The sequence below is a fragment of the Plecotus auritus genome (assembly GCF_963455305.1).
Source record: "Plecotus auritus genome assembly, chromosome: 5".
NCBI classification, from domain to species: domain Eukaryota; kingdom Metazoa; phylum Chordata; class Mammalia; order Chiroptera; family Vespertilionidae; genus Plecotus; species Plecotus auritus.
The window spans coordinates 60,562,014-60,818,748 of NC_137776.1; the positions used below are offsets into that span (position 1 = coordinate 60,562,014).

The 256,735-nt window shown below is 41.2% G+C and overlaps 1 protein-coding gene across 3 annotated transcripts; it reads left to right on the forward strand.

The window, feature by feature from the left end:
* The first annotated feature begins 71,586 nt into the window (after positions 1 to 71,586).
* On the forward strand, positions 71,587 to 203,446 carry ACVR1 (activin A receptor type 1). Of its 3 annotated transcripts, none has more exons than XM_080671270.1 (11): positions 71,587 to 72,126; positions 125,375 to 125,549; positions 145,533 to 145,606; positions 165,451 to 165,714; positions 167,881 to 168,092; positions 172,333 to 172,432; positions 176,098 to 176,244; positions 185,199 to 185,474; positions 189,193 to 189,390; positions 201,323 to 201,453; positions 202,222 to 203,446. In XM_080671270.1, exons 3-11 carry the CDS (start codon positions 145,540 to 145,542, stop codon positions 202,354 to 202,356), a joined length of 1,530 nt encoding a protein of 509 aa, XP_080527396.1. In that variant the 5' UTR covers positions 71,587 to 72,126; positions 125,375 to 125,549; positions 145,533 to 145,539; the 3' UTR covers positions 202,357 to 203,446. The 3 variants fall into 3 exon arrangements, with proteins under 3 accessions (XP_080527396.1, XP_080527395.1, XP_080527397.1); XM_080671269.1 differs by having other exon boundaries at positions 71,592 to 72,126; positions 125,375 to 125,664; XM_080671271.1 differs by lacking the exon at positions 125,375 to 125,549 and having other exon boundaries at positions 71,842 to 72,126.
* The last annotated feature ends 53,289 nt before the right edge of the window (positions 203,447 to 256,735 follow it).

Genomic DNA, 256,735 nt, shown 5'->3' on the forward strand with positions numbered 1-256,735 from the left:
TAGTATGCAAATTGTCCCCTCGACCGGGAGTTGGTCCAGGAGTTCAACTAGGGGGCGGGGCCGGCCAGGGAAAGGGAGGGAGGCCCTGGCCAGTGGCAGCAACGGTGGCAGGTGGCCAGAGGAAGGGAGGGAGTGCCCAGCCAGCAGCTGGCAGCCACTAGGGACCATACCAGTGCACAAATTTCATGCACTGGGCCTCTAGTAAATATATATTATTACCCACTCTATATAAATGCATACTGTTCCTGATGCCATTTTTTATTAGAATATAAAACAATGCATTTGCCAAGTCAGTGGCCATATATCATGTACCTGAAATCATGTTAGTCTGCTCTAGCGAAGATATTAGTCATATCTAGTACATAGCTGCAATTACGGGGACAGTTTGTTTAAGTTTGCACTAAACTATCATTTTCCAAGATCTATTTGGCCAGATTGGCAAATTAAATGGAGCTATGATAGAGTTCCTCATCCCTACATCCTTTGTATCCTTAAAGGTTGCACTAATTCTTGCCATCTACCTTGGGGTTCTGATAGGGGTCTTGGTCCTTGGATGAAATTGAGGGATGAAGGAGTATCTTCAGAGACTTCTACTTGGACTTCCCCATTACTAGAGCCCTTCCTCCAAAGGCCAAGAACTCAAAGTTGGAGTTGTATCAACTACTACATAGGTCAATCCCAATTACATATTTGGAGATTATGAAAATGACTGCTGGGTGGATCAACAGATCCAGTAGGTTTACTGTAAACAAGACCTTGATCAAGACTCCATAAGCCATCATTTCAACAGGGAGACCATGGTGATTTTTTAGGTTATTGATTATCAGCACCAGATAAGAACTTATTTTCCCAGTTTCTAAAATGTTTGGGATACCTAATTATAAGTGATTCTTCAGTCTATGGGTCCTGTACCTGAAAACTAATTCAGGTCCAGTAGCTGAGCAATGGATCATAACATAATTTCCCTCAGTCTAGTAACCATCCATTTTGTGTTTCTTCTGACAATACAAGCTGAGTCATACCCTTGTTGGATGCCCATCTTTTTGGCCCTTAGGGATACTGTGTTCCATTAGTCATCTCCATTACTTTCTGCAGGTTAGATGATCCCACCCCGCTTGGCATCAGATGACTCTGCTACTTATTAGTAAAGTCGCATGCACCTTACTTCTGGCAGTTAAGTGTCACTGCCTACTCTACATTATTTTGGAGTCCTAACATCCCCATATTATCATCGGGCCTAATTCTGTAATGGCCTCTCCTACTGTTAACCCTGTCTTATAAAGGAGATCCATTACTAAACTTTTTAATGATGCTGGTCCACTCTCACCAGTGCATTATTTATGGTTTTGGTAATGATGTATCCACTAGTCCTTCTCACTGTATATAATCACCTAGAGTCTCTCCCAGACTTACTTATACAGGCATACCTCATTTCATTGTACTTCACTTTATTGAGCTTTATAGATGGTGTGTGTTTTACCAATTGAAGGCAAGACCCTCCACCAGCAAAAAGATTACAACTCACTTTATTGCAAAACTCTCTTTATTGCAGTGGTCTGGAACCGAACCTGTGATATCTCTGAGGTATGCTTGTGTATCCACTTCAGCATGCTCATTTCTCTAAACCTTATATTCCCTTTCTCCACTGTCTACCACCATAACTCTGGCATCTTAAATTAATTTAGCATGAGCCATCCTTTTTTCCATACTTCTAGGATCCATACTAGTGGTTAATTCGCACCATCTCTTTGGATCCTTGACAGGATTTTATATTTTGAGAGTGCCCACAAATCAATCAACTCTCCTTTGTCCAATCCTATATAATAAAAGGCTAATTTGCAAATAGACCAAATGACAGAACAACTGAACAACCAGTTGCTATGACATGAGCTGACCACCAGGGGGCACACGTGGAACATGGTGGGCATTGGCAGCAGGTGGTAGAGCTTGGAACATGGTGGGCTTCGGCCATGGCGGGATGGTGGAGCATGTGAGCGGGGGCGCCAGACCAAGGCGGGGCACCAATCACTGTCATTGGGGTGAGCCTCTGGTGGTTACTGAAAATTCTTTGGTCCCACGCTCCATGGACCCACCCAGAGCTTGCACCCACTGATGGCACCGGCCCCAATCACTCTGCACCATCAGCACATGGGAGCGGTGGCAGTGGGAGCAGGACTGCCAGCAGACAGGGGACCGGGGGTCATGGCATAGGGGCCAGTTGGGGGCACGGAGGATGGGCCGAGACCTGCCCCTGTGCCCACCACAGCCTCGTGGCCCACAGTTTCTTTCAAGGTGCACGAATTGGTGCACTAGGCCGCTAGTATATTATACCAGCCTGATTGATGGAGAAATCTCAGATTGCAGTCCTGTAATGCTCTCCCAGCTCCTGCCAATACATTCTAGTTAGGTGATGTGACTTCTTTGAATAGAGTCTCTTTCCTTTTTCATCAGGCCAGCACGTCTCCAGCAGTGTCCTGTTGGAACTTGACCCTTGTTGTAGTACTAAAGACCAGGAAGGGAAATGGGAGCAGACTCATGCTACCCTGCAAGGAAAGGCTCTGCATTGTCTTCAGAAAAGGGAAGAGTGCTAGCTTTTAGTGCAGAGGGGTGATGACTTCTGCAGGCCAGGAGTCAGAGAAATCCGGAGTTCAAAATTCTAATGATCTACCCAGATGTTCCCAGCTCAAGTGTCAGTGTTCTATTTTTCATAACCCTGATCCTGATCTTGGCATAGCAGGATTGCTTTGATTTGGCATTTAACCTTTTCCTATTATTGTTATCACTTAAAAAAAAATCCTGTATGTCTATTTACATGAGAGTGAGTGCACAGTATTTAAAGAAACGTGTGAAATGAAACATCAAACTTTTAACAGTGGTTAAACATGGGAGGAAGTAAAATGGGAAGATGTAGAGAGGAACGTAAACTATTTACTATGCAGTCTTCCATGTTGTCTGCATTTGTTTTTACAAACATTGGTACATTACTTTAAAGTATTAGAAAAATTAAAATGATCATTGCCTGAAGGGAAGAGGTCTGAAAGAAGGCAGAAGACTTCAGCATTGTTCTTGATTTCCCCCCATGAGGTTTGACCTCACTTGACCCCATCCCAAAGGGAGGGAAGAAATGGACTAAGGCCATTGTGCAATGGGCCAGTTTCCTGCTCCCGGAGAAGATAGAAATGAGGGGGAAAGGCCTTATTACCTGCGCTCAGCCACATTCTTTTATTTCTTCTTCAGAAGGGACTTAAGCGTTTTGAGATTGCAACTCAGATCCGGGAGCAATGGAAACTGCATCAGAAGCAGATCAACCTGTGTGCCTGTCACAGAAGGGTGCTTCACTGGGGGCGGTCTCTGAGTGATGCCAGGGGAGAAGCTGAATCTGTGCATTAACAACTCTTCTCTGCTTATTGGCAAATTAGCAGGATAGAAAAGCCAAATAGTTTATATAAATAGAATAAAGTTCCTATCTCTACAGCATTTCATTAGGCAGATTTTCAATACATTTGACAAATGTATTTATTAGGATGGTGTATTAGCTTCCTGAAGCTGCTGTAACAAATTACCAGAAACTTGGTGTCTTCAAACAACAGAAATGTATTCTCTCACAGTTCTGCAGGCCAAAATCCAAAATCGGTTTCACTAGGCAGAAATCAAGGCATCAGCAGGTCCATACCCCGCTCCTAACCCCTCCTCCCCCCACCCCAGAGGCTTTAGGGGAGAATCCTTTTCTTGATTCTTTCCATTTCTGTGGCTATCAGTATTCCTTGGCTTGGGGCCCCATCATGGCCATTCTGCCTCTGTCTTCACATTGCCTTCTCCTCTGTGTGTGAGTGGAATTTCCCTCAGCCTCTCTCTTATATGGACACTTGTGGTGGCATTTAGGGCCCATCAGCTACTCCATCTCAAGATCCTTTCTCCTTACAAGTTAACATTTACAAGTTTCAGGGATTCAGGCCTGATATTTTAGAGGGTCTGCTACAAATGGACTGACTTAAAACATGTGATACACACGCACACACATTAAAAAAAAAAGAAAGAAAAAAACTCTGGGTTTTCAAAGAGCAATCTGCTTCTAGAACCAAAAATTGAGAAACAATGGCAGTTTTATGTATCTGGCAATCAGAAGAGAGACCCCATATAGATGAAGATACCATGGATAGAAAAAATAGTTGGTGGTTTCAAATTTGAGCTCTAGACACCCACCCCCACCCCTCACCTACTGAATTAGAATCTCTCCATCTGAATTTTACCCTCATTAAAGACATAAGAATAGATACTGGTGTATAGGCTCCAGTTCACAGACAAGCTGCTTCTCACATGAGCACCTCACATAGCTGACTTCTGGGTAATAAACAGGGATCTGTTTAACCACATAGGATCCAACACATAGGAAGTCAAACTGGAGCCATATACTAGCTAACATTTATTAAGCACTTATGATATTCCCAGTATGAGCAAATTACCTCACACGTATCATCATATTTCATTCCCAAAGCTGACTTTTGAGGTGGATTGGTTCATTCAGGCTCTTTGGTTGTATCCTACACAAACAAAAGAGCTTTATTGGAAGGCCACTGGACTGGCTCCTGAGTGAGCGGAGCTGCACAAACAGGGTTAAGCACGACAGAAAGGACGGCTCCGTGGCTCGGTGCTTGGTTCTTTTCTCCGTCTAGGGCACCGGTAGGTGACTCTGCCTAAACTGCCTTCCCGCCTGCTCCATGGGTTTTCACCCTCAATTTGAATTCCAAGCAGAGTTCACTTGACTCTTCCTAGAGGAGCAGGTCCGGCTATGAAAAAAGGAGTGAGGAAGAGGAATGGAGCAGACCAGAGTGATAATTGCTTCATAAATACTGTTACCCTCATTTTTACTGATGGGAAAATATTGAACCTCAGGGAATTTCCAACTTAGTAGCAAGTTGTGAAGGCATCATTTGAACCCAATTCTGCCCAATCCAGAGCCAAGATTCTTAACCACTGTCTCATCCCAGTATCTGCTATGGCCCAGGAACTAAAAAAAAAAAAAAAAAAAAAAAAAAGATTTCAAAGCAGTTTCAGCATGAAATTACCAGAAAGTGTTGTGGTATTTTAGCCAATTCTGAGACCCAGAAAAGTAATTGTATAGTGAGAAGTCTCTGTTTATTCCTTTGGTAGGTGTTTTGTGAGCAGGTATTGATTGCTAAGCATTGGGGATGCAGTGTTGCACAAGATAGACACGTTTCATAGTGTAAGCCTGGTTGCAAGAAGCAAAACTCAACTCGTTTAAACCAAGCAGTAATTATTGACTTAAGGGGCTGGGCCCTCTAAGAGGGAAACAGACTTCAACAAAGCTAGATGCAAGGCCATCAACATTTGTCCCTTTCTCTCTTCATATTCTGGATCTACTTTCCTCTGTGTTAGCTTTACCTGCAGGTAGGCTACCTCCTGTGAGGGCAAAGATGGCCACAGCATCACCAACAACCCAGCAACTGCAAGGAAAGATCCCCTTCTCCCAGCTTTGGTGGCAGTTCTGAAAAAGTATCCTTTAAAAAAAATTGATTTAAGAGAAGAGGGGAGAGGGAGACAGAGAGATAGAATCAATGATGAGAGGCATGTGCCCTGACTGGGAATGGAACTGTGGCCTCCTGGCTCATAGGTCAATGCTCAACCACTGAGCCACACTGGCCAGGCTGAAAAAAGCTTTTGACTGGCCCTTCGTGAGCCATTTGCAGAACAAGCTAGACCAATCACTGAGTCCAGGGAAACAGTGCGCCCATCTCGACCTGCTCTCCTGACTCCTATGCCCACTGCCTATGTTGGAATACGTGGAACCACATGATTGACAGACCCACCAGGATCACACTGAATGAACTAAAAGCACTTTCTAAAAATAAAAGAGAAGTGCTGTTCCAGAAAAAGGGGGAAAGGATAGTAGTCAGAAAAGGGGTTCTCTGCTCCCATGACCTAAAGATTCTAGCTTCTCCAAACTTTTTCTGTTGGCGCCAGTCATAATTGTAGGTCCTGGAATTGCAAGTTGATCTTCCCTGCAGAGGAGAAAGTAAACAGGCATGTGTACCCCTTTCTATAGTTCAGCTCGCTGGAAAGGCTGAAGAGCTGATCCATACAAGCACATTCCAAGTGCAGTCTACCAACCAGCTGCAACATTGTCCCCTGAGAGATCACTCAAAATGCACATCCTTGGGCCCTACCTCACCTCGGGAATCAGAATATTTCAGCATGATTCTTACACATGCAAAAGTTTGGTCTATACTGGTTTGTACAATGAAGGAATTCCAGAAAGGACACTGAGGAAAAACAAGAGTATGAGGTGGCAGAAGTAAGTCAAAGCTAGGATAAAATGTAGATAATGAAAGAATGAAATCAAGGGGAGAAAGGGAGGGAAAGATAACCAAACACATAAGCTGTAGCAGAAGCAGCATTTGTATGCACAAGCCATGTTCTCAGGAGTCAGACACAGCTTTCAAGCCTACGAGGCAACTTGACCTTCATATATTGGAGGGCTTTTTGAGTAGGACAGATGACTCCGGCAGCATAACGCTAGAAAGAACACATATTTAGGAAGCAGAAAGGCTTGGGTTTGAAATCTCATTTTGCTAGTTATCAGCTTTATGCTTTTAGGCAGATGATTTATCCACCCTAACATCAGTCTTCGGGTCTGTAAATTGGGGATAATGACACCTTCCTCACTGTATTTTCCGGAGGCTTGAGAGCTACAATGTATGCAAAATATTTAGCAAAATAGTTGTTGTGTTAGTTGCCTCCCACTTCTCTTAGCTCTTTCTGCAGAATGAAGACTAAGAAGTAGAAAGAAGTTAGGAAGGGAAAGGTTTGGGTTTAATAGGAAGAAGAGCTTTCTAACAATTTGAGTCACTTTACAGCCCAATGAGCTGCAACCTCCCTCAAAATTCATGTTGAAACCCTAAACCCCAATGTGACTGTATTTGCAGATGGGGTCTTTATCAAAGGAATTAAGATTAAATCAAGTTGTAAGTGTGAAGCCTTCATCCAATAGGATTAGTGTCTGTATAAGAACACCAGAGAGCTTGCTCCCACTCTGCCATGGGAGGACACAGTGAAGAGGTCCGCAAGTCAGCAAGAGAGCCCTTACCAGGAACTGTTTCCTGCCAGAACCTTGATCTTGCTCTTTCCAGCTTCCAGACTGTGAGAAAACACATTTCTGTTCTTTAAGTCACCTAGCCTAGTGTTTTGTTATCACAGCCTGAGCAGACCAAGATATTCCCCTCTCTGGAATCAGTAAAACACCCTGAACAGCCACCCCTCGAAAATACTGAGGGACTTTCTGCAGGAGGACAGTGGATTGAGAGCAAACTATCCCTATAAGTCTATCCCATTGGAATCACCTAGAGAGGGAATGATAGAAACGTCAATGATGAGAGAATCATTGATCAGCTGCCTCCTGCATGGCTCCCACAAAAGACTGAGCCCAAAACCCAGGCATGTGCCCTGACTGGGAATCAAACTCTGACCTTCTGGTTCATAGGTCAACACTCACCCACTGAGTCACACTGGCCGGGCCATCTGGGGAACTTTTAAAAAAATACTGATACCAAAGCTCTCCCTCCCAGACCAATTAAATCAGGATCTCTGGGTGTGCTCATTCTAAAATAATACCCCAAGTATTTTAATGTGCAGCCAAGGAAAGGTTGAGAATCACTCCCTTAAGAGATCTGAGACCCTTTTTGAGTGCAAAGTTATTATTGATTTATTGAAACTTATATCTGTAGACATAAGAAAGGAGTATGTGTCATGAACCCCATTTTGCAAATATGGAAGAGGAAAAAGATAGAATCATGAATTTAAGCTCCCCAAGTCACTAAACAAATGAATAGTGAAGCTATAGTATCAAATCTTTCCATCTGTGACATTTGGAACTCTAATAAGGTGCAAACTACCTTTAGCTGTGTAGTAGTGTTGGTTTTGCTGGGCCAGTATCCTACCCCTTATATTGGAAGCAGTTTGTCTTTGGGGGGACTGCTTTGCCCCGGCCCGCGGGGCAGCAACGAGGGCACACAGGAACCACCTAAGAGAATAAAACAAACAAGGAACGCAAAGAACGGAGGCAAGACAAGGTTCTGATCAAGCCTCGTTTTTTTATTCGAGTGTTGCGGTATATAAGCACTCAGGAGGGGAGGGGTAGGATAAGGAGTTGCCATGGGATGATTGGTTGGGGACTGGGTATCTGTCCTAGCTGATTGGTTATTCTGATGTGGGGGGTTCTTCTGGCCCTTGGGCGCGTGGGCTTTCTTTGTCCTTGCTCTTTGTCCTTGCTCAATCAGGAAGTAGGGCTGACCAGGAAGTAAGACCAAATTCTTCTTTTATGGCTCCCGGCACTGCTTTTTCCTCACTCTATGTGGTTTTAATAAGACTGTCAGTCATAGGGCCTCCCCCTCTGTCCCAACTAAGCCAATCAGATACTTCTTGAGGGAGAATATGACAGAGGGACTCTATGTGGATGGTGCTGGATTATTCCCATGGCATTGAAGCATCCATCTTATATAAAAACTGCTGTTTGAAATTTTAATCATACTATTTTGGCTTCTGTAAACACTCTTGCTTAAATAACAAGGAAAATAAGACTACTCCCATTCCAGAGAGGCCATAAACCTTCCCCAGACAAAGTTATCAATGCTGGCACCAGGCCAGGCCTTTGGTTGAGGTCTCAAAGCCCCAGCACATAAGGCTCTTTAAGAACTTGCAAAGGGGACTGGAAAACGCTTATTTGGGAGACAAAGAGCTGGAAAAAGTATAAATAGGGAAGTTTCCTCCATGTTTTTTTGCCCAGAATTTGAAAGGCATTTTTCTCTGGGCCCACGTGTAATAATAACAAAGTGTGACTCCATTTCTCTAAGCGTTGCTTGGTTTTTCTTCGGTCTTCTGCAACAGCATGACCTAAAGAAAGAGGATGTATTTTTTACTAAGATCCTGTAGCTTCCTGCTTCCTTCTCTTCCCAAGATCTGGCTCTCAGCATTTCCTTGAACTCTGTGAGTTATAGAGGATGCTCCCCATAAATTTCTCTTTCCATCCAGGTGAGTCCGAGCTTCTTTCAGTTACTTGAGGAACCAGTTCAATAATTGGCACCTGGAAGTGAACACTGCAAGCCACAGACCCTCAGCTGTGGAAGAGAAGTAGGTAGGTGCACGGCAGTGAAAATTCCAAGCCAGTTGAAAAAGTTGATTGAAGCCAGTTCTTTTTCTTGAAATTCCCCAGTGTTCACATGCACCAAAAAATTTCCCTTTTTGCTCAATCTTGTCCAGATCAAATAAGCTTCTTGTGTAAAATGCAAGGGCTTATACTAGTAAAGTTTTCTCTCTTTGTGCTTATTGGGGGGATGGTGGGTTGGGGCTGCCACTGGGTATGCATTGGAGCACTTAAAAAAAAAACCCATTAGAGTAGCCTCAGAGCATATCAAGACCTGGCCCAAACCAAGCCTTTTGCTTTTACAGCCCTCAAATCAATAAAGGAGAATCAGAAACTTAGGTGCAGAGAAAAGTACCCAACCAAACTGCCCATCTTTCTAAGATTATGGTACTAGAAGGAGTTTATAGAAAGCAAAAGGCAGAACCAGCAGGTGGGCATAACAATAATGATGATGACCACCATTTGTTAAGCCCTTACTATGTGCCAGACACTGGGCTATTATGTCACTTAATCCTGGAAGAGTGATACCATTATATTTTGTTTTATTTTGTTTCTAAGGTTGAGCTGCAGATGCACAGAACTGAATTGGTTCAATCAGTCATTCTTTTCTGTTATTGGCATGATATAATCATCTGTCTAGACATGACCCCTATTTTTTCTTATCTTCTTTATCCCTCATTCCTGAGTGTATCTAATGTCTGCTCTTCCAATCTATTTTCCATAGACTTACAGATCCACAAAAATATTCAGTGTAGTGTCTGCTTTTAAAATACATATAAATGGATCATACTGCATGTCCCACTCTGCAATTTGCTTTTTTTATTCAGCATTATGTTTCTGAGATCCATCCATGTTGATATATATAGCGAGAGCTAGTTCATCTGTTTAAACTGTTCCATTGTATACTATCATATTGATATACTATAGCTTACTATGTGTTTTCAACTCTGGTGGATATCTAGACTGTTGCTAATTGTTTTCTACCAAAGTGCTTCAATGCATTGGTTACTAAGAGTCTCTAAGATTTACCTAGAAGTGGAATTGCTGGGCCTTAGGCTTCATTCATTTTCAGTTTTGGTAAATCCTGCCAAATTACAAAGCACCTTTACTAATTTACACTCCCACCAAAAGTATATGAGAGTTCTTGGAACAGATGCAATTATTATCTCTATTTTGCAGATGAGGAAATACTCAAAAAGCACAAAAACACTGTATCTCTACCTGAACCATGTCTATGTAACACCATATCTACATTATACAATGCCACTATACAATACACACTAATTAACAGTTAGAAATACATTCAGCTTCAAGTGACAGAATCCCTTTAAGTGACTTAAACAGTATGGGCATTTATCATCTCATTTAGTAAAGGAGGGCATTGCAAAGCAGTTAAGTGGCTCAGCTGTGTTGTCAGCAACATGGACATTTTCCATTTTTAATTTCACCATTCTTAGCTGTTGAGTTTTCATCCTTATTTCATTTCATCTCAACCCTAGGATGACTGACGTTGCTCTGACACCATGTCTCAGTTCAGAGCAGGAAAAAAAGGTGGAGGGTGGGGGGCGTGGAGGGGATGTAGTGGTGCCATGAAGCTCTTTATTTGTTCTTGTCCTTTTTTATAGGAAAGAAAAAAGCCTTCTTTGAATCCCCACTCAACCCAACCTTTGCCCTTTCATGTCTCATTGGTCAGAGCTCACTCTTGGCCCAATCTTCAAGCAGAGTGAAATGAGCTTATTCTGTGAGGTTTAGATCAACCACAACTCATCTACTGGGGCTACAGGGAGGGTTTGCCTTCCCTCATCTCAAGCCATCTCTGTGTCTAAAACCTGCTCAGTCAGCAAGAAAAAAAAAAAAAAATAAAGGTAATGTCAGTTGGGTAGCAACTTGTTTTTTTTCTTTTATCTCTCTGATCTTTTCTTCTCAGATTTTTTTTTTTTTTTTTGCTGGCTTCTCCTCCCCCTTCAGTTGTTACATAATCCTTTCATCTTGGGCTACTTATCTTCCCAGGATACTTAAGGGAAGACCAATAGATGGCCAACAGGACAAATTTGAGTTAATGTCCCCTACTGTATACTCTCTCCTTAGGCTGATAGCATCCATTTTCATAGCTTCTGCTATCATTTACATATTGATAACTCCTAAAATTGTGTCTCCAGCTTCCTTCCTCTTTCTTGAGCTTCAGACCCATATGTACCACAGCCTACTTAGAAATTCCTAAGACATAGCAAACTCAGCATGTCCAAGCTGAGCTTTTCACTTCCCCCAAACTTGCTCTTTCTTTTCTGTTGCCTCCTGCCTCAGTGGACACCAACCCCTTCCACCGAGTTGCCCGTGTCAGAGACCTGTGAGACTTCCCACACAACAGCTCTCAAAAGTGTCTGCTTTTCTTCATCTCCATTGCAAACACCTTGATTTAAAACTGTTCCCAAAGTGTTTGTGGTGTGGGCCAGCCATGTGGGATTTAAATGCAGCTCTCAGACCCTACTTCTCAATGAGAATCTGCATTTTGATAGATCCCCAGGCAATTCATGAAAATTTGAGAACATCTCATCTTGGCTTTTGATAGGTCTTAATAACTCATCTCCTTGCATCAGTCCCTTGAATCCTAAAACTCTTTCTCTACACAGGAAAACTCCTAAGTCACTTCCTTCATTAAATGCCTATAACGAACTCTCCACTGCTTTGGAGATAGACGACAAAAGCCTAGAGAATACTAACAGCCCTAAGGAAGTTCCCTTTCTGAAACCGGACGTCAAATGGGCCCTGACTGCCTGTCACTACTTGAGCCAGTTAAGCAGAGACTGGGTTGAACATGTATGAGCGTTTATTCCAATAATGCAGGCAGAATGGGAGAGCAGAGGGTCATCCACGAAAGTATGCTTTTCACCCACCCATAAGCCAGCTGCTTATATGGGATAGATTGAAGGACAAAGATTACGTGGGGAAGTAGGCAAAAGAAAGAAGAAAGGGGTTGCAAAGAGCAGCAACAAGGTTGTTAGTCATTCCATGATTAATAGGCAGCTTTTGGATAAGAATAGACTGCATTCCAAGCCAGGTCAGAATACGTTTTCTTTAATTAGAACAAAACAATCATGGTTAACAAAGCATATTAATATTTCTTATAATTATAGATAGTCCCCAACATTCTTTTTCTGCCCCTGACACTTCTGCATAGTGCCCAACTCCATTCTAGCTTCCCCTCTGGGTTCCAGCCACATTAGTTTTCTTCCAGTTCCTGTGCCAGGCCATATTTTTCCCAGGTCAGTGACTTTTTGCTTCCTGCCCCCCTATACCAAGCATGATCTTATCTGCCCTGGCACATGGCTAACTCCCACTCCTTCACTTTCTCAAAGAAGTCCCTTCTGTTATAGCCACGGTCATACTATGCTCTCTTTGCACACTGAGCGCCTTCATGGTTGTACTTAAATAATGGAGTGTGTGTTTCATTGTTCAGTGCCAGTCTCCCCCCATTGAAGTGAAGCTCTGAGACCACAACAGCTAGTACATTGTCCCATCCTTCCAGGGCCCAGCCCAGTGCCTAGCACATAGCTTGATACATGTTATACACTCAAAGAGTAGCTATCAACATGATGAGTATGAATGAATGATCGTCTCCAGGGAGTTGTCCTGGCTCAGCGTAGCCCTCCTTTCTTAGTTCAAATGGAATAAAAAATATAAAAAATAGCCTGGCCAGCATGGCTCAGTGGTTGAGCATTGACCTATGAACCAGGAGGCCCTGGTTTGATTCCTGGTCAGGGCACATACCCAACTTTCGGGCTCAATCCCAAGTGTGGGGCAGGCAGGAGGCAACCGATCAACGATTCTCTCTCATCACTGATATTTCTATCTTTCCCTCTCCCTTCCTCTCTGAAATCAATGAAAATATTAAGAAAAAAATATGAAAAACTACTGAGGAGGGCCAAGAAAGTATAACTTGACCACCAGCAAAAACTAATCAGAGATGAAAATGTCCAATCCTGACAGATGTACCCCATGCACGTGCTGAAAGGAAAATAGAAGCCGCCCGCCAGAGGGTGGTGGTAAACATTGTGTTCCCTGGGCCAGTGCCCACCTCCTAAACTAAATGCACTCCCAAACTGACCTTTAGAAGGACTTTTATATAGTGGGAGGTCCCTTTCAACCTCCAGTGAATAAGGGTGTGAAGTGCTGTTTGCTTTATTCCCTTTGTTCTCTGGCTGAGAAAAGTCTGGAGGCGGTTGAGTGAGGCTTAGTAATACAATTGCCTTCCCTTTGAAATGCTAAAGAGGGTTTTTGCTCCTGGTTTAGCATAATCTGAGAGTTGTAGAGGTCTGGAAGGGATCCACTCTCCTTTCTTTTGCATCTCATTTCCTGCTGGCTAGGGCCAACTTTACAATTAATAGAAAAACCAAAGTTGTAAAAATGTTGACAACTTTGCCCTCCAAGCATTTGTGCATGGTGAGCTGGAGAGCCAGTGCAGGAGTTAAATGCTGAGTTTACAGGGAGGGCCCCCAGGTGAAGTGCAGGCTGTGTGAAGCCCCCAGGTCTGGGGTTGGCCAGAGATCCTAGTGTGTGGTGTTCTCTACTTCTGGAGAGGGCTGGAGTCAGAGGTTGACTTGATCAAGTTGACTGCTATTCAGTCTTGACTCCCATCCAGGATTTGGAGGAGCATGACATTTATAAAATTTGGAGGGAATTCTTTAAGAAAGAAAGCACATCCCAGCCAGCGTGGCTCAGAGGTTGGGTGCTGACCTATGAACCAGGAGGTCACAGTTCAATTCCTGGTCAGGGCACATGCCTGGGTTGTGAGCTCGATCCCCAGTAGCGGGGTGGCGGGGGGGGGGGGGGGTGCAGGAGGCAGCCAATCAATGATTCCCTCATCATTGATGTTTCTCTCTCTCTCTCTGCCTTCATTTCTGAAATCAATAAAAATATATTTAAAAAGAACTTTAAAAAAAAAGGGAGAGCACAAAACTATGAGTAAAGTGAGATTCGGAGCTTTTTGTCAAACCTGAGGTTTCTCTTTGGCTTCATGATCCATCGACCTCTGGGCCAGCAGAATGTACTGGGAAAGCTGAGGCTTTGGAGGCCTTGGACAATCATTCAGTCTGCAGAGTCTAATTGGGTAATCTGGAAATGGGACCTCTATCCCTCCTCCACAGAAGCTGTAAGGTAAAGAAAGATGCATGAAACAAGAGAAGGTACTACTAGAGTGGGCCCATCATAATTCGAAAATTTCACATCTGTGGATTCAAGGAGCTGATGCGGGAGTTCAGGGGTTCTGGGGACCCAAGTATCCGTGACTCACTGTGGGTTCTTGGCTTCTCGCTGAAAGAATTCAAAGTGAGCCGGCACAGAGTTTAAAGTGAAACAGTGAGACAGAGAATGGGCTACTCCACAGACAGGGCAGCCCCTCCCGAGTGGGATTTACTTCTTTAATTGAGGCTCATTTAATTGAGGGGTAGGGCATTCAATGAGAGGGAGCAGTATTTAGAATTTTTCTGGGAAAGACTTCTCCTAAGAGCCCCAGTCCCATTGGTGATTTCGTTTCCATACATGGGCTTTCCATCTCCTATCATGGCATGAGGGGTGTGTCATTTAGTATGCCAATGTCTTACAATGAGCATATAATGAGGCTTGGGGTTACCAGAAGGTGAAATTAGTAACCTTGTTGGATTGAGCTGGTCTCTGGGTATTCTAAGCCATAAATCTGTTTTGGGTTGGTCTTACTATATCCTTCACATTCCCATAGCCCTTATCAGTTACGCAGGGGTCCTCAAACTATGGCCCTCGGGCCACATGCGGCCCGCCGAGGACATTTATCTGGCCCTCTGGGTGCCGCTGCCTGTCCTGCTTAAATTTGGTCATAGTTTTTTTTTTAAACTATAGTCCGACCCTCCAACGGTCTGAGGGACAGTGAACTGGCCCCCTGTTTAAAAAGTTTGAGGACCCCTGAACAGGCATTTCGCCACATACGCTATTTCACAACCACAGATGGAAAATATACCGTCAGTTTGTTGCTGATGTGTATTTGGGCCTATAATGGTTGTGTTTGTCCTGAACATGTACAGGCATTTTTTCTTTCATTATTCCCTAAACAATGCAGTATGACAATTTTTTACCTAGCATTTACATTGTATTAGGTATTATGTGCAATCTAGATTTGATTTAACGTATATGGGAGGATGTGCATAAGTTATATGCAAATACTATGTCATTTTGTGTAAGGGACTTGAGCATCCTCAGACTTTAGTATCTAGGGGTTGGGGGAGGTGGGATGGGGTCCTGGCACCAAGCCCAGGTGTGTACCAAGAGATAACATATTTGATAGGAGGTGCTCAATACAAATCTCATATTGGAGACCTCCTGTTGTGTATTGTTTTAATATGATTTCAAATCCACTTTGAAACAGGAATTTTTAGGGGTGAAATTGGCAAATTTAGGGAATTTTTAAAATTAAGGGGGGTCCATGGAAAAAACACAGGGCTACAGAGTTGCAAAAGGTTACATTTCCATAATACAGGGAAGTTGGGAGAGGCTGCAGTTACATTTCCATAAGATAAGTAAGTTTTGTGAAGATGTCATCATATGATGTCATTGATAAGCACTAAGCAGCTCAGTTGCCTAGGGGCCCTGCAGCAGGCTTATTGGTGAGAACAGGTGGAGAAAAGCAGCTAAGGCAAGGCTATTGTAACACAGTGAAATGCTTACTTTTTCTGATGGCCATCAGACTACTAGCTCCTGCTACAGAATGCTAATTAACCAGAGGAATTCTGCTTGAGGCTCAAACACCCCTTTGTTAGGATAGGTGGGGAAATATGCACCAAGTACAGGAGTCTCCAGAACTGGACTCAGATTGTGGTGGTCCACGGATGGGCCAGAAACAAAGGGTTTAGGAATTCCGAGCTTTTCCTTGGCTCCCTTTTGGGGCAGGCTGTTTACAGTCCCCACCTCTTGCCTCACTCATCCTCCCTTCCTTTGACATTCAAGATGCCTGAATTTGAGTTCTCTCAAGATGGATTTGAGAATGAGTTCTCCCATCTTCTTGAGCTGGACCTTCTCCTTAAATAAGTCTTTCCTTGCTCCAAACTCTGAATTATTGAATATTGCCCTGCCCTTTGAAGCATCAAGCACACAAAACTTGTACCTATAACATAAACACTGAGAGTTTGTGAGGACTATTCAAGAGTTTGGGTCTTGGCAAGGCACACTTGGCTGACCTACTTCTGTGAGGAACCTTGGGACATTAGCCCCTGTCTGCAGCACTCCTCACAGACAGTGTCAGTATGCTGAGCATGGCCCTTCAAGGACTCATCTGCCGGTCAATTCTGGCAGCTGCATTTCCTCGCGTCATATTTTAGCAACAAGGGATTCTAGTTTTTGCATGGCAGCTGATATTCAGCTCCTCGTTGGTTAAGCCAGTTCTCCAAGAAACCAAACTTGTATAGAAGGTACACCTATAAATTTGGACTTTATTCCTTTACCACCACCGCCTGGAAAAATGGCATAATGAACCTATTATGGCCATGGAGTGTTTTTTTTTTTATTTGGTTTATTAAGAGATATTATCCTGTATGCTACTGTCTTATTAAATTTTTATAATTCCCCAAACCAGTGGTCGGCAAACTCATTAGTCAACAGAGCCAAATATCAACAGTACAACGACTGAAATTTCTTTTGAGAGCCAAATTTTTTAAACTTAAACTTCTTCTAACGCCACTTCTTCAAAATAGACTCGCCCAGGCTGTGGTATTTTGTGGAAGAGCCACATTCAAGGGGCCAAAGAGCCGCATGTGGCTCACGAGCCGCAGTTTGCCGACCACGGCCCCAAACAAACCTGTGCTACATAAATTGCTGACAAAGACAAAATCAATTTCTGAGTATAACTTTGCCAACTCTCCCTAAAACAACAAAACACCTGCTCTCTACAAAGTTATAGCTACGTTCCAGGCTACCTTTCCCTCCTCTTCAGTATTGTCCTTCAGCTTTTTTAAAGTTTGTACAGGTATTTCTGAAATCTACCTGAATGTATATTATTACTTGGAAACTTAATGGAAGTCTCCTAAACTGGTAGCTCGAGTTAACACATTTTTTTGGACACCACAACAATTTCTAATAAATTTAATTTGCTTTACTTTTTAAAGAGCCCATATAAGGTTGTTGGGATTTCTTCTTCTTTTTTTTTTGGTTTAAATGATGTGTTGTTTAATTGTTTTGCCACTGTGCAAAAGGTAATCCAAAGGTCAGTCTGGTGGTGTGTGTGTGTGCATGTTTCTGTGTATGTGTGTGTGTGTATGTGTGTGTACAGGCTGAAAATCATATTACTTACCATTCCTAATGTTTGCCATACCTCACCAGTTTCAGTGTTTATAATCCTGAAAGTATCTGAGTTTATAAAAAATCAAAATCAGCTAGTAATCCATAAAGGAATGGAAAAGGAAGAAGGAAAAGATGATGATGTGAAATTATAGGTAACAAGTAGGTCAACAGTATTGGGGGTAGTTGGGAAGCCTCTGGGCTTGTACTTCCTTGTTTAACTTCCAGCTTTGCCATAACTATAACTATTTTTTTAACCTATAACTATTTATTTTAAAATATATTTTATTGCTTTTTTACAGAGAGGAAGGGAGAGGTATAGAGAGTAGGAAACATCGATGAGAGAGAAACATCGATCAGCTGCCTCCTGCACACCTCCTACTGGGGATGGTGCCCGCAACCAAGGTACATGCCCTTGACCGGAATCGAACCTGGGACCTTTCAGTCCGCAGGCCGATGCTCTATCCACTGAGCCAAAATGGTTAGGGCTAACCTATAACTATTTTTATATGAACTTTCTAAATCTCATCTATAAAACTAGAGTATTTATAGGACTTTCCTAAGAGATTCACTGATGAGGATTAAATAAGAAAATTCTCTCAATGTGCTAAAAACAGTAACTGGAACTTGGTAAACCCTCAAAAAACATTACCTATTATTAAGAGCACCTCCTGTGTAGTCTGTAGTGAGCTTTATATGTGTTGCCTCGTGTTCATTTAACACTGGAAGGTTAAATGATCTGCCCTAGATGGGGAAATGCAGGAGTTTAGACAAGAATCTTGTTTCAATGAATGTCCATTTACTGCTCTTTACCAAATCAAAGGCCCACGGATTTGTAAGATGAATGCCTATCTCCAAGTATTAAAATGTGGGGAAAAAAGTATTTCTCAGAAGTGAAATATAGTAATGCTCATTCCAATATACTATAACTTGGATCTTTCCCTCAAATTTTCCTTTATTAAAACTGTCATAATATTAAAAATTTTTTTGAACTTTTTTAAACGTCAATTGAAGATATGTTTATTGTTTTTAGACAGAGAGGAAAGGAGACAGAGAGAAACATCAATCAGTTGCCTTTCATTTGTGCCCAAACTAGGGATCAAACCCGCACCCTAGGTATGTGCTCTGACCAGAATCAAACCCACAACCTTTCTGGTATACAGGATGACACTCTGTTCTATCCAGCCATTTGGCCTGGGTAATATTAAAAATTTTGAGTTCATTTGAGGAAAAATAATTTAATCTGGCAATCCAATCTAGCAGATAGAAAGGAGCTCTGATGAGCTGAACAAAATGAAAGACTTTTTGTGCAAGGTTACTTTCCTTTAGGGGACGGCAAGGGTCTCTCAGGCAGGTCACCTAACTACTGCTGATCAGGTGACTCTTGATCAACTGGTTTAATGCGTTTCTGGGCAAGTCAGAACTGTACCTAAATTGTTAGGTCTCAGTTTGGTGCCATGGGACTCAGCAGGAGCAACTCCATTTGGGGCCTGTTGTCTTTTTTTCTTTTTCTTTTTTTTAATAGCACGTTGTCCAATAATGGATGTGCCCATTGCCAGAATTATTTATTATCTAGATTATATATAAAGATGTCATTGTGGGGTTCCATAGCACTTTTTTTGTTTTTGTTTTTTTTTTACTTTCCATTTTCATCACTTCATGGTGTGATCCAGATACTTGGCAGATCAAGCTGGAAAACCACCCTTTTCTCTTCAAAAGAAAACTACTAGGCAAGTGCATCATGATATTCAAAATTGCTTCCTAATTTAAGTTTTGAGCTAACTACTCTGTAGGGCACTTTAACTGAGGCTGGGGAGACCTGGATGTGGAATCCCCTGTGGGAAACAGTGTGGTATAGGAAATAAACTTGTTTGGTATGCAGGAACCAAGTGCAGTCGAAACTTCTTCAGCACAAGTAGCTTTGAGAGTTTGGACAAATGAAATGGTCTATAAAATGACTCAAATAATCCCACCCTGCCTACTTCTGAACGGCAGAGTGAGGATCCAGGATATAACTCGTGTGAAATAGAATGTGTGTGGATGTGCTGACAAACGTAACCTTATTAATGTAACTGTTAATTGCTAGAGCCTGTTATTTTTAGAGGGAATGAGATGGTGGAAGTTGGGCAAGTCATGAATAGAAAAGATATGTGCAGATATGATTGTGTGTCTCTTCTAAAAAGTCTAAAAGGATATATGCCAAAATGTTTACTGTGGTGGGCTTTTATATATACTTCTGTACTTGTAGATTGCTTGAATTACTTTTTGCAACAAACATGTATTTTTTAATAATATTTTTATTTCAATAAATTTCTCCAAAAACAACAAAGAACCCCTTTTTTCAAAAGGTGTGGTTTGGTCAAATTTAATCCATTTTAAGACATCTTATTCCAGGCCCTTTCCCCCCCCTCCCCCACTAATATGTTATCAGATCATGTGAAAACCAGCCCCTACTAAACTACTTCCCTTTAAATTCTACAATCTAATATTAGGTTGTTGTTGGTTTGGGTTAGATACTCCCACACAAGAATGGGATACCTTTTTTGAAAGAGCAATGACTGATTCTCACACTGCTGGTTATCAAGAGTTACAATCAAAAGGGAACCAATTTGAGCAGAGAATCAGCAGTTTCCTCAAATCAGAAATAACATCTCAGAAATGGGAAGTTTCCCATTAAAGTTTAAAGACAAAAATGTACATTTTAGGAAAACTAAACTATGGAGTTTCACCTTGGTGGCCAGTCTTTGGTGTTTTTGCTAGTAGGACTTCCTCCTCTCATCTCAGAAATTGGTCCCGTTTCCCGCTCTGTCTTCAGACAGGTCTTGGAACAGCCTCTTGTCTGGAGACCTCCTCAAGGAGACCTCTATTCTTCTGTCTCCATGCATCGTTTGCATATAATCTCCAAATACATTTTTCTAGCCCCAACCATCCTTTTCATTTCTGTAAGGCTTTTCAATTATGAGCTCAATTTGGGTTCATTGCTGGTATCTCAACCCAAACATGCTCAATGCCAAATTAATCTTTTTTTTTTTCCTTGTACATCATAATTCTCCCTAATCAGGGCTGGCCAAGACTGTCCCTTTATCTTCAACTTGTCCCTTCTCTGTGTCTCTCTTCCCCCATAATTATTTGCCTATATTTTTATTACAACCTTTGCTTCTTCTCATGTCTACTTCCACCTCTCTGGTTCAGGCTCTTGCTTTAAAGAAAAGTATCATGAGTAAAGAGAGACAAGCAATAGGAAGTCAAAGAAACCCTCAAAGCCCTCACAATGGGACTAGCATGTGACTCAGAACTTGAAAGATGTTCTCCTTAAGTGGAAAAAGTTATTTCAAAATAATGGTACAGCATCATCAGGTACAAAAATGCCTAGTATCATTAAAGAAGGGCAAGGAAGCAGGTGGGGCTTTCAGGTTGGGTGTGTCTAGATATTGCCAGTGATTATGCTGGACAGGTATGTTTATTCCTGGAAGACCTTGACTTTCATTCTGTAAGCAGTAGAAAAATATAGACTTGTGTCATGAGAAAACCTGTTTAAAAACACCTGTGTGACAGTTAAAGGAACAAAGCATGCAAGCATTAACTATGACTATAGGAATTAATAAACAACGTATTTGCTCTTAGAACCAATGGTTTCAGTGACTAGTTGCTTGTGGGAGCAGGAAGGGTGGGAGATGAAGGTACTAGAAATGACTCTGAGTTTGGTAGCCCAGGAGTTTAAAAGAAAATTAATCAGTGCTTAATTTGTGTTTATGAATGACAGTAGAGTTCAGTGTTAGGCATGTGGAGTGGGATAGACAGGTGGAGGTGTCCAAAATACACTATTACCACTGTGACGATGATCTCCTAGGAAATATATTTCTGGCTTCCAGTTGGCTATGTGGCTTTTATGTATATACTAGAGGCCCGGTGCACAAAATTTGTGCATGGGGGGGGGGGGGGCTCAGCCCAGCTTGCACCCTCTCCAATCCGGGACCCCTCGGGGGATATCCAACTGCCAGTTTTTTAAACCAGCAGTTGGACATCCCTCTCACAATCTGGGACCGCTGGCTCCTAACTGCTCACCTGCCTGCCAGCCTGATCACCCCTAAACACCTCTGCCTGCTGGCCTGATCACCCCTAACTGCCCTCCCCTGCTGGCCTGGCTGCACCCAACTGCCCCCCTCTGCCAGCCTGGTTGCCCCTAACTGCCCCCCCTCACCGGCCTTGTCGCCCCTTACTGTCCCCCCTGCTGGCCTGGTCATCCCACGCAGCCTGCTGTTCAATCATTCGGTCGTCCCTCACTAAGCCCCCTGCCAGCCTTGTCGCCCCATGCAGCCTGCCAGCCTGCTGTTCGGTCGTTACTGTTACTGTGATGGCGTCCTGGACAATTTGCATATTCATCTATTGTTAGTATAGACTAGAGGCCCTGTGTACAAATTCGTGCATGGGTGGGTTTCCTCAGCCTTGCCGGTAAGGGCCATCTTGCCCAGTCCCGGTCCCTTCTCCTGGCCGGCCAATTGGGGCCTGCCAGCCGGGGGGAGGGACCGCGGGAGGTTGGCCAGCTGTGGGAGGTTGGCTGTAGGAGTGTACTGACCACCAGGGGGCAGCTCTTGCGTTGATTGTCTGCCCTTTGGTGGCCAGTGCATGTCATAGCAATTGGTTAACCATTTGTTCAGTTGACTGATCGTAACGGTCTCTTAGGCTTTTATATATATACTAGAGGTCTGGTACACAAAATTCATGCATGGGGGGGGGGGGAGGGTCCCCTCAGCCCAGTCTGCACCCTCTCCAATCCAGAACCCCTCAGGGGATGTCCAACTGCTGGTTTAGGCCCGATCCTAGGGCCTAAATTGCCCCTTACTGCTCCCCCTGCCAGCCTGGTCACCCCTCACTGCACCTCCCCCCCCCACTGCCGGTCATTTGGTCGCCCCTCTCTAACCCCCCTGCTGACCTGGTCATCCCACACAGCCTTCTGCTCGGTCGTTTGGTCACCCCTCACTGACCCCCCTGCTGGCCTGGTTGCCCCACGCAGCCTGCTGTTCAGTCATTTGGTCACCCCTCTCTAACCCCCCTGCTGGCCTGGTCACCCCATGCAGCCTGCTGTTCAGTTGTTTGGTCGCCCCTCATGACCCCCCTGCCGGCCTGGTCGCCCCACACAGCCTGCTGCTCGGTCGTTTGATTGCCCCTCACTGACCCCCCTGTGGGCCTGGTCGCCCCACACAGCCTGTTTGGTCATCCGTTTGGTTGCGATGGTCGCTTAGGCTTTTATATATTATAGATATAGATTTTATCAACAGAAAGACAACCTGTCTAGTCTTGATCCCATCATGATCCCTTACCACAAACTACCTTCACTTTCCCACAGCTTCATTTTGGTTAATGCCATTTTCATTTCCCAAACACCTCTTCTATTACCTGTGGGTTGTTTTAAATTCCTCTCTTTCCTTTGATGCTTGGGTTTAGTTAGGCACCAAGTCTTATTGATTTTTCCTTTACAGTGTCTCTCACTTCCACATATCTTCTGCCTCTTCTAGCTCTATTGCCTAATGCTGGTTCTTATTATTTATAGCTTAATAACCACCTTCCAGCAGGATCCTTGCTTCCAGTCATTCCCTAACAACTTACCACCAGGTTACTTTTCCTAAAACCCTATATCTCATCACTTCCTTTCTCATAAACTTTTATTGACTTTCTGTCATCAACCAGAGAAAGTTCAAATTCCTTAATATTAAAAATTTAGAATATATCTACTCCAGCATTGTCTCCAATGATCTAGTTAGCATCTAAAAACCTATTTTCTTTCTCCCAGCCTTGCTTCATTGCCTGCAATTTTATTAGAGTATATAGAGGATGAAAGATACGTTTTATAGAATTGCCTTGAAATCTATTATATCATCCATAATAGAAGAGAGGGGCTGGGTATAGTGGCAAAATCTCAAAGGGGACTTCACTGAATATACCTGGCTAACCCTGCCATGATAGTGGGCTCCAATCAGAGATCTAACATTTAGGGAAGGGAAGAAAAAGAAAAGAAGAAGTGAGGGGAGAAGGGAAAGAAGAGGAGATAAGAAAAAGATGCATAGGAATTAGCCAGGAATGACACATACACCAGAGATCTAAATAATAGCCTCTATAAACCTAAAAGTGATTATCCTCTTATCTTTGAGCTTCTCAAGGGCAGACACCAGGTCTTGGTTCTCTGTTTCCTAGCATCTAGCACAAACCACAAATGCTGGCACATAGATACTGCAAAGAACACAATTCTTAAATTGACTTGTCTTCTTCAATGAAAGATCTCAGTTCTTTCACTATCTCCTCAGGTTGTATGTTGCAATCATAAATATTTCTTTTGTTTTCCATGTGTCTTTTCCAAGATGTCCAGGAAAAAAACACAGCATTCAAACAAGACTTTTAAAAATATGACTTATAATGGAAAAACTGATTTTCACCAAATAGTCTTTTCTTTTTAGTACATTTCCAGAATCATACTTGACTTTCTGTCTTATTTCCACCTTGTGAGAAACTTTAACCGTTAACTCTCTCCAGCAACAATCATTCATTGTTAGTCACTGGCCTTGCTGTGCCAGTATAAACTGTCCCTCTTAATAAACGTATTACTCTGTGCTAGTTACTAATGAAGTTCATTCTTCTTGCCTCCACCTCTTCTCCATCTTGCCAGGCCATGTGGAATTCTAATCCTGTCCTGGATGCTAGCCTTCCTGACGATGGGTGTCATCTGCTAACAGCATGTATCATCTGTCAGCTTTAGAAGCTTATTTTCTGTTCTACCCATGTAAATCATTGATGAAATATTAAAGAATTGGTCCCAGAATGGAGTCCTGTGGGACATGAGTTCTAATACCCTGAGTTTGACATGAGTGCCAGGGATAACAAAGATGACCCACCACAGAGCCACACTGCCCTGCTGGTTGAATGCAGTCCTAGGGAAGATAACCACAAGTCTTTTCCACAGCTGTGGAAAAGGTTAGGAGAAACCTAACACACTGACTGCCCACTTTTCTGCTAGATACTTTGTGTGTGTTCATTTACTCAATCTGCCCATAGCTCTCTAAGGCAGTGCAGTACAGAGGTTAACACCATGGATCCTGAGGTTTGATGGATGTACTACCTAAGGTTGCCATCCTTTCTAGCTGTCTGACCTTGACAAAATGTTGTAGTTCTCAAAAGGAACCCTCGTGCACTGCTGGTGGGAATGCAGACTGATGCAGCCACTGTGGAGAACAGAATGGAGTTTCCTCAAAAAAGTAAAAATGGAACTCCCACTTGACCCAGTAATCCCACTTCTAGGAATATATCCTAAGAAACTAGAAACACCAATCAGAAAGGATATATGCACCACTATGTTCATAGCAGCACAATTTACAATAGCTAAGATTTGGAAACAGCCTAGGTGCTCGTCACCAGATGACTGGATCAGAAAACGATGGTTCATCTACACAATAGAATACTATGCTGCTATAAAAAAGAAGGGATTCTTACCATTTGCAGCAGCCTGGATGGAAATGGAGAGCATTATGCTAAGTGAAATAAGCCAGTCAATGAAAGAAAAATACCACATGATCTCACTCATTTATGGATAATAAAGAACATTATAAACTGATGAACAAAAAGATAGATACAGAGGCAGTAAAGCATCAAACAGACTGTCAAATTACAGCGGGAAGGTTGGGGAGGGGTGGAGGAGATAAGAGACCAACCGAAGGACTTGTATGCATGCATATAAGCATAACCAATGGATACAAGACACTGGGGGGTGAGGGCATGTATGGGAATGGGGTAGGGGGGGGGCAATGGGAACATATGTACACATGTAATACCTTAATCAATAAAAAAATGAAAAAAATATTGTAGTTCTCGGTGCTTTAGTTTTATCATCTTAAAAATAAAGAGAATCGAATTCACCTCAGAGGATTGCTTTAAGGATTCCATTGCATATAAAGCATGTAAACAGTGACTGGCACATAATGGGTCATGTACAAATTTTACTGTTGTTGTTATTCCATACTCAAGTTGAGGAAACTGGTATGCAGTAGAGCCAAAATTTGAGACCCAGGGGTTTCTGATTCCAATTCTTAAGCTCTTTCTACTTTGCTGTGCTAACTTTTACTTATTTATTTTTAAACATATTTTTATTAATTTCAGAGTGGAAGAGAGAAATAGGTACATCAATGATGAGAGAGAATCATTGATTGGCTGCCTCCTGCATGCCCCCTACCGGGGATTGAGCCTTCAATGTGGGCATGTGTCTTAACTGGGAATCAAACAGTGATCTCCTGGTTTATAAATCAATGTTCAACCATTGATTCACACCAGCCAAGCTAATGTGCTAACTTTTAAATTTATATCACACATCTATAATAATAAAAGGGTAATATGCTAATTAGATTGGACATCCTTCCAGACATCATTCCTGATGAAGCCGGGGCTGGAGGGAAGCCACCTGGGTCCCGGTTGCCTGCTGGTGCCAGAAGAGGGAAGCCCGGGTCCTGGGTGCCAGAGGGAAGCCGGTGCCGGCAGCTGGGGGAAGGAAAACCTACTCCTGTGGGAATTTTCGTGCATCGGGCCTCTAGTATTTCCATAAAAGACTTCAGATGAAAATGGCTATAGCCGTCAGAAATGCATTAGATTATACTGAAACCTTATTATTTAAACTAATATTTTTTAGTGGAGAGGTGTTTATATTTGATTAAAATCTTTTAAAAAATATTATTTTGCCGAAACCGGTTTGGCTCAGTGGGTAGAGCGTCGGCCTGCGGACTGAAGGGTCCCGGGTTCGATTCCGGTCAAGGGCATGTACCTTGGTTGCAGGCACATCCCCAGTGGGAGGTGTGCAGGAGGCAGCTGATCGATGTTTCTCTCTCATCAATGTTTCTAGCTCTCTATCCCTCTCCCTTCCTCTCTGTAAAATATCAATAAAATACATTTTAAAAAAATATTATTTTATAAGAGAAAAATAATCAACCTGAATTTAAAATAAAAATTCTAGAATCTTAGGTTTGAAAAACTATATGGATCATCTAGTTTAATCTACAAGTTAATAAGAGACTCTTTTGGAGTTTTTTCTTTTTGCTACTTTTTTTCTTAATTACTTAGTGGTAAGTACTCAAAGTAGAAAACTTGGAAAACCCTGAGAAGCCCAGAGGAGGAAAATCACCCATAGTTCAACAAGAATGGTAATCACTATTAATGTTTCATGAATGTCCTCTGTAGTGTTATTTTTCCATACATACATTTCCTTTATACTATATATATGCTGTTTTAGTAGCCTGTTTTTTTAAACTTAGTAATAGATTTTAAGCATTTCCCATGTCATTTTTTTTTATTTTTAACATCTGTAAAAAGATAAATCATATGAGAGTACCACAAATAATCTGACTACCCTCTTGTTGGACACTTAGCTTGCTTCTATTTTCTTTCCTACTATTATAAATAAAACTGTCACAAAGAGCCTTGTATTATGTTGTTGCATAATTCTCTCATTATGCACAAATCCTTTTTATCCTTAACAGATGGTAAGCCAGCCTCTGTTTGATCACTTCCAGTAACAGGGAGCTCACTTCTTTGCCAGACAGCTCATTCCATTTATGGACAACTCTAATTGTTAGAAAGTTCTTTATTTTTAACCAAAATCTGTTCCTCTTAACTTACACTCGTTGATTCTAGTTTTGCGATCTGGAGTTACCCAAAGCAATCTTTCCTTTTTCTATTTGGCAGCCCATCAAATACTTGAAGAATGCCATAATAAAACTCCCTAAGTATTCTCTTCCTGAAGATAAATACCCATGCTTATGAGGTTTATGATAAAAAAGGATGAGGAATTGGTAGCAGTTGGGGGTTCCTCATGAAAGATATAAATTTGGTAACATCATATATCCCTTTTTGCTTTGGCCTCCTGGAAGCTCAGAGCCTAGTTGGTTGCCCCATCTTTGTAACAGTATAATCTTATGGGCTGCAAATATGTGCACAATCCTTAGATCTGATCATTCTATTTTGCCTATATTTTTCCTGGCTATTATTTTCTCCTAAAATTTTTTTAATGAAGTATATCCCTGTAAGCTCTGTGCCTCTATATTCTATAGCACATGGTTTATTGTAAGTTTTTCTATTTCCTTTAGCCATTTTTTGTATGACATTTGTTGATCATTTTTCTTTCCTCTCACCATTTCATTATACATGCATGTCTTTTACTCACCAAAGCTATGAAAACAATGGAATAATTTTAATTCCATGTCTCCCCCCCCCCCCTTTTTTTTTCTAGTGGAGAAGCTTAACAGAATGGGAGGAGAGAAAAATAATCTCCATAATCCTGAATCATTAATAGTTTCTATCAAATTGTCAATATCCCCTCTGTCATCCAGCACCACCACTTTCTGCTCTCGAAAGAGTAAGAGCACATATCTCACCAGCCCTCAGATCAATGGTGAGCATGCATGTGGCACCACAGGCCTGACAAACCTTTCCAGACCCACATGAGGAGGGGTATCCTCCCCACAACACCTCTGACAGGATGGGAGTATTATCCCCATGTTAAACGAAGGGAGCAGAGGCTCCGAGAGGTGAGACTTGAGCTCCGGTCCTCTAACTCTGAATCGGAAAGCCCTTCCTCACTCCTAAAGCGCAAGGGGTCTCGAAGAACTCTAGACTGACCCCAGCCACAATGATTTGGTCCCGATGGACAGGAGGCAGGTGACTCTGCATGTGCCTCCTTGGATTCGGGAATCCAGCCCTGATTATCCTCTTCCCACAGAGAGAAGCGCGGTGGCTGCCAGTTGCATATGGCTTGACGAAGATAGGAGAGGACATAAAGACGGCCCCCCTCCTCTCTCTGCTCCCCGATGGGAATCAAGCAGATTGTTTCCTATTTGGAGGAAGTGGATGTGAGAAACCTAAGGCAGCAGGCAAACCTCAAATGGGTGAGAAGAAAAACCACTCCCCCCACTCCCTGGCAAGGTTCTGCCTAGAGGAGCCAGGTAGGAAGGCAGCAGGGCTGTCTGTGGGCCAGAGACTAGAATGGTTCTGCCCCAGGAGCTTCCTGCCTGAAGGTGCCCTCCCGAGGAGAGGCTGAGATTGCCCTGGGCCTCCCTGGAAGACCTGGCTGCCTGCAGGTTGGCCTGGTGCAACCACTCAGGGTTGAAACCCTCTTAAAAATAGCTCTGTGCCTTTCTGGGTTTAGCAACTCGCACTTGAAAAGCTCTTTATTCTTTATAATGAATAGAGAGCAGGGGCTTTTCACTGAAAAGGAAGAGCTCTAACACAAAACAGAGACAGACGGAGGGTAGTTATTCTTTTGAAGCACGGACAGAGAGGGCCTCAGCACTCAGCTTTCACAGGTATCAGCCCTCTCCTTGGATTATTCCTGGAACAGAGGCGTGGAGAGGCTTTGAGCAGCTCTTGCTGTCAGAAGCATGAGTGTGGCGGGCAGTGTTTCTTTTCAGGTGACAGCACTAGCTAGAGACCAGCAGAGCAGCCTGACGTTAAAATTTCAATCTAATTAATGGACTAAAGAAGCAAAAGACCTGAAAAAAAAAAAAAGGAAATAAAAAAATAAAAAGCTTACTCTCTGCTCTCCAGTCCCTAAGGCTTGCACCCATCCCCTGGAACGTCCGAGGAGGGCTGGAAGCAAAAGAATGGGAGTGGGGGATCAGGGAGCTAGTGCCTACCTACCTTGGCGGGAAGGTGTGTGAGGAACCTCATTTGTCAGAGAAGACAGATTCCTCAATTTATGTCTTTTCCAGAAAGAAAAAGGAGTTCAGATAGAGAAATGAGGTGAAGCTCTTAGTCTACAATGTCAAGTCTAGTTTCAAAATAATGCATTTTCTTTAAATCAAATGAAATGCAACTCTCAGGATCCCGGTGAGCTGTCAAGAAATTCAATTTGAGCTATTCTTTGGGTCCCTTCTTTCTTCTACTACTGATATGAACAGTGGGGGGCATCTGTGTTGCGTGGGAAAGTGGGGTAAAACATCTGAATTAGGCAAGGTAACTAAAGCTAGTTATTGGACAGAAAACTCCAAATCACAGTGTCTTAAAAGAAGTTTATTTCTTACTCACACTGAGTGTAACGTGACCATCCTGGTCAGGAAGCCATCCAGGGCAGCTCTGCTCAAGCGTTAACTCAGGAATCCGGGTTCCATCCAGCATGGGCTCTTCCAGCCATGCTCTGGGCATCGCAATCCTTTGTTCATGCCCCTCAGACCAGAGAGAGATTGGAGGTGGCAATGGAAAGATCATGAGGCATCCTGAAGAGTCGGGCATGGAAGTGGTGTACATTACTGCAGCCCACATTTCCTCAGCCAGACTCAGTCACTTAGCTCCACTTAGATGCAGAGAAATAGATTGACTTTGTGTGCCCAGGGAGGGGAGGTAAAGTAGCTATTGATGAAACTTAGCAATTTCTACCAAATAGCTAATCTTCAGGTCACATGGTCTTTTCCTGTTACCTCTGCTCACTCCACTGGTCCACAGAAGCCTGGTGCTCTCTGATGCAGTGGGATTCAGTGAGGCTGGAGGCTGTACCTTCTGTGGTCTTTCTGCTTCCCCTAGTGTGGGGCATCATGGACCCATCAAATTCTAACCCTTCTCTGTTTAGAAAAAAATCCGTTTCTACTTCTCTCTCTCTGATCTTCCTCTAGAATTCCTAGCACCAGCTTTTCAACATGCTCAGCCTTTCACGTAAGATAAGAAGGAAAGATACCTTGAAACAACTTCAGCTTCAGTCAATTGATGACTCAACCACCTTCTTGGAATGAATGGAAGAGAAAAATACTGACAGCACAATGCAAATCAATATTTCAATTAATCATCATGCCACCAAAGTGCATGAGCCCCCAGGCATTCATGAGACATTTGACTCAAGATCTTCACAAACATTCAAATTCAAGAAAGTCATCTTTTTTTTTAGACATATTTTTTTTACTTCAATTACAAGAAAAGGAAATAGCCCCATTTTTCAACATTATTTTCATAAAGACAAAGAAGTCATAATCACCATGATGGTATAAAGAGTAAGAACACAGAACATGCCCTGGCTGGGTAGCTCATTTGGTTGGAGGGTCATCCCATTACTCCAAGGTCGGGGGTTTGGTCCCTGGTCAGGGCACATACAAGAATCAACCGATGAATGCATGAATAGGTGGAACAACGAATCAATGTTTCTCTCTCTCTCTCTCTCTCTCTCCCTTCCTCTTTCTCTCTCTCTCTCTCTCTCTAAAGGCAATTTAAAAAAATTGAGATGGGGATGTGGGGCAGTTGACTAGGCTGTCACTAGCTAAGAAAGGTGATACCACTTACAATTCTGAAAGTGGGCCAGAGCTTAATTCCTCAGCAAAATAAGTTATTACTGACTGTGGGTCTCTGAATCTCTTACATATAGTTGAAAATTCAGAGTGACAATTGTCATTGTTTGTTTTAATTTTTCCAAGAAATAAGACTTGGTAGTAGTTGACCTGGCTGTTTCAATGAGTTCAAGTCTTTGGACCTTGGGAAATTCAAGTGTCATTAAATAACCACAGAAATCTGAGAGGAATTGCGGCTCATGTGAGTGAATTCAAAAGACAAGATATGGAAAAGTAGCCTGATTTTCAGAAGGGGGGAAAAGTGAGAATCATGGAAACTACAAATGTGTAACTTGGAGGCTGGTACATTGTAGTACTCATCTAGATTTTACGAATAGACAGATTATATATAACTTTTAAAAAGAACATAACAATTGCTATGGATTGAATGCTTGTGTTCCCACCAAAATTCATAGATGTTGAAACCATAATTCTCAATGTGATAGTATTTGGAGAGTGGGCCTTTGGGTGGTGATTAGGTCATGAGAGTGCAGCCACGATGATGGGATTAGTGTCCTTATAAGAAGAGATACCAAAGGCAGCATGCACTCACTGTTTCTCTCTCTCTGTCACCCCAGGTGAGGACATAAGGAGAAGATGGCAAACCAGAAAAAGAGCTCACCAGATCCTGACCATGTTGACACCTTGATCTCAGACTTCCCAGCCTCCAGTACTGTGAGAAATAAATTTCTGTTGCTTATGCCACCAGTTTATGATAATTTGTTATAGCAATCTGCATTAAGACAATAATCACTTCAAATTATAATCAGTTTGCTCAAAATAAGTCATACCCAACTCACTTATTGTCCCTTTTTAGTTTTACTATTTATCAGATTAGGGGAATATTCTAGACCTGCTTTAATCTTGATTGCATGGAAGGCTTCAATAGCAATATATTTTTATGGATTTGAAGTCATTGAACAATCAGAGTGTTGTTTAAGATTGAATTGTGGGAAGAGTTAATTAATAATACATTGCTCTTATGTGTCTAGATTATAAAATATTGAATAAATAAACTAAAGAATCAACCCAACAGAGAAAAAAATATATCTTAGTTTTGAGTAAAACTGATGGGAGAACATGGTTGATTATGTGCCCACAATCTGTCCTCTATTCTAATATTCCAACCCTTACACAGTGAAACTTCCCCATCCAGTCATGGGCACAACTGCACTACTGTGGGCCTCCCTCTAGGGGGCACCTCAGTGCTTGGTAGAGGAGGACAGTTCATGCTCCTGAACAAAGGCAACTTCAAACAACTCCGTGAGAACTTGGTCAGGCATGTTAAGTGCCTTCTCCAAAATTCACCCATCACCAAGCTTGGTTGGAGATAGAGGAAGTGAACCAGAAGTGGTAGAAGTTATGATTCCGACATTGCTGGAAGAGCAGATGTTCTTACTTTACCGGCCAAGTTAGGAATGCATGAAGAGGGATAGAGTGGCTGCTTTGGCAAGCAATGAGGGAACCTAGAGTCAGTCTTCTCTTCTTGCTGCAGCTTCAGCCAACATTTTGCTATTTGATTCCTATGAAGATACAGAAGGAATGTATATCTTTTTATTGAAGATGATATCAAAATAGGAAGAATAGTTGATAGGACAAATGATGGAACCACAATTAAAAATCACATCAACTGAATACAATATGGGTTGGAATCGTCCGGATATAATAAATAAATATCAAGGCCTTTATTTAGATTAAAAAGTTTTAAAAAGGAAACTCCATATACAATGCAATTGCTCATTTACAGGGTAGAGACAGACAGCTTTGACATCATTTTATATAAAAATGTTCTAGGGGCTTTAGTTCATCTGAACTTAATATGACAACAATTATGTGTCTGATAAAAATGTTAATGCAGTCTCCAGCTGCATTTGTTCAATACATGATTGCTGAGAGTGTATTCTGTGGCAGGTACTGTGTGTGTTGAGTCCGGGGACTTGATGGTGGCACAGTGTCTGGAGTAATCTCTCCAGTAAAGTGCACATACTTCAAGAGCCACATTAATGAACTAAAATGGAGCAACGGGGGGTGGGGGGGGGGAAAGAAGGGAAGGAAGGGAGAGAAAGGGGGTTAAGGACTTAGTTCTATTTCTTCAGGACTTAGTTCTATTTCTTCAGGTTTCCATGAGGCCACTTCTACTAACCCATGAGAACAATATATGAGTATTTTATTGGTAAGAATTATTTTACCTGGAAATGACAAAAATACTGACATAACAAGCTTAGACAATTTAGTATCTTTTGTAATTAAAAAACACAAACGTAGAGCAAACATGCTGCCATTAGAGCTGGGATCTATTTTTCTGCTCCTTGAACTCTTTCAGCCTCTCAGTGGAGGTTTTTGTTCAGACTGACTCCTCTTATGGTCAGAAGATGGTTACCATCTGTCCTGGGACAAAATGCTTCTACATTAGAAAGTCTCTCTTCCAACTACTGAACAAAAGTACTCACCTTTAGTCTGATTAGGCTAATTTGTATCACATGCTCATCCCTGGTCCAACAGCAGGCTCTAGAATAATGCCATGCACTGATTGGCTTAAGCCTAAATGCTGGAACCAATCACTTGTAAGGGGATCAGAGTCACTATGATTGGCTTGAGTTGAGAATAGGGTCAGCTTGCCCGAACCGGTTTGGCTCAGTGGATAGAGCATCGGCCTATGGACTGAAAGGTCCCAGGTTCGATTCCGGCCAAGGGCATGTACCTTGGTTATGGGCACATCCTCAGTAGGAGGTGTGCAGGAGGCAGCTGATCGATGTTTCTCTCTCATCAATGTTTCTAACTCTCTACCCCTCTCCCTTCCTCTCTGTAAAAAAATCAATAAAATATATTTAAAAAAAGAGAGCAGCTTTCTGCGAAGTTGAGCAACATGGAAGAGGAGGACTTGTGTAAATAATACCCAGGTTCTCTTTGAAAGAAGGGAAATTGTGGGAATGGATGCTAAACAGGGAACCAGAGGAGAAAGATCTCATTGAGACGCTAGACAGTGTTCCTTTCTCTATTTCAGGAAAACTTGTCTTCTCCTGGCGGTGGTGCCTGGCTTTCTGTGGTAATAGCTGTAACTCTTACCCTCAAAGCCTTGCACAGTGGTGTAGAGTCAATGGTCCTGCTTCTCTACATCTGACTGTGTCAGATAAATTCAACGAGGTGGGCTTAGTGGAAAGGCTGATTGTGCTGAAGGTACAGGTTCTACTCTCCAATCTATGTTAACTGAAAATGAGGATGACCTTTTGCTCTTCATCTGTTGGGTTCCTATGTCTACTTTTAATTAATTCATAACCAATGGAAGGCATAATTATCATTCCTAAAAATCTCAACAAGTATGCCCTCAGGAGCAAGCCAGCAGGATTCTGAGAACTCTGTCACACAAAGGAAAGGAAGAGTTCAATATTGAGACATTCAGCTGCCATCAGATGCCTAGATATAGCAGACATTCTGAAAGTTCAAAGGGTGCAAATTTTCCCAGGCATAGCTGTGAAGGCTGCTCTGCTAGTAATAAGAACCCTGTCATCGAATATATTCACGCACAGACTGGATGACAATCTTTCATGTATGCTTTAAAATGAAATTCTGCACATTTGGGAAGTTGAACACAGTTATTTCTATAGTATAATCCAACATTAAGTTCTATGGAGTCCTGTTTTGTAGATATTTTAGACTTGTGGTTTTCAGCGTGTGGTCCCTGGGGCAGCATCAGTGTCACCTGGGAAGTTGTTAGAAATGCAAATTATCAGGTGCCACCCTAGACCTTTCCTTATGAATTGAATTGTGTCCCTCTCAAAAAGTTGTGTTAAAGTCTTAAATGCCAGTACATGAAAATGTGAAATAGGGTCACTGCAGATGTAATTAGCTAAGTTAAGATGAGGTCACACTGGAGTGGGGTGGGCCATCATTGCAATATGACTAGTGTCCTTATAAGAAGAAGAGTCAGATACACAGACACAGATACACAAGTGGAAAATGCTATATGGTGATGGAGGCAGAAATTGGAGTTAAGCAGCTTCAAGTCAAGAATCACCAAATAGCCCTGGCCAGTGTGCTCAGTGGTTAGAGCATCTGCCTGCACACCAAAGGTTCACTGGCTCAATTACAGTCAAAGACACATACCTGTGTTGCAGGTTTGATCCCCAGCCCTGGTTGGTATACATGCAGGAAGCAACCAATTAATATGTCTCTCTCTCTCTCACATCGATGTTTCTCTCTCTCTCTCTCTCTCTCTCTCTCTCTCTCTCTCTCTCCTTCCACTTCCCTTCCCAGTCTCTCTGAAAGCCTATGGGAAAAAATATCCCTGCGTGAGGATTTTTAAAAAAAGAATCACCAAAGATGGACAGCAAACCACAGAAGATAGAAGAGTCAAGGAAGAGTTTTCCCACCTAAGGAAGGTTTCAGAGAGAGCATGGCCTTGCCAACACCTTGATTTCAGACTGTTAGCCTCCAGAACTGAGAGAAAGAATCATCTTCTCTTGTTTTAAATCACCCAGTTTGTGGTAATTTGTTATGGCAGCCCTAAGAACCTAACACACCTACTGAGTCAGAAACTCTCATGTTGATGACCAGCAATCTGTGTTGAATAAACCCGCCAGGTGATTCTGATGCAGGCTAAAATTTAAGAACCTGATTTCCATCCTAGGGTTAAAACAATGCCTCTCACTCTGATATGCATGTGAATGAACTGGGATTTTGGTAGAACATAGTAGTTTCCGATGCAGCGGATCTGTGGTACAGCCTGGGATCCTGCATTTCCAAGGAGCTCCCATGTGATGCCAAACTGCTGGTCCAAGGACCAGACTTTGAGTAGCAAGTATCTGGACCAGAACTGTCCAGTAGAACTTTCTATAGGAATGGAAATGTTCTATATCTATGCTGCCCTGCACGAAAGGCACTGGGCACATGCAACTGTTAGACACTTGAAATGTTGCTATTCTGAGAACTGAATTTTTAAATTTTATTTAATTTTAATTAATTTAAATTTATATAGCCTGGGTATTGGTGCAGGGCATCATCTCCTTGCTCCTACACTTAAATGCCACGTTTTACAAAGCTTTCAGGGCTCTCAACTTTTGTTTATCTGAATTATTTGTAATTTAGCATTCAGGACTGGTCGTGGTGTGCCCTAAGCAAGAAGGTTTGGTTCAGTGGATGGAGCGTCAGCCTGCGGACTGAGGGGTCCTGGGTTCGGTTCTGGTCAAGGGCATGTGCCTTGGTTGTGGGCACATCCCCAGTGGGGGGTGTGCAGGAAGCTGATCGATGTTACTCTCTCATCGATGTTTCTAACTTTCTAGCCCTCTCTCTTCCTCTCTGTAAAAAATCAATAAAATATGGAAAAAATAAAAAAGAATATGTGTGCTCAATAGTATATTAGGAGCCACTGGAGAATATCAAAATAGTTTGCAGGATCTTTGCCCTTAAGGAACTTCCCGTTTATAACCTATTCTCAATTGTTTTTCTACCAGTTTCTGCCATGCCTGAAAGTGTTAGTGCAATGTTAAAGGGTGGGGGCAGGGGGAATTAAGTAATAATTAGAAGAGATGATGCTTGGCAGGGGCTTTTTTTTTTTTTTTTATCTCAATACTACCAGATTCTGTTCATGGAATTTGAGAACATGAGTGATTTGCATATGTTGCATAAATTTGCATGCTGTATTCAAGAGCCCTGACTCCAAGTCTATGAAGTACAATTTAATTAATTAGTGGAACCTACTAGTGTTGTATTCAGAACAGAACTCAGGGCATAACACACATGAAATAGCGAGCTATTGGCAACAATTCAGGAGATGCAGACCAGGTCAGGAGACACAAGAAAAGGAGCAGGAGAGGTTCACAGCAGAAAGGGAAGGAGGTGTTAGGAGCTTTTCTATCATCCCTGACCCCTGCCATCTATGCCTTTCAAGCCTTTGAGTTTCGGGTGGTTTATTTCCTACAAACAGCACTAGGTCAAAAGAAGTTCCACAAGTGAATGGAAATATGCCTTTTGTGCCAGCGAGTGTCTGTTTCCTAGTCTTTGGCATCCTCACCCCTCTTGCCTTGCTTCTTTGCCTACCAGTGAATTCTGCACAGGTGTTAACAGGTAGTTTTAAAGAGAAAAAAAAAGGAGCAAAGAAGATGCTAGTAGGCCCTGGGATAGGAAGTTAAAATACACAGGATCCTTGTCAAGAAGGCGCTCAGCACTGCCGCGGGGGAGAGGGCCAGATGAGCAGTAACTACCGTACTGTTTGTAAAGAGAAATGGTCTCCTAGGAAGAGGAGGGCCCAGAGGAGACAGAGATACACTCGGCTCATGTGGAGGGGTGGGAGGAAAGTTTTCACACAGGAGGAGCTTAAAGAAAGAGAAGGACTGTGGGTGGGAGAGTGGATTCCAGGAAGAGAGAACAGCATGTGCAGAAACAGCATGGTGTGTTGAGCAAACTGTATCGTTAAATGTGAAGGGGAGGAGGGAGGTCAGGCAGAGGTACACAATCCAGACCAGCCTATAAATGCTTTATTAACTTGTTTTCAAGAGCGAGGGGAATGTCATTAAAGTGGGGCACTTTAGTTCACCTCACCTAGGAATGAAAACATGCCAGAAATCTAAGCAGAAAGGCTAAAACTCTTTCCCTTAGTAACCAAGTCATCCCCTCCAAGCATCTCCTCACCAATGTCTGCTGTAAATCTGCCCTTAACATTTCCTACACATGCCCCTTTCTAGGAGTGCCGAGTTCTTTTATGACCCCCCGTGGACTAGAAACAAGCACCTATCCAATACAAGCTCTGTTTTGCTGCCCTTAGCTCAATGTGCCCTACCTGCTGGGTGGACTGCAGAGGCCAGTTAGAGCTGAAGGGTTATTCAGAAATGACCATGCTAACCACCTGGAAGAGTTTCCTCCGGTATCACACCTCTTCATTGTGTTGGTATTTACTCCCTCTTTCTTCTGGAACCTCAGGATCAAATGTGTGTAGCCCCAAAAGAGGCTGCAGATTCATCTGGTCTCACCCTCCTGGCCAAATCTGAGAGCCTCAGATCTCCCCCTGGCTGCTGAGCTTAAGGGCAGAGACTTAGTGTCTCTCCTTGCAGGGTCCCCAGAACTTGACTATATGGGAGGACTGGCTTCCATTTCTCTTTGGTTTACTAAATGTTTCAGAAAAACACAAAAGTTCAGAGTGTAAAATAACTAATACTCATGTATCTGCTCCTACCTTTAGGAAAAAAAATTTAATGATCAATTGAAGCCTCTGTTACATCTCTCCATAATCACATTCCTTTCCTTCCTTTCAAGAAGTGATCACTGTCCTAAGTGTGGTGTTTATTATACCAAATACTTGTCTTTATGCAGTTATTACAGTATATTTTGTTTTAAATATTTTATAAAAATGTTATCCAATGGTATCCTGGTAAATGTTAACAACTGGCTCTCCAAGGAGGAAAAAAAACAAAACAGAACAAAACAAAACCCTGATTTAAATATATGCAAATATTCCCACCATGGCCACTTTCAAGCTACCATGTGATGTCAGTGAACAAGGACTTGATGAGCTCCAGCAACTGACTGATTTGTTATACTCTTCTATACATCCTGCAGTAACTTGATTTTCCTCTCAACATTATTATATTTGAGATGTATTCATATTGATACATATATTTCTAAGATTTTTCACTTCTATGTAGGATTAATTGTGTTAAAATTTATTTTCCTTTTGATGGACATTATGTTGCTCCCATTTTTTTTTTGACTCTTAAAAATAATACATACTTAGGAATCTTAAAAATCATTTTTGAATGCACTTCATGATGCACTGGCACAAAAGACTCCAAATCTCAGAGTGAAACTGCTTGGGTCTTAGCTATGCAATGATACACCATGACTAGATTTTGCCAGATTTTTCTCCTAAGTAGCTGCAACGATTTACCCTCCCACTAGCACTGTAGGAGAGCCTCTTTACTCTCACTTTCTCCTATTCTTAGTTTTGACATATGTTATGGACTGAATTTTGTCCCCCTAAAACTCATATGTGAAGCTCCATTCCCCAATGTGACTGTAGTTAGAGATAAGAGTCTTTAAGAAGGAAATTAAGGTTAAATGAGGTCATAAGGGTGGGGTCTTAATCTGGTAGAAGGGGTGACCTTATGACAAGAGGAAGAGACACCAGAGCTCGCTTGTGCTTTTCCCACTAGTGAACAGGAGGACATGGTGAGAGGTGACCATCAACAAGGCAGCGAGTTCTCACCAGAAATCAGATTTGCTGGTACCTTGGCCATGGACTTCTAGCTGACAAAACCGTGGGAAAATAAATGCTTGTGGCTTAAACCCCCCAGTCTGTGGTTTCTTTATTATGGCAGCCCAGGAAGACTAATAAACAGACTTTAATTTTTGCCTTTAAACAGATGCAGTTTTCCTTGATCTTATTTTTAGAAACTCTTTGTTTCCTCTTAATCAAACCACAACTATTATCTAGTTTGAAGAAACTCCCAAACTGGCCTTTCTCTTAATAATTCACCTATTCACTTCTTTCCAACTTATTCCCTCTGCTGATCTGGGTCTGATTTTCTCAGATTCCTCAAACATAACCATGTTCATTCTCATCTCCGGACCTTGACCAGAATACCCTGTCTTTTTCCCTAAGCACATCCAAATTCTACCTATTTTTAAATACACAATGCAAATTCCACCAAGAGTTATGACTCCTGGTTCAAATGGAAGAAAATCCAAGCCTAACCTCTGTAGTCACAAAATGGAAGTCTGGTTTCAGGAAGAACAGAAGAGCTTGCCTCAGGGATGCCAGAGGCCCAAACAGTGCTGTTAGGTCCCTCTTTGCATGTCCAGTCTCCACCTCACCCTGCCTTGAACTTAATCTCTCCTTCTACAGACATCCTTCTTCTAGACCAGTGGTTCTCAACCTTTCTAATGCCACGACCCTTTAATACAGTTTCTCATGTTGTGGTGACCCCCAACCATAAAATTATTTTCGTTGCTACTTCATAACTGTAATTTTGCTACTGTTATGAATCGTAATGTAAATATCTGTGTTTTCTGATGGTCGTAGGCTCTACAGCAGCGGTTCTCAACCTGTGGGTCTCGACCCACAGGTTGAGAACCCCTAGCAGGGTCGCCTAAGACCATTGGAAAACACAGATATTTACATTACAATTCATAACAGTAGCAAAATTACAGTTATGAAGTAGCAACGAAAATAATTTTATGGTTGGGGGTCACCACAACATGAGAAACTGTATTAAAGGGTCGCGGCATTAGAAAGGTTGAGAACCACTGTTCTAGACTAAAGGGGCTGACAAAGGGCCCCAGAGAGCTCCAAGCTTACATCATCCCTCTAATACATAACCCACAAGAGCTTCCCTCCTCCCCTATTTGTAATCTCCGGAGGGGAGGGAGAACGACTCATTGGCATAATTGGGTCAAACACCATTCCTTTGTTCAATCGTTCTGGCTAGAAGGATATGATGCGGTGATAGCCAAGCCTGGGGCATATACTCGCATGTGTAGACAGAAAGTTGCTTCACAGGAGGTTTTTGCATTGTTATAATCACATGATGTTGTGACTGGCAAACCTGCTAAAACCACATGGAAGGCAGAAGATCACATCCCCTAAAGAAGGGATCTTTGATAAGGGCAAGCAATGTTATCCACTGCATGCCTGGCCCAGGAGGCCATCCTTCTTTCTCCAGTCCTCACCTTTCCTCTTCACTTCTGAACTGATACTGCATCTGAGTTATCTACCAAGTATCGTGTGTTTCATGCTAACTTATATTCTTATTAAAGTTAGGGATCATGTCTTCACTTTCTGTGTACCCTTTGTAACCCCTAACAGAGAACCAAGAACATATGAGGCATCTGCTAAATACTTACTGATTCTTAGAACTCATGGCCTGCTATTTCTAATGTGAGCAGATCTTTTACTATACATCCATTCCTATGGACTTCAGCAGTAGTTTTAACTCAGATAAGAATTTGAAGTTATAATGTGATTCTGGAGCTAATAACACTGCCCAAAATGTGTATGATGCATTGCAATGTAGGAAACACATTCTATGGTTCTTACACCTGGGCAGAAGGCAGGTGCTATCCCCATTTTATGGATGAAGACACGGAGGCCCAGTGTGGTTAATGTCTTGCCTAAAGGAGACCATCTAGTAAGTGATAGAAACAGGTTAGCCACATTTTGACTGGGCTTTGGCAGCAAAGCTTTTTGTCAGCACCTAGGGAGGGCTGAGTTGTGGGAGGTGTGATGAGGAACTCTGCTGGAAACAGCACTCTGGAGGCCTGCCCTCAAGAAGCTCCGATGGCCTTTCCACCCTGAGAAGGGTCCATGAATGGGTCAGCCTATGGGAACTACCTACATTTGGGTACTCGCCACCTGAAACTTGTGTTTGAAGCCTGGAACCAGAGCATCTCTGTGGCCCCGGACATTACTGAGGAGCGATTCAGCCCACATTTAAATGCCAGATGATAGAAGCAAGTGGCAAAGCAGTGTGGGCATTTTTGCCAAGTTGGAATGGGAGCAAGTGTGACTAAGCCAATGGGACTAGAGGTGGCAAGCAATTCGTGTCTGGTTGGAAGCAAGCACTGTGTTGGCGATAACACTTTCAGAGCAAGCAAGGGTGACCATGGGCCCGTGTTCCAAGGAGCCCTGTGAAGGAATGAAATGCACACACTCCGTCAGTTAACAGAAACTCACCACCGGGCCCATCCTTTAACCTCAGCAAGAATAGGAATGTCGGCAGTGTCATCGCCAGGCTTCTCTGCCTGCTGCTAGCCCAGCAGAAGCTTGTAAAGCTTGTAAAGACAGAACTGCAGGGCCCAGACTTCTTGTTTCAGTTGCTTTTGCCAGGGAGTTGCTCCAGAGGAGGTTTGCATTGTGCTATAATCACATGGTTTGCAAAATGATAGTTAAAGAGTCTGTTAGCATTTCCACCTCAAACCTCATATTTTCAGCTGCACACAGTGACTCAAATATAAGAATTCTCTTTAGGCTGAAATTTGGCACACAGGGTCTTAGGCCCAGCTGGGGAGCAATTTCAACCTTTTTTTGGGACCGGATTTCAATAACATCCATTTGGCTGTTTTTGAATAACAGCAGAAGCACAACAGAAGAGAAGTTAGCATTTTTATAGCAATGTGTTACCATTATGTGACTCAGAAACGGGTCCTGGGGTGGGGGTGGGGGAAACTCACACTAGCAGGACTCAAGAAACCCTGGCAGGTGATTAGCCTTTGAATGGACTAAACATGTATACTATTTTCTTCAATCTATATTAAAACCCCCAACCACCCATCTGCTGTTCAGAATAGAGAAAAGATTTTGTTTAATAACATATTGTGTTTTTGAAAAAGCAAAGTTGACTCAGGAACAATGACACATACCAATGGATATGTGCAAATGGGGCAGTGGCAAATTGTAGGAGGCAACCGAGCTCCCAAATGTAAAGGGTAAAAATGGCAAGGGTGCAGGAGACAGGGAGAGAAAGGCGGCACCACGATTGTAAAGATTTGAGGAATATTGCTGGTGATCTAAGCTCAGGGACCCAAGATCTGGTTCTTCCTTCTGGAAGGAATAAGACATCAGAACTGAGTTTCTCCCCTCCCTCCTCTGCTCACTAAAATGACAACTCATCCAATTATAAATGATAGAGTCCAACCCCCCCCCCCAAAAAAAAAACCAAACCAAACCAAACCAAACAAAACAACACCACCAAACAAATAAAACAAAATAAATGACACCAAACTTATTTAATATATATATATATATATATATATATATATATATATATATATATATATATATATAATCTTTATTGTTCAGATTATTACAGTTGTTCCTCTTTTTTCCCCCCATAGCTCCCCTCCACCCGGTTCCCACCCCACCCCATGCCCTTACCCCCCTCCCCCCACTGTCCTCATCCATAGGTGTATGACTTTTATCCAGTCTCTTCCCACACCCCCCACACCCCTTTCCTCCTGAGGATTGTCAGTCCATTCCCTTTCTATGCCCCTGATTCTATTATATTCACCAGATTATTTTGTTCATCAGATTTTTTATTCACTTGATTTTTAGATTCACTTTCTGATAGATATGTATTTGTTATTCATAGTTTTTATCTTTACCTTTTTCTTCTTCCTCCTCTTCTTAAAGAATACCTTTCAGCATTTCATGTAATACTGGTTTGGCGGTAATGAACTCCTTTAGCTTTTTCTTATCTGTGAAGCTCTTTATCTGCCCTTCAATTCTGAATGATAGCTTTGCTGGGTAGAATAATCTTGGTTGTAGGTTCTTGCTATTCATCACTTTGAATATTTCTTGCCACTCCCATCTGACCTGCATAGTTTCTGTTGAGAAATCAGCTGAAAGTCATATGGGTGCTCCCTTGTAGTTAACTGTTTTTCTCTTGCTGCTTTTAATATTCTCTCTTTGTCTTTTACTCTTGGCATTTTAATTATGATGTGTCTTGGTGTGGTCCTCTTTGGATTCCTTTTGTTTGGGGTTCTCTGCGCTTCCTGGACTTGTAAGTCTATTTTTTTCACCAGGTGGGGGAAGTTTTCGGTCATTATTTCTTCCAATAGGTTTTCAGTATCTTGCTTTCTCTCTTCTTCTGGCATCCCCATAATTCGGATGTTGGTACGTCTGAAGTTGTCCCAGAAGCTCCTTACACTATCTTCATATTTTTGAATTCTTTTTTCTTTTTGCTTTTCCAGTTGGGTGTTTTTTGCTTCTTTGTATTTCAAATCTTTGACTTGATTCTTGCGATCCTCTAGTCTGCTGTTGGATCTCTGTATATTATTTTTTTATTTCAGTCAGTGTATGCTTAATTTCTAGTTGGTCCTTTTTCATATCCTCGACGGTCTCACTAAATTATTGGTCTTTTCTAGAAAATTCTTGAAAAACCTTATAACCGTGGTTTTGAACTCTATATCCAGTTGTTTGCTTTCCTCCATTTCTTTCATTTGTGACCTGTTTCATTGTCTCCGAATTTTGGCTGCTTCCTTGAGTTGATAGAGTGGCTTTGTGTGCTAGGTGTCCTATAGGGCCCAGTGGCTCAGCCTCCCCAGTTACCTGAGGTGGACACTCTTGGTGCACCCCTTTGTGGGCTGTGTGCACAGTCTTGTTGTAGTTAAGCCTTGATTGTTGTTGGTATCACTGGGAGGAATTGACCTCCAGGCCAATTGGCTGTGAGGATCAGCTGTGTCTATGATGGGAGAACTTCTGTGCTGGAGACACCCTTATGAGGCAAGACTTGCTTCAGTGGGGCTTTGGTGCTCACTGAGTCTGCCCCCTGAGTGTGTCCCTTATGGATCTGAGGAGTTGTAATCTGGATGGTCCCACTCTGACCCCTGGGTACACTGGTTCTTGGATCTCCAAGGAGGTGCTAATTTAGCCTCTGCCTGAGGCCACCCAGCAGAAGCTACAGAGAGATCTGCAGATTCCTCTTCTTTGTTTGGGTTTTGGAGGTGTCCAGCTGAGGCCCAGCTGTGAAGCAATGCAAGCTGCTGTGGGGCCTTGGGCCTTCTTTTGGATGTTCTGGGTCTCTCTGACTCAGCTGCAGTTTGATAATGTAAGTTTAGATTTCAAAGGACCAAGCCACTCATATGTAAAAGCCTCTGTGCACAGCTTGGATGAGGCAGAGTCTCAGGGCGGAGCAAACAGCAATGGTTTCCCGTCAGCCCTGCCCTAAGAGGCCCCTGGGTCTCAGTGTCCTTTGGTAATTGCTGCAAGCACCTCTGAGAGAAAGCCGCCTTCGAGTTCTGCCAGTTGCCAGACAATTCAGTTTCTCTCTGTATGAGTCTGGGTCCCCAGAGTCTCGCCCGGAACTGGAGTTCAGAGCAGTCAGGAGCTTGTGTCTCCCTGCAGATTGAAAAAGCCAGCCGTGTACTCAGTTGCCAGCCCTCTCCATGCGCGCGCCTCCGTACCTCTGCACTTTACTTCCGCAGCTCCTCTGAGTCTCAGTGTGCTTTTCTCTCCCCTTCTAGTTGTAGAATTTCCACTTAGCCAGCCTTCCTGTGGTTCTGGATGATGTCCATTTTGTCTTTTAGTTGTAGTTTTGAAGTGGTTGTGTGAGGCAGCAAGTTCAGGTGCTTACCTATGCCGCCATCTTGGTTTCTCTAAAATATATTTTTATTGATTTCAGAGAGGAAGGGAGTGGGAGAGAGAGATAGAAACATTAATGATGAGAGAGAATCATTGATCGGCTGCTTCCTGCACACCCCACATAGGGGATCAAGCCCACAACCTGGGAATTAAACCATGACCTTCTGTTTCATAGGTCAACACTCAACCACTGAGCCATGCAGGCTGGGCCAAACTTATTTTTTAATGAAATATTTCAGAAAATTAAAGGAAGGCATAGAGAATAATATAACACATACCCATGTACCCACCACTCAGTATATGAAATAAAACACTGCAAATACAATTGAAATCTCCTGAGTATGTGTATTTATCACCTTTTTTTAATGCTTTCCTTGTCTCTTAATATGAATGTTTATTGTTGTCTCTTTATATAGGACTAAAGGCCCAGCACACGAAATTCGTGCACTCAGGCGGGGGGAGGGGTGTCCTTCAGCCCGGCCTGTGCTCTCTTGCAATCCGGGAGCCCCGCAATTGATCGCCCCGCAGAGGGAGGCCCCACCCACCACTGTCATTCAGGTAGCCTGGGCCTCCCTCTTTAGGGCGATTGTGGAGCCCTCTGACCGGAGGCCTGGGTCTCCCTCTGCGGGGAGATCATGGGGCAATGGTGGGGCCCCCCGACCAATCGCATCGCACCTTCCTTGGCAGCAGCATTAAGTGCTGGGTCGCCACGGCGCCCATGACCCAGGAGGGACTGAGAGGTCAGCAGTTTAGCCCGCTCACCAGTCCCAGCCCACCCAAGCCTGCTGCATGTGCAGCCTGGCGTTTGTCATCTGTTCAGTCGTTTTGGACGTTATGGACCCTGGCTCTTTATATATTAGGATATGTCTCCACTTTGTATTTTATAAAAGTAACTAGAGGCCCGATGCATGAAGATTCTTGCAAGAATGGGCCTTCCTTCCCCTGGCTGCTGGCACCACCTTCGCTCTGCCTTTCTGCCTTCCCACGCCGCCCAGAGGCTCAGAGCAGCTGGGGCGGTGCGGAATGCCCCTGGCTACTCGGCGCCCGTGTATGCAAATTAACCCGACAGCTTTGTTGGGTTAATTTGCATATTCACTCCTGATTGGCTGGTGGGCATCGTGAAGGTACGGTCAATTTGCATCTTTCTCTTTTATTAGTGTAGATTATCTATGATTACATCTCTTCTCCCTTCTACATTATTAAAGTTTATCTAAATTCTTTTTAAACTTATGCTACCCTCTCTCCCTCAGGTTTCTAGGTTCTACCACTGAACAGTAGTCACCTATATCAAAGTTGGGAACTTGAAATTCAAAGGTACCTTTCTTGGTTAAAGTGAAATGAAGACAATTTTCCTCAACCACTGCCAAAATGATGCCCTCACACACCTTAGGAACTTTCTGGCTGTTCTATTGTAGGGACTGAGCCCAGAATCTCTAAATTCCAGCCTTTGTATGCTTTCTGCCCAACCTTCCTCTTATGCAGTTTAGGAAAGCTGCCTACTGACATGGCCATCAGCCTCTTTCCTTCTGTGCTGATCAACGCCTTTGCAAATAGAAGCCCTGACTTACAGGCACATTGACTGAGGTTCTCTCCTGATCTCCTAACCATGACCCCAGGGAGGACATCTAACCAGACATCTAACCAGATAAAGAGGTCAGTTCTAAGCCTTGGAGAGCCATTTGACCCAAGAAACCCCAATGCAGCAGGCTAGAAATCCTGGTAGTTCCCTCTCTAGAAGCCATACCCAACCAATTCCTAGCTCTTAAACCCCTGCTTTTACCCAGGCTTTTACCATGTGCTTTAGGGAGGTCAGGCCCCTCTCCACCCCAGCAAGAAGGAGCACTGCACACTGGGCCAGAATCTGGACTCATGATTCCTTCATCTAGCAGGCATGTGACTTCAAGTAAATTGCTAAAACTCTGGGTCTCAGCTTGAGCCTTCTTGTCAGAGATTGTTATAGCTGACACACTGGGTTTGGCAGAGTTTAAAAGAACAAAGAACCGGGGAATTTGTTAATGTTGTTGAGTCACTGAATTTACTAAGCTTAGTACATAAGCTCCCTGAAGGCAGGGATTATTTTTCTGTTTTATTCACTCAAACATCTCCAGCACCTAAGGCAGTGTCTGGCATATTGTAGGTACTCAGTAAATATTGATTGAATTGAGTTGACTTGAATCCCAGACTCACCAAATTTCAGACAAGACTTTTTGTTATATGAGGTAATAAAAATTTTTACTTATAGCCCAAAGCATCTTGGTGTACAGATACCATTTGTATAGACAATGCCACCCTTTTCTTAAGCCCTCATACCTAAACAACCATAGCTATGATAGGAACTAAGTTAGTACAGTATGACTCTAGGGCCACAGTTAATTCATTCAGGGATGAGTACCTGACTCAAATTGGGCCAATCACAGTCTTTCTCCAGGAATTTGGAATTAGACTAACAGATTCAAGCTCAGTCTTGCTGCTTTTTGAAATGGGAGGAATATGAACGTGCGACCTGTTGGCAGTTGTATTTCCTGGCTGTACTCAGGAGCACCACACACAGGTTAGCAGTCAGCAAGAGGACAGGCCGGAGCAGATGAATGAAGAAACAAAGACCAGAAAGAGACAGAGACTGTTCACAATATTTAAGTGTGGTTCTAGTTGTTTCTGAGACCCACCTACATTTCAGTCTTTGGGATCTGGGAAACAGGGATTGTTAAAATAATCAAGTCCCCTTTTTCCTTAAGGATTTTGAGTTGGGTCCTTGCTACTTGCAGAGAGAAGATCCTGAGTTTTAAAGATTTTAGCTATGAATTCTGAGCAAACTACTCCTTACTTCCTAGAACTCATATGTATCTCTGTAGATGAAAACTTTTTTATAAAGTGGAAACACAGAAGGACAAATATGACCCCAAACATAACCGTAAACTATTGGAAACTTACACTATGAACAAGCTATATGAGGCCAGGCTGTTTCCAGTCTACCTTTAAGCCATCTTCTACAGCCTTTCCAATCCACCCCTTTCTTTGTTCATACAAAGGTGAGGACTAACCTGAGATTCTTCCAGAGTTACAGTGCCGTGCTCTGCCACCATCCCTGGTTATTCCACATGGCAGACTCCATAACTGAAGACCCTTTCTGTATTTAACTCTTGCGGTTCTTTTTTGGGGGTATTAGCTTCAAATCATTGCATGCTCATGCTTTTATTTTTGTTTTACTGAGGCTTTCATGTATAATTCCAAGAACTAACTATCTCTATCAACCTGACATTGTCACTATGTTCCATGTTGATAATTTTTCACTAGACCACAAGGACCATCTGGTCTAAGGCCATGACTCTGCTTACCATTTCTGCAGCTGCCTGCACATCTGCATGTTCTGGTTCACCCTTTTTCTTACGGTCTGCTTCCCATTGCATGCTGGCAAAGGCCTGGGGACTGCATCTGTTTGAATGTGGTTTGTGGGTCTCTGAGGATAGAGCAGTGTGTGGCTTGGAACACTGAAAACATTACTCTCAGAAAACCGGATTCAGGAGTCAGGATAAATTAAAATGATGAGTGAAATTTGAGTCCGGGAATAGGTACTAAACTCCATATTCAACTCCTAGCTAAGAATGACTATTTTAAATGTTCCCACCTTTCAATGATTTGATCTGAAACCTACTCACACAATGGTTATTTCCTTGTAAGTACTTGCTAGTTAAGTTAGCTGTTTAAGTATTGAGTTTTTATTTAGGCCTTTTAGAATTGCTCACACTATATTCTTACTCTTTGACATGTATTCCCCTATTCTCTCTCTCTCTCTCTCTCTCTCTCTCTCTCTCTCTCTCTCTCTCTGTCTCTCTGTCTCTCTGTCTCTCTCTACACACACACACACACTCACTTGAAAAATCAGGCCTTAATGCTGGATCTATACTTGGCCAACATCTTCAAGGTCACTGATGTTATTTGCCTCTGCTGTGTGGGAGCCAAAGAGAATGAGTCATCAGGGTGAATAATACCTCTGTAATACTACCAGATTGTGTTTGTCTCCACTTCAAAGCTTTTAGTTTTAACAGAATAGTATTTCTTCATCCCGCCCACCCAAACGGCAGTCTGATGAAAGGCAATGGTTAGATGAACAGTAACATCTTTTCCATAAAATGGACTATGCCCACCCCACCATGCTCTCCTCCTCCCCTACTTTCAGGTGAAATTATTTTCTTTCTTTCTTTTTTCTTTCTTTTTTCCTTCCTGTCCTCCTTCCTTCCTTCCTTCCTTCCTTCCTTCCTTCCTTCCTTCCTTCCTTCCTTCCTTCCTTCCTTTCTTCCTTCCTTTTTTCTTTCTTTCTTGCTTTTCATTCTTTCCTTCCCTCCTCCCTTCCTCCCTCTTTTCCTCCCTCCCTTCCTCCTTTTTTTCTTCTTTCCTTTCATTTTTTCTTTCTTGCTTTTTGCCTCACCTAGGATTATAATTATGCTTTTCTTGATCAATCTTCAGTCACTACTGTCCCTTTAATTCTTCATTTTCTTTTCTATCCAAAAGTGAGTTTGTGACTTTGAATCTGTAAACAAAGGGGGGAAAATAGGAAAAAAAAAAGATGGCAAGGAAGGAAGGAAGGAAGGAAGGAAGGAAGGAAGGAAGGAAGGAAGGAAGGAAGAGAAGGGAAGGGAAAGAATCTATTACCATTTCCACAGCATCCTTACGATTCTTCTTGCAAGGACTCTTTATTTTAAAAGTCATGTGCCACCCTAGCCAGTTTGGCTCAGTGGACAGAGCCTTGGCCTGCAGACTGAAAGTTCCCGGGTTTGATTCCAGTCAAGGGCACAAGCCCGGGTTGCGGGCTCGACCCCCAGTAATGGGCGTGCAGGAGGCAGCCAGTCAATGATTCTCTCTCATCATTGATGTTTCTATCTCCCTCTCCCTCTCCCTTCCTCTCTGAAATCAATAAAAACACACACACACACACAAAAAAAAAACCCAGTCATGTGCCTTTGGAAGAACTGCAGTGCAGAGTGGCCCTGATGAAAAGAATAATGGTAGGCCTGGCCAATGTGGCTCAGTGGTTGAGCATTGACCTGTGAACCAGGAGGTTGCAGTTCAATTCCCTATCAGGGCACATGCCCAGGTTTTGGTCTTGATCCTAAGTAGGGGACATGCAGGAGGCAGCTGATCAATGATTCCCTCTCTCCCTCTTTGTTTCTCTCTCTGAAATCAATAAAAACATATTTTTAAGAAGGAATAATGGCAGATCTACCATTATTAAGCACCCAACCAAGGTACCAGGTGCTTTATACACATATTTCACTAAATTCTCACAACTAAAATAAGCCTTAGTATCTTTTTTATACATGAGAAAAGTGAGGTTCAGAGATACTGAATAATTTTCCCAAGGTCACAGCTAATAAGCAGGAAGGGGAATAATATCTAACTCTATATGATACCAACACCCATGCCTTTTGCTCAACTACTTGGAGGATAGAGAAGATATTAATCAGTCTATAATTCTTAGTGTTCCCATGCCCTTCATTTCTAGATGCCAGTTTATGGAACAACTTGAAAGAGTATAATTTTCTTTGATCATTCCCATGTCACTTCAACCCAAAGCATGCCCTCATTGTTTCTGATGGTATTTAGGAGTTCCTTTGTACATTAGTGAATAACATATCCTAGACATTTTGCCAATCTTCAATCATGTCCTACATGTGTAATCAAAGTTTCTGTAGATGTAATGGTATGATTGATATAAAAAACTTGGAACTTTCGATAATGAAAAAGAGTGCTATTAATAACTATGCTGGGTAACCCAAGGTTGCCCCAGGCACTCTGGGATATAAGGCCACCCTCATAGGACAAACTATAACCAAGCTAATGCCTCCTATGGACAAAGAGAGTATGGATAGTCCAGCCTTAACCAGACACTATGAAACACAAGGAAAGGAAGGTTCTAGGGAGGGAAGCTAGAATTACCAGACCCAAACCTCTGTCTCACAAGTAAGTGCTGCATTTCTGGGCCTGGCTGTGTGTGATGGGAGAGGGAGAAAAGCTGGAAATAACTCAAAATTAGAATGATCATTGTCCCTACTCCCTAAAGAAGTGGTTCTCAAGCTTCAGTTTGCTTAAGAATCATCATCATTTAAAAAAATTTATTTATTTTTATAATAGTTGTGTGTGTTTTCTATTGATTTTAGAGCAAGGAAGGAGGAGGGAGGGAGGGAGGGAAAGAGAGAGAGAGAGAGAGAGAGAGAGAGAGACGAGAAAAACATCGATTGGTTGCCTTCTGTACTTGTCCCAACCTGGGATCAAACCTGCAACCTGGGTGTGTGCCCTGACCAGGAATTGAGCTCACCATCTTTCAGTGTATGAGACAATGCTCCAAACAACTGATCCACTCCAGCCAGGGCAATCATTTTTATTTAAAACTAGTGCCCCGCCCTAACCGGTTTGGCTCAGTGGATAGAGCGTCGGCCTGCGGACTGAAGGGTCCCAGGTTCGATTCCGGTCAAGGGCATGTACCTTGGTTGCAGGCACATCCCCAGTAGGGGGCGTGCAGGAGGCAGCTGATCGATGTCTCTCTCTCATCGATGTTTCTAACTTTCTATCCCTATCTCTTCCTCTCTGTAAAAAACCAATAAAATATATTAAAAAAAAAACAAAAAAACTAGTGCCCCGATGCACAGATTCATGCACATTGAAAGGAAATTAATTAGAAGGTGGCTGGAGGGGTGGGACTGGGCAAGATGGGCTGGACAGGCCCTGGAGCCAAAGTCCTGTGGTCCCTCCCCAACCGGTCACACCTGGAGTGTCGCTGTGGCTCGAAGGGTGTCTGCGGAGTGAGTGGGGTTCCTCTGGCTCATGGGATCCCTCAGCCTGGGGATCGGGCTGAAACCAGCTCTCCAACATCCCCGAGGGGTCCTGGATTGCGAGAGGGTGGTTCTCCGGTGACACACCCCAGAATCGGGCTACCTCCTCTCTGGTTCTGGGTGCATCACCCAAGAACTGCAGCTGCCAAGTCACCTCAGCTTGGCAGCTCCTGCATTGAGCGTCTGCCCCCTGGTGATCATTGTGCATCATAGCTACCGGTCGGACGGTCAGACGGTCACTTAGCCTTTTATATATAGACTAGAGGCCCGGTGCACGAAATTCGTGCATGGGGGTGTGTGTCCCTCAGCCCAGCCTGCACCATCTCCAATCTGGGATCCCTCGAGGGATGTCCAACTGCCCGTTTAGGCCTGATCCTACTTGGACATCCCTCTCACAATCCAAGACTGCTGGCTCCCAACTGCTCGCCTGTCTGCCTTCATGATTGCCCCTAAGCACGTCTGCCTGCCAGCCTGATCACCCCCTAACCCAGGGGTGGGCAAACTTTTTGACTCGAGGGCCACAATGGGTTCTTAAACTGGACTGGAGGGCCAGAACAAAAGCATGGATGGAGTGTTTGTGTGAACTAATATAAATTCAAAGTAAAGGAGCGGAGGGGAGAGCAAGAGAACCGGATAGAACAGCCGGATCCGGCCCGCAAGCCGTAGTTTGCCCACGGCTGCACCACTCCCCTGCCAGCCTGATCGATGCCTAACTGCTCCCCTGCCAGCCTGTTTGCCCCTAACTGCCCTCCCCTGCATGCTTAGGTCCCCCCCGCCCCCGCAACTGCCCTTCTCTTCAGGCCCGGTCACCCCCAACTTCCCTCCTCTGATGGCCTGGTCACCCCTAACTGCCCTCCCCTGCAGGCTTGATCACCCCCAACTGCCCTCCCTTGCAGGCCTGGTCCCTCCCAAATGCCCTTCCCTGCTGGCCTGATCACCCACAACTGCCCTCCCTTGCAGGCCTGGTCCCTCCCAACTGCGCTCCCCTGATGGCCATCTTGTGGCCAGTCGTCTTGTGTCCACATGGGGGCAGTCATCTTTGACTAAATGGGGGCAGCCATCTAGTGTGTTGGAGTGATGGTCAATTTGCATATTATTCTTTTATTAGATAGGATTAGATAGGATAGAGGCCTGGTGCACAGGTGGGGGCTGGCTGGTTTGCCCTGAAGGGTGTCCCAGGTCAGGGTGGGGATTCCCTTGGGGTGTGGGGCGGCCTGGGTGAGGGGCCTGTGGTGGTTTGCAGGCTGGCCATGCCTCCCGGCAACCCAAGTCAAGGCCCTGGTATCTGGGATTTATTTATCTTCTATAATTGAAACTTTGTAGCCTTGAGTGGAGCCAAGCCTCCTGCTTGCTCCGTGGTCACAGCCATTTTTGTTGGGATTTATTTATCTTCTATAATTGAAACTTTGTAGCCTTAAGCGGAGGTCAAGGCAGGTCAGGGCTGCGGAAGCTTGGCTTCCTCCATCACCGGGGGCAACTCAAGCCTCCTGCTCTTTCCAGCTCTGTGGCTGCCACCATTTTTGTTGGGATTTATTTATCTTCTATAATTGAAACTTTGTAGCCTTGAGCGGAGGCCAAGGCAGGCCAGGGCAGGCAGAAAGCTTGGCTTCCTCCATTGCTGGAGAAACCCAAGCCTCCTGCTCTCTCTGTGGCCACAACCATCTTGGTTGGGTTAATTTGCATACTTGCTCCTGATTGGCTGGTGGGCGTGGCTTGTGGGCATAGTGGAGGTACGGTCAATTTGCATATTACTCTTTTATTAGATAGGATGAGGATCCCTGACCTCCATATCTTAGAGATGTTGAAAATATAGTCTGAGGTAGGCTGAGGGAACTGCATTTTAAAGCCCACCCTCCCTGCCCCCTGGTGATCTAGGTAAATTATGAACTACTCTAGGAAGGAAAACAGTGTTTTATGATATGAAGACTTTGCATACTTACTCTACAAAGACAAGTGCAATTTCAGAGGAATTCCCTGCAGGACTTAATACCACAACCGCTTACAACATGAACATTTACTCCCAGATACCATCTGTATGACCTGAATCACCATTTAAATGAAAAAATTTAAACCATGTTAACCTTATAATGACTTTCAATATAGATTCAAGGAGTCTTAGACACAAACACATACACACACACTTTCAGTATTTTTACGCTGAATTCAAAGAAAAGAGAAAACTACATTTTCTATGCTTTCTGATAATTGCAGTAATAATAGTTGCCATACATTGAGCAATGTTCTTGTGCCAGGCATACATATACATTACCTTGCATCTCCAAACTCACAAAGTAAGTCATGTTAGCTCTGTTTTATAGATGACTAGAGGCCCGGTGTATGAAATTCGTGCACTGGGAGGGAGGAGGGTCCCTAAGCCCGCCTGCACCCTCTCCAATCCGGGACCCCTCAGGGGATGTCCGACTGCCTCTCTCAATCCGGGGCCACTGGCTCCTAACCACTTGCCTGCCTGCCTGCCTGATCGCTCCTAACCACCTCTGCCTGCCTGCCTGATCACCCCTAATTCCTCTGTCTGCCTACCTGATCGCCCCTAACCACCTCTGCCTGCCTGCCTGATTGCCCCTAACTGCTCCCTTGCTGGCCTGATCACCCCTAACTGCCTCTGCCTCACCCTGCACCTGGGACCTGGGCTTCCCTCCCCCTGGCTGGCCGCAGGCACCCAGAACCTGGGCCGGCTTTGCCCAAGCCGGCTGCAGCTGCAGGGGACCATGGGCAGGGGGCTTCGCCCGGGTTGCAGCCACAGGCACCCGGGACGGTAGGTTGGGCAGCTTGTCTCTCTCCCGTGCCACAGGTGCAGGCACAGGCGCAGCCACTGGCACCTGGGACCACGGGGCATGCAGCTTGTCCCTCTCCCAGGCTGCAGCCTGGCTGGTCCCCATTCCTCTCTCATGAGCTCATTTGTGCTTGGCTGGTCCCCATTCCTTTCTCCCCAGTGTTGAGTGTCTGAGCAGTTCTGGTGTGAGAGCGCGAGGGCGTGAGGGTGTGATGACCATTTGCATATTAGCTCTTTATTATATAGGATGGGCCACAGGCTCATAGAATTAGTGACTTGCCCAAAGTCTTACAGTTGGTAACTGCAGACCTGTTATTTGAAACCAGGTACGTCCAGTGCCTCGCCCTTGAAAAATTTAGTGAATGCACGGGCACCCTGTGAGTATTAAAAATACTTTTTGGAAGGTCACATCATGCATGTAAGCTAGTAAGACCTTTCTAGAAGAATAACTCATGGACGGAGAGAAGGCCTGAATGCTGACTTTGAGAAATGCTGAGGTATAAAGCTGATTGATTATTGGTTAACATTTAGGAAACTTGGGGGGTACAGCTAACCATTTCCCAGGCTGGCCTTTGAATTGATCTCTTTTGTTGGCCGTGCTGCTGCTGTACTCTTTATTCATATTTTCAAGGAAACACAAGTAAAGCGACTGTTCCGTAAGTGTGGCCCCTCCCTGCAGTCTGCCTGTGCCTCCTGAGCCCCACCCGGTTCCATACACAGCGCGTCCTGCGGAGGGCCTGGTGGCAGCTGCACGTTGGTGTGTGACACATTGGGTAGTCATATTTCTCTTCCCCGTGGCCCTCCAAAGCCCTTTCCAACATAACTTTTCCCCATCTGTTCTCGTTTGCACTGCATAATAGGAGACAGGTTTTGGAACTTGGGATTCAAAAAAACATTAAGAGAAAATAAAAATGAGATGGAATTTGAGTAGAAAGAAACTCACTGGCTTCCCCTTGCCCCCTCCTCAGTTACTGGGATCATTACCAGAGTATTAAATCGATCAAGTTTTTACTCTAGTCTAGTTGATTCTCTGTGTGTGTAGAAATATGAGACATTTAAAAATCTCTTTAAACTGCCTGCATAGCAATAAGAGCGACAGCCTGGCCCAGTCATTAGCAGACACAGCGTTGCCCAGTACCTGACTTAAAGTTTTTCCACATTTGCTTAGAATCTCTAATAAGTTTCGTTAATTGCCTCACGCCTCCAGTTCGTTCTCTATGAAATGGAATGTGTGATGTGAATTTTAGAATCCTTAGAGACTGGGTTTGCCAAAGTGCCATAAGCCCACCTCTGTGTGTGTATGAATGATTTTGGAATCTTTAAATTTTGAAAGCAAAAAATTTCTTCTGATATATTAGGGGGAAAGTACAAATGACACAATATACCCATGATTTCACAGACATTTTTGCATGGGCTGAGGCTAAACTAGGCATTTGCCTTTAAAAAGTGAACAAGTTTAAAGAAGAATATTCAGCAACAATAAGAGTGAATATGGCAATTCTGCTGGTAAGAGTGCCAGGTGCAGAGAGGTGATCTGTAAGTGCCTTTGGTGCTGAAGCAGCCCCTTTGGAGCTGAAGATGCTCTGGTTTAGTAATCTTCCATAACTCCCACTGTCCCTTTTCCCCCACTTCCCCAAATACCCAGTTATTTGTGAGAAAGGTGGTGGTAATATTAATAAGAAGAGTGGTGGTAACCACCAGCACATACTGCACATACCCAGGCCCTGTACCACCTCCACTGCACACCCTATGTGTGCCCGCATCTAATATCCTCAGCTCCCTCAGGAGGCAGGTAGTAGTATCTTCTCCATTTAAAGAAAAGGAGACAGAGGTTATAGAGTCAGAAAGTGCTGGAACCCATGCACAGAACCAGGACTGCCTCACTTCAGACCTAGCAATTTGTTTTTTTAAACTTTGAGCTTCTTTGCTATTCAGAGTAGTGAAACATCTTATTCCTGTCTCTGTCTTTCAGTTGTTTCCATCACCCACTCCCCCCACCACTCCAAGAATTTTTGTCTAATTATATCAGCCAGTATAGTTGTATGTCTCTTTTTTTTTTTAACTCAAATGGTAGCATATGACCCAATTTCTTAAACTTTGCTCTCCCCAATCCAGTTTCTACTATATTGAGGAGCTCATATCAATATATTAAGAACTTCCTTTTTTTTAAAAAAAAAAAAAAGCTTCATAGTGTTCCATTGTAAGGATGTATCATACTTTAGGGACTCAGTATCCTATTAATACATTTAGATTGTTTTCAACCTTTGACTTTTACATATAGTGCTAGACTGAAAACCGTGTATGTACATCATTGCACAGTTGGGTGAGGATATGTGCAGGAAATATTCCTAGAATGGAATTGCAAGGTCAAAGGGTATGTGCACTTGTAATTCTGCACTCTAATATCAAGTTGCCTTCCACAGTTCCAATTCGACCATAATGTATGGGAATAACTTGCAGTATTCTTGATGACTTCAAGTTCTTTTTCTACTTCTGCATCTGAAAGTTTCACCTTCTCTAAAATGTCTCACAGTGTTTTATTAAAAAGAAAAACATAAGACTTACAGTTTGTTTCTGCCCCGTGGTCCCATACACACACACATATAGAATTTTTTCCTGTTGTACATGTTCACCTCCTTTGCTTAGAGCTCCCCCTAGCTTCCAACGGAAGGTTGGAGGGTAAACAGTTTAATGGCTGGGGTACTTTCAGCAAGTGGGGCCTGCTTCCCGCTCCACCAGCAGATGATCCATCTCCAGGCCATTTACCACTGAGCCTTTCCACGAGCTTTCCAAAAACATCACCTTCCATTGTCAGGCGTGCCCACCACAAAGCCTCCTGCCTCCAACCTTCCTAATAGTGTGCACCAGTTACATCTTTGCTGCCACACCACTCTATTTATGCTTCACATTCTTTGGGAGGTTAATGGCTTTGTGGAAATCTAAAACAGCCCCTCCTCAGGAAGTGGTAAAAGTCTCTTGGAATAACAGAAACAAGTCTTGAAAGAGGTCTTGAATGCATCAGCATTTTCCATTAAAAACCCTAAGAAGTAATGACATGCATAAAAACTCAAGATGATCTAATGACCAGGGACCGAAATCTGATATATTCCCATGTATACAAGTCCTTTAAGGATGCACAGCCAAAACATGTCGAAAGGAGGGACAGAGCACCCTCCCTCCAACTCCCTTCTTCACAAATTCACGGCCCTTCTCCTCCTTCAAGTCTTTTCTAGATATTAATTATTTAGCAAAGAGAAGAACCAGAAGCAGGGTCCTTCTTTGTAGTAAGAAGGCTTCGTCTTCTCAGGAACTCAAGTTCAGTTCTGAAACTTTCAAACATGGTTTTAAAGGCTTTTGTGAGTCAACTGTTAGTGAGTCACACAAAAGGGGCCTTTATTAATAAGCATATTTTGTTCATTAAAGAGAAATGAAAGCCTCAGAATAATTCCCCAAATGTTTAAAGAGAAAACAAAAAACAATGTGGTAAACATATCAGGACTTGATGAGCTGTCTAGGTAATTGGTTGTTTCTGTGCACCTGGCTCCAAAGACAATATTTAATGTGTAATCTGTTCGTTTTGCTTGGGGAAGTAAGGGCAACTCTACCCCCCGGATCACATCTGCATTAAAATTAGGGGCGGCAGAGGCTTGTTTTAGTGAGTGGAAATTTATGCACATGAGTTGTCTTTTACATCGAGACAGCAATTATACCCTAGAAATGCAGTCTGCTGGAGAAAATGACATATTCCAATGCGAGGGAACAAAAGCCTAATGCTAAGGGGACATTAACAAGGTTGGGAACCCCCTCCCAACAATTAACAGGATCATTTACAAAATCTGCAATCTATAAAATTATTTTAAAAACATGTTTTTCAAAACAAGTGGCTTTTTCTCTTTCTTTAAAAAAAATCAGCAGCAACCATGCAGATATTCCACTGTAACAAATAATATTTTAAAATCTCTTCAGATATATTAAGGACTGAAATAAACAAACTCCCAAGAGTTTGTGACCTCTGGTTTAACAACCTTATAAAGACTGAGGGGAGAATGTGGCCAAGAATTTGTCATTTTTATGTGAGAAAGTTGTGTTGTTTGAAAGCAGCTATTTCTCATCAGAATTCTAGAAGACAGGAAGTTTGCATACAGCACATGTGAATAAAAAGTCCCCATTAGCTAAAACTGGTTTTAGAAATGCTTTGTTGGCTGACTTTTTAAAAAGGACAAAGCTCACCCTGGCTGGTGTGGCTCAGTTGGTTGAGCATCATCCCGTGCACCGAAAGGTCACCAGTTGGATTCCTGGTCAGGGCACATGCCCAGATTTTGGGTTAGGACCCCGGTTGGGGTGGGTACTGGAGGCAGCCGATCTCACATCAGTGTTTCTCTCCCTCTCTCTCTCTCTCTCTCTTTCCCTCAAATCAATAAAAACATATTTTAAAAAATCTATTTAAAAAATAATAAAAAGGACAAAGCTGGAGCTATTGAAATGGATTTAACTTTTGCTTCCTTCTCTGCATCTTCTCTGGAGCCTGTAAGAAATGGATGAGAATGGATGTGTTTTTCACCCTCTTTTCCCCTGTGTCCTCTCCACCTTTGTGCTTCCTGGGAACATCTATACTGAGTGGCCAGATTATTATGATCTCTGAACACAATAATCTGGCCACTCAGTGCATATCCTATGTAATAAAAGGCTAATATGCTAATTGTCCCCTCGACCAGGAGTTTGACCAGCAGGCAGGCTGGCCAACCACCCATGTCCCCTCCCCCTGGCCAGGCTGGCTGGACCCCACCCATGCGCGAATTTATGCACCGGGCCTCTAATATATATAATTACATACACTAAGTGGCCAGATTATTATGTGTTCAGAGATCATAATAACCTGGCCACTCAGTGTAGATTACCAATGGCCACACTTTATTTCATGTACTAATTTTATCACCAATAGAAAGATATAAGCTCTGCTTAACTAAAATAGGTTACAGCAAGTGAATTTGTTTTTGAGGTCTTCTAAGTTTTTAGTAGTTGATCCTAATTTTTGCTGTAGGTGCATTTTTATTAGTTTTGCTTCAAATTCTGAGTGAAAGCACTAGAACTTTTTATTGATCTGCTATGAGATTTTTATGCTTTGTTTTATTCTTGGAAAACTTGAGATTTTCAATTGATTTTGGTATATTTTCAGAAAGTAACATTTATAGAGTAACTTCAATGGGCCAGGCATTGAGGAAAAACAAGCTACAAATTTTAAATCCTGACTATGAAAATATGAGGAATTTTAAATGTAAACAAACACCGAAGAAGTAGGATATAAGTGGTTTTTTTAAAAAAAACAAAAAAAAAACCACAAAACATTTTCTGAACCACCAGATTGCTAAAATCATAAATACTGTAAAATGACGGCATGACAACATGATATATGGGAAGGGGTGTGCTAGAATGGGATTAAAAGACCTGAATTCTACATTGTACTGATTAACTACCTCTTTTGGGGGAATTCACTCAAATTCTTTAAGCCTCTATGTCTATATATATATATATATATATATATATATATATATATACACATGTGTGTGTGTGTGTATGTGTGTATACACACATACACACACACACACACACACACACACACACACACACACATATATATATAATTGATTTTTAGAGAGAGAGGAAGGGAGAGAGAGAGAAACATTGATCTGAAAGCGTAACCTCATAAGGTAGGGATGTTACACCTTCACATCAATGTTTCTTTTTCTCTCTCCTCCTTCCTACTCTACCAGGGATTGAAACCTGAACATATTCCCTGACTGGAATGTCATCATCATCATCAACAACAACAACAACAATAACAAAAATAAGTAGGTTGGGGAGACAGGGAGGATGAACTGATCCCAAAACTAAAGGAGACTTACTAAAAGGCCATACAACCAAATGATATACGTAATCATTGTCTACATCCTCATTTGATAAAAGTCTTTTCTGAGAAAATCTAGGCAATTAGAATCTGAACTGCGGATTGGACATACCAAGTAATCATTAATTTTGTTAGGAATCCACTACTTTTGTTAGGTGTGATAACAGCTTTATGATTGGGTAAGCAAATGTCCATTGTTTTAGAGATGCTTGTTGAAATATGAAGGAATTGAATGACATAATGGCTGAAGTTTATTTTTAAATAGTACCCCCAGCCTTCAAAACAGAAAACCCCACCATTCTATTTCAATGGCTGAATAGTGATAACTGTTAAAATATAAAGCAATTTAAAAAATTTTCACAATCAAATATACCTAATTCAGGCTGTGTTTGATTATTCAACGTTACTGATGCCTGAAACATAACTGAAAATCAAGTGGAAGCAGACAATTCACAGTGGAAGAATTTCTGATGAATACTTGATTTGTCAACAAACCTACACTTGTAAAATATTTTAATTTTTGTCTATAGATAGATCTCTAGCAGCAAGAGTAAGCTTTTCCAAACTGAAAGCCCACCTCAGCTCTATGAGGGGTTGTGTGTAACCACCTTTGCTGTGTCTTCACTGAGATCAATAGATTGCCTTTTCCTCTCACTCTTTTCACCAAATAGGTTATGTGGACATGTTTTTTTTTTTTTTTTAAATCCAGAAATAATCACTGTCATCAACACTTTTCTTCCTTGCTGTTTTTGTATTTCTTTTCCTTCCCAAGGTCCTTTCCATTAGAAAGAGATTGAAGTGTTTCACATTTGGAAACTCCAGTTTCTTAGATGTGATCAGTATAACATCTTTAGCCGTTAAAAAGTGAGACGTTTACTTCCTTCGTTCCAAATTGGATCTCTGTGTTGGAAACTGAAGGATTTGGTAACCTTTCGTGCTCTGCGGTGGAGCACTAGGAGGAACTGAGTCATAGTTAAAGATTAGACTGTTCACTGGCTTAAAAACTCATGTCTGTCCAAGAGAGACATGGAGTGAGGCTTGGTGCATTTTATATATACCCTCGTACCATTTGGCCTGGGGTTGACATTACCCTTCATAGGGATGGATGAATTTGGGGGAATACAACTTAAGTGGCTACTTAGGAAAACCAAAGGCAGGTTTTATATTATTGATAATAAATACAGTACAATTTTTTTGAGCTTTAGAATGAAACTGGCAAACAAGCATTTTATGAAAATATAAGGAATTTCACAGACTGCCCCTCCTTCATCCATAGGAATTTCTTTGGTACCACAGACTTGAAGAGTCCCTTGGAGAAAGGGAGTCAGTTCCATTGCAAAAAATGAGGGAAATAATAAGTGAAAACCAAGTTAATCTTTAAAAGTGTGTATAGATTGGAATTCCTACCTTCAGTGCTCAGCAGGAAAGAAAAAAACACAAACCTCTTTATACTCTTATCAATAGAAATCACACTAACATTCTAATGGAAAAAGAGGTAAAGGTCATTAACTGAAAAGAAAATTAGAAAAATACAAGCAGTTGATATATGTTTGAGTAAGGGAGAGACTCATTAGCAATCAAATAAATGCAAATTAAAACAGAATTTTTTAAGTTTCCTCATTGGCAAGGATAAGAGGTATAGTGACAAAGTGGTGAGCTGGACAAACCACTGGAAACAGTTTAAATTACTTGGTAATTGAAAATAGGATATAGTTTCCTACTTTTAGAAATCTATCCTAAGGAAATAATGAGATGGTGCTAAAAGTTGTGGTATATCCTATAGATTTAAATCAGTTAAAAAAATCATACTCCCAGAGAATATGTAATGCTTTGAAAATGTTCACAATATAACTAAGAAGAGTATAAGAAAACTGTTATTGATGTATATGATTATGCATAGAAAAGACCAATAGGACATTATCTAAAATAGATATGCCTACTTACTTATTAGAAATAATAAAATTGTGATTTTACCATCCTTGAAATACTTTTCTCTATTACCACTGTATATTTATTTTTATAGTAAACATTGGTTTATTTTAATTTTACTTCTGATTTATATGTTTATTTTTATTATAAAAGTAACAATTGCTGCAAAACTTTCAGAAAAGTACAACATAAGAATAAAAAGTGTAATTATGATGAGAGACTGCTAATGTCTATCGTGTTTTATTTGGGGGGGTAATGTTTTAAAATTGATTACAGAAATAGTTGGACAACTCTGTGAATATACTAAATGCCATTGAATTTACACTCTTTTATTTTTTAAATTAAAAATTTGTATTAGGCAATACATGCACATGTTTCATATTAAAAAACTACAAAACTATATTCAGTAAAAAGTTCCTCTCTTTCCCCACTGAATTTCCACTTTAAATGAGTGAATTGTGTGGTATGGATTATATCTCAATGAAGCTGCTATAAAAAAGGAGAGTATAATGATCACCACATTGCCACATCCCCAGATGACCACTGTCAGCCTTCCAAACTCATTTCTGTGCATCATACATACTGGTTTAAAGAATACACATTGGATCATACCATGCATACTGTTTAAAACATGTATTTAATTACAACATGTATAACTTTATGATCAGAAAGTATAATCAGACTGAAGATCCAGCATCATAGCCACTTGTGAGACCTTGAGGAGACCTTTTTGGGACAAACTTTTTCACAGTAGGGCTGGGACAACATGAGATTTTGGTACCTTTCAAATTTCCAGTTTTATGAGTCTTTGCTTCCCTGAGTGGGGACACAATAACAGTAGTAAAAACTTGGGTGTAATAACTTTGTTGTAATAGCAAAGACTATCAATAGGGACTGGTAATCTTTAAGATATACTATTATGCTGATTTAAAAAAAGAAAGCAAAGGAGAGTGTACAGTATGCTACTAATCTTTGCTAAGGCAAAAGAGAATAGACATAGACATTCATATGTCTACAAATTTCTTGCATTAGGGAGAGGGAACTGGGTGCTGAGCAACAGGTGCTTCTGGAACTTACTTTTCACTCTACAATATATCCTTTAGCACTTGCGTATTTTGTAATGCTGAATCCTACCGAGATTATTATATTTGAAGTATAAAATAATTATTAGGGAAACATTTTGTTAACAAAGGAATGTGGAGGTCTTGGGTGTAATGATAAATGATCTTAAGCAAAGCTGTCACTCACTCCCTTGCTTAAGACCTTTTAATCCCTCTTCTTGGCCAGTCCTGTGACACCTTCGTGACTGGGCCGGGCCACCTCAGTCCTCTTGTATGGCCATTTCTCTACATGTCCCTTTCACTCCAGTCACGCTGGCCTCCTGTCCAATGAAATCTTAAGCTCCTCGTCCAATGCAGTATCAGCAATTTCAGATAACAAGTTTAAGAATTCCAACTCAACTAGCGGAATTTCAAACTGAAAGACCTCTGAAATGCAACCCACTCCTCGCTTCATACCTGCGGAGGAGCTAGGCTCTATAACCTGAAGTTATCTGCCTAAGGTCACACAGTAAGTCTTCCGCTATATGTAATTAATCTTAGCAGCTGCTCCCTGGAGTTTCATTAAACAAAAGTAGGTTAATAAGCTCGGCCCGTGTGGATCAGTGGATTCAGCGTTGTCCCATGCACCAAGATATCGCTGGTTCGATTCCTGGTCAGGTTGTGGCTCCATCCCCAGTAGGGGGCGTGTAAGAGGCAGCCAATCCATGTTGATGTTTCTCTCTCATGGATGTTTCTATCTCTGTCCCTCTTCCTTCCTCTCTCTCTAAAGAATCAATAAAAACATATTTTAAAAAAATAGCAAAAGTAATTTATTTTAAAAAGTAGGTTAATCAAAAGGCAGCCTTTGGATTTTAGATATTGGTAGAGTGGGGCTACACAAAAATTTGGAAAATTAATTTGATTTCTTCTCCATGAAAATGACTTCATGATGCCAGTGCTCAGAGGGACCAATCCGGCAAAAGAATGTTCCCTAAAAATGAAAAGCCATTGTAATGCTGGATTTACCGAGATTATATTTGAAGTATATTTGTTTAATTTGAGGAAGAAATTAAGTTGATCATCCTGTGGGCATTCATCCATGGACTAGCTTTTAAAAATCCACAAATTAACCGTAGTTAGTCTATTAGAAATTCAAACACCTTCAGAGTGTGAGCAAGACCATGAACAGGCTTGGTGGCCATCTAGCCCTCAAAGTTACAAGGAAATGCTCACAAAGATGCTGGCAGAGGATAAGAGCTGGCCGAGTCCTCTGGGAAATGTTCTTCGGAAAGAAACGGACCTACCAGCAGGCCACAAACACGCCAAATAAGAATTTCATTCTCTACACCTTACCTCCTACTTCACAAATATAAATCCATAAACGTTCTTCACTAGTTAGGTTTTGTTCCATGATTGTCAGACCCCTTTAAAATAAGTGCATTTCTATTTTTATAATGTTTATTATTTCTATTTATAAAAGTAATGTTATAGGAAAGTTGGAACACACAGACATGTGTAAAGAAAATAAATGTCAACCATATCCATGATCCAAAGATAATTACTGCACATCCTGGACTATTTTCTTATAGTCTTTCATCTTTGTGTATGTATATGTGAGGGGAGGGATTCATGTGTTTATGCAGGTTATGGAATTGGAATATTACATTCAAATGTTATTGTTTTCAACTTGTGCTTTATTGTTGGCATTTCCAAAATTGTTAATTATCCTTTTATGCAAATCTTTGTGTAATTGATGACTATTTTCACAGCACAAATTCCTAAAATGGGATTAAAGTGTACAATAGTATAGACATTTTAAGGTATTTGATACATATCACCTAATTATTTTCAAGAAATTGTTTTCCAGTTTACATTCTCTATAGCAACGGAATGTCCTTTATAAAATCAATCATACCAATAGAGAATATGTTCAGTTGCTGACAAATTGTGTGAAATATTTTATCTCAGTTTTGTTTGCATTACCTTTTCTTCAATTTGTAAACTTTTTCCTAATGTTCATATGTAATACCTTTGTCTTTGGCTATTCATACATCTATTTAAGTGTGCATTTTGTTGATTTGTACAAGTTTTTTTAAAAATAAAGATTTTAACTTTTTGAGTCTATGTTGTAAGTAGCTTCACTACTTGGCTCCCTCCCCTTTTTTTTTTTAGAAAAATGTTTTTATTAATTTTAGGGAGAGAGGAAGGGGAGAGAAATATTGATGTGAGAGAGCAACATCAATCAGTTGCCTCCCATAGGCGCCTGGACCAGGGATAGAAACCGCAAACTAGGTATGTGCCCTGACCCGGAATCAAACCTGCAACCTTTCTGTGTATGGGACAGCGTTCCGACCAACTGAGCCACCCTGCCCAGCCCCCTTCTTTTGATTGTTTCTTAAAAACATTGTTAGGAAAAAAATTTTACATAATAAAGCCGACTAATCTTTTTATTTTTTTCTATACCTTTTATTTAGAAAGTCTTTTTCTCATCCAAAGAGAAGTATCTACCTATATTTGCTTTGCATTAATTTATAATTAAAAACATGTTTTTTTTTTACTTTTTTTCCTCCTGGAAATATTTTCAGGAAAGGTGTGAGAGGATTTTTTCCCAAGTGCTTTAACGTCGTTTTAATGAATAATCTTTCCTTTCTGCAATGGTTTTGTAATGTCTCTTTTAACACATGGTTGGCCCATAGCCACGCATTGGTTTGCATGTAACCTTCTGTGCCAGGAGTGACTGGATTAACTTTCCCAAGTGGTTAGTAACTGTAGGCAGTTGGAGGACTCCTTGTATAGCGTAGCTCCCACAGTTCCTTGAATGTGGTAGATGGCCAATAAAGTCTTGTATAAAGTAAACAATTAATGAGTCATTCATACACCTGGGAAAGTTTAACTGGAAGATAAATAAGTGTCTGTCCTGACTGGTTAAATGTTTACCTTTTGGGGAAAAGGGTGCCAGGCCTGATAGGATTTTCAGTGACCCTTTCAGGTTATGATTTTCTCTTCCACCCCCTACTATTCTGATCCAGTCACTTTGATCTTTGGAACATAGTACTGGTGTTTTTTTTATGGGCCTTGGGATTAGGACAAATTCCAGATGTCAAGGCCTTTTAATTCATCTTCTCTAAGAAAAGTTATGATGCAGCTGGGTCAATATTTCTCATGCTTGAATAATAAACAGACATCTTTAAAAGGCAAAAAAAAATTCCCACAGACCCTCAGCAATGCCTACAATATTTTTATGATAATACGAGGCCCAATGCATGAAATTTGTGCAAGAGTAGGCCTTCCTTCCCCCAGCTGCCGGCACCAGCTTCCCTCTGGCACCCGGAACCCGGACGTCCCTTGCAGCCCCGTCTTTGCCTGGAAGGATGTCTGGTCTAATTAGCATATTACAATTTTATTATTATAGATCATTTGAATAAATTGCATTTCTTATAGGTACATAACAAAAAAGAGTACTAGGATCATAGCTGCATGATAGTCATATGATCCAGAATATGTCATTAATTTCTCTAATATGATATTAATTTCTTTGAAAAATATTATAACTGAAGCAAAAGCACAAATTTCATGGATTTCTTAAAGAACATGGAGATCTCCTAAGGGTCTGGGTCTTAGTTTCAGTCTAACAAAATCTCTCTATATAAAAGGCTAATATGCTAAGTGTCTGACCATCCAACCAGTTGCTATGATGTGCACTGACGCTCAATGCAGGAGGTGCTGTGATGCGCACAGAGAAATGGCACTGCAGACATGGTACCCACAAAGCAATACTCGGCTTCCCCCAAGTGGGACACAGGTCCTGCCACCACCCCAGAACGACAGCCCACCAAATCGCAGCCAATGCTGCCATGGCGCAAAATGCGGCCCACAGCTCAGCCCAGCCTGGAAATGGTGGCTGTGGGCACCGGGTAATGACGTCATGTTTTTGTTGACATTATGAAGCCAAAATTGTCGACAGAATATGTCTGAAAACCAACTATTGCCACAATGTACCTCTGAAGCCGAAAGAAGCCGTCATTGTTGTCAACAGAATGTATCTGAAGACCAACTATTGGCACAACCTACCTCTGAAGCTGAAAGAAAGCGACGTCGTCAACAGAATATGTCTGAAGAACAGTCAACGACAAGTACTACCAATACTGGTGGGAACTGCCTTCATAGGGAAAATGAGGTAAATGAGGATGCAATTATCGAACACAGTTGTGGTGGAATGACTGTTACATGTCAATTTTGCCTATCCCTAAATTTCTCTGATGAAAAACCATCTGATGGGAAATTTACTCGATGTTGTAGCAAAGGCAAAATTTGTCCAAATGATATAAATTTTCCAGAATATCCGGCATATTTTAAAAAATTAATGATAAACGAAGATTCTGACAGTAAAAATTTCATGGAAAATATTTGTTGTTATATCATGTTGCTATTGTTTATTTAGTAATCAATTTATATGTTACTAGAGGCCCGGTGCACAGATTCGTGCACCAGTGGGGTCCCTCAGCCTGGCCTGCGCCCTCTCACAATCCGGAACCCCTCAGGGGATGTAATAGTTCATGAAGCAGCAGGCAGCCGGGGAGGAGCCCGAGCCCAGGCCACGCACCGCACCACTCCTGCTCATCCCGTCCCCACTGTACCTGCTGCCACCACTCGGTAGTGCTGCCATGGAGGCAGGAGAAGCTCCTGCCACTGCAGCTGCACTTGCCAGCCATGAATCCGGCGTCTGGTGCCTGTTAGTCAGCTGAGCGGCACATTGGCCACCAAGGGGCAGCTCCTGCATTGAGCATCTGCCCCCTGGTGATCAGTGCGCATCATAGCAACCAGTTGACTGGTCATTTCGTCACTTAGGCTTTTCTATATATGTAGATTTTCACGTACATTTTTACTAATTTTCTTTCATCTCTAACACTTCTATTATAGAGAAAGGGCGAATAGTGATATTAAAATACTTCCTCTAATTAATTTCCTTTCAATGTGCACAAATTCGTGCACCAGGCCACTAGTAGAATCAGTTTACCATAAACTACATCCATCCCTCAAACTCTGCCCATCTTTTAAGTAGTTTGAATGCCTACCTAGTCTTCAGTGCTCAACTTAAAAGTGAACAATCACTAAACTAGATGTAAACTAATCTCCAAATGCTTGTGACCATCACACCACTATACAAAAATTGAATATAAACAATAACCATAAAACCCGTGCTTCAAATAACTTTATTTAATGAGACAGATGATTTTATTTTGCTGAACAAGTGTCTGCTCACATCATAAATACTAGGAGCGCCCTTTTTAGTTCTCCGTGCCCATACTGAGGAACAGATTTAATCAGAATTTGTTCACTTCTTCAACCATTAGTCTTTATTTTTCTTCAAGAAACCTTTAGAAATTGAACAGCAGTACATTCATCAATCAGGATTCTCATCAACAACAGCTCTCAAACACCCCACCAAATTGCTGATGGAAGTTTATATGTACAACTAAGCTAAGTTTTGCTTTATGGGTTTTAATAAACCATGTTTTCTTCTACCATTGTAAAAGAAAAACTCTCTAGAATAAAAAATAAAATAGCTTCAGGATGAAAGAAAATCATTCAATGTAGTTGCATGCTTAATACTTTAAATGAAATCACTTTTAAAAATTACAATTTATATTCTGTATCACATCTGAGTGCAGAGAAGCCATGGTTATTGTCTGCAAGTCTAAGAGCTTAGCCATGACAAGGAAACTCTCTGCAAAATTCTATAAAATAAATTTCCTAAATTTTATAGGAAAATACTGTACAGGACTTTTAGGTTGCTCAAGACCCCATTTCCCAATAGTTTTGGAAAGCTGTTGACTTTTAGAAATGAACATGTTGATCTGGGCGTAAAGGAGGAGGATATGCAGAAAACAGAAGCGATGCCAACTCACAATGCAGCAGGCAATTAATTAACAAGAGTCCTGCTCCTTGAAACATATGACGGAGATCTGAGAATCTTAGAGTAACAGAAGATGCATTTCTTCCAAGTTTCTTTAGTGGTGTGTTTTCCACCTGAGTTAAATCAATGGATTATATGTTAGGGTAAGGCAGTGGTTCTCAGTAGGGGACAATTTTGCCCCCAGGAGGCATTTGACAATGTCTAGAGACATTTTTGGTTGTCAGAACTATGGAAAGTAGGCATCCCACTTGCATCTAATGAACAGAGGTCAAGGATGCTGCAAAATATCTTACCATGCACCAGGCAGCAACCCCCAACAATTATTCAGCCAAAGATGTCACTAGTAGCAAGGTTGAGAAACCCTGAATTAAGGTGTCCAAAGCCAAAGGACGATGTCGTTGTGTGGAGGGCTGTATCCTCCAGCGCTACACACACACACACACACACACACACACACACACACACACACACACAATCCATCCATCCATCCATCAATCCATTTATGTTACAAGCCCAGAAGAACTACCCAGAATCCTCCCAGATAGATTTTTGGAATACAAGTTAGTCACAAAAGGGTGAGTTAAAGGATTTTCTGCATTGAGCCAGCCACAAATATGAAGGAACCAGTGCTGAAGGAACAGATAAAAGGAAGTTTAAGCAGGATTCACTAGTTCATTTATTCAGCAAACCTTTATTGAGCGCCCACATGTGCCACTCTGCTAGGCAAGATGATACAGGGTGAACACAGTCAAACCTGGTCCTTGCCCTCATGGGGCTTACCGCCTAGAGGGGACTATAGAGAAGGTTACCAATAAGAGGCCAGTAAAATGAAGACTGTAATGCACAGGACTGAGGAACATTTACACAGCAGCTGGAAAAACCTTCCCAAATGTGTAATCTCATTGGAACCACACAACAAGCCTCAGGAGACAGGTTCTATTCCCCTCTTAGAGATGTAAAAAATGGGCCCAAGGTCATACAGTTTCTAACTGGCCAAGTAACATTGCAGTCCCTGTTATATTTTTCTAAAGAACAAGGATACATCTAGGCACTCTTGCTTGATCTGAGCTGGAATTTCCTCTCCTGATCCCCACCAATCACATAGGAACAAAGCCCTGCCCTTATGAAAAAAAAAAAAAAAAAAAAAGTGCCAGGCCTTCTCCATCTTCTTGCTTCTGTAATACCTGGGATCCTTTTCTAGCTGTTCCATGTATGTATGCCTTGTGTTCCTAATTAGATTGTAAACTCCTGACCTGCAGGGCCCAGATCTTCCATTTCCTTTGCAACCCTTTGCAGCACTGCAGTCACCCAATAAATGCCTGCTGCATAAATGAATCTAGAAATAAAAATACTTTATGGTATTCCCATTTGTGGCTTTCATGCTCTTATTTTGCTTTGTGATAGGACTGCACATTGTAAGCTTCTAGAGGGTAGAGAAAATGGCTTGGTGCTTTCCTTACATTCAAAGGCATCATGCAAAATTTGATCCTTGCATGCCTTTCTGATGCTCTGGATAATATTAGCACACTGGAGTGTTTTTGTGTATCTAAGGACCGAGGTTGTCAGCCTCTCTTCGGCGGGGTATGTTCCTTCCCTTCCACTGTAAGCTCCCATGGCGCCTAGGACAGGGCTAGATGACTGCAGACCCCCCATACCACCCCTCCTCTCAACCCCGCATATTTTTATTACTAATGAGGCGGACTGGGAAAATGGCAAGCTCCGAGGAAATGAGCAAAGTGGAAGGGCATCTGAAGGCAGATCAGAAGGGCCTGGATGAGAATGCCTAGGCTTCTCTCAGAAAATCTAATAACCTAAGGCTGACAGGCAGGACTCCAGCCGAGCGCCATCCGCAGAGCGCCGCCCGCAGTCCCCGGGCCCGGGAGGCAGCCCGCCCGCCCGCCCGCCCGCCCCGGGAGCTGTCCAGACGGCCCCGCCCGCGCCTACCTGGGCACTCACCCGCGCCGCGCGCCTCTCCTCCTCCCACCCCGGCCGCGGGAGCCCGGCTCGGGCCTGCCCCGCAGCTTCCCCGCCTCCGAGGAGCCCAGTGGGCGGTGCGCTCGCAGCCCCCTCCGGGCCGGCGAGACAGCGCGGGGTGCGCCGGGGTCAGGCTCGGCGGGGCTCGACGGGCTGCCCCTGGCCGGGCGCCTGCTGGGGGCGCGGGGACGGCCCCGCCCCGCCGCCTTCCCTCTCCCTCCCGGCTCCCTGGATCTGCGCCGGGAGGAAATGATGTGTTGCTGCCTGGTTAATCACAGCTCCAGACACTCATTGGCCGAGCGCTCCGCAGCCACTTCCTTCTCCTCCTCCTCCCGCTCCTCCCGCTCCGGCTCCTGCTCTGTGCAGCCGCTGCCGCCGCCGCAGCCTCCCGCTCCGCACGGGGGAACTTCGCTGCTTTCGGCGATCGCCTCCCCTACCGACTGCCGGGCCAGCCCCCACCGCCGGCCAGCCCCGCCCGCGGCCGTCCTCTCAGCCCGTGCCGCGGCGCTTCGGGAAGTTTATTCCGCCCGCCCTCCTCCCCTTCCTCCTCCTCCTCCTTCTCCTCTTTACCCCGCCTCCCCGCCCTCCCTCAGCTCTTTCCCCGCGGTGGCTGCCGCTGCCGCCGCTGCCGGGCTGCTCCTCGGCCAGCCTCGCCGGTCCGCGGGCTGGAAAGCCCCTGGTTCCACGCACCGCGCCGCTGCAGACGCCGCTCGGGGCCGCCGCCGGCCCTCGGCCCCGCAGAGTTCCGGGCTCCCTCGCCGGCTGCACCGCCCCGCCCCGCGCCCGCCGGGGCAGCGCGCCCCGCGTCGCGCCGACCTGCAGCGCCCGGCTGGCTCGCACTCCGCCTCCCCCGGCTCAGCCCCGAGCCGCGGCGGGACCAGAGGTGAGGGCAGGTCGCCGGCCGCGCCTGGAGCCGGGTGGATCGAGGGAGGAGGGAGCCTAGCGGGAGAAGGGGCACGGATTGGGGGTGGGAGGGTGGGCGTCTGCGGTGCCTCCCCCTCGCTTTCATTCTTTTCTCCCCTAAGCTCGATCCACTCTCGGTGGGGGAAGCAGCCTCGGAGCAAAACTGCCTTGCTCTGGGCCTGAACTGCTGTTGGGATGTGGGAGAGGGCAGAGGCATGGAGTGGGGGGTCTCTGGTTTGCAGTGTGTGTGTGTCTATGTGTCTGGGTGTATGTATATGTATGTGCTGAACTCCTTCAGGGTGAGCGCCTGTGACTTGTAAGTTGATCTGTCTCTCCGCGCCACGGGGCTCACCTTCCTAGCTGATCTTGGTAGGGAGTAAAGGGATGGGCGAAACACCCCCACCCTCAAAATATCCGTCTCTTACAAGAAGAATTTTCTGTTGGAGAGACAGCCAATAAACTCTGCTCAACTCCCTCCCTCCCTCCGTTCTTCCTAGCTGCAGTTTCAAAAAGCTTCAAAGCCAGGAATGTGGGATTCATCTTCCGATCCCCAGAAGGCAAATGTGGTTACAGATGTTGCACGGTACTTTGCCAAGTTTAAAACCCTTCCTTCAACACTGTAACCAAAACAGTGAGGCTAGAACCCTGGGCCCGCTGGGGAGAGATGTGGGCCTCTGGGGCCGCCGGATTCACTAACTTCCGTCTGCTTCTAGACTGGCTCAGCTCTGTCCAGTTTGTGCCAGATAAGTCTCCCACCCCCATTGTTTTCCCTGGAGGTTTGAACGCCCCTTGCATGGGAGAGAAGCTGTAGAGGAAGCAACTTAGGGAAGAAGACATTCCACTTAGTAGAAGAAGAAAAAAGCCTTGGTTAAAAAGTTGTGCTTAATTTGGCTTTTGGAAAGAGGTAGCCAAGTCATACAATGGGTTTTTTTACTTTTATTGGGTTTTCTTTTTTCTTTCTTTCTTTTTTTTTTTTTTTTTGAGTTGTGTTAATTGGGAGTTGCATGAGAAGAAAGGACTGATCTCGTACATGTTTTGTATATTTTTTGAAAAAAGTCTTCAAATTGAGACATGACCCAGTGGTTTTAAAGAACCCTGCTCGAGAGATGCAGACAGCCCAAAAAATAGACACCACCTCCCTTTCCCCCAAAAAATTCTTCCTGGAAAGGTGGTGATAAGAAATTTCAGAGATGGGCTGATCCAAGTGGCAGGCCTTAAATGGAAACACTATAGTATGCCCTGGCACTTGTCTCTGGAGGTGGGTGGCTGGCTAGGGGCCCAGGGTTGGGCAGCCAGCAGACACTAGACTTGTGCTGACCTCAGACACTGGGTTTGCCATCCAGCTTTACAGTATGCTTAAATGTGAAATATGGGCCTCACCCCTTTCACTGATGGGGGGGGACACAGGGGTCAGGAAGATATCTTAGGCCTAGACAGGGTTTGGATCATTGGGTTTCTAACACCAAATCACTTTCTGTGTGTGATTCAGTTGTATTTGTTTTCTGTATTGGAATTAAAAAAACAACAGAAGTCCTTTGAAGCTGAAATGTATAGGCCTTAAATTGGTGGAATTGTGCATTGAATAATAACATTTGTACTGTTACTCATGAAAATACTCCAAGGTGGTGAATGATGTTGCAATAAATTGTAGGGATGCCAAAAATCAAGGGCTGGGATGGGTATAGATTAGGTTCATGCTCTTCTTTTCCAGTAGTACACAGGTGAGTTTTACTTGAAATGGTGAGAGTGGTTTTTAATAAAATTTGATTTAGGTAGTAGTTGTACAACTTTTGTACCTTGGAAGAGAGAGATCATTTGGATCCAGTAAGTTTCATGTTATCTCTAAGAATAGTAAGGATGTGGAGTAAAGATGGAGGAGTATGCCACACTGAGGAATGTAATTACAGGCATAACTCGGAGGTATTGCAAGTTCTTTCCCAGACCATCACAAAGCCAATATCACAATAAGGTGGAGGAGGAGGGTCTTGCCTTCGCTTGGTAAAAAACCCAGCAGATGTGAAACGCAATAAAACGAAGCACAATAAACGAGGTATGCCTGTAAATTTCAGATGTGAGGAACTTAATTCTATTAATAGTGATTTTCCCCCCAAAGTAATGATTTTCCAAAATTTTTGCACCTGTCCATGGAACAGATAACAGCGATTGAATCAGTACAGAGAGACTAGGTCTCTATCTCACCCTAGGTTGCACTGACCTGATGATCATGATAGGCTTCTAGGTAAGGCTAGATTGTGTAAGGCTTGATAGGCTTCTAGGTAAGCCTTTTGGGAGAGGGAGGAACTGGGCAGAAATGGATTTGAAAAACGATCCTGCTATTCAAGGTCATGAGGTGAAGATGGAATCAATGCACTTATAGGTATTTTAGGCAAAGAGGAGCTGGAACCTGGGAACTGTCCTCTGTGCTTGTTCTGTTGGATCCCTACATCTTGATTGATTTTTATGGGAAGGCATCAGCACACAAGTTGTTAGAATTTAGGAAGAAGTAAACTATTGACAGTGGCAAAGCCCCTTGATATGTTTTGAGTGAACTTGATGACAGAGATGATGATTGGGGAAGGGGGACTGGGTATGTACCAGGCACAGAGCTTAGCTCTCTGCGTGTACTTTTTAATTTCATTTTACAATAACCATATGTTTTATTATTATTTTACTCCTTTCCAATAACAAATTGAGGCTTGGCAAAATTGAGTTGCCCAGTGTTGTAGAACTAGTGAATGGGGACTAGGGGTTTGAATTGGGAGTTGGTGGGATTCTGGAACCCATGATCTTGCCACTTTCTCCAGCATTTGCTAAATTTCATTCATGCATGCATTGTCTTCACGAGTTTACCATAGCTATGCTAAGTCTCACTCACTCTGTTGTAAGTTTTTTGTTTGTTTTTTTAGCAATAAGCACCTTTTCAAAGACATCATCTTTTAAGAGGAAACAATATATCATAGCCATATTTGGAAAGCCAACTCACTTATTAGGAACAGGAGATAATGATAAAGATGCATTTACTCCTTTTGAACCCCCAAATTCAGGATAATTATCTGGTGTGTGAGAGTGGTGTGTATGTGTGTGTGTGTGTTGTTGGAACATGGCGATAATGTGGAGGAGGTAGGTAGATGACACAGTATTGGTGATGTTCTGGTTTGGGGTTCAGTAATAGGTTTTTGGGTGCTCATTTGATTTTAGACTTTATCACCTACATACATGATACATAATTTTTATAGAAGATAATTAAGCATAACCATTAACATAATGATTACTTGGGGAATACTTCACTGCACTATTCTGACTTAGCGTGGTGCCTGTGTGAAGTAGGTACATAAGAACAAATGGCTGATTGACAAGACCCTAGGTGATAATTTAAAGCAAAGATGATTGTTGTTATACCCAAGTAAGACTGAGGCATATCCCCTCTATTTTCTCCTACTCCCACTCTCACTTCCAATACAGGTTTTCCCTGCTCTCTGAATTGGAGTGTTCCTATGAAAGCTTTCCTAAGCTGAAATGACATAAAGCAAAAAAGCAATTACCATTCATTTAGCTGGAAAAATTTTTGAGCATCACCAGACCCCCAAAATAACCTACTAAATCATACCAAATAACATATAAAACCAAAAATAACATTATCATATACTAAAAACAGGAATGCACAGACTAAATGGAGATAAAGCATAGATGCTTACAGACACAGTTCAGAGCCCCGGCAGTTCGATGCTGGGATACTGAGTGTGGTTCCTGGGAAAGGAGTGTGGGGGTACCACTCATCGCCGCTCGGGGTGCTGCTGCCTCGATAAGGGCTCCCTGAAAAGAAAATGCTAGTTTCCTTCTGGGCTTTTTTTCATAAAAGCAAAAATCCTCTTCTGATTTCTTCCTGTTAGTAAAAACAGGTACTAATGTAGGTCTTTTGTAAAAGCAAAGTGGCGTCACATGAACTTTGAAAAGCCGGGGATTCCTGGATTGAGACTAAAATAATAGCATGGGCTGCAGCGGGGCTTCTGACTGTGGTTATGGGAGAGCTGGCACTTCTCAGCATCACCTTGTCTTACACATCGAGTGCTCCGGATGGGACAAAGAATGCTGTCATGACGCGTTCAAATGCTTTGGCTTTTACCCAGTGGTAAGTGTGACTCTTCAGACCTGGGAGCCGGTATTTAAGTTAAAGCAGTGCCTGGGTAAACTGTTAACAGCATTCAACTGGTGAGGCTGGGAAATAAAGCCATTGGCGATTTTAATTGGAGTTCACATAGTCTCTTGTTTTATTTTCCCAAAGCAAGTATTGGGCACGGTGGCTTTATTCCTGGAAATGAGGATTTGAACTGGGTTTCCTGGTACAGAATGCCTTCTTTGATCTCTTGGAGTGAAAACTTTGTGTTTCTTTCTGTGGCCAGTTCCAGCACTCAGAAGAACCGAGTGGAAGGTTTACCTCTTCTTTTTAGCAGTTGGCCGTGGACTGCTCTCACTTGCCATGCTCGTTTAAGAATCAGAAGTTCCAAACCAGGATCTGGCTGTTGGAAAGGGCATTCCAATTAAAGACGCCTTTTGAAAAGCTTCATCAAGTTGTTGTGCTTGGCACACCGTGGCCTTTGGTTCAGATGGGATGTAGTTTTGCTTGAACTTACGCTCTCAAAATTAATAAGAGACCCAGCAGCTTCCTTTTCAAAGTTAAAACAAATACTTCCCTGCCCCCAATGTTCAAACCGACTGCACCACTGAATAGTATTCCTGTGTTCTTATATGCGTTTCTGGAAATCCGAGCTTGTTTATACGTTGTAAGCCTCTTCTGGGATCCATGAGAACTTTGTTTCCCAGAGCCACCACCACTCAGTTGTTTGATTTTGGGGTTTTAGTCTCTGACCAACATTCCACTTTGCCCATTTTGGTTGCTTCATTGTTTGCTCTGGGTATTTGGTTTTTATTTCTGTGACTGGGAAAGGGACTTTACATTTCAGTCTTTCCAAATTGTAAGAAGGTTGCTTTTTTTGGAGGATGGGGCAAGGTCAGCGGTCCCATTTAGCACAGGCCCTGACGTGTCTCCAATAGTTTAGTTCTCTCATCATAAGGCCCAGTGTGGCATTGCTGTTCCTCTGCATTGCCCTTCCCACTACTTTTGGGGAGAGCCCAATTCTTCAGGGCTCGGAGTAATCTCATTGCAAGCAAGGATGCTGCCCGGATTTTGCCTTTTGACATTTTTTTTCTAGCATTTTATCATCTTCACGGCTTATTCTGGGACATGATTGATCTCTTTGAGGGCAAGGACTTCAAGTTATTTATTCCTCCATTTATTTGTTCCACACAATTCATTCCCCTTCACCAATTTAAAACCTTTTAAATTCTCTCACTGGGCTCCTTGAGGGCAAGGACTGTGTCTTATTCATCTTTTGTCTATCTCTTGCACCTAACACAATGTCTGGCTTAGACCACACAGTCAATAAATCGTTTTTTTAATTGTGGGGAGAATGAATGGATGGTTGCACGTTAGGGGAGCAAAGGAACCCAGTCCTCTAGGGAATGGGTCTCAGAGAAGATGATACCAGACACAGTGGTCCTTAGGAATGAGTTTAGGAAGCAGGGACAAAAGACATTCTAGGTAGAAAGAACTTTTTTTTTTATACGGCCCTTTTAAAATAAAATATTGTAACTTGTACTTGGTGAATTCAACAAAGATCTATATGTATGTGTTTCCTTTTCTGATTGTATTTGGATTTAAGGATGATACCTCCTGTATTAGGAAGAATACCTCTACTAATGTTTTATATCCCGACGCGCAAGCAACCGATGTGTATGGCTGGGACTGACACACTTGGTGCATTGATTCGCTTTCACTGACTTTCTCCTGTTGTGCATGTTTTCAAGCAGTTGACAGTGAAAACAGTGAAGTAGACAGAGCGCATGTGAGGGGTGCAGTGTGGGCAACCTCTCTGGAAATGGTTGAGATCCAAAGTAAACTCCTCTTTCGATAGGTTTTAAGGGCTCATTTAAGTGGGCATGCAACCACGTTCTTGAATACTGGATGGCTGGGAGACCTGCTCCTCTGTGAAAGCAGGGTGGGCCTTTGCTAGCCACCCTGCAGCGTAGCGTGCATGCCAGTGGAAATAAGATTGCTCTAGTTTTTGCTCTTTTTCTAGCCAGTTATGGAAAATTTATTGATCCAAGTTCTAAAAAGTAACCTTGACTTTGATGAGAAATGCACTGAAGGTATAAAGGAAGGTAGGAGTGATCTTGGACAAAACTGGATGTTAGATATGGGATGGTACTTGGCGATTAGAGAGAGGGTACTGAGAAAAATGTGCATAAAAAGAACTTGAGAAAAAGCATTTTTTGGTGTACAGGGGCCGGATTGAGTATATGTATGTGCATATATATATATATGTATACATACATATGATTATTATGATATTTTTTATTGATTTCAGAAGAGAAGGGAGAGGGAGAAAGAGAGATAGAAACATCAATGATGAGAGAAAAATCATTATCATTGATCGGCTGCCTCCTGCACACCCCGCACTGGGGATCAAGCCTGCAAACTGGGCATGTGCCCTGACCGGGAATCAAACCCTGACCTCCTGGTTCATGGAGATCAACCACTGAGCTACACCAGCTGGGCATGAGGAGATATTTTAAACCAAGTTCTGCATCCACCGCTATTGGAGCTATGAATGAATGCTGTTGCACTCTGGGTGAAAATACAATGTACTTGTCACTCTCCTTAAGTGGCATGTGAATGCCTCTTAGGAGATGCCACCCGAAAGCTGGAGCGTTTGCACTTGTAACTTGATGTTAGGAACTTGCACAAAATAGAAATATATGTAGGAAGAAAAAGTGGGTGGTTTTCTAGAGTGACCCTTATCTTCCTTTTTGGGAATAAGGCAAATGGTAAGGACTAGTGTGCCAAACAGATTTTTTTTTTTTTAATGTACTTTTGAACTTGAAGAACTGAACCGTTGTGCACAACAGGTGGCAAGAACAAATATTCTCTGACTTTATGAGTATGGCCTAGTAAAAAATGGAAAATCTCAGTCTCAGAGATTATATAAACATGAATGTTCAATCTCAGTGTTTTGAAAACATTTTTGACTCTCAGCAATTCATTTTTCATCATGACTGAGTACACACATACATACATATTAAAAATAAAGCATAATTGCAAGTTTAATAATATTGCAGTACTTCCCAATTTCTATTCTATTTTTTATTAAAAAATTTTTGGTCTCTGTCTACTGAATTGATTTGACAACTAGCTAATGGGTTCTAACCAGCAGTTTGAACGCCCCCCCCCCCCCCCGAAAAAAACAAAACAAAACAAAACAAAACTATTCTAGGTATTGTGGAAATCAGCCTTAATTTTTTTTTAATTGAACATTTGCTAATCTGGGTGAGAATTTTGTTTTTCTTTTTGTGTGCCTCAGTCGTTCTACAGAAGGTCCACACCCCAGTGCTCCCCACCCCCCTCACTCCATTGTTCTTTTCTCTGAGTAGGGGTCTCTGCTTGTTTCTCTAAATCAGATTAAAATGACTAATATGTGCTTTGGACCAGCTCCAAGAGTTCATTCTCATCTCGATCCCAGTCAGCATCAGAGGGGGGGCTAATTAATTTAAGCTGGTGTTTATTTAGATTATATTTTAATGGGATGGTGGCTTTCAGTAATGAGGGGCAGCAGGAGTGCCTGTACAGGTTAGGTACACCGGAAGGATAGGAGGGAGGTGGCGAGGATGACCCCATACACCTGTCGTTCAGAAAGGCAAACAGCTGTTTGCATTGAAAGATGTAACTAAGAGCTTAATCGGTGGCATCAGTCATCATTGTCATGGTCCTTATTAAGGCTTCCCTGCCTTGCCGCTGCCCCTTCATTTTTTCCCCTCTTTGTCCTTCCTGTCTTAAGCATTTATCAAGTTGAGTAAAACTGAGTCGAACTTTAGATACACTTGAGTAAGAGACTGAAGAATCACACATCTATGTATGGCAGGATGCTGAGTACCTTGGTCACAAGATACAGAGATAAAGATCGACCAACACCTTTGAAGAAGTGGCTGTCTGGCTGGCCTCGGAAAGATACCATTTTGATGTTATCGTTTTGAGAGTTATCTCTATGTGTGTAGGTTGCGGAGTAGGCAACATTCCAAAACAAGGGAATGGGGCAAGTGAGTATGAGTAGTTGGCTTTTGTATAGGATCCAAGTTGTACAAAACATCGTTGCACATATTTTTAATCAGTAGAATCAGACACAGTGCCTTGAGGTGCAGCTTCTTGGAAAGGCATCAAGACTTGAGACAACTGGAAGGAACAGCAGATTGATGTCTCTGATTTACACTAGTTCCAGGGGCAAAGTGTACGGAGTAGGGTGGCCAATACTTTTTAAGTCATTAGGTTGCACACCCTTCCCACCTTCTTCACCCCACCCCCCCGATCCCCAAGCATATATGGTAACTCCTGGAAGTTGTTTGTGATGTGACAAGACTGTATAGAGCATCTTAAAGGGAGCACTGTAAAAGAAAGCTTAAAAATGGAGATTTAGAGCCAAATTATGGTTAATTTTGAATGCTAGGCTAATGTTTTTAGACTTGATTCTAAAACTAGCAACAATAAGATAATACATAATACATCTGAAGGAGGCTCTGGTCAGGCCCCTTGCGTTCTCCTTTTAATGCTCACACCCCCTCCTTGAGGTACCTACTCTTTTTATGCCTATTTTACAGAAGGAGAAACTGAGACTCAGAAGGGTGATGGAAAATGTTGAAGGTCACGTGTCTGAACTTATAACCCAGGCCGTACATTCCCAAGTCGTCATGCTCTATAGCTGGTGGTGCCAGGGCTGACTGTACCTCATAGCTGGGTCCTGTTTGATATTTTTGAAACAGTTCCCAACATTTAAATATGGGGAAGTTTCCCACTAAAAATCCAAATTTCCACATGCTCCTGCAAAATTGAAAGCTCTGGCAGTACCAGGCCCGTATTCCTGCAGAAACCTGCCGAAGCTCCTTGTAATTATGTCTGTCTGAGGAGACATGTATGCTGTGTTCACCACAGCCCCAGCTCATTCCTGTTTTCTCCCAGACACTGAGGCCCCAGCATCATGAACAATCCTCCCACCCTCCCTCTTTCCCTCCCTCCCTTGTCAGCCTGCCTTACTCCTGCGTGCTAACTGCATTGTCCTTACTAGTATAGGCATGGGAGTTTGAGACCCTTGTTCTATACTATACTATAGAATCTATAGCCTTCTGTTGGTCACAGATGAATTAGTCTAGTGGTTAGTGTGGATGCCCAGGAGCTAAAGGTACAGGAGAGTGGGTAGAATTAGGGTTTTGGCCTTGGGCTGCAGAAGCCATAGGGTGAATAAACCTTTTTTTTTTTTTTGGAAAGGGAGGGAAGGATGGATGGGGAGCAAACGTCTCTGACTTTGGAACCTGGATGATTGGGAGAATGGTATTGATCTTAAAAAACAAACAAAGAAACAAAACAAAACACCGAAAACAGAAGGTTGTTAGGAGGAGGTGGTTTGGGATAGGGCATGGTGTTGAGTTGGAGCTTCTGGTGGAACAAGTACAAAGAAAAGGGCTTGCTGAGTCTAGCGAGGCGTGGAAAATGTGGCACTGGAGCCCTGGTGGATAAGGATGGGAGCTGTGGCTTTGTATTAGCAGTTAGTTTTGTGAGAGAGGATGCAAAAAAAAAAAAAAAAAAAGGCCACACTGGGGCATCGGATCTAGGGGAGAGGTCCCTTTTGGACATAGGAAGAAGTGGGCTAAAGTTTGAATGATAAAATGAACCAGCTACAAACAGTTCAAAGTCTCTTATTGACTTTTTTTGGGTCAAGTGCCCTATCTTGCAAATAATCAAATGTTTATCTGAAAAAAGGAGTGCAATAACAGTCTGCGACATTTGAACATGGGAACTGATAAACATCTGCTACAGAATCAAAGACAGGTCTACTGTTTGATGGGTGACATCTGTAACTTATGTTTATGCCTATTTCGCAGAGCCTTGCCTATTTAGGTGAAAGGGATTCTAACAATGATGTTTTTTGTGTCACAGGTGCTAGACAAAGTGGTTGCTGTAGCCCGGAGATGGGGAATGACTGCCTGGCATTTATTCTTGCCTTTAGCCAGTTTAGAATGGAATGTCCTTTTAAACTTCAGATGACTTTTTTTCTTTATCTTGGCGTGTTTATTTGGGATTCTCTCCAAATCATTGTTACTTAATCAGTGAGGTCCACCCCAGTTACTCCCCTTCTCCCACTTGGTTCTGTTTTGATCCTTAAAGGGCTTATTGTTTTAGGCCATTCTCAGCACAGGTGGAGTGAATCCTTCTCAGATGTGGGTATTGAGCATGTACATCTTCCAGGAGGGCATTTCATTTGTTCTCAGGGACTTTTTTTTTGTCTTGAATGTTGGTCTTTTGGGGCACACAACTTTTTTTTTTTTTTTCTGTTAATGCTCACCCAAGGATATTTTCCCCATTGATTTTTAGAGAGAGTGTGGGGAGGGAGGGAGAGGGAGAGAGATAGAGAGAGAGAGAGAGGGAGGGAGACATACATTGATTGGTTGCCTCCCACATGCACCCCAGCTGAGGCCGGAGATGGAACCTACAACCCAGGTACGTGCCCTAGACTGGGAATTGAACCCACAACCCTTCTGTGCGTGGGCCAATAACCACTTAGGCATACTGGCCAGGGCCATACAACTTTTTTTAAAAAATAAGAATTCAAATTGGTGGTTTTATTTCTAATTCACAGATAGCTTCATTTCATTACATGTGCATGTTAACATGGGTTTCTATGATTTTTTTCCCTTCAAATCATATATTTTTATTCATTGTGATATTTTATGTTGTAGGAAAGATATTTATGTTATGTTACATGTGCTCAATAAGAGATTTGAAAGATAGGAAAAGTATATAGTGAAAGGTAGCTTTTGTCCTCCAGTCTTTTACTTTGCCTTCCTGGAGAAAAACCATCACTAAAATTAATATAGTTTTCCTGTGATGCTCTCTACATTTGCAAACATATACTAATGTATTTTTCCTATACATATTGTACACATTTCAGTTCTGTACCTGGCTGTTTTCACTTAACAATGTATCTGGGAAAGTTTTTCCTATCAGTATAAACAGTTCCTTTATTCTTTTAAAAGGGACTCTATTGTGTGGATGTATCACAATTTATTTAACTAGTCTTTTACTTGCTATTTTAGGTAATATTATGTTACAGTGTTGCAGTGACTGTTCCTACATGCACTACTCCACCTTCTTACTGATTTATATATTGATGTATATGTAGACCTATCTGTCTTTCTCTTGTATATCTCGGGGTAAATATCAGGAATTGAAATTGCTGAAGTAAAGGCCCTTTACATCTTTCATTACAGTACAGGTTGTGCCGTGACGAGGGGTTTGGAGTTGTATTAGTGAGGCAGTGTGGTGTGATGGAAATGAGAAAGCAACCCTTACGACTCAACCACTAGTTTGATCTCTGGTGTAAATCAGTTTTGTGGCCCAAGAAAGTCACTTTCTTAAACTCTTTCTTTGTTATCTTTTTCTTATCTGTCAAGAAGGGCATAGGCTCAGCTATTTCTGAAGTTTGAGAATTTGTTGATTCACTTTCAATCTGCCTTCTTTTTGGTCCTTCCAGTAAATGGAGCTTGATGATTTTTTTTCCCTTGTGAAAGTTTTGAGTCTGTGAAGAGCCCTGGGCTTCAGAAGCCTTGCTAACCACAGCTTTACTTTGATTGTTTTAAAGCACTCTGTCTGGTTTGTGCTTTGAGTTAAAAGCAGACCTTATATGGCTGATTATCTTTTTTTCTTTTTCTTTTTTTTAATACAGTGAGTGGTAAGTGGGCCAAGAAACTGATATTGTCAGCATTTTATTATTGATCAAGAATAGAGGCAATGGATTTTTAGACTTAGAGAAAAATTTTATTTTTATAATAGCCCCCCCCAAAAAGCAATAGGCAAATGATAGACAGTCTTTAAGAAACAGCAACATTTTATTTATGACTTTAGAGCAGACCAGAGCAGTCAGCTTTTGATCTTTCAGAGTATTTTGTAATATGAAGAGGGCAAATAGGGATTATTGGAAAATTTGAGGTATTTACCTGGTATAGTTTAATAAGATGGTTGGCGTTTCTGGTGGTTACCAAATTAGATGTACTTAAATATTCAAACCCAAGTAAATGAAATTTAATGTAAAATTCATGTTTATTCCCTGTACTGCATTTTTTCTTTAGAATTGGTCCCTCAAAATTAAGCAGCATCCTGTATTTTTTCATTTGAAAGACTTGGAAATTTGGGGCTGCTAATGTAAATGTAATTTTCCTGAAAATATTTTGAGTTCTTGGTTACTCATGTAGAAAAAAATCACTTACTAAAGTTCTTTAAGTATACAAATTTATTCATCTAGCTGTAGAGTAGTAAATAAAAATGCAAACAATTTTGCTACAATAACCTATGTATATGTAACTTATGTTATATATTTATAACATGTAACATTATGTAATCACAAAAAATATTATTTTACATGAATTTTCAGGGAAAGATCTTACCTTAAAATTACCTTCCCAAAGAGGATTTTGTTGGCATTTTTATCTAGTTTGATTCTTTTTTTTATATATTTACCTTGCATATACTCCCATATATGCTGGCAAGACCAGGGACTATGTTTTTTTTTTTTTTTTTGGTTTTTTTTTTTTTGTTTTTTTTTTTTTTTTTTTTTTTTTGTGTGTGTGTGTGTGTGTGTGTGTGTGTGTGTCTGTCTTGTGCCTTGTATATACTACCTTAGGCATGCAGACATTTTTGGAATGAATGAATGACGATGGGAAGTATACAAGACAACGTTCCGTAGGAAAAGCAGGACACTAAAACAGTACAACTTCATATACATAAATTATGTATAGTTTCATAGTACAATTCCATAAACATAAACAGACATAAAACATAGTACAAGTCCAGATTTGTAGTTATATGTATATGGATATGGAGGGGGGAAAAGACCGATAGGGAAGAATATCAACATATTAACAGCTGTCACCTCTGGGCTTGTGAGGCGTACATAATTTTGAAGAGAAATGTTTAAATACAAAGGAGTGAAGTAAATATTGGAAGATTATGTCGCCTCGGTAATGTATTTTGCCCTTTCAGTATTAAAGGTGGTCACCTTACCTAAAATGATTTATTACAATATCATGGCCTTTTCTCCTCCTGCGTAAAATGTACTGTATCTCTGTAGTGTGACAGGTTTTATATCTGCTTTAGAATTAAATTATGATCTGCGAGTTGCACTTTTAAGAAACTGGTTTTAATTTCACATCAGTTGGAGTTAAAGGGTAGTGAAAGTATATTAGATCTAGTACAAGTGTCTAATTATAATTATTGACACATTTTCAAATGCTCTTTTGAGTGTGATGCATTGTCTATGATTTTGACAGTGGTGACTACATTAAACCTGCTGGAGTACTCTTTTCACAAAGGTTTGTTTAAACTTAAAATTGTCAGAAGGATTCTCTACAAAGTAGACGAACACAGGTTTAGGGGTCAAATGGTGTTTGATTTCCCACTGTGCCTGGTGATTTTAGGCTGTTAAATGTTAATTAGAACATTATCTGGGTTTCGTTTTCATTGCAAGAAACCCGGGAGTTTTATTTTTTGTGTGTAAATAACAGATGATGCTATTCCCTTGTGATCTGAACTCTGCGATGTGAACATAGATTCTACTTATGACTCTGGTTGAAGTTCCCAACCACAGAACTCCAACCAGCAGATTTGATTCTGCATAACAGCCTTATTTTTGAAACATCTTCCCTATGCCAAGTCCATGCATTACCTCCTTTGCGTGGCCACGGCCTCCTTCAATGTAGATTTGCTGAGTAGTTACAGTGTGCCAGGCACAGGGCACAGGAAGGCTGTCAGACAGCTGCCTAGGGAGGGGCAGAGAAATAAGCAATCAAGCTGCAACAGAGCAGAGCAGCAAAACAGAGCTCTAAACATAAAACAGAGCTGCCACCTTCTCCAGGGAATGATGCTCTTGACCACCTGGAAGGGTGAGTAGGAAGTTATCCGCTGGGAAAAACACCTTTGAGGCACAGTGGCTTACAGGAAAGACAGCATCCTTTATTTTATTTATTTTTTAAAGGAAAACAACAGTGTACCATTACTAGTAATCCTCACCCAAGGATATTTTGGAGTTAAAGGGTAGTGAAAATATATGATATCTAGCACAAGTGTCTAATTATAATCATTGACACATTTTCAAATACACAAAATGTACATACCTTGATTTTTAGACAGAGTGGAAGGGAGGAGGAGAGACACAGAGAGAGAAACATCAATGTGAGAGAGATACATCCATTGGTTGCCTCCTGCATGGGGATTGAGCCTGCAACCGAGGTATGTGGCCTTGACCCGGGATTGAACCCAGGACCCTTCGGTCCTCAGGCTGACATTCTATCCACTGAGCCATACCAGCTGGGGCAAGACAGCGTCCTTTAGAATTGAACATGACCAGAGCCCTGCTACTCAAAAGTGTGGTCCTGGATCCCCAGTGATGGCATCGTTTGGGAGCAAGCATCACTAGAAATGGCAGGTCTAAGGTCTACCCCAATCCTGAATCAGAGCCAGTAGTGCCACACTCTCCCCAGGTGATTTAAATGCTTCTACAAGTTTGAGAAACATTGTACTGAAGCACAAGAAGGGAGAAAAGATGGGAGAGCTGGGAAAGTGGACAGGCCGCCTGCTAAGAAGTCTGGACTATTTTAAAGCATGGGATTTGATAATGAAGAAGTAACATGATCAGATTTATATTTTCCCGAAATTGTCTCAAAGTATGGGAAGGCAACACTTACAAGAAATTTCTCAAAACCTAACTGATTAAGTGCTTCACAAAAAATCCGGCCTCAAATACTTTGAGGAATGCAGGACAGTCTACCCTTCTCTCAGTGTAAAAGACCATAGTGTATTGGACGTTCTGAGAAGCTGGCATTGAGGAAAACCATTAACTTACTCCTCTATCCTGGGATATCCCTGGGGTCTCTCAAGTTTATTCCGTAGTGGAACCATTTGTAGCCACACAGCTGTTAATGCCCTGGGGAGCGTGGATAGCATTTTGCTGAACACATTTTGGGAAATGCTAGCACTCATTTCTGAACTTCCGACACTGCCTTCTCTGAGTAGGGTGACCAGCTGCCCAGTTTGCCTGGGACGGAGGGGTATCCCAGGATGACAGACTTTCAGTGCTAATGTCCTGGGCAGACCAGGGTGACTGGGGTGTCCTTTCTGTTCACCATACATAGAACTGTTTATTTACTTTCTTTAGAAGGGGTCAGCCTTTTCTCTTAAATGCCCGTTTCAGGTTTATTCTAATGTCTGCACATTGGAAGCACGTGGGCAGTTTACAGAGCTGAGGCCCTTCCCCACCCCACGAGGTTGTGATTTAGTTGGTCTGGGATGTCCCCTAGGTGGTGGCATGTTTAAAGGTCCCCAGGTTATTCTAACGCGCATAAAGTTTTGTTCAATGCAGCCTGGATGTGCCCCTTGCGAATTTGTTTTAATATACATCAGAAGAAAGCATTAATCATTGAAAGGAAAATAAAACATTTTAGAACCACATAACATCGCTTTGGGGGATCATCAGTAGTACATGCTCCACACTTTGAGAAACACTCATGGAGAGGCCAGGGAGCAACATTTTGGCCAAGAAATAGTGAGAAATGTGGCTGGTGAGGCTGGTGAAGGTTTCAGAGTTGTGGTGACTGATCTGAGCTGGGGTGGCAGGAAGAGAATTGCAGGGATGGATGGTGATCACATGACAGAAGGAGGAGGAGTGGGGAATGCAGGGAAGTGAGGGGCTCAATTTGACAAGTCCTGTTTGAGAGGCTGTGGAATATCCAGGTAGAGCTGTGTAATGGGTAATCAGAAGAAGAGTTACAGCTCAGAAGAAAGGGCTGGAGACTGAAGAGTCACTCCAAGTTGTGGCAGTGAAGTTCAAGGTGGGGATTAGATTGCCTGGGAGAAGGGGATCTGCCCCTGGGTCCACAGGATGAGTGCAGGGAGAAGCACCCTAAGAGAAGTGTGGGAACAGCCCTAGGAGTAGGAGGGATGCTAAAGAGAGTGTGTCTTCCTTCACTCACCCAGAGAAAGGGAAAGCTGTCCCATGGTCATCCGTGAACCAAATAGATAAGCTCTAGAGGGCAGTTTGTTTGGGTAACTTAGGGTGTCATTAGTCATGTTTGCATAAGTTTAGCAGGAGGGAGGAAACAAGGTTATAGTGGATTGAGGAAGGAGGTGGCTAGAGCAAGTGACCTTTTCTTAGAAAGTTTTAACTGAGGAAAAAGCCTGGGATAGTGTGTGACCTTAGAGAATAAGGTTTGGAGAGTAGTCATCTTTTGGTTACTTGTGGAAATCATTTCAACAAGGAATAAACATTACCGTCCATATTCATATATTCACAGAAAAATTGCCAGAGTCCTATGGGGTTCCATAAAATTGTTTTACTTTCAAATCATAGCCATTCACCTTTTGTCCCCTTCTTCCCTTATTATTCCCTGGACACAACAGTGTCACGTTCTGAATTTATATGTTTATAAATGTCATTAAAGTTTTTTTTTTTATGGTGATAAGTCAGCATGTGATTAAGTATTCAACCTTTGTTCTTATGCAGCTCACCTTTGTGGTGGGCTTTGCAGTTTTCCAGAGTAACTCCAAATCCTTATGTGAGCTCTTAAATAACCTTTTACAGAAGACAGGGCTGAAAATAGTATTATTCTATTTTACAGAAAAAATAAAAAAAAGAGGAAAAACCTTGACGTTTAAATATATGCAAAAGGCCTTGCCTATGATGAATGACTTAGTGATGGATCCAGCATGGAATCCTGGTTTCCTGGCACGATAGTTCTTCCCTTATATTTGGGGAGGGGTGTGGGTGGAGAGCATGTCCTTCCGCATCCCTCCCACCCCCCTTTTAGTTTAGTTTGTCCATTACTTGCGGGCTGAGACCAAGTGTTCTTGGTGGAGTTATTTATTGACTCCTTCACTCACTGCTGTGTGGAGGCCTTGGGAGGTGGTGGTGGGCAGGAGGGCCCATAGGCCCAGGCTTCCCACTCACAGGGGGCTTCCCCTGGGTCTTGCCATTACTTGTGAATGTTAAGGCCTAGAAATACACCAGCAGGGCTGAAAGAAGGCGGATCATGCAACTGTGAACTTGTGTCTCATTACTGGACCATGTAATTATCTTGAGACTAGCCTAATCATATTGCCTGTTACATTCTACAAATATTTGAAACACACACACCGTTTTTGTCGCTCTGTTTTTTGGCATTTCTTTATATTTTAATATCAGACGGCATCTACCAGGAAAGAGTCTCAGACCTCTCTGGACTTCAGGCGCTGAGTCCGCCCTCTCACAGCGCTCACAGTCCAGTAAAGCTGATCTTCTTTCATAGCCCCTGCACGGCACACAATGGGCACGCAGTAAATACTTCTTATTTTGAATCAAGGGAGATGTTATTTGGGATTACACATTCTCCATTTTATCATAGTGGACCACTGTCGATTAAAAAACAACATCTTTCCCGTGAATCATTGAAGATATGGTGTTAGGATCTGGGGAAGGGGAATGATGAAAGAGAATAAAGAAGTGGAATCAGCAAGTTTTAGGACAGGAGACCGAGAGATTTTGAGTGAGCGTGAAAAGTTGAAAGCAGGAAGGAGTCCCTCGGGGGAAACTGGAAAGATATGGAGACACTTTTAACAGAGAGCACAGAGAGGGGAGATGAGGATGACACAGAAGTCATTCAAATCTGGTGATGTATTAGAGGGGAAAACAGAAGGCTTCTTTAACCTTAATTATAGCCACAGGACAAAAGCACATTACAGCACTCTTTTCTTCCTCTTCTTAGGGCTGGTGGTATGTCATCGCTTTTCGCTTTTGTAGAGGCATATCTAAGAATCTGTGCTTCAGCCTACATTAAAATTTATTGTTTTTTAGGGTGCGGTGAGTTGAGGAAGAGGAATGAAAATTTGACTACCTTTTTGTATTTACATTAAAATGTCAAGCCACTTTCTCATTATGAAGCAAGGAACTTTTTAGTCATTGAGATTTAGGCAGATGAGTTAATGTTTGGTCATCACAAAATGTACCATTAGGAGCTTGTTTCTCTTGAGAGGAGAGAAAGGCAAAATATGAGTCAGACAGAGCATAAAGTCATTTCCCTGCACTTAATTCAGCCACCTTCCTGCCGAAGGCCCATCCACTCACAAGGGTAAGTGGGATGGTAATGATCGCTGGCTTTCATAGTGGGGACTTTACAGCTTATAAAGCCTTTCCCCAAGACCACCCAGAGTTTTGCTCTGACTCTTGTATATAAAGTTGGCACTTCTGATGAGCGGGCACAGGTTAAAGCTGTTTTTCTAGGGAAGGGGCTTTAATCAGTTTACAGCCATCTGCGAGCTGAATGGGTCAGAGTTTTCTTTTGTGAGGGGGCTCCAAAAGTATGAAATCTGTGACAAGGCAGTAGCCTCCATAACATTGGGAAGGTGTAAAGCTTGTTGTGTGGATAAACACTTTGCTGTGCATTTTGTATTTGCCAGTTCTGTGGCGAAGTGCCACCCTTCTCTTCCTTTCTCTTTGCTCTTGGTCTTTCAGCTATTTCTACATTGTGTTCCATTTTCCTGGCGATGAAGGTAAGCGTCAAAATGTGGTGTAGATTTCTAACTAACTAGAAATGTCTAAGGGACATGGATGTGAAATGTGAGGAATAAAAAATGCTTCCATCTTCTTTTTCTTTCTTCAAACTCTTCTGTGGTCTATTTGACTCATGTTTTTACCTATTTTTAAAATTTTTAAATTTTTATTACCAATGACATTTTGGGCCCTGTGCTGATATGTGATGATGAAACAGGGACCAAAGGTGCTATTGCTAGCATCAAGGAGAATTCACAGTTTGGTGAGGGAGACATGTAACTCAGCGGTTACAGTATAGTTCACCACATGCTATCACCAAGGCCTGTGGGAGGTGCAGCCATGAGGTCAGAGGAGGAACACCTAACCTGGTGTGGTGGGGAGGATGTAGGGGAGGTTCTGACCTAAGGAGGTATTAAGTGCACACTTTAAGATTCACTGCAAATTATCCTGGCAATGTAGAGGCAGGGTATTCTAATGTAGGGAACATTTGGTGTAAAGGTCAAAGGCATGTAGTTTGTTTATTTATTTTTTACTAGAGGCTCGATGCATGAAGATTCATGCAAGAATGGGCCTTCCTTCCCCTGGCTGCCGGCACCACCGCCTTCTCTCCGGCCCAGAGCCACCTTTTCGCTTTGGCCCAGAGCTGCCTTTCCACCTTCCCATGCTGCCCAGAGGCCCAGAGTGGCTGAGGCAGTGCAGAATGCAAATTAACCCACCATCTTTGCTGGGTTAATTTGCATACTCACTTCTGATTGGCTGCTGGGCGTCGTGAAGGTACAGTCAATTTGCATCTTACTCTTTTATTAGTATACATTTTTTTGTTAATCCTCGCCAGAGGATATTTTTCCATTGATTTTTTTAGGGAGAGTGGAAGAGAGAGGGAAAGACAGAGAGAAACTTTGATGTGAGAGAAACACATCGATTGGTTGCCTCCTGCACGAGCCCTGACCAGGGCCCGGGGCCGGGAGGAGCCTGCAACCAAGGTACGTGCCCTTGACTGGAATCGAACCCGGGACCCTTTGGTCTGCAGGCCGATGCTCTATCCACTGAGCCAAACTGGCTATGGCCAAAGGCATGTAGTTTAGTTTAACTACAGTTTAGGATACATATGGGATCGATGTGAAAGGTGGATGGAGGCTACATGATGAAGATGCTACCAGACTATGCTAGCCAGTAGGGAAGTTTAGGGAGGAGAAAGATCTGGTTAGATTTGGATTTTGAAACAAACACTGGCAGCAGTTTTTGAGCATGATCTTTAAAATTTCCTCTGTCCATCTATACTGTGGACTGAATGGTGTGCGTTCTCCTCACATTCATGTGTTGAAGTGCTAATCCCCAATGGGATGGTATTTGAAGATGAGGTCTCTGGAAGATAACTAGATTTAGATGAGGTGTTGAGCATGGGATCCTTATAATAGGAGTAGGGTCCTTATAGAAGACTCTTATAATAGAAGAGTTACCAGAGAGCTTGCCCTCTCTCTGCCATGGGAAGACACAGCCAGAAGGTGAACCAGGAAGAGAGCCCTTCTCAGGAACTGAACTGGCCGGCACCTTGATCTTGGACGTCCCACTTCCCAGCCTCCAGAACTGTGAGAAAATAAATCTGTTATTTAAGCCACTCAACCTATGCTATTTTGTTAGGGCATTCTGAGTAGACTAAATACAATCTATTTTATTATCTGGGTAATTGTGAAACTAGGAACAGGAAGGATATTACAGTAATTCAAATAAGTAACAATCATTTGGCTGCTGTGGTCTGTTTGGAAAAATATTTGAGCATGGAACTATTCATTGTAGTTTAAACACTAGTTTTGAGTTATTATTGTTAAAATGTCACTGCTATGATAAGTCTGTGGGAGAACTTTTTCAAACATCTCGACATACTGTTTATTAAAGTAATCTATGAATGCCCAGTCTTTTTATTGTCTTTTATTCTGCATCTTGGTACGGCCGGATTATCATTACCTAATATACACTGGGGTTAAATCTGTTAGACAGCCCTCCCCTGCTTTGTCTAGTTTTGGTACTATGACATTTTAACTGTTTCAAAGGAATTGATGTTTATGTGGTTTTAAGGGATTCCCTGTAAACTGTATTTACTGGGAATTAATACCATTTAGAGGGTCATGGAACTATGGCAGACAGTAATATTTGCCGTAAAATCGGTACCTATCTTCTATGTGTTTGCATAATTATTTGAGAATACTTTTAAGTACCTGTGTTTGTACACGTGGAGATGTGTCTTCAACATGTTCTCCGGCACTTGCTCTGTGCCAGTATTTTCAGGTTGAGTCTCGTCTCCTTTCCCAAGGCCTTGCTCCTTATTTTTTCTCTGCCCTTCTCCCTCAACCTTCTCCAATTTATTCTCTTTGTTGTTTTTCCCCTTGAGCTTAGAAACAGGCTTATATCTTCTGTAGCATTAAAGAGATGTTTTGAATGTTGTAGCTTTCATAAGCTGCTTCCTAAGGAAGCATTCCAAGAAATGAGTCCATGTTCATTGCTACCGCCACCTCTTCAGCCTGTGGTCATTGTTCTTTCTCTGCCCATATCCTTCTAAGTTGCTCCGTTCATTAAATGTTTCTGAGAGATGGGTTGGAATTTGATGCACGCGTTTTAGGGGTGTCCTTGACTTCCTCGGGGGTCTTCTTAGTGGTAGAGTCATAGGGCTGGGAGGAGTTAATTTAGTCCCACCATCCAGGGCCTGCGATTGCCCTGCATTATATGTACCCTCTGAGTGTACCCCTAGGCTTCATTGAAATTCTGCAAAGTTAGGAGATGCAGTATCTACTAAGACCTCACTCAGCCTTTGGACAACTCTGACTGTTATAAGGTGGTTATTATTTGAAATTTTTATTTTGTCTGTAATAAATGCAGCTTCTATTTATCCTTTTAAAAAAAATATGTTTTCATTGATTTTAGGGAGAGAGGAAGGAGATGAGAGAGAGAGAGAGAGAGAGAGAGAGAGAGAGAGAGAGAGAGAAAGAAACATTGATGTGAGAGAAACATAGATCAGTTGCCTCCTGCATGCCCCCCACTGGGAATTGATCCCACAACCCGGGCATGTTCCCTGACTGGGAATCGAACCTGTGACCTCTTAATGCATGGAATGAGCTCAACCAACTGAGCCACACTGGCCAGGGCTATTTATCCTTTTTGGTTATAGATCTTTTTTAACTGTACAGACTAGAGTATAATGCTATATTTACCTGATTGGAGCTGTAATAATATTCACCCCAATTTTCTGTTATTCGAGCAAAAATCTCTCCAGAGCTTCCAAGTGGTCCTCACCATCCTGCCCACAGTCCCTTGTGCTTCTGTTTCATTGAAAGTCTTTCAAAATTGGTATCTAGACCTATTGTCATGTTCCTGACTGGATTTTTCTCTCTAATTTTTTGACATACAGGCTTGTCAAAGTGCTGCATTTCAGATAGCTACATTGTGATACTTGCTGAGTTGACTACCAACAAAAATCTCCAAGTCTTTATTACAGATGTTGCTGCTAGGTTTCGCTTCCTTTGCATTCTTCTTGTCTACTTGTGCCCTTGTCTTTTATTCCCTTTATACATGTAGGACCTTAAATTGAACTTGATCGGTTTTCAGTTTGTTAGATCTCACCTACACCAATAGCCAGTTGCACACACTGGGTTCCATTTCCATAACTTTAGGAAGACACGAGTTCTTTACATACAGCACCCTCTGAGAGCAGTATCTTTTTTGTCCATCTGGATCTTTCATAAGAGACTTTTCTCAAATGCCTCAGTAAAATCTAGAAGTGTATGTTTCCTTGAACTTCTAGTTTCCAAAGCTTATTGAAAAAGGAAATTAGGTTAATCTTATATGACCTACTCTTAGTATTTGGGTCTCCAGGAATTATTACTTTTTAAATGTTTAAAATCTGTTCTCAAAATTTGTCTGGGACTTTGCCTTGTCTCTCTCATCTGTTTTCATTATTTCCTCATTTTTATTTTTCAAAGCATCTATTGATCGCTTAGTCCTTTCAGACTTGGTTCTCTGCCAACTTCGACTTCCTTGTTCCTTTCCCTGGGGATCATTCCCTCCCCCCGAGCCGCCCCCGCCCCCCCCCCCCCCAATTTTGGGATTATCTGAGATAGCTTGTTCCTCTCTTTTCAGTCTTCCTACTCTAAGATTCGTGATACCTGAATCCCCCATTATGGTAGCCACTAGACACAATTTCATAGAGATGTAATTGCCTCTAAGGAATCTACTGACTTCAGATTGAAAGCCAGAGCAGGAATCGCTGACACATGGAGTAGAAGGTTAAGGTTGACTATTCTGGGAATCAAGAGAGGAACACGGAGAAGTAAATGGTCACGATTTAAATTTCTTGTTGCTGTTGCCAGATTATACATGATTATTTGTGGCCCTGTCTACTGTTAACAGGGAGTAACTTTACAAATAAGTATTAATAAATTTGTGTGTAGAGTATTTTAAAAAGAAAAATCCTATGTTTAGCGTGCCAAGAGATAATAAGCTTTGGAAGCAAAACAAGTCCTTAAATTTTGACTTGTGATTCTGCAAAGTGATGTTATTTGAATAGTTCTAGGTTATTTGACTACTGTACATTAACGTTTGTTGTCATTTTCCAGTGTCGGAGTAATTTTTATGTGCTTCAGTTTTTGTAAGTACTTCTCCACTTAATGTTTCTTATTTACTAAGCAACCTTTAAAAGATATTCGTAATAGTAAAGAATGAAGAATGTTGGAAGTATTTTAAAATAATTTTTGATTTCCAAAATTTCTAGGAATTCAATTTCTTGTTCCCAAATCTCAGTGTTTGATGTGTGTAGGGAATTTGGAAACAATGGTCCATAGTGCTTGTCCCAAGTGCTGTTTGTTCCTGATTTGTTATGTGATAGGTACAGACATTGAGATGAAGTGTTTAGAAACTGTTATGGCACTTTGACGTTGCCATGACTGAACATGTGATCAGTGGACCCAACTCACAGGACAGACAGTGTTTTACAAAAGCTCTGGTTGGTTTTGGAAGGTACATTTAGTTGGATAAGCGCTGGCCTAGGTGAGAGATGCTGATGGCTTAGACCAGGCTTGGAGGTATGAGAAGAGGTTGGTTGGAATCAGGATGTACTTTGAAGATAGAGCCAGTGGGATTTGCTACTAGATTAAATGTCAGATTATTTTAGATTATCTTTCCCTCTTAAGCATTTTGTTTGGACAGTTATGAGATCTGCACTCAAGAGTGCTGTATCTACCTCAAGTGTTTCTCTGAGCTTGCTGGAAATTTCCTTGAATGCTGCTGCTAATATAATCTTCCAACCTAATCATATAATTGCCTTGACCTTCAACCCATCAACTGCTCACCATTGTATAGAGAAGACCACGTAGGTTGACTTTTAAGACATATGGCGTCTTCCTTCTCACTTTTCTTCAGGGTCATCTTCTCCCGTGTCCTCTTGTACTAACTACACTGTTCTAGTCAATCTACAACTGCACAGTACACCACCCTAAACTTAGTGGCATGAAACGGCAACCATTTTATTATGCTCACAGTGTAGTGAGTCAGGGATTTGGAAAGTGCACAGTAATGACAGCTGGTCTGTGCCCTGCAATACCTGGGGCCTCAGCTGGGAGTGCTTGAAGGTTGGGGGCTAGAACCATCTGAAGGCTGATTCACTCACATGGCTGGCAGGTGATGCTGGCAGTCGGCTGGGAGCTCATTTGGGGCTGTCAGCCGAAACACCAACATGTGGTCCCTGCGTAGGCTATTTTGAGCTTCCTCAGAGCATGGCTGCTGAGTTCCAAGGGTAAGTGTCTCAGGAGACCGGAAACGGAAGTGGCTCATTTCTTAAGGCTTGGTCCTAGAAACTGTTACAGTGTCACTTCTACCATAATCTTTTGGTCAAGCTGTTACAGAGCCCAGACTCAAGAAGAGAGGATATACGTCCACCTCTAGGGGGGAAGAGAGACTAATTTTGGGGTCATGTTTTAAGTCTGCCACAGCCTCCTGTTCGCCAGACTTCCTCTGTACTCAGCTGTGTTTGAGTTCCTCTTTCTGTGATGCCCTCCCAGTTCAAATGCCATTTCTCTCTCCACACAGCCTTTCTCCTATCTCCTCCTCTGGCTCAAACCAGCTTCTCCTTCCTCCGTGTTTCCATAGCACTCATCACTATTTATATTCTTCTTAGCTATTTTCCTTTCTTTTTAAATGAATAGATTATAAACTCTTTGAAAGTAAGGACCATATCTTGTTTTCCTTTGCCTAGCTCATAGCAGATAGGTTCCTTGAATTGAACATTCAGTATCTAACTGAATGAGTCTCAAATTTGGGACCCAGCTGGGCTGGAACTTGGCAGTGGTTAAGTAGAAATTTTTAATGAGAAAATTAAAAACTTTCCTTTTAATACAGATGGTTTCCAAACTATTTTTATATTGGCTCTCTGTTGTAAATTTTCTATATTTTTCTCCCCTGTAGTCATAAAATTAGGGGAGATTAGCCCTTTTAATATTATCAACATCTTCTTCCTGTTCTGTTTAATCCCTACCCATGATTTACTGGGTCAATTTAGTGAGTCACCATCACCATTAGAAGTAAAAGGAAATGAAATAAAAGTTGGGAATGAAAATTCACATGTTATGCCTTAGCCATTGTGGCTGAGTTGGTTGAGTGTTGTTGTTCTGTGCACTAAAGGGCCTGGGGTTCAATTCCCAGTTAGGGCACATACCCTGGTACAGGAGGCAACTGATTGATGTTTCTCACATTGGTTTCGCCCTCTCCCTCTCCCTCTCCCTAAAAAAAAAAAAAAAAAAAAAAAAAAAAAAAATCAATAAAAACATATCCTCGGGTGAGGATTAAAAAACCCCCACCCTGTTGTAAGAGTAAGAATTGCTTTATGAAAGTTTTCAATTTTATACACTTATGCATGTAATAAGTTGAAATGTAAGATTTTTTTTATTTTATTATAGTTGGAGGTTAAAAATTTTGAAAGGCATTCTCCTATGGAACCCCCTTCTAAAGTCTTAGTATTCTAGTTCATTTCTTATGTTTCTGTATTTTTAGTTTATTCCTTTGGTGGCCTTTCTCAGGGCTTAACTGCAAATCCTCCTGGGGACTATATATACAAATCCTTTATACTCAGTCTTTTCTTCGCCCATCTAACCTCTTTTTATCACAAACCTCAGTGCCCCAGTGTGACATATGTTGTTTTCCTTTTTCTCCTTTGTAGACTTTAAGCCTAATTTCCTGTTCTCAAGAGGAGAAGAGATGGAATCAGCTTATTCCCTATTTCTCTTTTGTGCTTTTATTGGGGTAGAGCACATATACAACAAAATACAGAGATCCTAAGCATACAGCTGAATGCATTTTTACATCTGTATTCATCTATGTAAGGATCACACAGATGACAATCTAAAACATTTTCATCACCCCAGAAGGAAAGAGCTTATTCTTAAACCCTTTCTGGAGGGAGGTGGGTGGGTAAGTTAGAAGATTCTCTCCACCTTCCTTGTATGGGCATATGTAGGTAATAATGTTGAGTTTTAAGACGCACAAAGGTTTAAAGCAACTGAGTTAGGAATTGTTAAAACAGAGGATGTTGAACATGAACTTTGGAAGAATAAAACAGGAACAGCTAGGGTAAGCCAAGGGGAAAACCAACAAAGAGTCCTTTCTGAAAGAATTTAGGGGAAGAAAGGTTTATCTGAATTTCAGAGGAGAAAACATAAAACGTGGTTTGCTGTTCCCACCGTAACACACTATGAAAAACTTAGTATCTAGAAACAACACAAATTAATTCTCTTATAGTTCTGGAGACTCTTGAGAAGAGAGACCACTTCCTTTGGCTTGTGGCTCCCTCCTCCATCTTCAAAGCCCAGGCCTTCTTTCTGTTTCCATTAGTCACATTGCCTTCTCCCCTTCGTTAAACCTCTCCCGGCCTTCTTTTTAAAAGGACACTTTAGTTTATGGCCCACCCGGATCATCCAGGATAATCCCCCTGTCTCAAGACCCTTAATTTAATCACATCTGCAAAATGCCTTTGCCACCTAAGGTAACATTCACAGATTCTGGGGATTAGACTCTGGACACTTGGTTTCTGTTCTTCACGAATCTTTCCTCACAGAAGGAAGGTCTGCTGAATATTTGCTTCTAATTCCCTTTTCTTTTTAATATTAGATTAATTTTTCTTAAATGCCACATTGTACATTTTATTCCCTTGCTCGAATGTCTTTGGTGACTCCCCTACTAGCTAATAAAATTAATATGACCTAGATACACATTCAAGTCGCTATTTTACCCCAAGTTACACTTCAAGCTTTTCTTTCTCTCATCTCTAATGTAGCAGCTTGCATTTCCCCATTGTTCTCCCACCACCAGCTTGTATCTCTCCCTGTGTGGTGTCTTCCTCCTGCCTGGGCCCACCTTGATAGACCTTCCCCCGAGCAGCGTTTTTCTCATCATCTCTACTAGTTTCCTTGGGCTTGGATAACAAATGAACACAAACTTGGTGGCTGAGCACACCAGAGAAGTTTTCTTTCACCGTTGAGAGAACAGAAGTCTCAGTCAAGGTGTAGGGCTCCACGCTTCTCTGAGGGCTCCAGGGACAGTCCTTCCGAACTTCCCAGCCTCTCCCAGCTTTGGGTGGCTCCTGGCATTTCTTGGTTTGTGGCTGCATAACCAACCCTTCCCTGCTTTCATTGTCACATGGCCTTCTGGTTTCCTTTGTGTGTCCCTTTATAAGGACACTTGTCATTGGTTTTTGGGCCCACACGGATAATCCAGGACAATCTCATCTTGAGATCCATATTTAATTACATCTGCAAAGACCCTTTTTCCAAATAAAACCCCATTCACAGGCCCTAGCAGTTAGGTGTGGATATATCTTTTTTTGGGGGGTTGGTGGGGGGCACCATTCAACAAACTACACTACCTCAGCCAGCAGCTGTAGAGTATTTCTTTGACCTTTTGACATTACTGGCATCACTACATGATTTGACACCCCTCATCTCTGTCCTATTCTTCTGCCCTTTAATTGATGACTCCTGCCTCGTCTTCAATCTAGAGGCGTCCTCAAACTACAGCCCGCGGGCCACATGCGGCCCGCCGAGGACATTTATCCAGCCTGCCAGGTGCCGCTGCCTGTCCGGCTTAGCAGCCGACTCGTCCCAGGCCCGCAGTGCGCATAGGAATTTGTTCATAGTTTTTTTTTTTAAACTATAGTCCGGCCCTCCAACGGTCTGAGGGACAGTGAACTGGCCCCCTGTTTAAAAAGTTTGAGGACCCCTGGTAGACGATAAGCCCTTGAGGGCCAGAGGTTTCTTTTGCTCTGCAGCCCCGAACTCCTGGCTAGCCATATGGTGCTTACGAAGCTGAAAAATAAAGCAAAAGATGGGATGTAAACGTCCTGGCAGGGTGATTGTGAGGGTGCTATTTTGAAAGACCGGAAGTGGTCTTTCTCCCTGCAAGTCTTTTGTTTATTAATTTTTGGCAGTTTTCTTTTGGGAGCTGTTTCTTTCTCAGGAAGGTAAGTGAGTGGTTGGCAGGGAGCAGAGCTGATGGGCATTGCAGAGCTGAAACAGCAGCGCAAAGCCTCTGCAGGCAAGGGCAGAAGGCAGGGACCATGGGCTTGGAGGGCTGCCAGGTAAAGCCGAGAGGCTGAGGCCGATTGGCAGATCCGTCACTGTTAGTTGGAAATTTGTCGTGCCTGGTCTCCTGGGAGTCTTTATCTTCACTGGAATCCTTTCCAGTGGGTTTTACAAACCTAGAAGACAGTCCTTGTAGGCGCCTGAACTGGATCCCCCTCAGCACAATGGAGGGCTGGGCCAAGGGCAGCCCCCAACCTCGCTGTCCCTGTGGAGATGCCTCAGAGCTTCACCTGCCCTGCCGGCTGGTGCTGCTTGGCCCGCCCTCAGCACAGGTGCTCTTTACAGCTCAGCAGTCAGCACAGGTCTCAGGCTGCTTCCCCAACCATTTTCTCTCCTTCATTTGGCTGAATTTCTAGGTTATCAGATAATATCTTTTTTTTTTTTTAATTTCAGTCTTTGAATGGATGCTGGCAAGTCTAACCCTATCATAGTTTAAGTTGTGCTCTGATGTGTTTTGTACAAAGCATTTTGAAGGTGACTGAGTTCAGCCTTTGTGGTCTTTTCAAGCTGATGATACCTTCATTTGGAGTTTTTTTGTTGTTGTTGTTTTCTTTTTTTTTTTTTTTTTTACATCCACGAGTCCTAATATCACTCATAAGCCTGTGAAATGTAAGCATCACTTACAGGGGCAGCATTCTATAGCAAGGTTGCTCCACAAGGCGCGTGTTAATCCTCTCCCATAATATTGTGACTGGAAAGGAATGCAGAGACTATCATAATGGGTGATGGTGTCAGGCAAGTGTGGGTGTCAATTTCATCCTGCCACTTTCCAGCTTTGTGACATTAGGGAAGTTACTTCACCTCTCTGAGCTTCCAAAGTGTAGATAATAATTCCTATTGTATTATTATCCATGTGGGGGGGATTAAGTGTGGTAATATGTATGCAAATCTCTAGCGTAGCAGTATCTGGTACCTGGGAAGTGTTCAAAAAATTGTGGCTGCTATTGCTATTTATTTTGCAGAGAAAACCAGGGCACTAGCAATACTTAGGAATGTTTCCAAGTCACCCACAGTAAGTATCTAACTTGCAGGATTTAGTAAGCAGAATATTAGTGTGTCATTACAATCTGGCTGTACGGTATTTATTGGAGTAGTTTGTAAAAAGATAGGAAAATGACATGAATAAAAACACACTTATTGACTATATTACTGAGCCTGAGCATTCATCATTTTTCAGCTCCTTAAAGCTACACTTCCCATTAGTTCAAGGTTTCTACCTCCAAACTCAAAGGAAGGATATAATTTAGACTATGGTTTAATTAGTGTTAAATTTGTATTTATAGGAATAATTTCATGACTATTAAAATATGAGAGGTTTATTCAGTATCACTTGGCTTTTATAATAGAGATGTGATTAGATATATTATTCTTTGTACTAGGAAACCTTGAATTCATACACTGCCTTGCTAGTTTTCAGATAAAGGAAAAAAACATCACAGTAGAAGAACCTTAGAACAGTCCCCTGCCCAGAGTCAATATTTTGGATTAAAATGACTTCTAAGCTGCTCTGTATATGAGATCATTTCTGGGGTTTTCATGTTGAAAATGAAAGTCAGGGCACAAAGTGCTAGAAATTGAGGAGAAAGGGTCATCATGTGACCTGGAATATTGGTGGTGTGAGTGGCTGTTGAAGACTTTCTAGAGTTAATTGGTTTATGAGTTGAATTCCTTACATAAGGGCATATGTTCTTACAATGGAGGGAATCTTCTCGAATTTGGGGCCTTATAGCAGGGGACATGGTTACATGAATGAAAGAAGTAACTTCCAGGTGGAGTGTTCTGGCCGCAGGTAGACTTGCATTGCATGTGCTGTTTTACCTCCAGTGGCCGGAACAGTGCCTGGCTAGTTGTGGGTGCTCAGTACTTAATTGTTAAGTACATGAACGATGATAGGAAGGAAAGGCAGTGAACTAGGTTCAGAATACCCTCTGTGCTCTATGCAGTTGGTTGGAAGGGAGGCCCTTCCAACTGTCATGCTGGGGCAGTTATATGTTGGGACACCAAGTGTATGCCAGCGCAGTGTCAGGCCCTGGAGATGAATGGTACACCAGACCTTAATCCAGGGCCCTCTTCAGTATTTGGATCGTGGTAGTTTCTATTTTTCAACAGTGGCTGGAACAAGGGCTATTTTAGAATGACTTTTCCCAAAGTAGTGGGGTGATCTCTGGGTTCAGAGGATAGGGTGGATCTTCAGACATTAAGCCTAAGCCAGTCCTGGGAATTTTGGTGTACTTTAGTGTCTCTCAGAAGCATCCAGGTAAATGTGGTCATTTATTTATTTACATGACTTCCTTGTCTAAGCAGTATCAGTGGTCTTCTTGTCCTTCTTTCTGTTTTCCCCAGGTGAGGAGACAGGGCAAGCTCCCTCCACCCCCATCCTATGTCCTAAATTCCTCGTATAAAAGAGTTAATATAAAGGTTTGATAGTCCTCATCATTGTCATGCTTGAAAGGGGTTGGGAATGAGTTGATCTCATGCCCTCCCTTGTTTTTTCCCTCCCTCTCTTCTATCACAATCTCGAGCCTTTGTGCGCTACAGTTTTTCCTAAGGACCAAACTATGATCTTGTTCTGTGGTTTGCATCTTTAAAGTCTCCCTTTGATCTTTGAAGATTGGAAGCCAAGTATGGACAAGAGGAGAGTGAGAAGCATGGCTTGCCAGAGCATGGAGTGAGCTCGTAGGCACATTCCGTCATTTTTGCCATACGTGGTTGTGCTGACTTTCTTGGGGGAAACGGCCTGCAGTTCTATTCCCAATGGGGGAGCAGGAATTGTGGTTGCTGTCAGGCCAGCAGCCAGGAGGATATTTATAGTTGTAGTGAGTGGCTGCAAGCCCACCCTGGTTCTGGATATGCCGCCCGCCTTCAGGTCCCCAGTGTTCTTCAACCAAACCCTGCCCTTGTTGGCCAGACAGTAGTTAATGATAAAGCCGGGAGGGCTGCAGGATGTGGCCCGCGTGATAGCCTTGGCGGCTGTCAGCCTGCAGGTGCTTGTGCTTTGTCTGAGCTGAACCTCCAGCGGAAGAGCAGGTGTCCCCCCCCACCTCTGTTCAGGGCTGCAATGGTTTCCTGGCCTTTCTCTGAGTTGGCTCCATGGACATGGTGCTGACGGACCACTCACTGACCAGAGTCCACTTTCTCTGTGCCACAAGGTCCAGGTTGGGTTGAGATTTATGACACGGAAAGAAAACGTGGATCATGAATTTAGCTCATTTCTCCTTGAATTCAGGTCAGATATTTAGACTTGCCTTGCAGAAGGGGCCAAAATCAGGTGATGGTTTGCATATTTTAGCTCCCATTAGCATGTAAGGATTAGAGGAGGAAAGTGAAAGAGTAAGTTCTAACAGGAAAGAACCCAGAATGCAACATTTTGTTGTTGTTTATGCGACATTTTGTTGTTGTTTATGTGATAAAGTATAACATGTGCATTTGTATTAACCGGTGGATGTTTTTTAGGGTGGAGTGATGGTTCATCTGTTAGTTTGCATGTGCAAGTGACAGAAAATGCAGCCCAGACTAGTCTTAATAAGACAAAGAGACTAATGGCTGCCATTCTGGGGAGGTCTGGGCAGGGTAGGTTTCTGATCTGGGTTGACCCAGGACTCAAGCAGTGTCTGTGTGATCCTGTTCGTCCCCCCTTATATTTATTTATTTATTTATTTATTTATTTATTTATTTATTTATTTATTTATTTATTTATTTATTTGCAGTGTGCTGATTGGTCTAGCTAGCCCCAGTGTTCAGGCAGACTAGGAGGGGGCATATCCCCAGTCCAAAGTCAGGGGTAGTAGGAAGTGGGTGGTGGTGGGAGTGGTGAGTACCGAAGGTGGGGAGGCAAGCAGTTCCTACAAAACGATTCTATGAAGTACATATGGGAGGCTTTGTCCTCCTGATAGTCTCTTGCTCTTGGACCTCCTACATTGTTGCATAATGGTTATCACCTGGGCTTTCAGGAAGGGATACATTCTGGGTGTGTTTTCTAGGTAAGCCTGGTGTCCCCTAGAAGCTGAGGGCCAGTGATTTTGCTGATGCCCCAGGGATGCTCACTGCAGGATATCAAATTGCAAGAGGTCTTAATGGCTGTCCTGCGAGGTAGCTCCATGGTGTGACATTAGCTGTTAGCTTCCACCATATGTCATTCCATCAAAGATTGTGGCTGGACAGCTATTCTGGACATATGTTTTGTATGTCGTGGAAAACACGTGTTCTGTTTTTCTCTGGCCATTCAGATTCATTTTGGGTGACTGTCCTGTCGGCTTGGGGCTGGGGAGAGGGGAGGGAAGGCTGCATTTTGGCAGCGCTTCAAGCCTGGAGCAGCATCCTGCAGCCAGCACCATAAGCTGTCTAATTTGTCCACAGAGGCCTATGCATTATAGAAATGAAAATTCCTTCCCTGACAGCCTTCATTGCTTAGCACGCAGCAATTTGGCTGTCAGAAACAGCTGGCCCTGCAGGGTGGGACAATGGAAAGGCGAGACCAGAGAGAGGCCAGTGCTTACTCAAATCTCCCACTGTGCGAGGATCAGGTTTCTGAGACTGTCATTAACCACAGACTGCCAGGGGCTCCGAGGCGAACTTCCAGGGAGCAGGAGCCTGTGGCTCAGACAGTTAGTGATTTTCCCTTTTCATTTATTTATTTATTTACTTATTTTTTTTGCTGAATGGAACAAAAAGATAAATTAAAAATAAACTATTAACCTTCATTGACTCTCCAATTTTGGCTTTCCCTAAATGTTCTGATTGTGCCTTCTTCTACTTGGTCAGGAGCATTTGTGGGAAAGTCAGTCCTTTCTGACTTAAGTATAGCTGCTATTGGTGCATTATAGAAAACTGAAAAAAGGAGTGGGCATGAAGAGCCTCAGGCGTTGCCCGACATCAGCACGTTGGAGGTCTGCAGCCTTTAGGTTCTACTGATACAGAAGAAATGTTGGAAGGACCCACACTAAGGGCCCATGGAGGCATGTTCAGGCATGAAGTAGAAAGCCCATATATATTGTCCCCAGATGCTTGTGCTGGGGACAGGAAAGGGACAGGGTTGCTGGGTAGCTTGAGCCACACAGCTCTGCCTTGTGAATCTGCAGTGTGGCTGGCTCAGTGCATTTTCCTGTATTGATTCCATGACTCACGGAGCATGATCTCAGCAAAAAGCACACTTAAACTACAGAGGAGACAGCTGTCTGTTACAGGAGGACATATTTTCTGGGTTCGGTGGCGCCAATTTTTTCCTATTAGTTTGTAAACTAGAGATGCATTCACTCACTAGTATTGTCTCAGAAAGGGTCTTTTTTATTTTCCTTTTTGGAAAAACAAAAGCATTCTTTTAACAGTCATCTAAATATTCTTGACTTATTTCACAACTGAACTTCCCATCTAGGAAGCAATAATATTTTTTCCTTTTCTTTTTTTTAAAGCTACATGTCAAAATGGACTCCCCCTGGCCCCCTTGCTCCCCTGCCCCCACACACAGCAAAGGTCTAGATTCACTGGCAGGGGTCCTCAAACTTTTTAAACAGGGGGCCAGTTCACTGTCCCTCAGACGGTTGGAAGGCCGGACTATAGTTTTAAAAAAAAACTATGAACAAATTCCTATGTGCACTGCGGGCCCGGGACGAGTCGGCTGCTAAGCAGGACAGGCAGCGGCACCCGGCGGGCCGGATAAATGTCCTCGGCGGGCCGCATGTGGCCCGCGGGCCGTAGTTTGAGGACCCCTGGCTCTAGACTCTAGAGGAAGTCTAAAGAAATGTGGTGGGAAGCATTTTGCCTTTTTGAAGTGAACAGCGTTTCAGAGATATTGGTGGCGCAAGTTAAGTTTGGCTGTTGGGATTTAGTTGTTGTTCAGTGTGGCTGGAGCTGTATTTCCCCTGTTCCCTCTAAATCTGTTTCCCTTTTATATGATAGCGGCTGAAGTTCCCAGATGTTGTTTGGATTAACGAGTGTGTGTGTGGGGAGGGGGAAAAAAAGCTTTCTTAATGATAATAACAGAGTCAGACTGGCTGGTTCTGTACTGACAGGAAAAGGGAGAGATAAAAACTCCATTAATGGTGTGTGCACTGCCTAAGTAGCCAATAAAACAATGCTGTCCTCACTGGAAACCGGTTCCAGACTGGCAGCGCCCCGTGCCAACTGCAGGAGACAACAGCTGCAAAGAGGGGCAGAAGTATTCAGTCAAGAGTCTGTGTTAAGTGATTGGCTTGGGGGCGGTTCTTTTGTTCTCCTCCTCTTCCTCTTTCTTCCTCCTCCTCCTCTTCCTACTTTTGCCCATTTTTCTTGATGAGCCCTTCTTAATGATCGAGGTTCCAGAAATTGAACCACATCTGATTAAAGCTTAATGGTTACTTGCAGAATGAAGTTGGCTGGTAGTATCTTTCTGGGTTAGTTTGATTTTGTGACAGCAGAAATTGTTAATTTATATAAAATGTATCCAAGAGTTACTGTCAAAGTTTGATAGTTCTAGTTAAGAACCAGGAGAATAGTCACTTATCAAAGATGTAACACTGTAGTTCCCCCCAAATATCTTTGAGTTTCTATGCTTAAAATTAGTAGCAAAAAAAAAAAAAATTATTATTATTATTTTTTTTTTTGTCATATCTCCTTTTGGACAGTGGCAATGGCTTGGTTAAGACATGTTCATTCTATGTGCTCTTCTGAGTAAAGCCTTCTCCTCAGACCCTGGGCCAGCACAGCCACGTGCCAGGAGCCCTCTGACTTTGGGAACTTACTCTATCTCCTGGCCAGGTGAGCCTCAGGTGAGCTTCAGGTCGCCAGAAGAGGGAAGGAAAGAAGCGCTAGTTGAGAGGAATAGAGAGGCAGCTCTGAAGATTCAGGAGAGGTGACCTGTCGACCTAAGTCCTGTACTTGTTTCCTGTGAGTTAAAATCCATTACTCTAACCTTTTACTTTTTGGTGTATGAGTGGGAGAGAGTAGATACATATTTGAGTGTTTACTTTTCTGCCACGTCCTGTGCCACAGACTTGCCATATATGAGAAAGCTGGTATCTGCAGCCTTCCTTTCTCAGGTAAAAGGGACAGAAATCTAGAGGAATTAAGTTTCTCAGGGCTGTAGAGTCTGTTCTTCCCATGCTTGGGTGCAGCTGGAATGAAACAAGTAATATGAACCAGCAGTATATTATTTATTGCCCATAATTGCAGTGGACATCCAAAGAGGAGGTGTGGGCTGTGCTTTATCTAGATTCATCAGAATGCTGGTGGTCGGGGTAGGGACACACACTGCTTTTATTTTATTTATGTATTTAAATATGTTTTTATTGATTTGTAGAGAGAGAGGAAAGCAGAGGGATAGAGAGATAGAAACAGTGATGAGAGAACAGCATCATCATGGAGAGGCTGCCTCCTGCACGCATCCCATTGGGGACTGAGCCTGCAATGGGGGCACATGCCCTGAGCAGGAATTGAACCAGTGACCTTTTGGTTCATGGGTTGATGCTCAACCACTGAGCCATGCTGGCCTGACCACACATTGCTTTTAAATCCTGGAAGGTCTCTGTGGAGGGAGAGAGACAGTCCTTTATTTTTTAGCACACTCGCTTGAGTGCGTCCCTTCATCATGCACACTACTGGGGATGGGGACTCAGAGCTGAAGAGGACAAAGTCTTGCTGTCAGAGAGTTGTGCCATTTCCTGGTGGGCAAAGCTGGGGGCAGGGGAAAGAAGGATGGGTGCCCAAGCGCCCTGCAGGAAGTCAATCTTGAGAATAGTCCCTGGTGCTGGCCTGGCTGGGAGGGAGGCTTGTCCAGGTTACATCCAGAAATGGAGGGCTTGGAGTGCAAGTGAAGACGCTGGATACAAGAGTAGGGCAGAGCAACAAGTCATGATTTTAGTGTAACTCGTGTTTTCATTTAGCAACTACCTGTGGATTGTGAGCGAAGGATCCTAGCTGCAGACCTCTCTCTTGCAGGCCACTTCAGCCACACCAAGTGGCCAGTGGCCACAGGATCTCAAGTGCAGTTTCTTCTCTCTTGTGACTAAAGATGGCTAAAAGTGAGATCCAGGCAAAAACGATGTCTCTTTAGATAGAGCCTTTATGTTAGTCATTTTTTTTTTTTAAAAAAGTATAAGGTGTAGTTTTCCTTTAGACGGCCAACTAGAGAGACTGTTCTGTGGAAATGTGATTCCTCGGGGATTCATATTAGATATTGAATGGCCTTTGACATGTCCTGCTTGCACTATTGTGCCAGCTTGTCTTTTTCTAAATGTCAGGGCATCACTGTGTTAATTTCATGTGTTTAAAGGACTTGAGTGAGTGCTAACTGTGACACTTGGGTTTTCATGTTAGGATTATATAGTATAAATTATCCCATAGTATTCTTTTTTTAAAAAATACATTTTTATTGATTTCAGAGAGGAAAGGAGAAGGAGAGAGAGATAGAAACATCAATGATGAGAGAGAATCATTGATTGGCTGCCTCCTGCACACCCCCCACTGGAGATCGAGCCCACAACACGGGCATGTGCCTTTGACTGGAATCGAACATGGGACCCCTCAGTCTGCAGGCTGATGCTCCATTCACTGAGCCAAACCAGCCAGGGCTCCATAGTATTCTTAATAGATATTCACATATGCATACATATTAATAAAGAATAGATAAATTATATTAAATTAAAGGTGTTATTGGCTGATTGGTTGGTGGTGACTTGTGTCAGTTTTCTCTTCATTATAGATAACCCTTGGGGGGATGGAGTCTATATACTTGTCATCAATGTGAAATTTTCCCTTTAGTCCATCAATAAACTTTACTGTTTGAAGGATCCTGGCTTTTACCATTGGTTTTCAGTCCTGCTATGGGGCAGAGCTGGATTGCAGTCCATTGTGACTATTACAAGTGATTTATTATTCATTATGGAAGTAAAGAAGTTTGACACACTTCAAATCCAATTCTGCAATACAGCCTTCTTTGCCTTTTATTATGTCTTCCAGAGTGAGAAAAGAATTGAATTCAAAGGCACGACAAAGTGATTGTATTTTTTAGTTGTTACAGTGTTAAGAGCTATTAAGAAAAGGAAGGAAATGAGTATCACAAAAGTCAAGATTATGTTTCTGATATTAAGAGCAACATCAATAATAGTTATGGCTTACCCTTTAAAGGTGGTTATATATCATGTTCTATTGTAAGTGCTTTACATATATTTACTCATTCAATTCTTATAATTAGTCTGGGAGACAGGCACACCTTTTAAAATCTTAATTTTGCAGATGAAATTAATGGGGGCACATTAAGTTATGCACCTAAGGCTCTAAGGGTAGCAAATGGCAGGGCCTGAATCCTAACTCAAGCAGTCTGGCCTCAGTTTTTCTTCTTTTTAAAAATATGCTTATTGACGAGAAGCGGGGGGGGGGGGGGGGGGGAAAGGTGAGATAGAAACATGGATCGGTTGCCCTCATTCACGTACCTCGACTGGAAATTGAACGGGCAACTTTTGGGTGCACCGGACAACGCTCAGCGAAGTGAGCCACTCCGGCCAGGGCCCAATTCTGGATTTAACCACAGCATAGAGCAGTAAGATGATAGTGATTGAGGACACCTTGGCATGGGGTAGGGCATGGAGTGCTGGCAATTTTTAAAAAAAATAAAATTAGAGCCTTCACTGAAGGTTTTAGCTGCATTTTGAGTATAGTATGTGGATTGAATATATATTCATAAATATGTGTTACATATGTGTGTGTATGTACTGTATCCATGAATTCATACTGTATTTGAGAAATGGCAGTAAACATGTGTGTAAGATAGTTTCTTTACCACTCTTGCTGTTGGATGTACAATAAACCTTACATTTGGGAACCTCTCGTCTCCTGCTAGAGAGAGAACATATTCACAAAGGAAGCTGTGGAAGCTTTTCCCAACCCTGGCATGCCCCTACTTCCTTGGAATATTCATATTTACTTGCCTTTCCCCCCAAAAAAGTACCTTACATATTGGATCTTGCCTTAACTGAAGGCATTAGGTATTGACTGTGACTCTGAAGGAGTAGTTGAAGCGCGTGCACGTGCGCGCGCGCGTGTGTGTGTGTGTGTGTATGTGTGTGTGTGTGCACGCGTGCTCTAAAAGTTTATATAAAATGACATTTAAAATAAAATAACTTCTAGACATGTATCTGACCCTCTCTCAATATGTCCAAAGTGGAAAAACCCGGGAAGGACACATCACAGTTGTGTTAAACCAGTCTAAATTTGGTTAAAAGTTCTAGGAGTCTAGGAGACACAGTTGAATTTATGCCAGAATGTGTTGTCTTAAAATAAACCTGACTGCACAGCAATGCTGGTAGAACCAACAAAAATGCTGCACATGAAACAACTAAAATGTTAAAAAAAAAAGGTTATTATCGAAGAGTTCCCTTCTCCAATACTTAATGCGTTCAAAATTAGAACTAACAGAAGCTAGCTTTTTCCTTCCTGCCAATTTTAGAAAATAAGCCATTCTTAAACTTCCAGAACAGTATCATTTCCCTCTGGGATTTATGAAATTAAAAAGCAGAATCAGGGAGACAAGTGCTTATGAAATGGTTGAGAGTTTAGTGACCTGAAACTCAGTGGAATTTTTCTCAGAGTTGTTGACAGCGTGAAGGGTAAACACAGGCACTTGCGAATGTTTTTATTTCCTTTTTATACTCATGTCGCACTTTCAGCGTCCTGTCTTCTGATTGAAAGAATCCCATCTCAGTGATATTCAGCTTACTTCCCAGCTCCACTGGAGAGCAGTCTCCAGGCACTTTAACATGCAGTTGAGGAAGACTAGTTAGTTAACCCATCTGTCTCTGGAAGAACTTTGAGTGACAGAATTCAGCTGGCTGTCGTGTTCCACCTGGGGGAGGACAGGGCTGGTAACTTGCTAGTCTTCTTAGCGCATGTTGAATTGCTTTTCAAGGCAAGCAATGTGTGACATAAAGTTTATATCTTTATATCCTATATAATAAAAGACTAATATGCAAATTGTCCCCTCGTCCGGGAGTTCAACCAGGGGGTGGGGCCGACTGGCCAACCGCTTGTGGCCCCTCCCCCAGGCTGGCCCTGCCTGATCAGCCCCGATCAGGGTGGGCTAGCCGGACCCCACCCGTGCGTGAATTTGTGCACCAGGCCTGTAGTTTATGTGTGTGTGTGTGTGTGTATACACATGTACATGTACACACATTATATGTATTTTTTAAAGGTTTTTTTCCCCCTCTTTAATTGTTGCTTGGACAAATAGAGCACATTTTAAGTGAGAATAGTGTTATTAAAACCACGATGGAGATTTAATTTCACATTAAATTCTGGGTCAGTTGAGAATTTGTGTTTAGATGGTAAATATAGATTGTTTGTATTAATTGTCAGGACAGTGGCTTCTTAAGAGTTGCAATATCACAAAATGATCGAAAGCTGATGTTTCAACTTGTGCTGCTGTAAATTAATCACAGGTGTGGAATCTTGAGGCTTGTGATGAAAAGTCTGCTAAGGATCAACTTCAGGCATGTTTTATTGTATAGAATTAATCTATAAAAATGAATCTTGGTGCAAAAATATGTGCTTTAATTAATAGCAACTCAGATCAAGAGGCTATAATTTCATTAGTGGACTGAGTCCTTAATGATACTTGAGATTAAAAATATAGAAAATGTCTCTACTTTGTGGTTACTCGCATAAATTACTGAAATAAGGAATCCAGAGATTTAAGTATGATAGATAAGGTAGTCTGGATACTAGCACATGTTCCTGGGAGCGGACTTATCCCCACTTTCCCATTCCTCATCACTCCCACCCCAAAGGATCCTGGGACTTAAAGGAGGATTCTAGAGGGGTTTACCCTGATGCTAGGTAGGCTGGCTTTCGTCGGGATCTTCACTTGCTACATCCCTCCTGCTTTTGCACCTTCCCTTTTATTTTCTCCTGACACCTAACATTTCCCATCTTAGAGCCTACTCCATTTTATTTTTTTCCTTTTTTTTCTTTTCTTTTTTGTTTTGTTTTGTTTGTTTTCCAGTTTGTTTTATTTTTTCCCCAAATGATGATCTGTAGAGCCTGCTCCATTTTAATTTTCTGCCATGTTACCCTCTGTCTGAGCTGGGTGGTGATTTGCAGATTCTCAGTCTCCTCATCTGCTAGGTGGGTGGTGTTTGCCTGTTTTATAGTTGGGGACTGGATTTCAGACAGTAATGTGCTCAAGATTCCAGAGCCTGGGAAGTGACAGACATAGGTCCAGTTTCCAAACTGTGTGATTCCAAGCCTCCGGTTCTTCCCACAAAAATGAATCTGGATACAGTATGTCCATGTCATTAACAGGCACAGCAGAGCATACACTCAAGGGCTAAAGTTGTACGGAAAAAGGTAGAAGAGCTTTCTAACTATTTTTTTTAAAATAATAGTTTTATTGAGTTAGTTCATATACCAAAACTCCCCTTGTATGGTGTGCCGTTCAGTGGCTTTTAGTAAATCCAGAGTTGTACCACTGTCATCACTATCCATCAGAAAATTTTCATCACCCCCAAAAGAAACTATCAGCATGTAAGACTGATTTTAAAGCTAAAATCACTGAAGTTGAAGTCAAAGGTTCGGCTCCCAAGCATCCTGTGATCTGAATGGGACAGGAGCTGAGTTCCTAGACCAGCACCACAGTGGATACCGGTGTTGATTGACCATAAAGGAATCCTCCAGAGCAATAAATTCTCAACCATTTTCTTGAAAACATGCCCAGTTTTGATAAACTAAAAAATCTCACATTCTTCTGCATTCTTCTCACATTTCTATTGTGAAAACAATAGGATTTTGAAGTTTTTTTCTAAACATGTTTATGTTTTTGATTTTTCTAAAATATATCTGCCACCTCCATTATTTTGATTGGAGAATCAGCTGCATCTTAAAACTTCTAGGTCATTTTATTGCAGGTTTGCTTGGACATATTAAATGAATCAGTACAGTCATGATTTGAAATGACTCATGCATTGAGCAATTTCATGTGTAAGCTTAGTGATCCCAGCCAGTGAGTGCTAATAACAGGCAAGTTTATTCCTCGGATCTTCCTACTTAATATTTAACTTGGTCCATTGCGTCCTTTCTGTTACCTTCTTTATGCTTATTAAATTAAATTGAGTTACATTATATAACAATTTATACGTTTCTTTTTTTTACTGTGCAGTATAAAAAGGTTGGGGTTGGGAGAAGGGCAGGTGGGGTAGGGAAGACCATTAAGAAGATAGCATCGTCATGAGAAGAACTCATCTTTTCCCCACTGTGGTCCCCAGCACCTTGACTGATGACATCTGGAAGGAAGCCAGTGAGTTAGAGCCCAGCCACGGGAATTGTATCAGGGCCTGGTGCCAAGTGACAATCTAGGGGATAATTTTCTGGGGAAAAAATTAACGTTTTTCTTATAAGATGAGGCATCTTCTTTCTTACATTTTATTGACAACATTGAAATTTCCAGTAATATTACAGTGTTAGCATGGCATTGAGTGTTGTTTTCAAGTTACTTTTCTGTATATATAATTTAGAAAAAGATTGTGCCTATAGTATTAGAGTGGGAATACTTCTTAGTTTTCATATGTAAGTCATTAGGAAGCTAGGGTTTAGAGTACACATTTCGTTTACACATTGTTTTTTTGTAAGAAACACTTTACTTCTCTCTTAGTCTTTATAATTTAGGATTTGAGAGAGTTTTTTTTTTTGCTTTGAATTAAAAGCCATGACAACACTGAGAGTGGATTCTGGTAAGCCTCCCTCCTTTTCCCCCATTAGCATAATTTTTATTGTTCATTTCCCGTGGAGGGTTTCTCTTATGCTTTGAATTCATTATCATGGTTCACCCATCCATCCATCAACATTTATTAAGGACCTTATGCTCGCAAGACTATACCTGATGTTTCAGAGATGAAAAAATACTGCTTTGAGGAATCCACAGATTCACTAGGCAGTGAAATAAATAAAAAAATGAAATGTACTTTTTAGATTCTGTGATCATTCAGTTTTGGAATTGCAGATGAGGGTACATGTAACTCAGATAGGGTGTGAGCCTGGGGATTTCAGGGAAGGCTTCCATCACAGGTGATTCTTGAGTTCATCCTGAAACATAGCAGTTTGTCAGATGGAAGAAAGCATTTCAGGCAAGCAAGTGCAGAGGCAGGAGGTGAACAAGATTGTGTTGTCCTCAGGGAGCTGTAAGGTGTAATTAGGGTCAGGGTACCTGTGGGGTGATGGCTGGATGAGGTTGGAGAGGTCTTGGGCTGGGTCATGGAAATCAGGGAATTTGCACATGCCCAGGAGAGCCATTGACAGCTGAGCTGAGGACAGGCAGCTCAAGGGACATTGACTGCACTGTGGCAGGTACATGGAGGAGATCATGGGAGAGGCAGTTGGAGTGCTGCTGGTGGGAAACCGTAGGGCTGGGACAAAGGCAGGCGTGGGCTTTGGAAGGTAAATGTCTCTGTCGTAGGATTGGTCATCGGTGGTTCCATTGCCTGAGATAGAACATAAAGGAACATGAGCAGGTTTGAGGTGGTGGGTGAGGTGGACATGCTCACTTTAGTTTTGTTCACCCAGTTTCCCTGCTTTGGGAACTGGATGTATTCTCATGCCCCTTGAGAGGCTGTTCTTGATAGAACCCATGCTTATTCTACTCCTTTTTGTGTGTTTTCTTACTCAATTATCTTTCAGTTGGCAAATAAGTTATTGATACGCAAATCAGATTGAAAGCAAACTTCTGTGAGTTACTAACTAAATTGCTAAATAAAATGAGAAATGTTACTCTTACTTTTTTTCTTAATGAATGGGTTTTATGCCTTAGTTGAGGAGTAGGTGGAAAAACCATCTTTAATTAAAGAGGTAGCCTTTCCTGTTAGCGTAATTTTTAAGGAATCCTGCTAGAAATTGTAAAAGAAATGTCTAAACAGAAGATCTTTGAGCTGGAGGGAAGCTTAGCAACTTGGGCCACCATTCTCAGTTTATAGTTTGGAAAAATGAATGCCAGAGAGGATAAGCGACTTTCCAGTCACAGAGCTGTAGTAACAGGGTGTGTCTAACTCATTAGTTCAGTGTTCTCTCCATCATACCTTGACAAATCCCTGTGAGAATACCATCGAGATTATAGGGCAGAGTATGAAGAACTCAAGACTGCTCCCTCAGTGTAGACCCAGAATCTCCTGAATTCTTGACTTTAATCTTATTTTAAATCAACATCACTGTTCATCAGTCAGCAAATACTTGTTGACTATCTAGTATGAAAGAGATGTTATTATAAAACTAAAAAGATAAATAAGAGACTGTTTTTCTCTTCAACAAACTTGCAGGTTAACTTTTCAGATCTCTCATTACAGGACTGGCAATTACGTTATATAAAATGGATAGCTTGTCTGACATGATTATGGAGATGTAGTCTGAACACAGACACACAATAACAACAATAAGAAAACAAAGCCATACAATATATTGTTTACTTTTATTTATTTGTTTTTACTTTACTTGGTTGTTGTTTTTTTTGTTTGTTACCTTGTTTTCTCTGCATGGGAGGCAAGCAATTTCATTCCTAGTCTGGAGATGTCTTTATGCCTGTGGACAGATAATACATTGAACCAAACAATTAGAAAAAGAATGCTGATGCCTTTTATTCAGTTTCTTCTCATTGAACCTTAATTAGGGAAAGTGATATGGTGAAAATTTTATTTAGATTGCTAAGTGACATAAATTTGCAAGAGGGCTTTGGAGGAATGGTTTTTAAGAGCTTTAGTTTTCTGTTCATTTGTTTTGGTACCCCCTCTTTCGTAGCATCCCTCTTCAATAGTTCTGGAAATTTCTGTAGATACTGTTTTGAAAAACTTAACTTTAATTTGGAGTAGTTGTTTAGTTGACAGATATATTAAGAAAACGTATTGCCATTCTAAAGTAAAGACTGCCTTTATGAAGTAGTACTTTTTCTATAATGCTTGATATATTTATGTTTCTTATGTTAACCTGTTCCACCCAAATAAGAGCATTTGGTACTTTTTGCACTGCTTTGAATTTAAGTCCAGGGTAGAAACTTAGCCATTTACTGATAAAGAAGTTTTCTTGACTAAATTTATGAGTTTGAATTTGTTAATGCTTTTTTTTTTTTTTTTAAATTATAAGCTTTGTTCATGCCACAGATATCTGAATAAGTCTGGTGTGACACTAGAGCTGGCTTTGGGCATACAGCAGGAGTTTGGATACAGGGTCCCTCCTGTGAAGAAGCTCCCCATTGAAGCTTTGCTAATATCTATGGGTCTAGTGGTCTAGTGAGGGTATATAGATGCAGGAACCCCAGCGTAAAGGTTAGGAGTAACAATGCAGACACCCCTTTAAAAAACCAGAACATCTAGTTCTGGCCCAGTGGGTGGCATCCCTGTGAACGCTTACAAAGTGCTTTGAGATCATTAGATGATGAAAGCCTTCACAGCATTCTGTGTGAGGGTAATCATCAAGCATTACAGGCTACTAAGAGACAGCAGATAAAACATGGTGTCTCCTGGGAGTGCTGGAGTGCTGCGGAGTGGGAGTGGGACCCACACACATACAAGCTGCACCCCGTACACTGAGAAAGACCATCCAATTACCAGTGAAATCTGGTTCTGTTTTGGGAGGAGTGGGTTGGGAGGATGGAAGAAATGGCTTGTTCCTCCTTTGTTACCTCTGCCTATTCTCCATCCCTCTCTACACAAGGTGTGCTAATTCCTCATTCAGAATCTTTTTGAAATTTAGATACAGCTGGGGTAGAGCCACTTGGGTTTGGGCTAATGGGGTGTCTTGAAACTCAGAACTCATGCAGGAGTTGACATGACTCCATGGAGCAGCCACAGACTCATGAGCTGGGTGAGGACTCACAGGATTTGAAAAATTAACACCTATGGTGTGAGGGAAGACCCTATCTAATAAAAGAGAAATATGCAAATTAACCGTCACTCCGCAACAAAAATGATGGCCCCCATAGCCACAAGATGGCGGCGCCCAGTTCCCTCATCCCCGCTGCTGGAGTGTCCAGGCCTGTCCGCCGGACCAGCCTCCCGCTCCACTGCTGCTGCAGCGTCTGGGCCTGTCAGCCCGGCGGTGGTTCGCGGGGACCAAGCAGTGAGGCTGGATCCGCCCCCAGACATGGCAGACAGAGCCCGGACAGCAGGGCTTGGGGGCTCCCTTAGCGCAGTGGCAGCGGGGAAGCTCCAGGACCAGCAGACAGAGCCCAGACAGCAGGGCTTGGGGGCTTCGTTCACAGGGTGATGTCAGGGAAGCCCCAGGCCTGGCAGACAGAGCCCGGACAGCAGGGCTTGGGAGCTTCCTTAGCAAGGTGGCGGCGGGAACACCCCCAGGCCCCACAGACAGAGCCCAGACAACAAGGCATGGGGGCTTCCTTAGTGTGTCGGTGTTGGCAAAGCCCCCAGGCCTGGCAGACAGAGCACACTGCAGGGCATTTGGGCTTCCTTCGCATGGCACGTGGCGGCGGCAGGCAGAGAGCGGACAGCAGGGCATGGGGCCTTCATCTCCATGGCTGCAGCAAAACCTCCAGGCCCCGCAGAGAGCAGAGAACCACGGGAGTGGGCCTAAGCCATCAGTAGGACATCCCCTGAGAGCTCCTGGATTGTAGAGGGTGCAGGTTGGGTTGAGGATCCCTGTGCACGAATTTCGTGCACCGGGCCTCTAGTAGAAAAATAAGGGGGGAAATGTGACAGATCCATTGAATTTCTTTGTTGAGCTAACTGCTCCACAAGGTCTACCATGCAATTGGTGATGTTAGCTGACCGGAAAGACTCCTTCCTTTCCAAACTGGTTAACAGAAGATACCATTGGGCATTGTGTAGGGAAAGAAATAAGAAAAGAAAAGGAGAAGGCAGGAAGGGAGAAGGGAGAGAATGCGTGAATTACGTGGGATACCTAGGAGTGAGGTGTGTTTTTCTTTGTCTCCCTGTCTGTCTGTTGTTGAATCTTTTCCCTGAAGTCACACCTCCTATCTAGTGGGAGTTGACAAAAGGGATTTCTATTTTAGTCTCGAGCCTTCCCATCTGGCGTCTGGATTTCTTCTAAGTTGCCACCAGTGGGGCAGTGAATATGGGGTATTATTTTTTCATGTTCTTCCCTTGCACAGACCTTTATATTTATTTAAAAACTGCTATTTTTATGAGACAAAATGGTCAAATTTTGACCTTTCTATATGATTCAACCTAATAATTCAACTCTTGTGATTCTCAGTCTTCATTATTGCTCCTTAACTATTGCATTAATAATAATAGTTCCCACTTATTAGCACTCACTGTATGTGATGTATGTCACATGTGGCAACTCTACAAGAAAGTCATGGTGCCCATCTGGCCTGTGAGAGACTTGGCTCCCACAGTTGGCCTAAGATTACATATCTAGTGATTGGCAGTGCTGGGATCAATCCACGAGTTTTTGGTTTAAGCCTAGAACCCTCTTAGTGCTATAGTATCCCATGGCCTTTGTTCCCTTAAGTTTTCTCCTGGATCCTTGTGCTTCATCTTTTGAGCACAGATAAATTAGTCTTTGCCTGGATAGATGAATGGATTCAGATGAGGATGTTTGAGATTATACATATTAGAGGCCCGGTGCATGGATTCGTGCACCGGTGGGGTCCCTCGGCCTGGCCTGTGCCCTCTCGCAATCCGGGACCCCTTGGGGGATGTCAGACTGCCAGTTTCAGTGTGATCCCCACAGGCCAGGCCGAGGGACCCCACTGGTGCATGAATCCATGCACCAGGCCTTTAGTATGCATATAAGATCTTTGGTTAATCTCTTCCCGTCCCCCTTTCCCCCTTCCCTCTGAGATTCATCAGTCTGTTACATATTTCCATGCCTGTGCATTGAGTGCCTGCCCCCTGGTGGTCAGTACGTGTCATAGCTACCGGTCAAAAGGTCGCTTAGGCTTATATATATATATATAGATAAGCAAGTTATCTTCAGAAATACAGTGTGGTGTTTAAAATACTCACTTCTGTCATGATTCACAGTGAATGCTTCTTATTTCAGCCAAATTATAATTTAAATTTTGGAGAAGAAAGGGGCTCTGATACTTGGGTCTTAAATCTGTTTCTGGGGCCAAAGTATTAGGAAATCTCATTGTCATTGTATGTTCACTTTAACTGGTCTTCTCTCTAGGCTTTGAGAGAGACCTTAATCTTTTCCATAAAAGACCCTGGAGATTTTGTTCTTCTTCATGCCTGCCTTCTCTCTATACCTCTTTTCCCTCCATTCTTTAAAAGTTAGTGAGTTTGACCCCTACTCAATATTTAAATATATACCTGAGAAAATAGTGTTTCCAACACAGAACTCCTTCCAAGGATTTCTTTGAGCATTCTAAATCCTGAAAAAAACCAGTTAATCAATCAGGTAAATAGGGAGAAGTATTGTGATTCTTGCGTGAGAATTAAATAATCAACACAGAGTCATTTGTAGAGCTGAGGAATTCACTGAGGTCAAGTTGAAAGCTAACCTATGGAGTTGAAGGATAAGATTTACATTTCCCAGATCCAGGACAGGATGGGAGCCCAGAGGAGAGAATCGGTCATGATTTACTGGTAGATGTTGATGTTGCTATGTTGTAGATTACGTGGCCCTGTCTGCTGCTCCTGCTGAGTCATCTATGCAAATAAAATAATATGTTTATATGTACAGCATAGAGTACACAAATCCTATGAGTAATATTCCAAGAAATACGTTTCCGAAACAAAATAAGTCTTTAAAATGGCCATTTCAACATGTGACTCTGGGTAGTGCTGTTAACTTTGCTTGTACATCCAAATGCAGGTTATTGCAGGGGTCAACACACTTTTTCTCTAAAGGGCCAGAGAGTAGATATTTTAGGCTTTGCAAGCCATATGGACTTTGTCACAACTATCTGCTCTGCTGTTTCAGTGTGAAAGCAGCTATAGACTATACGTAAAATGCACAAGTGGGCTGTGTTCCCATAAAAGTTTTGTTTACCAAACAGGCTGCGGGCTGGATGGGGCCCACTGTTGGACTACTACCCAGGACTGTTCACTGGCATTTTCCGGCATTCGAATATTTGTTATAGACTGCAATTCTTTGTAAATTCTACTAAGTTTTTATTTATTTATTTAACAACTAGTGGCCCAGTGCATGAAATTTGTGCACGGGGGATGGGGGGGTCGGGGGACGTGTCCCTCAGCCCGGCCTGCACCCTCTTCAATCTGGGACCCCTTGGGATCCCTCTCGCAATCCGGGACTGCTGGCTCCTAACCGCTCACCTGCCTTCCTGCCTGATCGCCCCTAACCACTCTGCCTGCTGGCCTGATCAACCCCAACTACCCCCCCTTTTTGGCCTGATCACCCCTAACTGCCCACCCCTGCCAGACTGATTGCCCCCAACTGCCCCCCTCCCCGTAGGCCTGATTGCCCCCATCTGCCCCCCCCCCCCACCGGCCTGCTGCCCCCCAAATGCTCCCCCGCTGGCCTGCTCTCCCCCAAATGCCCCCCTCTGCCGGCCTGCTCACCTCCCGTACCCCCCTCCCCCCCCCCCCGCTGGCCTGCTCGCCCCCAACTGCCCCTCTCCCCGCCGGCCTGCTCGCCCCCAACTCCCCCCACCCCCCCGCTGGCCTGATGGCCCCTAACCGCCTCTGCCTAAGCCCCGCCATCATGGCTTTGTCTGGAAGGCCGTCTGGAAGGTCTCCTGGTCTAATTAGCATATTACTCTTTTATTAGTATAGATTATGTTTAGATATCCATAATAATGAGTAAAAAATATTGGGAAGTATTTTAAGAATAACTTATAATTTGAGGTATTCCATAGAAATTCCTGGGAATTCTCATTTCTCTTTCCCAAGTCCCAAAGGTTAATGCCTATTGTATTTATATTTATGATTTGGAAGCACCCAGAGAACAGGATCTGCGGTATCTCCCTGTTCCTCCGTACTTTTTGGTTCAATCAGCAGTTATCTTTTCCCAACGTTAAGTGGCGCTCCCTGTTCTTTGTGCTGTGTGGTGTCCCCTGAGTTTATCAGTTGTCTGGGGCATATGACCTACTTTCTTTCCCACTGGGAGATTGGGTAGCTTGGAAACCAGCTGATTTCTCCAGAATTACTAATAGATCAAACCTGTTTCCCCCCCCCCCAAATCCAAGTAGCTGGAGTAGATTATTCTTTAAGGATATGCAACATTTTATACTCTTTGTTGTGACAATATTATATTAGAGCCAGAACAAGAGGACATTTGTAGTATCGTGCAGGTGATTTGAGTTATTGTTTGGGATGTATGTTTTTCTGCCGCGGTTTTAGCACTTTTCTTTATTTTCTAAGAGGTAGAAAACAGGAACGGGAACTAAGAATGTCTGCTATGGTTCTGGCTGGTTTGGCTCAGTGGATAGAGCATCGACCTGTGAACTGAAGGGTCCCAGGTACAATTCTGGTCAAGGGCACATGCCTGGGTTGCAGGCTTGATCCCTAGTAGGGGCTGTGCAGGAGTCAGCTGATCAATGATTCTCTTTCATCATTGATGTTTCTATCTCTCTCTCCCTCTCTCTTCCTCTCTGAAATCAATAAAAAATATATTTAAAAAAAAGAATGTCTTCTATGAGCATTCAGTTCAATTCTTGCAAACAGTCAAGGTGGAAGTTAACTTACTGGTAATTAAGAACACAGATTTGAGAGTCAGCAAAACTTGGATTTGCTAATTACTTAAAAAGTATGATCTTGGACAGTTTTACTTAACCCTTCTAACATTGTTTTATCTTTTTTAAAAAATATGTTTTTATTGATTTTTAGAGAGAGAGGGAGGGAGAGGGTTAGAGAGATAGAAACAGCAATGAGAGAGAAACATCATCCATCGGCTGCCTCCTGCGCACCCGCTAATGGGGATCAAGCCCGCAACTAGGGCATGTGCCCTGGCCGGGAATCGAACCAGCGACCTCTTGGTTCATGGGTCGATGCTCAACCACTGAACCACACCGGCTGGGCTTATCTTTCAAATAGGAATATACTACCTTCCTCTCAAGTTTTGTGTTGTTAGGATTAAATCGGATAAAACGAATGAGGTTAAGCACAGTTCTAGAACCCTAGGCTCACTAAATGATAGCTGGCATTATTAGTAGCACTCAAAGATAGGAGGTATTTATTGTGTTCCATGGGAAAGGAAACTGAAACACAGAGGTGAAATGATTTGTGGACGCTCACATTTAGGAGGTTGGAAAACTGGGTGTGTCTGTTTCCTCAGTTCATGCGCTTGCTAGCATGTGCTGCAGCCTGTAGTAGTTTCACTTAGTAGTAATCCTGCAGCAGGATACACCAGGATGGATTTGGGTTGTGGGGTTTGAGTTGATAGAAGGGAAAGTACGGTGTCAGGTGTACATTATGATTTAATACTTGTATATATTGTAAAATGATCACCACCATACGTCTAGTTAACATCCGTCACCATATGAGGGGTGATGTCTTGAAAGGCCAAGGATTTGCAGTATTTGGAAGCCATGATTTCTAGAAGCCAAGGATACAGTTGTGGCTAAAAAGTTGAAAGAACTTGCCCTGAATTTTTTTCTCCTGTTGCTTAGCTGCTATGTTGACTGCCAAAAACTTGTTTGATTTTAAGTGCCTTTTATGCTTGCCTGTTAGTCAGCTCCCATCACTTGACAATGACTCAGGTATGTTCTTTTAAACTGTATTACACAAAAAGGTAGTGCTGTGGTAAGCCTGCAATTGGAGTTGGATTTCTCCTTTTCCCCTTCCTCACACTCAGCCTCCACCACTTCCCAGGAATGTGCCTCTGACCTTTATGGGTCACATTTTCACAGGGCACGAGGCATGATTAGCTGCCAATAATTAAACCTCCATAGCCAAACACATGAGTTGGCTAAGATTTTGGAAAAAAACTCAGCTCAGTGAAAGTTTTGTGACACGTTGCTGGAGTTTGCTATATAGAGACTTATTTTATAGCACTGATTTTAATTGGTGCATTGGTGTCTTTAAAAAATTATTTAAAAAATCACACTTGGAGGTTTGAACATAATTGCTCTACACTATCTTTCAGGCTCTGCCAAGCTTGCTTACTGGCATCAAGGGTATTTGTGGGGAGATTGGTTCTCACGAGGACGTTTGAAGAGTTAAGTGTCCAGAATTTCCTCTCAACTTGAGCTCCCACTTTACCAACCTGAGTTCTTCCTTGCAGGACACCACGGTTTTGACTTCAATTCATGGGGTGAGAGCTGATGAATTTTAAAACAGATATAAAACTATGTTTAATTTGGAGACATGGTTTTTATTCAGTAGCTCTTGAACATCAACTGTATGCTAGATGCTAGGTTCTATGGAAAAAGGATATAGCAGAAGAAGAAGAATATGTGACCCTCATCTAGTATAACTTAGATAAATTGAGATAAACTCAGGTCAAGGCAGAGTATTAAATGCCAGGTTGAGTCATATAGGCTATAATACCAGAGGAATTAGAGTGGAAAGATCTGGAAAGTAGAAGAATCATTAGAGAAGGCTGAACAGAGGCAGGAGAACCTGGACATAGTTTTGAAGAATGAGAAGGTGGTAGGGTTAGGGAAGTAGACGCACCATTTTAATTTTTTAAAAAGTCCATCTCTGGGTTTTAAAAACAGAATCAGAAAAATATGCACCAGCATTTTCTTATTTTCTTGCTTATCTCAACCTGCTCCTAAACAGTACGTACCTATAAATTAGACATGGAGGGCCCTGGGCAGGGCAACTTAGCACTGGCCCTCTCCTAAAATTCAGTTGGTCTTTGGCAGCGGGAAAAGCAACTTCAGTGTGGATCTGCCAAATTTCCCTGGCCCAGCATCTTGGAAAATACCAGGATTTCAACAGTTTGTTCTGAAACTCAGGGTTTGTGAATGCTGCTTAGCTGATGAATTTGTTTTTAAGGATGTCCATTCTGGAAATGAATTTTTACTCTTTAACTTCACTAAATGATTGTTGAAAATGTCATATTTCTGGTTGACCTTTCTATGGAGATGGGGGGGGGGTTGTGTGTCTTATTTTTAGTGCACCTTACAATTTTAAAATCAAATTGATCGTGAACTTAAATTTAAACCGAAGCGAGGACAGGTTTGACATTATTTGTAAAAGCATTTCCTTGAATTTCAAGGTTGATGTGATTTTCCTTTCAAATAATTATTGAGGAATGCTGTGTTTTGGGCTTGTTTTCTGCTTAGATGTATTTACGTGAAATTTTTCTTGGCAACATGTTCCTTGAGGTTAAAAAAAACCAACAACACTGTTTTCCGAAAGAAGTAAGTTTTTTCAGTGTTTTGTGTCACTCAACTATTCGAATGGGAAAGTTTGGTTCTAATAAAAATTTCCTCTTCCTTTGGCAAATGTTGATGTTTTGAAAGTCTTCCTAAAGGAAAAGGGAGCTTGGGAAGCTTTTTGTTTTTTGTTAGTTATCTGGAGCCCCCTTCCCTTCCGCTGTGTGCTCCTTTTCCATCATTGTTTTATGAGCCTTTGAACTAGATCTATCAGCAACTGAGAATGGTGCTTGAAAATGGACCAAAACCAGATTGTTTGTGGGTGGACAACAAGAAACTAGTTGCTCTGGTACATGGGGTGCCTCTCAAGTGGCCGGGCATCCAGAAAAGACTTACACTCCATTCTCTGCACCGCTTGAACTTTATATTTTCAAACCAACTACATATAACAATTAATATATGCAAAGCCCTGGGTTTTATTTGTTTGTTTTGTAATGATATGTGGGATTTAAAAGAACTTGATCTTGAAATTTACCAACTGCAGGTCTTGCTTGGTTTTGCGTCATGTGGAAAATTGTTTGAGAGCAGTATGGATCTATGACCTCACATACTGCATGCCAGTGTTTTCCAACCCTTCCCATACTTGCTTTAACTGTAAATCAGCTTAGTTTTGTGGTTCCAATTGAAAGGCTCCTCAAGTATGCACTTCCTTTAGCCAGTACATTCCCAACTGCAGAGTTTTCTTTTGTTTAGACTGTTTTTCTTTCTTCTTCCCCTCTGCAGCCCCGAGTCACTTGTGAGCATCGCATTGGAGCTCCTGGGGATTTCTCATTATTCCAGGAGATTCCAGGCGCACACCTCCCTCCCCACGTCCTTGGTGAACTAATGAGCGAAGCTCTGAACAAGAGCACAGCGCTTGAAGGACGGCAGGAAGATATGACCTGGAACCAGCTCTAAGGTAGCTGCGTCAGCTTTCCCAGGAGCTCTCAGAGCAGCATTGCTGGAACCAGCAGTAGAGCCATTTCAACAAATCACCTCTTTTAATGCTCTTTGGCAGAGATCAAATCTACACGGTAATTTCTTAGCCACAATGATCATTTCGCCGGTTTATATGAATCTAATATAATAAAGTTTAGAATCAGCCTTAGTTCTTGCATTGCCTTGAAGGTAGGCTTTTTTTTCCAATGGAGCTTCAGTCATTCTTCAACTTTGGCCAAGTTGTTCAACGACTACCAACATTTCCCTACATGTAAATGCTTCTGCCATTCTGTTCACCTTACAGGGCCACTCTTTTCCCCTCCCCTGCCCTTTTAAATAAACTTTATGTTTTACAGTAGTTTTAGGTTCATAGCAAAATTGAGCAAAATGTATAGAGAGTCCTCATATACCCTGTCCCCATATATGCACAACCTCTCCCACTATTAATGCCCACATCAGAATGATGTATTAATTACAACAGATGAACCTACAATGACACATCATCACCCAAAGGCCATAGTTTATATTAGGGTTTGCTCTGGGTGGTATACATTCTATGGGTTTGGGCAAGTGTTTAATGACATGTATCCACCATTATTGTATCATACAGAATAGTTTCACTGCTTGGAAGTCCTCTGTGCTCCACCTATTTCTCATTCCGCACCCCAGACCTTGGCAACCACTGGTCTTAATATTATCTCTATACTTTTCCCTTTTCCCAAACTACATGTTAATATCATGCTCCCTGTGGAGTCTTTTGAAATCTATGGGCAGAAGTCTTGCCATCAGGATGAAATGCTGTTCAGGTTGTGTTAAGCTATGGAGGTAATACAAATACATGCTTACTAGAGTCTAAAATGTTTCTGAGGGGAGGCCTTCAGTGCTAAATGTTGGTGTGTGTGTCTCTCTGAGTTAAATGTTGGGATTGCTCAGATATGATTTGAAACTTGTGTAGACAGAAGCAAGGAACTCAGGTTTTCTCTATGCAGCCTCCTTAGTTTGTCATTTTCGGGGAAGGACTGTCGTAGCTGTCAAGTGCTTTCTTTTTAAGGGAAGTCTAATTCAGTATTTTAAAAAACCTTGTTCTTTATATAAAAGTTTATTTTTTATTATTTAATTTCAAATGTCACAAAACAGTATAAAGTACAGGCATTTATATTAATAAAAGGGTACTATGCTAATTAGACTGGGAGACCTTTCAGGGGACCTCCCAGACATCCTTCTAGACAAAGCCATGGTGGCGGGGCCAAGGCAGAGGTGGTAAGGGGCGATCAGGCCAGGAGGGGAAGGCAGTTGGGGGCGAGCAGGCCGGCAGGAAGAGCAGTTGGGGGTCAGCAGGTCGGCAGGAGGGGCAGTTGGGGGCAATCAGGCCGGCAGGGGGGGAAGTTGGGGATGAGCAGGTCAGCAAGGGGGGTAGTTGGGGTGATCAGGTTGGCAGGTGGTAGCAGTTGGGGGCGATCAGGCTGGCAGGGGGGGGCAGTTGGGCGCGAGCAGGCTGGCCAGTAGAGTGGTTAGGGGTGATCAGGTAGGCAGGCAGGTGAGCGGTTAGGAGCCAGCGGTCCCAGGTTGCGAGAGGGATGTCCCACTGCCTAAACCAGTAGTCGGACATCCCCTGAGGGGTCCCAGATTGGAGAGGGTGCAGGCCGGGCTGAGGGACACCACCCCCCCCCCCATGTATGAATTTCGTGCACTGGGCCACTAGTATATATATAAGTGCTTGTACTTACATAAATATAATTTTCTCCATTCCTTCTCTCTTTTACCTGTAGCTAATAATTTTGAAAGCACATTTTTCACATACAGATCTTTTCCTCTACAAACAAACTAGGTATATTAATTATGTTCAAAAATCGATGGTGACTGTACATTTTGTTTTATGACTTGGTTTTTCCTTCTATTTCATATGTTGTGGGTATTTTCCCTTTTAAGGAGAATTTTTCCTTTTCAGCAGAGTCTCAGTCTAAGTAATGACTGCTTAGTGCTTTTTATATGGCTGTAACATAATAATAACCAGTCCTCAAGTGAGACGTTAGCCTCTAATTGAAAGGGGGAGGAGGGTGGGGGGAGACCTCACGTTAAGGAAAAAACAAAAGTCGTGACTGTTGACATTGGCCTTTTAGTCATTAAGGATGTGAGCTTTTATTTTCTAAGGCAGATGTTACACAGCTTTGGGGCTGTTGCTGAGGTGTCACTTATGTCAAATTTTCATCTCGGCAGTCTGGAAGGAAGTTTTCTGGCATTGGGCTGCATTAATATATTAGCATAGTTGTTAGTTTTGGCTACCATCTTTGGAGCGTTTTGAGATATTTTCATGCCCATTTAAGGTGGCATGAGGTTGAATTAGTTTTACGAGAAAGTAATGAATAATAGGGATGGAATTAAGAAACTGACTTATATTTTGCATGTATGCTTATTTGAGGGAGGAGGAGGAGATGGTGGTGGTAGTTAATTGCAATTAACCCTTTGATTCTTAATCATGAAATGGGGTTAAAATTGTCCAGCTTAGTAGTTTCATGGGGTAATTGATGATTGGACTCACCAGAGAAGTTTTCAGATATCTGGGGCTGGGAATGAATATTTGTGTTTTTTGTTATTTTATAAAATACTTATTTTTAGGAAAGTAATATAATCAATATTTATAAGATTAGAAAGGGACAGGAGTGAAATGTAAGTCTCCCAAGTGCCCAGTTACCCTTCCTAGAGACAACTACTGTTACCAGTTTCTTGTGTATTCTTCCAGAGATTTCAGATCATACATCATATATCAGTATGTAACCTATAGATTACTGCAATTTTTCTAAACGCAAATAGTAATGATATACACTGTTTTGTACCCTTTTTTTCATTGAAATACTATTTCTTGGAAGTTATTCTTAGTTAATACTGCATTCTTTTTATATGGATGTCTAGTATTCCACTGTGTGGATGCACTGTGATTTATTTATGTTAATCCTCACCTACGGATATTTTTCCATTGAGTTTTACAGAGTGTGGAAGAGAGCGGAAGAGACAGAGAGAGAGAGAGAGAAAAACATCAATGTGAGAGAGAGACATCGATTGGTTGCCTCCGACATGCACCCTGACCCGGGCCAGTGATTGAGCTTGCAACCGAGTTACATGCCCTTGACCAGAATCGAACCCAGGACCCTTCAGTCTGAGGGCTGACGCTTTATCCACTGAGGCAAACTGGCTATAGCTGCACTGTGATTTACTTAACCAGTACTATATTGATGGCCCTATAGGTCATTTTCAGTTTTATTTTCATTAACAAGTCTGTAGGGAATAACCTTGTACATATATCATTTCAAACACATTCATGGGCATATCTTTAGGATCCGTTTCTAGTGGTGGAATTGATAGGTCAAAGGGTACGGACATTTTAATTTTGGTAGAAATTTATTGCCAAGTTGCTGTAGCCATAGAGCTTGCAAAGTTTCAGATTTCACCAGCAGTGGATGAGAACACTGCTTCCTCACACCCGTGCTGGTCACAGTACGGTTGTCAAACTGGTAGGTTGTTTTTTCTTTGCCAAATGGAGAGGTGAAAAATGACAGTTTAAGGTAGCTTTGATTTGCATTTTTCTTATTTTGGTCGACGTAGAATATCTTTTCATAAGTTGAATGCGATTTTTATTTCCTGTTCTGTTCCCTTTATGTTTGTGTCCTTTGTCTATTTTCCTATTGGGTTCTTAATGTTTTTATTATCCGTTCATGGGATCTCCTATGTATTAACAAAATGAGTGCCACGCCTTTTATTCTCCTTGTGATATATGACATTTATATTTGGTATTTTGTATAAAAATTATTTTGCTCTGCAGATTATTTAAAATTTTGTATCCTTAGGTTTACCAATTTATTCATTTAACAAGTATTTATTGAATACCTCTCATGGCACTTGTTCTAGGCAGCAGGCTATACAGTAGTAAAGAAAACAGATCCCAATTCTTGCTCCATAGAGCTAAGTGGAAGAGATAGTCAATAAAAGATGTTCAACAAGATTTATAGAGATAAATATATAATCAAACATTTTGTGGCTTCAGGATTTTGAATCACAGTTAAAAGTTAAACTTTTCCATTCCTACAGTTAAAAACCTATCTCATGGTTCCTTATAGAGTCATGTGTTTTTGGTGTGTGTTTATTTTTTAGTTTTAATTCTTTGATCCATCTGGAATGTTAGGTATGAATGCAACTTAATTTTTCTCCAGGTGCTCTAATAATTAAGGGAAGGCTGAGCTGCTGTAACCAAGGGACTAAAATATGCTATGGTTCAAAGAACATGAATGTTGAGTTTTTCCTCATTTAGCAGTCCCAGTGGGAGCAGAGCAGGTCAGCAGAACATCCCATATTCCCAGGTCCCTTTAATTGCCACTGTAGTTATCTGCATGGTCATAGCTGGCTTGCTACCATATCTGGGTTCCCTCGGTGCAAAGGACAGAGGAGAAAGTCCGGGTCAAGTGATCAGAAGTTGCGCACATCACTTCTATTGCTGTTGGTGAGAACTTAAGTCATGTGGGCACTTCTGGCTGCCAGGGAGGGTGGGGCATGCAGGCTCTCTGCTGGTCAGCGTGGGTCCAAGAAAAAAACAGAGGGAATTTTAGTAGAAAATTAGCAGTCAGTCATTGGCTAGTCAAACTGATTTCACTGAATAATCCCAACTTTTCTCATTTGGTTTCTTTTTGAATTATAAATTCCCAAACACATTTTGGTCTATTTCTGGGATATTCATTTACTTTCATTGATCTCTATGCCTATGCGTACACCAGGATCACAGTTTGTGTTTTTTTTGTTTTTTTAAATTCTTGGAGCTTAATAAGATTTTTTTTCTTTTTGATAGGGGTAGTTCCATTCTATAGAATTTTAATATTTATTTGTGTATGTATGTTTAAAAAATCATATTCACTTTAAGTAAATATATCTAGTCATCACTCCCTCCTCCTTAAAACCTATTAATATTATTATTGGGATTGGGTAAAATGTGTAGATGTACTTTGTGAGAAAGGGTTCACATCTTTATGATGTTAATTTTTCTTATTTGATGATAATGGTGTACAGTGTTTGGGAAAAATTATCTGGACTCTCCAGTCTTTCTATATCTTTGACCCAGGAAACTTATATAATTGAAGTAGGAAAGAGGGAGGACCATTGTATCATATGATGTTGTGTTAAGTTTATTTTGACTTCTGATTATGACTGATGCCTATTTCTTAAAATTTAATAAACTTGGAACTTGAAAAAAACAACTTTTCTGTTTGAAAGTAAAAAAAAATTGGTATTTCAGGAATTTATTACATAAACTTCTTTGTAACACAGATCTGTCAAATGTTTGCTTTTGTTCATGATATGGAATGCTATTATTTCCTCATTGGGTGTGTGTGTGTGTGTATGTGTGTTAATTTGTACCTTTTTAAGACAACAGCTTTGTTCTCCTTTTTCTATTTTTCTTGCAAAATAAAACACACATACCGATATCCACACAAAGCATATGTAGCATAGTGAAATTATAGTAGGGTGAATATTTCTGTGACCACCAGGCAGGTCAAAAGACAGAATGCTAGCAGCCTCCCTAGTCCATTGTCATATTCCATGCCACTCATAGCCCCTCTCCCCTTGACTAGTAGCCACTTTCCTGATTTGCATAATAACTGCCTCCTGGCCTTTCTTTATGGTTTTATTACCCGCGTGCACATATCTAGCTACTGTAGTTTAGTCTTGCCCATCTTTTTATGTCTTTAAGTCTCTTAAACCTCAGGTTCCTCTTCTACTCCCTTTCTTTACAGTTTGTTGAAGAACCTGATCATTTGATCTCTGTGTTCCCACTGGCTGGATTCAGTGATTGCAACCTCATAGTCCAATACATTTTATTTTATTGATTTCAGAGAGGAAGGGAGAGGTAGAGATAGAGAGAGAAACAACAATGATGAGAGAATCATTGACCAGCTGCCTCCTGCATACTCCACACTGGGGATCAAGTTCATAACCCAGCATGTGCCCTGACTGAGAATCAAACCGTGACCTCCTGGTTCATAGGTCAACCACTGAGCCACACCGGCTGGGCCAATACCTTTTCTTTTAGTAGGAGATAGTATTTTTACATTACAATTTGGGCACCAGGAGTGTTTGCTGCTGGGTAGATCATTGTTTCTAGGCCTTTTTAATGAGAGAGGATTAAAACACTTCCAATTCCAATTCAGTTTATAAGGCTCTCACTTACCCTTTTTTGTATTACATCCGTATCTCCTTAATTCCACACAGAGTTCTGCTTCTCTGGAACAGCAGGGGATGATAGACTTCGAGTATGTCTTAGTTACTCATTTGCTTTCTTCCATGGGATACACACAGTATTCTCAACACTGCCACAGGGCTTCCACCACAGTGCTACTTATGATACCTGAAAAGCGATAAAAACAATTTCGCTCTGGTAGGCTATCCCATTCTCCCCCCATTTATTATTTTTTTGGGGGGGGGTGTATATGGTTGTTGAAAATTGGGCAAATTAAAATGCTGATCAGCTTTTAGATGATATTTGGAGGAGGAATACTTTTAATTTTGTTAGGTGACATGTTGATTTTATATTGATGTTTAGAAAAAAATCCTTATTTGTTAGAGATGTGACATTTGGGATTCTTGTTAAAATACCCCAGGAGAAAATGGGCAGAATAGAGGAAATAAGAATACTCATTTTTGAAACTGGGTGGTAGGATGTTGTTTATTTTTGAAACTGGGAGGTCAAAAATAAAGTTTATTATACTTTTCTCTCTGTTTATATTTTTATTCAAAATATCTGGAATAAAAAATTAAAAAATCAATTTTATAAACAGTAGGGAAAGATGTCAATAAGGAAGGAGTAGACAGGGAGGAAGGAAAATTATCCTGAGTGGGTGATTCCATTCTTAACCTGCTTGTTTGGTCTTACTTCGGCGACCCTGAAGCTAAAAATCTGTGATAACATCTTGAGTGAGAACAAGGTTTAAGGGGTGATTGGCCGAAGAGGAAACTGCCATCCAAGGACACTGAGAAGATCCAAACCCTAAAAGTAGACACCAGAGAGAGAGCGGGGCCTCTGAATCCCAGCCAGGGAAGAACCCCAGGGGACGAGGGGGTTATCAGCACTGCCATCCTGCAGAGCGGACAAGTGAGACCACCCTCGGCATTCCCAGCATCACCTGAATGACTGAGGGGCTGTCATATTGGGGCATTCCTAGGCCTCATCCAGGTCAATCGTATCAAAATCTCTGGGCATGAGGCTTGGGAATCAGTTCTGAGGAAGCTCCATGTACATGTGAAGGATAAGGTAAAGTCTACAGTGAATCAGAACCTTAGCAGGAGGTGTTTCAGTGATGGAGAGGAGGAGTAGAGGGAGAACATGAAGGGAACTGTGTAGATTGCTTTTTCTAGAAAGTTTTCTGTGAAAGGATGGAGAGAGATATGGGAGGACTTGGGGCTGAGGAGTTGGTGGTTGTTGAAATAGTTGTTGCTCATAAGACACATTTGCCTATAAATGTGGAGGATGTGAATGGTCTTCATGTAGGAAGACTGAGTAGTCAGGCTAAGCATGAACTTAAGTCCCCTTCCTCCCAACCCCTACCAGAGAGATTATTTGGGGGGGGAGATCTTGATTTTTGATGGTCAGGGAAAGCTTGGAAACTGTCATCATGAATTAGATGTTCTTTTTATTTGTTATTATTTTAAATTCCATTTTAAAAGAAGAGAGGCACCGAGTCTTTTCAATACCTCTGCTTCTCCTGTACTGACAGGGCCTCTGGTGGTCCCTGCAGAGAAGGCAGGTGGGGTCTAGTGTGCTGGCCTAGCCACGCTTCTTCATCAGTGCTCCCCTGCTCCTCCTCACATTCTCTGTCTTCTCTTTGCGTTTCCTCTTCTTTATGTTAAACTGTTACTCTCACAACTCTAAAAGCGTTGCCTGGTACAGGGTGGTATGTTTCAGTTATTAGCTTTGGGACTATTGGAGGGATTCTCATGTTTTCATGATTTCATAATCCCCGAGTTCAAAGGTGGTGGAGAGAGGACTGATGTGAGAATACTGTTCCTTCTGTTGTCCTCTGCCTTGGGGTCTTGGTTTAGTTTTAGATTTTGAATTAATCCTCACCTGAGGATTTTTTTTTTTTTTTTTTTTTTTTAGGGAGGAGAGAGGAAAAGAGAGAGAGAGAGAGAGAGAAAAGAGAGAGAGGCAGACATCAATGTGAGAATGTGAGAGAGACACATCGATTGGTGGCCGCCTGCATGCGCCCCGACTGGGGTTGAACCTACAACTGAAGTATGTGCCCTTGATGGGGAATTGAACCCATGACCCTTCAGTCCATGGGCCTGTGCTCTTAACTACTGAGCCAAACCAGCCAAGGCTGCTTGTGTTTTTAATAACAGATCGAATTAATCAGTTCTACCCTCTAAGATGTCTGCCTCTTGGGAGCATCATCCATTTCCTAAATTTTGTTTCTTTCTCCTCCCCACTTAGTAGAGCACATTTCTTTTCACTTTTACCTCGTCATTGTTATTTAGTGTTTGGGTTGGGATGGGTGGTTTTAGGTCACATCAGTTTCCTGGTCTCTTTCTACCCCAGGTGGAACCGCTCCCTGCCTCATCTCCCCATCTCTTCCTTGTTTTCTATTGTGGTCACTTGGATGCTAGCTTGTTCAACTCTGCACTGGCCCTGTGTACATGGCTCATTTTCTTTCTCACGACTGTATTTATACTTTCGATGGATATATTTAAATGAACAGCTGTGCGTTTGTTGAGTCATACCACAATTATCTGATTCTGCTTTAGTGCTCGACTGGCAAAAACATATTTTGAGCTAAGTTGTGAGAGAATTCCATTAATCACATTCTAGACGGGAGGGGAGAAAGACCATGGTGAGAAGTCGGTTTAAGAGTTTCTCTTACCATTTGCTACTGGACCTGGAGAGCATTATGCTAAGTGAAATGAGCCAGTCAGAGAAAGATAAGTATCACATGATCTCACACATATGTGGAATCTAATGAACAAAATAAACTGATGAACAAAATAGATCCAGAGATAGAAACATGAACAGACTGTGGAATCTCAGAAGGAAGATGGGGCGGGGAGGGGGAAGAGGGGAGGAGTGGGTCCATGGGGGGAAAACAACAACAACAAAAACAACAAAGCAGACATCTGTAATACTTTTGACAATAAAGATAATTTTAAAAAAAGTCTTTTTAAAGATTAATGTTAATTTGTTATTCCATGATGTTAGAGTAGATTGATTTGGATGCTATTTAAGATGTCACCTGGAGCCCTAGCTGGTTTGGCTCAGTGGATAGAGTGTTGCTCTGTGGACTGAAGGGTCCCGGGTTCGATTCCAGTCAAGGGCACATGCCTGGGTTTTAGGCTCGATCCCCAGTGTGGGGTGTGCAGTAGGCAGCCAATCAATGATTCTCTCTCCTCATTGATGTTTTATTTCTCTCTCTCTCTCTCTCTCTCTCTCTCTCTCTCTCTCTCTCTCTCTCTCTCTCCCCCTCTCTCCCTTCCTCTCTGAAATCAATAAAAATATATTTTAAAATTAAAAAAAAATGGTGTCACCTGGAGAAGCTTTATAAAGGTGTAAATAACCATAAAGATAATTTGGTAGGCATAAATCCCTAGCATCGTTGCTAGTGCTGCTCCATTTAGATAGATAAAGGGTCTTTAAAAGAGTTCCTTTCTATAAAGTCTAGTGTTCTTGACTCAGCATTCTTTGAATTCATCGGCTAAGTATTTTGTTTGAAGTCTCCTGAATACATAACAAGTGATACAGAAGATGTTATAGCTTTCTTTTTCTTCAAATGTATTAATTGCTAGTGGTAGCCTCTGATTGAGTCTTTGGCTCCCATCAGCAAGTCTATTTTTCTCTTGACACTTCCTCGGGGTTCTTTCTGAAGGTTATTAATAGGCATGGAAGTATGGCTTTCCAAATAACGTCAATAACTGTTAGAAGACAGGGGGTGGGGGAGATAATGTGTCAATTTCTGACTTGTAGGAGATATATTTTCAAGCTACAAAAGCTGTCTCAGAGGTCACCGGGGATGGCTCTGGGCGGATCAGCTGGTGTCTGCAACTGGAGATCCAAGGAGTCCTTTCCAAATGGGATATTGTCCACCAGGGAGTTGTCTGCTCTACCCGGAGTCTGCCAGCGACTTTTTGTTTGGCTGCTTCTCTTGGATGACACCCTTGAAAACTGAAATCCAAGTTACAAATGATATCTTTTAATTTATCTCAAATACCTGGTTGCTACTAGATTAAAATGAGGAGATGGAGCAATTTTCCTCCCCCACCCCCTGCCAGGTAATTTTCCTTGCCAGGCTGTACAAAATTCCGTAAACCTCACCTTCCTCTTTCTACCAAAACCAAAGTGTAGCTTAGACTAAGAAGTTAAGACACATATGTTTTAATTTACATTGAGTGCCTAATATGTGCCAGGCCTGGGTATGGAGCTATGAGCAAGGCTGAGCTTTTACTTCCATGCTGCTTATATTTTGGTGCATGGAGGAAGGTGGTGGGGAAACACCATCAAAATCAACCAACAAACAACAAATTTCACACAGCGGTAAGTGCAATCAAGAGTGCAGGGGCGAGGCTGGGGAGGTGGAATGTGGATGGGAAGGAAGGCCCTGGCTAGGCAGGTGCAGAAAGGGTGCTTTTCTCTCCTCCACAGAAATATGCTCTAATGTCTCCCATTAAAGAAAAAAGAAAAAAGAAAAAAAAAAGAGCAAGAGTGGGTTTTGGGGGAAGAGATAGAGAGAAAAGGAGAGAAAAGAAATATACCTCCCTGGTGCTGATGTCTCTTTCACATTTGCCCCCCTTCAAATTACGATAGGTTAATCATAGTAGCCTTAGAATTGGGACAGTTGTGTCAGATGGTCGGTGCCTGAAACACCATGTATGGTAATGGGAGGACTAGAAAAGTCAGCACTATTTGATGAAAGGGGAAAGTTGACGCATACTTAGAAAGGAGCTAGTGGGCTGAGACCGATTCTGAGGACTTTGGGAGGAAGTGGGATTTTAAATGGACTCAACAGTTACATGTCTAAGAGTTTTGTGTGTGTGTGTGTGTGTGGCCGGGGGGGGGGGGGGGCGGGGGGGGGGTGGGGGGTGGGGGAGGGGCGCTGGAGGATAACAGGCTCCTTCCTACCAGTAGGTTAAAAAACATGGTTCCAGCCACAGTTTGAAAACTGGAGGGCAAGGAGTGAGCCCTGAGCTGCCAAGGAGAATATCACCAAACAGCTGGGAGATGATGGGGTCCTATCAGTTGAAACAAAGCAGGAGAGCCATGGCTATTTGATACAGAGGGAATGAAGTGGAAAACGATGGACAGTTTCCATGTAGTCAAGCGTGTCGAAATAAAACACGCCTTGAGATACCAGGAAGGCATGGAGTGGGTGACCAAAACATTGGAATCTCAGAAGCTTAGTGTAGTTAATATCTATGTATCTGGTAGTGTAGTAAAGTCAGTTTCATTCTGTAGACAATTAAAGTAAATTTACTGGGGATTCATTGTTTTTTACATGGTAGCCTAACTTAAATCGTTCACTTGCTCTCATTCTGTTAAGCCTGATCTTCCCCCAGCCCTTAACAGATAAAATCAGTCTTTCCCTCTCCTTTCCAAACCATGTCTTGTCACAGCTGGGATGTTTGCAGTGTAACTCTTTCAGTCAAAACCTCCCCCTCCCCACCCCCGAAATAATCTGTAATTAGTTCTTCTAACTACAGGATGAACCGATCCAGGGGCTGGATTTCAGTTCTATAGGACTTGTCCAAGAAGCTATTTGTATTCATCTATCACCAAAGATCAAATTACATGCTAATATTCTGAAAGTAACACCCACCAGAACCCTCCAGCAGCAGTGAAGTCTATATAAAACCGAGCCCTGGCAACTTGCACATCACCAGTTCAGACAGAGTGTGGTGTTAAAAATATTTCACAGGTCATTTGTGAACTGGAGAAAAGACCCTGACTTAACTTATATGGTATGATGGCTTTGGTTTAGCCTTTCTTTGCAGCTATAACTGACAGCCCATGTCATTTTCAACCCTGTTAAGGCCCAGGTAGTGTGGAGCAAGCTGCCCTTGGTCTCTCTCTCTCTCCCTTTTGAGCATAGAAGAAGCATAACTGTTCTCACATAATGGCTGATTTTTGTCCCACTTGGAGGTGGTTATTGTAAGTATACCTTCCCTCAAAGTTTCATGTCTAGAATTTGTCTTACTGGGTCTAACTTTGTTCTAAAATGTGCCTGACATACACTAATTTTTGTTTTTATTTTGAGATGTGAGTTATAAGAGAACTGAAATGTGTGGGTGGAAGATGTGATATAGAAATGCTGTATTGTCAAGGTGGTTTATTTTTTTCTCCACACCAAGATCTTTTTTTTTTTTTTTTTTTTTTTCAGGGGCAGGGGGAAAACTCTGAGTTTACAGAGTATATGAAATTAATTTTGAATTTAGAGAGATGGAAAAAGGTCATGGTTGAAAAGTGACCCAAATAACCATGATTAAAGATTGTTTTCTAAGACGAAAATCAAGGTGGTTAAAGTGAATGTGCTGAGGTGTGGATAAAATGTTAAGGATGGCACAAGCAGACGAAAGCAGCTGAACTAGTTTCATGAAGGTGTGAGAGTGGTGGTTGGTTATGAGCTGAACTCTGATTACTTCTACCCACTTACTGAAAATTCTACCCCCTGAAAATTTTATAGATGTTCTTATCTGTAAAACAAGGTGAATATGAATATTTATTTTAGAGCGTTTCGGGGAGAGATAGAATGATATAATACACATGATCCCTGGCTGGTTAGTAAGTGCTGCTACCTTTAGGGTGATAAGGATGTATTTTTGACAGATAACTAGGAGAAAGCAGAAGTACTCTCATTCTTTTTCTGCTTTGCCTCTGTCATTGACATTGAAAGAGAATGAGTTCCCCCCACCCCTTATTAAAGGTACAGCATAGCCTGCATAAAGAGATATAAAGAAAAAACTGTCCTGGAAGAGCAGTGATAAGTCCCACCAGTGGTGAGGGACTCAGCTGGATAGTGCCATTCAAAGCATGGATGGGTGAATGTACAACCTGTCCTTTAAGTCTTTCTAACTCGGAGAATGTTAGATGTTGAATTAAGAGTATCAAGAAAGTCCTTATCGTATGAGTAGGTACTTAATAAGTAAATTATATCTTGAACCAATGGACAAACCAAATGAGTTTAGGTTACCAGCCCTGACAAATGAATGTTTAGTAGAATTTTAGGAAGGGGAGAAAAATCATAGGGTTCATCTTACAACGTTCCCTTCATCTGCAATATTATGGATAACAAATTGTATGCTGTTCATATGTATAGGTTTTAGAAATAGCCTTTATTTTTTGCCATAGATAAATTATTAATTAGATTGCTTAATATGAGTACTAAAAGTTGACAATAAACGTGCATTGTACTCTGGATTACTTTGTGATCAATATCAAAATGCTTTGTGATTTTTTTGTGTTGGGGGGTAATGTATTGGAGTGTATCTGTGGTTTTATCCAGCTGTAAAATTGTGATGAGCAAAAGAAGTGCCAAACTTGGTCTCAAGCCCACACATGTTAGAAATTGAGCTAAACGCTAGCTCCTTAACTGGATATCAGACTGATCTATAAATGGAGTTTGAAAAATACCGTGGGATTTGGAAAGCAGTTCTGTTCTGCCCTGGTGATATGCCTGTTTTTATAGAATTATCATGGGAATACACTATCTCCTTAGATTGTAGTCCTGAGACATTGTAAGAGATGGTACTGACTTAAAGAGGTTACCTTAGTTGAGTCAGGAGGTCCTTATGTCTAAAGTATTAAGATTAGTTACTAGGGATATAGAGCCTTATTATCCAAGAGCAGAATGGAGATTGTATATACATCAGACAAAAATTCATGCTCTGAACCTTTCAGATAATATTCTGTAATCCCCTATGTAGCCTATGATTTTTTCAGTTAGGGATTTTGGCCTTAGAACATTACATAAGGATTTGGTTGACCCTAAATGAGATGAGCAGTTGAGTACTTTCTTATGACAGGTTTATGTCTCATTTAAAAATATTTAGTTGTGTACATAAAATATTATTCCTATATTTTAAAAGAAATCTAATGTCTTCTTCCTTGACCATAGATTTTGTTGATTTCCTTGATGTTAGAGAGGCTAATGAGATTTTAAACCTGTGGAACAGTAGCATTTTTCTCAGGTAGTGGGTAAATGCTCAGCCTAAAATGTACCATGTGGTACCTGTATGGTAGAAGAACTGATCAAATAAAGAATAAGGTGATGGTTCTCAAAGTGTGGTCCAAGTGGAGCTCCCATGACTTCCTCAGGGGTTCCATGAGATCCTCCTTCTTCCAGTGATATATGTTCAAGGCTGAATTTGCTGTATGTACTTCAACCAATAACAACTTGTAATAGCAGATTGAATGTAGAATCATATATGAGAGTCCAGTTGTTTTCTATTAAGCCAAACATTATTGAGATTTGCAAAAATGCCAAACAGTGCCACTTTTTTCAGTATATTTATTTATTGTTTTTTTTTTTGGGGGGGGTATAGTTGTTTTTTTATTTATAAAAAATAAGCTAGTATGCTTCTTATTTTAAAAGAAATACAATATTTAAAAAATTCCCTTTTACTTTCTAATGGAGTAAATGTTGATAGACATAGCCCACAGAGATAAGCTCCTTAGGGGCCTCAGTATTTTTCAAAAGTATAAAAAAATTCTGAGACCAAAATATTTGTAAACCACTGGAGTAGGGCATCCCTGAACTGTGGAATTATTACCACCACTCTCTTTTTCCACTACCAGTACTACTTTTTTGCCAACCCACATTTTTTACTTTAACATTTTTTATTTATTTTTTTTACTTTAAAGACAGTATTATATTTTTAGTATATTTTAAAATTAGAAATAGATCCTTGGGGCTTAAAGTTGGGATGGTAACATATTGGTATTTCTTAATAATTAAAATATGATGAGGACATTTATTCTAGAATATTCTGCTTTCTACATTCTTTCCCCCTTTTCCATCCATATTTAATAGCTGAATGAACTGAGCAGCACAGACACTCCAGACACAGCAAAATGGCAACCAGGAAGTGATGCTGATGTTTCTTCCCCAGAGATTTTTGGCAGATTTTGAGCTTTCTGTCTATAAACAGTAGATTAGCTTGGGGACTGAATTTCTAACTCTTTTTTTTTTCTGTTCTATACTTATGAGCCTAAATTAATATTTTAGTTTTGCTTGTACAATTATGATCTGTTAGGGGATATTTTGAGGCATGGGCTTTTCTTGGCTTTGTCACAGGAAAAAGTGCCAATGGTGATTGTCTTTTAGATTTTTTTTAATAGTGAAAGGATTCTTGATTTTGAAATTTGAAGCTTGTTAACTTCTAACTTTTACTATTAACTGAAAAAAATTTACAGATTAATGTTAGAGAGATGGTAAATGTCTTCATCCCACCATTTCTTTGCAGGTGTGTATGTGCCTATGCGTAGGAAAGGGCTGGAAGAGATTGCTATGTCTTTAGAATTTAAACTTAAATTGAGCTCATTAATTTAGAGGAAATTCAGATTCAACAAGTATTAAATGTGCACCTCCTTGGCTCTGGTAGCAATGAACAAAATAGACTATAGATTTTGCTACCATCAAGTTTACAGCCTAGTGAGGCAAGCAGATATCCAAAAGCACACAGGTAAGAATAAGTAATTATTAATTATGATAAATGCAGTGAGTGAAAGTTAACAGTGGTATATGAGAGTGTAATGAGGGCATCTGAGGGGGTAGGCAAGCTTCTGGAAGGAAGCGACATTTAAGGTGAGATTTGAGGGATGAGTAGGAATTTGCCAGGTTGGATCCTGAAAGAAGGGCCCAAAGCACAGGAATGTCTTGTACACAAAGGTCCTGAGATAGGCAGGAAGCTGGCTGCTTGCAGTGCCTGGGAAAATAGGGTGGTGAGGGGCCAGTTGTGAGAACTAAGGGTAAGGGGCCTTGAGGGCAATGACTATAGAGAGGTGAGGAGAAGGCTTGCTAGGGCTTAACCAGATTTTGCTGAGGTTTGACCCTGGCCTACCTCCAGTCTTCTTGGGTTTTGTCCTCTGTCTTTATAACTCTTCTCTCTAGGCTCTCTGTGTCCTAGACTGGTGTGTGTGTGTGTGTGTGTGTGTGTGTGTGTGTGTGTGTACTTCTGAATATGTCTTAAGTCCTGAGGACATACCTTGCTTGCCCTGGCCATATGGCCTCTATGGAAGCTGTGTCTGTTTCCTTAAATGCTACCTGTCTCCACCACAGGGTGCTACCCACCCAATTCTCTGTCTTCCTCCCCCCCTCTTTCTCTCTTCCTCTCTCTCTCTCTCTCTCTCTCTCTCTCTCTCTCTCTCTCTCTCTCTCTCTCTCACACACACACACACACACACACACACACACACACACACACACACAGGCTTATCCTTTTTCTAGTCAGATTCTTATTTAGATATAACCTCCCCAGGGAAGTTCCTCCACCCTTCAGGAAGTCTCAAGTTGTTTTGTTAGCACTCATGTTTAACCATGTTTTTTTACATTTAATTCAGTTTTTAATTACACAATCTTTTGGATGATTATTTGATTACCAACATAGACAGTAAGCTTAGTGATAGTAAGGACCATGCTTATATCTTTCTAGAGGCCCAGTGCATCCGTGCACCGGTGGGGTCCCTCAACCTGGCCTGCGCCCTCTTGCAATCTGGAACCCCTGGGGGATGTCGTTCTGCCGGTTTCCACACCGGCAGAACGACATCCCCCATCCTGGCCCCGCTGCCCCTGGCCTGCTGCCTCTGCTGCTGCCATCCTGGCCCCGCTGCCCCTGGCCTGCTGCCTCTGCTGCCACCACCTCCGCTCAGTAGCATGCTGCCACATTGGCTGGAGGCTGGAGAGGCTTGTGCTGCCTCAGCTGTGCTCGCCAGCTGTGAGCCCAATGTCTGGTGCCCCTCAGTCAGCTGAGCAGCGCTCCCACTGTGGGAGTGCACTGACCACCAGGGGGCAGCTCCTGCATTGAACGACTGCCCCCTGGTGGTCAGTGCACATCGTAGTGACAAGTGAAACAGTCGTTTGGTCATTCGGTCGCTTAGGCTTTTATATATATAGATTACTCTAAGTTTTTAAACTCTAGTAAATAGTAGTCTCTCGTTAGTTGTGGAAAGAAGGAAGGACTGGAATTCAAAGATAAGACTGAGATAATCCAGTAGTTTTCAAAAGGTTTTGATAACATGTCCCATTGGTTAAAAAGTTTTTTGAGCATGCACTCTCAATATGTATGTTGGTTATAAGTTTTATGTAAAATAAAAACTATAATAAAACATACATAAAAGAAAAATTTTAGAAATATTAAAGATGAAATATTTAAGGGACTGCTAATGGTGATGACATCTTATTAATGAAAATCTCAAGTTACTCAGGATAATGTTTATTGTTTATGATATTTATTGGATGTAAATCAATTTTTAAGTATTTTTTATTTTGAAATTGGTCATTCTTCTTTTTCTTACAATTAAAAAATATATTTTTATTGATTTCAGAGAGAGGAAGGGAGAGGGACAGAGGATAGAAACATCAATGATCAGAGAGAATCATTGATCAGCTGCCTCCTGCATGCTCCCCACTGGGGATCAAGCCCGCAACCTGGGCATGTGGCCTGACCCGGAATCTAACCACGACCTCCTGGTTCATGGGTCAATGCTCAACTATTGAGCCACACTGGCCAGGAGGGGAGACAACTTTATGTCTGATTCAGCTGAATGTTAACTGCTTTTTTCTAGTAACGTGATTAATGAAAAATTACTTGGAAGAGAGAAATCAGCTTCATATTTTCTTACTCTTCTCTACAGATTAATATCATATTTAATCTGTAGTTTCTTTAATGTTTTTAGAACCCTTCCCATCGGGGGAGGGCTCATTTCATTATAACTAGCCAATTCAACCTGTAATTCCACTTAAATGAAACCTTGAAAAGATAGTATGGGGGTGTAGTCGCCACACTTTCACATTATATTTCCCACTCTTTCTGAAAGATACCTCTTACTAGACTGTCATCAGGAATTGTGACAGAGACCAAATAAAGGCCCAAGTTATTTATGGCTCTATTAGATGAACACATTTAGTATAAGATAATATTTTTAAAATTTATTGATTGATTGTAGAGAGAGAGAGAGAAAGAGAGAGAGACAGACAGACAGACATTGATTTGTTGTTCCACTTATTTATATATTCATTGGTTGATTCTTATATGTGCCCTGACTGGGCATCAAACCTGCAACCTTGGTGTATTGGGACAACATTCTAACCAACTGATGTACCCAGCCAGGGCTGTAAGGTAAAAATTTTTGAATGTTAATTCCACAAGTCAATGAGTTGTCTTGCATGACCATTGGATACATGTACCCTTTTGGAGACAAGTGATCCAGTGCTGGAGACTGACATAAACAATGAATTCATTCCGAGTGGTGTTAGACCACTGGGGGGTTGAAATCACTGCTGATAGAGAGGTGTTCCACCTAGTGTTTGCCTTTTGAGCTAGATTATTAATGCAGGAGGAGGCAGTTGAGTAGGAAGAGGAGGCTCAGGGCATTTGAGGCAGACGGAACCAATACTATGTTCATGTTCATGATGTGGTGTTGGAGGAATCTGGTTGTGAGGGCCCTGAGGGCCAAGATGAGGTAGTTTGTATGTCACAAATAAGGGCTCACTATAGACAAGATCTATGTGAGCATGGAAATAATAACAGTAAAAGGGGATCACTCAAATTTCATGTTCTTTTAGTATAAAAGGAAGGTACAGAAACACATCTCCTTTACTCCCCTTCCTCATTTGTTAATAGAGAAGGGATAAGTTGAAATACAATTATGAACAAATTGGAATGAAGGCTGGTGAGAGAGGATGGGGTGTGGGGAATGAACAATCAGACTACCAACCTCAGAATTTGATCTTAAGAAGATGAATCAGGTATCCACTCTAAACTGCTTACCTAGCAACAGGCTTTTGCTCTTTGCTTTGAAGATGTAAGAGTGAGATAGCACACTAACCTATTTATTAAAGAACTTTGCCCATTTTCTTCTTCTTTTTTTTACCATCCAGAAAATCACAACTAGACAAAGGTTTAACTTTTAAAAATTATTTCTTGTAATAAAGAACTCATATAACCAAACTGTCATCATATTCCTGAAACTTTTCAAGTTTATTCAAATGGAAACGTGCTCTTTTGTAGTCTTTTACCTCATAACATTGATCTTTTGCCAATGTAGTGTCAGGGCAGTATCAACTTGAAATTTTTATCAGGTATCTTATTTTCTCTCAGTTGCAGTTTTACATATTACACATTTACATGATTTCTTCCTGTCTTAGTTGTGTCTGTCCTCTGTTACATTTGAGGTTGATAAAGGAAAACATTGTTTTGCCAGAGATGAGGGATATGTAGTAGGTTTGCTTTTTTCCCCTTGGGGCTGTATGAAGAGCAAGGGGAAGTAAGGCTCAAACACAGTAATTTGAATGATTTCAGTCACTTAATCTTTATCATACTGTAAGAACAGTCTATTCATGCTTCTCAGAGGTTTTAATTTAATGCCAATTCTGCATTCAATAGGGTAAGATAAAATTCAAATCTAAGATCCTTTGGGAATGCCTAGCCTTATATAGCTGAGAATTTTTCCTGTCCCTGTTGAGTTCTTTGTAAGAGGGTAGACTCAGAGAAAATCACCTTAGAGTGGCCACCAGCAGGAGGTACATCTGATTAACTTCTTAAGATGATTTGTTTAGATCTATGTAAAGGGTATGTGTTTAAATATACTAAGAAATAAGGCAACATATGTGAGGGGGATTTGTAAGAAAGGCCTTGAATGGCAGTTTGAAAGTGGTATGCTTAATTTAACTTGTCATCCTGCAGTTAAATTTTTTGTCTTACTTATATCTCTCTTTTTCCTCCACAGTTGTACAATGGTAGATGGAGTGATGATTCTTCCTGTGCTAATGATGATTGCTTTCCCCTCCCCGAGTATGGAAGGTAAGAGGCTCACAGCTGTTTGGGTAGCTCAAGTGTACAGTCGTGTGCCACATGGTGACGTTTCGGTCAAGGACAGATAAACATATGCAATGGTGGTTCTATAAGATTATAATGGAGATGAAAAATTCCTATCACCTGGTGACATCATAGCCACTGAAAGGTCATAGTACAACACATGACTCACACATTTGTAGAGATGCTGGTGTAAACAATCCTGCACTATCAGTTGTAAAAGAGTTAGCACATACAATTACGTACGGTACATGGTACTTGATAATGATAATAAATGACACTCTGTTACTGGTTTATGAATTTACTATACTTTTTATCATTCTTGTAGAGTGCACTCTTTCTACTTATTAAAAAAAAGTTTGCTGTAAAACCATATACCTTGTGTTTACCACATCTTTTCATTGCATCATTTTCTCTTTCACGTGACTTAATCTCGTATTGTTTTATACAGTAACATGCTGTACAGGATTGTAGCCTGGGAGCAATAGGCTATACCATGTAGCCGAGTTATGTAGTAGGCTATACCATCTACGTGTGTGTGTGTGCATGCACTCTATGATATTTGCGCAATGATGAAATCACTTAAGGATGCGTTTCTCAGAACAAATCCCCATCTGTAAGTGGTGCATGAATATTCTGTGTATGGTTTGGCTTACTGTAAACAAGTTTGTTCTTAATCCTATCAGATTTAGCACTCCTCTCCTCCCTCCCTTTATCATGACTTTTTAAAGCTGTTTTTAAGGTTCAGAGCAAAATTGAAAGGAATGAACAGAGATTTCTCATACCCCTACACCTCCACATGATAGTCTCTCCCATTATTTTTTTTAAAAAATATATTTTATTGATTTCTTACAGAGAGGAAGGGAGAGGGATAGAGAGTTAGAAACATGGATCAGCTGCCTCCTGCACATTCCCTACTGGGGATGTGCCCACAACCAAGGTACATGCCCTTGACCGGAATCGAACCTGGGACCTTTCAGTCCGCAGGCCGAAGCTCTATCCACTGAGCCAAACCGGTCAGGGCATCTCTCCCATTATTAATATCCTCCATTAAAGTGGTACATTTGTTATAATTGATGAACCTATATTGACACATTATAATCACCCAAAGTCCATAGTCCACAGTAGGGTTTACTCTTGGTGGTGTACAGTCCATGGGTTTGGACAGATGTATAATGACATGTATCCACCATTATAGTATCATAAAGACTATTTCACTGCTCTAAAAATTTTCTGTGCTCCACCTGTTCATCCTTTCCCCCTGCTACCGTTAAGCACTAGCAACCACTGATCTTTTTACTGCCTCCAGAGTTTTGCCTTTTCTAGAATGACATATTGTTGGAATCATGCAGTGTATAGTCTTTTCAGATTGACTTCTTTAACTTACTGATAGGCATTTAATGTTCCTCCATATATTTTCATGGCTTCACCTTTTTTTTTTAAGCACTGAATAATATTCCATTGTCCGGATGTACCAGTTTATTCATTGACCTATTAAAGAAACATCTCGGTTGCTTCCAGGTTTTGGCAGTTATGAATAAAGTTGCTATGAATATTGGTATGCAAATTTTTGTGTGGAATTAGTTTTCAGCTCCTTTAGGTAAACACCAAGGATTATGGTTGCTACATTGTATGGTAGAGTAGGTTTAGTTTTGTAAGAAATTACAACCTGTCTTCCAAAGTAGCAGTACCATTATGCCTCCCTACCAGCAATGAATGAGAGTTCTTGCTGCTCCACATCCGGCCACTATTTGGCATTGTCGGCGTTCTGGATTTTGGCCATTCTAATAGGTGTTGGTTTAATTTTCATTTCCCTGATGACATATGGTGTGGAGCATCTTTTCATGTGCTTATTTGTCATCTGTGTATCTTTTTTGATGATGTGTCTGTTGAGGTCTTTGGCTCATTTTTAAAGTCAGGTTGGTTGTTTTTTTATTTTTGAGTTTTTATATATTTTGGAAAACATTCCTTTATGAGATGTGCTTTTTGCATATATTTTCTCTCAGTCTTTTGCTTCTCTTCTCATTCTCTTGACATTGTCTTTCACAGAGCAAAGTTTTTAATTTTAATGAAATGTCTACCGTAATTATTTTTTTTCATGGATCGTGCCTCTAAAAAGCTATTGCCATGCTCAAGGTCATCTAGATTTTATCTTGTTACCCAATAATATTACATTATGTGAGATTACATAATGTGGCTTACATTAAATTTCTATTGGACATTGTGTTGTAAATAATTTGGGTGTCTATAGTGTAGGTTCTGGTGCTAAGCAATGCTGTTAAAAACATTCCACTAATATTGCAGTGATTTTAATTAGTGCCAAGAGGGTATGAAATAAAGATCCTCCATGGCAAGTTTAAAGGCATTAGAGGTTTTTATCCAGAGGAGAGGTTGGGTCCTAGGTTGAAGGGATTAATAAGAAGAAATGGGCTGGGAAGATTTGATGGGTTAACAGTAGTTCTCAGCTCAGTGATATGACCTTCCCAGGGACATTTGACAATGTTTGGAGACATAACAGCCAAGTTTCTAGAAATTTTCCTTCTCTTTTTAATTGCTAAACACTGATCACTACAACAAAAACTAAAGAATGTCGTGGAATGAAGTTCCTCCAAATTCTATGCCTTTAGTTCTGTGTGATATCAAGAAGTTCCTTTGGGTTTCATTTGATTTCATGGATGTGGCATGGTCAAAAGAAAAAGAATGTGGAAGAGAAATTAAGGTGGAAATGTAGTATGAATAGAGAAGAAGTGGAGAAGGAATGAGGAAAAGAGAAGGGGAAAGGGCATTTATGGATCAATATTATCAACCACACCATTGGTTGCTTTTAGCTCTTAAGTTGCCCAAAGAATCCAGCAAATGTCTTTTTTTTTTTTTTTTTAAATATATTTTATTGATTTTTTACAGAGAGGAAGAGAGGAAGGGAGAGGGATAGAGAGCCAGAAACATCAATGAGAGAGAAACATCGATCAGCTGCCTCCTGCACACACCCCCTACTGGGGATGTGCCGGCAACCAAGGTACATGCCCTTGACCGGAATCGAACCTGGGACCCTTCAGTCCACAGGCCGACGCTCTATCCACTGAGCCAAACCGGTTTTGGCCAGCAAATGTCTTTTTAATGCCACAGTAACAATCCTATATAAGAAAAGCCTAATATGCTAAGTGTTCGACCGTTCGTTTGACTGTTCGACCAGTCACTATGACGCTCACTGACCACCAGGGGCAGATGCTCCAACTGGTAGGTTAGCTTGCTGCTGGGGTCTGGCCGATGGGGTCTGAGTGAGACAGGCTGGATGTGCCCTGGAGACCTCCCATGGTCCCTCCCTGACCGGCCAATCTTTCCTGCGGTCCCTCCCTGGCCTCTAAAATATTTCTTCTAATTAATTTCCTTTCCATGTGCACAAATCCATGAACCAGGCCTCTAGTATATAATGAAACAAGTTAGTCTGGCTGAAATGGAAACAGATTACCACTAAGGTTTTGCCATTTAATCTATCACCATCTCTAGGATGTTTACAAGCAAGGGAAAGAACACACATTCTTTAGTTGCAGTAGCTTTTTATTTTATTTTTTTAAACAGAATATCCAGTGAGTGCTACAACCTAGAGGGCTCTAGTCATAATTGCAGTTGCCTTAGTCCTGTCTTCTCTCCATAACTCAACTTGTTAACTGTCAAACACATATTCTATGAAAAGACTCTTTGTTTTTATATATTTACTAGGAATTTTTTTAAAGCTACTGAGAACCCCTAATTGTAATACACACTAATATACTCAACATTAGTCATAAAGCAAATGTTAAGTACAAAATATTTAACCAAAAGAGGTAAATAATAGGGCAGATACAGAAAATCTTTATACAAGCCCCATTGTCTAGCGAAGAGCTTTAGACTACCAAGTTTAAAAGGAAGTAGAACTATGTTTGATATTTACAGAGCAGCTATGATGGACCTTATTAACTGTGCTTCATTGAAGCTGTTGGCATTCTTGGGGCAGAAGTAAGAAACTCATAGAGATTTTGTTCTAATATACTTTGTGTGGTAGTTACTCTTTGTTGCCCATTAAAACAACAACAACAAGCTTTTTCTCCTTTGTCTCCCAGTTACTCCCAAATATCTCTTAAATACTGTCTAGAAATAGTTTTATCTCTTCAAATAATAGGCCCCAAACAGTGATTTTGGTAGAGTTTGGCTAGTATGAGTGTACTTTAGAATATTGCTCACGTTCTATGCAATCCTAAATGCCCTGGGGCAAAAAAGACCAAATAAGTTTGAAAAATACTCTTTACTATAACTGCCCTTCTGATGATTAGAAGTAATATTTAGGGAGTGGCTAATATGTGTCAAATGTTGGGCTAACTTCTTTGTATGCATTATTTCCCATAATCCTCATGATGACCCTAATAAGGTAGGTTTTAGGGGATGTGCTTTTGAATTGGTTAAAACTCTTGCTTAAGGCTAAAGCCAATGAAAGGTCTGATATACTTTGAGGAATAGTGTGTAGGAGTTTCAACCATTATCAGTTTTCTTCAGAATTTTGCATTTTTCTGGTACCCTAAATTAGCTACACCCACATTCACATTATATCTGGTGCATGCTAGAATCCAGTGTAATCCAGTCTGCTGACAAGGTTGAGATGAAATCTTGTGATAGCAAATGGTGAGGCTGCTTCACCTGAGTTGTGTTTTTCCTCTTGTCTCTCATACCGGTATTCATTTTTCATGCTCATTATATATACAACTCTAGCTGCAGGAAGAGTTTTATTTGCTCTCACAGAGAAGAGCACTTGAGTCCTAATTACCCATATAGCCTTCCTTTCCCTTCCCATTAATAAGACTAATCATGCTCTAACACCACTATTATGCCGCCAGGGAGAAGTCCATCTTTGTTCCAGCACCTCCACATTTGGCTTTCCCTTTGTCCCTGTGAGCATTTGCAGGTGGTGACCATGACACAAGTGCTTCAAATGCAATATTGCTTCTTCAGAAATATTTCAGAGCTAAGATGACCCACATTTTATTAAATTTGTAAGCCATTGTTAGATTTTATTACACTAAAGGAGTCTGGACTTTGCAGAGTTTTGAGCAAGAGATTTTGGCCTAAATTTTCAGTGTTGACTTGAAAATTGGTTAATTTTTACAGATTTTAGTATTTCCAAAGCTATCACCACTCAGACTTTCCAGCCCAATTACCAGATGAGGGGAGGATGGGGATAACTTCAATGGACTTTTTGTTAGAGACCATAAAGGTACCCCTCTTTGCCACTGGTGGGGGAAGAATAGAATAAGCCTTTCTTTGAATTTCTCATTATTGGGGATTCTGAAAGTTCTTGAAGGGGTGAGTGAATGTAAGAAAAATGTGTCAGTATTAAATTTGTTGCTCTCATTTCTCATTACTATAATTTATTCCTTTTATTCAGAACAAAATCTTTTTCATTGACTCATCATCAAATGAGACTTTTTGGGGGAGATAATTGAGATATACTGAGCTATTTGCCACTCCTAGGACCTAAAATGTAAATATCTAATGAAGGTGTACTCTTTAAAGATACTTCTTTATTGTCACATTTTCTTATCTAATAAATGGTGGTGTATTATTTTATGCAAGGTGAGTTGTGACAAAGCTTCCTTTTAGCTTTCCTTCCTGGGGAATGTTTGTTTCTTCTGTGGGTAGTTAAACTAAAGCCACATCCAGTCTTCCCCGCCACCCCCCTCCCCCCAGATCCCCCTCCCCCCAGTGGATCTTAGAAAATGTTCATATTCAATGCAGATTTATATAAGAGGAAGTGGCAGTGGGGTGTGGGTAGGGCTCTAAAAATTTAATCAAGTCAAGTATTGAACAGAAGGGAAGACAAATCCAGGACCCTAGCTCATTAAATGATTTCTTTATAGTCAACAGTGAGTGGGCAGTGCAATAGCTTCCAAGATTTTCTTTTATAAAGTTTGGTCTCAAGAGCGAAAGGATGAATGCCGTTTTCTCTTTATGGAAAAGCTAGCACAGCAGGAGATTTGTAGTCATACATGCAACTGTGATATTGTGATTTATAATCATTCAGATGACCAGAATATATTTTGTCGTCATACTTAGACTGAAACCCCTTGGAATTTCCTAAGTGATGAGAGCAAGAATGGCATTTCTTGTTATGTTAATGAGGTAACTTTTGGATCCCACCCACCTAAGGGGTAGGAGCCAACCATGTGGTTAAACTATTGGAACTTTTGGTCTCACTCCCTGATTTCTGGGGAAGGAAGAGGGAAATTGAGGTTGAATCAGTTGCCAATGGTCAGTGACTTAGTCAATCATAATTATGTAATGCAGCCTCCATAAAATCTAAGAAGGACAGTTTGTCAGTCCCTTTTTGGAGACTTTCTGTGTTGGGGAACTAGATTGTTTCTGTGTGTCACCCTGGTGGGCCCTCAACTTCAGGCAGATAGAAGCTCCTTTGTTTGGGACCTTGCCCTGTGTATATTTTCATCTGGCCATTGACTCATATCTTTTAATATCCTTTTTAGTACATCAGTAATCTAGTGAGTATATGGGTTTTCCTGAGTTCTGTGAGCTATTCTAGCAAATTAATTGAACCCAAGGAGGGGGTGGTGGGAATCTCTGATTGAGACTGGCGTCTGAAGTGGAAAGTGGTCTTGTGGGACAGAACTCTTTACCTGTGGAATCTGATTCTGTCTCTCGATAGATAGTGCCAGGATTGAATTCTCAGATACTTCGCTGGTGTTTGAGAATTGCTTGTTGATATGAGGAAGCCTGGTCTTTCTCTCTCTCTCTCTCTCTCTCTCTCTCTCACACACACACACACACACACACACACATACAAATTGGGTCCAGGAACTTTTTAAGCAACTTTAGTTCTTAAAAAGAAATAAACAGCAAAAGAAATAAACAGCATGGAAAACAAAAGATATTGAAAATTAATTTCTAGCTTTCAAAACACTGCTAACTGTCCTCTGAAGCTTTCCTCTGCTGCCTGCATGACCGCAGGCGAGCTTCCACAGATAATGATTATGTGAAATAGTCATAATTACTCAGATCGCATGTCAGTTCCAAAATAGTGTGACACAGGGCAGGGTGGCTTTCAACCTCTTCACAGTGACTCACAGTAGGAAGCATTTTAGAGTTAGATCCAGTGCATCTACATTTAGAAACATCTTAGACTAGGACCCGCACACGCATGAAACAAAAATTTCATGAAACAGTAATCACTTGCTAAGTTTAAGGTCCTCTCCTATTACTTCTCTTTTTTGTTCTATTGCGTTTTATTTCATTTAAAAAGAAGGATGAAACCTTGTCTTGAACCACTAGATCGGATTTCACTACCCACAAATGGGGTACCCATAGTTTTAAAAAGATTACTCCAGTCTGCTCCTAAGAGCTCACTGCCCAGAAGTCCCCCGCCCCACAGGTGAAGGCTCTGACAGTTCACCTGTATATTTTCTGAGAAAGCTGGCCTAGGATCTTTTATTTTTCATAACTTCCTGTGGCCTGACAATCCTCTCTCTTGAAGCTGGGGATTTGACGGGAAGAGGGAAGTTTACCTTTGTGTTTTCTCAGCCTTGGTCATAACACCGCAGCAGCTGCTGCCTGTTCTAATCGGCTGAATCTGAGGTCTGCAGAGCGGTGTTTCACAGATCCATGGTAATGCTGCTTCTAATTCTTTGTTATGGGTTAGAGCAGAGCGTGGACTTTCCTCGGATCTGTGTATGTGGGGGATGTGGGAAGGAGAGAAGGAATAGGAGGAAGAACACGGAAGCCCTCTTGGGAATGGGGTGGTGAAATTCACCTTAAAAAAACCACATACACACAACACAACTCAGTAATTTTTATTCAAATGGTGATTTGGAGTATGAAATAGGCTCTTTTATTTATTTTTTTTGCTGCCATTGTTTTACTTCCTGAATTCTGGTACCTACACTAAGTCTGTTTGAATGAAAAAAAAAAAAATCCAATTTATTCAGGAAAGTTATAAATTAAAAAACAGGGGAAAATGCCCACAATCCAGTGTAGAAGTTGACTTCTTTGATGAAGAACGCCACAGATGCCATAGAGAGTTACACGGTCATGGCTTCTCTTTATTTTTCCTATCATGTCCTAGTTCATGTGCTTCATAATGTCAGATTTGCAGAGGATTAGGGTAAATTTTTGATAGTTAAATGGTGTTGTTGCTACTCAAAGAGTATCTTCTGAAGGGAGGGCTGTTGGTCATGCCTAAGGATCAGGCCCTTTTCAGGAGAGACAAAGTCAAACACATGAGCTATTGTCTTCTTTACTGTGTCTCTCTGTGTATGTGTTACTCCACCCCTCAGGGTCTGTTACCACTGTGGTCTGTGGAGACAGGAGCAGGGTAGTTGTGAGGAGCCCGGGGGAATACATGCCAAGGGAGCCCTAGAGTATGGCCGGGACTTTGTGGTGTCCATTGCTTTATTCCCAATATCTAAGACAGTGCCTGGCATGTAGCTGGTGTTCAATGAATATTTGACAAACAAATGAATAAATGATGTTGGCTATAATAATTATTATTGTAACATAAAAAAGATAGTATTATGAGACAGGATCTGATCTGGGCTGAGGAGATAAGAGAGCACATGCTTTCAAAGCATTTATTCTGAGTTTGGGGGAAGAGACTCAGTTAAAAGACAATCTTACATTATTTTTTAAAATTTTATTAAACTTATTGGGGTGACATAGGATTACTAATATATAGGCTTCAAGTATACAATTCTATAATACGTCATCTGTCTTTTGCACTGTGTGCCCACCACCCAAAGTCAAGTCTCTTTTCATCACCGTATATTTGACCACCTTTACCCTCTTCTATCATGTTTTTCAAGATTTTCAGGTAGATACCCAGAAGAGGCATTGCTGGGCCATATGGTAGCTCTCTTAGTTTTTTGAGGAAACTCTCTCTCTCTCTCTCTCTCTCTCTCTCTCTATATATATATATATATATATATATATATATAGAGAGAGAGAGAGAGAGAGAGAGAGAGAGAGAGGAAATATGCAAATTAGGCCGGGACACTGTAACAGGTCATGACCGGACAGGAGGAGGTTGTGCATGCACGTGAGGCCTGGAGCGGAGACAGAGACAGAGACAGAGACAGGGGGGCCGGCATGGAAGCAGCGCGGCTCCCTCCCGCCTCCTGCGGAATCGGCGCGGGTCCCTCCTGGCTCCCGTGGAAGCAGTGCGGCTCCCGGCGGAGTGCTGCAGTTCCTGCCGGCTCCAGCAGAAGCGGCGGACAGCCTACTGTGCATGATATCACGCATGGGCTACTAGTATTCCATAGTGATTGTATTAATTTCCATTCCCACCAACAGTGCATGAGGGTTCCTTTTTCTTCACAACCTCTCCAACACTTGTTATTTCTTAAGACAATTTGTTCTAATTGATAAATCAGCATGAGTACACTGGCAGGCACTGGTGATGTCAGCATAACTAGAAGTGGTTCCTGATGACAAGGAGTCACAGTCTTGTTGGATAAGGCAAAGGTCACAGGACGGCACAAGGAACATCGGCAGAAAGGGCCTCCATATCACAGTGGGCTGGGTTGGGGACACCAGCCCAGGGAGATGCGGTCTGGAAGGATGAACAGGCATGGGACTAGTGAAGGAATGACTGAGAAGGACTTGTTAGGCAGGGCAGGGATCGAGCCCAGAGAAGTGAGGCGATGTTGGATAGTGCCTGGGAAGTCCCACCGGCCCAGCCGCCTGGAGAAGGGATTCCGGTTAAAGATGAGGCCCTACTAGCTTGGCAGGGTCTTGTGCGTTGGGGCAGTGAGAGCTCTTGAAAGATTAAGTAGGGGCAGTTGGTGTGTTCTAGAAGAGTTGTGGGTGAAAGTGGATCACCGGGCATGACAAGATGAGAGGTAAAGGGATGAGAAAATGTGGTCCCCCTGCAGTGTTACGTCAGGGAAGCCCACACGCTGCATTTTCGAAGGCCTCCAATTCAATGATGGCAAACAACAAAAAGATGCAAAAAAACACACAAACCAAACCTTAGTTCAAAGAGTAGACCTTTGGTCCAGGCGGTTCACAAACAATAACAGTGGTGGCAAACAACGTTCATCTAGTAATAACTCCACGGCTACTTTTATTATGAAAGCAGATGTCTGAGCTGCTGACTTTTCTAGCAACTTTTGGGAGACATTTAAATCCCTCTCGCTGGCCCTTTGTTCCTGCGTTGCCATGGAGTGTCAATAAGCCCAGCTCGGAATAACCCAGGCAGTGAGACGGGTGTACAACTTGCTCACTGGCATGTTGGCTGGCCAGGTTACACTGTTTTCATTGCTCCTGTCTTGGGAGGAGCACCGGGCAGCTGGTTGCCCTGGCAGCTGTGAAAGGTGTATGTCTCTTGGCTGCCCAGAGTTTGAAATGCAACCAAAACTTGCCTGCCTACTGAGCATGTGCAGCCCCAGATTGATCTGATAGCAACTGAAAATAGCTCACTGAGCACCTGTCCCTTGTACACCAGCCCCTGGCCGACTGCCATTGAGGACAGTGTGGACTCACTTGGTGGATAGGTGAGGGGCTGGGTAGATTGTAATGGTGTTTAGGAAGATCTTGGGAACCTTGGCTCTGGCTTAAAAGGAAGAAAAAAGAAATCAGTAGGCTCTTCGGAGCTGTTCAACTTGACGCGTCTGTGGTTAGTGGGTGGCCACAGTGGCTGTGTATGTACAGTATGTGGTGAAGAATCCACACAGTTCTCTTTGTTCAGCCAAACTGTGGTCCAATAGACTGAGAGGTAGAGTTTTCTCTTGGAGGGAAAGGCTTTCCTACAAGCACTCCTGGATAGTAGCCATCCATGGTTTATGCTGCCTCCGCTTAGAAACTAATTGAGATAAACTAATTTCCTACTTGCTCTTTAATCCCCCATGATTGTCAGTTGATCACTTCTACAAGGTGTCTCTGAGCTAAATTATTCTTTCTCAGCAGTCCAAATTTGGGCTCAAAATAGAGTCGCAGTGTGTTGGGAGCTGTCTGTTCCCCTTTGGGACTCCTTCCATTTACTTCTGGGCTTTCATCTCTTCAGCGGGTTGCCATTGTTGGGCATGCTTGGCATGCCAGTGTGGATGGAAGCAGACTCTGGAAGGAAATACTTCTGAAATGACTGGTGGTATTAAAGCTACTATTTAAAAATGACCCTTCGTAAATACTTGGGTTATCTTTAGGCCGTCAGTGCTCTGCAGCTCCAGGAGCCAAAGAGAATCTGCGGAAACGCTGGCCTGTGGCTCTCGCCGTGGTTTGTGTTTAGATATTCTTGCTCTCCCACCAGTGGCCTCGTGACACATCTCGGCTTTAGCTACCTTTCTTCTGCCCAGGCCCACGATGATTGTGGAAGCTGGGAATGGTGTGCTCTGCCACAGAAAGTGCGGGGGAGGGAGTGTGTGTTTGAAAAGCCAGTTCTGGTTCACAGAACCACAAAGAAATGTTTCGGTTTCTACCTTCAGGGTTGACACCTGGAGCCTTTCTGTGGGCTCAGGGAGAATGACCCAAATTCCACCCGCTCATGGTGACTGTTGGATCTTAAGTTTATGGCTAATAAGCCTTCTTAAGGGTCTTAAATTTAGGAGTTAACAAATTCTTGTGAATCCTATTAGTTAGACCGATAGGGGAGAGAAGATATACAATGCAAAGGTCAAGTGATAAAGACTGGAATGCTGATGCACAGGGCTTATATTCATAGGATGGAAGGCATGGGGTTCCTTTCTTCATTAACCTTTCATGGAGTTCTGCTAGGGCCCTGGGACATGAATTGGGAAATCGGGGGATAGGGAAATAGCACTATGAGAGATGCTTGGGCTCTGCCCAGTTTCTCACCCTTGAGTATCTTACTCTCTGTGGCCTCATCTGGGCAGGAAAGAAAATAGTCTAGAAATTACTTTGTTCCTTCTGTGCTTTTCTCTGGAGTCAGGTAGGATAGGGAGCCAGGGAGGAGGAATTTCAGGAATTTCACAGTTTTCACCTTTAGCTTTTGGGTTCCACAATGCCTGGAGGCTGGTTCTGTAAGACAGTTGTTCAACAAATTGGCGCAGTGCCCATCTTTTGAAGGGTTTATCTCTGTGGTTTGAAAGCTTCCGGAAAGGGTGTGGCAGTGTGGTGGCGGCTTGCCGATGCTAAGCAGAGCAAAGACTGGCTACCTTGGAGGCCTGTTTCCTGAGTCCCCGAGAAAAAGGTCTAGAGGAGGGCACCAGAGGGGAAATAGAGGTGGGCGCTGGGTGCTGAAGCCGCCCCCGAGTTCCTTCTGTCCTTTCCCATCTAGCCCTTGTTTAAGGCTTCCTTTAAAACCAAAACTTTCCATATAGACCCTGGGTAGGCAGTCTTCTCTTGAGCAGGAACAACTAAAGGGTCAGGAACACCTCTCCACACTGTGAACAGACCTAGCCAGGAGCATTCTGTAGATGGTACCATATCCCTGGCTCTCTCCTAAACCTGAACAGGGAATGACTTTATGAAATGTGTATAATCCACCAGGACATTTCCCCTCCTCCTTCAGACTGCGGTACAATTACTTTCCGTGACTGGAGCGTCCCTCAGACACGGGCATTGTCAGTATGCGGGATGGGGTGGGGGTATGTTCTCTCCACAAGAATCCCTCAGTAGGTCATTTCCATTAGGCCTTGTAATTGTTTGCTTTTCTGAAGCAGATTCAAGAAATTTGAAAACACAAATGAAGAAAGGGGTCATTCTTTTCCTCATGTTCATAGCCCTTCAGGAGTTGCTTCACAGACACGGCATCTGGGTTAAAGGCAAGTCTTTGATCCATTCAGGGGATCATAAAAAACATGGAAAAGACAGACTGATATTGTCTTAGGTCAGTACCCCATAATGTTAGTCACTTAAACACAGACTGCGTTTTTGGCTTTGAAATGGAAGGTGTGGCTGCTGCAATAAGCTTCATTTACAGGGATTATTTCACAGACAGGGAGTCAGCCAGACACAAAATAAACAGATGGCACTTTTTCCCTCTCTCAGCTCTAGCAGTTCAAGTGCAGTATGACTTCGGAATCCTTATCACCTTCAGCAAAGCAAGAGGGGGAAAATGATGTAATTCGCTCTTCCCCACTGCCTGCTGAGCACGCCGTTCTTTTCCCAATAGGAGAGAAACGGCAGCAAAGACCAGGGGCATGGTTTTCACTGCCAAGCAGCGAGCCCTGGATGACCCCTCTCAGCCGACTAGAGTCAGGCACTTACTGTTTTTGATCGTAGAAGCTAAAAGTCCTCAAATCAACCATCCAAGGGAGGACCACTTGTAAGAGCCCTGCTGTTCTATAATGTATTAATTTCCCGTTTCAGGAACTCTTATGTTTTACCTCTTTCTTCTAGCAAACAAACAAGCAAACAAAAAACCCAGCACACCCCAAGAAGGATGGATTTTCCACATTTGTGAGCCCGGGAAGGTGAGCAGATGTGAGGCCGTGGCAAGCTGCTCTCGGAGGGAGTGGTTTGCACAGACATGCTGGCTAGGTGACTAAGCCTTGCCTTAAGATCTCTGCTGACATTTAAAGACTTTATGGGCTCAGCCGGCTCTGAAAACCAGCATCATGTCTCTTCCCACCTCTGAATCCTTTCTGTGAAGAGAAAATTCATTCTGAAGCAAATAGTCCTCAGGCTGGTGGTACTCCTGCCAAGTACTGAGGCGGTTGAGGGGTATGTAATGGTGAGCACAGGAGGCTCGGTTCCTACCCTCATGGTGCTCACAGTCTAGAGGAAAGACTTGGACATTGAACAGGTGTACACACATGTTTGTGAGTGTGGACAGGTGGTTCCTACTTTAAATTTGGCTGTGTGAGCAAAGGCTCTTTGAGGAAATGACGTGTAAGGAAGACCTGAGGGGAGCTTAAGAACTAACTAGGGGGTTGGGGGGGTTGGCAGGGAGGGAACTAAGCATTCCAGGTGGAGGGAATTCCATACCTAAAGGACCAGAGACCCTGAGGCAGGAAAAGGCCTTCTAAGAACGGAAGAGATCTAGGGGAAGGCTGAAGAGGCAGAGATCAGGTCCACCAGGACTTTTGTAGGCCAGATGAATGATTGTGTCAATTTTGAGAGTAGTGGAAGCCAGAGAGCATCAGGGTTGTACACCTGAATAAGGGTGGCATTGGCTGAGTTAGGGAACCTTGAGGAAGAACACATCTGGAGTAGAGGCATCATGAGTTCAAAACGTTGGAAATCCTAAAACGATTATTTTGTTGTTATTTGAATATAATGAGATCTCATTCAAATTTATCTCTTCTCTCTCTTAACTCCTAGAACGCATTTTCTCCTTGGCTTTCCAACTTCACCAAGTATCAATTTCTCTGATCAAAAAAAAAAAAAAAAAAAAAAGAAAGAAAGAAAAAAAGTGATTTATGATGAGTATTTTATCATCAGAGCATTTGGGCACTTGGTGTATTTCAGCCCTGAGCACATCGCCTGCCTGCCCGCTGCCAGACCGTCAGATGCCCTTCACGAGGCGTTCCGGACGGACCTCTGTGTTTTTGTCGTATGAGCTGGCTTGCTGGCAGTGCTACCTGGCATTGCAAAATCCTTCCTTAAGCCTTTGTTTAATGCCAGAGACCTCAAATGCTTTCAGATTCTGGAGAGGTGCCAAACTGTACTCTCGGATTAGGAGACCATGGAAGGATTCCCATATCTATAAGCCCTAATATAAGCCGTCATTTCGAATGAATGAATCATTGATACTTTTGGAAGGAGTCCAGAGATGTGTGGCGTTCCTTTTTTAGCCTATAAAGTTCTGAGCTATTGGACTTTCATAACCACCCTCTAATAACCATGTGTGTGGGGTGTTTTTTGTGTGTGTGTTACTTTGAGGTGAGCCCATAAGAAATTCAGGCTGTTCCTGGGATCACAGTTAGAGGCTGGTTTCCTTGTAGCATTTCCTCATTTGTTTGTTGTGTCAAAGACGTTAGTAGGAAATGTGGGGTTTTGTGCACCATTTAGAATGATGATCAGTTTAAAAGCCTTAAAGCATTAGGGAGAGCATGACTAGACAGGTGCGAGGGAGAGAGGGAGCACATTGGGGAGAAGAAGTCCAAGTTCGTCCTGTTGTGCCTGGATTGCTCAAGTCCCACTTAAAACGCACAGGTGAATGCTTTTACTATGAGGTACAAGATTATCCCAAACTGTGGACAAGTTTGAAAAGTCCATGGCCCTCTTTGCTCTGCCTCTTCCTCTGCCAGGCTAGGATTAGGCCATGAGACTAGGTGTGCCCAGATGGCGAGGTATTACCCAGAGCAAAACAGATCTTTTCAAAGATTTGGCTGTGGTGAACCCCTGAATCCCGAGCCTGCGCCTCTGGTTGGGGAGCCAGCCCTGGATCCTCCCAAGGGGCATTGAACTCTGCTGCTCCCAGCCAGACGCAGGCGAGTGTGCTCACTGGGCCTTGCTCGGAGATACAAAGGGCGCGCGGTGCCAGCCATAACACTGAGTAATGCTGGGAGGTGCCTTCTAGAACAGACAGTGTGGGCGAGCTCCTCAGAGAGGGAATACCTCTGGCTTGACTTTTAAATGACTAAATTACTGAAATGATTGTCAGTTAGGTGGAGTAGACTTGCCTTCTGCCAGGACACTTCCTGGTTATTTGCATAGGCAAGTGTGAAATACTTCCTATCAGATGTGGCGCCTCCTGTCTGTATGGTGAGAAGGCGATTATCCTTGCTGTGCACCGTATTCATATCACAGTCTGTGAGGTGAGAGGTCTGCAGACACTTACCTTTGGCCCTAAGAGGGGTTTTGCGATAATTCTCGTACCCTTACTCCCCTCCCACCACAATCCCGCCCCAAGTAAAATATCACAGGCCCACACATGTTATGGTTATTCCCAAAATTTGACAGGACTTTATAAAACAGTGAGTCATGGGCATTCTGGGGCCAGCTGTGTTCCTTAGAATTGTGAATATTAAGATCTGAAAATGCTGCTACCTTGCTTTTAACTTTGTTGAATTAGTAATCCTAGCTTGGAAAATCCTTTTGGCATCTCTTTGACTATTCCACTTTGCCGGATCAAGTTGCCAAAGTGGCATTTAACCAACGTGTATGCGTGTGTGCAGGCGTGCACATGTAGTCATTTTTCTGTTCCTAGGAATGAATCTAGGGTCTTTATATTTGTCTGTATATGAAAAATAGGTACATGAAGGGCTCTGCTCATTAGTTATGTGGGAATGTACAAATTCAGAGGGTGAAATGTGGATGAGAAACAAAATAGGATGAAGTTGGTGAAAGTTTTATATTTCCCCATGAGCTAACTGCTGGACTGAGCTCATGGCACCTTTCCCTTTTTTTCTTCCCCCCCCCCTTTTTTTTTTACTTGATTGTGAAGGGGAGGATATGAAAACTGTTTTTTTGACATCTTACTGAAAAGAATCACTAAAGAAGTAGTTAACCCTATTCATCTATACTCAATCACCATAGGAATATAAAGATTCATGGAGACTGAGAAATGAATGAACCCCTTTGACTTAGTTTATGACCCCATAGTGAGTACAGTGGGTTGAATTTCACTAAAGACCATATTTACTTGAGGCTGTTCAATTCTGGCAAAATTCTTTAGGTTACAGTCCAAACCTCTGACAGTCCCCACGTCCTGTTAGAAACTACCGACCTTGGAAAGGTCTTGCATCTGTGGATGCAGAGTTCAGTTTGGGCTGGAACTTTAAAAGTAGACTTCACTCTGAGAGCACATTAGAAAAAGTATTATTATTGCGTTTTTTAAAAAAGTTTGACAGTTTTTACTAGGACCACAAAGTGTCATTAATAACTTGGTCCTCTGGACCATCCGTTTCCATAGGATCAATGATCAGTGAGCCCTAAGTTGTCTAGAGTTACAGCTGTCCCTGGTACCCTCTGGAGATTGGTTCCAGACCCCACACCCCCAAATCTGTGGATGCCCAAGTCTTTTATATAAAATGGCATAGTATTTGCATACAACCTATGCGCATCCTCCTATACACTTTAAGTCTTCTCTCGATTCCAATACCTAATCCACTGTAAATGCTATGTAAATAGTTATATTGTTTAGGGAATAACGACAAGAAAAAAAGTCTGTACGATCATTGTAGGCTTAACTACATAGTATAGACACATCAGCAACAACATAACTTTTTCCCCCCCAAATATTTCTCTCCGAGGTTAATTGAATCTGTGCATGTGGAAACCGTGGGTATGGAGGGCCAATGGTATTTGTTTATAGTTGTTCCTAGTGCACCGTAGGTACAGCAAGTTAAGTAATTTGTATTCTTTAATCCATTATCAGTCTATGAACAGCTAATCAATCTCCTATTTTATTTTACCTCTTCATCCCAACTCTAACCCCTCAAGCCCAACTTACTGTCAACAGACACAACCTCTTTAATGTGTTAGGTATGTATTTTTGGATATATGTAGTCTTTAAAAAACATTTAGGGTTTTAAAATAGATGCTTATGTTTGAATTTACAGAAATTGCGTTATTGCACCGTTTTTAAATATAGTCTTTCTAATTCCCTGCTGTAGATTACAAACAAATCAATATGACATACTAACACCCTCCTCCCTTCTGCCCATCCGCTTCCCTCCAAAGAATCATCACCTGTCGGGCAACATAGTTGGCAGCTCTCAACTAGCTTTGTGCCATTCGAGAGTGGCAAGCATGTCTAGACTCCCTAGAAATATTATCTTTCAACTTGCTTTTGGCAAGTGTAAACTTTTTGCTGGATTATGTCAACAGATATATATGTTTCTCATCCTCATCGAAATAAATTGGTGCTGGAATTTCTCTTGGATTTCTCTAGGCAGGGAAAATAAAGACCATCTCCTGGCTCATTAAAGTTTTTGCTCATTAAAAATGTCTGAGGGCTTTTGAGTCTCGGGGGTGAGTTGGTGACATACATATACTGTCAGCGGCTATTTTGGATTTTCTGCTTCCAGGCATGTCTTTGCTCTTGGATAAGCCCCTTGTGGTTTTCAAAAGAACTAGCAAGTCAATTATAAATAGAAGGCCTTGTGTCTGTGTCTGCATGCACTTACTCTGTGGGACGAGGCACCCACATTTCAGTGGGCAGTGAACTATTTTCACTTTGAAGAGGGAAGAAGAAAGATTAAGAATGCCATTTTTTCCCCTTTTTGAGATAACCCACATCTCTACGCACACCCACGCAAATCTGTGTAAATGAACTTGACATTTTCAAAGACCTTACCTAAAAGCACAGCCACCCGACCGGTTATTTTAAGAAAGAAGCAGTTATCTCACAGACCTGTGGCAGAGGGTTCAGGATGAGAAGGCGGACTGGACTCTCTGTGCCTTCGACTATCCCAGGGAGCTTGGAAAGCTGAATGTCTTTATATGAACAGTGCTAGGGTGAACGTGGCCACAGCTAAGTAATCAGTGGCTTCTAGGACGTGGCTGTTTATATTATATTTTCACTTTCCTTCCCTGCTAGTAACTAGTGGAAACTGTTGTGACCAGCATGTCTGAACTAATCATTCTAACAAGAGGGCCCGGGGGAGAAAGAGCATATGAAAAATGAAATTGCAAACGAGGGTTTCAGAAAGAGACAGGAGTCTGCTTGGGTCTGCTTCCCTGATGATACATTTCTGCCTCTTTCCATTGCGTCTTAGACCCACCAGGTGCGGGCTGTGCCTTGGATCCCATCTGTGACCTTATTGTTCAAACATTGTTCTGTTCCCTTTGTCTTCTTGTGCCCTCATCCTCAATAACTGGTGCCAAACTTTTTTTCTGCCACTTGAAAATATGTAAGCGACTATGAATTTCCATTGTAATTAATGTAAAATCTTCAGTGTTATTACTGTTAAAAAATTAGTCTAGGCATCTAGTTTAAAGTATTGATAATAAGGGTTTGTAATTTTAGACTTGTAAACTCTTACCTTGTGATATATTACTGAAGCAGACCGGTAACAGCAGGAACGTGACCATTTCTTATATTACTGGTTCATGAAGATTTGTGTGGAGCTAGCAGGAATGGGCATTAACAGCTGCCATATATAGGTTGTCCCTAAAAAATGTATACACACTTAACAGCTAATAGCTCAATTTTGAAAATGAAATGTATTTTTTTAAAGCTTTATTGTTTAAAGTATTACATATCTCCCCTTTTTCCTCCCACCCTAGGCCTTCACCACCCTATTTTCTGTGTCCATGGGTTATGCATATATGCATACAAGTTCATTGGTTGATCTCTTCCCACCCACCCTCCCCTGCCTTCCCTCTGAGGTTCACAAGTTTGTTCCATGCTTCCATGTCTCTGGGTCTATTTTGTTCATCAGGTTATTTTGTTCACTAGATTCCATGTATGAGTGAGATCATGTGATACTTGTCTTTCTCTGACCGGCTTACCTTGCCTAGCATAATATTCTCCAGGTTCAAAACGAAATGTATTTTAATAAACACTGCCTTTATAATTATTCAAAATGTGTATTCATTTTTTGGGACACACTATATTTAGGAACCATCCTTTTTCTTACACAAAATAAAAGAGATGAGCATTATGTTCTGGTGAAACATTTTATTTTGATGCAGTGATTAGGAGATGAGAGCCCATTGGGCTGAAGATAACACGTAAACCACAGTGGGAGAAATTCATTTTCTGGAGCCTGTGGACAAATGATAACCAGTCTTTGGCCTAGTAGAATCTAAAAGAGTACACAGCTTATATAAATGAGTTTATATACTGAGAAGTGATTATTATTTAGTAGTTGGTCAGGTGAGAGATACAAGACCACAGAATGTGGACAATGGTCTTGAAGAAACTATCTTATTTCTCCCCCCCACCCCACCCCCGCTTGAGTGTATAATCCATTCAGTGACTCCCCCTCTTCCTCTCTATCCTTTTGTAGATGAGAAGCCCAAGGTGAACCCCAAACTGTACATGTGTGTGTGTGAAGGCCTCTCCTGTGGGAACGAGGACCACTGTGAAGGCCAGCAGTGCTTCTCCTCACTGAGCATAAACGATGGCTTCCATGTCTACCAGAAAGGCTGCTTCCAGGTCTACGAGCAGGGGAAGATGACCTGTAAGACCCCGCCGTCGCCCGGCCAGGCCGTGGAGTGCTGCCAAGGGGACTGGTGCAACAGGAACATCACGGCCCAGCTGCCCCCTAAAGGTTCTCACGCACTTGTCTTTTTCTAGATCAAGGATTTTTTTGGTGGTGGTGTGCTGGTTCTCTGTGGGTTAAAGATGGGGGTGGCTCCAAGGCTTTCCTCCAACTCTTTGAACCAGAGGCAGTGGGTGACAGGGAAGATGGTTCTAGGTGAAGAAGAGAAAGGCACAACCTGTAGAATCTAAAAGGAGGATGGACATTTTTGGGGAAAGTCAGTAAGACGATGTCCACCTCCAGGACATCTTGGCTGGTCAGGTCTCTCTCAGCAGTCACACGCAGGTGAACAACAGTTCCTGATACCTTTCCAGTTAATGAGCCAGGATGCCATTCAACATTTCTGAAAACATTCCGCTTAGTCAAGAGTTGAGTGTGTAGGGAGGAAAATGAAACCTAAGACTTAGGTGCCTGAGTGGAAAACCTCTTCTTTATAAGGAAGGAGACAAAGAAAGACTCACTCAATGCTCACGTCCTATTCCCAGTGATCCATCACTGAAACATGAAGCTGTGTGAGACTTCCCACGAACCTTGGAGTTGATGTGGAATCTTCTCTGTGTTATATTCGATGTGGATTCCATAACCAATGGAAATCAGTCCTCCTCTGAAGTTGTTTCCTTATAAAATGAGCCTGAAATTGCTATCTCAGAGTTCCTACAAATATTAATGTACCTTAGTCTGTGTAGATTCACTCTAAGGCAAATTTACTTTTAATAATATTGTACATTTTTAATAGCCATGGTTATTTAATTTTGCTCTCACAAAAGAAGAATCAACCCAAAAAATGGAGTAGGAGAAGCTAGTGGGAGCATCCATTGCCGGAAATGTCAGCCAGCAAGGGAGAAGACAGAAAAATGAAAAAGACTGATGCACGATCACATTACAGTAATTGTTGAAATTATGGTGATGACCTTCAGGCATACAGAAAAGATTAAATTCTGATAAGCAAATAGGTTGAATAATAAAAGACAGTTTTTAAAAGAGAGATTAGGTATTTAAATGGTTACAGCTAAAAAGCTACGTGATGGAATACAGCTGTACTCTTAAACTTTGTGAGTTTGCTTGTTATTAATAGAGTGGGGAGACATGAAGAAATGTCTGCATTCACACAAAAATTGTATCTCTAGTTTGAAAAGTTCCTAGCCTCTGAGTTGTAATAGAAAAGTTATTTTCTTTACTTAAGGAATTTCTAATTTAATTAGAGAGGTGTAATATTTATAATTTAATGTTGTATGTAATTAGTTTTACACTTTATAGTACAAGTGATACGTGCCATGGGGTATTTTGCCAAGTGGTTGATTAAATTAGTTGGATTCGGAAAGTTAAAGAAATGTATAAAGGAAACTAGGCTTGAGATCGGATCACTGAAGGGGCCAGGAACATGGAAAATAGTAAGTCATATATGTTGGGAAGAACGGGGCTTGGTGACAATGTCATGAAGGGATCTGAAATTCACAGAGAATTATTGTTTTGGGATCTTTTAATTATGGACCTTCACTGTCCAAATAAGAAAATTTGATTGAACTCACTAGGCAGGTAGAAAGTCTTTGAGAATATTTGCTTTAGTGGTGTGTGAGTGTTGAGTGAGTGCATGAGCATTTGGATGGATAATGTGAGAAAGAATGCCTGAAGAGTCAGTGAATGAATGTTTTGAATGAGTGAATGAATGTTGAAGACATTGAGTAAAAGAACAGATGAAGGAATAGGTTCCTAGGCGAAATCATGATATAAAAAGGTTAATGAGAATTCAGCAACAAACATCTAGGATACGTTGGAGAGATTGGGCAATTTGGTCTTAACTCAGCACTGTCTAGGGATAGTAGAGCATAATGTCTGTCTGCAAGGGGCTGATGATAAAATATCCGTACAGATCAAACCCAAGTTAATAAGAGTAGCACCAGAGATTTGTGTAGTACTCTATATTTTAAAAGCACTCTCATATACATGCGTTAATACAGTTGATTCTCAATGGAATTTTTCTAGTTGTGTCTAAATGAACACTAGTTAAAATGACTGGGCCATTGGCCAGGTGTTAGGAAGTATGCTAGTTTTAACACTTTGTGACTTGTGAGACTTTGTGGTCAGGATCTGGAGCTACCTGTTAGGGTATTGGTTATCAATATTAAATAATAAGTCAACAGTGATCCTTACAACCGTTTTCGCCCCCATTTCCAGAGAAATCCTTTTCTGGAACACAGAATTTTCACTTGGAGGTCGGCCTCATCATTCTGTCCGTAGTGTTCGCAGTATGCCTTCTAGCTTGCCTACTGGGAGTGGCTCTCCGAAAATTTAAAAGGCGTAACCAAGAACGCCTCAATCCCAGAGATGTGGAGTACGGCACCATCGAAGGGCTCATCACCACCAATGTTGGAGACAGCACTTTAGCAGTGAGTTGTGACCCTAGCATCCCAACCATAATGAAGATGGCTGAGGATGCCTTCTTATTTTGAGCATGAAAGCTAACCAGTAACTGGTGACTGGACAGTGTGCACACACAGCACTGGCCATGCACATCCTAAGCAAGCATACACTGGCACCTGTCTGGTCTCCCCTATTTGAGAACATCCATTTTAGACAGTGTTTATATTAAATGAGAGATGGAATTCACTTTAGCAGATTTTTGGGGAGTAAGGGAAAAGGGCCATGTTGGCGGTGGGGGTGAGAGGGGAACCTTGGAATTTATGGTACTCAGTTACTTTTTTCTTTTAGCAATAAAAGTGCTTTTATAAAAAGCACCTTTTGCTTAGTATTAAAAATCACTTTTCCTTCTAGATTATTTTAACACCCTGTAATTTAAGACTTTAAAATTTGACATTCAAAAACGAAGCTATTAAATTTTTCACGCTCCTGTGCTGCCCCCTTGTGGAGTGCAGTCATGTGGCTAAACCAGTGATGTCCAGGAGAAATATGTGCAGCACATATGTAATTTTGAATTTTCTAGTAGCTACCTTAAAAAAGTAAAAACAAAACAAAACCCCAGATGATATTAATTTCAACAGTATATCTAACCTAATATATATAGTTATCATTTCAACATATAATGATAAAGAATAACTAATAAGATATTTTACTCCTTTTTTAAACTAAGATTTCAAAATCTGGTATGTATTTTACACATACAGCCTACAGTAGTTCAGACTAGCACAGTTCACTTGCTCAGTGTCAGCATGTGGCTAGCAGCTACCTTAATGAACAGCACAGGGTTAGAAACTATTGTATTTATATGCTTTAAAAGTACTCTTGTGTATTTTTAAATGAGGAAATCACAGTAAAAAGTGACTGTCTTCCTTTTTTTTTTACAATTTAAATTTGTTTTTCAAGGGAGAAAAACAAATATTTTTATTTATTTCAGAGAGGAAGGGAGAGGGTAAGAGAGATAGAAACATCAATGATGAGAGAGAATTATTGATCCACACCCCCCACTGGGGATCGAGCCCACAACCTGGGCATATGGCCTGATGGGGAATCGAACCATGACCTCCTGGTTCATATATCGACGCTCATCCTCTGAGCCATGCCAGCTGTGCTTAAGTGTTAATTTTAAAGAAACTTTAAAAAGTGGAAAAGGGAATTATTTGCTGTAAATGGGTTATCGTAAAGTGCAAAAGAGAAAAGTGTTAATGTTCTAAAAGGATACTATGCTAAGTCTGGTGCCTACTCTGAAAAAGGCATCAGGCTAGTGAGTGTTAGAGAGGTGTTAAAAACATACCCGTACCAAATCAAGATTCCTTTTCATAATCTGATGAATTGAAAGACAATCAAGGTAATCATTTTGTAATGGGAATCAATGTTATTTAATGCCACAATCATGTGTCACTTAAGATCATCTTGTGTTAAATCTTCTAGACCAGTGGTTGGCAAACTGCGGCTCACGAGCCACATGCGGCTCTTTGACCCCTTGAATGTGGCTCTTCCACAAAATACCACGGCCTGGGCGAGTCTATTTTGAAGAAGTGGCGTTAGAAGAAGTTTAAGTTTAAAAAATTTGGCTCTTGCCCTGACTGGTTTGGCTCAGTGGATAGAGCGACAGCCTGCGGACTGAAAGGTCCCGGGTTCGATTCCCGTCAAGGGCATGTACCTTGGTTGCGAGCACATCCCCAGTGGGTGGTGTGCAGGAGGCAGCTGATCGATGTTTCTCTCTCATCGATGTTTCTAACTCTCTATCCCTCTTCCTTTTTCTCTGAAAAAATCAATAAAATATATTTAAAAAAAATTTGGCTCTCAAAAGAAATTTCAATCGTTGTACTGTTGATATTTGGCTCTGTTGACTAATGAGTTTGCTGACCACTCTTCTAGACAACATGCTTAAAAGTGTCTGACATTTCTGTAGTTAAGCCTGACATGCAACTTCCTTTTTATTGGAGAAGACTTGCCCTTGACATTCTTTGCAGCTCGGGTCCTACACCTGGACCATTTTTGGTGAGCTGTTAAAAACATTGGTTGATAGCAGATCCAGGCTGGGAAATGTCCCATCCTGCTGCCTTCCCCATTACTGGGCCACCCGTCAAATGTACTTTTTGGTATGAAAAAGGGGGAAGAACCCTTGTTGAGCTTCCTTTCACTTAACTATTTAAATTGTAATACAGCAAAACTGGGAAAAGAGGAGAGAGGACATTTTATTTCAAAAAGTAGAGGATTACAGTTTTTTGTTAGAAAAGTACTTAGAGGTTACTTTCACATTTTGAGGGAAATTAAATAAATTTATTGAATTAGCAGCAAGAACATACAAGGCTGCCAAGGCTGGTGTGGCTTAATTGATTGGGCATTGTCCCATGTACCAAAAGGTTGCTGGTTCGATTCCCAGTCAGGCCACTTGCCTGGGTTACTGGCTTGATCTCTAGTAGGGAGTATGTGGAAGCTGATCCATATTTCGCTCTCACATTGATGTTTCTCTCTCTCTCTCCTTCTCCATTTTTCTGTCTCTTAAAACCAATAAAACATCTTTTTTAAAAAAAGAAGATAGAATGATGAATCCTGACAAAGATTTAACAAAGCAAGATTCAAAAATATATTTGTCAGAACTTCATTCCTCAGAACAGCTAACATAACTAATCACCAGGGATAATATTAGGAATATCTTGTGCAAATTATTGTTTAAATAGTTTTTATAATTTTGAAAGAGGGATGGGAGTGTATGCTAAAATAGCCTTCTCAACTCAACCATGTTAGATGAGAGTATAGTGTGATATAACAACACAATAAACAATACTATTTAAAACAAGTTGTCCTTATTGGTCTTCATACTTGCTCATTTAAGCAGAATGCTCATGTATGATTCAACAAAGCACATCTTACTAAACAGCTCCCCCACATTGAAAAGCAGCCTTGGGGTCCCAGAATTGAAGTAGATGTTTGGATATCTTTGGTTGATTTCCTCCCCATCCCCATCCTGGGGACCAGGATTATATATTATGGCAAAAATAACATATTAGTTTAATTTCCTGGATTATTCTCTCAAAATATTGAATAAATAAAGAGAAAAAAAAAAGAACATCAAATAGATGGTTAGGGGGATGTGGAAATCTCCATCTATACTCAATTCCTGTTTATCCATTTTGTGGTTTTAAGGATTCTAAATTTTTCCTTTGGATATTCAGCTTTTGGTAATTTTGCTGATCAACAGTACTTCACAGTGGTACTCAAAATAAGTAAAAAAGAAAAAGATGAAATTCAAACAAATCAGTGTATTGCATTAACAGGCCAGCTAAAACGTTTGGGAAAGGATGAGGAATGTCAGCTCACTGTGACTGCAACCTTACCACCATCACCAGGGGCTCAATTATGTATATTGCAGACAATCCTCTTCTGATAAAGACCTCTGCTTCTTGGCTGCTTTCTAAGAAGGAAAAAATTTATGAATGAACTAATGGGGAATCTTTTTCATAATATGTTATTTATTAGAAGTAGATTTGGGGCATGGTTTTATGTTTCCAATGAAAGCTTTAGTTTTTCTATGAGTCATGGCTAACTCCCATCAAGAAATGACACATAAGGTGTTAATTTTTTTGACCCCTTTGCTCCTCACTCACTTAAAAGGGTAACACCTCCATCCAGGTAGCCCCTCTCTGCTGGAGTGTACCAGTTGAATAACCCATGTGGCCACTGGCATCTTTCTACTACAAGCAACCTGAGCGCCATCTGTTCCTTATTCCTGATTTGAATATTTCTCATGAGAGCCCCTTAGTTGGCATGTCAGCTAGAGGGGATCCTCTGCTAGATACTGACAAGCAGAGTAGAATATGGTCAATTATGCCCCGCCTGGGACTTGAAGCTGTTTTCTCTTCTTTTTGCTCCACGTGGTCTTAGTTCTGCTACTCTCCCTGTGCTCAGCTTGGACTTTCTAATTCCTGTCTTCGACTTTGTCCACTCGACTTCTTTATATGTTTAATTCTAAAACTATGGGTGCATGAAAGGACCACGTAACCCTCAGGAAAACCTTTCCTGTACTAGGGAAAGGATGGGCTTCTGGTTTTTCTAATAAAACCAGTGCTTCTGATAGCGGCTGTTCACGCACACCAATGATGGCCAGGTTGCTGCTGCTATGTGAGTGAGAACGCTATGCATGCTCGTGCTCTAATTTGAGGGCTATTTCTCAACAGTGTCTTTTCTCCTTGTCTCGAACCACAGGATTTACTGGATCACTCGTGTACATCGGGAAGCGGCTCTGGTCTTCCTTTTCTGGTGCAGAGAACAGTGGCTCGTCAGATCACACTGTTGGAGTGTGTCGGTAATTCATTTTCTCTTCCTTTGCGGGTTATGTGTGGTGTTATTTGTGGTCTTGGAAGTGTGATGGCACTTGGAAAAATCTGTTTCTTGTTTCCTAACATGGGGAGATGGGGGGTAGCCCTGTGGTGTGGCTTTGTCTCTGTTCTCTGTGTGACTTGTGTTGGGAGTACCTAAACTTGCACAAGTCCTTGTCAAAGGAGTCTGTTACTAGTTAGTAGAGCCCATGCTTAGTCAAAAGCTTTCAGTTGTAAGTACACCCTTTGGGATGCTGGAAATTCTTGAAACATGAATGAATAGGGCTGCTCCTCATTGTAGGTATTGAATGATCTGAGGTAGGCTTTAGGACCATAAACTTGCTTATTGCAAGTTTCTAATTCCTCTCACTCTTCCCCTGCCTTTAAAAGTAAGGAAATAATTTGTTTAAACAAGATATATGTATTTCTCTATGGCCACTCACAGTTTTCCATATAGAAACATATTTATGCATAGATGTAATCATAGTGTGTGTACAATTTGTGTCACTTTTTTTTAGTTTTAAGCTCACACACATTTCCCCTTTTTGTACACATCATAAATATTTTTAAAGACTGTGTAATAATCATCTATTGAAAGTTCACTTTTCTGTAACAGTACTACTTGAGAAAGATTTTGCACACATTGTTTCATTCTTTTGAGTCCTTAGAATAAATTCCTAGGAATTAGGATTTCTGGGTCAAAATTTATGACTTTTTTTATTGCTTGTTTTATATATTGCTGGGTTGCCCCCTACAAACATGGTACCTAATGCTTTTATTTATTTTTATAATTTTTAAAAAGATTTTTAAGTTGATTTTTAGAGAGAGAGGAAGGGAGAGAGAGAGAGAGAGAGAGAGAGAGAGAGAGAGAGGGAGAGAGAAACATCAATGTGAGAGCAGAATATCGATCAGCTGCCTTTGCACACACCCCCTACTGGGGATTGAGCATGTGTCCTGACAGGGAATCGAACTGGCAACCTTTTGGTGCATGGGATGATGCCCAACGAACTGAGCCGCGTTGGCCAGGGCCCTAATGTTTTTATTTCAAAGTCTTATTTTTAATTAGTTGTGGTGGATATTTGCCAGCCACATGATCGTTTTCATTAATTTATCCTTTAGACGCCATGCAGAGATGACCACAGTAGTGATAATGGGTTGGCAACGTCTCTGTCCTCCCTTCCCGATTCTCCTGGTTCCTCTGGGCTGGACTCGGCAGCTTTGGGGGAGGTGGCTCCCTCCACCACTTGGCTGTTGTGCTCTGGCTTTTCTTGCTGTTTTCCTGGAAACCAGGACACCCCCAAGCCCAGCAGTAGAAGGGGGGAACACACAGGAATAGTAAGAGCAGCAAGTCCCAACTCAGGCACACAGGCAGTCAGCTGGAGCCTGTTGCCTTTTCTCTAGGTCTCCAGCTACTCGACTGTTTCTGAATGCCACTTCACACTGCTTCTCCACAGTGGAGAAAATAAAAATGTCCCAAATGTGCTCATTGCATCCAACCAGCATTGTCCTTTTGGACCAGTTCACATCTTATTGACTTATGAACCAGGGATTCTGGCTAGTGGTGAGAAGGCAGTGAAGGGAGACTCATCCCCATCTCATCCCCATCCTTACCATTCACAGGGCAGCAAGTCTCAAAGTCAGTCCTCAGAGATTGACCCCAGAGTCCAAAGGGCAAAATAATGTTGCACCTTTAAACATATATACTGTTTCTGGTTATAGAGATATTCTTCAGTCATTTTTGAAATAATGTAAATTCAAATATAGCATTTTGTTGGTTTAGTGCTAAAGACTTGAATAAAAGCAATGCCTTTTTAGTAGCTTATCGTGTTCATGTGCTATAGTTTAAATAAAAATGTATGTGATTAATTGCTTAGATAGTATGTTATCATTATTGGTTCAAAAGCAAAGAAACTGGACTAAATCAGTTCTTTTCCAGGCGATGACCAGTGAACCCCTAAATTTCAGAGGCCTTTAAGGATCCTCTTTGGGGGGCTCCATGGCCAGGACTTGGGGCAACTCTGCGTCTGTTTTCAGGGATTTATTTATAAGGATGCATTTGTAAAAAAACAATTGACAACATAAGAGTTTGAGAACCATTGAAGTAGGTTCTATTTTAATTCCTTCTGCTTACCCTGACATTCATCTCTGTTTTCTTTTTAAAAAAGACTTTAAGGGAACTTTTTAGTAATGGCCACAATTCTCTGGGAAAATTTTCTCTCCTTCCTAATGGACTCTGAGGACAAAGGGCAACTAAAGATAAGGAAGGGAACCAACGACAGGAAAAGATTAGCCTATCATTTCCTAGCAGCTGATTTTGTAGTATCTTTCCCCCAGCCTTCATCTTGAGCTACAAATGCTGGGCAGTTGACTTTATTAACTGACTTTATTAAAATTAATCTTGCGCTAAACACTATTTGTGTGACCTGACAAGGGCTCCCAATGACCACTTACTGACCACATTTAACATCCTTTTGGATTAGTAATTGCTATTTAGTAGGGACATTGTTTGTCATAAGGAAATCTAGATTGAGTGGTTTTGATCATGTTTCAGGTGAGTCACCCGGACAGACATGCTTTCTCTCTCCTTGTTTGGGTTCTTGGCGGCTTAGTTGTGCAGCAAAGAGCTGTCTTCCTGTCTGTGCAGGTGGTGCCACAGCTGCTTATTACCAGCCGAGATTCCCAGCAGCACTTGCCTGGGTAGAAAGCCCCACTGCACTGCAAGTTGTATCTCCTGCTGCATGATTATCTAGGTGCCGCACACGTACCCCTTGATTATATCCCGTGTTGATCCCCAGAGTCTTGTGGTAATTACCTCCTCCTCCCAACCTCCCTGCTCACCCCTTCCTATAATTAAGGAGAAGGGTGGCAGAGGACGCATGGAGTTGACAAGCTGATAGTTGTGTTGCTGCTGCCAGAGAGGGCAGGCACCCAACAGAATCATCACAGCTAGTCACCACATTCTGCAAAATGTCTTCTCCATTTGGTCTTTTCCGTGTGGCCCAGGGTGGCATTGCAGGGGCTGTCTCACAAGCAAATACCCATGACCAATGTCAGAAATCAGGACTGTTCTGGGATTACGTGTTTAAGACTTTGCAAATCCTCTTTTGAACTATATCCTCTGCCAAGAAATCCTTTAGGGATGGCAGTGGCTGCTTGTCGATCCCCTTCTCAGCATTGTTTTTTGTGTGCTTGTGTGTGATCGCCTTTTTAACCCTTCAGAACAACACATCTCAAACTCAACAGTCTCCTTTTTGAAACATATAAATGTCTATGGAAAGCCGTATACATGTTTTTGCCCTTCCACACCACACTGAAATCTAATGATCGGTACCATTTTCTAAGTTTTGCTAACTTTCATGTGCTTTTAAAAACTAAATGTGTTTCAGATTCTTTAATAGAGGAATTCAAATGTAAAATTTCATCATGCGCAGCTAATGGTACCGTGCAGATACTGAGGATGTTTAACCTGTTATTACAATGGAGTGGCTGGGAGGGGCAGGTTCTACCTTTACAGGCAAAAGGTCCTGGTATTTATATCCCCCAAATGGAGTTTTCCCAGTAAACAGTGGGCGTGGTTAAGAGTTGCAGGTATGAACTTTATTGGCGACCTCTTCTGTCCTGCCCAATGTCACCTCTGTGCTGCTTCCCACAGGGAAAGGCAGGTACGGTGAGGTGTGGAGGGGCAGCTGGCAAGGGGAGAACGTTGCTGTGAAGATCTTCTCCTCCCGGGATGAGAAGTCTTGGTTCAGGGAAACAGAATTGTACAACACTGTGATGCTGAGGCATGAAAATATTTTAGGTAAGTACCATTATTTTTATCTAGAAAGAAATAATTTGCTTGCCTTTGCCCTCTCTGATGGGGTGCATGTGAACTTGCCAGTCTCTCCTGAAAAGCGATATAGAGATCTTGCGCGTTTATATACTATTTAATTTTTTAACACTAATATCTTGTTTACGTCTGCAGAGAAGTGAAATTGGAAGGTTCTCTCAGTCATGAAAAGGAAATTGTTATTGTTCCCTCTTATTCTGCAGGTTGTTATTTAAACAACAGAAATTTGCCCCATATTGTTCACTTCAAGGCTTCCTCGGTGGTTCTACTTATCCCACACCCTCGTTGAATATTTATTACTTGAGTCAAACTAAGAAAGCTCTTTGGATGATTTCCTAGAGATTCACAGCTCCCAGGGACATCGTAATTAAATGCACATTCCCTCAAACTAGGCATCGTTTTTTAAAGCCCAGATTTACTGAGGGATTTAGCATACATTTTAATTTGGAAACTAAAGCTTAAAAACATTTGTGAAATATGTGGAGAGCTCATTGAAAATACTGCTATGGAATTATAAAGGGTGAGAATATTCCTTGTGTCCATTGGCGTATATGTTTTTTGATAAGTTTCTGTAAATGTGTTTATACTCATACATCCTTGATGAATGCTGCCTGGTGTGCTTTTTAATTGGTGGGTATAAAGTTCATATAGAATTTGACCTGCAGAAGATAGTGTTGGACATGTTGTGACTGTTGGATTAGGTTTGGCATACACAAAGCTGTTTGCAGAATTTATTTCTATTCCGGTACAGTCATATGCAGTGTAAATTTCAGTCAGTGACGGACACCCTATACAACAGTGGTCCCATAAGATTATAATGGCTGGAAAATTCCTGTCGCCCAGGACATTGTAGCTATGGAAATGTTGTAGCACAACACATTACTCACATTTTTGTGGTGATGCTGGTGTAATCAAATCTGTGCTGCCAGTCGTATAAAAGTATAGCACAAACGGTAATGCACAGTACATAATACTTGATAATGAATGGCTATGTTATTGGTTTATGTGTTTACTATGCTATACTTTTGTCATTATTTTAGAGTATACGCTTTCTACTTAAAAAAAGAAAGTTTACTGTAAAACAGTATGCCATGTTATGCAAGCAGCAGCCTCACAGTTTCCGTGTTTACCATGTCTCTTGATTGCATCGTTTTTTCTTGTGCTTGATTTAATGTCATTTTATAAATCTAGTGTAAAGTGTATGGTGTTTATAAAGTCTACAGTAGTGTGCAGTCATGCCCTAGGCCTTCACATTCACTCATCATTTACTTACTCACTGACTCACCCAGAGCAACTTCTTCTCCTGCAAACTACATTCATGGTAAGTACCCTATACAGGTGGACCATATTTTATCTTTGACAACACATTTTTTACTGTACCTGTTCTATGTTTAGATACACAAATACTATTGTGTTATATTTGCCGACAGTATTCAGTACAGTAGCATGCTGTACAGGTTTACAGCTTAGGAGCAAGAGGCTGGCTATATAGCCTAGGTGTGTGGTAGTCTATACCATCTAAGTACATTGTATGATGTTCTCACAGTGACAAAATTGCCTAACAACACATTTATCAGGATGTATCCCCCTCGTTAAGCTGTGCTTGACTGTACTGCCAATTTAGTATTAAACCTGAGCCAGGTTGTCTGCAAATGATGGTTTGACAGTTGTCCAAAACTTTGCTTCAACAGTATGGTGGTATGTTCCAGCTCAGAATTATCTCAGTTTCTGCTGTTGATTTTTGCCCTTCCCTTTCCCCTGGGGCCCTAGTCATCACCTAACCCTCCTATTGTGGTTCTTGGTCTCCCCTTTCCAATCCTTCTCTCTATAATGAGGTATCTTCCCCTGGGGATCTGAGATACTTCTGCTCTACGTGTCTGATGACTCTCACATTGCTTGCAACAATCGTGACTTCTGGGCCTGACATGACAGACTCCCTATTTTGGGGTCGAAGGATTCTCTAAAACATCCTGTACAAATATACCCACATGCAGCCACTTCCAATGTTTGCCCTTCCTTGGGATTGCCATGAACAGTCAAGTTTCTGTACCTTTGTTCACATTGTTCTTGATCACCCATTCATCCTATCCCACCCTCTAACCACCCCTTCCTCCATCAGAACATCTCAGTGCCCTTCCAGTGTCTCCCAGTAGATTTAATTGTGCTTTAATATGCTTTTCTGCACTCCTCACGTTGAACCTCTGCTATAAGTCTTATCACACATTGCCTTGTGTTGTGGTTGGATGCATGTGTGACACAACAGTAATGATGGCAATAGGAATAGTGATGACTAGTTACTAGCAGTTATGTGTGTTTTCTCATTTAAGCTTCATCACAACCATAAGAGGCTAGGACTCAGGGGTGGGCAAACTTTTTGACTCGAGGGCTACAATGGATTCTTAAACTGGACCGGAGGGCCAGAACAAAAGCATGGATGGAGTGTTTGTGTGAACTAATATAAATTCAAAGTAAAGGAGCGGAGGGGAGAGCAAGAGAACCCTCCGCTCTTTCAGCTCCGCGGGCCGGATAGAACAGCCGAACGGGCCGGATCCGGCCTGCGGGCCGTAGTTTGCCCACGGCTAGCTAGGTACTCGTGTTTCTCACTTTTAACTGATGAGATAACTGAGGTACACAGAGATTAACATCACCCAGCAGACGGAATAGTAGAACTGAGAATCACACTGAGCACTCTTAACTCTTAACCACAGTTGTGTACTCTACACTGTAGTTGGCTAGATGGTCATAGACTAATAGAGTTGTTTCTTAGTCTAGAGTCAGGGTATGAAGTGAAAACTCATCAACCGTCCAAATTACCCTCTAGTGTACCAATTTTTTCTCTGAAACTGGAACAGACTGAAGTTGTGCAACAGATAAAGCATTAGTTGCGTTAGAAGCCATGAAGTACAAGAAGTATTTAGCTTTAAATACTAGAATTACTCTTACTGGGCAGATGCACATTGCTAAGAAGCATGAGGGTCTGAGACATATTGAAGGAAAGGCATATTTGGGCACCCCATCTCATTCTCATGGGACCCGCAGCCTCATTGAGCAAAGTGCTCTAGATATCACTGTGCTATGCAAATAGTCACTTTATCCATGCACTTAAGTTAAATGACCTATGATACCACTCCATTACAATGAGGACAAGAATTATTTCCATTGTTTTTGCTTTCACATTCAACACTGAGGACAGTACACTACACATAGTTGGTGCTCAGTAAATATTTATTAGATTGGCTTTAATCACAAGGGAAATTTGAAGATCACATTTGCAATATAATTTCATATGAGAGAAGTTAAGTTTCCTTAGTGTGATCACAGAGGGCAAAACATTGTCCATTTATTATTGCCAACAATTCACGGGAATTCTGAATTCATGAGCTCTTGCTACCCTCATCATAATTACAGCCAATGGATTGATCTTACTGTGTAGCCTTTTCATTGAGAAAGCTTGTAGAAATGCACAAACTTTTTTGTTAAACTTCTTTCCCTGCTTTACAAGTTTTCTGGATGTAGAGATTTAAGGCTTTTTGTGATCATTTCTCTTCCATTAAAAGAGCATATTGTGTTTTGAATATCAGACCATGATTTCCCCCATCCTTGGGTATTACTAACTCTAGCTCCCCTAAATACATAATTAAATTACACACACAAATACACACACACACACACACACACACACACACACACACACACGCATACATGTAAAACTCTGGGCCCTCATTGTTTATCCTCCCAATTAAACTTGTAAAACAGTATCTTTCAAATGGACTAGTTTAGACTTCAACTCTTCCTTTTGCTGTGACTGGTGTAGAAGTCAACAGATAAGTGAATAATGGGCAGCCCTGATGTGTTGTGGAAATTTGGAAAAGCGGTTTCTACTCTCAACACCATTGGAGGCCCACTGTGTGACTTGGGGCCAAAGCTGTATGTCTCTGCGCATTCTTTTCTTCACTGCTAAAACCAAAGAGGTTGAGAATTATCTTATACTGTCTTAAAAAAATTTTAAATATACATAACACGAAATTTACCATTTTTACCATACTAAGTGAAGTGTACAGCTCAGTGTAACAGAGCATGTGCACATCATGTGACAGTCACCACCCTCCATCTCCAGAACCTTCTCATACTCTTAAAAGGTACTATCTAACATTTTCATCAGTTATCATTTCTGGAGATCAATGGGAATTAAAGGAAACTGTCCACAAAAGATATTCCATTACAAAATCATTGTGGTTTTCATTGAATCCTGGGCTATTTTAACATATAATAATAACCAACTATTCTTGAACACTTACTGTGTGTTAGGCATCATCTGAAGTATTTTGTTTCTAATAACTCTTTTATTCTCACAGTAGCACTTTAAGGTAGATGATGATGTTACCCATGTCTTAGAAGGCGGAGATTTTATGTGAGCTGTGCTAGATCACACAGCTTGGAAATGATGGAACCAGTGTGGGAACCCAGGAGTTCATTTCTGGGGCCCAACACTCAGCACCTCGCTCCACTGTGTGATGGTCTCACTCCCCAGCCGTCAGAGCTGCCCATATCTGGTTCCTGGGAGAGTCGCCAGGGAGAGGCTCCCAAGGAGCACTGATTACTTCCCTCAAGATTTGGGGTTTTATTTTAGCTCTTGAGGAGCCTGGGAGGATGACTTTGGCTGTTTAAGAGGCTTTTTCCCTGGTCACCTTCTGTCCCTGTTATGAACACAGCCAGTGGCTGTGCCAGAGTTCCAGCCTACAGGCACCTGTTCCATCTCCACAAACAGAAGAGCTTTGATTCAAAATTCAGTCCTATATAATAAAAGGGTAATATGCAAATTGATCGAATGGCAGAACCACCAGAATGCCCGTGACCACTCACCCCGGCTGGCCCACCCCCAATGGCCCCATTGGGAGCGGGCCAGCTGGACCCAACCAGTGCACAAATTCATGCACTGGGCCTCTAATTAACTTATAAAAATGCTCTAGCCTTTTGAAGAAAGTGGAGTAATATAATTCACACCTGAAATATAGTTTTTTAAAATCTTGGTTATTTAAAAGTTTTTTTTCCTGAAGGTCTAGAGCAGCAATTTTCAACCTTTTTCATCTCATGGCACACATAAACTAATTACTAAAATTCTGTGGCATACCAAAAAATGTATTTTTTGCCAATCTGACAAAAAATAGGTATGATTTTTATTGATTTACAAAATAATAACAATAACAACAACAATAATAATTACCTACCCTTTTTGCTGCAAAAAAAAAAAAAAAAAATCATGTTCCTATACTTGTAGATAAGGATTTTTGGTACCAGGAATTAACCAATCAGACACAACCTTATTATGCGACATGACCAATAAGATGTAACTCTATTATATGGCCTAAATATTTATGGTTCAAGACAGGGCATTCATAGCATACTGTTGGCTATTGTCATTTTTTTTTTTTTTAATGTGACAATTTAAGGGGAAAGAGGTCAGTGCCTTTGACTCAATAGTTAGGAATTGAATGTTTAAAAAATTTTTGCAGCACACCGAATGTCAGGGATTTAATCTGCCTACTTCATGTGGTTGTTGGAGGACCGCGTGTCAAGTACTTGGTGTGTTGTTAGCACTCAATAATTAATAGCTGCTTCTATTGTTGATGCTGCTGATCAAATAGAAGACCTTTCTTTGTTCCCAGAGCTTCCTATGTGAGGTAGGGTGTACCAGCGCAGCCAGCTCCAAACCTGGGGTTGGCTGCAAATTAATAGCTTTGTGATTCTTGGCATTTCCCAGCAGCAACTTCATTATTTCTAAAATGAGTATAATGATATATATCTATCTTACTGGTCTATTCAGGAAAACTCCATGAAAAAATATATTTGAAAGTAAGTAAATTTTACACAATGTACTATGTGATGGTAAGGCATTTTATGCAATTTCTCTTACTTAATACTTTCGCAAGATATTTAATTCTTCCTCAAGCCACATCTGTCTTTTAAAAAAAATTTATCTTCTATTTATATGTCCCAAACTTTACTATCCATAAAGTTCATATATATAACATTATATCTACCTAATAAAAGAGTAACATGCTATTTGACTGTACCTTTGCAACGCCCACCAGCCAATCAGGAGTGAGTATGCAAATTAATCCAACAAAGATGATGGGTTAATTTGCATACACAGGCGCAGAGTGGCTGGGGACGGGGCGGGATGCTTGCATCGTCACCATGGGGACGATGCAGGCATTCCTCACCACCCCAGCCGCTCCTGGCCTCTGGGCAGCGTGGGAAGACAGAAAGGCGGCTCTGGGCCAGAGCGGAAAGGCTGCTCTGGCCAGAGCGAAGGCGGTGCCAGCAGCCAAGGAAACAAAGGCCCATTCTTACATGAATCTTCATTCGTGCATCGGGCCACTAGTATTCTAATAAATACATATATTATAAAATATATTATAATGCACAGGGCAAGGCAAAAGTAGGCTTACAGTTGTGAGTTTGAGAAACAATTTATTCTTGTATTATTATTATTAATTATTGTAGTTTTTCCATATGAGCAACTGTAAATCAACCCTGTATATTATAGTGTACATTATATGTTACATATAAATATATAATAAAAGCACAGAAGTGCTTTTCTAGCATTCTTCTTTGTATAATATATAGAAGAATATTATTATACTAGTGACCCAGTGCATGGATTCATGCACATTAAAAGGAAATTAATTAGAAGAAATATTTTAATATCGCTATTCGCTGTTTCTCTATAATGGAAGTGTCAGAGATGAAAGAAAATTAGTAAAAAGTATATGAAAATAATATATAGATTAATAAATAAACAATAACAACATGATATAACAATAACAAAGGCATGATATAAAAACAAAAACATGATATAAAAACAAAAACATGATATAAAAACAACAAAAACATGATATAAAAACAACGTTGATAAAAACAATGACTGATAAATAGATTAAACTTATTCTAATATCTCTCTGTATACCACATTAAGAGTAAAAACACTTTCAGAGTGTTTGACTAATTTCCCTTGTGATGAAATATCTACAACTTTAACTTTAATGTCACACGCTCTTTGAACTCTAGAGAAAGCAACATATAACTGACCATGTCCGAAAATGGGTTCAGGTAGGAATATTCTTACTCTGTCTAGAGTTTGTCCTTGTGATTTATTAATAGTCATCGCAAATTCTGGCATCACGGGAAACTGTCTTCAAGTTAATTTAAATGGGAGGCCAGTGTCAGACGGAGACAAATATCGTACATGTGCGAGTCAATGTTTATTTTTAAATTGCCAGTGCGCGTCATATGTACCGGTCAGACGGATGAACGGTCAGTCATTCAGCCTTTTATATATATAGATGGCTTGGTGCATGGATTCGTGCACATGCGTACAGTTGGTGCCAGTGAGAGCTTTATATGTATCACGCATGCGTGAGTCAATGTTTATTTTTAAATTGTCAGTGTGTGTCATATGTACCAGCCAGTTGGTCAGTCAGATAGTCAGTCACTTAATCTTTTATGTATATATTTATGTGTGTGTGTGTGTGTGTGTGTGTGTATATATATATATATATATATATACACACACACACATGTGTATATATATATATATATATGTATATATATATATATATATATATATATATAAAATAGAGAGAGAAGAGTAATGCTAGAAAAGCACTTCTGTAGCAAAATAACAAGCATACATATCACAATTTATTCCATAGGTTAGGAAGTGCCTCAGACTTCTGTAGTTCCTTCATTGTGCTCAAAAAGTCCCCACAGAATATCTAGAAAAACATCTTCCTACCTCTTTATCTATATCTGTCAGTATTTCAGTTCTCTTCAAGACCAGTAGTTACTTTTGATGGAAGCCTATTGGAACATCTGGTCTGAATTATTATGATTCCCTACTCCGGGCTCCTGGTGCCCTTTGCAGATATCCTATATAATAAAAGGCTAATTGCAAATCGACCGAATGGCAGAACGACTGGTCACTATGACACACACTGACCACTAGGGGGCAGACGCTCAACGCAGGAGCTGCTCCCTGGTGGTCAGTGCACTCCCACAGGGGGAGCACCGCTCAGCTAGAATCCCTGAGCCAGGCTCATGGCTAGCAAGCACAGCGGTGGTGGTGGGAGCCTCTCTCGCCTCTGCAGCAGCACTAAGGATGTCCGGCTGACGGCTTAGGCTGGGCTGAGGGACTCTCCCCGCCCCCTGCCGAGTGCACAAATTTAGTGCGCCAGGCCTCTAGTATATTATAATACTTTTCACATTATGTTGTAATTTTTTCCTTTTCATATCTGTCTTCTTTTCTAGCTAACAAACATTATCATCTTGGTTTTCCTGTGTGACTGACAGAGAGCATCATTTGCTTGTTATATTTCATTGGCTCCTTTTTTTATTTGATGAATCTGTCAATCATTTAACATAAACTGATCCCTTTATTTTATAACTTAGCAGAGAGACTCCAAAGAGCTTAAATGAGTTGTCAATATTACACAGCGAATCACAGGCAGAGTTAGGACTAGAACACAGATGTCTAGGTTCCAGTTTTCTGTTCTTTTTGGGTAGTTGATGAATAATCTGTGCTTGGAATATCAGTGTGATAAAGAGTTTGGCACTGTCATTATGGGTAAGCACAAAAGATATTTCTACTTAAATGTTAATGCAGTGTAAAATATTTTTTAAAGGATTATTTTACAAGGGAAATCAATACGAAATTTTTCTGTTCATTGACAGTACCCTTTAAGGAATAAATACTATGATGTTTCTTTGTTGATGCTTCTGTAAACATTCTTTCATGGTAGTTTGTTAGATTAATTATATTTTGTTATAGATGATGTCTACTATATGGGTCACTATTTCTGGATACTAAAAATTACAGTGTAGAATTCTCACATGTCTGTTAATTTTGTTCTTGCTCGCTCCAGGTTTCATTGCTTCAGACATGACATCAAGACACTCCAGTACCCAGTTGTGGTTAATCACACATTACCATGAAATGGGATCATTGTATGACTATCTCCAGCTTACTACTCTGGATACAGTTAGCTGCCTGCGAATAGTGCTGTCCATTGCTAGTGGTCTCGCACATTTGCACATAGAGATATTTGGAACACAAGGGAAACCAGCCATTGCTCATCGAGATTTGAAAAGCAAAAACATCCTGGTGAAGAAGAATGGACAGTGTTGCATAGCAGATTTGGGTAAGTTTTTAGAAATATTTTAAAATTACTTTTTTTACTTTTTGTTGTGAAAAGTTTCAAGCATGCAGACAAATTGAAGATAATAAACAACTGTATCACAACCACCTAGATTCTCCCATTAATATTTTACTATTTTTAAGCTTTATCACATATCTGTCTGTCCCCTATTTCATCAATCCTTCTTAATCTTTGACACATTTCAATGTAAATTGCAGACGAAAGAGCTCTTCTCTCCAAAGACTTCAGTGTGTGCACCACTGTATCAATCACTAGAGTTCATTATTTATTTTTTTAATAGGTAAAATTTAAATTTCATGGGAAATACACGAATCTTAAGTATACAATCTCAGGGTTTTGACAAATGTTGTAAAACCTAAATCCCTATCGAGACACAGACTTTCCCATTATCCCAGACCATCACTTCATACTGTTGCATTCTGATTTCACAGCTCTTTACACAAAGTAGGTACACATGCATAGCATATGGAGTGAGTTTGTCTTAAAAATGGTTTCAAAAGTTTTTCTGTAACCACAGCAAAATTATCAATCACGCAAGAGGGAAAAAACATCCCTGAACCAATTTACTATTTTCCCTGCTAGGATATCTCATTCTTATGGTGTTAAGGTAACTCTCAGTGTAGCTTTAAATGCATTCTAAATAAGATTATTTTCATTTATAGTGGCATTGTATCTGAAGACATATTCATCTTAGACCCCTGAAATATTGGCTGAATAACCATGCTCATGAGAACTGAATTGTAATATTGATTATTCATATCAGTGGACTATAGACAGTCCTCACTCAACTGGATTAAAAACTGTTTTATATTCATATCATAGTAGTTATCATTAGACTGACAAAGGTGTAGACAATGTTATATAAAAGATAAAATTAAAGTTTGTTTTTAAACACAAAGGATTTGACATGTCAGGAAAATTTGTTTTGAATCCCTTTAAAGTCTTTTCTTTCATGTTGAGAAATAATTTTACAATGTTTTCCAAGTATGAGAAGAAATATATTAAGGACAGCACTGAAAGGGCGTGGCCCAGTGGTTCCTATGGGCAGTGTTTGCTGTGGTGTCAAAGACATTTATGGCAGAGCCGTGGCTTTTCGAGCTGGGGCGATTGTGTTTCCTAGTTATTCAGCCTGTATTTCTGTGCAGGTCTTTTTATCTACTACCTGTTTATGTGCTCTAAGAGCTGGCCTCCTTACATTCCATGCAAAGGTGGGAGGCTTAGCAAAGGGACCTCAGTAAGATGTGACTCATGTAAGATGTGAGCCCGTTTTTTGGTGGACTTCTGAATTATTTGAAACTTTCACAGTAGTGTGCTTATGTTCATGTTACTAAATCAATGATGTCTTCCTCACAGGATTCTTAGAAGATTCAGAAATTAATTATACACATTTGGGAAATAATACGCATTTAATTGGTAGCTGCTTTTATATATAGTTCATTGGTCTAAGGAAGATGGACAAATTGGCTTTGGTTTATGGGACTTGGTAGGGAGGCCGTGGAGGGAGTTTTGCAGTAAGTTTAATTAACTCTTCAGCTACATTTCTTTAGGATACATGGATTCATGCAGAAATCTGTATAAAGGGGTCTATTTAGGGGAGTAGATCCAGAGTATAAGAGATGGCACCTATAAGACCACACTTTTAATACATTTTTACTCTATACCCAGAAATTAAAGATAACTTATTAGAAATCATGCTCTCTTAATACTGCAGAAATATCCATATTCTAGCAAAAATACTAGTATTCTATTTATTTTTCTAACTTTTTATTATAAAAAATTCAAATCCACAGAAATGTTAAAGAAAAGTATAATGATCATTCATATCTACAACACCTAGATTGAACAACTGTTAAAATTTTGCCATATTTTGTTTATATGTGGCTGTATATGTATATATTTGCTAATTCATTTAAAAATAAGTTACATCATAACATTATTCCGAAATAATTCAGAATGCATCCCCTAAAAACACTACAAAATATATTCGTTTTCAATTTTTTTTTCAAACAAAAATGCAGCCAAGGTTCATACATTGCATTTTGTTGTTTTGTCTTTTTATTTAGTTTAATAATTATCTACTGCTAGGTAACAAATGAATTCTAAAGCTTAGCAGCTTAAAATAACGCAAATGTAGTATCTCACACAGTCCTCTGATGGAGGACTTGGAACAGCTCAGTTCTCTGGTTCTGGCTCACGGAGGTAACAGTCAAGCTGTCCATCAGGGCTGCAGGCATCTGAAGGCTTGATTGGGGCTGGAGGAACTTCCAGGATGGCTCACTCGTGGCTGTGACAAGCAGTCTCAGTTTCTTGCCACATGGATCTCTCCACAGGGCTGCTTTACTGTCCTCGTCACATGACGAGTGAGCTGAGGAAGCAAACAGGAAGCCATAGTGCTTTTTATGTCCTAATTATGAAGCTATACACTCATTTCTGCCATTTTTTGCTCGATAGTCCCGCCCACGCTCAAGGTGTGGAGAATTGAGTTTCAGCTCTTGAAGGGGGAAGTTTCAAAAAACTTGTGGCCTTGATTTTAAATCACCACAGCAAGTATCTCCCTCTTCTCTTGAAACTGCACCTTTAAAATATGCTGTTATTTGGACTCTTTGGTACTAGTAATGGTGGAGGGGCACCATTTGGGAAATGTTCACAGTGGCCATAGACTCTTGGTGTTGAGGATAAAAACAAGGGGGAAAGGGAACCAGTCTGATGTAGTCTAATGCAGTTGTTGATATCTTTGCTGATTATTAAGGCTGAGGTAACATATGTGCTATCTCCCTGGCATTATACAGCATCATGATCCCATACACCCAGAGCCATGGAATGGGAAGAGCCTCATTCCCCATAGATGGCTTGAGGGATCCCTGAAGGATCATTGGGTTGCAAAGGTCTACAGGGGCTGCTTGTTCCACTTTGGCATTTTTCATTCTTTTGAGTGTTACAAGAATCCTTTCCAGTTGGTCTGCATATGCATCAAAAAGTAATTCCATTTGCCATTAAGCCACACATGTATCTGTATAATCCCTGGTCTGTGAGGAATGCCAGGTGTCTCCAATTGACTGAGAAATTCTGAAATGAGTCCCGGTTTTAGGAAAGTGCTTCAAAACCATTTAACATGAAAGTTGTGCTTCAAATGAGATCCAGTTTAATGTTCTCTGTACATGTGACTTTAGAGAAAGGCTTGTGGGTTTAGTCAGTGTTATCTGTCGTTCACGTGAGCAGCTAGTCCTGTAGGGATGGAGCGCCCTTTATGTATTAGTGATCAGTTACTTCACATTCTCTGGCTTGTACTTTTTGGTGTTTGTGTTTGCACACTAGCGGGAGCAGGGGCAGAGCTTGAGAGCATAATTTGCTTCTTGTGAAGCCACTTTGAGGTTCCCATGTAAGATGTGAGCCTGTTTTTTTGTGGACTTTAAACACCAGCCTCCTCTAGTAGGTTTGGTGTATTAGTTACCTAGAACTGTTTGTCTCAGACATTCATACATATGTTAACCTAACAGCCTCACAGTGTTTCTGGCAATAGTCAGTTTCCTGCTCTCACAGAAACCCTCACAACAGGCATCCCAGGGGATCCTCTGGGTGTAATGCAACAGTGACCCAGGTACCACAAAGGTGTGGTGATTGGGACGGGTTGAAACTTCTCCAGCAGCTCTCTCTGAGAAAGGTCGTGAGCTGATGGACACTTTTGTCTTCTTCCTTTCAGGCCTGGCAGTCATGCATTCCCAGAGCACCAATCAGTTGGATGTGGGGAACAACCCACGTGTAGGCACCAAGCGCTACATGGCCCCTGAAGTCCTGGATGAAACCATCCAGGTGGACTGCTTTGATTCTTACAAGAGAGTCGATATTTGGGCTTTTGGACTTGTCTTGTGGGAAGTGGCCAGGCGGATGGTGAGCAACGGTAGGTATCTGATCTAATGTAATGTTGTCCACTTTCAAGCCCTGTTGATTCTACTGCCCCTTAAAAGGGCAAAAGGGATATTTAAGTCCACATGGTTCCTTGTCATGCGACTGGCATTTATATTTAACTGGTAGGTGGAATGTAATAGCATTGTATTTTAACTGCACAAGAGGAAATCATTGTTTTCTGGAAGAGACTAGTCATTCCTTGTTTTTTTTTTTTTCCTTTATTTCCTTCCTTCCTTCTTTCCTTCCTTCCTTCCTTCCTTCCTTCCTTCCTTCCTTCCTTCCTTCCTTCCTTCCTTCCTTCCTCCTTCTTTCTATCTGCCTTTCTTTCCACTTTCCCTTCTTCTTTGCTCTTCTCACAAGTGAAGTTTAATGTGAAGAGGGTGCACAAGTAAATATAAGGGTGGATGAATTCTGCTATTTTAGGTATTTTTACTTGAGTTTAGATTATTGAGAAAAGGCTCAGGTGATGCACTCGGAATTCACTCCTTTGTAAGAAGCAGACTGTATAAGTGAAGTTCATCTTCAGGAAGCCCTGAATGGGTGGTTATGCTGGTACTCTTGTAAGTTAAGTTTTATGAAATGGTGTCGCCTTGGCAGTTAGGGAAGCATATGTCCATCATTTTTACCTGCGTCCCCTACAATAAACTCTCACTCTTGTCTTTCATGTATCCAGATCAACCACAAATATAGTGTTGAACTTAACTTCAAGTACATTGTATTCTGAAAGCACTAAGTATACTCTTTCAAATTGCACATGCCCCATCTACCCACAAAGTGGTTATTATAGCAGAATCCTTTATGTCGACTAAATCAACCACTTCACAACTTGAAATACCTTTCACAACTGGAAATCTTATTTCACTGAGGATGTATCTGAAATTGTTCTAGGAAAACAGAAGACAGTGCCATATATTTAGATTAATATTCCTTTCCAAAAGATACTTCACCCTCCTGTGACCTGTTGGAATCTTGGATTTGAAGTATGAAAGAAATAAGTCTATAACATCTGTGCTCCATCCCACCTTCCACTATTATTTTCTTGCAAGGATCGAGATTTTGGGGGCAATCGTAATTTTCACGAACACACAGCCAGAGAATGGGAGGTTCTGGGAGGGAAGTGGATCTGGGTAACTTAATGTAGTTTTAGTGTGCAGTAATTAACATAGGCATGTCTTCATGATAGCTTTTTTTCCCCTAGCAGCAGAGTATTTGCTTTTAACAAACTCTCTAAGGATATCAAAGCTAATGTTTCAGATCAAGCATAAACACACATGCATTGTAACCTGACACTTCTTTTAAAGTACTTCAAAAAAAATAGGATCTTGAACATTTTCTTGGTAATTATTTCTCAATCCTTGGGATCGCTGACTTGCATTTTGTGCCATTCGAGCGCCTGGAGAATTGTTTGCAACAGAGAGACTGTATTGCTGATTTATAATGTTCTGAACTTTGTCTGAAATTGCACATCAACTTTATTTATCCTCCCCCTCTTGAGCTCCTTCGAACTGAAAATCGAATTCTAATTAGTTTCTCTTAACAGACATTTTAGAGAAGGATCGGTGTCATAATAAACCATGTGATAGGGAACTTGCCCCAACTAAGAGAGAGCTAATATTCCAGGGCCAGGATGGGGGCAGTCCAGCTGGGGCGGGGAGGGGTGCTGGAGCGGTGCCAGGCCAGCCTGTGAGCTGGAAGCCTGGTGCGGCAGAAACATGGGATTAGGGCTATGTAAGAACTTATGTTGCAAACTAGGTCCCTGTGTCACAGGCATAGGCCCAAATGGCTTTTAAGATCAACTGCGATTAATGTTTGGTGTGAAGTTAACATCATCAGTTTAAAGTGTAGCTCGACAAATGGTGGTTTGCTTGATCTGTCCCATGTTTAACATTACTTCTGGGAAAAAAAGATGAAGAACAGAAAAGAATATTTTGGTTGTTCTTGGATCTCCCCTTTATGTCATTATTTAGGTTTTTTTTCTGGTTGCTAAAATGTTGGGGCTTAAGCTTCTCTTCTATGGTGTGGTTTGATTTTCAGGGGGAGGTAAGGGTATGTCGTGTCTCATTGGAAATCAGCTACTGTCCTTTGACCATGACTAATTTGATATTTTCCTTCCTTTTGCTCTAGTCCCTCTTCTCCATAAATATTCATGTGCTCACATGCACACCACACATACATGCACATACAGAGAAATGTTTAAACTGAAACTTGAGAGTCTTCCATGCTTTTAACAAACCTATTTTGTTAATATTAACATCTTAGTTATTACTACCAAAATAGAAAGAAATGAGTAGAGTAGAAAATAAACAAGAAAAAAAAATTGCCCTTGTATTAAAAAATTCATGTTTCTTTTCACTTCTTTATGCATATATTTTTGACATAGTTGTAATCATAGTCTAGATACAATTCGGTATTATCTTTTTCATTTATATGTGTGTTTTAATGTTGTTAAATAGCCTGTTTTTATTTTAAATGGTCACATGATATTTTTTGAACCATTTTCATATTGTTAGGCATCCTGTCTCCTCCATTTGGGGCCTGTAGTAGACTGTTCATATAACTTTTCATTTGGGGAATTAATACTTAATCTGAAAAAAAGTAGCCTTAATAGGTTAAAGACTATGGATGTTTTTATATATTGCCAAATTGCTTTCCATAAGAGTTGTACTAATTCACAATATCCCACTCACCCCAGGGTGTGATGTACGTATTTTGCTTTCTTACTAGCTTTAGGAACTGTCATTAAAAGTATATATTTTCAAAATTATTGCATATAAAATACACCTCATTTAAATATATGAATATCTTATCTTCAGAAGGTCATTATAATTATGTGTCCTTTGAGCTCCTGAGTCTGTTGTAAAAACTGATGACCAGATAGTGCTCCTGGAGCACTGTGATCCTCAAGTGGACCATGAATATAAAACTACATTGCATTTTGTAATTTTATTGGGATTTTACATTTATTTGCTACACCTAATAAACCTCATGCTGTTTCTGTACAGGAAATGAGAGTTCAGTCCATCTCACATCTGCAAATTGCTCAATAGTATTGTTTGGATTTTACTTTTCGTGTTTAGTTTGACACTGAATTTGGAATTGGTAGGCAGGAAAACAGTTTTCTCACCTTTACCGTGTGAATATTTTATATGAATTTAAGGCAGGGTTTGCTTGGATCAGTGGTTCTTAAACTGGAGTGTACATCAGAATCACCTAGAAACACAGAGGACTGGCCCACTCCAGCGTTCCTGACTTAGCGGGTCTAGGCTCGGTCGGAGAATTTCCCTTTCGAACAGGGCCCCAGGGTATGCCGATGCTGCTGGATCAGGGACTGTACTCTTGAGATCTCGTGTTAAAATGGAATACAGTAAATCAGTTTCCCCAGGCCAGGAAATTGTAGACTGCCCCAGGATGCCATCGGACCCTGTTCCAGCAGCATGTCCGTGCCTTGTCCTGATATTTTAGGTGAAACTTGCGTTCCCTCTCAAGCTTCTAAGGGGTTTTATTTCTCCCTTCAGAGTCTTAGTCTTAGCTTTCCTTTTTAGATTTTTGCTACATCTCTGGCGGTATTCTTCTTTTCCCCTGTTTATAGTCCTGCAGATACATTTGTTTCTGGTTGCCTGAGTTCAGTGCAGTGTGAGGAAAGGACTTTATGTAGGGATTCAGTAGATACATGGGGACGTTGTAACTGGATTAGTGCCTTTTAGCTGTGGTCTGATCAGAAACGTCTTCCAAGCGTCCCTCGGCATGTGCCCTCTTGAGTTTAGGAGTCCTTCCTCTGGAGCTTCAGCCTTCGTGGCAGACCTTGTATACAGAAACTCCATAGTTCTGTTGCTCTGATACTGCAGTCGCCTGCTCATGGATTTAAAATCTAATTACAATCATCTTTACTGTCCAGCACACCTTTGCCTACAGCAGTGGTCGGCAAACTGCGGCTCGCGAGCCACATGCGGCTCTTTGGCCCCTTGAGTGTGGCTCTTCCACAAAATACCATGGCCTGGGCTAGTCTATTTTGAAGAAGTGGCGTTAGAAGAAGTTTAAGTTTAAAAAAATTCGCTCTCAAAAGAAATTTCAATCGTTGTACTGTTGATATTTGGCCCTGTTGACTAATGAGTTTGCCAACCACTGGCCTACAGCATCTCCTTAGCACACAGTCTACTGTATGTTTTCACACAAAGTTTCATTGTGATTTAAATGACATATAAATTTGTCTTTTCTGTGACAGATGCACCTCACTATTATCAATAACCCAGTGATTCTTCAAAGGACCCAGAGGAAATCCAGTGCTAGGGTTCCCATCAGAATGTACAGTGGGATTTTTGAAAAGGCAGTGTGCCTAGGTACAGGCACACACTTTTACAAAACAGGGCCTATCTGTTCCTTTCTCGTGTTTGGTTGCCACACACACTGTGGTGTGTTTCTGTCTCTCCTTGCTGTGTTTCCCCTCAGGGCCAAAGCCCGCACATGGACACCTCTGAGGGGGCACCCTCTGTACCATTATGCAGATTCTCCCGGGCCCACCAGAGGCAGAGAAATGCAGTCATTAACTGGCTCTGAAATCATACTCTCTGATTTGATAACTAACATAAGTTTCATCATCCAAAAAATATTGATAACAATAGTATCCACTTTAATGAGTTCTCATGATTAAATGAGATAACCCATGTAAAGCACCCAGTGCGTGTCTGGCATATGGTAAGTGCTCCGCGGGCATCATTACTGTTCCACTGGGAACAAGTGAGTGACGGAGGTCACACGTGTGCTGGCAGAGCTCAGTTGCCCTTTCCCCACCTTTCCTTGAGCTAATCCTTCTGATACTACATTTGTTTCTCTCAGTGCCCACAGTGGGGCTGTGTGGACACACTCTTATTGCACTGTTACTGGCTTTATTTTGTGATGGAATCCATTGTTACAATGAGTCAAAAAATATTTGTGTATCATAGAAAAAAATTTTGCTTGGCTAAACTGTATGGGTGGGGACTAGAAAATACTTATTAATAAGCTTATGTTTGGCAATTTAGAAATCCTCAAAGCTTTGAAACCCCAAAACTTTTTATAACTTACTAGAGGCCCGGTGCACGAAATTCGTATACAGGAGTGGGGGGGTGTGTCCCTCAGCCCAGCCTGCACCCTCTCCAATCTGGGACCCCTCAAGAGATATTGGTTGGTAAAGATATATTTGCCCCAAAAAAGAGAAAACTTTCCATTAGACATACGCCCAGGAACAAATGAACATATAATCAATATTCATTCGTTTAGGATCGGGCCTAAACAGGCAGTCGGACATCCCTCTCACAATCCAGGACTGCTGGCTCCCAACTGCTCGCCTGCCTGCCTTCCTGATTGCCCCTAACTGCTTCTGTCTGCCAGCCTGATCACCCCCTAACCACTCCCCGGCCAGCCTGATTGATGTCTAACTGCTCCCCTGCCAGCCTGTTTGCCCCTAACTGCCCTCCCCTGCAGGCCTGGTCACCCATAACTGCCCTCCTCTGCAGGCCTGGTCCCTCCCAACTGCTCTCCCCTGCAGGCCTGGGTCCCCCCCAACTGCCCTTCCCTGCAGGCCCGGTCGCCCCCAACTTCCCTCCCTTGCAGGCCTGGTCCCTCCCAACTGCCCTTCCCTGCTGGCCATCTTGTGGTGGCCATCTTGTGTCCACATGGGGGCAGCTATCTTGTGTGTTGGAGTGATGGTCAATTTGCATATTACTCATTTATTAGGTAGGATAGAGGCCTGGTGCACGGGTGGGGGCCAGCTGGTTTGCCCTGAAGGGTGTCCCAGATCAGGGTTGGGGTTCCCTTGGGGCGTGGGGCAGCCTGGGCGAGGGGCCTGTGGTGGTTTGCAGGCCGGCTACGCCCCCCCGGTGACCCAAGTGGAGGCCCTGGTATCTGGGATTTATTTATCTTCTATAATTGAAACTTAGTAGCCTTGTGTGGAGCCAAGCCTCCTGCTTGCTCCGTGGCCGCAGCCATTTTTGTTAGGATTTATTTATCTTCTATAATTGAAACTTTGTAGCCTTGAGTGGAGGCCTAGGCCAGCCAGGGTGTGCGGAAAGCTTGGCTTTCTCCATTGCTAGGGAAACCCAAGCCTCCTGCTTGCTCCATGGCTGCAGCCATCTTGGTTGGGTTAATTTGCATACTCACTCCTGATTGGCTGGTGGGTGTGGCTTGTGGGTGTAGCAGAGTGATGGTTAATTTGCATATTACTCTTTTATTAGATAGGATTTGGCAGAACACATGAGATGAACTCATATAGGAGTCAGACTTGACCTGAATTGACATGTGTCCATCTGTAGCCTTTATTTCATTTAGTGTGACTCTTCATATATTTCACTGCAGGAATGTGTTTGGCAGTGGGGTATTCCTCTGACTCTGCTAGGGTATCACATAAAGATAGTGTGTACCTCTTACTACCATTGTAAAATGTAAAAAGCTCCAAATTCTGAAAGCATATCTAGCCTCAAGGGTTTGGATAGTGGACATATAATCAATATTCATTTAACTAATATCTTTTTAGTGTCTATAATATGCTTGGTAGAGTGTTACGCTCTGGGAAGCAGTTGAGCAATAAAAAGAAAAAAAAACAAGAAATATCCAGTTTAAAGGTACACACATTTTAGTTGAACACATTATTATAAATTAATAGTATAAGCCACTGTGGTTGAGGTACACAAGGAGATGACCTAGTGCAGGGTGGACACTGAACTTGGCCAGAGGCCTGGAGTATTGGCAGCAAAGTGGGAGGGTCTCTGAAGACAGAAGCATGAACTGAGTCACAAATGAGATGAGTAGTAGGACCTACTCAGGTGGACCAGCTTGGGAGCATGTGCAGGTGGAAATGAGAAATAACATCAGACAATGATGACGATTGGTATCCCAGGCAAAAGGAAGAGCTGTGGGGAGTCATAAAGGTGTCCTATTGATGCAAGTGTAAGTAATTCCTGTGGCTGATGCCCAGGTACATGAAGGAAGGCAGTGGTGTGGAATGGTTGTTACTGGGCAATGAGCACCAACCTTCCCCTGGGCAACACTGATGGCATACACGTAGAGGAGGGACACAATGAGCTTTCCCCTTAGTTTTCTCCTAAAGATACATTCCTGGGGGCAGAGGCATATAGTGGAGGGGAGGACTTGAAGCAGAAGAGACCTGTAGGTCCCGATGCAGCTGTCAAGGGGGTAGGAGATGGGGGCCCTGGGGAGGGTCTCCAGCCTTGGGGAGGGTCACCAGGAAAGCCTTGTTTCTGGATACTAGCATTTTGGAAAGACCTCTCTGGCATGTTGTGCTTTTTGAAGTACTATGGACTTTCTTGTTTATCTGAACATCAGCTTCGAGATTTGTACTTTAGAAGTGTTGGAACTGAGTCATGGCAGTAAGGGTTTACCCAGAGCCAAGCAGCAAATTAATAGTAGGGATATTGGTTGGTAAAGATATATTTGCCCCAGAAAAGAGAAAACTTTCCATTAGACATACGCCCAGGAACAAATGATTGTATAATTGAGATGCACAAGCCAAAGGTTGTGGGGGAGTAGGTAATGAATAATGCCTCTGATTTCTTTCATGTGGCCCTTTGAGTCACACCAACAGCTTGAGATGGGAAAGCAAGTCTTGGCTCAGCTCCCCCTTCCTTGACCCCCACATAAGAGCTCCTCTTCTCTGCATTCCTGTGTCTTTTTGTTGTTTGTACCACACATTTGGCACTTGAGGTGCTTTGTATTTTTAGTCACTTTTCCAGAATTCATGCTGGCTCACAATTTGGCAGTTTGTTCATGGGGTGGTGTCTTTAAAGGACATCAAGTTCACTTTTTTTTTTTTTGCCTGGCTACCAGATTGTTTGTCACTTTCTGGCAGAAACAAGGAACAGTTGTACCTGACTTCCTATCTTAACAACACAAATCATTTCACAGTCTGGCCTTGACCTGTTCTCTCTCATTCTCTTTTTATTTTATAAGCATGATTTTAAAAATGTTTTTATTGATTTCAGGGAGAGGAAAAGAGAGGTAGAGAGAGATACAAACATCAGTGATGAGAATCACTGATCAGCTGCCTCCTGCACGCTAGCGATCCAGCCGGCAACCCTGGCATGTGCCCTAACCAGGAATTGAACCGTGACCTCCTGGTTCGTGGGTGGATGCTCAATCACTGAGCCACACCGGTGGAGCTTGGCCTGTTCTCTTCACTACCCATGTGCACCCGATTTCAGCCACAGAGACTTCTTTCCATCTCTCCGGCTCTGAGGATGAGTGTCGTTTGTAACTCCTTATCTTTGCCCCACTCCCCCTGACCCCCACACCTGGAGTGCCCCTTTTCCTTGGTGTTTTCTCTTCCTCATCCTTTTGTGAAAACTCATTATTATGTCTGCCCATGCCCTAGCTTCTGGAAAGGTTACTTATACTTCGGTGACACCCAATTATCTGGTTCTTAATAAACCACACAGGTGTTTTCTTCTCTGAGTACCATGTCCCTGCCCCTTCTCCCTGCCCCTACCTCTAATGCTAGTTTGATTTATTTATTTTCTCATCTCCCTTTTTTCTTTTCCTGCTACTCATCACCCACATCGCATCTTTTTCATTTTTGTATCCCTAGGGCAGTGGTCAGCAAACTCATTAGTCAACAGAGCCAAATATCAACAGTACAACGATGGAAATTTCTTTTGAGAGCCAAATTTTTTAAACTTAAACTTCTTCTAATGCCACTTCTTCAAAATAGACTCGCCCAGGCCGTGGTATTTTGTGGAAGAGCCACACTCAAGGGGCCAAAGAACCGCATGTGGCTCGCGAGCCACAGTTTGCCGACCACTGCCCTAGGGCCAAACAAAACCTCTGGTGCACACAGTTTAATGGATCAGAATGGTATGAGTAGTTAGGAACCAACAAGTAAAAATATAGTGATGGTTTCTAATCTATCTTTGCCTCTTAAGATATAAAGTAAGTAGTGAAGTGAAAAAAAATTCAGACTTTAAAAAACAACACCACAAAGAGTAGGGCTTGTCCTCCTCCTCACTAGACATTGAGTTCCCTGAAAACCAAGAGCATGTCTTACACTTTTATCACCCTCGCTATTTAACGTGGTGTTCCACACTTAGTAGGTACAGAATGTACTTTATAGTGCTTGAAATAATTGCTTTCCTTCACCAGAGGGAGTTTCACATGGCGGCCAGAGTTTAATCCCAGGTGTATTTTATTCCAGAGAAGCATGACCAGTGTCAGATGGAAACAATCAACAATTGACCGATATTTGAAGAAAGAGGCGGGACTAAGTCCCAGGCATAATCAATTAGATGGTCTTTCTTTTTAAACTTGATTTCTTTTGTTAAAACATGGGGGCTTTTAATAAAGTTAAAATATGGTAAATATAAACATAAGGGGAAATCTCAGCTTTATAAAGTAAAATTCATTGTTAGGTATCACTTTTAAAAATCTTGCCATGCTTTTTTCTTTTGCATTTAAATAGTAGGAAAATCCAACTGGTGTTACTGTTCGCAATCACATAACCCTTTCCAAACTAGTCAGGCAAATTAACCCAAATAGCTGGCTGTTATGCTAGATTTTTAAAAAGAATTAAACCAGGTTATTAAATATTTTCTCTTTTAGAAAAATTGAGAGATGGGCAAGGGTATATCTCTTACGTTTCCTATAAATTAACGTGGTCCTTGAAAAGTTATAAATTATCTTGCAGGCCCATCTACAGGGGTATTTTATGGGGTGTCTGTGAGTAATGAAAAGAATTCAACTATTTTTGTTTGAATGCTTCCTGGGATCCTTACAAGAGAAGTAGGTAGGGCCTTAGAGGTGAGCTGGTTCCAGTCCTCTTCTCCAAGCAGGGGTTTATGCCTAATATGAGCTCTTTGTGATTTACCAGGAAAGGTTTTTAATCCATGGACTGAAATTTTACAGTGCAGTTATGCAGTGTGGAAAAGTTAATTAGAAAATAGTATCAACTAGAAATTTATTTTTACATAATTAGAATACATTCCGTTTTTCAAATAAACTCAGTTGGATTTGTGAAGTTTAAGGCAAAAATCTAGTATTTCTTTAACAGAGGCTCTTTATCGTATCTAATATTTCATGTAAACAATTTGTATTCATATGGGATTTATAAGAATGGATTCTCTTAAGTAGTTTAATTTCTTTGATATATGAAAAGGGAATTGAAGCTATTCAGGTGGCTTGTAGGAACTAGAAAAACTCAATCATAACTTTCTTCACAGCCTCTTCCTGTCTCCCCCAACAACCTGTTCAGTATGTAGGAATAGAAGAAAGTTACATAGAGGAAGGGAAAAGGGCAGAAAATCAAGCAATCCACTGTCCTCATGGTTGAAACCTTTGATGATAGAAGGATTTTCTTCCTTTTATTTGTATAAGGGGAAGAATCAGTCTTCTAATTCCAAATGAAGTTTTTAAAATTAAACAAATAGTTGACATACAATATTGTATTAGTATCAGGTGCACAACTTAGTGATAGATACATTTATATACATTACTACTTGTCCACCACGATCTGTCTAGTAACCATCTGTCACTGTACAAAGTGATGATATTACTGTCTGTATTCCCTGTGCTGCACATTGCTATAACCCTGTGACTCGTTTATTTTATAACTGGAAGTTTGTACCTCTTTGCCCCTTCACCTTTTTCACCCATCCACCCACCTACCTTTCCTCTGGTACCATCAGATTGTTCTCTGTATCTCTGAGTCTTTCTGTTTTGTCTTCTGGAGTCCACTTATAATTGAAATCATATGGTATTTGTCTTTCTCTATCTGGCTTATTTATTTAGCACAATACCCTGTAGGTCCATCCATGTTGTTGCAAATGATAAGGTACCTTTTTAATCGCTGCTTTATTGCTGTGCCCAGAGCAGGTGAATCTGCCATGTTGGCCCCTCAGTGACATCTCTTCCTACTGCAGATCACCTCGCTGGTAGCGTTCCCACGGTGACCACGTCTCCGTCTCTCCTACTCTTTGTGGTTCCTCTCTCGTTTGTTGTGCAGAAGCTGTTTAATCAGCCCTCAGTTGTTGTTCTTTAGGAGGAATTGCTCTAAATGTAGGTATATGTTTGGTGTGTCCCTTGGATGAGGTGAATTTGGGGTCTTCCTATGCAATTGTCTTGGATCCCCTATCCCCAAATGATAAAGTAAAAAATTTTTCTATTTGTGGAATTACTCTTTATTCTGAAAAATAAGCAGTTGGTGTAATTTTGCTGAAATTAACCACTTTCATATTTGCGAATAAGGGAAGAGTTTATCCTTTTCAGTTATTCTTGTTTTTCTCAAATGACTACCCTTCTCTACATTTTGTGCTCCAATCTGAGAGTAAATAATTGAGCCATCAGTGAGCTATATTTGGCAGTTAGCATGTACTCAGTCCACGTACAATGAATGAATAAGGAAATTTATAATTTGTATTAATTACCTGTGTCCTCTCAATAGGAGGAATTATTTTATAGCAAGGACTTTTTTTCCTAATCATACTAAAAAGGTGTATTTTGATAATGTTCTTGGATTATTTGCCTGTAGCTCTAGTTTGTGGATAACTTTTTATTTCTATTATGGTCTGAAACTACTAGATTCATGTCAAAAGATGTCGTGTCTTTTTTTTGATCACCAAAGGAATTTTTGTCTTGGATCTTACAGAGCTGTTTTTATACACTCTCGGAGCATTCTGTTAATTGTAATTACATGAGAAGTAGTCACAGTTTCTTGTAAAAATTATTTTTCCTCCAGTTTCTCTGCAGGACATCTATTTATTGACTTGTTTTCCACTTATTTTAAGACCTACCTATAGCTTTCAGAATCACCTTGAAGTGTGAGAAAGGTGATGAGGAGGATGATCAGTACTTTTCCTGTCACATTATAATGTGACACCATCAATAAAAACCCTTAGGAAACCTCTACTCTCTTGCTAAGCCAACACAATTCTTGTCCATGTGTGCAGGTATTGTGGAAGATTACAAGCCACCATTCTATGATGTGGTTCCCAATGACCCAAGTTTTGAAGATATGAGGAAGGTGGTCTGTGTGGATCAACAGAGGCCAAACATACCCAACAGATGGTTCTCAGACCCGGTAAGAACCACTTTCTTAGTTTTACAGCTGTCCTCAGCTGTTTGCTTGCTCTTGTGTTTCATCTGGTATGGTTCTTAAGTGATCTGCCTCAATTACCTATTGCTTTCTCTCCCTATTTTATGCAGAAGGCCTTAGATCTAGTTAGGTAGGTACAGAAAATTGTCTCTTTCTTGAAAGAGCCATAGCTGATAGATCTTGCTAACAACTGACAGTATTCACAAAAATTTCTATTACTGATTAGCTTCAGAAATTAGGAGTCTCATTACTATACCACTGGTACTAGGACTGGAGTTTCATGTGTAAACCAAGACACTGAGTGATGCTTTTAACTGTTTTGCTTTTTCATCTCTGCATATCAGAAATTGCAAACATAAGTTGTTCAATGCTGAAAGTCCTTATTTCTGCTCTTTAGTAGCAAATCTAAGACATTGAGAAATCACCCTTTCTGCACATTTCAGTTTTAACTCTGGGTTAGTATTGCCATTTGTAGCACCCATAAAACCATCAAGGGATTTAGCCTGACCTATGTAATTGACTTGATAAAGTCATTGGGTAGTCTAGGTGTTCAAAGGACAGATGCCATGAAACCCAAGAGTGGCTTCTTTATTAGTGGCCAAGGCCTCGATTATTGGTTTAAGAAAGATGGCAATGACACCACTTTAACTTCACGAGACCTAGAGCTCTGCAATACAGCTAACACATCTGCCCAGCTTCTCCGTCCCCAAAAAAACCACCTTTCACTGTGGTGTTTGCTCCTTCTCTCTGCAGACATTAACTTCTCTGGCCAAGCTGATGAAAGAATGCTGGTATCAAAATCCGTCCGCAAGACTCACAGCTCTGCGTATCAAAAAGACTTTGACCAAAATTGATAATTCCCTAGACAAATTGAAAACTGACTGTTGACATTTTCATGGTGTCAAGAAGGAAGATTTGACGTCGTCGTCATTGTCCAGCTGGGACCTAATGCTGGCCTGACTGGTTGTCAGACAGAATCCATCTGTCTCCCTCCCCAGATGGCTGCTTCAACAAGGCAGACATCTCACCCAGCCATGTGTTGGGGAGACACCAAAACCACCCTAACCTCGCTCAATGACTGTGAACTGGGCATTTCACAACTGTTCACACCGCAGAGACTGATGTTGGACAGACACTGTTGCAAAGGTAGGGAACTGGAGGAACACAGAGAAATCCTAAGAGAGATCTGGGCATTAAGACAGTGGCTTTGCATACCTTTCACAAGTCTGCTAGACACTCCCCACGGGAAACTCAAGGAGGTGGTGAATTTTTAATCAGCAATATTGCCTGTGCTTCTCTTCTTTATTGCACTAGGAATTCTTTGCATTCCTTACTTGCACTGTTACTCTTAATTTTAAAGACCCAACTTGCCAAAACATTGGCTGCATACTCCATTGGTCTGTCTTTGGATAATAGGAATTCAATTTGGCAAAACAAAATGTAATGTCAGACTTTGCTGCATTTTACACATGTGCTGATGTTTACAATGATGCTGAACATTAGGAATTGTTTATACACAACTTTGCAAATTATTTATTACTTGTGCACATAGCAGTTTTTACAAAACTGCTCTGTGCATATGTTAAAGCTTATTTTTATGTGGTCTTATGATTTTATTACCGAAATGTTTTTAACACTATACTCTGAAATGGACATTTTCTTTTATCCTCAGTTAAATTCACATTTTAAGTGCTTCACATTTGTATGTGTGTAGACTGTAACTTTTTTTCAGTTCATATGCAGAACGTATTTAGCCATTACCCATGTGACACCACTGAATATATTACTGATTTAGAAGCAAAGATTTCAGTAGAATTTTAGTCCTGAACGCTGTGGGGAAAATGCATTTTCTTCGGAATTATCCATTATGTGCATTTAAACTCTGCCAGAAAAAAAAATAACTATTTTGTTTTAATCTACTTTTTGTATTTAGTAGTTATTTGTATAAATGAAATAAAATGTTTTCAAGTCAAGAAGTGAATTATATTCAGTGTATAAAAAAGATCTAGATAATGTAAAACATTTTCTTATGGGAACAATAGAAAATCATCATAAACCGAATTTGCTTTTCAAGTCCAGTAATGAACTTGAGGGGTTCTATGAGGATATTTCCAGCTTGAATTTGGTTATCAGATAATTTGAATTTTGTTTGTTTCTTTTTTTGGCTGTGATTTTTTTTTTTCTTGGTCAAAAAATGACTAATCCACCTTCCTAACAAGATGATTGTGAGTAGAAATGGGAGGGAGGATGTGAAAGCATTTTATTTAGTATGTGGCCATATGCGAGTGGAAAGCAGTCTTACCCATCTCACCATATGCTTGAGGAGAGTCCATTGTTGGCTTTTTTCACTTAACTCTGTTCAACGAGATTGAAAAGATTGGGTTTAGAGTATCCCCAAAGGGAAAGAAGTGTGAAGATTCTGAAAAGTTCACCAGAGGTAAGTTAACTGTACATTTACCTGTATAATAAAACTCTAATATGCAAATTGACCCAGTGGTGGAACGACCGGTCGCTATGACTCGCACTGACCACCAGGGGGCAGATGCTCAATGCAGGAGCTGGCCCCTAGTGGTCAGTACGCCTGTGGGAGTGCTGCTCAGCCAGAAGCTAGGCTCATGGTTGGCGAGTGCATCGGTGGTAGTGGGAGCCTCTCCTGCTGGGCGGTAAGAAGCGAGGGGTCCTGGACTGCGAGAGCCCCGGACTGCAAGAGGGATGTCTGACTGCCAGCTTAGGCCCGATCCCCGGCAGGCGGACATCCTCCAAGGTGTTCCGGACTGTGAGAAGGTGCAGGACAGGCTAAGGGACCCTCCATCCCCCAGTGCGCTTATATTGTGCATCGGGCCTCTAATGTATTTAAAAAATTGTGGTAAAATACAGATATAACATTTATCATCTTAATCATTTAGATGTACAGCTTGAGGGTTGTGCTGCCGTCTCACTATTCATCCCCAGAACTCTTCATCTTGCAAAACTAAAACTGTACTGATTAAACAATAGGTCCCTGTCCTCAGTCTCTGGCAACTCTCAATCTATTTTCTGTCTCTATGAGTTTACTCTAAATACTTCATTTGAGTGGAATCATACAGTATTTGTCCCTTCATGGGAGACTAGCTTTTTCACTTAGCATAATGTCTTCAAGGTTCATTCTAATTGTAGCATATATTAGAATTTACTTCCTTTTTATGGCTGATAATATTCCATTTGTATGTATATACAACATTTTGTTTATCCATTCATCTGTTGATGGGCAGTTGGGTTTCTTCCACTTTTTTAGCTATTGTGAATAATGCTGCCATGAACATTGGGTATATAAATATTTCTTTGAGTTCTTGCTGTCAATTCTTTTGGCTGTATACCCAAAAGTAGGATGAAGTCGCATTCGCATTTAACTTTCATTGAAATATTACATATGTAAGAGTATACATATATAGAAGTGTACAGCTTGATGCATTTTTATCAATTTTATAAATTGGTTGCACCCAGATCAAGCAGCAGAACATTAGCTTCTCTATAGAGTGTCAGCCTCATGACAGCATGAGTCATTCCTTGTTTCTCTCCTTTTTGATTTATAAGTAACTGGACATCCATTACAGAACAAAAGTGCCTCTACACATTACACCAGGACTCCTGGCAACTTTTACCCACCCATGCACCTGAATATGGATCCAAAGGATTTGGTGAGCCTAGCCAACACCCACGTGCCATGATTGGGAAAAGGGGAACCTGGAGAATGCCAAACTAAGCAGACACTCGGGCGAGAGAAATTTTGTAGATATCTACCAACCTGGCAGGAGAGTCCGGCATGCCATAGGAGGGAAATGGAAATTAGCCTGGAGGTGGGGGAGCTCACTGAGGTGCGCCCCCCCCCCAAGGACACATTGCAAAGCACAGCATCCACCTCTCTGCCATAGGAGGTGGAGAGTGAAAGTAGCGAGTGACAGACTGCTGGGCTGCATGGGTTGCAGCTGGAGGGACCTGTTTCTAGCAATACCTAAATTACTGAGGAGGGCTCTCGGGGCAGGGAGTAGGTGGGGGGCAGGTGAAGGGAGATTTGGGACTTCAGCAGGAGGTCCACCCACAGACTTCTGGGACTACCCAACTCATGGATCATTCTGTTGGGCTATGGGTACCCCCAAGCCTCAGAAGCAAAGTCTACACCTCCCCACATGCTGCTGCCAGCTCTCTTTGTGCCCTGTCAGAGGAGGGAAGCCCTGAGAGCCTGCTCAGGTAAGAGAAACCAAAACCTTGCGTTATAGCACCACCTTCTGGAATACAAAACGGTTTTTAATTGCCAACCTGTTGAACTATAACAGCCAAAGTAAACAAGTCCTTCACTAAGGAAAATGCATGCTGCTTCAAATGTGAACGCAGAAGTGCATTTCCTCTAACACTATGAAAACTATCAAAGCATGACTTTTGGTCTAGGTGGCAGGGTAGGTAAACATTGTGCTCGCCTCTTCCCACAACCACATCGAAATCACAGCTACATTATAGAACAGCTACCATTGAGAACCACATGAAGACAAGCTGAACAGAAGTCCTATAACTAAGGATATAAAGAAGCCACATCCAGATTGGTAGGGGAGCAGATGCAGAATGGGCAGGTCTCACACCAAGAGGGTGGCAATTAAGAATCTGGAGGGATATCTTGGCTACAGAGGTCTCCCCTGAGGACTGAGGGGTCCCAGCCCCAGGCTGGAACACCAGTGCCAGGAAGAGGAGTCCTCATAACATTTGGATGGGAAAACCAGTGGGGATTGCGTCTGGGAGACAGAGGGCTGCTGGACACCTAGGGATCCTCTTGAGGGCCCATTCATGGACTCGCACATGAACTCACTCCCTCTGGGCTCCAGCACAGGAGCAACACCTCAGAAGATACCAGGGACGAATGGGAACTGACAAGGGCTACAAGACAAGGGATGGGGGGACAGAGGTCAAGGCAGCTCTCTGGGATGGAAGTGCTGGCAGGCGCCATTGTTCCCTTGTTGAATGCTCCTTCCACTCACCCTGCAGGCCCAGCTGGTGCCAAATCTGAGCTCTTCATTAATCTGGCTAACAACTTTCTCACCCAGTGATTCTCTGAGATCCCATCCCGCCCAACTTGTGCACCTGGCCCAAACCTCATCTGGTAGCAGCTCCACAAAAGCTGCCTGCCTTGCTTCATGCTGTGGACTATCTCAAAATATCTCAAAGGCCCACAAACCCCAAACAAGCAGTGGCTGGCCTCAGTGTCCCCTGTGCCTCTTTCTAAGTGGCCCCAACCCTGGCACAAGTGGCGACCCATCTTAACTTCCATCGTAACTCCCACCAGTTGGCCACAGGTTGGCATGAACAGCAGCCAACCTTGACTTGGGACGTAGCTTCAAATAACTGGCCAAAGCCCGGCACAGTCGCAGCCGGCCTCGGCTCACGTTGTGGTGCCTACCACAGGGTCCCAAGCCTAGCACTAGTCGCAGCCGGCCTTGGTTTGCAGCATAGCCTCTCCTTAGTGCCTCCAAGCCCAGCATAAGCAGCAATACCCCACATATCACTTTGTATCTACTACCAGGTAGCCCCAAACTAGTTAAAAGCTGTGGCTGATCTTGACCTGCTCTGGAGCCCCTCCAAAGAGGCTCCAGAACCAACACACCTAGTGGGTAGCCTTATACCAAATAAGAGCACCACTCAACAAACCACAAATGACACACTTGAGGGTAGACTAGGTTGGCACCAGAGAGCTCTTCTGCTGTAGTCACAGCAAGTTCTCACAGCCAGTCAGCCCACGGGTCAGTCCACCTAACCCCACACAAAGGACACCTCCTGAGCCTGGCTCAGGTGACATGGGAGGCTGCACCACTGGGCCCCACGGAACACCTACTACCTCAGATCACTAAGACAAGACTGGGAAATATAGTAGATCTGCCTAATACATAGAAACAACACACACAGGGATTCAGCCAAAACAAGGAGATAAACATGTCCCAAATGAAAGAACATGACAATGCTCCAGGAAAAGAAGTAAATGAAATGCAGAGAAGCAGTCAACCAGATACAGAGTTCAAAACCCTGGTTTTAAGGATACTCATGTACTTAGGAGAAGAAGAGAGGAACTCCCTGAGAACTTCAAAAAAGACAAAACAAAAAACAACTGGTCAGAAATGCAGAACAATAACTGGAATGAAGAATCCATTAGAGGGAATGAATAGCATATTAGATGAAGCAGAGGATCGAATTAGCAATGTGAAAGACAAAGTAGTTGAAAATACACTATCGGAAAGTAAAATAATAATAATAATAATAATAATAATAATAGTCTGGGATAACACCAGGTGTAACATTAGCATCATAGGGGTACTAGAAGAAGAAGAAAGAAAGGAATTGAAAACCTATTTAAGAAATAATGACTGAAAACTCCCCTAATTTGGTGAAGGAAATAGACATACAAGTCCTGGAATTGCAGAGAGTCCCAAACTTTAGTAAAAACGACAATACAGACACAACAGAAATATAAGAAAATGCTATGAGCAATTATATAATTTGTAAGAAGTGGATGAATTTCTAGAAATATACAATCTTCCAAGACTAACTCAGGAAGAAACACAATCTGAACAGACTGATAATTACTAACAAAATTAAATCAGTAATAAAAAATAAACAAAAGTCCTGGACCAGATGGCTTCTCAGGTGAGTTTTACCAAATACTCAAAAAAGAATTAATTAATACCTATCCTCAACCTTTTCCCAAAAACTGATGAGGAGAAAAGACTCCCAAACTCTTTTTATGAGGCCAGCATTACTCTGATACCAAAATCAGACAAAAACACCAAAAAAAGAAAATTGTAGGCCAATATCCCTGATGAACACAGATGCAAAAATCCTCAACAAAAATTAGCAAACAATTCAGCAATACATTAAAAAGATCATACACTGTGAGTAAGTAAGAGTTATTCCTGGGATGCAAAGTTGGTACAATATCCACAAATCAATTACCATGATACATCACATAAACAAAGTGAAGGATAAAAATCATATGATCATATCAATAGATGTGGAAACAGCATTTGACAAAATCCAGCATCCATTTATGATAAAAACTCAGTGAAGTGAGAATAGAGGGAACATACCTCAAAATAATAAAAACCATATATGACAAACCCATAACTAACATACTCAATGGTAAAAATATGTTTTATTCAACATAGTCTACTCTCAGCAATTTTCAAATATGCAATACCACCATGCTATACAATATACCCCCATGATTTATTTTGTAATTGGAAATTTGTACCTTTTGACCCCTTCATCCATTTCACCCACCCTTCATCCCCCACCTCTGGCAACCACCAATCTCTTTTCTGTATCTGTTAGCTCATTTGTATGGTTTTTGTTTTGCGATTTTTTAGGTTCTACGTATAATTGAGATCATATATTTGTCTTTCTCTGACTTATTTCACTTAGCATGATACAGTCAAGGTTCATTCATATTGTTGCAAATGACAGGAATTCCTTCTTGTTTATGGATGAATTATATATATATTACAAAAATCCTCAACAAAAAATTAGCAAACAGACACAAAAATCCTCAGCAGAATATATATATAATCTCACAATTCCTTCATTCATTCATGGATAGGATGGGATGTTCCTTAGGTTGTTTCCATATCTTGACTATTGTGAATAGTGCTAAAATGAAAATGGAGGTACATTTCAAGATTGTGTTTTCATTTTCTTTAGATAAATACCCAGAAGTAAAATTTTGGGGTCATATGGTAGTTGAATCTAAGTTTTTGAAGTGTTTTCACACTTTCCCATAGTGGCTGTACCAATTTATAGCCTCATCAACAGTGCACAAGGGTTCCATTTTCTCTACATCCTCACCAACGCATTATCTTTTTGAAAATAGCCATTCTAACAGGCTATATCTAACAGGATATCTCATAATGGTATTGATTTGCATTCCCCAGATAGTTAGTGATGTTGAGCACCTTTTCATGTACCTATTGGTCATACATATGTCTTCTTTGGAAAAATGTCTATTCAGATCCTCTGCATATTTTTTTAATAGGATTGTTTTTGGCTACTTTATGTATTTTATATATTTACTCTTTATCAGATATATAATATACAAATATTTTCTCTCATTTAGAATGTTGCCTTTTCATTTTGTTGATGGTTTCTTTTGCCATATAGAAGCTTTTTAGTTTGATATACACTGAGTGGCCAGATTATTATGATCTCTGAACGCATAATAATCTGGCCACTCAGTGTGTGTGTGTGTGTGTGTGTGTGTGTGTGTGTGTGTGTATACTAGAGGCCCGGTGCATGAATTCATGCATGGGTGTGGTCCGGCCAGCCTGGCCAGGGGGAGGGGACATGGGTGGTTGGCCAGCCTGCCTGCTGGTCGAACTCCTGGTCGAGGGGACAATTTGCATATTAGCCTTTTATTATACAAGATATATCCTGAGTGGCCAGATTATTATGCGTTCAGAGATCATAATAAACTAGCCACTCAGTGTAGTCCCATTCATTTATTTTTGCTTTTGTTGCCTTTGTTTTTGATGTTGAATCTAAAAAAGCATAGCCAAGACCAATAACAAGGAGCTCACCCTCTATGGTTTCAAGTCTTGCATTCAAGTCTTTAACCCATTTTGAGTTAATTTTTATGTCTGTAATATTTTTGCATGTGCCTGTCCACTTTTCCCCACACCATTTATTAAAGAGACTGTCCTTTCCCCACTGTATATTCTTGGTTCTTTTGTTATAAGTTAGTTGACTATACTGTATATACAAGGGTTATATCTGGGCTATTTTGTCTCAATGCTCTATGCGTCTGGTTTTATGCCAATACCTTTATCTGACATTTCCTCTTAGAAATGTTCTTGAAGAAAATTTGTTTCAAATTCCCTCTTCCCTCATAGCAGAGGGAGTTTGGAAGATGAGCGGGTTGGGCACTGGCAGAGATTGGGGCTGGCAGTAAGTAATCCTATTATATACATAAAGATTTTAAAGGAAACGTGACTGTGCACAGAGACCATGCCACCAGCTTTTAGTATTTCTTGGCCTCTGATGCCAGGTCTGGTAAATAGGCTATTGGCTCCAGAGGGGAAGTTGGCAGCCTCAAAAAAGGGGAGAGGAGTTCATGCCATAGGGCAGCGTGTATTGGAGAAGAGTTGCAGCAATGTTGAGCAAAAGCATTTATATGGAGAAAAATGGCCTTTTGACAGCAGTGGGCTAGGTTCCCAGACAGGCACAGTTGTTTGTCCTAAAGACTCGCTCTGGCCTCTCACTCTGTCTCTCTCGGCCACATGATGGCCCTGCCTCTCCTCTGTGCCCGTCAAAAATGGGACAAGGACAAAGAAGAGGAGACAAAACTTGCTGCCCTCTTTGTTTCTGTAAGTGGTTTGTCTCTTCTTTGCCATAGAGTAAATGTGTTCATATTTAAATGTTCAGGTTCTTACCCAGATCGTAATTTTAGGAGGAAAGATTGTTCATTAGCCTGAGCAGCCCCTTGGGTTGTATGAAAAAGTGATCATATCTATTAAGGAAAAAGATGTCGATATTGGTAAAGGCTGAACAATATACACAGCTGACGCAATTGCCCCACAATGGTGAGTAGTAAGGAATTGTTTCAATTGGCACCACATTTTCTTTGCCCACAGACCTATTCCAGTCTCCAGCTGGGCCACTTTCCCCTTACCTCTAGGCTCAGCCCTGCCAGTCCCAAAGCTCTGGTATCAGTCCAGTTCAAGGCTTCCTGAATTATTCATATACTTTTAATATATGTATTCCTTTTGATAACCGTTTACTGGTGATCTACCAAGAGGCAACCTGGGACCAGTCTAAGAAGCATCAAACAACAGTTGCCATGGTGCGTTCAATGAAGACAGCCATGCAAACATGCGGTGGGCACTCTCTGTATCAGGAGCTCTGCGCAGGGGTTTTCATTGCTGCAGGTCTGTATAATTTCTTCAGTCCGGGTGAAGTCACTAAGCCCTGTATATGTTTCCCGTCATTAAACCTGCCTTGGTCTCCTGTCCCCACACTCCTTCACCTCACCATCACCACCATTATCAGGTTCCTACTTCAGAGCCTTGTCTTAAAAGTTATAAAAGTTGTAAGTTTCGCAACAATAACTAGTATTGTAAGCCATTTAATATGTACCAACACTCTCTAAGGGCTTAACACTAACTCGTCTAATATATCAGCTTGGCAATCTAATGAGAGGACATTATCATCCCCATTTAAAGATGAGGACATTGAGGTGTGGGGAAAGGAGGTCATTTTCATTCCTGCCTTGCAGTGACAGTTTCCTCTAGTTTCTGGAGTTCTGTCCTGAATACAGATTCTGGTGTCTGCGTGTAGACTTGCCGCCGCAATCACTCTGTCGCTGTGTGCCTACAGGGATGCTCATTGCAAACAAGAAGCCATTTTTCACTAAGGCTGCGTGTATCTTGTTGTACTTGGGCTCCTTGTTTCCTGGGCCGTCTCTCTTCTCAAATGTGAGCTATTTGATGACAGGGATCACTGGGAACATACTTGATACGTAATAAATGTTCTTTTTCCTCCTTCTTTCAAATTAGGTGTGCTGTAAGTGATGCTGGATCTTTGTATAGTGCCTGCCTTGCTTGGCAGCTTCGTATAGTGCAGGGCTCTTACTTAAATGCATTAGGCAGGTTGAGGGTAACACAAGAGAGAGTAATGGGGGACTGAGACACATGGGGAAGCATGGGTCCAATCAATGGAGGCAACTATTATTCACTTTCAGCTAATCGCTGCCACACAAGAATGATGACTTGTATAGCGACATTTTCCAGTTTTTCAAGGTAAGTCAGAATACTGAATTGTTATGGAAAGATTTGCTACTTTTTAAAAAATACTGCCAAAATCAAGAAAATCTCTCAGAGGTCCAATTGTCTACATGAGTTCTACATGTTTTTCTTTTGTAAGAAGCTAAATAATTGCTTTTCAAATGACTTGCTTAGCATACTAAGGCTCAGACACTCATATGAACACTCAGAAAATGGCAGTTTATGAACATATCCAGAAATAGAACCAAACCAGGTGAAGCAGTCATGAAGCTAGTAGGTAAAGGTAAAGACTGCAAAAGGAGGGACAACAAAGGTCAGGAATCATGGAAACCAATGGGAACAGCTTTGGGATAAAGGCAAAATGTAGAAAATCTAATCACTGGTCCAAATAGGGTTTTTAATAAATCTGTTCTCAATAAAGTTGCAGTTCATAGGATATAGCTAAAGCGTTGTGATACTTTGTTATTGTGGTATCGATGAAACAGGGTGGTGACTAAATTTGTTTTGGATTTCTGGGGAATGTCTTTGCTGCATTGCTTGTTTGAGAACCTGTTGCTTTGTGGAAGAGTTTTCTAGAAGCTCCTTTTGCCTGCAGTCATACCCATAATCATTATTAATTCAGGCTATCAGCAAGCCCCATAACAACACAAGGCCTGAGAGCATAATTTTTCTCACACAAAACCCACATGATTTAAAAAAATACCATAGGTTCATATGGAATGTGTTAATTATTTCTTGGAGGATGACCCCATCTTTAGTAGGGTCAGAAACATTTTCTGATTTTGTGAATGTGTCTTCAGTGTCTGTTATGCAGCAGGTGTAGTTGTAAAGCAACTTTTGCTGAGAAATAATGGGTAACAATGAATACAAGCTGTGATGCCTATCTTTTCAGAAATGTACAATTGGCTTGGAAAGAAAATGGTGCCAGCCACAGGGGAGTATGTTCAAGGGAGTTGCAAAATGAGAAGAGGGAGGTGAGAGAACCAGGAGAAAACAAACATTCTGACTTTTGACTGAGAGTTTCTCTGCCAATTTCTCCTCACACACCAAGACTTATTATTTACTTTATATACTCTTGCAATATTTCAAAACAAAGTCAGATTTTTCCCCTTTTTATTTATTTATTTATTTTAGGTTTAATCTGCTTTCTTTTTTAAAAAATTCTTTATTGTTTAAAGTATTACATATGTCTCCTTTTCCTCCCATTAACCTCTCCCTGGCTGTCCCCCAACACCCTTCCCCACCCCTCCGCCCCACCTCCAGCACATGCCCTTACCCCCTACTGTCTGTGTCCATGGGTTATGCTTATATGCATGCATACAAGTCCTTTGGTTGCTCTCTTACCCCCACCCCCTTCCCTCTGAGGTTGTACAGTCTGTTCGATGCTTCTATGTCTCTGGAAAGCTGAGTGATAGCCTGGCCCACTGCTTAGTATTGCTCTTAGCCCTTCCTGACCAGAAAGGCTGGCCAGAACATCTAAACGTTGCATAGCCTGGCAGCACTTGAACAATCTGGCAGGCACAGCTGATCATGCACAGAGCAAAGCCAGTGGACTTGTTTAGCCAGGGACATTGGGGCACGGGTCAGCTTGAATCAAGCCCATTAAAAAAAATGCCATTCCAGGCTTAGAGTTGGTTATCCTGCTCTGCCTGCACAGGCAAACAATTTTTAGACTTAACCATTGTGGAAACAGCCTTCCACCGCCCAACAAGGGGACCTGAGCACAGTACACAGAAAGCTGTTTAGCCCATCAAATGGCCCTACACAGCAGCACTTGAAAAGATAGCAAAGCCTGTTGCTTTCCCCATCAACAGAGCAAAACCAGTGTCCCCATCTGTCCAATGAGTTCGGTGTATATTCTCGCCTGATGTGATTCCTCAGCAACAAATCATGCAGGCCCTGGGGCATATGCCAGGGCAAGGAAGCTAATTCATAGTCCCACCTACTATTGAGTATATTACCTGGTTATAACCAGAAAATCCAAGCAGCCAGGAATTCCATTCTACAGCCTGGTTTGGGCACAGAATCAAGAAAGCAGTTTTATCCAATACTTCCCAGCAGCACCTGACCCAACCTAAGAGCTCAGGCAGTGGCTTTATCCAATAGCAGACCCCGATAAAGCACCATATGCCCCCAAGGATGTTATCAGTGGACATGTCCAGAACCAAACTGAGCTTATTGGTTCAGAATTGTCTCTGCTAGATTGAACCTTTAAAATCTAGAAGAGTAAACTGATTACTCAAATTCACAGATACTGACATAAGGAATCAAAGATCATAAAAAATCAGGTAAACATGACAGCAAAGAAAACTAATAAAGCTCCAATAAATGGCCTATAAAATGTCAAAGAATTTAGAATAATCACCTTGAAGTTTAGTGAATGACATGAATACACAAACAACTAAACAAAATTACTAAAATATGAATGAACAGAATGAAAAAGTCAAGAAAAAGAAACAAATTCTAGAGCTAAAAAAATACAATGACTGAACTGAATAACTCAAAAGAGAGCTTCAAAAGAAGACTTGACCATGCATTAGTAAGAATCAGTGACCCAGAAAACAGGACATTTCAAGTTACCCAGTCAGAGAAATAGAAAGGAAAAAAGAAAAACCATGAAGAAAGCCTAAAAATGTTATGAGTGATAATCAAAAGAAACAATATCCACAATGTAGAAATCCAGAAAGAGAATAGAAAGAGAGAGGTACACAAGGTATAGTCAAAGCAATAATAACTGAACACTTCCTAAACCTGGGGAGAAAAATGGATATCCCAAACCATGAAACCCAAAGACCCAAATAGGTTGAATCTGAGTAGGACTACACTGAGATGCATTGTAATTAAGTTGTCCAAAGTCAAAGACAAATTTTGAAAACAGCAAGAGAGAGAAATTCCACAGATGGGAACTCACATAAGAATAACAGAGGAGTCTAGCCAGTGTGGCTCAGTGGTTGAGCATTGACCTAAGAACCAGGAGGTCATAGTTCGATTCCTGGTCAGGAATGCCCGGGTTGTGGGATCAATCTCCAGTAGGGGGTGTGCAGGAAGCAGCTGATCAATTATTCTCTCTCATCATTGATGTTTCTCTCTCTCTCTCTCCCTCTCCCTTCCTCTCTGAAATCATATATTTAAAAAAACACACCAGTATCAGAGGATTTATCAATAGGAATGTTTCAATCGAGGAGAGAATGTAAATAGATTAAATTCTCCAGTCAAAAGATATAAGTGGCTGAGTAATGAAAGAACAAGATCCAACATTATGATACCTACAAGAGATTCACATTAGCCTTAATAGCACACATAGGCCAGGAGTAAAGGGATGGAAACATTATTTCAAGAAAATTATATATATATATCTCCTATATAATAAAGAGCTAATATGCTAATTAGACCGAACAGTGGAACGACCTTCCAGAATGACCTTCCGGGACAACCTTTCTTAATGACCAGTGGACAGAAGGGTGGGGCCATGAGGCAGCCAGGGCTGTTGCGAGGGCTGAGGCAACAGCCGGGGCTGCTGCAAGTGAGGAACCCCTTGCACATATTTTGTGCATTGGGCCTCTAGTGTGTGTGTGTGTGTGTGTGTGTGTGTGTGTGTGTATCAACTGTAAATATTTATGCACAATATCAAAGCAAGTAAATATATAAAGCAAAAACCAACAGAGTTAAAAGGAGAATTAAACAGCAATACAATAATAGCTGGGGACTTTTAACACTCTATTCTCAACAACGGATAGACAGGATCAATAAGAAGCAGATGATTTAAACAACACTATAGATGAAATGAGCCTAACAGACATGTGCAGAACATTCTATCAAGTGCATTTTCTCAAGTGCACATGGAACTTTTTTTAGGATAGACCATAAATCAGACCATAGAACAAGTCTTAGCAATTTCAAAAAGTGAAATTGTTCCAAGTATCTTCTCTGACCACAATGGTATGAAAATAGACATCAATAACAGAAAGAAAACTGGGAAATTTACAAACACATGGAAATTAAACAATACCCCCATGAACAACCAATGGATCAAAGAAGAAATTAAAGAGAAAATAAAAACATACTAGTATCTTAAAACAAATGAGCATGGAAACACAACATAAAACTTATGGTTCTAAGAGGGAAGTTTATAGGAATAAATGCCTACATTAAAAACAAAAATATCTTAACTGTACACCTCAAGGAACTAAAGAACAAAAACAGAGTATACCCTGTAATGTTAGCAGAAGGAAGAAAATAAAGATTAGTACAGAAATAAATGAAGCAGAGAACAGGAAAACTGAAAACATCAATAAACCTGAGTTGGTTCTTTGAAAATATTTTTTAAAATTGACAAATCTTTAGCTAGACTAATCAAGGAAAAAAGAGAGGATCCAAATCAACCAGATTATACTAGTAAATATGAAAGAAGACATTACAGCCAAAGCCACAGAAATGCAAAGAATTATAAGAGTATGCTATGAACAACTAACTATATGCCAACAAACTGGGCAACCTTTGAGAAATGGATAAATTCTTAAAACATACAACCTACCAAGACTCAACCAGGAATAAATAAATAAAAATCTGTACAGACTAATTACCAGTAATAAAACTGAATGAGCAATCAAAACTTTTCCAATAAAAAAAACCCAGGACTAGATGTTTTTATTGGCAAATTTTACCAAACATTTAAAGAATAGCACCAGTCCTTTGCAAACTCTTCAAATAAAATATAAAAGGGGAAAACACTGCAATATTTATTTCACAAGGTCAACAATTCTGCAATACCAAAGCCAGAAAAGGACACCACAAGACAAGAGAACTACAGAGCAATATTCCTGATGACTATAGAAGCAAAAATTATCAATAAAATACTAGCAAACAGAATGCAGCAGCACATTAATAGGATCATTTACCACAATGAAGTGAGACTTATCCTTGGGATGCAAGGATGGTGCAACATGCAAAAAATTAACACAATACGTTACCTTAATAGAATAAAGAAAACATCTCAAGAGATGCAGAAAAATCATTTGACAAAACTTCAAATCCATTCATGATAAAAAATTCCTAAATTAGGTATAGAAGAAACATACCTCAACATGATAATGGTCATATATGACAATCTCACTGTCAGTACCCCACTTAATGGTGAAAGGTTAAAAGCTTTTCTTCCAAGACTGGAAACAAGACGACTCTGATTCAACATGGTCCTGGAAGTCAGAGCCTTCCAGTACTGGGTTCCAGATACTGAAAAACAAGATCAGGTTTAGCTGCACTGTACGAGAGTGGATTACTACCTCATTCACTTATTCTCCAAATCTTTATGAAGAACCTAATGGCCAGGCACTGCAGTCAACCACAATATAGAAGAAAGCGTCATGCCCTTGACATACTCACAGTCTAATTGAGGAGAAAGCCATGTGTGTTAGTCTAACAAGTGATCACAAGTTTAGGGTTTAAAACAACACAAATCTGTTTACTTACAGTTCTGGAGGTCAGAAGTCTGAAACAGGTTTCACTGGGCCAAAATCAAGGTGCTGGCAGGATCATAAGGAAGAATTGCTGTTTTTCCATCTTTCAGTGTTTAAGAGACCACATTCCTAAGTTTTCGCTCCTGCATTGCTCTCACCCCTGCTCCCATGTTCACATCCCTGACTCTCCTGCCTTCCTTTTTCTCTTTTAAGAAACGAGTGATTTGCCCTAACCGGTTTGGCTCAGTGGATAGAGCGTTGGCCTGCAAACTGAAAGGTCCCAGGTTCGATTCCGGTCAAGGGCTCGTACCTTGGTTGCGAGCACATCCCCTGTAGAAGGTGTGCAGGAGGCAGCTGATCGATGTTTCTCTCTCATCGATGTTTCTAACTCTCTATCCCTCTCTCTTCCTCTCTATAAAAAAAATCAATAAAATATATTAAAAAACAACAACAACAACTAGTGATTCTACTGGGCACACCTGCGTACTCTCTCCATCTCAAAATCCTTAATTAACTTAATCTGTAAAGTTCTTTTTTCTTTTTTAAATATAAGGCTACATATTCACAGGTTTGGGGATTAGGGCGTGGTCATGGAGAAGGGGCACTATTCTTTCTGTCACAGCATGTAATTAAATGACGATCATAAGATTGAAGAGGAAGGTTGGAACCAAGACTAGAGCATCTCTCTAGCTTGCCTTATTTTCGGTAGTTCCCCAAGAGAAAGTACACTGTCACAACTCTGCAAAGGGCCATTTGTTTTCATGTTTTAAGTCAGACTAATTCTGGAATATTTTTATGTCTTAAGTGAAAACAAATCTATGTAGAATTTTTCAAATTATCACTGCAAAGGGACAAGATAGTTATTTGTTTTTGTGGCATGGGAAATAGCAAATCTCTTCTGGGCTTTTGTCTATCTCCTAAGTGTAAATTGATAGAGCATAGAGCAGCACTTTCCAAACTTTAAGATGCATGCCAAATCTAATTAAAATAAAGATTCTGATTTATTAGATCGTGGGACATTCTGAAATTCTGCTCTCTGGTGATGTGGTGCTTATCTGAGGATTACCCATTGAATAGCAAGGACCAAGATTTTTGTCAAAAATCCTCCTGGAATGCACAAAAGAACAGATGGAGTGTGTAACTTAGGGGAGAAGCAAGTCATTAGCTCATGAAGAATGTAGTAAGGTGTGTGTGTGTGTGTGTGTAGTTGAAATAGTTTATTAACTAGTTCATTCAGAAGAATAAACAGCTTAATATTTGTGTATTTTCTTGGAACCAAGGATCCAGAAATGGAAGAAAGACTTCTCGTGAACTTCTCTGGTCTTTGTTGAAAAATTGGGGAGCTTTATTCCTCTAGGAACTATTAGAGGTAAACTTATCCACATTGCCAAGGAGCCAGTGATGTATCAGACCTAGCAGGAACAAGTGATTAGAAAGTTATCACCAATTTTGTGAGCTGGTTATTAAATCATTAGGAGCTTGATATCATCTGTGGTTGGAGTATTTACACCGTGGAGATTGATAAATGGTACAAACAGGGCTGGCTTGCTTTCTTGCTTTCCCCTAGGGAGCTAGTTTGCCAGCCACAAACCCACTGTTTCTTTTAATTTGTTCATTTCAGCAACTGACAGGTGGTATTCTGGGCCCAGACTCAGCCTTTGCACACTGTCAATGGCTCCCACTCTGTAAATGCAACTCTGTGTGTACAAGTAGCTTCACATGGCATACTCTGAACACAAACTTCTCTTGGTTTCCTAGATCTGGGTTGTTATTTTGGGCTATGAGTTTCTCAGAAACAATTTAATGTACCATACAAAGAATCACATACTTCACTTGAATTTTTGGACTTTGTAAGATGCTTCAAGGACATCTTGGAACAAGCCATTTCTCAAAACTTCACTCCTTCAAGAAAGAAAGTTGGGCCAGTCATGATATTTATTCTGTCATTAGTGGTCTAATCTGAAGAGGGACAGCTGAGAGGGAGCATGCAAAGATCAAAACTGGTGGGTGTGGGTGGGAAAAGAGGGCCAAGCAGATAAGAAAATTGTGCTATACCTGTGGTGCTTCAGTGTGGTGTGTGTGTGTGTGTGTGTGTGTGTGTGTGTGTGTGTGTGTGTGTAGGAGGGATTGTGAATAGGGATTAATTGGGTTGAGGGGTAGAAGAAAAGAAAACAAAGGTGATAGTTTGAAAAAATGCCCAATATTAGTTAGTTAGCCTTAACGTTTGTGTAGTAATTATTAAATAATTACTCTGGCACTAGGCAGTTCACAAAGTGATTTCATGTAAATTATTTAATTTGATTCTTCCTTATTATATTTACAAGTGGAGATGGTAGCAGCATCTTCATATTTACTGATGAAGAAATTGGGGTTCATAATGTTTAAATGACTTCCCCTAGGGTCACAGAGCTGCTATGAGGCCAGGAAAGGTTTAGATAAAGGGAAGGCAAACAAACTATAGTTTTAAAGCCAAATATGGTGCACTGTCTGTTTTTATGAAGACATATTGGAACACATTCATTCCTAATTGTATACTCAGGTATGGTAGCATTTGCTCTACAATAGTAATCAATCACTTATGAGGGTGGTTTTTGTTTGTTTGTTTGTTTGTTTGTTTTTCTGAAGGTAAATTTAATAAGGGCTGACTCTTGCTTCTTGGAGTTAAAGGTCAAAGAGGAAGGACATCGTATCTGGCTGGCTTAAGCGCTGTTGGGTACTTCCCAGTGGAGACGAGACAAGGTGTAGTGTTCTCCAAAGTCAACTTCCAGAGGTAGGAGGGAGGCCTGTGCTGGCCCCAACCTCCTGCTGGCCCATATTTTCTCAAAGTTTTCTTAGAAACAGAGATTGTAACAGATAGGATTCCATCAGCCTTAGGAGTTGTTTGGAAAAAAGGGAAACGTCAAGTGAAACTGTAGATCTGTTGCCCATTGTGGGTAGGGGTGGAGGGTTGAGGGGCTGTTTCTTAATGTCAGTGCAATTAGGTAAAAGTAACTGAGAGGGGCCAGACCAGAGCCTCCCCTCCTGGTTGTTGGCTTGCCCAAGCCTCTGACTTTTCTGCAGCTTTTGGGTCATTCTGAAGGAGCATCAGGAAATCTACTCCCTTGTTTCTAGGGACTTCCTCCTTAACGATATGTCCAAATAGACTGACTGATGCTCCTAACTTAGTAAGTCTCTTCCAAGTAAAGGGACAGGACATTCTGGGACATATAGGAAAGACTGGGTGAGTGACTGGGAACCTATTTCACAAGTAAAAGGTTCCAGAAATCATTTTGTCTCTCCTTTTCCTGATCGAAACCCCTGCCAGACAGGGTGCCCATTTTAGTGGTCAATACAGAGTAACTGATATTTCCAATATCCAGCAGAAATTTTACTGATTCTCTCAATTTCTAAAGTAACTGGAGGCTCCTCAGGGAAGACAATGATCTTGTTCCCCAGAGCCTTTCTGGTGTCCCCTGGCCCCATCAATTTTCATCTTCATGGCACATTTGGAGACTGGTGTTGCCTACCATCTTCCTCTTCCAGTGCCCTTGCTGGTTGATGTATGACATTGGTCCTGCCCTAGCTTAAGGGCCTGTGGACCTTTGGGGGCTGGGGTTAATCACCTGAGGCATCTTCTCTTTTCCAGAATTACCCAGTCCTGAAGGAAGGGTTACCACCAAAGCTGCCTGCTTCTTCATCTTCGGATCTTTTTTCTTTTCTTCTGCCATGTTTCTATTATTGAACACTAGAGGCCTGGTGCACAAAATCTTGTGCACTGGGGGGGTGGGGGGGGTCCCTCAGCCCGGCCTGCTCCCCAGGGGCAGCTGGCAGTTAGACATCCATCTGGCAGCCCGGGAGCCCCCGGGGGATGTCCAACTGACAGTTTAGGCCCACTCCCCGCAGAGAGCAGTCAGGCCTAAGCCGCAGTTGGACATCCTTAGTGCTGCCGCCGTCAGTCGGGCTTGTGGTTGAGCAGAGCTCCCCTTATGGGAGTGCACTGACCACCAGGGGGCAGCTCCTGTGTTGAGCTGTTTGCCCCCTGGTGATCAGTGCACATCATAGTGACCGGTCCCTGGTTGTTCCACCATTAGGGTCAATTTGCATGTTACCCTTTTATTATATAGGATTGAAGAGGTGGTTTCTATCATTTTGGAAGGGTTTGTTTCCAGCCCTATTGCCAGTTTTTGGAGTAATTTCTAAGTAATGAAATAGGAAGCTAGCACTCCTTTCCCTCTATCCCCCTCCTCACTCCAGGAGGTATGTTTTTGAAGGCATTCTCTTAATTGCATTAAGGCAGAGTGGGGAGGGGTCTCTCTGGACCTTGTTGGACTTCCCTAACCTTGTTCTGGAACTGAAAGCATTTCATAATCAAAATGTATTTTCTAAGAGTTCTTCATCTCTTCATTCTTTTTGTTCTGTGATCCTTTCTACTCGGAGGACAGTTACCTTCAAGCCTGTTTAATAATGAAGGAACTAAGTTGAGTTATGGAAGAATTATGTTAGCATTCTCTCCCAACCCTGCCTCTTCCTAAAATCCATGCTGCCTCTCAACCACATGTTGACTCTTTGGGGCTTGTCATTTGTCTTCACATAGGAATGCTGAGGACAACATTTGCTTTAAGAGGCTTATTATGGAGTAGGAAGAGTGAATTGTGTCCCTGTAATTATAAATCAAGCCCTAGAAAAACATTTTAGGGAAGAACAATTTTCCAATGGAAGCCTGTTAGCATCTATTCAAGTCTTCTTTAAGTTTCCTAACTGATTTCTGAGAATTGCAGGATCACTGTAAGAGATGTTACTCAATCCAAGCCACAAAGTCCATGGATGAGGAACTGAAGCCCAGAGAAACTAGGTACATTGTCTAAGGTTATAAATCTAGAACTAGGAATAAGATCCTGACTTGATTCCTAGTCTATTGTGTTACTAGGAACACTTATGTACCTAGGATGATCATCAGTTACCTAAGTTGATGAAGTAGGCATGACTACATTAATGCAAATCAGCACTCCCACCACTGAATTTAGCACTGAATTTCAAGGCCCCACATCACGGCGTGGGGTGTTCAATTATCTCTATTTTTAAGTATTCAAGAGTCAGATTGTGTTCCAGACCAATCTGGGCTTGGTGAAAGCAGGGTATCAGCACCCCGAATCCTTCATTTCAAATTCAAAGTAAATTCACTCTAGTTTCCCTCAAGGTGGCTCTTTGCTTTAGCTAGAGCTTCTCCCTCACAGCTTAAACTACTGCAGGTGGCTACTACTATGTGCAAAACCGTCAAGACCAAGTGTGTCAGAACCAACTGCCTGAGGAGGAAGATACATTAAATTAGAAGGTTCTTATTTCAAATGGAGGAACAACTTGAGGACTTTAGTGGGTGGCTTTTCTTTGAAAGGGAGCTATGGGAGTCCAGGTGGCACTTGATCAGGTATATCTAGAGTATGTCAATAAAAGGGCTAGGTGTTTTTTAATGCTGGGAAAGCATAGTCTAGAGCCAGACTGTGGAATCCTGTCCGAGTATCTCTAGTTTCCAGCTATGTGGCCTTGGTTTAGAAGCTCAATCTCTGTGTCGGTTTCTATGATGTCAAGTGGAGATAACAATAAATAATGTCTACCTCAGAGGGTTGTTGTGAGTTTTAAATGAGTTAGATCATGTACGGTGCTTTCGACCATTCCTGGCACATAAGACATATCAGTGACTGTTTTGTTACTGTAGTTATCAATAGGACTCCTTCTCCTTTCCTTTCGGAATGATTTCAGTGAAAGGTGGGTGACCTCTGGAGAGAATTTCCCCCACATGGACCTGTACGGCAGCCGATGCCACATGGAATGTTCTGAGGGTCATATACTCTTTCATGACCCCCCTGGTGTTGGCAGAAACTTTGTTGGGCTAGAACTCTAGTTTGACTTCTGCCTCTGCCTATTCTTGCTTCTTCCTTCTCCCTCCCGCAGAAGTTGATCTCTGATAAATACTCTGCATGTGAACTCCACCTCAGCATCTAGAGAACCCACCTTAGGAAAATTGACTTCCAAAGGAAGTTAGTAACATGTAGTAGAAAGAGTTTGGGAGCCATTGACAAATATAAACATTTGGAAAAGTATTTGATCTCTCAGGGTCTCAGTTTCCATAACAATAAAATAAGGGCAATTATCTTTAACATGCAAGGTTGCTGTGAGGAGTAAGGGAAACAGTAAAGTGCTAACCCCATAGCAATGATCCTTGTCAGAGTTCATTTAAGGTTCTCTCTCTGTTACCTTTTTCTTTCATTCCGTTTCTTTTTCTTCTTCATCTTCCTAAGTTGGTTTTAATGGTCTTTTCTTTCATTTCACATGTTCCTTTCCTTCTTCCTTTTCTGTCTCTCCATTCGTCACCCCTTTTAATTTTAATTTAGTCCTTTAATCAAAGTTGTTAAAGTATAACTTATATGTAATTAAGTGGATGCACTTTAACTGTGCAGGAGATGGGTTCTGAAAAATGTATACACATGTGGATCCACCTCTACAATCAAGATATAGGACATTTTCATCACCATAAAAGATAGCCTTGTGTTTCTTCCCAGTGAATCCTCACCCTGCACTCCCAGCACTCCACTGGTCTGCTTTCTGTATCACCACAGATTGGATTGTGTGTGTGTTTCTAGAATTTCATATGAATTTAATCCTACAGTATGTACTTTTTTGGATCTGGCTTTTTCCCTCTCAATGTAATATTTCTGAGATTATCTATGTCATATGCAGTACTTTTATTGCTATACAATATTCTATGTATGAATTCGCATTACAATTTGTTTCTCTACTTACCAGGTGTCGGACATTGGTTGTTTCTAAATGTCAGCTATTGTGAATAAGTCTGCTATGAACATTTATGTACAAGTCTGTGTATGGATATATGCCTTCATTTATTCTGCAGAAGAACCGCTGAGTCAGATGTTAAGTGTATATTTAGGTTTATAAGATAATGCCAATATCATGTTGTATTCCACCTAAAAAGTATGCAAGTTTCAGCTGTCCCACATTTTCTGCAACACTGGGCATTGCCAGTATTTTGCTTTAGCTATCCTAGAAGGTGTGAAGAAAAAGTTTCATTGTGATTTAATTTGCATTTCCCCAATGACTAACTTGTTAAGCATTGTTTTATGCTTTAATGGCCTTTTGCATTTTTTGTAGAAAGTTTTTGTTAAAATATTTTGCCTGTTTTTAAAAACAAAATTCACATTTTATTTATGTTGAAATAAACTATATAAAATTGACTTTCTTCACCAAAAATAACAGCACTATTTTCTGTATTAGTCCTAGACAACCACAAAACACATTTTTGTACATTTTTTTAGGTTTTGCTTATAAATCAAGATGAGACAGTAGATATGGTCATGAAAAAAGACAGAATAAAACAGACGAATCAGTTGTCGGTATCCATGGTCTTGACCATGAAAGAGAAGTGTTTGACATGTACCTGCCAAAAAGCTTATGAAGATATAGCTCAACAAAGCAATATAAGCAGCAACAACCAATTGTGGAACAACAATGCCAGGATCTTCCACTTGATCTTTAATTGTAACTTGTTCCTTTAAGATCATTGAATAAAGTCAAAATCTTTAAGATCATTGAATAAAGTCAAAAGCCTTGCTTGGCAAGCTCACACATTTCTTTCTCTGTCTGGTAATTCCCTTAACAGTCCATTACAGATGTTTAATATCATACCCAAAACTCCTACTATTCAAAGGTTAGCTGTGAGCTTCATTGTAAGATTTTACAAAATGTATTCCTTCCTCCCACACCTGCTCAAAATTGATTTCTTCAAAGACTGATAACTCAATACCCAACAACTGGATCGGCAGTGATAATAAATGTTATGTCTAAAATGACTTAACTAAAACAATTCAAAGTTTCATTAGCAGAGATCACTCAGAGGTGTAACATTATTTTGGTTATTTTTAATTCTGTTGTTTGTTTTCCTATTACTGAATGTTATAAGTTTAGTGTGTATTTTGGATGTAAGCTTTTTCTTAGCTATATCAATTATGAATGTTTTCTCCCAATTTATATCTTGCAATAAATTTTCTATAGATGATTTTTCAAAGAGAAGTTTTAAATTTTGATGAAGGCAAACCTATTATTATTATTATAATTATTATTTATGATGCGTTTTGGGTCCTACCTAAGAAAGTTTTGCCAACTCCAAGATTGCAAAGATTTTCTCATGTTTTTTGTTTCACATTTAGGATTGTAGTCCATGTCAAGTTAATTCTTTCACATGATGTAAGATACAAGTCTCATTTTCCCCCATATAGATACCCAATTCTAGTACCATCTGTTAGAAAGTCTTTCTTTTCCCCATTGAATTACTTTGGCACCTTTCTCAAAAATTGTATGACCATATATATGTGCTCTATGTCTGTTCCATTATCTGTATGTTATGCCAATAACATACTCTCTTAATTATTGTGACTGTATAATAATTCTTAAAATCAGTTGTGTGTAAGACCTCAGACTTTTTTTCTTCATCCAATATAATCTTTTGGCTGCTTTAAGTCCGTTGTATTTCTATATGAATTTTAGAATCTGCTTGCCAATTTCTACAAAAAATGCCTGCTGTGATTTTCATTGGGATTACATTGAATCTATTTAGGAAAAATTGGCATCTTAAAAATATTGTTTTCCTATCCAAGCATGACATATCTCTTCATTTATTTAGACCTTATTAATGTCCTTAGTGATAAAATTTAGTTTTTAGTGTAGATATGTAAGTGACATATAACTCATGAAAGATTTGTTCCTAAATGTTTTATATGTTACTTTCAATGGTTTAATTTTTGTTAGAATTTCTCCTCCTAATTGCTGATTGCTAGAATGTTTGAATACAATTGTTTTTTGTGTATTATTATTGTTTCCTGAGACCTTGCTAACTTCACTTATTGCTCCCAGGAGATTTTCCTTTTATGTGAATTTTTCAGTATGTGTACATAGACAATGATTCATCTACAAACAAAGGCAATTTTACTTTTCATTTTCTAATATGTTTGCTTTATTTGTTTTTCTTGCCTATTGCAGTGACTATGACCTCTAGTACAACAATTAACAAGAATTGGTAAGGTGCTACTATCTTATTCCCAATCTTAGAGAAAAAGCATTTAGTATCTTACTGTTAAGTTAGCTGTATGTTGTTTGAAAATGCCTTTTATTTGGCTGAAAAAGTACCTTTCTATTGCTGAATTTTTATTGTGATAAATATTAACATTTGTCAAATGTTTGTTTTTACATCCATTAATATGATCATATGTTTTTTCTTATTCTGTTAAGATAATGATCTGTATCAATTGATATTTAAAATGATATGCATTTCTGAAATGAATTTGTTATATAATGTCATTTGGTCTTCCCCGAGCTGAAGAGGGGAACTTGGAGACTGTTTCTTAAACAGAGTTGGAAACAACCATCCTGATTTTAACCCCACCTTCACACCATCTTTGGAAATACCTAGCACCATTAATTCCTGAGTCATTGGGGGTTCTGCAGTGTGAAATGAATCCCTTCTCAACTCTCCTCGCTGCAAATTTAGGATTTCACTTCTTGGGCCTACTACATCGTCCATCTTTTTCAAGCTTCTGAAACATTTTGACTACAATCTTTTCTTCTGTTCTCTTTGCGGTATTCTTTTCCAAATATCTTTCTCAAGGAAGATAAATGTACACTTGAAGATCTGTTCTTCCCCCAACTCTAACAAATAGAGATGCTGACCAAATTGAGTCTAGGGGTAATTCTACTATTCTTTGTGTCTTGGAAAATTTAGGTTTCCTCAATGTGTTTGTTGCATAATAGAATTTGTGTCTCTTAATATATTACACGTTGGGGACCCAGCTCCTATCATGACCATTGATAAATTGGCACTCATGTTGATACTGAAGTCCAATCTGTAAGCCTGAGTTGAAGAATCAAATATTCTGAATCTCATGTCAGGAGGACAAACATATTCATGGATAGAGGAATGCAAATGTTTCAAAGTCCAGGCAAAAAAAACCCGAGGCATTGAAACTTTCAAGAGATGAAACGGCAGGGAAAAGGTGAAGATTCCAGAACAAGTAAAACCTTGATAACCAGATTCAGGTGTTTTGTTTGTTTTTTTGTGGCTCAGGCATATGTAAAACAATGAGAGAGAGAAGCAGTGATTGGGAAAATATGACTTGGCAGGTAGACCGATGTAAATCTCCAGCATTAGAAATATTGCTTAGGCTTCCTCTGGCTATTTAGTAGTGAGCAATGTGTTGAGAAGGTTTCAGAAGCCTTGCAGAAGGATGCTGTAATTGGCTCAGAAGATCATCCAGGAGCTTGAGCATTGTAGCAGATGTACAGCCCAATGATTCTCTGAAGGGCATTTGATAGAATGGTCTAAGGCCATGGTCGGTAAACTGCGGCTCGCGAGCCACATGCGGCTCTTTGGCCTGTTGAGTGTGGCTCTTCCACAAAATACCATGGCCTGGCAAGTCTATTTTGAAGAAGGCATTAGAAGAAGTTTAAGTTTAAAAAATTTGGCTCTCAAAAGAAATTTCAATCGTTGTACTGTTGATATTTGGCTCTGTTGACTAATGAGTTTGCTGACCACTGGTCTAAGGAAATATTCAGAACCCAAAGCTAAACACAAATATTTGCATTGCTTCATGGAACAGGAAATCAGAATTATAAAACACTTTAATCTGTCAAGTACTGTAGGAAATAAAATGAGAAGCACATTAGTAGATTCCGCAAGTATTTTCGTTGGGGGTGGGACTTGGGGGAAGCCATGAAGAAATACATTAAAAGGGTTATGTCAATGAGTTCAAAAATCACTTGTGTGTTTTTTTGGAAAGAATTTGTGCTTGGTAACCAAACAAATACAAGTACTATTAAAGCAGATTGCTCTTTAGCAATCAGCCATTGTCTAATCCTTAATATATTTGTCAGTTTCAGTTGCCACTCAATCAACTTAAGGATGCTACTTTATCCTAATAATAAAAGCCTAATATGCTAAGTGTCTGGTTGTCCAGTCGTCTATTCAACCAATCAAAGCATATATGCTAAGGCTGCTAAACCGCTCGCTATGACGTGCACTGACTACCAGGGGGCAGACAGTTGACTGGTCAACCAGCCGCTATGATGTGCACTGACCACCAGGGGGCAGACACTCCAACTGGTAGTTTAGCTTGCTGCTGGGGTCCAGCTGATCCGGACTGAGCGAGATGGGCCAGACACGCCTTGGAACCCTCCCGCGGTCTCTCCCGCTGGCCAACCTCCCGCATCCCTCCCTAGCCCTAATTGTGCACCAGTGGAGTCCCTCAGCTTGGCCTGAACCCTCTAGTAATCCTGGACCCCTCGAGGGGATGTTGGAGAACCAGTTTCAGCCCGATCCCGCAGGCCAGGCTGAGGGACTCCACTGGTGCACGAATGTGCACTGGGCCTCTGGTATATGAAATAACACAAAGTTTCCAATACCTCTAAAAGTATTTTCCTTCCTTCAGCAATCAAATATTTATTGAACTCCTACTATATGCCAACTGTGCTAGGCTCTGGAAAACGAGGTTGGTTATGACACATTTTCTCCCTATGTGGAGTTGCAAATTTAATATTTCAGTGTAGTAAATGCTAACATAACTCATGGCCACAGAACTACAAGAACAGAGAAGAAGGAGAGATTCACCCTGCCTTGGGAAAACTTCATAGAGAAGGTGACATTTGAGACTGGCTTATAAGAGTTGACTAAATGCTGTTGACTCCATATTTTCCTGGATTCACCAGTGGGCTTTAAATTATTTTTCTTTTAATTTTGAGATTTTTATAGATAAGGTATAGCAAGAAGCCAAGCCAAGGAAGAATGGGATAAAAAGAGAATTTGCCTAGTTTAACAGAGTGTTGAACATCAAAGAAAGAGTTATGAAACTTTGAGTAAATGAAATAATCTAATTATTTATTATGTGGTGACAGCTCCTCTTTTCTTTCTTTTTTTTTTAATTACTGAAGAAAGAACACAGATGAAATCTCTCCTCTTATCATGTTTTAACTGTACAATACTGCATTGTTGACTATAGGTGCAATGTTGTACAGCAGATTTCAAGAACTTACTCATTTGCATAATTAAAACTTTATACACTTTGTACAGCAATTCCTTATTTTCTTCTCCCCTGAGACCCCAGCAGCTATCATTCTACCCTCTGTTTCTATGAGTTTAATTATTTTATATACTTCATATAAATGGAATCATGAAATAACTTTCCTTCTGTGAATGACATGTCACTTCGCATAATGTCGTTCAGGTTTACCCATGTTGTTGCATATGGCAGGATTGCATTCTCTTTAAAGGCTGAGTTGTATTCTAGTGTATGTAATTGCCACATTTTCTTTATCCAGCCATCCATCGATGAACATTCACATTGTTGCCAGAGCGTGGCTATTGTGAATAAAGATGCAATGAACACTGGAGTGCAGCTATCTTTGTGTCAGGACTGATCTTTACAAAGTGGTAGGTCTCTCTCAGTCAGGGCTGAGATTCTGGAATCTTAGAATAGTCTCCATCATATGACCTTATTGAAATTAATCAAATCACTTGCAAAGCCAGGCTCCACTCCTTTTGAATGGCACTGCCATAGCATCTGAAATTTGAACCTGAGTAGAGACTGTAACATAGAATAAGAGAACAAACACAGTTTCTCGTAGAAGATGATTTGCCACCACTAAGTTTGGATAATATGCTATGTCTTCCCTCTTGGGATTCCCTTTGCACATACGTGTATTAAAGGTACTGAGAAGTCCTGTGTTAAGAAACCTATGGAACTTAACCCTAGAATGTGTTCATTTTTTTAACTCTCATTTCCACCTTAACATTTGGAAAATTGAACTCATTAGTTTGTTCCACAAACTGGCTTCTTTCCCTAAGTTTTCCAAAATGACAAAATTGCTTTCTCAGTTCTCATTTTCATTACTTATATAAAGTCTCTTACAAAATTGCTACTGATTCTTCAAAATGCCTAAAAATGTTTTATGTCCTCATCCATTCCCTCTATTTCCCATGGAAGTTTTAGAAGATTTGAAGGAAAAGACTGCAATAAATTAATTTTGGGTCTCCCTTGAACCTTAGAAAGATGCTTTACTTGTGAAGGTCAAGGTTATCATCAATGCTCCTCAGCAACTTCCATACATTAACTGATGCTGCTGCTAGTTGTATTAGCTACACTAAAAGCTTAATATAACAAAGAGAACCCAAGAATACCGTGGGTTAAATAAGATGTTAGTTTATTCCTCTCTCATGTGACAGGCTGATCAGTTTTGGTTGGTGGGCAGTTATGGTTTGCAAAGATATTCAGGGATTCATGTTTCTTCTCCATCAGCCCCTGGGTGTGGTCCTCATCTGGGAGGTTGAAGATGAGTCACATGTTGTGTCTTCATGGGAAGAGGAAAAGCCAAAAATGAAGAAAACAGATTTTCTTCAAATTAAAGATGACTTGGAAGTGGCACAGGTCACAGAAGTTGGCCCAAATTTGTTCACATGGTCACATGTAGCTGTGACCAAGAAGGCTGGGAAATATATTGCCTAGCTTCTTGGCTATGTATGCAGGAAGAGGAGTAAAGGGAGCTTGGGACTACTAATATTCTGTTATACTATCTTACTTTGGTCCCAAAATATTTTAATCTTTTATTCATTCATTTATCTCTTCATTTATTCAGTCAGTCTGTCACATTTATTACATTTGTTTATTCAGTGAATATATGTTTAAGTGCCTATCTTATGTTATTCTGTTTTCTAAAAAAGATCTTTACAAGTTTAATAGATAGGGGATGTCTTAAGCTCCCTAAAATTTGAAGGGCATATTCTTGGAATTGGGGGCTTCTTAATCTTTCTTATGAGTGAGGTTACCTCTGTGGGAGTGCTTACTTTTCCTGTACGTCAAAGGAGGCTACTCTAGTGGCTGAAAAAAGGTTGTTCGGATTGGAGCTTGCTGAATTGGTAGACTGAAGTACTTCAGATGCAATCTCTCTTTCCTTCTAAAATATGATTAATTAGAAGAAAACACTAGGCCAAGTTCTTTAGTATAAGTACACCCTGGCTGGTGTGGCTCAGTTGGTTGGGCATTGTCCTGTGCATTGAAAGGTTGCTGGTTCCATTCCTGGTCAGGGCACATACCCAGATTGGGGGCTTAAACCCTGGTAGAGGGTTGCAGGAGGCAACCGATCAATGTTGCACTCTCACACTGATATTTCTCTCCCTCTCCCTCTCCCTCTCCCTCTCCCTCTCCCTCTCCCTCTCCCTCTCCCTCTCCCTCTCCCTCTCCCTCTCCCTCTCCCTCTCCCTCTCCCTTTCCCTCTCCCTCTCCCTCTCCCTTTTCTCCTCTTTCTAAAAAATCAATAAAAGTATTTTTTAAAATGCTTTATAAAAAAATAAAAAAATTGTTTCCATTTCCTGTTCTAATATCCCTTACTGTGGGGAAGCACGGGACTTAGCTAGAATGTCTGTAAGAAGGATTCTCCAAAAAGTTAGGGGCCTCTGGGGGACCTTGCTGAAGGTGGCTGCCCTTGCCTTGACTTTTCCAAACAAGTCTGAGATCCCAAGTGTTTACTTAGACATGTCCTTGCTTAAAGGACGCATGTGCTTTCTCAAGGATGCTTACCCTACTGATAGTATCTAATAGTTAATTTTAGTTCAAGCTGTTGTGACAGTAAAAGCCTAAGGAGGCAGGTAATCGAGGCTATTTGCTCCTAAAGCAAAACAACCCTTTAGCCTCTCTTTAACAGAAACATGTGTCAGAGTAATCTATTCATCCGTCGCTCAGGGTCTGCTGGTCAGCCCCAGCACCTTACCTAGTAAATTGCTACTTTAATTGCCTCTAGAATCTGTCATCTAATGCCCAGGCTATGGGGAGCTGCTCAATAGTTACACATGTAGTAACACAACAGATCTGTTAAGACAAACACCCAGATATTTCCTTGTCAAACGTAGCAGTCTTATCCTGTCCATTATCGATGAGAACCTCTTCATGCAGAAAGGATGAAAGCTCACATTCTACTCTCGAGTTCCTCATTCTCTAGGATGCCTTAGTAGCCTCTAGAAAATCTGCCAACCTCTTGGGATCTACATTTCTGCAATGGAGAGCCACCGATAATTCATTTGACAATGTTAGTAATATACTTTGAGCACACTTACTCTCTCTTTTTCTCTTTTACTTCTATTTCCTCTCTTCTCTTATTCCTTTCTTTGCAAAGTCCATGCCACATTTTATCAGCACCGAGCAACTAGCCATTATTTCCTAAACAAAATGAGCATTGGTTGTAATGCTCACATTTTAAAAGCATAATCCACGTTATTAATTACCATTTATTAGGTACCTTATCTACACTGAATATTGCCATGATGTGGCACAGAGGAAGACTATGTCATCATATGATGGTACTTTATACAAATCTCTTCTAGCCATTCCTACCACCCTGCAAAACTTTTATTTTATAATTAAGGAAATTGAGGCATTGAGAGATGATTCAATGTGCTAAGGTTATAAGCTAGAAACATGCCTGAGAGTCCTTGCTTATGATATCTGATACCAAAGGAGTAGTTTTGTTGCTTGAGGTATTTCTTTCTGAGTAGCATTTAATATTCAGTTTCCACTGGGCTTCTCTTCTAAGTTAATTTTTTGGCCAATTAAAAGTTTTCAGAGTTCCTGATACCAGATACTACGACCTGTACAGAATATCAGCATGGCATTCGGAATCCAAAGATTCCTTTCACTTAGCAGAGTTGTTCTTTTCTAAAAGCAGTAAGTACATTGTTAAAAGCATACCAGGAAGAACAGTGAAGAGAAAAATACCTTAAACATCTCCTTTTCTTCCGTCCATCCTCTTTTTAGTCAATAAATATTTAAGAAGTCTAGTAGCTATCAGGCACTATACGTGTGGTCCTGAGCCACAGCAGTGAGCAAGATCTAGTCCCTGTCACCAAAGGCTTCCAATCCACTGGAGAAGGAGGCCAGGGAACAGATGGTGCAGTACAAAGTGGCCAGTGCCAAGATGGAATCAAATTTGCGTCGCTCTGGGAACACATATCTAGGCTCTCACGTGTAGAGTAGATGGGTACAAGGAGCGTAATAGGAAGACGAAGGGGAGGGCCTTCTGTGTTATCTGTGCAATGGACATCACAGTGCCTGTCAGGAGTAACTTTTCTCCTCCTGGCAGCCACAGTAAATTGTTAAAGTGCGATTTTACCTGTATCTACAAAAGGCTGGCGGTTGAGGCATGAGATCTCAGGATGTAAACTTGCCTTGTTCCCTCCAATCCCTAGGCCCCTTACTTTGCTAGCAAAACCTAGAATGAGCTCATGGCAAGTTGCAAGGAGGTAAGTGGTTTGGTGCTCTTGCACCTCCACTTCTCATGTCTCTCTAGACCAGTGGTCGGCAAACTCATTAGTCAACAGAGCCAAATATCAACAGTACAACGATTGAAATTTCTTTTGAGAGCCAAATTTTTTAAACTTAAACTTCTTCTAACGCCACTTCTTCAAAATAGACTCGCCCAGGCCGTGGTATTTTGTGGAAGAGCCACACTCAAGGGGCCAAAGAGCCGCATTTGGCTCGTGAGCTGCAGTTTGCCGACCACGGCTCTAGGGCACCAGAGAGGCTTCTAAAGGGAATTCCAAATCTTCCAGGAGGATATCCACACCCATAGTTTTGCTTCCCAGTTGCTCTCTTGGTTACATTCTGAACATATTTCTCTTTCCTTTCCTTTTCTTTTCTTTTCTTTTCTTTTCTTTTCTTTTCTTTCCTTTTCTTTTCCTTTCTTTTCTTTTTTTTTTTTTTTCTTTTTGTTAATCCTCACCTGAGGATATTTTTTCATTGATATTTTAGGGAGAGTGGAAGAGAGAGGGAAACATCAATGTGAGAGAAACACATTGATTGGTTGCTTTCTGCATGAGCCCTGATCAGGGCCTGGGCCAGGGAGTAGTCTGCAACCAAGGTATATTCCCTTTACTGGAATCGAACCCTGGATCCTTTGGTCCATAGACCGATGTTCTATCCACTGAGCCAAACCACCTAGGACCTGAACATATTTTTCTTTGCCTTGATGAAGCGCGAGAAGTGCAGGGATCCACAAACTGTGGCCTGTGGGCCAAATCTAGTCTGCTGCCTAATTTTGTAAAAGTTTTATTGGAACACAGCCATGACTATTCGCTTACATACTTCTGTGGAAACTTCCTTTCTGTGGTGGCAGAGTAGAATGCTTGCAACGAAGACCCTGTAGCCTGAAAAACCTAAAATATTGACAATCTGACCTTTTACAGTGAAAGTTTGCTGACCCTTGGTCTTGTGTCCCAATCTAGGAGACCTTGGGAAACGTCTAGAAGTTTGCTACTTCAGTGTGGTCTGTAGACCAGCAGCAACAGCATCAAGGAACTTATTAGTTATTAGAATACTTGGGCCCAACCACGTCCTACTGAATCGGAAACTGTACCTTAACAAGATCTCCAGGTGATATGTGTGCACGTCAAAGTTGGGAATGCTGACCTAGGAGTCTCAGGAGACTGAGGGGAACCCTCACCAAAGAACTCACTCTTGAGAAAGCATTGCCTCTAAGATGTATACGAAGTTTGTTGGTGGCCATACTTTTTTTTTAATTTTTCTATCCTTGTCTGAGGATATGTTTTTATTGATTTTAGAGAGACAGGGGAGAAAGAGAGAGAGAGAGAGAGAGAGAGATGAGAGAGAAACATCAATCAGTTGCCTCCCACACACACCCTAACTGGCATTGAACCCACAACTCAGGCATGTGCCCTGACCAGGACTCAAACCCACACTTTTAGTGTACCATACTGGGCAAACCATACTTCTTAACCTCAAGGAATAGAACCTTAACAAGTGAATTTTAGGACTATGGAGAATATTTTAGGACAAGGTGAATATTTTGGGATCAGGGACACTCCAAATTCTGTGCAAATCACACTATTAGGCATACACATACTTTGACTATGAAGGAAGCCAACCTTGAACATTTTTTGAGCCCAAGGATGGCTCTGGGGGTTAGTGCTGCTGGTTAGAAGCAGTTGCTCTTTTATTATCTGTCGTGCTCCATTATGTGTCGTGCTCCGTTTTATGGCAATGACAAAAATACCCACCCTCTTTTTGTTCACCTCACTGTTGCTGAGTTGTTTCCTCCTATAGCTGCAGTTGGTACTAATAGTTTAGAGGGGGATAAGTTTGGTTAATTAAAGGAAAGTTATTTGCAATCCATAATTTGTTTTGGTGGCTCTACAATGAAAAAAAAATTGTGATGCAAACCAAGGCTATTTTCCTATTGCTCTTGAGACATCACACTGGGGACAGTTCCTGAAACCCTGTAAGAATCATATTGAGCAGTGGGACAGCGTGAGAGCGCCTGCTCCAACACCAGAAATAAGTTGATTGCCATCAAACAATGCTTTTATGTGAATACCAGCAAGAGCCTACTGTAAGCTACTTAGGTGGGAAGGCAGTGAATGTCTCCAATAGCACATGGTGTTCCTCTTCAGAGCAGGAGATGTGTTTTCCCTCCCCAAACAATCCAAAATAGAATCTGGAGCCATGGACACAGTGTGCTCTCTTTTGTGGTAAATGAGCAGTTCCAGTGTGTCAACGTGGGAAATTTAATAAATCTCATCAGTGGGTCCATCACTGTCACACATTGTCCTGATTTTGTTTGTCTGTTTTCGTTGTTGTTGCTTTGCTCAAGATTTTTTATTTTACTAACCTTGGCCTCAGATTCCTTTATCAAAGAGGAAAGAACACTCTAAATTGATTAGCTTATTCATTTGGATAAAAGTACACTTTGTATTTTTTGCACCCTGAGAAGAATAGTCCTAGTCAATCTCAATGCCCAGCTATAACAGGGGACAGAGATGGTTTAACAACCATGGTTTTCTGCCTTGATTAAACCCATTTCTATAGTTAATAAATTCAACTAATTTTGATAAACTTTTCTTTATCTCACTTTACCATTTCCCTAATGCAGAATGGAATGAGTTATTTCAAGTAAAAATAGTGTCTAAAAGAAAAAAGAGAAACAGATGAGACTTGGGTACTCAAGATGGATATTCAGGCCCTTGAAACATGAAGCTGTCTGTATAGATTCTTTGAAGTAGTCTCTGAGCTGCGCAGAGTTGGCGATCCTGCCCACGGGGGTTTACAGACTTAGATTTCAGTCATGTTCCCTAGTTTCCCTGAATGACTCGGTGCCCAGTAGCTCAAGGAGTATATACATAGATGTAAGATTCTGGACTGTTGCAAGTTGTTCTCCTGAAATCCTTTGCTGTTATAAATGCAGTTTCTTGTTGTCTTTCTTGTTGTTTTAAATCTCCTGTATTGTTCGTACTTGGCTTTAAGAGCATACTTGCTGTATGGCCCAGGCCGAGCAGGACCTGTGGGGATGGGCTTTGCCCATGACAGACATGCAGACATGGCCATCACAAAACAATGGTCAGGCAATGGCAGTCGTGCTCATGAGCTACAACGGTGCACGGATCCGAGAATCTCAAATTTTGAAAAATAACATTCATCCAATAAGTAAAAATGAACCTTTGAGTACCCAAAATACACCAAGTCTATTTACCTTATTTGCAGGAGAAACATTCACGCCCTCACTTTGAGCCAATTTACTCTTATCTCACGGAATTTGAACATGATTGGTTATCTACTTGCAGCCAACAGTAATTTAAAAAAAAAAAGAAAGAAATTAATTAATTCTCGGCCAAAATAAACAAACAAACAAAACAACCACAACCATACTAATTTTGCTAAGGGCTGAATTTGTCCACCTGATCTGGGGGATAGTGCAAAAAGTGTTTTTAGCAACACGGAAGAGTTTAAATCCTGTACATCAGATTTGACTCTCCCCGAAAGAGAGTGATTGAGTGTAACAGTCTGTTTTCAGAACCACCATACATTTTATTGAAAATAATTGTATCTTTTACCCTTTTGCTCCATCTCCTCTAGTCTCTCATTGGCTCTAGTGTGTTGATTATACCAGTCAATTATTAACTATAAAGTTTCTGCAAACCAAAAAAGAGTGGTTTTCTGTCTCACACCCTCACAGTATAACAGGGACATGGACTTGAGTTGGAAAACATCAAGCTAGAGTTTCGTTATCTTTGGGCAAAACAGTACTCCCTGGAAGCCTTACTAAGTTGCTTCGTGCTGTCAGTCACTAGATGAAGCTTCTCCAGGGAACAGCCACACTACTGATAAAGGAGATCCTATGAATCAGAAGGGGAACCAATGGGTACACTGAATTCCAGTGTGAAATTGCTAACCATCTTGGCAGGGGGACTATGGATCTTTGCTTAAGAACTTCCATTTCCAGTTGGCACATGGGTTACTTTGTTAACCTGTAAAGAGTCTTTTTTTTGTAGGAGCATGTGACTATTTCTGAGAGTATATTTATAAAATTGTATGCAATGATGGCTTTTTTCTTGAGGGGGAAAAAGAAGTAAAAAAAAGGGCACTAGGAGGACTTTAGTTAAATATTTTGAAGAACTATAATATGTTAGTTACCTCAGGAAAAAGTTGATCTTTGAATCTGAAGGTGAGATAGCGACTCTAAATTTCTCTTTTTCTTTGAATGAGGTACGAAAGAGATTTGTAGTGTTGTAGTGTCATTTTAAAGAGTCATATATGTGAACACAGAGGGGTAGCAGAGTAAGACAGATTAGGAAGAGTTAGAAATACAATGCAGGTGTCTTGAACTTACATGCTCTACATATCATCTCATGTTTTCATAACTCATTTGGATAAGGTGCCCACTCTTCAAAGATTAATATTTTATAGCCAAATGACTGAAAAACATCTGTCTCTGGGTCATGATGGTGAGAGAAGCATGCTGTGAAGGAAATCCCTGGATGAGAACAAGACAAGGAATAATTTGGTATCACTCTCAGTAAGTCCTTTTGCCTAATTTTGCAAAACCTTACATTTGATGTTTTTTTAATGCCTATACTTGAAATCAAATGCTTAGGTTTAATGTAATTTTTGTGTTTAAAGCAATTAAAAGAATTTGAGATTTATTTTCCCAGTGATCAAGTATCTAAGGCACCTAAAAAGGATAAATGTAAATGACACTTACATTACAAAATTTCTCAACTGAATTTCTCCTTTGACTACTATATAATCACATTTTGTATTCTCTAGGTTTTATACACAGTTTTTAGATGATCCAAATATTTTTATCTTACCTTCTTATCTTATAACGTTCAGTTCATAAACTCATCATCACTAACTATTGCTACTAACATCACTTTGGGACTTTCATCATTATTATTGAGAATGTGTTAAGCTCTTGACACATATGAACTCCCTGATAACTCCCAATAATCCAATGAGGTAGATCTTATTATTATCTTGAGGTGGAAACCGGGGCACAAAAAGTTCACAATTTGCCTACATTTTCTCAACTTGTTCATATCACTGAAGAGGACAGTCTCTTACACATTTTTCTCCATTGCCTTGGACCTGGTGAGACCTTAGGGGAAGGTCTAGTTCTTTTAATTTTAGCCCTTTATTTTGCAAAATGAGGAAGCTAAGGACCACAGAGAAGAAATGACACTCCTTTGACACTCAGCCAATACTTGTCAGAGCTTTGATTAGAACTCATATTTCCTGATTTCCAATACATTGATCTTTCTAATAGTATGCATGGCCCTTATTTTCTACGTAATGCAATCTTTTCTAGAATATCCACTTCATAGGAGAGAAAAAAATGCAGAAACCAAAGCTTTTTACTCTTCCATAAATGTTTGGTAGGAATGGAGACAGCCTATAGATTAAAATAGGATTCTTAGAATATTTTTATATTCATTGCTACCTGGCCCTGTTAAACTGGATATTTCATGGGTAGCGTAGAATAGCAACCATTTTTAACCTTTATGGAAGCCACTTCATTACCAATGTCTTTAATTATGAAGGGATATAGTCTAGTATTATTACACTCACTCTCTTTAATATTATTTATAAGTGAGTCACATTATATTGCAAAATATAAATGAGTTATATTGCAAAAACATATAGTATACATTCCTTATATCTAAAACAACAAAGTTAAATATCACATCCTTAGAACAAAGTTGAACAATACTTGAGTAACTTTGAATATTACTTGATTCACCTCTTCAGTCTTTAGAGAATTTTATTTCTACCCAGGACTAGTTCTTCAGGCCAATGTAAGGTAAGTGACTTCTTTTGAGTGAAAAGGGGGTGGGGAGTAGGTGGAGGTGGGCAAAGGGTGATGGGCACATGATGCAGTGTGCAGATGATGTTTTATTGAGTTGTACAATTGAAATCTGTATGGTTTTTGCGTACCAATGTCACCCCAATGAAGTAAATTAAAAAAAGCATGGCTTAAAAATGGAAAATTCATTGTTGATTAATAAGTGTTAAATACAATTAAATATTCAAGTACACTAAGGAACGTGTAGAAAACATGCTTTCTGCCCATTGATGGCTGGTATTCTAAAAAATATGACTGTATAGGTCTTCTAGTATTTTAGGGTGCTCAGTGGTATCTAATTGTAAAAACTAAACATGATCCTTCTTATAAACTCTGTTAATTGCAGAACAGAATTTCTGTATGAAATTGAATTAATTTTAATCCTTTGTGGTGAGGAATTTAGATTATGAAGTACCCAAAGGACTTCATTATGAGGCAGCTTCATTTATAAACAAGGCATCAATCCACCTATTTTGCTTTTGAGCAAGATGCAAACTTAGGTAAAATATCCCTTGGGGTGAGGCAGATGCCTTGAAAAGTTGCATTAATAACTATTTAGAGTAACTGTTTATGATTCATGAGCTAAGCGAGGTTATTTTCCTGTGGCTCACCAGACCATCTGTAAGTTGGCCTGCCACCGGGCTTCAAAAGAATAAATACATAGTAAAAAATTCTGAGTTAGAATTGAGGTTATTTTCTTAATTTAATTTGAAAAGTGCTTTAGTGTTTTTATTTTTAACCCAGTCAAGTAGCTTTTGTTTGAAGCTCTTTATATAAAACATTTCATTAAAGTCTAAGAGTGGACTGTAGGTTAATTTCAGCACATCAACGTTAACATAGGGTAAGTCAGTAAAGATTTTTCATTTATTTTGCATACATTTCCTAATGTTTGAGTATATTGAGTATATCAAATAGACAATATACATGTCTGGGAAACTCAGAGAAAAATAATAAAGTAATAATATTATATAACCACAAGGTTTCTGACTTCTCCATTCTCCAAATACAAATAAGGTGTCAATGACTTTAATTATGAAGAGTATATTCGTATATTTAATGATAAGTATAACACATGATATTGCACAATTCAAACAACACATAGCGAATAAAAAACAAGGAGGATTACCCACTGCTTCTTCCTATTTTTTGGATATTCATAGAGTATAAACTTCTAGGCCCTTTCACAAACATACCTAGATGTGTGCATATACATACATGTATATAATTTTTGTTTTAAAAATATTGACACCAGATTATACTTATTCTATGATAACTCATGTTTTTAATTTTAAAAGTTAATAGCCATGTATAAAGACTACATTAATTTTTAACAGCAGCACATTACGCCATGTATCCCCTTTAAAAAAAGCATTCCCTTGTTGATAGACATTGAAGTTATCTTCATTTTTTTAAATAAACATACTTCCTATTGAAGACATACCTGTACATTTTCCAATGACATTAATTATTGCTATTTTAATAGGTTACATTTATACTTGACTCAAAAAATACATGAATATATGATAAAAATAAATATCTCCCTCACTCCTATTTCAGTATCATTCAGTTTCCTTCCTTTAATTGTAAATCCTTTCAGAGATTTTCTGTGTGTATGTGTGTGTATAAAGTTTCCCATTTTGACAGTTGCCAGATGGAAGGGGCATTGGGAGGGATGGGTGATGAAGGTGAAGGTATTAAGAAGTACAGATTGATAGTTACAAAATAGTAAAGTACAGCATGGAGAATATAACCAACATGATTGTAATATCTATGTATAGTGTCAGATGGTTACTAGATTTATTGAGGTGATCACTTTGTAAGTAATATAAATGTTTAATCACTGAGTTGTATACCTGAAACTAATATAATATCGAGTGTCAACTGTAATTGAAAACTAAAAATTTATTTAAAAAATTTTCCCCCACATATGCTGCCATAATCTATATGCTTTTCTGTACCTTGCTTTTTAACTTAATAATAGATCTGTCTATTCAAGCTGCCCATTTCTTTTTATTGACTTTGGAATATTCCTCTGTATTGGTGTCCTGTAATTTATTTACCCCATTGAGTGGTAAATACTTCCTTGTTAACTTGTTTCCCATTTTGATTATTGCAATAAAGTGAATATCTTTATATGCATATCATTTTCATAGGTAATCATATATCTGTAGCATCTTAAGTGTGGAATTGTTGGAACAAACAGTAGGTGAAATTTTATTTTGAAAAACTTTTAATTTCAAGCCTTTTTTAAGAGAGGTTGTACCAATATAGTTTTCAACCAACAATGTGTAAGGAATACACATTTTTATGATTTATTTTACATAATGTATTTTCTCTTCAACTCTAACTTTGTCCCTCCTTCTCTCTCATTTTTATCATGGCAAAGTGGTAAATGAAACTGTCACCTCATTAGGATTCTGTTTACTATTTTAAAAGATTATCAGTGAGGCATATTCATGTGTTTAAGAACCATTTGTATTATAGTTTCTATTAATATTTATTTTTCATTTTTCTCAATTTGACTCTTGGACTTTGCTTACTGAGTTGTGTGAACAGTTTCTATTAAATGCTATTTATTAGCATTTTTTTAAATTAGTGAAGTTGGTTGAAAATTTCCACCCCTCTGCTCCTCAAAGTTGTCATTTGTCATTTGACTTTTGGTCTTTTTGTCAGTGTTAAAAGTTTTTATTTTTATATAGTAAAATTTATCATCTATTTTTAATGGTTTCTGAGTTTTGTTTGAATTTAGAAAGTTTATTTCCTTTTCTAAGTTGTTTAAAAAAGATCATTTGATCTTTTTAGTACTTTTATAGATTAATTTTTTTTTCACATTTCGACCTTATATTCATCTTGAAATTATTCTATTTCTTTTTCTATATCAATTTTTGACTCACCGTATAGTGATTTAACACTCAATTACCCCTACAGATTTGAGGGCCTCACTCACTTCACTCATCTCCCCCAGTTGTTTTTTGGATATTCTCAAAGGCTTATTTCTGAGTATGAGGCAGGATAATTCCTTGGCTATAATCATAGTTTCTGGAATAAGACAGATTTTGATTTAAATCCTGACTCTGCTATTTATTAGCTGTGGCACCTTCAGAAGATGTGAGTAGCTGATGGTCATAGTAGCAATAATGCCTACATCTTGAGGTTGGTGGGGGTATTAAGTGAGATGGTACATGTCATCCTGGTACACAGTAAGTTCTTGCCAATGTTAGGCATGTTTATCACCATCATTATTATGTAGATGTTAATACTGAATAATAATGTTGTGATTATTATTATTATCAAAGTCCATTGGGAAGGTAGAGTCCCACTGAGAGAGCTTCTTCTGCTGATCTCAAGAGGAGCCTAAGTGATGCCAAAGGAACACCTAGTGGAAATGTCACTGTCTAAGGGGCTGTCTCTGGCCAGGCCACACTCCCAAAGCCACAAGATTTTAGAGCTGGATTATGCTGAAAGGTCGGGAAAGAGCCGGTCCCCTGATTGTGCACCGTACATTGCCACCTGCCCCCTAAAGAGCCTTGCTTGTGTCCACCAAGCTTTTCAAGAAGACTGCAGACCCACACTTATCTAATTATGAGATTGAAATGCAGGCCGTTAGGCCTGGTGAGTAACAGGTATAAAAAATAAAAGTGAACGTATTTATTACCCTGGGGATTCAGAAAATTTAGAAGTCATAAAGGAAAGCATCGATTGATTTTAGTGTTTAAAAGTTCCAGAATTTCTGTACAATGGATGTCAAAGGCAAAGTTAAAAGACAATTGTCAACCTGACAAAAAACATTTATATGCATAAAGACTTCATAAAAATTAAAAAGGAAGAAAACCTAATAGAAATTCAAAAGTTACAAATAGTTAATAAACATGTGAAAATGTTCAAATGCATATTGAAACATATATTTTTGCCCTTCAGCTAGACAAACATTAAAAATATTTATAATAGCCAAAAGCAAGGTAGAATGCAATTTGGGAGTACCTAAAAATGATACTCTACCTACACTTTGAACAGGCAAATGCCATGTCTAAATACCTTTTCTACATATATGTGTGCACTGAGATATATGATTAAGGGAATCAATTGTCACATCATAAAGAAAAAGTGAAAATACCCTAAATATCCATTAGTAGAGGAATGTGAATATGGAATCCTAAATATTAGTTAAAATCATATACATTGTTTATTTTTATTTTTCAATTACAACTATGTAGAAAAACGTCCAGAAGTATGCACACCTAAATGTTAATTTAGAGTGCTTCTGATAAGAAGAATGGGATCCTTTGAGGAGGTGGGCACAGTGGGCAGTAGGTAGGAGATAGAGTATGAGAGATTTTCACTTCTCATTCTCCCCACAGGCATGCCTTGGAGATACTGCAGGTGTCTTTCCAGACCACCACAATAAAGCGTGCATTGCAGCAAAGCCAGTCACAATCTTTTTTCAATGTGTAAAAAATGCAACATCTGTGAGGCACCATAAAGTGAAGTGCAATAAAACGAGGTGTGTCTCAGCCTCTTTGTTGTTTAAAAGGTTTATGATTAGAATGCATTTGAGTAATTGTGTAACTAAAAATTTTTATAAACTATGTCATGTTCAATGGTGAAACTTAATGAAATGATTACTTCAAAAACCTCACTTAAGAAAATTTATATTTTCAGAATACAGTTGGAAGACCACTTATGAGATCACATAAATCAGGACATGTAACAGCATTGTTCACAAACCACAAAGTTTAAGACTGGCTTCACCAGAGCATGTGTTTTAAGATAATGCCATGGTCCTCATTAGAACTGGAGCTGGGTTATAACGAGGTGATTTTGCTGACAAACTGTGCCCAGCCTCATCCTACTAAATTCTGCACTGCAGCAAGTACTGTCAGCCTCTGGGATGGACTTTCCCTGCTGCAATCCTGCTGAACTTTGACTCTTTAGCATAAAAGGAAAACAATGGCAGAATAAAACGTCCCTGGTATCATTAGGATTGGGAAACCGACTTGCAGTTGTTTGGCAAAGCCATTGCACAAGGACATCATTAATCTTCCTTGAAATTTCATGAAAAGGAGATTTGTGCCCTAATCTTCCTGAATTATCTGCTTCTAAGATTGGCCTTCTGTTCATTGTTTTCCTGTTTTTGACAGTGGCAAGGTTCCAATCTACAGCGAGTCCAACAAGAGCTTCTGGCCAGTTGTCCATCAGCCTACAACTAAAAGAACAAATGGAATCCAACTTGGACCCAAATTCCAACCCATGATGGCGAACACCTAGAGCACTGGTTTGAGGAGACTATGAGACGGTGATGAGATTTGGCGGGAAGAGATTGGTGATCTTTTAATGATGAGTGATGCCTACCTTGGGCATAGGCCAGGGGAAATGTGATACATGGATTATTTCTTTGCTGACCATGACCCATTGGGTAGGATCTATGTTTTAGAAAGTAATAGGTATTTAAATATCTCCATAATGTGATACCTCCTCTTCTCTAGTCTCGTCTTCCACTATGTTCTACTTCATATGTGAGGCTTCAGAGACGTCAAAGTATTTGTTGCTTCCCACACAGGCCATTCTGTTCCGTGTTCTGTGGCAATTTCACCCCACCCCTTCCCTTGCTGGCTGCCTCCTACTTGCTGTTTAAGGCTCAGCCTGGACATGTTCTAGAGGGTAATTTGTCTGACCTTTTCTCTCTCCCCTTGTTATTTCAGGATGGATTCAGTGCCTTGTGCTTCCTCCTCAAAGTGTCCTAAGAATATCTCCATCACAACATTTGTTTCCTGTTATTAAAATGATCAGTTTGCACTTGCCATTTCCTCTCTAAATGAGAAGCTTTCCCATTTTGAATATTTTATTCATGTACGTATAAACATACAATATATTATTGGTTATATAACTAAACTGCATTTGATACATCCATGGTGCTGAATTAATATTTAGTTGAACTTTTCCATTTTAATTATGTATAATCCTGTAGTATATATATTTGTATTGAAGACAACTTTCTGGCTGAATTATATCTTGCTTAAGGGCAAGGTACCTGGAAATATAAATATTAAAAATAAGTTAAAGCTGCCCCGGCCACGTGGCTCAGTTGGTTGGAGTGTTGTTCCATACACCAAAAATGTTGTGCGTTTGATTCCCCATTGGGGCATATACCTAGGTTGTAGGTTCGACCCCCAGTCAGTGTGCATATGGGAGGCAACCTATCTTGAAGTTTCTGTCTCTCTTCCTTTCTCTGTAAAATTAATAAACATATCCTCTTGTGAGGATTAAAAAAGTAAGTTAAAGCATAAAAGTGCCTTAGAAATTATCTTGTTAATATACAGAGTGTCCCAAAAACTGTATTAACAGCTGATAGTTCAATTTTGAAAATGAAATGTATGCATTTTTTGGGACACCCTATATTTCTCCTGCAATTATATGAGGTCAATAATGTTAGGTCCCTGATAGGAACTATACATATGTTTGTTCAGTGAGAAAACCCCTTTTTAATGCTTGGTAAAATTCTTATCATGTTGCAAGGAGTAAATAAATGTTAGCTGCTGTAGTAGTTTAAGCAGTTCTCCCCTAAACAGAGGAGTTAGTGCAAGAGCCAGAAGGAGAATCTTTTTTCTTACTGAATTCCATTCCAGATACTTGAAGAGTTTAATTGTTCAATTTCTATGGCAGGCTAGGTGTTCCTAGGTCTCGAATTGGCTCAGCCCCCAAATGCCTAATACATAGCATGTTTTCTCAGATGAGGGCTTTTTGCTAGAGCCTTTAAAAGTAAGTGTTAGGTGAAGAGATTAGCCCAAAGAACATATATGCATAACCCATAGACACAGACAACAGTGAGGTGATTGCCAGAGGGAAGAGGAGGTGGGGGCTGGGTGGAGGTGGGCAATGGGGAGGGGGGCATCTGAAAAAATAAAATTAAAGTTAAAAAATATGTGTTAGATAAAGGGAATGTGTTCTATAGCAAAAACAAAACAAAATGAGAATAATAACAAAATATTTTGGACTCAGTGAATAGCAAATTCTATTCCTCACATGTGATAGATTATGTAAAGCATTTATATTAGTCATTGAATACATTTTGAGTCAAGTTTGCTTACAGTCATTTAAAAAAAAATCATCCAGGGTGAATCATGGGGAAACATGCCTGGCTGTGTCTTCTCAATGACTTTGTGCGTATAAAATGGCAAGCTTCTGCAAGTCATTGCTAAAGTCACTATTTGAACAATAACCACTGTAAAGAGTGTGAATAAATTTTCCTTCTAAACATTGTTTGTAGCATTTCATTTTGTTGAAGTTCTTGTTTTTAAATTGATTGTTCAGGATTCTCATGAATCTGGAGAAATCAAAAAATATTGTACCATTGCTGTGGGCAACCAATTGTACATCCCTTCAGCTCTATGCAGAATGTTCTGTTTGATGTAACAGAACACCTATTACCTTGCCTTGCCTACAATAACCTCTATCAAGGCTTCCAGATATTATTTCATATTAACCATACTCACTAAAAACTGATAATGTGTATATGATCAAATTAATCAGTTTTTAAAATATACCAGTTTTTAATAGCTATTTTAAAAAGTTAACCAGTTTTACTAGGTATCATCAAATGTCTGAATAATTCCAGCTTTGAAGAAGACACAAATAACTCTGTTTTTACTGAAAACATTAATGCTAAATTATAGATTTAGATTAGTGTATGGTAGGAAACTAAGTCCTTTTTAAGAAGGAGTACAAAAAAGAAACAATAAGGAAGGGGTATATGTTATTTATAGACTTTAAACTAGCATGGGACCTCGGTTCTGTATGACAATGTTATCTATCAAACCCCAAACTGAGAATGCTCACCTGCAATTTCCTTGTTAACGAGTAAGAACTATGCCATATGCCACCGGCTGACCAATCATTGGCAAAGTGGAGTGACTTAGACCAATGAGAATTCATCCTGTGGGGTCAGACTCATTGCAACCAACAAATAAGAAGGAAGGAGATAATGAGTGATGGAGAAGTAACCAACAGTCTATGCTATATCACATCTAAAGAAAGACTTAGTACTTAGATGATGTGTTATCTCACACTAAGGATGGCATTCCCAATGATCAGGCATTCGTGTTCATAGGCAGCCAAGAGGATAGAAGGTGCACAAAAGCAGTAACTGTTGTGAATTTAGTTGTGGTAGTAAGCTGTATCCTATTTATTTAATTTTATTTTTTGTTGTTGGAAGGGGTGAGGAACTACATGGTGCAGCGATTCCAGAACCCTCTCTGAAGGTGGGTGTTAGGTATTAAAGCCATACATCCCAAGAAAATAATTACTAAATTAATGAAATTGATAGAGGGATTCATTTACAAATTCTATGCCATCATAACTTCAGCAGTTTTGAATGGCTGTAAAAATGTGTTCTTTTTTAAAAAATTATCTTTATTGTTGAAAGTATTACAGGTGTCTCCTTTTTTTCCCCATTGCTTCTCCTCTCCCCAACTCCCCCCAGGTCTTCACCAAACTATTATCTGTGTCCATAGGTAGGCATATATGCGTATAAGTTCCCGGGTTAATCTCTTCACCACTTCACCACTCTCCGCAATTCGCTCTGAGATTCGTTGTATCTCGCTTTAGTATCTATTCACATATGATATGTCTTTAGGAAAACTTTTATTAACTGGTGCTCGTTAATAAAGAGGTTTGAATTAATCAGTGAGACTAATGTTACAACAAAAAGTTTAGTAATACTAGTTGTTCCCAAACCTGGCTATAAATCTGAATCACACGGGCTTTGAAATTCCAAGGGGCTATGGGATAGTTAAAGAGCATTTGTGTGAAAAATGGAATGAATGGTTCCAAGTATTTATAATTTGAACAATAATAAATCTTAGAGACATTTTGTGACCTATGGAGTTTAGAGTAACAATATATAAAGTAGACACACCTGATGTGAGCACACTGGTGTTCTTAAATGGGGGTAAATGTAGCCAGGTGTGCGTGAAAACCTTCATTAAAAAAAACTGAACACACCGACTTGTGTTTGCCTCTATCCAGTGGTTTTTAACTTTCTTGATTCGAGGGCCTCATTGAGAATCTAAACAAGGTTATGGAACGTTTCCCAGAGAGATGCACATTTGCATATTCACACAATGTTTTGAATATCAATAACTTGTTCTCTAATGTTCTTGGTCTTATTAGAAAAACTGAAGCAGCATAACTAATAACTAACAATAGATACCGTTAATGGAGTCCTTGCCAGTTTTCCAAGTTCCACTTGAAACTACTGAATTAGAAGCTTCGGGGGCTCACAAACACACAATTTTATAAAGTACCATTGTTGTTTCTGATGAAATTAATTGAACCCCTCTTGATTAGTCAGAGAAACAAGGGCTTGAGAGTCAGACAAACTTGAGTTAAAAATCAAAACTTTACACTCAGGAGCAGGGGCAAGTCACTTAAAATCTCTGAGCCTTAGTTTACCTCACCTTTAAAATGGGAAGGGTAGCTGTTCTTATAAGAGTATGGTAAAGATAAAATGAGATAATGTACAGCAGCATCAGAGCACATCCCTAGCAGATGGTAAGCACTATCAACGTCTGTGCTTTATGGTAGGCACTCATAGGAAGCTTGATTTTCTTGCAATGAGAATATTGTCCAAATATTCAATAACTATTTGAACCAAGAAATTCATGGTTATAATATTTACATGAAATGTTAAAAACAGAAATTATGATACTAAAATAAAGATAAAATAGCAATGACATGAGCTAGAGATGGCTCTTATTTGAAACACAAAATCTACAAACACATTAGCAAGCCAAACCTTCAGAAAACAAAGCTCACTGACCCCGATATCCACAGGTCTCATCTTTAGCCCCAATTTTCCAAGGCTTTTGGAAGGTTTCCAGTTCCTAAAGCTTTTACATTTCCATGCCAGTCAATAAATTCTTGTTGGTGTGGAAAGAGACTATTTCGAGTCCAAAACAGTCCTGAATTGGGAAAAGGATAAAACAGTGTCTTATGTGTAGCAACAAACAAGAAGGATTCTTTGAACATGATGCAATAGGCATCATGGAGAAGAGTTAAGGCTTGGATATTTACTCTGATTGTTTTATTTGGTGAACAATAACAAAAATTCTTATTGCAAATGCTAGCTTTGAAAAGGACAAAAATGGGGAGTCCGGGTTAGGAAAAAACACATCCCCAAAACAAAAAACAAAACAAAAAAACAAAACAAAAACAATAGTAGAGGCATTAAGTGAAATAACTCAGGGAATGGAAAAGGAGAGAGTGGCCCAAAACTGGGAAAGCAGTGATGCCTGCTTGTATTTTGGGAGGGATTTTAAGCTAATTTACCTGGAAGGTTTTCTATTAGTTCTTATGTCAATGAATCTTTGACTCATCGAAGGATCCGGAGGTGGGGGTGGGGGAATAGGGCTACAGAGCTGGGGGGTGGGGTAGGAGGGGGGTGGGTCTGGAGCATTAAGATCAATGATGGAGTGTCCGGAATAGTTTCAGATCAATAAAAGAGCTTACTGACATTTAGTGACCCATTAATATTTTTAGAAAAACAACATATAACATATAACATATAACATATATATATATATGTGTGTGTGTGTTCTTAGCTCCTGAGTATTCTCTCAAAATGGAGTGTGGGGAACTGTCTGGGAATCAGTACCTTCACAAAGGACAGAGTCAACTTATGTTTGCCTTTTTGTAGTGGTCTTTACGTTTTTCATTCATGGACTTCATTAAAAATCTGAAAAAGATTATATATACCCTTCCTAGAGAAATAGTTTGCATTCACATATAAGCATAGTATTTTGTGGATTGATCATGACTTTTCTAATGGGAAAAGGAAACAACATATCCTATCTAATGAAAGAGTAATATGCAAATTAACCATCACTATGCTATACCCACAAGCCATGTCCACCAGCCAGTCAGGAGCAAGTATGCAAATTAACCCAACCAAGATGGCTGCAGCCACGGAGCGAGCTTCCGCACACCCTGTCCGGCCCAGGCCTCCACTCAAGGCTACAAAGTTTCAATTATAGAAGATAAATAAATCCCAGATACCAGGGCCTCCGCTTGGGTCACCAGGGGGCATGACCGGCCTACAAACCACCACAGGCCCCCTCACCCAGGCCACCCCACGCCCCAAGGGAACCCCCACCCTTATCCGGGACACCCTTCAGGGCAAACCAGCTGGCCCCCACCTGTGCACCTGGCCTCTATCCTATCTAATAAAAGAGTAACATGCAAATTGACCATCACTCCAACACACAAGAAGGCTGCCCCCATGTGGACACAAGATGGCTGCCACAAGATGGCCAGCAGGGGAGGGCAGTTGGGAGGGACCAGGCTTGCAAGGGAGGGCAGTTGGGGGCAATCAAGCCTGCAGGGAAGGGCAGCTGGGGGGGACCAGGCCTGCAGGGGAGGGCAGTTAGGGGCAAACAGGCTGGCAGGGGAGCAGTTAGGCATCAATCAGGCTGGCAGGGGATTGGTTAGGGGGTGATCAGGCTGGCAGGCAGAAGCAGTTAGGGGCAATCAGGAAGGCAGGCAGGTGAGCAGTTGGGAGCCAGCAGTCCTGGATTATGAGAGGGATGTCTGACTGCCCGTTTAGGCCCGATCCCGATAGGATTGGGCCTAAATGGGCAGTCGGACATCTCTCGAGTGGTCCCAGATTGGAGAGGGTGCAGGCTGGGCTGAGGGACACCCTCCTCTGCCCCCCTCGCCACCCCCCCCCCCCCGTGCACGAATTTCATGCACCGGGCCTCTAGTCTGGTAATAATAGTTTCAATTATTTTTTTTTTAATTAAGCTAATATTGGCTAGTAGCTATTATTCTTTTTATTATGTTGAAGACATTGTGTTAAGCCCTTTATATCATTTAATCTTCACTTTGACCCTATGAAATAAACAATAATATTGACCCCATTTTATAGATGAGAAAACTGAGGCTTTAGGGGAGTTAAGTAGCTTGCTTAAAGCTCTACAGCTAACAAGTGGTACAGCCTGGAATCAGACTTAGGTCTGTTTGATGCCAGAGCATATATTCTTAAGCAATCCTTTGTGCCACCTCTAATTTATGTATATAATTTTTAATAAGCATTTAAGATCCCATATCTCAACATAGGCTCTAAAGGATTAGTGAACAACATTCTGAATTCATATGCTACATTGTGTGTGTGAGAGAGTGTGTGTGCGTACAATATTTGTTTATCCTGGAGATCCAGAGCTTTACTCTGATACCCTCAGGCTATCTCATTTAAAACTAAAGTGTAGGTCATTTAACTTTGCCGGATTTTAGTTAAGGATTAAGTCAGGCCATCACAGAGCCACATATTTGGGCCACACTGACCATCTTTCTCCCACTTCTGTCACCCCACAAAATTGCTGCTATTGAGTTGTTTTTGGAATTATGTCCTAGTCTTAAATTGAAGAATGCTAGCAAAAATAGCTGTATAAAATCTACTACCGCATTTACTTTAGGAATATTTTAAGTGTATTTTTAAATTTATCTTTCAGTGTCTTCTAAACAAAACCCCAGGCAATAAATTACTTTTAGAAGAAAAAAATACCTTCCTTATGTGTAATAAAGAACATAATAGTGTATCCCTTTACTTAAAAATGTCAGATTCAAATCTACACCAACTTTAGTATCTGTGTAGTAGGGGGGTTTAGGCTATATATTTGCATTTTACCTTTTCCTAAGTTATAGCCATTTACTCTAACTTGTATTTTCCCTTGTTTTGAATATATCTGTATATATTTCCATGTATTATTGTAAGGTATCTCAAGATGTTTTATGGAACACAGAAGAATATAAACAAAAACTTAAATTTTTCTTCTTTCTTCTTTTAATCACTCTATGCTTAAAAAGAGATGGAGCCTTGAACTCTTGCATAATTTGTTCTTTAATACCTTCACCTTCAAAGATACAAGGAAATGGTTTCCAGTTAGGGGAATATAGCAGGCTAAAATTCATGCGTAGAGTCAACTATTTCTCAGGAAAGAACTTGGGATTTTCTTAAGCACTTACAATAAGTGATTGGTAAGAGCCTCTGTGCCCTTGAGCATGGTTCTTAAAAACGTTTAATTCAGTGGAACCTATTGTGAGTTTTGCTGGCAGACTATAAAAATGTCAGGCAAGTCCTGAAGACAGCTTCAGTGGATGTCTGCTCTGAAAGCATGTATCCATAACATCTTACCCACAGCCTTGGTTTTAATTACCTCATGCACACCAAGAAAACTCATTTTTTTTCTTCTAGTCAAGATCTATCTTATAAACCCTAGACCTATATCTCTAACTACAGGCTCCTCAGCTCTACTTGGTGTTTCAGGCATTTCAAACTCAATATCCGAGGTGAAATTCCTACACATACAACCTGACTCTTCTCAGTGTTCCCTCTGAGTGAATGGCGTCTTTGGCCACCCAGTGCTGACCTCAGAAGCCTGGGTAACACCATGAATAATTTCTCTCCTTTCCTGTATCCTTCTCTCTCAATACAGTACTCTCCCTTCCATCTTCCCCACCGAAATTGGTTTCTGCCAAAAATATTTTCGTCACCCAGTTTACTGAATAATTCTCCCAGATACTGACCTAGATTTTACTCGTGCCTAGGCACAGCCCATTCTCCACATTAGATGCTCCAGTGATATTTTAACACTTCAGTCTGATTATGCCATTCCCTTTACTGAAAATTTTCAGTGACTTCCCATTAAAAATTAGGAACCAAATCTTTATTGTGGCCTAAAACGCACTGTCCTGATCTGAAGACTTTGGACTCATCTATAGCAGAGGATGGGTTTACATTTATTGAATGTTTACAATGTACAAGTACTTTAAATCATCAAATGACATTAATTCGTGTGTAATCCTGACAGTGAGAATTCACTAGAAAGGAAATGGAGAACCAAAGACTAACTTGACCAGGGTTACACAGTTATCAAATGGCCAAGATGACAATAATTCAAAGGTCTCAACAAAATAAGTCCACTTTTTTGAAACAACAGGAACAAATTTAACTTTTCATGTATTATAGGACTATGCAATATTACATTCATGTTGTAGGCATTTAGTAAATATTTCTGAATAAATATGTTGATTTATTTCTATTTTTGTTAACAAAAAGAGATGCTGAGATCTAGGTCTGTTTGACTCAAGTGTCAAGGAACCATTTTCTTCACATAATGGTCATGTCATTGAAAAAATGAATGAAGAAAAGTCAGCTAATAGTAGTAGTGTTTTGACATACACACTAAGGATATATTAATGACCCAGAAAATATAAAATTTAAGTGAAACTTTGGGGCTTTGTGGAAGTAGTCTTACCAATCAAGAAAGAAAATGCAAGTTTTCTATCTGCTTCTATGCCTTGTGCCATCAGCTACTTTGACCTTTGAAGTTCATGAAAGAGTATAAAAAAAGCCCTTTTTCTCCATTTCATTTGTCCTAAAGACTTAAGAGCTTGCTAGAGTGTCTGTACTATACCATGACATGTTCCAGGACCTTGAAGAGGAGATGACCACTGGTTGTTCACTTCTCTGTTTCTATCTTATTTTCTGGGCTTTGTCTTGTAAGACATAGCGGCACCAGGGTAATGGGACAGGCCAATCTCTTCAGAGAAATTCACCTTTGGTGCTTTTAATTGAAGACTTGACTGTCAGTCATCCATAAAGATAAACCTAGTAGTGCAGTGATTGGGTTCCTCACTACTGTGTGTGTGTGTGTGTGTGTGTGTGTGTGTGTGTGTGTGTGTGCGCGCGCGCGTGCGCATGTATATGCATGTGTTTTGTGCATGTCTTTTGTTTTTTTGCTTTGGATTCTGATATGACTCTCTTGTGAAGTGGTAAATCCACATCTATATGGGTGGGAAGAGGGGTCTCACAATAACGTGGTAGAAGAGGAAGATTCTTGAGGAAAAAATAGAACATTTAGAAGGTGAGTTTAAAAAGGTCTAAGAGCAAATGTCTACTGTTTTCCAGGGTCAGCCCCCACCCATTGTTAAAGATAATTTCTGCCCAATAGTCCACGGGCTAATAAGCCTGGAGCTGGAAGGAAATACCTCTTTAGGAGACCACAAGATAAAATGAGCAAATGATATTTTATGAACTATGTTGCTCAGTTGTATGTTCCTATTTGGTTTTGTTTCCTTTTTCATTATATCTGAGCTTTAAATGGAGTTTGTTTCAATGCTCCAACCCTGTGTCAACACCAGTTCTAGGAATTTAGAGGACAGTTGTGTTTTACATTTGAACTAGAATATTATAGGGTGAACATTTTCTTCTAAGTGTTCCTTATATCTCCACTCCCATGTGGTGGTGTCAGAATTAATTATTGAGAAGATTATCTGTTCACTTCTTTCTCTCATGACAATATTCTCTCCATTGAAACCTCAGAAAATATCAGACTTGATTGACAAAGCCAGGCTCCGGTCGTCTTAGAGGAATAGCTGTAGGATCTTCTTTTGAGAAATTGAGTTTCTCCATAGCTTTCAGATTTCTTTCTAATCATATTGCTGTTATCTGAAAGTCATTTAAGAAGAAAAAGTTTTTCTTCAAAAAAGAAAAAAAAACCTTAAAGGTACAATATATAATTAGTTGACACAATATATAAATAGCCAGCTATTGTAGTAAGTAGCCTGACAGAATTTTACTCGGTATGAAATATAATTTATCAACAAATAAAGCTATGATTTCATAACCTTTCTTCTTGTAATGGGAGGAATGGGTGGGAGACAAGGAACACTTTTGTGTAGGAGACAGGGAGCAAAAGGGTGGGAAACAAGAGAGACTAGAAATATCAAAGACGAGCTGGGGCCACTTTGCCTTTTTTTCCTGGAGCAAAGCATGTTTACTTTCAGCAGAATGTGGGCCAACGGGCCCTGCTCTGAGTCCGGTTGCTGTGTGTGGGAAGTGATAAGCTGTAAGCTAACTTGGTCTTGAGTGATGGATCAAGTATTGGGTGACTTTTTCCTCCAACAAGAGGAAAGTTTCTTAGGAAGAATTTGAACCTTGAGAATTCGTAAGTAGAGGTATCTGTGGATTTTATCTCTCTCGACACAGTAGATAAGTAGATAGACAAGGAAATAATTTACCACATCTTCCAAAATGTTGTGGTTTGCTATATAATTAATAATTCTAATGTGGAGGTCATCTCAAAGAAAATGGGAGGTTTGATATGACTGATTATGAACTTTTAAGAGCAGAGACACATTAGGGGACCCTTATCATATGTACCTCACCTGGCAACAGGATAGTCAAAGCTATTGGGTCACAGACAATCCAGCAGGAAATAATTGAGTTTGGGTTTTATTGAGATCTTCCAGCACACATCTTCACTTTCCAATTGGTACTTCTGGAGCTTCTGGCAGCAGTGCTTTCATCATTGTTCCCTTCAGTTTCTTGTCTTGTTATGTTCTAGAAGGACCTCTGACTTCTGAGTTTAGGAACAGGTGGCTTGCTCCAAGGGGTAGAAAGTAAGACTTTTTAAAAAAGTTTTTATTGATTTTACAGAGGAAAGGAAAGGGAGAGAGAGCTGGAAACATCAATGATGAGAGAGCATCATTGATTGGCTGCCTCCTGCTCACGCCCCACTGGGGATCGAGCCTGAAACTGGGGCATGTGCCCTGACTGGGAATCCAACCGTGACCTCCTGGTTCATAGGTCAATGCTCAACCACTGAGCCATGCCAGTGAGCAAAAGTAATACTTTTTGATAAACACTTTTCAGGGCTTTGTCATTTGCAATCTTTTTGATTTTGTATATTTTATGTTTTATATTTTGCTTTTGAAAAACTTGGAGAACCAAGGCCCGGCCAGACAAATAAACAGGCA

Bases quoted from the DNA above. Each gene is read 5' to 3' on its own strand.
- ACVR1 (XM_080671270.1), top strand. From the start codon at position 145,540: ATGGTAGATGGAGTGATGATTCTTCCTGTGCTAATGATGATTGCTTTC. The intron at 176,245-185,198 runs GTAAGTACCATT...TGCTCGCTCCAG, and splicing joins GAGGCATGAAAATATTTTAG to GTTTCATTGCTTCAGACATG. The intron at 189,391-201,322 runs GTAGGTATCTGA...CCATGTGTGCAG, and splicing joins CAGGCGGATGGTGAGCAACG to GTATTGTGGAAGATTACAAG.